Here is a 222,140-nt window from a genome sequence, read left to right on the forward strand (position 1 = left end):
TCACATCAAGGAGGAAGGTGAGAAGTTGTAAGGGTGCTGAGCCTGAATGAAAGCAGATACTGTCCTACAAGTGCCTGGAAAAAGTTTGGCAGCAGAGTCCTTATGAGCACAGTTTTGTGCAAGAGCCCTTAGCCTTCCCCTTCCTTTTGTTTTGGGGCTGATGGCTGAAATGCTGGATGTCCAGGAATCAGATGATTTCCCAGTCACTATTCTGTTCCTATATTTTATTTCTCTTGTCCCACACAGAATGATGAGAGAATAGCTGTATTTTACAAATGAACAGAGACACAACAGTGCATTAGAAAGACTTCAGTCTGATTGTTCTTAGGTACAGTGTGCAGAATGTTGAAATATCATATGGAGACATCATATTTTAAATCAGTTAGTCACAACTTGGAAATTATTAATACAATTTTCAGTCAAAACATCCAAAACAGATGAAGCTAAAACAAATTGAGGTTTCTGATCATATATCATTATTCTGGTTATAATCTTTCCTTTTTTGCACACTCATCTTCCATGAGCTCCAGTACTGGGTGTACATCTAACATCATGTGTCTTGATGCAGAATTAACAAGCTATTATAATACCATGTTTGTTTATTCATGTCTACTTCCGATTTCTTAGATGAAATATCCTGAAAGTCAGTGTTGGAAACAGAAAGCATGGAGGTAAGTTTTTGATGAATAATTGGTTATGAAGTTGATGCTTTTGCAGATGTAGATCATCAGTTAAATATACATTATTACAGACAACAAAATGGTCCTGGTGGGATATTCTGCACCCCCTGAAACATAACCAGTCCCATTTGCATGAAGTTCTTGCAGGCTTGTAGAGCTGCTGCCTTGTACTTGCAATGATCTGCTGCACCATGGCAGTCTGGGGCAGCAGAAAGTCCCCAGGCATTGCTGTGCTGGGAGCAGTCAACACCTTCACCTTACAGAATTGAGGGGAGGAACTGCTCCTGCCTTCAGTAGGGCTTGGAGCCAGACAGACCTCTTAGTTATTGACAGGACTCAGAGCTGACACCTACATAAACTGGAGTTTGCATGGATTATCAGAGCACAGCTCTGCTTGTGCTTTCAAATTTTCATTAATTTTTGTTGTAAAATGTCTTAAGCATTTTGCAAGATGTGGCAGGAAGGATGCAGAAACATGTGGCCATGTCTCCTGCAGTAAATCTATCTTTCCTAGTGTAGTGGACTGAGGTCTCAAAGGGGAAGTCCAAGAATTGGTAATGGCTGGGAATAATTCAGTTACTCAAGACTGAGTGAGCAAATGCTGAGAAAGTTGTAATTCCAGGCATGGTCTGATACAAGATGTTGATGTACTGTAGGCACTTCTTAACATAATTAGCAAACAACAATGTCCAAATTCTTTCTTCTGAGTCTTCCTAATCTGAAGGAAATAATGGAAAGAAGAATCTTGCATCTGCAAAGTTCAGAGCTATGCATTATTCCAAAGCAGTGGGGCTAAAAATACAACTTTAAGTGTTTAGAGAAAGATAACCCTTTGAAGAGCCTTTCATTTAGAGATCTGACAAACGAGAGAAACGGAAGTTAAAGATCTCTGCTTGCACTGAGAGCTGATTTCTTGAGGTCAGTGACATTGGGGTCAGTTTTAGCTGATTGTGAGGAACTTATTTTTTTTTAAATAATTGCACAGAGGCATCTCAATATTTTGTTAAAATAATTTAATGGAATCAAATTAAGTGGTTTATCTGAAAACACTGAGGCAAAGTAGTTGTGTTTTGATTGTTAGACTGTAGGAGTCAGGTTGGTATTTTGCCAGAAAATGTGATTTTGGGGAATTCTGTGGAAATTTCAAGAGATTTTAAACAGAAGCTGACTAGCAAAAGGCATGAAATCCAATGTTTTTGTTAACTGAAATATATTTACTTGAGGAATACTACAGACATCAACAATTGAACAGTGCAGGGAGTGGAAGAGTAACTCCTGTATCCTTTAATCCTCCTTAATTTCATTCTGATCAGTCTAAGTATGAAGATGACCGATTTCTAGCTGCATCCAGCAAAAAAGAGATTTGTTTCTTTTTCCTCTTTAAACTTTAAGCCTGGTGTGGATTTTTAGAAAGGAATGCCTTTATGGAAATTGGTTACGCCAATGGATGTAGAATTTTTAAAGAATGGAATTCAAAGAAGTTAGACTTCAATGCAGCACCTTATCTAAATATTCCCCACTGTAGCTATATATTCAACTGACTGCTGCTAAATAGTGGCTCTTCTGGAAACACTGTCCTTACACTTCAGAATATCAGAAACATTTTCTGGTTTAATTCCTTATACATAAGGAAAAGCAGAATGTGTTCCAATAGGAATAGGACAAGAAAATGGGATGCACATGTGTGAGAAGTTTAACATATGTTTAAGTGCTCAAAGTACTGCAGCCTGTACTAATAAAAATTACAGATTTTAAAATTTTCAATTGCCTTTTCACTCTTAATGGTTGTTGAACGGCATTTTAGTCTTGTTTGGAAATAGATTTTCTTTTAGAGTTTATACAGTATTTCTGACTGCACAAAAATAGTTCTTAGTTGTAGAGCAGAGAACAAGTCAAAATGCTGGAGAACTACTCTGTCTGACTGAGTTTTCTCCCAGTTTCTCTTAGCTATTACAGACAGCTTGAAATACCTTACTTTTTTGCACTTATGCCTATCTTGCATCCATATTTTCTATCCTATAGATCATAGTATATTAAAACAATAGGGCAGTTAAAAGTGATTGTAGCAATGTATCAAAGTTATTTCAGGAGTAACCTGGTTTTAAACTTTCTATTAATACATGATAGTTTTGTAATAAGTTTTTGTTTTGTTTTTTTCTGGCAGTCATTATTCATCAAAAATTGTGATGAATTGTGAAAGATTTTTGTGTATCTCCAAAAGGGTAGCTCAGTGCATTTTTACTGGCTCTGGGCCTAAACTTCAGCAAGTGTGTGATCAAGTATACCGGAAAAATCCTTTGTCCATTGCTAAACCTTATGAAATTATAGATCAAAAGAGTTTTCCTATCTTACAAGGACTGTGGTACTATTCATGGGCTGAAAATGACTGTCAGAGTAATAAAACAACTACTGTTGTCAGGGAAAGATTAAAAGCAGCAGCTGGATTGTACACAGTCAACTTGAAAATCTTTTTCTGGGAAGGTGGATGCTTTAGAAAATTATCTGGTTTTCAGTTGATATGCCATGATTGGCAGCCCTATAAAATGGCTACTGACACAGGAACTTACAAAAGAAAGAGCCCATTTTTTCCCCCTATAGAGGATATTCTGCTTCTTGCCTTCTCCCAGATTGGATTCTGCATTTGGAAATGAGACGTAATGCAAGTGTCATGGTGATGACGGCTGCAGCCTTTCCTCTGTTTTATCAAATTTACCTATACTAGGTTTTTTCCTGAAATCATTCCTGCTGTCAGTTTTCTGCAGCTTGTGTTTTAACCTATGCTCATTTTACTGTTTTAGTTTTGTTCCTTGGGTTCATCTGTATACTTTTCTATTCTCCTTAAATTCAGTATATTGCCACATCTGTTTTCATGTTATTTTTCCAAGATCATAATCCACTGGAACAGTACCAAATACTTTTAATCTCCATTCAGATTCTACCATTATCCCTGGTATAGAGGAGTGAATATTTTTAATTGTCTCCATACCTCTAGCCATCCTACTCCTCAAATTAGCATGTGTGCAATCTTTGAAACTTTATTTATGCAAGGTCAGCATTAATGATTTCTTTAATTAGTTCCTTTCTCTCCATTTAATTATCTCTCTTCTTTCTAGCCATCCTGACTTTCTTGTTCTTTTGAATCAAGTAGATTATATCTGTACACAAGATTTGGCCATCTGCCTTCCACTTGGTGATTTTTCCCAGATTGTAGTTGTCTTTGGGGTTTTCTTTCATGGTATCTTTTTGATTTATATCTATTTCTTAATGTCTTCCCTCAGATATTTCTCACTACATAACATTAGCTTGGAGAGTAGTTTATCTTTCTTGCAACCTGACAACACCATTGGAAATGAACTCAATTGTTTGCCAACCTTTTTCTCCCTGCTTTCTGATTCCAGCTCTCCTCGTGTTGTAATTTTGTGTTCCACATTCCCCTGTAAGCATTGCTGGACTTCTCCTCCCCTCTGCTTGACCAGATTTCCAAATATAAGATGTATTTGTGTTATTTTCCCATAGGATTATGTGCAATGGAGATAGGAAGTGGACAGCTTTGTTTCACTATATCCCATTTTATGTGTTTGGCTTTTGTGGGTCTAAGAATGGGTGTGCATTGCATAACTGCTCACATCTCAAAGCCACTGGTGGTGGCCATGCCAGGCCTGCAGCGTGCCCGGTTTGTGAGCACGTACAAGTTCCTCTTGCTCATTCACATGCTGGGCTTGGCACACACTGCTCCAGCTTCACGTAAAGTCAGCAATGTTCTCCCTATCTGCGATGAGGATGGAAAACTTCAGTGGAGAACCAAAAACTACTGTCCCTTCTGATCTTTTTTCAGTGCCCTGCTTGGGAAAAACATGCTCCCACAGTAGGTGGCAGTTTCAGAAGGAATGGTGTTCAGGAGAGCTGCTGAGCAGGAGAGGTGCTGGATGCAGCCTCTGGTGCAATGGCAGGCACTGCTCCAGCCCCTGTTTAAAACTCCTCTACCCAAATCCACAAACACACTCTCGGGAGTGCCTTTATCTTCTTTTGTGGCACAAGCTCTAACAGCGGCACCAAGCCTCACCCTCGCTGACCGTGGACCTTGAAAAAGAAAAGAACAATATCTGAAGTTTTTTTTCAGATCTTTCTGAAGGGGAAATACAGATAAAAGCAAAGCTCTTTGTGACTGATTTTTTTTTTTTTTTTCCACTATCTACTTGAAAGGCAGTGGGTCAGAATTAAGGCATTTTTGCTGCGGAGGAAACGTGTGGGATGTTGGCTGCAAGCCAGTAGCCACTAACATCCCCGCTGCACCAGGAATACTTGAATGAAGTGGGCGTCAACCTCGGGAGAGCAGGCATTTGGTAACAGACTACCTACATCAGAGGAAAACCTCTTCATTGAGATTCAAGGAGTAAAAATATTGAATGAAGATAAACGAGTTTGGTGGATTCGTTTAAGGGACAGTGAAAATGGAAGAATTATCATCCAGTCTGGAAGATCATCCTCTAAGATCCTGTGTTTGTCAGGTCCCATTCATCCCACAGAGAAGAGATCCATACAGTCGCTGACTTTTCTGACAGTGTTAAAGTTTTATCTTCCAGTTCTGTTTCCTCAAAGAATGATGAAATAACATCCAGAGCTTTCAGACAGTAGTCCATGATATCGTCAGTCTTCTAGGGTTTTTTTCCAAAACCAGAATAAAAATCTGAAGTGTGTCAAATGCCTCTATAAAATAATTTATTCAGACATTAATTCTTCTTGTGTCCAAATGGAGATCCACTGGGAAAAAGAAAAGTAATTTCTAGAGTTTCTTTGTATCATAAATTATGAATCTGAAAGATCAACTAGAATACTCCCAGTGTTATCATTGTTATCCGTCCTAGTCAAACTATCTTGCTGAGTCAGTCACCAGTGCTATCCAGTCAACATATGAGCACATTTCCCTTGAATCAAGGCCACCATCACAACATGACTTCTATGAAACGGTTTCTCTTTCCACCTCCAGTAACATGATAGGTAAGCCACAGATTTTTTTGGTCTGAAACTGCAAATCTTGTTTCCAGTGTGTGTGATGGAAAGGAGATGTCCATCTTCTTCCATCACTGAATTATTAGAAAGTAATATATTCATTTTTTCAAACACAGAAATGACACAGATGGAAAAAAGGGAGGAAGCATTTTGGGTAAGTGTTGGCAATGGACAAAAGTGGCCATAAAAAGATTGAATGGCTAGAATAGAACATTCCAAATATTTTAAAAAGCTTTTCTCCTTGTAGAGAAAATAAACAGGTCCTGGATAAATGACAAAACTACATCCGTGTAAATCTAAATGCTTACATGGTAATAACAATTTAGACTTTGGATGCAGTTGTACATGTTGAGTCTGGTCTAATAACACTGAGGTTGCAGAAAGCTAAGGGATCTATGACACCTAGATGACATGGATGAAAAAACACGTGAATTTGAGCAGAATTTGAGAAAACTAGACCCATGAACTGGAGCAGGTCTACTGAAGTAAGGTAATTATTTGTTTTAATTTTATTATGGGTAATAGCTTTGTTTTGACAATCTGCCTTTCAAATTCTGGTTTTGGAAATGACCTGCACAAGGTATTTGTGGGCAGTTGATTTGCAATGTCCTACCCCCTGGGCATAAAGCCTGGGGCAGGGGGAAAGAGCTTTAATGCTTCAGGGCTGCATATTTCCTGGGGCTGGCAAACTGGAAATCACCAACGACCAACCCAGAGCAGGTCTGGGTGGGTTGATGGCTTAATGTCTGATAGGATTCAAGCCTGAAAGATTAGGGAGAGAAATGTACTTGCTAGAGCAAAGCTTCTTGTTTGACTTATAATGAGTTGGAAAAGTGAATTATGGTTGCAGCTTGAAAAAAGTTGTGAGGCTGACAGGCTGCAGCCAGGAGAGCCATGGACTGACAGATGCCCTGGAAGTAGCAGTTGCCAGCATAAATGTGGACATCTGTGAGAAGACACAGAACAGAGCTGGGAGTCAAAGTGTGAGATTAGGAGAAGGACCTGGAAGAAAGCTTAAAGGCAGCAAAACAGGAAAGAGAGAAGACTTGGATGCGATATTGGAAGATACTTAAATATTTCAGCAAGAAAAATGGTCTGAGGGGTAACATGCTCAGGAAAATGGAAGAAGAAAATGTAACTGTAATGACTTCCTCTGCAAAGTACCCTTATTTTTCTGAGATCCCAGGGTGGCAAGCAGCAAATTAGCAAATCCTCAAAATTAATTTGGAAAGCAACCACGCTATCTGCTCTGAGAAGAAAGTTTAAACTGTCTAAGAGAGTTTTTGTAAGGAAAAGGAAAATGTGCCGGAGGCTTCAGTGTTCTTTAGACCAAGTGATGAACCTTTGAAAATAGGATTTTATAATGGAAGAGCAGAGATCATTAACTATTGTAAGCACCTCTAAGAATGACACCTCTATAGTAAATTACATTCAAATTAATATAAAACTGTAAAGATTCTCTGACAGCTTTGATTATGTAAGTTGATTTTAGTAGTTAAATGTTGACTTTCTATAATGCATTCTCCAAATATTATACTGAATGCTGCATCATATATAACAATTACCATGTCACAGTGCTATTTTGTGTAAATTAAATTATTGACAGCAATATAATTTTGTATTCACTTTATTATTTTGATCCATTTTTCTGTCAAAATATACAATGACTCTTCACTAGATTTAGAAACCAGAAAAACTCTTTAGATGGTGAAGTATTATTCTCCATACATTATTTTTCCTTAGTCTTTAATGAGATTAGGGAAGGAGGGGGAAGCAACATTTCATTTCTCCTCTGACATTGTGTGTGTTTTCAGACATGTTGTCAACTTTAAATTGTGTTTCAATAATTGTGCTTATCAAAAAGTCTGCAATGTCCACGGCAGGCCTGGTCAGGCTGTCCAGTCATGTGGCAGAGATGGTGTTTTTAGTGTACTCCAGCACAAGTGCTGTCCTCAATCACAGCATGGAATATGATGTGGTTGTAATCATAGGTTATTATTATAGGTTGGACTTGATCATCTCCAAGGTATTTTCCAACCTAGTTGATTCTTAGATTCTGTGGTTCTATGATTATTCAGCCTAGCTTTAAGGAGATTCTATTGTACATCTCATGGTGAATACTTCCTGTTCTTTGATATCTCTTATGAATTAAGGTAAAAAACATCATCTGTGTGGAGCAATTCTTTCTTCACACCTTCTTATCCCATGTCCTTTTGGAGGCTGTGGGGTGGGTATGGCAATAGTGATTGTCCCTCCTTGGATGCCTGGAGAGTGCCTGCAGGTTGTGGTTTTAACTATTTGTAATGCAGTACTTAGGGTTTTCTCATTCACCTTTCTACAGATGCACAGCCTGCTGGCTCCTCACGACCTGCACGGTACTGGAGTGCAGAAATTGGAACACAAGCTCTTCTCCAGGCAAGTACTCTGACCCCCAATATGAAGGCAGTGCAGCTGGCTCACTTCACATAAAGCCCAAAGCCTTAATCATAAAGACATGGGGAGGCACTGAGAGTGACTCTGGAACACGGTTTTGGGTGCTATCCTGTAAGACTAAATAAATGGGCTGAGATGCTTTTAAACAGAAAAGAGGACTGAATCCAGCACATCACATACTATGGGAAAGGACTCTAACTCTGGGTACAAAAATTCCCTCCATTCTGTGATACTAGAAAGGCTCAGAAAATGCTCATTTTCTCAGCTTGTCCAGACCAGGGAGGTTGGGGTGCACATCTCAGTGGGGTTTAGTTATGGTTTAGTTGCAACCAAGCCACAGTCACATCTATATCTGCTTGATAATAAAAATCAAAGACACACTGGCACTCCTGAGAGACTGGGAAGCAGTTTCTGGTCCTGGGCCAGTGAATGCAGACTTGTTTGTAGCTGTACAGCTGTGGGCTAACTACCTCTACCCAGGTCTGTGCCCTTAATGCCCTGTGAGCCTTGAACTAAAGATTATTTTTCAGATGCTCTTTACAGTTTTTATACAGCTGTGTGGAGCATGTGGAATCATGGGGACTGAGAGGAAAGCTACAAGTTGTCAGCATAGCAGGGATGGGACAGGGGATGAGAGGTAATGGGAGAGAATTCTGACTTCACCATTTTTAGCAGTTCTCTCTAAATATGCCAAAGCTCATTTGTATGTTGTCCTCGGGTAAGTAAAATAGATGTCCTTTCTATGGCAGCACAAAATAAAAAAAAACTCATCTGATACCAATCAAATGCACTTAACCATTGCACGTGCACTTAATTCAGTTTGAAATGTTATTACATTCTTAAGTCTGCATGCACCAAATTCCCTTGTGCTCAGTTTTGAGGTACAGGAGCCTGTAGACACTTGGCAGTCTCTCCTGGGAATTGCTGCTAATGCTGAGAGTAGATGTTGATTCTTAGCCTGGGTCATTCATTTTTCCCTTTGCTTTAGGCTGTTTGTTGTTGATCTACACTGCACATTCAAGATCTGCAGTGTGGTGGCAGTAGTAGTAGTGTAAACATGGAAAAGAATCTGCTTGAAGACTGATCTGCTTTTATATTAGTCTGATAGAAAAGTATTAGAGTTCTGTCAGCGTTGCCCTCCTAAGATACTGGTATTGACTTACATTCTGTAGGCAAGCTGAGCTTATTAACAATTATTGCAGACACAACTGTTGAAGTACCATGTCAGAATGACCATTTCTGTTAGCTGGAACATTTATAAATGCCAAGAAATCATCAATGGGTAGAAGAATTGCTTTATTCTAGTTTCTTGTCTAACATTAATAGCCATCTCCTCTGAATGCTTAACTTGTAAGGAAATATCTTGTCTTTGCACTTTTCTACATGTATTTTCATGTATCTTCCCCTGTATAAAGCTGTTTGATGCACTAACACATTACAGGAGTAGAGTTCTATTAGATCCAGCTTCACTTGGGAGTAGACAAATAGGCCTGGGTCTTCCTATGGCACAAACTAAGCCATGATGCTGGTTTTCTCATTTGGCCTAATTTCTTGTTTGATCTGCCAGTGTGGGAGTTAATTGTATAAACACAGAAATATGGGAGACTGGGAGAAATACATTCTGTGCTGTCCTGTTAGGGTAGCTCTGTTTCTTGCTAGCTTTGTTAATGTGTTGCTTACAGCAGTTTAAATGGCAGGGGCGATGAGGAACAGTTGGTGATGAGAAGGAGTTAATGTGAGAAGACATGAAGAAATCATACTGCAAGATAGGAAATTGTTCTTCCCAACATATTTCTGTGCTAGCCCATATAAGTGGGACTCTATAACAGTACCCTGTGACTACATCAGGAGGTGCAGTGGCATTGACTTCAGGCATTAAACAAATATATAACCAGGTTCATCTAATTTTAGCATCTGAGATTTTAGATGGTGGCAGTCATTCCTCTTGATGTCTGAGAGCCAGACATTGTGGTGATGAGCTAGATCTCTGTTAGCACCTCAGGTTATTAACCTGGAGAGAGGAACTATGCACGAAAGGAGGATTTAAAGCTACAACAGAGGAAACAAGAACTAACACCTGATTAAGTTATCCTGAGAGTTGGGAAAAATTAACCTGCTGGGCAGGTAATCCCTAATGATACTGTTTTGATTTTACTAGCCTGTCTTCTCAATGTATCCTCTATTTATTCAAAGAAAATCATCTGCTCCTCTCAGTTATTTCAAAGTAAAGTCACAAGAATAGCTTGTTCCCACTCTGTTCCAAATATAGATGTTGGCAGCAATTGCTTAGATAAGGGGGAAGGAAAGGAACTACCAAGGAAGAGGAAAGACAGGAGGAGGAAGAGGGAAAAAGAGAGCTGAAAAGGTTAGACAAAGGAGTAGAGAGAGAGATTTGAATGAGAAGGGAGGTGAAAAAACAAGGACAATACATCACAGCAGAAAAAATAAATCAAAGATAGCAACAAACTCCTGTGAAACAGGTGGAAGCAGCCCAAATATAGGATGAAAAGGACCATGCCTGCTCTCAGGAGAACCTGGAGTTTTAGCCTTGAAAAGTAACCAAACTGTAAATAAAATCATGTCCAATTTTTTTGTTCACTCAGATTGTTGGGGTTACATGATCAGAAAACTCAAGCTAACTTATGCCACTTAAAAATCTGGCCCTAGAAATTTTACAACAAAACATGTTGCTTATTTTAATCTCTTGGGGGGTGTGGAGGGGGATGGGTGTTTGTTTATTTAATTCTCTGCTGCAATAAAATTTGCTGTCTGTTCTGACAGACAGCCATCCATTGGGTAACTTTGCTGAAAGTGAATCTGAATTCCCTTGCCCTAAAGAATTCACAGTCAGGATGGTTTTCTGGCGAAACTGGAGCATGTAGACATACCCTCAGGAGCAGAAAATAAACACTGATAAAAACTAAGAAAAAACCAGAACCACATACAAACTGACTTACCCAGAGCAAAGAGCTGAGTGTTTTCAATGCTGAAGGCAGACTTCTTTTAGAGCAAAACACAGAGAAATGAGACATAAATGGAAACAGGTTCTGAGAAGTGGCACACGGAGCAAATGCAAACAAGTGCTTGGAAATTTAGAAATCCAGCTTCCTTGGAGGGATGGAAAGTTTCTGGGAAACACCCCACAGAACTCTTCTCCGTCTCTTCCCAAGAGAAGACTGCTTGGAAAATAGTGTTAGAGGTTTGCTTTCCCTCCTGGTTTGCTGGAGAGAGATGTTATATGTGACTTTACTAGTCACTTGAGGATAAAAAGCTATGCCCAGTTCTGAAGACACTGTTTCCTATAAACTGAATATGTCCAGAAACCTTTCTGACAGGTTTTCTAAGCACTCAAACACTAGGTAATGGGACTAAGATAACTGAAAATGTGACTCTTGCTACACCTCTTTTATTTCAGTCCTTCAAGGAAGAAGGCCACTTGCATCATGAAGGCATGTGCTCGATTAGTGTCTCTGGACTGAAGGCCCAGCCATGGGACAAGGCAGTATTTATACAAAACACAGGAGGCACGTTAGAGCAGGGTAAGTGAAACTAGTTTCAGAAGAAAGGACTGGAAAGTAAAGCTTTTCAGGCAGACTATCACTATTTAGAAACAAAATTGTCATTATTTTGACTCTTGTCTCATGAATGACATGTGTATCCCAGTAATTTTCACAGTTGAGAAGCAACTTTTTTTTTCTTTTTTCTTTTCTTTTTTTTTTTTTTTAATTTTCTTCTTTTCTTTGTCCCCCCAGCAAGCAGCATGCAGAGCTGATATTTTATTCTTTCAGCAGGGATACCCCTCTGTGGCTTGCTCTCAACACTTCACTGCAGTATGAAATCCCCCATCGACACTGCTGGGGTTGTGGGTATCACAGGCTGTGGCTGGGATCTCTGACTCAACAAGGCTAGAATCTCTCTACAGATAGCATGAGTGCGATGAAAACCTTTATGGGTGCTGTTATACGGTGAAACGCCAGCAGAACTCAGCCCAACACGTCGCTCTTTGCTCAGCTGCTGTGTCCTCGCTGGCTCCCGGGAGCGCCTTTCCCCAGGAGAGGGCAGTGGAGCCCGCACACGCTCCCTGCTCCCTCGGGTGTTCCGTGGGAAACTCATGGGGTGAGTGCAAGTAGGACTATGGATTTTATATATATGCTAGAAACCGTGTACAGGAACATCCAGGAAATGTTCTGTGTGTTTAATAACGAGAATAAGTTTTGAGCAAACATGTTTGTTGTTGCTTTTATTTGACTGGAAGTTTTCTCTGTCACACACACTTGTTCACAGCCACACAAACTTAAACCAGTAGTTTATTGATTCTGCATGGGTTTATTTAATTCCTATAGCTCGAATTAGAAAAAGTTATTGACATTTAAATAACCCTTCAGAATGCTGCTACTGCTATCCTAAGCCAAGGTCTCACAATAAAGTTATTTACTTATTTCAAATTTACAGGCAGTCATCCTAAGACAACAAGCAGCCTTGGCTGAAAACCACAGAGTGGTTTCAAGGTACTGTAATTAAGGGCAGACTGGGATGCCTTCTCTGCTCCTTAACCATCCCCTTCCCCTAGCATGCCAGCAGTCAGCCAGATGTTTTCTTTAAGTTCATGTTTACATCAGGTTTCCCTGGCTGGATCCCAGGTTTTGGTGACTGGCCAGTGCAGACTAAGAGCCTATATCAGGCCTCTGAGGGGCAGGCAGGGCAGACTGAAGGGAAGTGGCTTTTGCCAGCAGCTAGGAATCCAGCAAACACCCCTGGCCAAAACAGAAGGTGAAGTAGTAAACAAGCATTTCTTCCTGTAAGGACAAGATAAATCTTTCTAACCCCAGTGAAAAGGGGCAAATTTAGGAAACTCTGAAATCCAGCTTTGGAGAGAAGATTTTCTCTTTTATATGAAACATGAAAAACCCACCAACCCCAACATGAATCTGGCCCAGACTTAGGACAGACATTCTTTGTTGTTGTCAGGGTCATTTATCTCCAATCTGTAAACAACTCCCTGTTCCCAAATGAGTTCCTACTCCCCAGGGCACCTGCTGAGCTGGGGCCACCTTAACCCTCCTGAAATGAGCAGGATGCAGAGTGGAAGCTGCAGGGTGTGTTTCCCATGCAGGCCTGTTAGCACAGAAGGTCGGGTGAGTTTTGCTGCAAAAGCATAGTAACCCCCTGGAGAGATGACTCAAATGTGTGATGCTAAGCTGGTTAAATGTGTTGCCAGCTCTACAGATGATAAGCTGCCTTTTCTTCCTTAGCCACTCTCAACTCAGGTATGGAGGCAAAGATGATTTTATTTCTACAACTTCTGTCTCGGGTATTGGTGGTAGAGAATGAATGCAGGAAAATAAACTCCCAGTGCAATGTCAGCTAGCAGGTTGTTAAAAGAGCAAATATAGTAAATCCAAAGCTTCCCGGTTTCAAAGAAGTTGGGAATAGGAGAGAAGTTCTGCCTTTCAGCTCTGAATCATCCTCAATCACTGCTATATCCACTGAGAGGTCATGCATATCCGAGCTCTTGGTGTGATTGGGGATTTGGCAATTTGCACCAACAAGCTGTCTGTGATATGAAGCCACGTGGTTTATAGGAACCACAGAAATTGGTAGGGTATTTCTGCATGTAAGGGCCATTGATGTTAGAGTGAGCTGGACAGTCCAACCTTCAGAGTCTGCTGTAATCAGCCAAACAGGGATCAAAGGTAAAAAGCACATGCAAAGCAATACAGCAAGGATATCTGAAAAGGACCCAGAAACATTTAAGTTTCATCTGTCAACAACTTCCTGAAACTGAACATTAAGTATGCTTCCATCTTGCCCCATGCCAGATCCTGCTGCCATTGAGACAAAGCCCCTATTGAAAGATGTCAAATGATTTGATTGTCCCTGGAAAAGCTGGAAATCAGACACAATTTATTGCATTCTGAAGAAGCCTTTTAAAATTAACCAGCCGAGTCAACTACAATAGTATTCCATAGGTGAAGTTAAATTTTATTTGTGTCAGTCTTTCATTGAATCCTATTCCATAGTGGAAGAACATTAAATTAGCCAAGTTACTGGAAAGCTAGAGTTGATTCATGGGGGGATTAAGGTGGGGTGTGAAACCTTGGTTCTCCTTTCTTCTGTATGCATTATGATTTAGTGTAGTCAGTGGGCATATGGTATTTTGAATTAATGCAAGATGATATAGAATACCCATAAGCCCTAAATCGGAGATATCTGCAATGTTTTGCAGTAGGGAGCATACTGCACTAGAGTTACTGTTTCCCAAATTCATGTAAAGTAACTCACCCCACTGCACAACAGATTCCAATATTTTGTTCTTTCATAGTAGCGATTAGACCAATTATAGCTCAGCTGTAACGGAAAGGTACAATACAATTGCTCCTACTTCTCAGTCAAATTTCCCAGAACCTGTCTCTCTGTCACACTTTTAAATTTTACTTTTAAATTGAGATGTTTTTTTAAATGAAAATATCTAGAATCCCACTGAAAGCTTGCTTTCAACTAAATCTCATATGTCAAACTGTATTGGCTGTACATTAAGTGCTAGAGAGGACTGGTTACAAAAAATCTATGTTAAAAACCACTGTTTCATATTTTCTAATTGCTGTGCATACTTCCCTGATCTCTCATAAAGGCAAACATCTAGCTTTATGTCTACTATTCCTTAGCAAATGCCCCTAAACCCTTTACTTTTCCAGGGATGTTGCTGGACTCCGTGGTGCCTGGACAAGTAATGAACCTGGAGCATCACCGAAGGCCATGACCTGGAGGAACTGAAAGAGCCTTTCTCAGCTGGGATGTGAGGTGTGGCATGGATAAATAAGGTCCTGACAGACACTGTGACAGTGCTTGGGAGCCAAGGCAGAAGGTAAGTCCATACACCACAGAGGTGCCTGAGCACACCCCTTTTTTATGGCACAGGCTGTAATGTATTAGACCTGTAAATATTGGTATCTGCAGTTAAAAATGAAAGTGAAGAGTTTTTAGCCTATGTATTCTCTGGCTTGTTGCTTTGGAACAGGAATGCACTGTCATAATATCTCTCATATGTTGCCATGTCTTGCTGCTGCTTGGATTGTCAATGGGTTGTTTTTTTCACTGCAGACTATTGAAAAGGGGCCTCGCACGCTACAGACCATATGTGAGAGTTGCTTTCCTAAATGCAGTAATAAACAGCCACGAGATGAAATATCCCCAAGTAATGAGATTAGTGACACGGGATACAGCTTTCAAAAATAATTACATCTGACACCCTCATCAGCAAGAAGATGTAGGGGCTGCAAGCTCTAAGCTTGGGAACAGCATATGAAAGATTGGCTTCTCCTGGGAAGGGAGGCACAAGGGAGGTTATTTTTAGTACTTTGGAGAAAAAAAAAAAGCCAGAATTTAAGCACTCTTTGGTTTGATACCCTCGTTATGGAGGAGATCATGGAGAAATAAAGCAAAAGCGGCAGTGGAAATGTCACTGAGGATGGAAACTGTGAGAGCAAGAGGTTGAGCAGAGCGGGAGCGGTAGGGTCAGAACGGAACGGGGTGGGGCGGCGGGGGGGGACACTCCTGTCCCGACGCAACCCCTCCCCGTCCCGTCCTCGCTTGTGCCCGTCGATACAATAACAACCCGGCGACGGCGGAGCAGGCGGTTCCGTTTTCGCGACGGTATATATAGATCAGACACTTTCCAAAACAAGCAGCGCCGCCGAGTCGTTCTGTTCGGCGGCTCTTTCCACCCGTAATTTAAAAAAAAAAATAAATTATTTTTTTAAAATTACTTTTTCTTTGACAAAGGAGAAGCTCTATTCCGTGAATGCGGCTGTTTCCTGACCCGCCGCCGGTTTGCGGTTACAGGCTGCTGAGAAAGTGAGCGGGGTCTGGCGGGGCGGCCCCGGGACCTCCTCTGCTTTCCGAACCTTTTAAAAATTTTCCGGAACAAGCCCTAAAAGGGCAGGCGGGGCGGGGCCGGATCCTCGCCTTTTTAGGACAAGGGCCCCGCCACCGGAATACCCCCCTGGGCGGCGCGGCGGGCGGCGGCGGGGGCCGAGCGGGGCCGGGGCGGGTCGGGGCCGCCCCCGCGGGGCGCGGAGGGTGCGCGGGGAGGGGGGCTCGGGGCGGGCGCGGGCCGGCGGGTCCCGCACGCGGGCGCCCACGTGACCGCCGGGCCCCGTTCCTCTGTCCTTATATGGGCAGTGACGTCCCGGGCATTCAGGGGGCCCCCATAAATAGTTACAGCCAGACTTGTCCTCCAGCGCGAGCTGCGGCGGGAGCGCGGCGCTCCCGGGGCACCGCACCGCCGCGACGGGGCGGCCGCCCGCCCGCACATGCCGCGCCGGCTCCCCGCAGTCCCCCCGCGCTGGTAGTGGGAGGCAGGGGGAAGCGCCCCCTCCTCTCCCTCTCCTCCCCGCCCCGAGTGCCCACCGCCGGCCGGGAGCGCCGCTCCCCCGGCCGCCCCGCTGCCCCCATGATGACCGCCAAGGCGGTTGACAAGATCCCGGTGACCCTCGGTGGGTTCGTGCACCAGCTTCCCGAGGGCATTTACCCCGCGGATGACATCTCCGCCGCGCTGCCAACTTCGGTCGCGATCTTCCCCAATGCCGACCTGGCAGGGCCGTTCGACCAGATGAGCGGCGTGGCAGGAGGTAAGCGGAGCCCTCGCAGGTGCGGGCCAGCCCGCCCGCGAAGAGCGGCGGGGCGGCGGAGACTCGGGGCGGCGGGCGGGGGTCGGACTGGGACGGGGCGCCGGGACCCTCTCCGGGCCTCTCCGGCCGCCCGGCCGGGTCCTCGCCGCCCCTTCGCGGCAGCCCTACCTCCGCACCCAGCTCGGGGGGGAAAGTTGCAGTCGGCGCGGAGCCCCCCTGCATCCGGAGCGCAACATGTGCGCGCCGCAGCCCCGCGCTGGGCCGGGGCGGGCGGTGGCTGGGACCGGTGCCGGTCGTCCGGCGGGTGGCGGCGCGGAGGGCTGACCTGCTCCTTGCCCCCCCAGACGGCATGATCAACGTGGACATGGGCGACAAGCGGGCCCTGGACCTGCCCTACGGCGGCGGCTTCGCGCCCAATGCCCCGGCTTCTCGCAATCAGACCTTCACCTACATGGGCAAATTCTCCATCGACCCGCAGTACCCTGGCGCCGGTTGCTACCCCGAGGGCATCATCAACATCGTGAGCGCGGGGATCCTGCAGGGGGTCAGCACGCCCTCCTCCGCCGCCTCCTCCGCCGCCTCCTCCGCCTCCTCCGCCGCCTCCTCGGCCACCGCCGCCTCCGCCACCTCCCCCAACCCGCTGGCCGGGGCCCTCGGCTGCACCATGGCACAGGGCCAGCCAACCGACCTGGAGCATCTCTACTCGCCTCCGCCGCCGCCCTACTCGGGATGCGGTGACCTGTACCCGCAAGACCCCTCCTCGGCTTTCCTGCCCGCCGCCGGCGGCGGGGCACTGCCTTTTCCCCCGCCGCCCTCCTACCCCTCCCCGAAGGCGGCGGCGGCCGACGGCGGGCTCTTCACCATGATCCCCGAGTACGGCGGCTTCTTCCCGCCGCCTCAGTGCCAGCGGGAGCTCCACGCCGGCCCCGACCGCAAGCCCTTCCCATGCCCCCTCGACTCGCTCCGCGTCCCGCCGCCCCTCACGCCGCTTTCCACCATCCGCAACTTCACGATGGGGGCGCCCCCGGCGGGCGCCGCCCCCGGCAGCGCTCCCGGCAGCGGCGGGGGCGAGGGTGCGGGCTCCCGGCTGCCCGCCGGCGCCTACAGCCCGCACCACCTGCCGCTGCGGCCCATTCTGCGGCCCCGCAAGTACCCCAACCGGCCCAGCAAGACGCCGGTCCACGAGCGGCCTTACCCGTGCCCCGCCGAGGGCTGCGACCGCCGCTTCTCCCGCTCCGACGAGCTCACCCGGCACATCCGCATCCACACCGGCCACAAGCCCTTCCAGTGCCGTATCTGCATGCGGAACTTCAGCCGCAGCGACCACCTCACCACCCACATCCGCACGCACACCGGCGAGAAACCCTTCGCCTGCGACTTCTGTGGCAGAAAGTTCGCCCGCTCCGACGAAAGGAAGCGGCACACCAAGATTCACCTGCGCCAGAAGGAACGAAAAGGAGCCGCCGCCGCCGGCGGGTGCCCGCAACCCGGCGGCGGGAGCGGCACCGCCGCCCTGGCCCCCTGCGCGGCGCGGACGCGGACGCCCTGACGGCGCGGGACGCGCAGGACCCAGCGCGGAGCCGTCGCCGAGCGCGGCGGGCGCGGAGCGGAGCGGGGCCCGGCGGGGCGCGACGAGCACCTGGCGGCGCCGCGGGGCTCCCCCGGGCCGGGGCGGGCCGGAGCGGGCCGGAGCGGCGGGTGTACATAGGGGCTGCGGCGGGAGGATGGATGCATGCAGTGCCGTCGTGGTGAGGTGTCCTTGGTGCCTTGTGTGGTGTAGAGCCCGGTCCCCTGTCTGCATGTGGGGGGTGCCTTACCGATCCGCTCCGACGACAGCGGCGACATCGAGACCGGAAAGTTTTTCCCTCCCTGGTTTTAGTATGGCTGTACATTTCTGCCTATTAATATTGGGATTTTTTTTTTTTTTTAGAGACTATATTTTTGTACGCACTGGTTTGGGGTTTTGGTTTTGTTTTTCTTTTTGGTGACTTAAAAGTGTTCCGTTTGTAGTAGGACTTGGGACAGGATGTAAATACTCGGGCTGGGACCGGCGCCCGTGGTCGGCCGGGACCCAGTGCGCCGCAGGTAACACGAATAATGCACAACCACTAACGGGGGCTGGAAGGAGAGAGGGGGGTTATCTTTCTGGCCACTCTGTAAATAAATTTTTCGACAATAGGGTAGGTGCTTACAAAGTTTATAAAAGACGACAAATAAATCTCTTAATTATGTTAAATTGACATCTTTATTTCCGTAGGTTCCCTGGCCTGACCCAGGGAGCGGTTGTCCCCCGCTTGTTCCCGATCCACACCGGGTCCCGGCGGCAGAGGGCTGCGGGGCAGCCTGGCCCGGGTCCGGATGGGCGCACCGCACCGCCCCGCAAAGCCTCGGCGTGGAAAACCTGCAGCCTCGGCCCCAGCATACAAACACTCACTCGCTTTTGGGCACGGGAATTTCCCTCGGAGACGAGAGACGGGATAATATTAACCAGGGAGCGGGGTGGGTTTTCTTTGACTCATTCTGTTTTGTTCCGCGGTTACAATCCGCCCCAGGCAACCTCCGCGAGTGGGCTCCGGAACAGTGAGTACCGCCGCCCCGACGGCCGCCGCTCGGGGGAAGCGGCTCCCGGCGGCGCGGAGCTGCGCGGGCGGCGCCGCGCCCGCGCTCGGGGGCTCCGCAGCGGCCCGGGGCGGCGGCGCTCACTCCCGCGGCACAGCCGGACTGTTTTTGCTGAATCCACATGGCCGCAATATCGTGCCTTTTATTTATTTTATTTTTTTTTTTGTAATCTTATTTTGGTTAATGTTTTTTTAAATGCTATTCCGGCCTCGGCCCACCCTCGGGTCCTGCCATCGGTGCAGGGCCATAAGCGCCCCGCGGGCTTGCCCCTCTGCCACACAGATCCCTGGTGCGGCCCGCACTGCAGAAGTGAGCTGGGCAGGATGGATACCACTAATGCCACAGACCAGCACAGCGGGGAGAAGGGGTTAAGCCCTTTCTCGGTGGTTCCCAGCCTCTGCTTGCCCAGGTGTTAGGTCCCATAGTGCAAAGCCCCGGCAGCACCTGCCTCTTCTGTCTGATAGAAATCCCTGCTCCCCATCTTCTCGAACTCATGCCGGCTTTTGGGGTAGCTGCTGTTCAGTGGGAACTGAAGTGACATGTCTGGTTCTGAATCAAGACAGCTTCTACAGTTGGGCATGGACCAGCCTGTGCAGGAGAAGCCGTGCTCGCTGCCCTGCCATCCTACCTTAGCAGCACAAGTAAACCTTGACACCCTGCTTTGCAGTTTTGCCACCTGATCCCACATGATCCTGGTCCCCAAGAGACCACAGCCTGCAGCTGGAGGGATGTCATAGAGAAACTGCAGCCTCCTCAACTGCTGGGCTTCTGCAGGTACCACCACAGCTTTGGATAATCACAACTCGATCATAGCCAGAGCATCTTGAACAAAATTGGTATCTCAGCTACCCAGACATGCAATTCAAGGCTCCTGCACTCTCCAAACTACTGTCTCCAGCCATACTACAAAATTAAAACCCAAATCAAAATCAAAAATGATCTAAACACCACCAAAATTGTAGAAGAGGTGAACTAAGGAAACTCCTAGTTAGCATCCAGCTACAAGAGCACCTCACATGGTACAGTATCAATGGTCCTGCACTCCTGTCTGCACCTTACATTGAGAGCCAGCTTCAAAAGCAGCAATAGTTTATGTGCCTGGATTTGCCTGCAGGATCTGGGCTAAGAATCCAGTGTAAGCATTGCCTCCCAAGGAAAAGCTGGTCACACTATTCAGACTGACAGGCAAAACAACTAGAGCTCTGTACCGTACTTGGCTCAAGGCTGTCACACTTGTAAAGGAAAGTAATGACTGGTCACTGGTGAGATATCCTGTATTTATTCTACATTTCAGTAATAACAGTTATTTTGCTGTTGTGAAAACACAATAACCAAACTTCAGAGAGAAGGAATGACATTACAGATTTAAACCTTCCACGTAGATATCCAAAACATGGGAAGTTTCAATTAGTGAGTAAGCAAGAAGTTACACAGAGACTTTTTTAAAAAATGCTAATCTTAGGTTTTCTTTGCTATTATTCCAGCTTTAAATGCTTCTGATATTAAAGTTTTTTTTTTTACCTTAAGTAAAAAAAAAGGGAAAAAAAAAAGGTTTTGCCATGGTTAACAACACTCCACAGTGTGACCATGCTGTCCTCTTCAGAAAGATGCATTAAATACTGTCCCACAGAACATCTTGACTAGGTTTTACACGTGAAGGAAAAAAAAATAAAAACTCAGCAGAAAGACCTAAGGGGAGGATAGAGCAGATAGGATTAAAAATGCTCACTGTCGCAGTTTGTTTTTCCAGTACAGCTGTTTGCACGCACCGTGCTATCTTCTTTGTGGACTTCTGAAAAAGGATAACTGTCTTCATTAGGCTTGGAGAGAGGTAGAAACAGGCTGTAACACAGGGAGGCATTGCCTTATAATTAATGACTACATTCGATCAAGAATTGTTAAACATTAACTAATGCTAAGCTGCAGGGGAATTCCAAGAAAAACAGGTAAGCCAGCCGCAGAAATATCAGACACCTTTAAGTGCTCAAAGAATAAATGGAAATCACCTGAAATAATTTCTACCAATTTTTCCTTGCAAAAGAAGTAATGCATGCATGCATAATGCTGGCTGTATATTACATTCATTCTTTCGCAGGCCAGGAAAAAAAAAAAAAAAGCAGCAATGCCGTATCAGAATCATTTAAAAATTCACACATACAAGCCACTGTACAGGAAAAACAAGTCTGCTTTTATAAATACACAGAAAAGTAAAGCCAGTTGTGAAATGATATCTGGATCAGGCTGGTACATCACTTAGGAGGTTGCTAAGTTGTGTTTTCTTACTCAAATTCTCACATCACAGCTAAGATGGCCAAGGCTGCCCTGGCCTGGGTTTGTGGTACGAAGTGTGCGTTAGGACGAACAGGCACAAGACCAGCCCCTCCAGCACAAATGGGGCACTTCCCCTGTAGAAAAACTTTCTCCCATGTTAGAAAGATTGCATCCCCTGCTGTGGACAAACTGCATCTCCAGGGCGCTTCCATCATAGCAAGGTGAAATTCATGGTGTCTCTTCTACTCTACGTTTATTTAAAAGCCTTATGAAAAAGTAGTCTTTATAAATAGTATAAAGAGGGAAATTGCAAGGCTTCAAAAGCCCAAAGCGTTCGCATATAAAAACACAGACCATGCTTTAAAAGAGAAGACATCAGGTCAAATCTTATCAGTACCTAGGGTATGTGCTGCTGTATACTGAGGGTTTGCAAATATGCCGTGTTTCTAGAATAGCTTCCACAACAGTGGATAGTTGTTTCTTGTTTCTGCCACCTTCTGCCACTGCTGTGTTAAGAGGTTCCAAGCGAGGTTAATCAGCAGCTGTCTCCTTCTTGCTGAAGGAAATATGCATAGATGCACTCAGTAATTCTCAGTTGCAATTCTCAGTTGGGATCTTGTATATGACACTTTAAAGAACTGTTGAAAAGTAACTCTGAACCTGACAGTGTCCATTTGGAGCAGTAATTTCCTTAACTCCAGCCCTGGGGATTGATCACTGGCATTTACTGAAGAAGCATGTCCTAGCTCAGGAGTTGTTGTGGACTTGTTTTTTTAACAGCAGGGTACAACTCTTTTTGAGAATCACTCTGGAGACATTCCCCAACGGCTGCAGCCAGATCAACCCCCCTTCCCAAACTCAGTGGGTGAAGTTCCCTGGTCCCTGTGCTGCCAGCTGGCTCTGGCAGTGGGAGCCCCACTAGGAAAAGCCGGGGGCGCCTGTGACAATTCTTATTGCATTTACTCTCACTTTGGAGCCTGAACCCCCCTCCCTGATGCGTGGCCCTAACTATTTACACAGGATGCTGGAATATTTCCCCGACCCTTCAGCTGAGCAGCTTAATCACGCTGTTCCCGCACATCGGCCCCAAGGGCATAAACACGGTCTGGCGCTTTATTTCCCCGACTCACGAAGCCCGCGATCAGAGGAAGGCTCTGACCCACGGCGCTCCCGCGAAGCTCCAGCCCGCAGGGGACACCGCGTCCCCGCGGTGCCGCTGTCCGGCGGGGGGCGGCGGGTTCCCCCTCGGCGGGCCGGGCGCTCACCGTCCCTGGCGGCCGCCGCCCGGCACGGGCCGCCGGCGGCGCCTCAGAGGCAGACGCGGGGCCCAGGGTAGGGCTCGCCCCCGCACCAGAAGTCGGCGGCCTGCGGGGTCTCCACCAGCCACACCTCCCGCGGCAGCGCAGGCGGCTCCGCGCCCGCCGGCGGCCCCTCCAGCAGCCGGTAGTAGTGGCAGTCCCGGCCGTGCTGGGGGTCGTAGGGCGGCGCCAGGATGTCGAGAAAGGCGGCAGGCCCGTCCACGGCGTCGATCTGGTGGAGGTTGTCGGTGTGCGGCGAGAGCAGGCAGGGCGGCGAGGCGGGCGTGTAGTGCTGGCGGGAGCGGAAAAGGGCGCGCAGGCACGGCCCGCCGCCAGCGGCGGGGGGCGGCGGGGCGGCGGCCGCCCCGGAGGGCAGCGTGTCCATGCAGGCGATGCGCAGCGTGCCGTACAGCACCTTCAGCATGCCGTTCATGCCCGGGTGGTCGTGCAGCGGGATGCAGGCGCCGCTCCGCAGCAGGAACACGCCCATGCTGAAGCTCTCCGTCTCGCAGATGTGCATGTAGCTGACGGGAGGCACCACGCCGGCCCAAGGCGGACCGTCGCCCGCCGCCGCGGCCGACGGCCCCCGCGGCACCAAGTGCAAGTCCTCGGCGCGCACCTCGTCCAGCAGCTGCTGCAGGCGGTGCAGGTTCTCCCCGAAGGCTGGGCCCGGCGGGCTGCGGAAGGTGATGCGCGCCTGCCGCGCCACCCGCTGGATCAGGGAGGCCATGTTGTCCCGGGGCATGGCGGAACGGCCCGGCCCGGCCGCGCGGGCGGGGCCCGGCGCCGCTTCCGCCACCGCCCCCCGGCCCGCCGCGCAGCCGCGCCGCCGCCGGGCACCACGGGGCTCGTAGTCCGGGCTGGGGCCCCGCCGGGGAGCGCGGAGGAAGGAGGGCAGCAGAGGTGAGGGGGCGCGGGGGCCGCGGGGCCTGCCGGCTGTCAGAGCTCGTGGCGGCTGCCATGAGCGCTGAGGGGAGACGGGCGTGAGGGGAGAGGGCGGCGGGAGCGGCCGCTGCCCCGGGGCTGAGGGGTCCCGCGCCCCGAGGCTCTGGCTCGGCTGTCCGAGGGGCTGCGCTGCGCCGGGGAAGCCTTGGCAGTAAATTGCCCATGGCACGTGTTTCCTCCCCGCTGGGGGGCTGGGGGAACGCAGGAGCAACTTGTTACTTGGCTTGTAGTTAAGCCGTGTAAAACTGAGCAGCGCGTAGTGCAAGTGCGGTGTCATGGGCGTATAGCAGCTGCCCACAGACAGTTCATCTTTTATCACTAACTGCTCGACCCTAACCACGCCATTTCGGCGCAAACTTATCAGATTTGCGTTTTGTGGTACTCGTATTTCGGTATTGGGTCGAGGGCGTGCTGTACAGCATGTACTGTCCTTCATGCATCTCCTTACGGTCGCGTTTGAGTGTGCTTGTGTCTGAATTCGTTATCTTTAACCACAGGTGAACACCGACGTGCACACAGAGTTCCAGATGCCGATCCTCAGAGAATCCATGTGTAACAGAAAGGATGGATAATCTTTTGGCTCAGCTCCAGCCTGGTGGAGCCTGCATGTGGTTGTTTCGGGCTAATGTACAAAAAGGGTCATGCATTTTTTCTGCCAGGTTTTTATTTAATTTATGTATTTGTGGCAGCAGTCCTATTGCCTTCTTTCTAATTGGCATGGCTGTATGTAGCAGATCATATCTAAAAATCCTTTCATTTGAAGTCAGAGGTTAACCTGTTAGTGCTGAGATTTTTTAAACAAGGTTAGGCTCTGGTCACAGAAATATACAGACTCATTCCACCTTGAGTTCAATTACTTGCATGGATGTACAGCATTTAAGTACCATGGTAGGTCTAGGTTCTGAGAAACAGCTGAATGATATTACATAATCAAATACGACTCCAGGGGCTGCAGCCTGCCAGGTTTAAAATTGCATTTTAAAACCGGGTAAACCAATGAATTTTCTTGATTAAAGGCAAACTCTAGTTGTAAGATATGCATTAAGCTTAAGTAAGATACACATGGCGTTAAAATGTTCTTACACCTTATCACAGAATGGTTTGTGTTGGAAGGGACCTTCAAAATCATCTGATTCTTGGAACATAGTGCCATGGGCAAGGATGCCACCTGCTAGATCAGGTTGCTCAGGACCCCCTTAAACCTGGCTTTGAACACTGCCAGGGATGGGGGGGCATCCACAGGATCTCTGGGCAACCAGTTGAAGTGTCTCACCACCCTCACGTGAATGATAAATACTCTACATCAATCAGAAATACAAGTGTTGTGACATGTGATGGCCCAGTAGAGGATGAAGTACTGATGCTGTAGACAAAGATGTGTCTTGGATATTTTTTCCCAAAACTATTTCCTGCCCTCTGTAAATAAATTTGGTGCACAGAATGCAAATTCAGGTCATGGCATAGTTGCATCTCTCTCCACAGAGAAGGATGTTCATTTGACTTGCTGCTTTCAAGTTCCACCTGAAGCTACAAAGAACTGCAATCTTCAGCTGTTTGTTAAGTGCTAAGTGATTTGTTAAGTCTGCCCGTGCCAGTGTTGGGAGCACAGGGTGAAGATCGGGTGTGTATTTCTGCACCTGGCAGGAACAGGTCTGTGTGGCAGGATGCTTAGGATGAGGGGGCATTATCCCAAGTGGAGAGGGAGAGTCTTTAAAGGTCTGTGAGCCTTCCTGCATGGGAATGAACTGCTGAGGATGCTCTCATTACTGTTGCATTGGTGGCAGCTGGCATTTTGTCAGAAGCAGAAGCTTCATGTCCAGTGTGCTCTTCTATTCAGCCCCCTTCACAGGGGCAGTCAATTTAATTATGAAGATGTGCACTGGAATTTTTGGCAGTACCATTATCAGTGGTAATGATAGATTCTTTATTGGCCACCTATTTGTGTCCTGCCCCAATGATTGCACTTTGCTTGCAAGTGGGGGCTAGTATACTCCCTTTTGGACACACTGGTTCTTTTTCTATGCAGCACAAAAATCAGATCTGTTGTGGAAACAAATGCTTGGTATTTGTTGTACATTGTGCGCTTGGAGTAACTTGCAGTTGAAGGAAAGATCATCATGGAAAAGCAGGACCCTGAGTCTGAATTCAGCTTGCTCTTGCCTTGCCGAGTGGTATTAGGTGAGTTACTTGACCCTTTCACCACTTATTACTCTGTAAACCATGAATCATAAGTTCAAGGATGTTTATTAAGAATTCAAGGATGTTTATTAAGAATTTAAGAACATCTTTACATGGACAGTCCTGGTGTCTTATTAAACTAGTGATGAGGTTTATATTTGTGTAATTGATTGCCTTATAAGCACCAATGTTTTTAACTGCTGTATTGGTTGCCATTTCTAACGGATACAGACAAAAATATATTAATATTCCAGTTAAAGCCTATATCACACCCACATTTTTTCAGTGCAGTAATATTCAAATAAACCCACAAACCAACCTCAACAGAAAAGCAAACTGTCCAGCTAACTGGCAGTTAAATTGACATGTTTTTCCTTCTGAAAGGCCATATTCTTAGCTGGCCTCTACTATATTGAACATATATGAGAAGAACAATCATGGTGTAGTTGCTTGGCTCGGCTTTGGGACTAAATTGTGTTGGTCATGCAATGACCAAAGTTCAGCTCGGATGTTTTGTGATAAAGCCAGTGAGTGGGAGGTCAGGTTTGGGTTATGGTTTTGGCCTCCTCCTGTGATTGTTTTGTTTCTCCACACACTGAAAGAGAATGAGAAGTGTCACAGCTTTTTTCTCCTGCCCAACCCCACTATTTTCAGTCTCCTCCCCTTCCTACCTGGACTCCAAACTGTGAACAATTTCTTGCTTCTTTTTTTTGCTATTACATATTACAGCTCCCTTCAAGTTTGTGAAAAGCCCTGGTTAATTCTTGCTTTCTTTTAGGGGTTGCTCCCCATATCCTCCCAATTTCTTTTGAGAAGTTAGAAGTCCCTATAACCACTGGATAAAACCATCTGTAGTGGATGAAAATGTCAGCTCCTCGTGTAGAAAGTCAGTGGTTACCTGTTGCTAAATGTTGTGTCACAACGCCAGAATGATTTAAAGAGTCAGAGTTTGGACAGGCAGTACATAGGACAAAACCCAAGAATCTCTGTCAAAGAGCATATTTTTTGCAATATTCCTGCCACTGGATCTTTAAAGGTGTGTTTTGTTTTGTTGTTTGGTTTTAATAGCTGCCACTAATTGAGGAGCTAGATAGGAATGCTAGCCAAACGTGACTCAGATGAGAACAGGACTAAAAAGAGAGAAGACAAACAACATGTCTGTAATATTTGCTGGCTCTCCAGTAAAGGCTTACATAAAAGAAAGTTGGTTATCAATTATTCATCAGAGAATTTATATATCAGTAGAAACACAGGGGAGTGCTAGATATAACTGCACTGAAATCAAAAGGGGAATTAAGTTCATATATATACCAAACATCAAGCAGATCTATGCAACATTAAGGCTTCCACCCACCTTTACCACTTCTTTACTGAGATGCATCCTGCATTCCATTTACTGCTGGAGAGAGTCCAGAGGAGGCCAAGATGATTAGAGGGACAGAGCAACTCTCCTGCAAGGAAAGGCTGTGAGAATTGGGTTTGTTCAGCCTGGACAATGGATGGCTTAGGGATGACCTAATTGTGGCCTTCCAGTACCTGAAGAGAGGCTTACAAGAGGATGGAGATGGACTTTTCACTGAGGCATGTAGTGAGAGGACAAGGGGTAATGGATTCAGTTTGAAAGAGAGCAGATTTAGAGTAGGTATTATGAAAAACATGCTTACTGTGGGTGTGTTGAGGCACTGCACAGGTTGCCCTGGGAGGTTGCCCTGAGTAGCTGCCCCATCCCTGGTGGTGTTCAAGGCCAGGCTGAACTGGGCTTTGAACATCCTCGTGTAGTGCAAGGTGTCTCTGCCCATGGCAGGGGAGTTAGAACTAGATGTAGATGATCTTTAAGGTCAGTCTCTACCCAGGCCATTCTATGGTTCTGTGAACCACATAATTCACCCCCTGCTGACTCTTCATGTGTTGTAGCTCCTCAGTTAAATGCACTGTTTCTATGTAAAGCACATCATTAATGGGTTTTATTGACAGTTTGCAACGGAACAGCCTAGAGCACGAGTTGGAGTGACTCAGAGTAGGAAAGGCTGTGTGGCATGCAACTCCCTGTGCATGAATTTGCAGGAATAATGAGCCTTATTCTGATCATCTGAGTTCAGCTCTATTGACTTTGTGCTTTCCACTGCTGCAAATCAGCTCTGTGCTGGTGTCTCTGGTGCTGCCCAGGTTAGCCTGTGGTGGTGGGTGCTGTGAGTTAGCCATGGCCAAACTCCTTCTGAACTTGCTGTCTGTGTAGGGCCGACCCTGGGTGTGAGGAGGGAAGCTGCTCCCTTGCAGGGAAAGCCCTGTGTGTCTGTGCATGTCTGCTCACTCATTATCACTGACCTCAGTGCCATATTTACTTTTACCTGCTGTGTGATAGGTGCAGTAAAAGAGCACTTTTGTCCTAGCTAGGGTGTGATTCCACTCTCTCAGAGCCCGAGAATTGGCAGTAGGTAGCAGTAGGTTGGTCACTAACTCTGGGACCCCAGAGGGTGCGAGCTGTGGGACTGCCACTGCTTGTGCTATGCTAAGTAGTGGTCACACACCAACTCTGGAACAGCCTTGCTAGCAAGGTCTAAAGTAATCTGTTTCAGTAGCTTAAAGAGTTACTGCTGTGCCACTGAGTCACACTTGCTCACTCATAGCCTTCCCTCACTGCCAAAAATGCTTCAGCACAGAGTATCTTGATGCTAAGTCTTTCTTTCTCACAATCACGAGTGAGGACTGGGTATGGTTGTCAGCAGGTCAAGCCATAGCAACTTAATTGTCTTTGGTTATACATGTAACACATTATTTTAAGAATAATCTTTCAGCAAGAGAGAGAACTACGTAATTTCTTAATGACTTGGGATCAAGCTTATGCCAGTGGAGATCTATATAGGGCTAATCAACAATGACAAATTTAAGAAGGAAAGAACAGCCAAATAATATTTTTCAATTTTAAATAAATAATATATATATTTTTTTCATGGAAAGACTTAGTATTCAGCAGCAAAAGAGGTTAATGATAAAACTTAGTGGGTAAGGTATTTAGTGGGATGGAAATTTCTTTCAGTAACGTCTCGGTTCATTCGTAAATCCAATAAAATCATTCTCTGTCCTATAGGAGAATGGTCTGTGTTAGACTCCATGCCTCTGTGGGGAGGAAGGAAATTTTATTCAAGTGTTGAAGCAAGTGAAGTGGACTGAGGGAAGCAGAAGGAAAAGGCCAAGACCTGCAGAACTGCTACAGCTACCCATGCATAGCACTGATCTCTCTTTGAGAGAACAACCAGTGTCTGACTACTTCCAAATCAAAGAACATCAAGTAGAAATCATTGTCAATTAGTAGAGAAAAATATCAAGGAAAAAGAGAAGGAAGAGATGCTAGCGTGGGTAAAATGGCAGTGATTGAGGTCAGGAGGATGTTCCAGAGAAGCAGCATCAAGAGGTGAGTTGGTGTGGTGCACGGAACGAGGCAAGGAGGGAACAGGGAAGTTTGATTCCATGACATACAGCTGCAGATGAACAGCTGTTAAAGGGGACATACAAAACCCTTTGGAAGATCAGTGCAATGTGTAGGCTGGGTTTTGAAGAGTGGATTGAAATTATGATATACAAATTTTAATTTCTTTAAAAATTAAGATAATAGTGGTGTGTTTGAGGACACAGTGACAAGTCACAAGTTTGGAAATGACAAATCTTTGTCAGAGCCATAAACCTTTGCTGGTTGTGGTTTAATGCTCAGAGTATTTATGTGACCACAAGCCCTTTTTAGGGTGGAATAATATACCTGTCAGTAACATGCCACTTCTGCATATGTAGAACTTAGGATGATTGAGGAAAAACCTACAAAGTCGTCAAGGTATAATGGCATGTTAGTTCAGATACTAAATATCTTTATTTTACTTTTGCATTTCACAGCATGGTAACAGAAGTGTGGTAGATTTTTCTTGGAAAATTAGAATGAATTCCAGCAGAAACAGATGCAGAAACTAGATTTTTTCCTGAAAACTAGCTTCCACTATTTCTCATAGAAGGATCAGGGCCTAACAAGCCACACATCCTTACTGTTGGTTTGGGGTTTTTTTTAATCTTCAGGAAAACAAAATTCTCCATGTCTCTGTGTTAAAATGATTGGAAATTAAACTTAGGGGGATCTAGCATGTGATTACTTTTTTTAGACAGGATTTTCTTCATAGCTGAATTGGACTGAGATTTTCCCCCTCACAAACCAGATGGTAAGTGATTCAGTACTTTTAGCAGTAGAAAAATGATTAGTTTTCTTTCCTCGGTAGTTGGTGTGAATGTACTTTTCTTTATCTATTTACATATTACATAAACACATTTTACCAGCATTTCTGTACATAGGTTACAGTCCTGATCCTGCAGATAGCCTTGCACACAGGAATTGACATGGCTCATATAGAACTATTTGCATGGAACTCATGACAGTGTTGTAACTGTATTTGTATCTTTATGTATGTACTTAAATTTACAACACTGTATGAGGATGCCAACACATTTTTAAGGCCACAAAACAATTGTGTAAGTTTGAACACTTTGCTTTCTTTTCAGCTAACAAAGTCTCTGATCTCTTCTGCTGTGTTCCTGTAGTAGGCTGTAGGCCTGTGTGACATTTGAGTTATGCTAAAAGTTTGTCCTTATTTCACAGTGTAAATTCTTCCTGGTGTGCAGGGGGAGTGAGGTCCTCATTCATGTAACCTTTTGGACTTGTACTGGTGTTACTCCCTTTGGAAAGGATTGCAGTCAACAGTAACAAATATTTGGGAGAACATTAAAAACAAATCAGATGAGTACTCGATTTATCAAGGTTATCTGCATCTATATTTGTTGGTGTATGCATAATACTAAAGAGAACGTATGTGTAACCCATATATGCTGTGTCAGCATGTGAGGATTCGAGGTTGAAGGCTCTGAAGCTGTTACTAGATTTACACTTTAGGCAAATACTATATTACAGTATCCAGTCACTCATCCAGTCACCTATAGAAGAAGGTGCAAGTAAGGTTGTCCAAGCAGCGTGACTGATGTCCTTTCCAAGCAGTTAAGAGCTGTTTTGTAAACTTGCTGTGCTTTTACCCTAGCTTTACCTGGGAATTAAAATGTTGAATGCATTGTCTCATACTGCTGTTTTATTGAAATGCTAATACTCCATTTCAAACACAGTGACTATATTCCTTGTTTATGAACCTGGCTGTACACACCTGGAACACAATTATCTGATTTGCTTCTTGGTTCCTTCTTCATGTAGGTATGCTCTGGTTGAGTCACTGGGGGATTTTGCACAGAGGAGATGGCTAGCCCCTTGCCTTGTTTTCCAGGCTTACCAGAGAGTTAAAACCCACTTATTAGCATTTTTTTCTTGAAAAATGTGACAACCTTCTGCTTCCATGTATTCTAATAGGGAAAAAAAAGACATATGAATTAGCATCAGAGATACTGTGCTGTGACATGTCAAGTTTTTCCCTTCAATTAAATTATTCAGTTGAAGGGTGTCAGGAGGAGCTCCTTGAAACTAGCACTATGTATTTGGCAGGGATCAGTAGTCAAGCTGGGGCGATTCAGTGTGCCTTGTGTTTGTGAAATAAGTTACTTCTCCCTTTATGCAAAGGGAAGTATTTGAGGGAGTTTGCCTCTCAGGCTGTGTGGTCACAGAAGGTGGCAGAAAACTGTGTCTGCAGGGCACATAATCCTGTGGGATGGTGCTGCATGGGGTGGTGTGTACCTCTGGTCTGAGGTCAGACTGCCTGATGGGAGGAGCAAGAGCTTGTTCAGTCACAGCCCGTCATTAACCTCATCATGGTTGTACCTTCATTAACTTCATCATGGTCACAAGTGCTCACATTTCTTATAACTGGGAATTGCTTTATTACATTACCAGAAGAAAGTAGAAGCGCAAAGCAATGGTTACGCACTTCTAAACACTGTGTCTGTAGAAGAGCAGAGCAGTGACTCCTAACCCAGCTGTTGTGGGCATGCAGAGCAGTGCAATTAAGATTTCTGTTCTCTCAGGCTGGCTGTGCATGCTCTTGTGCTCGTTGTAATTGACTGACTGTCAGCAACATGCTTCTTTCTCAGTGCACTTGCCCTGGTGCCCACTGGCACCCAGCTGCCCGTCCCTCGTTGGCCAGGTGTTGTACCAGGAGTGTTCCCATGGCTGTGACATGGATAGCAAAGGGGGTCCAGGCAGTTAAACCAGAGTGATCTGTCAGTCAGGAAGAATGAGCAAAATTTGCCCTCAGTGTGGAGGACACTGAAGAAACAGTGTTGGAGACCAGTTATCTGTTGACTCCTTTGGGTTCCATGAGTAAATACTGTGGAGAAAACTTGGCTCAAAGCTTTGGGGACCAAGTAATTGATGCAAGCCCTGGGTTACATAGGACGTAAGCATGGTTTTATAAGTACAGGAAGTACTGAGGAGATTTCTTCTGGTTTCAGTTCATAATAGGGAACATTGTGTACAGTTTGTTTGCTTGATTGGTTCATTTTATTATGTGTAAATATACTGTAGAAACAAGTTTGCCTTTTGTTCAGTGGTACTCATCTAGTGTGCTTCTGGTCAATCCAGCGAATTAAGGGGAATAAGTAACATGCTCTGTCAGTGAAACAAAGTCCATTTAAAATTAAGGCTATGGGGGATATGGTGAGGCTGCAGAAGTGTTAGAAGGACAGTGAGCAGAACTGGTAACCTATGCCACAGAACAGAAACCTTCAGGTCACCTGTGCCACAGGCACACCACTCAACTGGTGAAGTGAGCTGTTCTCCTTGTATGGTATGAAACTCTGGCTCCACTGATATTAATGAAAATGACGTGGTTTTGCACTGGGAAAAATGAGAGCAGAATCTGGCCACTTGTTAATGGCTTTTTGTATTGGAGACTGAAATAAAGTGGCTGTGTATGCAAATAATTGTGTAAGCGTAAATTCTGAATTACTCCTAAAAGAAGAATTCAGTATTTAATTGTTGGAAATACAAACTGTTTGGCACAAATCTCCTGGTTTGGCTGAGCTATACTTGACCTGTGACAGAGAGAGCAAAGGTGATTTTAAGTCCTGGAATCCCAAGGGGCCAGTGTGTACTGTAACTCAAGCCAGAGTGTTGACTGCTTTGTAATTACAGATGCTTATTTTGTGTACAAAACCAGTTGATTCATTATCTTTTGTTTCCATTATCTCATCTCAATCTTTTTGTGTGAATCTGAGCTATTTGAGTTCAAGAGAATGGCATATAACTAGAATTAAAAAAAAGGGGGCACGATAACAGAAAGTCGGTTGTTCTGATATAAAGATGTTCTGATGTAACCAAAATGATGGAATTGGTTAAATCTGTCTGCAGAAACTAAAAACTTTGTGAGAAATCTAAGAAGTTCAAAATAACCTTTCTTCTACTTCATGACCTGCATTTCTTGCAGTATTTTGACCCATGCCTTGGAACAAGGATAGTTTAGCTCTTAGAGTATGAGACAATTAGAATCAGCCATGATGCTGTAGCTTAACACTCTGTCACTCTTCAGCTGTGCTTCAGGAACCAGCTGGACTCCAGGAGCTCTGCTCTTTATGTATGTCATGTGGTGAAGATGGCTTAAGCCATCTTCATTTTGTTAAATTCTTAAGCTGTGGTAATCTCACCATAAGTTATCAGCTGTCCTTATGCTTAGAAATGTGGCCATCCCATTTTAAACTCTGGAGAGTAGAGAATGTTTTTCCTGGAGCCAAGATCTCTAATTCTTTCAGCTTTCAAAGAGCCTCCAGTATTTGATAAAATAAGTTTTACTTGCACAAGCTAAATATTGCCACTTTTAAGTACAAGTGTTGATGGTGTGGAGAGATGTGAAATTTTATTGGGCTACAAGTGTGAGCCCAGAGCTGATGGGGTATGTTTGAAAATAGTTCCTGGCAGAAGTTACACTGGCTGAGAATCAGATGCTCACACTCATTCCAGCTGACATCAGTGGAAGATGCACACACGAAGTGAAAGTATTGTGTGGCCTTTAAGCTTCTGTTCCTGTGGTACATGAGGTTTTATAGTACACAGAAGAAAGGAAACATTCACTTTTCCAGGTATTTGTTACAGAATGGGTGTCTGATCTATTTCAGTCTGCTCTGTCTGGGGAATGTCTCCATGACTTTAGTGAAGTGCTGTGCATGCACAACAAGGAAGCTTTTAGGATGGAATTTGTAATACAGGACTCATTAACTGATGATAGTGGATAATTTTGAAAGAGATGAGTACAGCATTTGCTGCTCACTTAGATCATAGAAATAACTTCAGGGAATATGTTCACCAAATGGAGATGTTCTCTAAAATGCTTGCTAACAGGTTACTTATGATTCTGCATGCCAAAAGCAGTAGCTTTTTCTCCAAACCAAACACAAAACTAGATTATCTTTTTTTTTAATTGAATGAGGAGTAAATGTGGAAATTGTTTGGGTTATGTGGATGTTATGTAAGGGTCACCAGTGGAAAATCAGGCCCAGTGCTTTATATGTTTGTCTAAAGCAAGTGGCATTTTCATTTTGTTTTTCAAGACCCCTGAGGTCTTGCCCACAACTGTATCAAGAATATAGTCACTTATTCTCCACCACACAGAAAAAATCACTCAGTCAAGTTTCCCGTTGGTGTGTGTCTCCTCCCTTTGGCTGTTTGTTATTTTGGATGCAGCTCTGTGGGGCAGGAACTGTTGGTCAGCACACCAGAGCCTGTGGGCACTGCTGGAATAAAGAGAGCAGCTCTCCTTCCACTCTGCTGCTTCATGTAGCTGGGGGCTGAGCTGAAGGGCTGGTGGTTTGCTTTTCTAGGTGAACCCAGGGAAGCAAATGGATTGCATGAGGAGTCCTGCATCACTCTGGCTGGCTCGGAGTGTGGCTGGATACATCAGAAATCCCAGAGCTTCTCAGTTCTCAGCTGTGTGTCCTACAGCACCAGTCTCCTGGGAACTGAGGTTACTGGATTGGAGGATATGAGTTGCATAAAAAAGTCCCAGGCCCCAGGAGTTTAGGAGTGACAGCAGAATAAATACTTATAACTTGCTTTCATGTTACATGGCATGGGACTTGCTCTTCCTTGCAGATGACTTATCCAGTGCTGTTTGGATGTGCCTGCTGCTCTGTGATTGCTCCTAAAGCCTTGATTTGACAGCAGCCTCTGGCATGCTGTGGGCCACCCGATCTGCATAGCAACAGACCCGCCAGTCTTCCTGCAGAGAGTTAAAGGAATTTTGGAGAAAATCAGCGAGTCAAAAATTTGCCATTCCCTTCTGTGGCAATTCCCTGGATTCAAAGTGTCCCTTGTCTCTGGCTGAGGTGGGCAGCAGGCTGGAGAGGAAAGCAACACAAGTTTTATTGTCTTTCCAATGCTTGGGGCTGCTGATGTTGGGTGATTTAAGTGTAGGTTTTTGAGAGAAGAGTTGTAGGTGAGGGAGAAGCATCACTGTTAACTGAACTGGAGGGATAGTACTTTGACCCCTTGGAACATAGAGCAGGCTGAGGAGAAGGAATAAGATTAAAAGAAAGAAAATCCTCTTAATCTGGGTGATGTCAGTTTGTCATTGTCAGTTTGGTAGTTATGTAGCTGCAAGCCTCCTGCTGCTTGCTGTGCAAGGAGCAGATCATTAATTAAAAGACATGGCAGAGTGCAGCATGCTTAGGGCTTTGAGGTGCTGACAAGCTAATACTGCTCTGCTCAACTGCACAGAGCATGTCCAACATGAGGTACAGTTCTAAGAACTAAAAAACTTGTTACCCAGTGTGTCATCCTTGAAGACATGTAGCATACATACTGAAACCTAAAACTCTCTGCCTCCCTAGCAGCCTCATATGTATATCCAGCCTCTCCTTAGTGTGAACCATAAGGTGAGAATCTGTGTAACACAGGGGTTTGGAGAGCTTTGGGGTTCCCTGGGCCACCTGCTGTGCAGCAGTCCTGTGCCTTTTGACATAAGAAGCACTGGAGCACCTGGGTAATGATGCTGGGCATGGCAAAGGGTAGGAGCAGGTGTACTGCTAAGTGTATAAATGCCTGGCAAGACTGAGTGTCTGTTCTGAGATGCAGAGATGTGGGTCAGAGAGTGTGGGACTGAGGTAAGAGAATGTGAGAACACACTCACTATATGGCTGCTAAACAAGGAGCAGGAAAGGATTTAACTGGTTTTGGCTGGAGGGATTAAGCAAGAAGTGATGGATCAGATAGAAAAGAATCTGGTTGGACTGTGGTATGATTTGTACAATATACTCTCGTCTTAGATTAGATTAGATTGTAAATGTTCAGTAGTGTTTACAAGCCTGATTGTCACTGCCCAGACAATTTTCCTCCTCTCATTTGTCATACACCCTCGCACATTTAATACTTTTATTTTGGAAAATACAGCACTTCACTGTCCTGTGAAACAATGCATCTCTTCTGCCATTCTTGTGGAGATGAGGGACTGGTGAATTATTTTGTTGGTGTTCACGAATCTCTTCTTTGGTAATAGTTTCTGCACTGCTCTTAATACCATTTTCAAAAGCAAAATCATGTCAGGGACTTTTTTTTTAACCTTTTGTTAAAAAGACAATACTGCCATTATTTGTTGCATACCATACTGAACCCAAGTTCTCAGCATGCTGCTGAAATGCTCTCCCAAAGATGTTTGTGTAACTCAAGGTATTGCACCTATCCAGTGAATCCCACTCCAGTAGTGGGAAGCATGATTGCAACAAGGTGGGAGACAGGGGACTCATACTTGTCTCACAGGCTCAGGTGAGTGGTCTGCTAATTAAGGTTTGAAGCTCTCCTCTAGATCTCTGCATGGGATTAGAAGCCCTCTGAGCTTCTGAGCTGTCGTGGCTGGGTGTGCAAAGGCTCTTCTACTCGTGGAGCGCCTCTGATATTTTATTGTCTGCCTAGGTGGTGTGACTGATTGTTCATCTCCATCAGCTTTGCACCTCAGGTGATGTAAAGAAGGTGGAAATCTGGAGTAAGTAGGTCCCTCAGAATTGTGTTGTCCTGGGAAGAAGAGATGGCAGAAGAAGGCTGTGAGACTGTAGTGAGGCAAATGTGCAAGACCTTTGGTATCTTGTGCACTGGCAAGGGCCTTTTCCTGAGGAAAAAGGAGTTGCTTGTGGTGTGAATATGATCCTGTGAAGGTAAGGGCACTTATTCTCTATTATTGTTTTTATTACTAGGTTTATTCTTGGCCAAACCTGAAGCTTCTTGAATTGTCTTTAAGACAGTGCTAATTTTCTGGCAACTGCAGAGTCAGAGAATTGCACGAGAAGCACCGAAGTGCCTTTGCGCATTTCCTGGTTTGCCGGGCCGGGCGTCCCTCTGTCACACACATCCCGCCTGTTTCTCCAAGCAAGCACAGAGCGTGCTGCAGCCCACTGCTGCCCTCGGAGGGTGTTTCCTTGCTATTTGTACTGCCCCTTGTGCCTTTCTTTTTCTCTCTGATACGTCGCACATTGCCAGCTGGTATTTGTAACGTGTTCCGTAGAATTCTAAAATGAAACTTCTTTGGAGGAGGTCAGCACGCTGTGCGGGACACATCCTGTGTGTGGGTTGTATCTGACAGATTCCTGTCGCTGTTATCCAACAGGCTTGTCAGAAACGACAGCACCTGCCCGTGGACTGCCCTAACACAGCAGTACCAGCCAAAGCAGGAAGTGTTAATAGTATTGTTTGCCCCTGTGTGCTCGTATTTGTAGTCTCTGCAGTAGGAGACATGCAGTGTAAATATCTGGATGGGTAGTTACATGTTTTGGAATAATGATACCAGGCACCATTCAGTTCTGAGCAGTCAATGTACAATTATTGCAATTAGAAACAGCACAGAAGGTTGCCTAAGAGTTTTTCAGTTATCAGTGGCTTTGCTACCCACAGACAGGTAAAGAGGTAACCTGTCTAAAAGTTTTGTCATTCTGGAAATAGTGCCAAAGATCAGATTTTCCTGATCCATTGCTGGGAAGATCTGTTTTCACACTTATGCCTACGTGCTAGAGATTTTTCTGTTAAATTTCTTTTTTGTGATGGATGAAATCACTTTTTTATATCGTTATGTAAGGTCATTTGACTCCTTCTGCCTGTGTTGCAGCCGTTAGTGCATTTGACATGTTATTAGCACTCTATAGCAGTGCGCAATAGGGATTCTCAAAACAGCCATTGCTTCACCCCCTCTAAGCTTGTCTGCATTCCAAGCCACTTAATTTTCCATATGGTCCACTTTTAGCCTCCCGTTACAAATTATCTGATCTCCTAACTTACAGCCTAATTTTTCATAGTATATTCAGTGGAACTACTGACCACTGAGTTTAGTAGATCCAGGTTGGTGTTATAGCTGTGAGAATTTTCTGGTTGCATGATTTCTGTTTATTTTGTAAGTTTTGCAAGGCATTTTGGTTCCCTGTTGCCTTGATTTCAAATACGTGACCTTAAAATCAGTTGATTCGAACATGACTTTTATTTTCATTTGCAGTCCCTAGAGGATTGTACTTGCAGAATTACCTTGTAACTGTGCTGAGTTAAGAGCCAGAGCCCAGCTGAAATTCCCAGACCAAAGGATAGTTTCTAGTAACCTTGGTGCCTTTCTTATGCTTTTTTCTAAACAATGCTGTTTTGCCTTGTATATGATCAGTGATTTAGAAAAAAAGTAGTTCCTTAGTTGCCTATTACAATTTAAGAAAATAGTGTGTCCTCTTCCCACTTGTGTGCACACTTTTTCCTTCCCTTGGTGTTGTAAATTGATCATCTCTTTCCATTGTTATGGGAAAACATTGAACAGACACCATTTTATAGGCAAAGTAAGAGAAAATCTAACAACTTGGTGCTCTGCCTGTAGGAACTCTCAGTCTGAGTATAGCAAAATTGGCAAATATGAAGTGTAGGCCAACAGCTAAGGAGAAGAAAGAAAGAGTTACAGATGATAAATAAAGACAGGATGAGGCAAGAGGAAGGACAGGGGATGCTTGGCAAGAGAGCCCCAATGATATGGGTCATCTTTACTCCCATTGAATTTGAGTGTTATCCCAAATTTATTGAGATAGGACATCCAGAGCCTTCCCGGGGGGGCAATCTTAGCCCAGAGAGCAGCATGGGATAAGGCTCAGAGCACATAAGAGAAAAGGAGGCACACAAGGACAAAAGGAGTGAGAAAAGCAGAGTGAGTGAGTAGGGAGGAAGAAAAGCAGAGGAATCGGGAGCAGGCTGAGATAGGACTTTGGAAAGGCAAACTGTGACCTTGAGCACAAGAACTTGAATTTGACCTGAAAATAGAGAGGATGACAGGATTTCTGCTCTTAGGTCTGCATTTGGAATGTCAAGCTTTGTGTTGCCTCTGGAGTCCTTGGTCTTGCTCAGTCCCATTGGAGCAGGGGTGGGCAAATCATGTTGGAGTGACAGTGAGTTTCCATCCTTGGGCACCTGCACCAGTCATGCCTGGTAGATGTTACTGGTGGAACTAACAATAGCATTTTGGAAAGCAGCACTGATACCATAGTCATGTTTTCCCCAGCCAAGCACAGGGGCTGTGTGGAGAGCTGTGTTTGATGGCACCTGGGGCAGCAGAAGGGCACACAGGTTATTCTGCTACTTGCATGTCTACTGGAGAAGGTGGAGGTGTCCCTATGCCATACTGGTAATACAACAAAACTGCAGTGAAAGCTCTGATTAGAAGATGAAATATGATGCTATAAATAAGGTAACTTACTGACTGAATCAAAACTAATAATGAGATGAACAATTAGCTTATCTTTCACCTTTCTAGATACTTTAAGAGCTGAAGATTTAGAATTAATCTAGAAGAAGCTGGAGAATTAATTTGCAGCTGCTTAAGGCTTCTTGATTGATTTATGGTACTCTTCTGGAGGAAGAGACTTACTTGAAATTAGCTTAATCCTAACTTTATTATTGTTACTGGTCAAATTAGTTTCTGTCTTTGTCAGAGACCATAAACCCTCAAAATCTGATAATATTTACTTAGGTTTTTTATTTCTTGAAAGGTGAAGATGTGTAAAAAAAAAAGAAAAGGAACTTTGATGGCAGTTTGCTAGAATCTTAGTAATATACATGAATCTGTAGAACGTAATCTGAAATCTTACGCCTTTTGAGGTTTCCAATTGTTCCTCTTGTGTTTCATCTCCTTTTCCAATTGTGATTTCAAAAACTTCAGAGCAGCCACAACAGAGCATTTCTCCTGTTCCCACCTGTGCTCTGTGATGTGAAAAAATAATGTTAGTACACAGAGATCCTGACTTCCTCTTGAATGCATCTGGATGATTTTATTATGCAGTCCACTGTGCCTGGGATCTGTCTGAGAGCAGCTGGTGATAAGCATTGCCAAGATATTGGACTGGGCTGCTGATAATTTTGTGTATTTCAGAAAATTTGAAAAACTAGCTTCATGAAACAAAACTTGTATACCACAGCCTCACCATGAAGATGTTAGGGTGGCCATTGCTGTACAAAGTATCTTAACCAGCAATCTTTCACCCTTCCACAAATCCTTTCTTTTTGAAGGTAAGTGTGGGTGGTCTTCCTTTGTCCAATTTCTGTAAATTTGGTACATCACTTTCTAGTTATGCAGCTGATTCTTGTGTTTATGTGAATGGCTGTTTTAAAAAAGGAAAGATCAGATGTTTGTTGTTTCATTTCAACATAAATCAAACTTTGTACTCACATAGCAATTCTAGTTTAGTCCTAGGAATAGCTTTAGTATTGCTAAGTGTCTGGAGAGTATTGACTACAGAGACATGATTTTAAGCAGGCTATAATAGTTTCTACAGCTGTTAACAGTTCTTAGAAGAAAGGCAGTATTATTCATCGGTATTTAAAATGTGCATGACTTGCATTGCACAGAAGTCAGATTGGGAGAATGTCAGAATTTTTTTTTCTGAAATTCTGCCAGGAAAGTCTTCAATAACTGGAGAAATTCTTTTCACTGGTGAAATCAACATGCAGCACATTGTGTTATTATACTTGCTTATAGCTCACCATGAAAGTTGTCTTTGTATGCGTGGATGTACGGCTTGTACTGTTTTGTTTTTATTTATTCTGCATTCTTTATTATAATGTTCTTTCCTTTTTTCCAGACCAGAAAGATTGTTATTGAGCCTTCCACAAAGCTGAAATAATGCTGTGTGTTAAAAAAATGTTAACAATTTGAAGAAGTTATAAAAATTTATAAGTTGACTGAATACTTTGGAAATTTCTGCATATTTTAATATAAATAGGTAATGCAAATGTTTGTTCTTTGCATTTAGAGGTGGGTCTCTGTTTTCTAAAGGTCTTGTATATAAATTTGATTCTTACAATTACATTAGAACAAAACCAGTATTTTTTTCAGATTGTATAATAAGAAAAATGTATTTGCTAAAAACATACATGGTTATCTCTGAATGTCCTATAGTCATGAAATATGAAATTCAACATAAATAGCATCAGTTGTTTGAATGACTTCATTAAGTGCATTTAAGGGACTGCCTCTTGCAGTCATCTGAGGTCCTTCCATTCAGTTCTGTGTGTCCTGGGTTAGCCCACAAAGAGATGCTGCAGTTAATGAGAGAGAAAAGGACATGATTTCTCTATAGGTGATTTGAAGGTTCAGATTGTGCTCGTGGAACTCGCATAGAAAATCAGTCACATGAAACCTAAGAAATCACAGAAAATTGTGGTACTTCAGAGTAATTTGGTGTTAGTAATGAGTTTGGGATTTATTCATAGCTAAAATCATAATAACAGGACAAGTGAGTCTAAAAGGAAGAGTAGAAATAGGTAAAAGGGAAGAGGTGACTGACAGAATACTGGCAGATGGGCAAGGACCTAAATGATGACAGTTTTAATGACTAGTCCAAAAATATAATAGTTCAAATGTTATGATCCACTGGAGGTACTGGCTGGGTAAATGTCTGAAAAGACAGGCATCAAGCTAGTTTTTTGGGAGGTTGGACGAGGGCAAAGTAAGTTTTGGGTCTGTACAGAGTAGAAAAGATTTGTTAGGTTTGCCTGGAGTAGAAAGAATGTCTGATACCCCAAGGCAATTTCTGCACAAGTGATGGTGGTAGGAGCTAGAAGTGGACCTGGAGAGCAGCAGCTCTGCTGAGGTCTCCTGGCCTGCACACCGTGTGTGGCCTCTGTGCTTTTTCTGTGCTGCGGGGTTATCTCTTCCAGCTTAGCTCCATCTGAAAGGAATCTGGTCTGTGCATGGGGGCTGCACAGTGAGTGGGGCATTTTGGCTTCAGAGGCACACTGCTACTCCAAACTTGAACACTGGTGTAATGGGAGGGGGCAGAGGCAGTACTCCAAATGCACTGTTTCATGTTACAGGTGCTGGCAGCATGTGGAGTGGAGAGCAGTGAAAGTCCAAAGGACTAGGGCACCAGAGGAGGTCACGAAGAGCTGTCATCCCTTATAAGCCCTGCAGGAAAGAGAAAGGGAGAATGATTCATTGGTAGGTGCAAACCTCTGTAGGTAAAGTTGGTGCCTATCTGAAGTCTACTGTGATTTAGTATTTCAGGATGGATTGCCTTCTGACATATTGCCTGTGAAATTTTGATAGGGCTAGAAGCACTTTGTAGCACCAGTTCCATTAAGTGTGCAAAACTAATGCACAACAGTCCCAGGTTTTTGTGCAGTTTTTATAGATCTTTTTTTCAAGACATCCTGGAACATGCTTTGCTGAGTTACTTCCATGGTCATTGACACCAGTGCTATGAAATAACATTGCTGCTAGCTGGCAGTTTACTCTGTAGAAAGATGCTTATAATTTTCAAAGACTGCTTTTCAAATGGAATCACTATGATAAATGAGTCCTTTAAAGCTTACACTCAAAAAACTGAATTCAGTTCAAGAGAGTGTTGATTCTTCAGTCTTTTGTGAGTCACTTCCACTGTAACATTCTCTGGAATCATTCATTTTTGGGTGTTTAAGATGACTGATTGCTAATGTGGAGTTAGATTCAGAGGTATTTCCATGTTCCCTGTCAATGTGCCACTTCATACCATATTCTCACAGAGACTGTTATATAAAAGTACCATTTTACAGAGCAGGGGCACAGAGAGAATAAATGATGGAGATAAGTCTGTGTAAGGAAATATGTTGCAGAACTGCTGATCCTAGATTTCCTTATGTTACAATATTTAGCCTTTGGACCAGCTCTCTTGTTCTGCAGCAGAGGTTCATCCCCTTTGTGCTGCAGCTCTTGGTCACCCTATCCAGCATGGACAAAAAGGCTGCACAGCATTCAGGTGAGTCTGGAAGCTGATAGGATTCTTGGCTTTAGTGACAGCATTATGTCAAATAATGTGATGGTTGGCTAAGACTAATGTATTTAGTGCCTAAGTATAGTGTGTTTCTGTATGCAAGCACTTTGGAAACAAGGGGGAAAAAAATGTATGGTGAGCTTGTCAAGAACTGTTCTTGCTACAAGCACTGAGCACAGCGCTGCCTTTTTGCTAAAATGATTTGTTGGTAAGATTTTGGCTTGTGAAAGGCGATGAAATGCACCGGCACAACACAGGCATCATTACTAGATCTTATCAGCAGCTGTGAATACACATTTTAACCATGTTAAGATTTTCCAGGCCTCTTTCAAAATGGCTGTGATGCCTCCCTAAGTGTGCCCGTTATCTGTCCAAGAGCAGTTGACTTTAATTGCTTCTGGGCAATATTTCCTTGGAACCTCTCGGATAACTAGAGTCAATCCGGAGAAGTCTGAATGGATCTCTACTTAGAAACTGGCCATATTCAAGATGTAAAGTGTGTAGACTTTTTTTCCCTTGGGGAAAGGCTGAAGAGGGCAATAGGTGCAGGATGTGGAGGGAAGAAGCAGTGCGCTGACCATACAGCATTTCTGCATGTTGAGTCAGGGAGTGACATTTGAACAATTCTCACTGCACCCAGTATGAAAAACTATGGTGCAGATCAAATTGCTGGCTGTGCTCTGAGAGAGATGAAGAGGAAAAAGATCAAGGCATCTGTTGATAGGTAGCCTTTTTTATGTTTTAGGTGTTGGAGGAAGCTAAATGGTCTTGAAAGTCTTTTTAATTTTTTTTTTTCTTTTCTGTCTTTGAGGTAATGAATGGCCCTGGACTTTCCATCTTTAGAGCTGGTGGTTTCCTCACCACAGTGATTCAGCCAGCATGAACTCTTGACCAAATCCCAGTTTGTTTCCTGGTTTTGTTTTTCTAAAATATTTTACATTTAGCAGGGCATAAAGGCCTCCCTACTATGTGACAGAGAAAGGAGAACCATGGTCCTACTGGCTAGCTCTCAAAGGACAGCTCACTGTTCTTCTGAAAACTTTGCAACTGAAGCAGTTTAAAGGAATCACTGAATTTTGACTGAAACTCAGACTGAATTCTTACATGCTCCTGGCTTTTTGGTGCTGTGTTTTTATGTGGAATTTCCTTTGAGGGTTAGTAAGGTCTGATTTTTATTTGAGAAATATGATCTGCCTGAAATGCTCCAAGTTTAATCATTGTGTTATTGCATGGGAAAGTAATGTACATTTGTCTACTTGCAAGATAAATAGATTAGTATTGCCAATGATTTTGGGAGATAGTAGGTTGTTAAAATAACATGGAGGATCCTGTCCCTTTGCCTTCCTAGATGTGTTTTGGTAACTGAATTCTCTGGGTGCCCTGTTTAGGGAATATGCTGGTCGTTATCCCTTTTACCTTATAAGTGGTAGGCTCAATAAGGACTTAGCTTGGCTGTGGAGTTTTAAACACCAAGAGGGATAATAGACATGAAGTCTCTAGCCTGGGAAAGCTACAAATGAAATAAATACCCTGAAAATTCAAACTTCTATGTATTTACTGACTTTCAGACTTTCATGCTTTGCAAAATCAGGCATTTCACTGAAGGAAATATTTCCAGGCTGCTTTTGAGAAAGCTGGTGTTTGCTTCAGGTGACAGAGAATGTTACTAAATTGACTTATTGAAAAGGATCCTTCAGGGTACAGTGCTGTCACTGTATTAGAGTAGTATGGCCACAGGTAGGACTTAGATGACACCTGAGCCAGCACAGGCAGCTGTTCAAGCAGTGCATTGTCCCAAATTAGTCAAGGCATAAATGCTCTGCTCCATTACAGCCTCACTGCTGCTCCAAGGGAAAGAGCCCAGGCCTTGTGTGATTCCAGCTGGTCAACCTAGCCTGCTGAGGACCAAATCCCCATCCTGGTGAAGCTGTGACCATACCAGCTGCTTTCTCTTGGCTCCTGGCAAAGGCCTCTGGCTGCCCATTTGTCTGTGTGTAAAAGCATCTTCCAGCCAAGAAAGTGTGAATAATCTTGCCCTGCTTCTTGGCATTTCTTGGCATGGAGTTAACCTTATGACTCTGAAGGAGTTTTCAAAGGACATGCATTAACCCAGGGATCCAGTGCTTCTGGGGGTGAGTGAGGCATGAATGATCAGAGCATGGTTGGTTGGTTGAGACGGAGGAAAGGAGTGGGAGACAATACCTCTGCACGAGGATGAGTTACTGCTCCCCCAGAGGGTCAGGGGGGAGTAGATAAAGAAATGAGGACCTCCATATGTGGAACGGCAATGGGGAAGGGAGAAGCTAGGGGCCAAGTATGGAAGTCTGCCGTGAAGCTGGGACAGATCCAGGGGTTTAAAATTATATTGAGAGAGATAACTGGAGGGGGCCTTGGGGTCAGTGGTTGAAAGAAGGGCACCATGCACTCTCAGACCTACAACACAATATATACTATTCAGTACCCACTTGCCCCTACAAGCAAGAGGGAGATTCCTATATGGGTCTGCAGTTTAGAAAGCATCTATTTATTTTGTATACCTCCATGATTAGGAGGCAAATTTAGGGCTTATCTACTTGGGGAAATCCCTGTAAAATAGGTTGAGTGTGAATTTACAGCCTACTTAAGACCCAGAATAAATGCAGTGTAAATTCACACTTCAGCTTACTTCACAGGAGCTCCCCCGCAGAAACAAACCCTCAGAGTCACCTCTGTACCTCAGTCTGGTGCTAAAAGTGAGTGGAAGCTTTTCAAAATGTGGGCCTCCAGTTCCATTTTTATAGCTGGGTTTTTCTGTCTCCTGAGGCTTTTTGCAGCTGCTGTAAATCACTGTTGCTTTGCTGAGGTTGAAGAAGCTGGGCCAGTTTGCACTGCTCAGGATCTGACCCTTTGCCTCAAGTAACCTTTTATTATCAAATGGCCAGAGGGTATTTTCCTTTTTACTGGCTTCATTATTAAGCTTGTTCATTCACTCCCACCACTACCGATGTCTTTTTTTCTATTTTTCTCCCTGTGAATTTTATGTTGTGTCTTTCCTCCCATGTAATTTCCTAATAGTGAACTAGTGACAGAGTGGGCTGCTGGTATTTAATCTTGTGGCTGGAGAGGTCAGGGTGTTTTTGATACAGACAAATACTCCATTACAGTAAACTCACAGAAAGTTTCCTTTTCAACCTGAAAGGAGAAGGAAATGCACTCTCCACCAATGGGCTTTCAAGAATTACTTCTGTAAGATGAACTTATACTAAAGGCCAATTTGGTAATGTTTTGTGAGCAAGGGGGAAAAAAAAAGAGGAAGACAGAATATTTTTTCTTTCTCTTTTTACTGAGATTTGGCTTGAGTCTTGGCTCCTTATCAGATTAGAGTCATGCAGGGAAAATAACAACCCTTTCAACTGTGAGTTGTTGAAGAAATGGATATTACTGATGTTCAGCTGAAAGAACATAAGGATTTAATTCTTAAAGTTCTCTCTCTGCTTCTGGTGTTTAGGTAAACTTGCTTCTTGGCAGAAAGAGCTAAGTAATAAGGCAAATACGTAACACAATACATTTCTTGCTGTACTGTATGGCAAGACCAAAAAGACTGCCCCTGTCTACTCGATGGCAGTTTAATTTAAATTTATTAGGCTGCTGCTGGCTATACACAGGAGTCTGATCCTGTAATCCATGGATGGCTGTAGGTATACCATATTGCAGTGTTCCCTGTGCATGGAGTAATTTGACATAAAATGTGGTTTCTGTTTCTCAAGGGAGAGACAAATACAAAATCGTATTTTCTTACTGTTCACTACTTGGACTTGTCTGAGTTGCCCTTTATTAGAAAGGGTTAAAGGAATAGAAAATGCAAGATAATTAATATTTATGTCCCAAATATTACATACTATCATAAATAATTAATTTTTTAAGATATTAAATAATTCTTTCTCCCTAATTACTTGATTTGTGGCACCGATTTGCTTAAATTTGTTTCTGTGGCAATATGAGTTATTTTATTACTCTTTCTTCTACAGAAAATTTAGTACTGATTTGCTGATTTACTCTTTAAATGCAGTCAAAAATCCTATTTACTAAATTAAGAAAACAATAATTGGAATGAAAACATGCATTACCTTGCATTGCCTGAGCTGTTTGATTGTTGACTTTGATACATGCTGTCAATTACTAAAATACATATTTTTGGTAAAAAAGATACTCTTTCATTTTCCCAACTATTCTGACATTAAACCTGTATGAAGAAAATAGATTGAAGTGTAGTAAAAAGTTTGGTTAACTTAAATGTGGGAACATGTTATCAGTTGAAAAATGTTATTTGAAAGATAACTTTGAGGTTGAAGCTGTTCTATTACTGGAATGAACATGGCAAGGTCAGATGCAGACCAAGTGACAAGAAAGTCAATTGATGTGATGTGTTGGCACACATTTCTGGTAGGTGTAAGTCACGACTGTTGCATACTCTTGATAGTCTTCTCCCATCGTTCATAGACTGATTTGTATTATTTATGATATACTTGCAGGGAGGAAACTGTCCTCCTGCTTCTCTTGGTTTGTGATGTTGCTATCCACAGCGCATACAGAACTTGGCCTAGACAGTCTGGTTAGCTTATAAGCCTTGGAAGTAGGATCCTACAAGAAGTTGTACAGGACAAAGAGCTGTAAGTAGAGCTCTCAAAGCATTCAGCTTCTATTGCCTAATAAGCATATTTCAACTGGTGGCATACACTTCAGTGTGACTGATCTTTCAAAAGCTGGTTGGTAAGGAATGTTGTCATAAGCATCAGAAGCCCAGTGGAACAGTCAGTTCCTGGCTACCTGATGCTGTGTGCTGACTCAAACAGAAACAATTTTTCTTTCCAGATGTAGCTGACATAGACATTTGCTCTTCTGCCTCAGCCACAGGGTAGATACATGCTGTGCCCAGCCAGATGAATATCTCACTGCCAGTTCAGTCTCTATGCCAAAACTATGTGTAAAGACATCTCAATGACTCTGGTCAAAATGCCATGCAAAAAGAATAGTTAGGGTTTTTCAGAGGGAGAACAATCCACAAGTCAGAGATCAGCAAAGTGTTAAATGAAGAATGATGTATGCCACTTGCAGTCTTCATACGTGCAAGAAGTTTTTTCAGAGCCTGACTGTGCTGTATTTCATCTAGCTACCTGCTTTGTGTGTTTAGAATGAAAATGCATAAAATCCCATTCCCTCAAGGAGACAAAGGGACATGTCGCACCACAAAGCTGGATGTTCCAGAGCCAGTCAAACTTGATCCAGTGCCTGGGCCTGTCCCAATGGGCCTTGAACAGTCCTCTCATGGGCATGGCAGGACTGCAGAAATGGCAGCTGCTCTGGGAACACTGGAGCACAAGGTCTGTGCATGTAAATATTGTGCTTCTGTATGATGTAGTGGATCCCTTGGGTAATTTCTGGCCAATGCAGCTCTTGCTGAGAGAAGCCTGGCAACCTGCCCTGCCTGGTGTGCCCCCACAGAAGCTTTGAAACCAGCAGGAGAGTCTATCTGCTTTCCCACTGGCAGAGCCTTGTTCTTCCCTGCTACTTCCCCAGAAGTGCAGCTTGGGCCCAAGCAGGCCCTCTCTGGAAGGTTTAAAAGTACTGCAGAAGCCAAGAAAAGGATATAAATCAAAGCTATCGTGAAAACATGAGGTTACAGGTGTTTGTCTGGACAGGAAGTTTCATGCAGGACACCAGGATCATGCAGAAGGAATCTCATGACCTGGTTTCCAGACCCTTGTATCAATCACTTAATTACTTTTCTGACTGAAAACATACGCAACATGTGAATTGGCAGTGGCCTTCATATTGGGCAGATGTGTGATACACATCTACACACAGGCCATAGCACACTTGAGTTTCATGTGGAACAGCTGTTGACTTCTACAGGAACTGCTGCTTGTATTACTGTAACTAATACTACTGTGTTTGTATTACTGCTTTCATTATATCTTTGTAAGGTAATTGTGTCCAAAAGCTACAGTCCGAGTTCCTTTTTTATTTGCCTTGACCACTGGGTGCATTCAAAACAAAAAGGCCATTCAGGTAGTCTATATCATATCCTTCTTGAGCTGTCTGGAGGCCAGCTCTGTATTCTAAGCAACATGTATGGGTACTTTTGTGTATCTCCCTCTTCAGTGAAGGTGGCCAGAGTGATTCATTATGGATTTAGGAGGGTGGATCATATAGCAGCACTGCCTGGCTCTCTTGGTGGTGGAGAGAGCCAGGACAATTAGCTAAGCTTAGGCATTAACTCTAGGCTAAAGGAGTATGCTTTTCTTGCTTAGGGAAGTATAAGTTTGAGTTCCAATTAGCAGTATTTAAATGCAAATGAGCATAAAAAGAGCCTGGAGTGTTGCATGTCTGCAAAGGCATCTGTTGCCCACAGACAGATCGATTTGCTGCAGATGCCTGAGCATACTGCATATGCCCAGAGCTCCTCTTTGCCATGTCTTCAGTGAGCATCTCTTGTGTGATGAGCCACAGAGAGACGTTCCCTATTGCTCACTCTGCAGGGCAGTTGTAGCTTCTGGCAGGATGTGCATAGACAACTAGGTTGGACATATCTTAAAGCCTAGTGGAAGGTACTAATGAAGTTCATCTATTAGAAAACTCACTCCTAGTTTTCTTTTGCCAGCAGTATGTCTAGGTCAGGTAGAGGCTTGAGAAGAGAGAAGTGTACTGGTGTGAAGATGCTCTGCACTGAAAGTTTATTCCCCTCCCTCGGGGATACATCAACACCTCTTAGGTTGAACTTGCTTCATTCATTCACCAAGCACAGCAGAGGCCACCTCAGAGTTAGAGACCTTTTATGTTGCTAGCATGGGGCAAAAAAGGCATTTGTTATAATTGCACATTGGAATATACTTAAAGTTGTATCTTTACAGTTTCTGGAAGATCTCTCTTTCTCTGTGAAGAAGAGGGCTGCTCTGAGTCTTATTTCACTGTGATTAAGTTATTTCTACTGGACAGTGTGAAAAACAAATCAAGAGTCCTAGATACCATCTCTTAAAGAGAATGAATCTGGATTCTGTGCATCTGGATGTAGAAAGCTGAGGCCTAGCAACAATGGCAGGGAGCAGTTACTATTCCAGTTGTCCTTCTTCATCTTCTTTTTATAGATATGTAAATATGGTCTTAGATTATCTGATTTATCTAGTTCAGGCATGTTTTAGTTTTAGGGTTGGCATTCAAATCTAAGACTTCTTCTGGAGATACCCTGAATTATTTCATAATTATGAGAAATCTTGGGGAGGTATGTCAGTGTTTACAGAGGAATATCTTGCTGTACCACACTGCAGATATATCAATACAGCCAAATCTCCTTCTAGTATGTTATAATTTAATTAGCTCCACTTCTTGAGTCATAATCTGTTTCTCTGGTGCTGAAACACACACACACAAAAGACAAAATGCAAAATGTGAAAAAGTAATTGTGATCTTTGCTACTTGGATTTGGTGCCATCTGTTAACATGACTTCTTGTATAGTAATTTCCAATTTGTTTGTTGAATTGGAGTTTCATGCCATGGATAACATTTCCTTTCATTGTGAAGCTGTCAGATGTAGCTCCCCTGAGAAAAAACATCCTATCTGAGATCCTGCTCAAAATCGTCCTACTTCTAAAAAGCAGCAGTACAGTTTTCTCTAGCTGAGGATCTAGCCCATAAAATTCTTCAAGGGCAAATTCTAACTGGGCAGTGAGCCAAAATGTCACCCCAGAGGACCAGATGCCATGAAAACCTTGGCAGAGGTTCCCCAGATATGCTAGATGCATCTTGATCTTTCTTTGCCACAGATCTTTCTTTGCATTCTCAAGACTATTACTTTACTATCAACTTGCTCTATTTACCCCTCTGTTAGAAAGGTTGATAATTCTGATTTTTAATTCTCTTTTTCACTACCTCTGTCTTCCAAAAATAAAGTGTTGGTATTTCCAGAGCTGGCCAGCCTGCGCCTTAGAGATGTTTGTAGCTGTTGAGTGCTTCAAAGATGCCTCTGACATTGGAACAACATCACATACAGAGATCTCTGTGCTCACCAGGATCACTGGGTAGTCTGGTCTCCTGGCTGGGGTGAAAGTGATAGATTGCTACACCAGCATCTCTGGGATTCCCAAACTACTGTGCTGTGGAAAAGTAGGGTTTGATCAGCCTCTCCTCATATCAGTTGCTCCTGGCCTTCCCCCACCTCACAGCTCACTGAGATCAGTGGTACTTACTGATCTCAGTAGTGTGGTTTGTTAGGCTGGCTGCTCCAGGGAAGTCTGTCTCTGCTGCAGTGTTATTCCTCGATCTGTTCTCACAATCCTCCACCTTTGAACCCCCAAGAAGATGCAATTAGCATATCAGCTTTTTGGAAGATTTTCCTTGAGTGTCCACTTTTCCACATGTTGATTACCACTTCTCATTCTCTTCTAATTATTCTCACTGGTGTGCTGAGTCACGGCACTACGTATGACATCTCTGTCCTCTGTCACTTTAACCAGTAGTCACATCTCACTCATCTTGCCCTTACAGGCTGCAGAGGCTAATGGTAACATTTCTGGTCCCATTTTCTTTTTAGGTCATGTGGTGATCAAGAAAGAGCAGAGGGAGGATGAAACAGTTAAATGAGATCAAAGTCTCTCTTGTAGCCTGCACAGAGAGTAACCACCATTCTCCTAGGGAAAGAACAGAAAATAGCAGCTCGTGTCATTTTGTGTAACAATGATTGCAAAAAGAATGGGAAATAGTGTACTTCCCTCATGTCTTCCACAGCTTCAGGAGTAGATGAATGACAATTTTTGGTTCCTTCCCCTCAGAGTGAGGAGTGGATGACTAATATCATTGTGACTGTTGCCATCTAATTGGCTCAAAAGAGTTTTCTGGTGGTTCTCATGATTAGCATCACTTCTCATCATGTGCAAACCATTGCAGAGCAAAGACCTCCATTTGAACTGTTATGGTATGAAGAAGATGTAAAAGTACTGGGTTTCTGAAGCAATTCAATGTATATAAAGTATGTATGAATCAGTATTCCGATTCTTCCTGTGCAGCAAGTCATGATGACTGATCTATTTCTACAGTTGCTAATTATATTATGTTAAAAAATACTTGATGTTCAAGTGACTTTTATGCAAAAATGCTGTGAGATTGAAATTTAAGGAAGACTTGCCAGGAGGGTACTACTGAAATACTTTGCTTTGAGTCAGTTTTATAGATTTCAAAACAGTTTGTTGAGCTGGGTTGCTGTGTGTTACTTAATATTGAGTCTGAGCCATTTGTGTGAGCTGCTGTGATATTTTTGGGACAGGAAACTTTGTATCCTGATTATTTCTCACAGCCACTCCCATCTCTGCATTATCTAACCAAGGGTGTGTTGCAATTTCTCCTCTTACCTACTGTAGTGCTGGATCATGGGAAAAAGCTTGGGCAAAGAGGCTCACTTTAGGCAGATGAGACAAACTGAAGGCAAACTGGGTCAGATCAAAATACTTTGCCTTGATTCAGCTCACAGAAATTAAGTGTTTAAATTCAGAAATACCAAACTACTTAATTTTTAAATAAAAAGTGTGGAAATAACATATTCAGCACTTGCTAATGTCATACCTTGAGGGCAGGGATGTGAATTTCTCTTAGGTGATAAAGAAATAGGGCTCTATCACAGTGCAACCTTCACCAGCCTAGTGAGAAAAGGACTTTATGCTCAGTTTGAAAGAGGTCTGTGCAAAGGTTTAAAAGAGTGAATATTACAGCAGCATCTTTGGAAGTTTAAGAAGACAACATCAATACAAATATGGGAAAAGTACCAGACATTGTAGCAATGGAATAAAATTAAGTATTTCATAGATAAGTTAGAAATTTGCTGGGATCAGTCGCAGGACTGGAGCATTCATACAGCTCATTCTGTACAGACAGGCTTGGAGAAATGGAGAAGTGTTGTCCAAGCTTGTCCTGAAGTTGGGGAATAATAAAGGACAAACTTGCCTGGGAGAGGATAGAAAGAGAAAAAGCAGAGCCTCTTTGACAGGTGGGTGTTATTTAAGCCACTTGCCTGGGACAAGTGGAAAGATGCTTTTGAGCGACTCTTAGAAGCAGTTATTAGTGGCAAAGGGACACTTTATGTAGGTATTGCTGGGAAAGGCAATATAGCAAAACCCCCTTTATGGCAGGATATATTGAGGCAACTCTGTTTCATAAAGAACTTATTAGGGAGATATTTTAACTGAGTTTTACCAAGGAAGATTTACTTGTTCACAGTATCACAGAATGGTTTGGGTTGAAAGGAACCTTTTAAAGGCCATCTAGTCCAAGCCCCCTGCAGTGAGCAGGGACATCTGCAACTAAATCAGGTCACTCAGAGCCCCAGTCCAGCCTTACCAAGAATGTTTCCAAGGATGGAGCATCCACCACCTCTCTGGGTAGCCTGTATCATTGTTCCACCACCTTCATTGTAAAAAATTACTTCCTTACATGCAGTCTAATTTTGACTTCTTTTATTTTAAAAACATCACGCCTTGTCCTATCCTACAGACTTTGCTAAAAAGTTTGTCTCTAGCTTTTTCACAAATCTTCTTTAAGTATTCTAAAGAAAGAAGTGTTAATGAAGTTGGGAATCCAGTCAAGAAGGAGATTTGGATTCCTGGACAGATAGTGGGACAGATTTGTCAGACAGTTTGTATGGACCTAATTTGTACAATGATTTAAAAACATAATTTCCAAGAGTAATTAATATTTAACTAATGTAATTTCTCAGTTTATAGGGCAGCTAGTATGCAGTAGATTTCATATAGATATTCTGATCTGGGTGTATCTCTTGATCTTGGCTTTCATCATCTTTCCTTCATTGTATTCTGTGACTCTGCTACCAGTCAAAATCTGGGGGATAAATTGGGGTAATTTGACCCAGTCAAAATTGCTTGCTTGGACAAATACGAGGTGATAAAGTGAAGAAACACAGCTCAAGTGTTAGGAAAACATTCTCTAATTGCACGTGTAGTAAAATCATGGCATAGATTACTTAGGGAGAAAGTGGCATATTCTTATCTGAATTTTTGCAAGAAAAAGTGTGATGAGTTTTTCAGAGATGGTCTAAGTGATTTATTCTATTTTAGAGCAAGTAAAGAGATTAACTAATCCCTCCAGATCACTTCTAGGCATGGGTTTTTAAGATTCTCTTAAGTGGCCACTTTGGGGTCTTTTAAGATTACTGCTTCTCGGGTGGGGTCAGGACAAGGATAGACTTTGTACTGTGGAAATTTTCCTTAGGGCAGATGGTCATACAAGAAAATGCTGTGGGTTTTACTGAAAATAATTATTCTTTACCTGCTCTGCAGAACTTCAGACAAGAATGCCCAGCTTCCCAGGTTGAAATACTGTGCATCAGACAGTATAAGCATTCCTGAAAGTTACAAGAGATTATGTGAAAGCGTTAAAATGTTTTTGCATTAACATAATTTTTATTGAAGAGTTGTGCTCCAATGATGGAGAACAAAGGAAGAGCATGTGATAGAAATGTGTAGTGTAAACAGCTCACATTGCTCCTAGCAATTGCATGGTTTTAATTTGGTAACAGATTATGAACTGTATTTGTAAAAATTATTCAGCAGTTTCAAAAACCACAAATATTTAGGAAAGCTGTGCCTTTCTGGAGGCACCTGGCAACCAGATAAAGAACCAAAGTTCATTAACAGATGAGTCATTGCTTCTATGTCCTTGCCTGAGATATCCACATAAAATCTCACTGACTTCAGCAGGTGGTGTGGTCAGACTAAAGGAGAGTGTGGTCTCTTGGCCAGGTTCTGGCCTGACTTCAGGCTCACACTGATTTGTTGGTGATTTTAAGCAAACAGAGAGGAAAGAGTGCTTCAACTGACAAGATTCATTAGCACTCCTCTTTCTCCCCTTCCTCTTCTCATCCCATCCCTCTCACTGCTTCATCTGCTCTTTGTAGGGCCAGGAACTTGCTGTCCTTTTTTCCAGGTGGTGACCACATGGCTAATCTCTCTGCAAGGCCCTGGCTTGCTGGTGATATCCACATAACTTAATGGCCGTCCTGGGCTTCTTCCTGATACCTTGTCCTTGCTACACAGATGATTGTTGCTCATGAAGCAGCGTCTGATTTACAAATTAAAAACTTTCAATAGTTCTCTGTATTTTATATTGAGTTACAGAAGTACTGATCGAGTTGACTACGTGGATTTGCAACCAGCAGCTCAGCAGCTGCTTCATGAACCATCCTTCCAGGAGGGGAACATCACAAAGATGGGCGAGTTGGATGCTGAGAGGTGGAAATTGGTCTATTCATCCCAAGAGAAATCCTCCCCAGTTGTGAGTCAAAGCCTGCTGTCTCTTGCCTGAGATCAGGGGAATCTCCCAAGGGCAGGTAATCTTGCACGATCTCATCACTTGAGATCAAACATCATGATATTGGGTCATTAGATACTTCTAAAAGTGCATGCAAACCTCATTCAAATTCCCATATAGTTCTAGCCAAAACACAAGCCAAATCATGATCCAAATAACCTCCTCCTCAGCCCACCTTCGTTGCCGTTCTGTTTCAGTGGCAAATGCAGCACAGAAAAGATGCCTGAATGCTTAATTCAGAAATTTACTGTTTAAGGCATTACTTGTATGAACACCAGCGTAACACATAGAATACCAATGCCCTAAATTTAGTAGTTTAGTCTGAGTCATTTTCACTATGTGGGAGGGCTGTGAAGACACTCCACAGAGTGGAGAAACTTGCTGGTGGTATCTGTCCAATGAGATTTTTTTTTAAAAGTCAGAACACAGCAGAACTACAGATATGTTTGTGAGTAAAATGCAGTTTAGTTGCAGGCTCCAGCACAGGAGAGGGGTGGTGTTGCTCTCCACCCACTTCAAAAGCTGAAGTCAGGTTTGACTGATGTGTATCTCTGACACTGAAATAGGTACAGAATTTTTCATGACAGCAACACACAGACAGAGGTAAACACTCTGGCTGCGTGATTTGGAGGGACATGGTGTAATCCCCAGATTTGTCCGTGTAATTACATGTTATTTTTCAGATTTCCTAGTGATAGCAGCTGAGTTGAAACAATCCTGTATGTAACCAACCAGATGGCAAAAGTCATCCCTGGTTTCATTCACTGAGGGGTGAAATGTTGTCCCACTGAAGACCAGGTGACTTTTGCCACATAAGTCATCCAGCAGGGCTAGAGGTACACACACAGTCTTTGAAATAGATGTGGGCACGAGTCATTAGGTGTGGATGTGAAGGAGGCATTTAGACTTGGTATTCTGAACTGGTAACCTTCCTGCCAGTCTGGGTTTTATTCTTGCTCCATTAGCCTTTCTGCATGAATGCAGCTGATTTGAAGTTGATACAAATTTAACAATTCTATTTTGGACATTCTTCCTGGGACCCTATGGAATGAAACTGCTCCTCTCCTCAAATGAAAACCTAACTTCACTACCTTATTTTAGTCAGAATTGATGATGGTTTTATTTAGAATAGAAGTTAATTCTAGCTGAACCCCTGCTCTCTGTGTTGAGAGATGAAGCAAGCAGAGATAAAGGATGTTTTCATGCACTGTATCCTGTCTGATATCAGCCATGGCAGATGTGTAAACATACTCAGGCTTGACCCTATACCCTGATTCTCATGAGTGGTACCACAGAGGTCAGGGCTCTGCTCACACAGACTGGAGGATTGGTTGTGATGTGTTTCATGGCAATGAGATGAACTCTGTTCCTAGAGAAACTCCAGTAAAATCAAAAGCTTGTTAATAAGAAAAGTAGTTAGCTGCTATCCTAAACAAAGTAAAATGCCAAACAAAACCCTGTTCTTCTATTTGTTCCCATGCCGGCATTTAGCTGCCAGGAAAGACCAGTCTTATAAATGTGAAATCATATCCATGGCAACATGCAAGCCATGTTTAACTTTGCAGCATGTTAAAAGGTACATTAAAAAAAAAAAAGTATTTTACTGTTGAGAATAGCAATTATGACTTTTAACTCAGCTATTTTAACTCAGTCAGCCTGAGAACGTTGAGTGGTGAGGGTAAGGGCCAGAGGCACAGCTTGTTCTTCAGAGCACTTGTTGCTAGACATTCCCAGAAGGTATTATTGCTTAAATACAGCTTGTGTTTTCTTTACCCAGATTCCTTTAGCAAGGAAGATATGACAGGTTGTGATATCGGACTGCAGTGAAGTTCCACTGGTGCTATTCTACCCTTCATGAGTGAGCACTGCTGGGCTGTGAGCTGGCAAGCTCATGCCCTTTTTTTGGGTAAGTACTGGGTTCAAGGAGCCTGCTTTGTGGTATGGCATCCTGAGATTATAAGCACCCTATTCAGGTGCTGTTTGGTAACTCCTGCATCATGCTAAAAAGCAGACATTGCTCACAGAGTAGGAGAGCAGCTGAAGTAGGGAGTAGACTGAATTAGTGTCTGGGCTTGAAAATGTATTGGGAAAAGTAACAGAAAGATCCCAACTTGGAGCAAAAGCTGAAGCTGAAAACTGCAGATGGTTTTCTTGCCTGTATGATAATGTCAAACCCAAAAAAAGGGAGTTTTCACACTCTGTTGTCTGTTTAGCACAAAGTGAAAATTATGTACTGGAAAATGGAGCCCCGTGTCTGGAGAAAGCAGCTCTTACTGCCTATACAATACCATACAGGGCTTTTTTGGAAGTTGGACTTGATTGCTTTTGCAGAAGTCTCGGAAGCCTTATTTGCAGTGGAGTGAATGGAGGGAGAACAAGCAATGGGATGTGTCCTCAATAGTTTTTATTTATTAGCAGCTTCATGATAATGTCATTTATAGTGAATAGTGCTAGGAATGTCTTCTAAAAACCAGAAGTTTCATCTCTAAGAGCAGCAGAACAGCCTGTGTTGGTTGTGAGGGCAGTGACAGAGGTCACAATGGTTACAGCTGGATTTCAGAAGGCATGGTGGAAAAGAACAGGATGTTCTGGTTGGTACTGTCACGTGTGTCTTGAAGCACAAGGGCTGGTAGATGCAGTAACCTGAGTGTCTGTCTCTGAAAAGACAGCATAATCTTGGAAGAACACACATGTATTTGCTGTCTTCTGTAGCTTTTCATCATGGTTCTGGTTTCTCTCTTCTCTTTTTAGCTGCACAGAAGTGAGGCAAAGATGATACAAGGTGCACTTCCTATAAAAATTTAACAGCATATATATTAGCATTTTGCTCTCCTTACAGAAAAATGGAGATAATGTATCATTATAACTTATCTCCTCACTATTTAGGAGAGTCTCAGACCCATGTCCAGCTGGACAAGCCGGGTTAGACTGTGCTGTACTTTTCCATTTTTGTAAAGTGGACACAGATAGTACGTTCCAGCAGGACTAATGATTTGACACTGTACCTCAGTTACTGGAGGTGTTGATTTCAGTCTGGGGAGAAAAGTGTCTGAGATGCCTTGCTACTAAGCTGTCTGCATGCTGGTGTGAGGGAAGAGAATGAAGCACCAGGCAGTACCAGAATAGCGTCCTGGGGGACTGAATCCACAGTAACTCTTTACATGGGACTTCAGTGAGAGTTGCCTGGTTCATAGTCTTTTGAAATATTTTGTCTTCAGGTGCCTAAAATGAGAGCCAAAGAGCCTGAAGTACCTAATTTTGACAAGAAAGTTACTTTTATTCGTGAGAAGTTTCCTGAAAGGACTTCAGGAGTTATTCTGCAGTGAACTTTGGATTCTGCCTTGGGTGGTGGTATCCCTTGTGGAATATGTGTTGCTCAGTCTGTGGAGTTGTCAATACAAGGCATATTGCTTTATCAGCCCTGTGGCTGCTTTGGCCTTTGCTCTGGATCTTAGCTTTAGTCATACAACTCTTCTTTTGCAGGATGTTGGTATCTTTAGATCTGTCTGCTGGGTTCTTCCTGCTTTCATGCTGAAGAGTGTGTGGGAGAAGGTGGCCAGGAGTATAGTGTTGGAACAACCTTTTACTGATGGAGGCACAGTGGTGGTGTGTGCTGCCAACACACTCTGGCAGTGGATGCATCTATTTCAGCAAAGCTGTGCCTTCTGCTGTTCTGCTGCTCAATCTTGTGGAGCAGGAGAGAAATGGTACTTGCAGAAGCCTGGTTGGAGGGCAGTGGAGTGTGTGACAGCTGTGCAAGTGGACACCTCAAGTGGGGGTGCCATGTGAGCCACGAGTTTTGCCCCTCTCATTCTAGTGTACATAGCCACACGTGCTAAAGTCAGTTGTGCCCATGTAGCTGGGATGTCTTCTGCTGCTGTCACTTCTTGGGGAAACCTCCTTTAACAGGTCCTTGAGCACTGGCTAGAACTGTGGCGCCCATTGGGACACACAGGGACTCAGAGACCCTACTAACACAAGGACTTTCCCTTAACCTTAGCAGACCTCAGCAAGACCTCCAGCACTTGGATCCTGAGCTCAGACCAAATGCCTTCATCAGATATCTTTGAGGGGAATTTGATAGAATTTTCCTCGTTTCATCCTTAAGTGCCCACTGGTGGTCTCTTCTTTTGAAGAGACAACAGGACCCACTGAAAAGCTGTTTTTCCATGAGGGTAACTTCAGCATACTGGTGACAACTATGGTGGGTGTCTAGTGAACCAAGAGTGTCAAAGCCAACATCTAAAATGACCTTTAGGCTGTTTACTCAAAGCAGTAACAGACTCGCCCCCGTCTTCCTGATAAGGCCATCACTTATCAAGAAATAAGAAGAGCAAGTGGCTAGATATGGAAATCATTGTGGGAGTGCCTAATTGAAAACACACAGAACCATACAGAAGTAATACTATACACCAGTAACCTTTGCCTCTTCTATGGAATATGTACGTGAAACCAGGAGAATTACCAGGTATTGGAAAAAAGTTAATTCCAACACAAATAGAAAAAATTTTCTTGGAGAGACAGATATGTATAATTTAAATCAAGTTTCTCCTCATGCTCCATGCTTATATTTCGTAGATATGTTGTAAAGTATCAGAAATCAACACATTTCATCTCACTTGAATGAAACATTTTAGAAGAGGAATCTTAAGTAAAATAAGATTAAGTAGACACTAAAAATCCAGTAAGCTCTTAATTTAATAGCTACATATGTAGAAAGCTAAGTACCAAATAGAAGGCAATGAGTTGGTTTCCATTCTAATTTAGAAAATCAAGTTCTTTCTTACAAAAAATTTTTGCATAATCGTAAGACAAAAATATACTTCAATACATACTTTAGAAAGTATTGGTATTTTAATGGATTTACCTCATTAAGCTATATTGTAGCATTTTACCATCTCAAACTAAGCTTTGTTTTAGCTAATGTTCACCTGATTTAGTTGGTTTTTTTCTTTTAATTAATTTTTATTATTTAATTTATATTAATTTTTATTTGGGGTGAGAATAGCAGCACCATCTAATCCCACTTTTGTATTTGCTGGAGAATGTCTAGACTGGCTTGTGTGAAGGTTTTCATCCTGGAAGGTTTTAGTAAGATCCCTCTCCACTTGGTATATACGTCATATAAGTACCGAAACTGAAAGCTTTAGATGCGATACAACACCTAGTAATAAACTGTTTCAACTTTTTTTTTTAAGGGGAAAGAAATACCATCTTTTGGCAGTGTTTCCTCTCAAACCTCAGAGACTTGCTGATCTGCTGTGTAGATCTGTGCTGTGGTTGCAAAGTATCAAAACAGAGCTAAGGATTTTTATATCTACTCTTCCCACCCAGCACTCACAGCTCTTCCCCCTTCCCTGTCTGTCGGGTGGTTTCTGAAGGTGGTGAGGAGACAGGAAGGGAAGGGACACAGAACTGACCATTAGACAGATAAAAAGAGAATAGTGCCAGCAACTAAGCCTCATTTCTTTAGGAATACAGCCTGAAAATGCCTTGGTAATTAGAATGGATTATGAATATTGCAGGTTTTCTTTGGGGAAGGTGGGGTGGGAAGCAAGGTAGAAGCAACTTGTTTCCACGTCAGATTAAGGAATTTGTAAGTGTTTGGGGCAAATGGTTCCATTGTCTTCCTTAAACTCTGAGCTTTTTTAATAAGAATGATGGTTTTCTATTGTCTTGATACATCATGGGAACATTTGGAAAGGGCACATGTTGGACATGGAGCCCAGTTGCAGCCAATGGGCCATGAAGGATAATGACATCCAAACCAGAACTCCAGTTAAGTCACTGGGATGTTCAATTTCTTATCAAATTTTGGAGTTTTCTTTGCAATTTTCTATGCAAAGCAGGCACTTGGAGTGGAAAAGGTCATTTTGATAAAAATCCAACTTTTCACTAAAATCAGTTCTCTTCAGCACCCTGTCCCAAAATCTGTTATGTTCACAGTGTTCCAGAACAGCTTTGCCATCTGTCAGAAGCATTTTTAGGTAACAAATTATTCAACCTAACTGTGCCCTGTCTTTACCACACCAGTTGTGTTGTCTTTGAACTTCCTTGGGATAGACAAGCCTGAGGCTCACCACAGGCAGCAGGAATCTCCAGACACTGAAGGAGAACCTCTAGAGCCAGGAAATAGAAATGTCCTGAGGATGTGGGTGTTTCTGAAGCACCAGCCATCTCCTGAATAGGGATGTCTTTACCTACTACTGCAGAAAGCAAGTGTGTTCCAGCACGGAGGTAGTGCTGTTCTAGAAAGGAGTGTATGTCTTGTTCTCCCTTTAAAATGGATCCTCTTTTGCATATTTTGTATTCTGGTAGGAGGTGGGAGGTCACACTCAGACTCTTCCTGACAAGATCCAAATTCATATTATCCACCCCCAGTTACTGCCTAAAACATATGAAAAGTTTGCAGATAAAGGATCTTTCTATTTCAGCCATGTGTTCTGATCCCTAGGCTGAGGATTCAGCCCTCTTAGGATCAAAGCCTGAACTTTTGTTTAGAGGGGAGTCCCCCTATCCAAAGCCCTGCGGTTAAGGCATTTCTTGAGAAGGTGAGAGACAAGGGTTTGAACTGCTGAATACTTATCTCATGCTTCTTTTCAAGAGCATGCTAATTACTAGGCTGTGATATGAGAAGCAGAGAGTGTTGCCACTATCAAATTGGTTACTCAGCCTGGGTTTCAAAAGCAAGTAGCCCCAGGAGTGCTGGGTCAGTGTCTCAGAGCTGTGCTGCCTCCAGTGTGGGCTCTCTGGGCTTGGCCCTCGGGCTGGAAACGGGTTCCGTCAGCTGTGCGAGGCTGGGGAATATCCGGGGCCAACTGGGTGATATGGGAAGCAGTTAAAGGGCACAGATGGCTCTGGTGGGGGCAGAGGAGAAGCCTTCTCCAGCTACAGTTAAGGAATTAACTTTCTGCAAGTGCTGAGTTGCACATGCAGTGTGTCACTATGAGAGCTGTTGAATATTTTGTCGTGAGACCACTAATGAACTTGATAGCTACCACATTCACTAGTTGGTGGAACAGATTTACCCATCATTTCTGAGTTTAAGTGATGGGACTTTACTTGTGGTTAAAGTTGCGGGGTGGGTTTTTTTTGTTGTTGGTTTTTTTTTGTTGTTGTTTGGTTTTTTAAAAATAAACTTCAGTCTCTCTTAAATATATTTCAGCTGGACTGGAACTTTTAACAGTGTTATTTTGTCTCCTCAAATCTTCAAGATAAGGTTTTCTTGTATTCTGAAATGATGTGGCAGAAGGCAAAAAATAATCTTGTGACTCATTAGGAAATAAACAGAGGCATAATTGCCATCTGTGTTGCAGTCCATTTAATCTCTTCTCTCTCCAGTCATGGAAAAAAAGTTCATAAAAAAAAAAAAGTTGAGGCCTGGTTTTGTGATATTCTTGAGAGAAGCTAGCATAAAAAAATTACAGAAAAGAAAGGGGAAAAAAGCCTCAATACAGGTGCTATACATTATCTTAGACAAAATGGATTAAATTTCTGACACCCTACTCATCAAATTCTGACCTTGATTTGACCCCATTGGCTTTTTACTGTTTGATGTTCTCAAACGATTTGGTGCCACTTTTCCTTAGCAGTGCAGTTAATTCTGAGTGTTAGATAGAGATCAATAGTCATAGCTTGAAATTGGCACTTTTGGACGAAAAATATGTTGTGTGGCAGTAACATAGATTTGATAGTAGTTCAGTTAAGAAAATGGTGTACTCTTTCATTATTGTTTTCAATGACAGTATCCAGAGTGTTACTTCATTCTCCTAGCAAGCTTCTGACAGTCTCTTGTAATATCTTATCTATCAAAGAGTTTTCATTCCTCTCCTTTCATGCTTGGCTTCTGGAGTGGAACTTTATTTAAAAGGTCCCTGAAATTAGAAAGAATGACCATGGCACTTCTGCTATCAAGCTCCTCAGTAAGAAATAAACCCCCTTACTTCTAGACTTGTGTCTGGCCTCCTGCTTGCCCACATTGAAATCTCATTTACTATGCTGGCTGTGTGGTGGAAGCTTGACTGTCAGGAGGAAGTAAGTGACCTGTTGGATAGGATTTGATCTTCTCACAGGTAGGTGGGTTCTGCGTGCTGCCTTCCCCACCTTTGTATGAAAATGCCCTGTGCCTTGCTTTCAGCCCATTGCTGCAGTGGGAGGTGGGCCTCCATTCAAGGGGTGTTTAATCCTCAACTGCAGCTTGAGTACACAGCTGCTCTGGAGTGCTGGGCTGGGGCTCAGGCAGTCTCTAGGGCACAGGATTTGCCAGGACTGTGCTCCTTTCTGTGGGGTCCCACTCCAGAGCACTTGGTACTGTTTAGGAGTAATGAAGCTCTTCTTCAGGCTTCCATCAATGCAGGTACTGAACATTTTGGGGAGTTTTCAGCAAGCCACTAAAATCTGACCTCTGTGCAGGTGTGTCCTTCCTCCAGTATAACTTTGGATAACCTGACTAGTGTAATCCACATTTGACAGGTGGTTGAAAATATGTTTTTGAATAAATTCAATTAAATTATATATGTGAGGAAGGGGAAGAAAACACAGATGGGCCAAGGAGAGCCTGTAGAGAGAGGCAGCTGGGAGAGAGATGTCATGACAGTTTCAGGTGCAGGGAAATGTCAGCCATGGCTTGTGCCTTCTTCATACCAAGGAAGAGTTCAACCTTTGTGCACAGATGAATAAGGAACCTGGTTGCAGCATTCATCTGCTCCTGGAATTATGTAATTAATTTCCACATATTTCCTCAGAAAATTGTGAGCACCTGCTTCAACAACTACTTGAAAAGCATTCCCATAAGCAGTTGTGGTAGATGCACCATGATGCTTTTCATGAAGCAGTGGGGACTTCTGTCCCAGGGACAGGCATCTGTAAGTGGCTATATCTTCCTGTTTTCTTTAGACTTAGGTCTCTGTAAAGTGTGCACAGATAAAATGTGGACAAAATATTTCTCCATGACTTTCTGGCTGTTTAGCAGAGGAGCAATGTCAGTGATGGATAAAGACTGCTGAGAAGGGATATTGTAGGTACCCATGACTCATGCTCTTTACCTGACAGCACCTCTGGGGCCTGTGGATATGAAATGGAGTTAGGCCTTGTATTTCACGTTTTTGTTCTCTGACTCAAATCTGGAGATGCTTTGTGTACTGCCTTCCTGACATTTATCATGTCCTGAAGGCAATTGCATATAGCATGCTTTTTCATAGGCCTGTGTTCTTCCACCCATAAGCCCCAGCCCACTGTCAGGAGGGCTTGGAGACGTACCAAAGCAAGGCTGTCCTCTTGTGTGACCTGGGTTTAACTGCAGCTGTTTGAGGAGATTTGCCCTGATGAGTGCACAGCAAGTGTGCCATGATACCAACTTCTCAGATGTGTGGCTGGAATTCAAACATCACCTTATAGACAGAAACCCATGGGTGCACAGCTACACGAGGGCTGAAAACTTCAACTCCTTCCAAGGATGTGTCTTTGTGACAGTCTCCATCTGTAATCAACAAACTCATGTAAATCACAAATCCCTCTCCTGGAGACCAAGCATCAGTGGTGCTGAGTACCAGCAATTCCCCTTAGCTTCAATAGCCACTGCGTGCTCTGAGCATCCTGGTTACATCTGCTCACCTCCCAGGGGGCCACACTGTCCTACTGCCTTTGGGAATATGTGCTGTTCTCATTGGCTGGGATTTGTTACTGATAGAATAAAGTTACCACACTGCTTTAAATCCCATATAAAACCAGGAACAAAGATTTAGTGAAAACAAACCTTTAATAAAACTTTGACTACAGTTCTCACCATCCTCTGAAAGATTTTAGGTAGGCTAACTTCTCATATATCTTCTGTGACTCATCTGCAGCCCTGAGCAGCAGGTTTCCTTCCCAGGTTCAATTTTAAACCTAAACGAAGGCTTAACCTTGCCTTCCCGTAGCCATGTGTGGTTTGAAAAGCAGTGCCACTGTAGCTGCTCATGCTCCTTGTTTATACTTTTCCTGACTGATATGTTTCAGTGCCTAAGTGCATTACTTGTGAGTTTTTGTAGAGCAGCTCCAAAGCTGTGCCAGTGGATTTTTCTAGTTTATAGCATCAGCTATTCAAACAGGTGTGTAACAACTTGATTGACTATACTTGTAGGTGATGCCATTGATTATTAAAGGAACACATCCACTTACAGGTAAGATATGCTTAAAAATGTCTTGCTCAGTCAGGAGTGGAGCCCTTAATCTGCTCTGCATCCTGCAGTTTACAAGGAAGGCTGGATGCTCTGTGGGAGCAGAAGCAAACTCCAGAGCACTGAAAAGGTGAATTGAAGAGAATAATCACTGGAAGACTTGACATATGAGGTTTGATCACCTTGCTGAATTCTGGGGATTATTCAGGGATGGGATCTGTGAGAAATCCCTAGCGTGCTGCTAGTTTCATAAAACTGATATTAATAGTGAATTGTTTTTAGAAGGGAAGTTGGCATATTGTAAAAATATCAAATGATTATGCTATGGTAGTCAATATACAGAATGTGCATTTGCAGCCTGGATTGTTATGTGCTTCTAGGTTTTCTAGAAATTTTAGCTACACGCTTACTGCAACTTTTGATGTAGGCAAAATACCCAGCAATATTTAAATAAATTATTTGGAACAGGAATTGGAAAGTCAAAATAAATGGCTTATTTGCTTTATTACCAGGGACTACACATGTGCTGCAGTTGGGCTGGTTTCTTAGAGCCAGATTAAAAACTGCTGCCTTCAGATAACTCCATCTCTTGCACACTGTCTTACTGTGATATCTTCTGTGTATACTCGTGTTGGTGTGGCATGGTTGCACTCTTTGCTTTATTGTACATAAGGGAGTGCCTGAGTTTGGGGATCTGGAAAGAAGTGTTTTTGTGGGCACCCAGCTGGTATGTGGGGCATGAGTAAGCTCAGCTATGCAGCTTTGTAGACTGAGAGCAGTATTCTGGGAAGCTCAGTGCTGCCTGTGCTGTTTTGGTTCAGCTGTTTTGGTCTATGGCTGAGTTTGTCTGAACTGTGGTTATAACCATGTTGAACAATGGATTGAAATAACATCCTGGAGCTGATTGTAGCAATGGGATGAAATAATGGATTGTGATAAGTGAAGGAAATACTGGACTTTGGTGCTTTTAGGAGTAAAAAAATGTCTGTTCTGCAATATGTTTAGCAATACAGAAACAATCTGTGGGGTTGCTTAGTGTTTTTCCAAGCTTTTGTTAGGTTGTTAAAGGTAAAATCTGGGCTATCTTGAATACAGTGGAAAACTGCCTTTGTCTATTTTGGCTCAGGGCTCCTCCCTTATGTCTGTGCCTACTGTACTTGCTAAATCACCAGCACCCCATCACAGCTAACCTAGGAAAGCAGAGAGCTCTGAGCTGTACTTTGGAAATTCAATGCAGTTCCCCAAGGTAGTGCTCAGGGGCAGATGTTGTACCTGAGCCCTCCCATTGCTTGTCTCCATGCTGGGGGTCTTCTGAGCAAAGAGGTGGGAAGAGCCAGCAGGAAACAGCTGCTTGAAAAGAAGGCTCAGAGATGGCAAGGGACTGATGGCAAACCAGGGCACAGCTGGACAGAAATCCTATTGGCTTGACCACCTCTGATCACATAGCAGTCTGTGTGTGCAAGGAATTTAAAAAGGATCACAACTAAGAAAAGTTACATTGCATTAAATGCATCCCAGAAGAAATCAACTTCTGCTCCAAAATCCTGACAAACAAACTATCCAGAAAAAAACTCCCAATTGCCCAGAAGTCTTGCTTATAATGGGTATTAGCTCCAAATAAGTGACAAATGTTTGTAGTTGGAGTGTGTGAAATGGTGCCATACCTCACTTCTGAGTAATGCAAGCTTGGACCAGTTTGGCCATGGGCACCTCTCCTCTTGTGCCTTAATTCTAAGTAGATAGATGGTAGTTACTATTTGTACTTTAAGCTGTTCCTCTTTTGACCTCAGAACACTTTAAAAAAGTGCCTCAGGTCAATTATGGGCTGAGAATTTCTATACCAAATTTTAACCTAAAGGGCAGTCACAAAGCCCAGTTCATGAATCTCTCAGAGATCTTAGAACAGTACTGCTGATCTCCAAATGATAGCCTCTTGGATATTATTGCTGAAACTTTCTGAAAGTAGTGCAAACCAGGAGGGAACAATTAATCCTCAGAGTAACCCCATTTACTCTAGCAGTTTGGCCCTGAGGGACTAGGAGCACTTGATGTCTGACAGCAGCCCCAAATGTCAGTATTTCTCCACTCATTCATTTGCTGCTTGCTGTGGTAGATTTCATGCCGTTATAAGCTGTTTATGTACAGCCTGATCAAAGTGCTTAATGACAGGGTTAATTTCTACGTATAATGAGGAAGTCAAGACAGGAGACAGGTACTGTGTAATCGAATTTTTCATTTTGGAATTTGTTTCTCTTCATGTAGGGCTTAGCTTTGATTTTTATTACCATTAATGTCTGCATTTACTGTTTTTTTTCTAGTTTCTCAGATGAGCTAAACCTACTGCAGAAATAGTGGAGGCACTGAATTGTTTCAACAGCTTCCATGAAAATATGAGGATAAAGTAAAAAGAGTCTATGTTATAGGTAAAAATTGACCCAGCCGAATTAAAAATAATAAAGCTATTTTATTATAGCAATCAAATTCTATCTGAGCCCACCACAAGGAAAAGGACAGCGCCAAGCCCGGGATCGGTGCTGGGTGAGACACAGGTTGGACTGCTCCAGCAGAGGGTCTTCTGTGCCACACACCACCCTTCCACTATGAGCAATTCTTATAGGGATCATTTTGCTCGAGGCTGGGATTTAGGGGGATCAGCCTTTTCTTTCCATTCAAAGTCCCACATATTCATAAAGTCTCTTTTTCCTGTGTTAAGCTGAACAATCCGGTGACGATCATTGCTTGGGAGCTCCTGGATCACCTTGAGACATGACCCATCTCTGGACAGGCTACATGTATTAACGTGTAAATGAGGTTTTATTGGGACAAGTTTCCCCATATGTGAGACAACCCCCAGTGCCAACTTGTGCATTTTCTTAATAATATCAAATATTACATACGTATCACTCTACCAGCGCAAATTATCTTTATTACATATAACGGTCTATAACTTCTCTGCAGCAAGACTTCAAAGTGCAGTTTGGTTTGGAGGACCAATAAAACTGTACTTCTTGAACAGTCTACTGAAGACATCAAATCTTCTTTTTCTGACTCAGTAGGTATAGGCACAGACACGGATGCTTAGATATGTCTGTACGCAGCCAGAGAGACAAAGGCTATGTTAAAATCTGGAAATCTTATAGTTTATGAAATGTGTGTCTTCAAAAAGACTTTGCAGACATAAATTAATCCCAAGAGCATCCCTTTGAAAGAGCTGATATTGAAAAGGAATGGTTCCCCTTTTTCAAAAGATTGAAATGGTACATTAGATCTGCATTTACCCTGCTTATTTTGGTTTTCATTTTTAGGTGCACTGAGCACTGTAAATATTTCTGCACATTCAGAAATCTAGGGGTACAGAAGTGATGGAGGCCTTACAAAACACATCTTTGAGGTAGCCAGCTTCAGGAATCAAGCTCGAAGTGGGTATGACATGAAACCTCAGTATATCCACACTACCCTGCATCTACTGTCTTTCTCTTTTTCTAGCACTCTGTATATTTCAGAAAAATAGGGATTTAAAAGTTCATGCTAAATTCTGTTGACCACTGTTATACAAGTTTCCTTACAGCTGAGGTAGAAATCCTTTGTGAGGAAAGTGTGCACCTCTATTAGCACCACTGTGCAAGCTGTAGTTTGCAAATTCGGTGGGAGGCTTTGCTCATGCTAATTTGGGCTCAGTCATGCACCTCTTTTCCTCTTTTACATGCAAATAGCAGCTGTGTCAGTCTCTGGGATGCCTGCTTGTTCCTTTAACGGAGAGATTCCAGTTCATACCTTCAACCAGTGCATTTGTGCGTGGGCAGAGGTATAGCGCAGTGGTACAGTTGCTGACAAGGGAAGAGCTGTGACGGAGGTTGGAACAAGTTAGTGAAATAGAGAAGTCTTGAAAGAAGACACTGAGCTTTTCTTGTATGTTTTCATTTATTTAAAAAAAAAAAAAAAGTGTGGGAGTGGAGAAGAGCAGAGATCTATACAAAATAATAGTGCATAATCCTGCCCCCATAAAAAGGGATGCCTTGACTCTCTTGACTGCCAGAGAGATCCATTTCTTTCTTCTGACCCAAAGGGTTCCGGCAGCCGCCATGAGGCTGGAGCACATCAGCCACCAGCCTGTGTAGCTGGGATGGCTGTGGGCTGAGTGCAGGTGCTTGGATTCCTCATGGTGGTGCCCCGGTGCTGGGGAGTTGTCCTGCTGTAGGCATCCTGCTCCAGAGGGTCCCTGGCCTTGCCAAGCCACTGGCTGTCCTGTGCTCTGCTCTCCCAGGGTTTTACATGGTGGAGTGCAGCACAGCTGCCCTGCTGTAAAGACAAAGAAGTTCATGGTACTTGCTTAGACCAACAGGCAGATTGAGTACAAAGCATATGACTATGATGTTATTTCTTCCTCTGTCTTCAGCCTTCTCCTCTGCTTTATGGTTATGGCTACCTGAACCTAGCCACCACCTTCTTTTTTCTCTCCTACTCTTGTCACAGAAGTCAATGCAAAATTAATCAGGTGAAATAATTTCTATGACATCACTTCTGATGCTTTTAAACTTACTGAAGAAAGTTGGTATTAGTGCCATACAGGCCACAGAATCTAAGTGTTGTATGTAGACCAGTTTAAAAGGGTGTTTGATTTAAGGGGCTAGGATTTCCAGAAGTTTGGAGTACAGTGTTTTATAAGAAGGCCAACTCAAAAAATATTATATCCCTGTGAAGTTCTCAGTTAAATCTGTGGGCAACTTGTCACAAGGGTTTTCAGAAGATGACAGCTCACCTTTTGGAAAGCCCTGGCCCATGTTTGTTTCCTCCCCCCAAAAGAATCCCCTGATGTCAGTGCCAGAGATTCAGGACTCAGTGTATAGCCAGGATTCAGCTTGCATTCGCTTCCGTGTGTGTCCGTGGACATCTTTGAGGGCTGTAAAATGATAACTGTGATATATCTGTCTCTGACCTGTTTTATAATCTACTTGATCATATCCCCTCTGTGTGTGTGCAGGTGGCAGAGGTGGGGTCAGGGATAGAAACATATGTACATGCCACCTCTGTCTGTGGAAGGCCCTTAAGGCCCTCTCTAGCCTCTCCACTGATCCAGGGGGAAACAAGGCTGTGACCTGTAGAGCTTCCACTGACTTTGGGTTTAACAATGCTATATTAAGTGGGTAATATGTTGTGACACAGCAGGATAAAATTCTGGCCCTCATAATGACCGTGGATTTTGGTATTGATTTTGGAAGTATTTTAGGATTTCAGCTGTAGAAATTAGTGGCAAATTCCACGATGAAATAATCTAGTTATTTCCTATCAAATATACTTTTCAGCAACATGGCTATTCCAGAAAATACTTTTCAAATGGAACATCTTGAGCTATTGACCCCACAAAGAAATACATGCATACAATAGAATTACTTCCTGTCTATTTAACACTCATGTGTAACAATGTGGGTGGATCTGGTTGTTATTCTCCACCATAATGACAATTTATCCAAAGCAATTTGTTGCCTGGCCTAAATTTTGCAAAAACACCTGGTCTTTAAAACCTTTTGAGAAAGGGTAATATTTGCACCTGACATGTCTACAAGTAACTTAGATGAAGTTATTGATCGGTCCTGTATATGTCGCTTTCCAGTGGGAGGATGAGATGGAGAGGCCAATCCGTTACTGCAGCTATCTACCACTGGAAAGCAATAGCACTAATGATACAGGTTTTCAATAGCTGATTTATATTATCCTGTAGTCAACAAGAACTCATGATTTTGTCACTGTATTGTTTAAAGCAACACTCCCAAATGCTGGCAGGCCCCAAATCTGACCCACTGTAACAAAGCTGCTGTGTTATGAGCTGGAGAAAACTGAGCAAAACCCCACCAGTCCTCCAGAGCACGGTCTGGACAAGCTCTTCGTTCACTGAGTGACAGATCTTGTGAGCCCCCAGTTCTTGAGAGGCTCATTCTAGGGAGTGATTCCTGGTAAGATTGGCTTTAGTTCCACAAGCTTTTCCCCAGCATTGTGCTACCCAGAGGGGAGGATGGAGTTACAGTTCTTTCTCTGCACTTACCATCTCAGTGACTGACTGCTAGTTTGGTAGGGATTAATGAGAAATATGTGTCAGTGGCTATAAATGGGAGGCTGGTTCCCCTCTTCTTCCATCTAGTTATATGAGTACCTTGGGCAGCACAGGGGAAGTGTGTGCAGAATCCAGCACGGAGCAGAGCTCCTGCGGGAGAGAGCAGCAGCAGTGAGGAGCTGAGTTTGCTGGAGAAAGCTTTTGATGAGCCATGCAAGAGCTGGTCTGGGCAGTCAGCGGGCACAGCTCCATCCTCTCTTTTGGTCATGTTTGAACATGGCAACAGTCACATCAGCTTGGTGAGGCTGAGGTCCTGTTTGGGGAGCTCCTAGCAGCACTGGCATGAGGGAAAGGCTGTGTGCAGAGCAGCTGGGCTCTGAGATAGGGGAGTGAAGATGTCGTGTGGAGCTCTGCATGCTCAGATGGGCTGACCTGCAAGGACAAGCACTGTGTTTTTGGACTTGTACACATCCTGTTTTCACATAAACATTTCATGTAAATTAGTAAAATGCAATAGCTGCTGAGTGTATTTTACACAATCACAGCCTAGTGACTGAAGCATCCACTAATTAAGAAGCCTCTAATTAGTCTTTTAAATGATAAAATGTAATGGCTCTAGTGCAGCTGTTGTAAACTATAGAGTAAATTATATCCAGTTGAAAGAGGCCTTAATTATGTAATTATATAACATGCTCTAAAGACTTAGAAAGATAAAAGAATTTTTAGTATCTGCAATTAAAAAAAACAAGGGAGTAACAATAGAGCTCTTAAACCAATGAAAGCAAGGAAATTCAAAGTTAATCTGAAAAGCTGTGCTGGTACTTTCTTTTATTATCAAGTTGTTCTAATTTTTGGAGGGTTGATTTTGTTCATTTTTATTTTCATGATGGATGAGATAAAGAAGTATGGTTAACCAGGCGTTTACGTCCCCTGCTTTCATTTTTCTTGCTTTTATAGGTCTATGTACAGCATTAATGATACTCAGCAAACCTTCTGAGGCTTCATTTTTGCAGAAATCCCTAACAAGAATACACTTATTAGCCAGCTTGTCTCCTTGCATTCTGATTTACAGAATGGTTGGTAGTTACACATGCTTTTCTGAAGTCAATAGGACTCAAATGTTGGTCCCATTTGCCCCCTGGAGATCATGTTTAGGCCACATCTAGCCTTCATGTTGTTGGTGCAATGTTGGCAGCCATTTTCCATGCTGGGCTTACCAAATGGATAAAAGGGTTTGGATATATCTGGGATAATTCAGTTAAGTGGAGATTACACTCTGGGCTTCTTTACAGGGTTTAGTTCTGCTGTACTGAAACTGAGGAGAGTTTAGCCCTTGCCCACACTGGAGCTGGGCCATACTCCAAGTCTGCTTAGCCTTTAGACTCCAGCACTTCTTCCCCTCACCCCATCTCTGCCTGACAGTGCATCCTTGGGAACCTCAACAGCTCTCACCAAACCTGCATCTGCTCTCAGCCTCCCTCGCTTACCCAGCCCTTTCTTGCCATCTCCAGTCACAACTGACACTGATGGGCTGCCTCTTTACAGAGAAAATGAAAGATGTCTCTGATGTGAGCCTGGTGGCTTTGCTCATCTGTTGCCAGTTCTTTTTGTTTCTTCAACTGCTGCTCCTGGGACAGGGGCTGTGCTTTTTTGTCTGTGAGCTGCAACCACATAGAAGATACAGACTGTAGGCTGTGATGTGGAGAGAACTCAGCTCCTACAGCTGTTCTTAGGAATTGGCCTTCACAGCTGTAGGACCAAGCACCCCACGACAGCCAAACAAGTAGTGTTTTTCTTGCTTATTCCAGCCACATCCATGTATTTTTATCTGGAAATGTCACAGTGAGGGAAATAAGGAATACAGATCTCATAGTAAATTTTTATGGTTGATTAATTAGCCCAAAGAGTATTAAATTGTGCTAATGTAGTTCGCCTCTTCGATGCTGTCTTTTGACTTCAATGGAACTAAATACATGCTTAAAGTTAACTACATGCCTAAGTGCTGTGGTGAATCGGGGCCTAGGGCATTAATTAGAACTTGGCTCAGATTTACTTTCAAGGCTTTTCCCCCCTTTTTTTTTTCTTCTTTTTTTTACTCTTCAGCGCTCAGCAGTTTAATTGGTATGCAGATGTTCTCCTTTATTGCTGGCAGAGGCCTCTGTCACTGTTCTGAAGGTACTCAGACTTCAAGGCTGGTACAGTGGGCAGGAAGAAACCCCCCCTGAGAGCTTTCAAGCTTTGTGGGAAATAATGATATATGAGACAGGGATTCCTTTGGAACCTGAAGGGAACATGACAGACAGAATAATATGGGAGGAAAACATTGTCTTCACAATTGAGACTGATGGTCTCATCTTGTCTCCTTGTTATTGTTACCAACCAAGACTGAGATGAGCTTTCTTATGAAGAACTTCATTTTGTGGCAGGTTCTGTATGTTGGGCACACTGCGCTCAGTGGTAGCTTTCTATCCAAAGTACAGATATTGACAGGCTCTGAGGAACCCTTTGAGGTGGTGGTTTAGCTTAAAACCTAAAATTCCTTCCAGCATTGAGATGCATTTTGTCAGGAATGACAGTTGCAATTTGATAATCTTTTACCCCTTCTCATGCCCATATGAAGAGTTGTTGGGCACAGGAGTGTCAGCTTTATGAATCAGATTTTCTCACACTTTATTAATTTCACTTTCCAGTGGTTAGTGCATGTTTGCAAGAGACAATTGATTTGTACAGATCTGTGTAGGATGGAGCAAAGCTGGAACTAAAGCAGGAATGCAAGTTGACAGCAATGCAATAGCTCTAATTGACAGACACCAAAGGCACTATTTAAAATAACATCTCCTCTGATGTTTAGGTTAAAAATTACCCTCAATTTATCCTCAGGTTGCTATGTCCAAAAAGAAATGCTTTTATGTATACTCATTTCAAATGGATTAGCCAAAAAATTAAGTGCTCATTTTGTATACTTTTATTTTCAAGTTAGAGATGGTTCAAACTGCTCTTGTACAAGGTACTGGAAGATGGCTGTTTCTTAACTCCTTCAGCATAAAAGCTGTCTTTCAGGGATGCTTTGTACATGTGAGATTTATGTTAGTGTTTTTTTGGCACCCACAGTTTGCATTCCAGCTAATGGGAGGTGGAAGAACTAATACACATAGTGTACGTTGTGGGTCCAAAAATGCAAAAAAAAATACATCCAATATGGAAAGGGCTAGGAAAATGTACCTTCTTGGATGTGAGCAGGGCAGGTTAGGAAACATCATCTTCCTTTTACAATTGTCTGTTACTCTTTACATTTCTGGAGAACTGGGATCTTGCTGTTAATCTTACAAAAATAGATGCTGTGGTGAAGCCTCAGGCATGAATAAAATTGGATGTTAATCTTAAAGCAGATTTTTTACAGCTATGCACTCAGAGCAGTGAATCCAAATGATTTTGGAAACTCTGTGGTTTTTACTTATTTAGATCAAAATGCTGTGGGGAAAAAGGTCAGTGGCACAGGTACATATTGTAACATTTGCGGCTCCTGAAAGTTAAGCAGATAAGCATGGCAGATATTAGACATCTCTGACTTGACAGAAATAATAGGCAAAGCTGAAAAAAGCCTGCTGACAAGAGGAGTGGGTGTTGGTGGGTGACTTGCTGCAGTTTTAGAGCTGTTAAGTGTAGGTTTTTTAGCATTTTCATTATTTAAAAGTGGAGTGGTAGTTTCTTCACTCCTTCTGAAAAGTTACTAATTTACTCTGAAATATAGGGTAAGCCACAATGATTTAACAGATTTGTAATGTGCTTTAGAGTGACTTTAAGTAAGATACCCTCCTCCTCTCTGAGCTTCCCACTGTCTCAGCTCTGCCCTCACTCCTTTCTCTGTGTACATCTGCACCAAAATGCGAAGCAAGGGCTGCCCCACGCATGACTTTTGTCCATGTCCTGTGTCAGCTGGAGTGCCTGGATGGCCGTGACCACTGGTGCTCATGCAGGTTTGCCTCATTGCCAGAGTTCAGAAAGACTGACAGGCTGAGCTAACCATGTTTTCATATTGGGAATAGCAACTTAGATTCTGGAGTGGTTCAAAAGCTGCTGCTTTGCAGGTGGACAGCCCTTTCTTGGAGGAGCCCTGACATACAGAGCCTGCCTTTTGCCTAACGTATGGAAAATGCCTAGTGGAGCATGGCCAAGGACTGTGATTAAGGTGCCAGATATTCCTGGGATACAGGCAGCATTTATTAATCTGTGGTCCTCTGTGTCTGATGCAGAGAAAGCAGCTGTGTTCCCAAGGGGCTGTGTAAGAAGGGAGGCAGCCTGCAGGGATGGAAGGTGCTCAGGACATTTTCTTCTGTTGTCAAGCTGAAAGGGTCTCAGCTGTGTCATGCCCATAGCTGTGCTGTGTAGCCATGCCCATGGCAGGATGCTTCAGCTGCAGGCCTTTTGCATGGATGATATTTAAATCTGATGGTGCCTCGCTGAGAAGGAGCTGGTCCTGCATTTACTCAGAGAGATCTCTAGTGGTTTGTGGTAAGGAATTGGGACCTGGGACTGAAGCCACAACCTCCAGGACCAAACCACAGAATTTACACAGTTGCCAAGGCCTGCCCATTTGCCTTCCCTGATGAAAGTCTGTCATCACCACAGCTCTTGCACTTCTGTCTGCCCTAGTCATTATTGGTGGAGGGAAGAATCTGTTTTGTTCAATATAGCAATGATGTCTAGCTTAGTTTAATTTTATTAGCTGCTGCTGATTTGTTTCTATTCAGTGCATCCATGGATTTGTTTAGTGTAATGTGGAGGGGTGTGGGTCGGAGACAGAGATGACACACAGTCAGTGGTCCTTGTGACAAACAGCCCCGAGTTTATTCCCACAGCTCCTTTTATAGAAGCTCAAATTTCCCTAGGCTGCACATGTGATTTGTTGAGGTCTTAGCACTATCCAGCTCTCTGGCCAATGACACACCTGCATTTAGGGCTGAATGACATTGGCTGAGGGTCCCTGTGTAGATTTGAATCCAACCTATCCTTGCCCATCCAGGGACTTTAATGCTACAGTTTAGTATCAATAATCAAGGGTAGAAATACCTGAATAGAAAGCTAGGCGGAAATTCTGAGTTTCTGGAGGACTCCAGGGTTTGTTTTGCTCTTCTTTGTTTCCCTGTTCTAGGAGGTGTGAAGAACACTTGTCCATTCATAACTGAAACTATTCAAGATGAATGGGTCTGAAAGGGCACTATAACTTTCTCTTGCTGTCTGTTGTAGTGAAGATCTTGTCTTCTAGCTAACATGAATGAAAGCTTTTGTTACAAGGAAAGGTGGTAAGTTTGTGTACTCAACTTCTATTTGGAAGAATATTTTGATGTGTAATCTTTCTTTTTCTAGAGGCTTGAGCCAACTGCTTTTGATCTGGGAGTTTACAGAATGGGTAAGTGCAGCTGTGTTATGCTGGGTAGATGTCATCCTTAGGGCTTTGTTCATGGATCTCTCCTTGGCCTGAACTGGAGAAGGGCAAGAGTTTGTTCACTTTTGCTTTCTGTCACTGAGAAAAATGAATGCTGTTCTATAAAGCTATAATTTCTTCCCAAGTAGATGATGACTAAAGAAGGCCTGAACTGAGTATAGATAATCTTATATTTACTTGAAATGAATGTAACTCATAACTCTTATTTTAGCACCAATCTGGAACACTACTGTGAGCAGATTTATGTCTGCCTCTTCCCTACCTTGGCATTCTGGCATTTATGCACTCACTGCACTGCTAGTGCACATTCTTGCAGTGGTACTTGGGAGTTTAATGAAGCCCAAGTGTCTGAAAGATGAGTAGGTAAAAGGTAGATACTATGAGATACAAACCTATTCCTTTTGTGTGGTCCACAATCTTATTTTAGTTCTTAAATATAGTTTCATTCTTCTGATACTAAGAGTCAGCACTGATTTCAGTATGTGAATCATCAGGGGAGTTATTAACTATTTTCTAGTTGCATGATCCTTTGTTGCAGCACTGAAAATAGCTAACTTCAACCATGTGTTTTTAGATGAGATACTCACAGGAAGACTTTTCTGTGATTATAGAAGAGCAGATTTAATCTGGAAGTCATTGAAAGAAACCAATAAAGAACTTCCTTGATGTGATTTTTTGGACTTACTTGCTGGAATTGAATTGAATGGTTTTGGGTATTGGACATAAAGGCACTTGAAAGCTTAAAGAAGCTTAAATGTAGATGATAATGAAAATGTTACTGGTATTTATAGTTTGGTTGATAATGTCAACATATTAAAGTGATATTAAATATCTCCTTGATTTCATGGACAGTGCCTTACTTTATATAGTTTATTGTAATAACATGATCCTTGATATACACTGATGATAAGTTTAGCTTTATAATTTTTTTTTTAGTAGTCCAGTTGCCCTGAAATGCCATATCAAAAGTATGTTTATTACAGAACAAGTACAGTTACTCTCTGCCAGTGTTATCTCTATGAAAGCAACCTAAGCTAAGAAAGCACCTTTGGAAAAAATGTGCCAAGCTGTTTGTTTGGGGTTTTCTTTTGGTTTTTTTTGTTTGGTTGGTTGGTTGGGTTTTTTTTTGTTTTTTTTTTCTTTTGTTAGTCTTTCTGGGAACATTCATTAATAGTTGGAGATGTGGTCTTTTAACTAAATTTCTTTCACCCAGATTGTATGCAAATTGCAGGATTCTTCAATCATAGTCATATGCCATGAGTATGATATTAGCATTTATTTTAATAAAAATAACTTTGAAATAGGTACCTTATTTGGTGAATTGCCTTCCTTGTCATTCATCACTGTGTCACATCTTTGTAGAACGATAGTAACTGAAAGGAAGGAAAATACTGGACAGTGTTTCTTGGAACTGGGATTGGCAGAGGTCTGCCTTTCTGGAAAAGAAATGCTGATTTTGGTTCTTTATTTCGTCCTGGCCTTTTTATGCTGTTGTGTACTGGAAGAAAAGAATAAAAGTGAGCTCTAGATGAGCTGTGAGTTCCCTTTGGACCAGACTTTGGGAGTCTCTGCTCTGACATGTATTTTGGGGTTACTTTATCCTGAGGGACTTTATTCACAAAATCTCAGAACATATTCTTCAAATAAGATTTCACATAGTTCGATAAATGTTTGGATAAATTTCATACCATCTTATCAAAGCAGACAATAGTTCTTTCTTGAGGAACTGAGCTTAAGTGAAATGCTCATTTATGTTGGTGGAATAATAATTAAGAGTACAAGATCCAAATCAGTGCTTTGTTATTCTCTTGCAGGAGTAGGCTGAATCAAGCTTCTGTTAAGAACCACTGCTGAATTACTGAATTAACATACCCTAGACCAGCACATCAGGAGGATAGCCTTCTACCAAGAATAGCGTGAAGTTATATCTTGTTCACAGAAGGTCTGGAAATATTGTGAGACTTAGGCACAGTGCATTCGTAGAAGGCAGACATGTTGCTGCTCTCTGAGCATTGCACACTCTGTGTTCATGGCTGGTGGAAATAGTGCCCAGTTTTTGGGGAGCTTGGTGGTATGGGAGACAGTCACAGCAGCTCTAATAGGGGGGCTTATCACTTTCTTGTGGAGCCAGATACAGCTTCTGTTCTCTTTTGCACTCACAAATCTGGTATAATATTGATTATATTGTCATTAGGTTTCATTAGTGAAGATCCATAAAAGAAAAAAAGGAAAGGTTCCATAGTCATTCTAAAACTTGGCATGTTGTTTATATGAAGGGGGTAAACAGAGATTGGTAACCATGAAACACTGCTTTCCCAGAAATATGAAATATTTAGGTAAAACATAACAGAAATTTGATTACTGCAGGATAAATGCTTTCTCTACCCCTCTAAATAGGTTTGATCATCTCCTTAGTGCAAGCCCTACACCTTCACCTAGATTCCTCCCCAGGCAGCTACAGTCAACCTGCTCAGCAAGGGAATTTGTCCCACTGGATTCCTTTTTTTTTTCTTCTGTGCAGCTGAATGAAAAGTGTGAGCCTGTTGAAGAACAGCAACTGAAAGAAATATTGATGACTGCCAGGGCATCTACAGAAAAAGATAAGAAAATTACTCTACTACAACAATGAAAACAAAGGTGCTTTGTTAACACTTTCTTGTAGGTTGTATGTATTAATAGTAACAAGTAAAGTTTTGCATTTTCCAGTGAAACACACAAGGCCTTGAATTGTATTGTTTTAATTGCAACTAACTGAATGAATTAAGTGGAAAATCGTACACAGTACTTTGATTGTCTAATTCTCTGTATGTGAGGCTTTGGGAACAGTTTGTTATTATAAAAGAACAGCTCTAACCAGAAATCAGCCAACATGTAATTGCTAGGCTGAGGGGCAGTTTGGGGAAAACTGATACTTATTTATACATTATTAAATAAAATCACATAATATGAGGATCATCTCTCACTGCCTCCACACTTCATACATTACTCATCTTCCTAAATTTCATGGTTTTGTACTCCCTTAGTACATTGCTGCTTATAACCAGTGCAGGCATCAAAACCACCCACATCCAGGAAAGGAGATGCCTGTGCATTTGTTATGATGGCAGATTTGGTTATGGGACTCATCAAAGATTGTGAACCTTCAGTTCAAGGAAAAGAGTCTTAAAACAAGTTTTAAAGCTTGTTTTCAGTACCTAAAATACACCTGGGCACCTGGGACTGTCCAGATGGCTGAAACTCTGGCTGGTGTTTCCACTTGACTATGCACCTTTAGAGATTTACAGTCAGCAGTCAGCCAGTACCCTAAATAGAAGACTTCAGAGCAATTTTCACATTAAATTTGACAGAGTTCCCAAAAAAAAACCAAAAACCACTGACTATGTAATTCCCATCAGTTTTGGTAAGAATCAGGTACCTTCTGGTTATTTCCAGTGGTTCTCACTGCTCACTTGTGCCTTACTACCATAAGAAACAGCCACTTGCAAAACACAGAGAGGAGGTTGGTGGTGACTGGACTCATGAAAAAGGTAGAGCAGTACTTCATTCTCAGTGGTTTTGGCTATTTTAGCTCTCCTAAAATTTTTTTGTCATTTGTTCCTTTAGCACAAATTTGAGGGCTTTCTTCTAGGAAAGCAAGGTCTCTTTCAGAGGACACAGAAGCCGTTCCTTGTGCCACATAACAAGGGGTTGGGGAGTGTCTGGCCTCACAAATGAGATGCATGTCTTACAGACCAAGAGGCCCTTGGTGATCTGCAGCAGAGTCTGGATGGGAAGGTGTGCCAGCACATGGGGAGTTGGCACTGCTGGACACATCTATACAATGGCATTCATGCTGTACAAACAAATCCCACTATTAAACCACTTAAACACTGTTTATGCAACTTTAAAATGGTAGAGGTTTGATTTTATGACTTCATCTTGCAGGCTTGTTGAAACTTACATGTCCACGCTGAAGTGGTGTGAAGATTAAATTGCTAATCCTAGTTACCAGTATTGACTGTTGCACAGAAGGTGCCTGAGAGGTGGAACTGGGCAGCATTCAGCTTTGCGCAGCTCTTGCCAAGAGTTATTTGGTATCCCTGTCACTGTTTTTTAAAGTCCAAAAATATTTTCCCCCAAATAACCTATTTTTCTGCAAGGGAACACAGCTGCATTTATGAAAGATTTTGGCTTTTACAGTAAGTCTGGTTTGTATCATTTCCTCTCTCTCTGTATGTTGTCTGCATAAGTACCAACAGTCATAATGAAAAATGCAGTTTTGTTACAGGGATTTTTAACATTGGTTTTCAGTAGTTCAGAAAACATTGGAACTACTTCCAACAAATGAAAAAAATCAAGCCGCATTGAAAATGTTGATACACTCTGGCAGATAAATCTTTGGTTTTAACCCTGCTCTATTATTCTTTCTCTGATACTAAAACCAATATAAAGCATTATTGATTTCCACCAGCTCAACAGAAGATACCATATAGCTTTCACCCCACTGTTCCCTGCATTGAGGGGCAAAATCTCAGCTGTGCTCTTGTGCAGCCTTTGGCTGAGAGTTCTGAGAATGCTTCTATTCAGTGCTTGTGTGCAGTGTTAAAGCTGTCTTCACTGCACCTCTTTTTCCAGCATGACATAGGAAGTTTCCTGGATTGAATTCTCAATCACAAAACTCATATGGGAGGCATTCAAAATGTAAGACCTTTCAAACTCTTGTGAGTTCACAGCATTTAAAGATAAGAGCACAGTATTGCCAAGAAAAGTGTCTTGTTGAGGCCCACAACTAACTTTATCAAAAGAAGGAATCTTATTTTTGCCTGCTGCAGATAGGCTGCTTTGAGATGAAACCTCTAAAGTTAGAGGTAGCATCTGGTTTGGATCACGATATGATGAAAGATTCAGGTTAATTAGTATTTATTCTTAGTTGATAGTTATTCCTTTTGGCTTGAGCTAACAAGCAGGAATTGGAGTCCCACAAAGTTGTCTCCTTGGATGGGAGATGAATGAGGCTGATGGTCTCCATGGTGAAAATGTATATAGGGATGGGAATGTCAGTAAGAAAAACTGGCCATTGCCTTGGATAGCCTGAAGAGAAGATGCTCTGAGGGATGACTCAGTGCCAGCAGGGAGGATCTGATGTAGGCATGGACTGAGCATCCCACAGGGCCATGGGCAGGGGGAGGTGTCCTGGCTCCCTGCTCGATGCGGTGTCCTCACGTGTCCCTGCCCACACAACCCCTGTCCGCCACCAGTTGCCCTGCCTGGGTGGTTTTGGCCCCAGGGAGCAGACAGGGAGCTGCTGTGGAGAAGGTGGCTTCTCAGTGCTCCTTCAAGGCTTTCAATTCCCCTTTCTTGCCACTGTTTCCTGCAGCATTGGTTTTTTTCCTAAGGTCTCCTAACTGCTTATGCAGCCAGGAGGAGCCCACCAGCTGGAGAGCAGCTTTCCATGCTCTTTCAGTTACAATTTTTATACTTTTTAAAAATTGCTGTTAGGGTCCAGTTGGAGTTGAGACGCTTCTAGCAGGATCGTCTGTGTATCTGGGCAGAGTTGCTCTTGTCCAGTAACCTCATGGACTGTTTTGCTCCCTCAGGCACTCACAGAGAAGATAATTTCTACATAGGTGGGAATTCTCTGACTTCACGGGTTCCAGTGGTCTGGGCAAGGGCAGACCCATAGTGGGCAGGCACTGGGCCTCCTGCCCCACAGCCATAGGTATAATTACCTTTCCCACTCTCTCACATGGCAGTCTGGGCTGCCCCAGCAGGTGAGGCTGCTGGTATAGAGGGCTCTGGGGAGGCCATTCCTGTCCTGAGGGGCTGAGGCGATGGCGAGAGGGCTGTGGGTGTCTGTGGGCTGAGGCGATGGCCCAAGGGCTGTGGGTGTCTGTGGGCTGAGGCGATGGTGAGTGGGCTGTGGGTGTCTGTGGGCTGAGGCGATGGTGAGTGGGCTGTGGGTGTCTGTGGGCTGAGGCGATGGAGAGTGGGCTGTGGGTGTCTGTGGGCTCAGGCGATGGCGGGAGGGCTGTGGGTGTCTGTGGGCTGAGGCAATGGCGGGAGGGCTGTGGGTGTCTGTGGGCTGAGGCGATGGTGAGTGGGCTGTGGGTGTCTCTGGGCTGAGGCGATGGTGAGTGGGCTGTGGGTGTCTGTGGGCTGAGGCGATGGTGGGAGGGCTGTGGGTGTCTGTGGGCTGAGGCGATGGCGGGAGGGCTGTGGGTGTCTGTGGGCTGAGGCGATGGCCCAAGGGCTGTGGGTGTCTCTGGGCTGAGGCGATGGTGAGTGGGCTGTGGGTGTCTGTGGGCTGAGGCGATGGTGAGTGGGCTGTGGGTGTCTGTGGGCTGAGGCGATGGTGAGTGGGCTGTGGGTGTCTCTGGGCTGAGGCGATGGTGGGAGGGCTGTGGGTGTCTCTGGGCTGAAGTGATGGTGGGAGGGCTGTGGGTGTCTGTGGGCTGAGGTGATGGTGGGAGGGCTGTGGGTGTCTGTGGGCTGAGGAGATGGTGGGAGGGCTGTGGGTGTCTGTGGGCTGAGGCGATGGCCCAAGGGCTGTGGGTGTCTGTGGGCTGAGGCGATGGCCCAAGGGCTGTGGGTGTCTGTGGGCTGAGGCGATGGCGGGAGGGCTGTGGGTGTCTCTGGGCTGGGCTGAGGCGATGGCGGGAGGGCTGTGGGTGTCTCTGGGCTGGGCTGAGGCGATGGCGGGAGGGCTGTGGGTGTCTCTGGGCTGGGCTGAGGCGATGGCGGGAGGGCTGTGGGTGTCTCTGGGCTGAGGCGATGGCGGGAGGGCTGTGGGTGTCTCTGGGCTGAGGCGATGGCCCAAGGGCTGTGGGTGTCTCTGGGCTGAGGAGATGGTGAGTGGGCTGTGGGTGTCTGTGGGCTGAGGCGATGGCGGGAGGGCTGTGGGTGTCTGTGGGCTGAGGCGATGGCGGGAGGGCTGTGGGTGTCTCTGGGCTGAGGCGATGGCGGGAGGGCTGTGGGTGTCTCTGGGCTGAGGCGATGGCCCAAGGGCTGTGGGTGTCTCTGGGCTGAGGAGATGGTGAGTGGGCTGTGGGTGTCTGTGGGCTGAGGCGATGGCGGGAGGGCTGTGGGTGTCTGTGGGCTGAGGAGATGGTGAGTGGGCTGTGGGTGTCTGTGGGCTGAGGCGATGGTGAGTGGGCTGTGGGTGTCTGTGGGCTGAGGCGATGTCCCAAGGGCTGTGGGTGTCTCTGGGCTGCCATCATGGCTTGGACCGTGGCGTGGGTGCAGCTGGGCAGCTTTTGCCTTGTGCACATGGCTGCACAGGCCAGCCAGAGTAGGTTTGTGACCCTCCCCTGTATCCCTTTCTGGAAGTGTTTACTTTAAAGTCTCAAGAAGACCTAAATTTCTTCCCTTAACCTTTTCCCCAGCCCTGGGGAGGTGTTGGTCCCTGCACATATGTCAGGCAAGCTGTGAGATGAGGCTGAACTTGCAGTCCCCCTCCCTATGCTTCTCTTTGCAGGGTCCTCGCTGAAGAGCCTGTGGGGTTGAACAGAGATATAATAGCATAAACTGGGGGTTTGGATGAAAGAAGGGGGGCAAAAGGACCCCCAGACTTGCATATAGGTAAAATAGGTGGTAATTCTGCCTTGGAAACACCATGGTACTCTTTGGAGAGATTCCTGAGCAGTGAGCACCTGCCTTGGAGCAGACAGTGCTGGGCTTTACAAACCCCTGGGCTCTCTTTGCTTTGCAGCCTGTGGCAGCCAAATAGGAGCCTCAGTGAACAAAGCTTGTTGCTTCTAGCACAGAAAAATTCTAAACTTTAACCAAACAATGTATAATAAATGTTAATAGCACCAATTTCAGTGCTTATGCCATCATAAAGAAACTATTAAAAGAAAGAAAAGCAGGAAAATAGTTTTGTTCCTCACTTAATTGCAGGGGCTTTATTATGTCCTGCTGTGCTGATGATAAAGGCCTATTACCAAGACTGAATCCCAATTAGATCAGGTGTGTTCTATGTCATTATAATCACAAGCATCAGGTGTTTCAGCAGTGCAACAAACTATTTGGGATTAGCAGCCCAGTTCTTTGAGAATTTGCCCATGTAGAGGCATAGACTTGATTTGGCCACCACTTATTGTCAGCATGGCAGACTTAAAATGGCTGTTGTGTATGCAAAGGTGTGGACAGATGGCTTGGAGATCACTAAGCTGAATTAAAATTGGCTCTGTTTCTCCTTTTCCTGCTTCCTTCCCTTGGTCATTAGTTAAATGACTGGAATGTGGGTTAAATAAATACCCACAAACCACCTGCGTCCTTCATTTACTTCCCAGAAAGAAGAGAATAACACTCCTACCTGTTACTTCTGTGATGAAAATGGCAAGACAGCTATGGATCTGCAGTAATCTCCAAGCTATGTGGCAGCTACAGGTAAGCTAAGAAATTAAGCTGTTATTATGAAAAGCACAAAGCTTGGAAGCCATTTATTCCTTGTGTTGTTTATTCCTCATGTTGACTGCTGGAAAGCAAGTTAAGTTTTGTGCTGGGCTCAGATGCAGTCTTTGCCATAGACTAAGTGTTCTGCAGGTGCACTGGACAGGATGGACTCTGTTTTGGAGGTATGAGGAGGCTGGCTGAGCAGGTGTGGGAGGGGGACTGCCACCCTGGAAGGCATTGGAGCTGGATTACAGTTATGAGATGCTAGACTGGGAAGAAGTTCTCAGTGTGCTTTCCTTTTCCCTTTCCTTTCCCATGAAGTCTAAGCCCTTGGGTTATTAGCTCCTCTTCTTTGTTGTTCCAAAGAGATGGTGGTCCTCCTGAAGCCTTTGCAGTGTCTGGCAGCTCTGAGAAAGCACAGACTTGTTCCAGGCCCAAACATGGACATACTCATTGAGTATTAATGTCTAATTATTATAGCTGGTTTTCAGAGGAAGCCTTTCTTTTAATATTAAATGTGTATTTATATGCTTTTCTGAACTGTTGTCTGAGACTTTGTATAGATTCAGGAAGAGAGTATTGAATGTTGATAAGTACGTACTAAAGAGGATGTGGTTAAGTTCACATTTTAAAATAGCTTTTCCACCACAAGGATTATTATCTACTGTCTTTTTTTAACTGATAACTTTTATTCTTAGTATCAACTTCTGACAGCATCTCTGGAATATATTTGTAAATATATTTGCCAGAATTATGTATTGGATAATTCCTCTAGCATGTCTGAAATGACCACATACAAAATGTAATTAAAAATTGTCATGATACATGAATTGCATGTGCCTATCAGCTTTTATACATCTTACTAGGAAATACTTTTTTCAGTTTTGTTATGTCTTTTATTTAAATTACTAATTAGTAGTTTATTTAAATTGCTATTTAAATTGACATGAGGAAAATAAGCAGATGTATGAAAGGGTACTGGCTAAAAATATTTATGTTATGAAGGATTTTCACACTAGCAGCCATTACAAAACCAAATCAATCCAATGTCATGGGAAGGCCCATGGTTTTCACGTAGCTGGGGTGTGTGGAAAGGAGAAGATTACAGAGGAGGCTTGTGGGAGATAAATGAGGGGGGAAAGACATTGCATTTTTTATTCGGCGTATTGACTGGTTGACAATTTAGACCACGTATATTTCTCTGTCCTCCCATGACTGGTCAGGATTAAAGATGTCTTGGGAAAGAAGGAAGATGTCTTAGATTCTCAACTATGATGAGTTTCCACCTGGTGATTATCATATACCTTGCTTCATAGAGTGCTAAGTCCTTGATTTAGTTTCCTCTGCAGAGAAATGGAACATGACTGAAGCAGACATTTACACTATGGTAGGTTTCAGAAGGTCTGTGAGCTTCCAGCAATGCCCTACTCAAACACAACACAAATGCCAAAGTGTTTCTTGAGGTAAGGCTTCACCAATGCTAATTTCTGAATTTGTTAATTTCTGAACTTGTATAAATATTGAAAGCACTTGGAAAAAATACCTTTTTCCATAGGTTTTCTGATGATGATTTTGGTTGACTCTACCTTACTACACAAGCATGTTCTTATTGCACACTGTATAAGTGGAACACTCCATAATAATAAAAAATAGCAGGACACAAGGGGATATAATACTGTCCTTTCCTTCTTCCTTTTGTTTGAGCTTTCTGCCATCTTGGTAGGAAGTCTCCTTTTTATGTGTATTTCTTAATAATTAGCAACTGGATGTAACTTTTGTTTGTTTATGGGTTTTGCAGCATTTGAAAGATGACACTTTCCCACTGCATTGAATACTTTGCTATTCTGTATGAATTATTTACACAGCATTAAGGTATATATATTATTTTTCACCAGAAATAAGTTCTGTTTCATGGAAGTAGAGAATTACAGAGAAAATTTGCTGACTACTAGTGCAACTTAGGCAGATGCATAACAGGACAGTACAACAAATATGTGCTTTGAAATATTTCATATTCTCTCTATAACCTGCTTCTTAACTTTTTTAAAATTCAGCTTGTCAGTGTTGGTACTCTGTCTTCTTGTTAGCCCTTCCAAGTGTGTTTGCTAAACTGCTGAGCTGAGTGAATTTGGGAGGGTGCACACCATGCTGGTGTCATTGCAGTCTATGATAGAATGAAAATTGCTTTTGGAGCAGTATGCTTAGTGTTTCTATTCCCTGTGGAATCAGGAGTGGGCAGATGCTCTAGTGGGCATGTAGCCTGAATCATGCTCTGTGGATACTCACATGGATGATGCTACCATAGTGTGGGGATTACTGCTACAGGCAGCAGTCCTCTCCAATGCTGTGAGCCCTGCTTTATTTGGAAAGAGGTAGAAGAGAGGAGATGCAGAATCTGCTATCCCCCTGCTAGGCTTTCCTGTCTTCAAGGAACCATCAGAGCAGCCCCTTACTTTCAGGGGGTACATCACTCTAGAGAGGGTGGGTGTCTCATTTGAAACACACCACTTTCTCCTTTCAAAGATCTTTCTCCAAGCCTTGTGGGCATGTTTCTGTCCTCACCAAGGAGCTGCAGAAACACTCAATTGTGCATTCCCCTCTCCGTCTCCATATTCTTGGGAGGATGATGGACAAGGATTTCCAATAAAGCTGCTCTTGTGCTTAGGTGCTCAGGCTCTATCTGTCCGTATCCGTGAGAACAAAGAGCTAAATGAAGATTCACACTCCTGGGACTCAGGAGTTTACCTTTCAGCCTAGTAGACTTATCCTTGGAAGAACCCCGCTTTTTTCACTTGGAGATTGTGGTGTGCAGAATGAAAACTTCTAAGTGTTAGAATAATCATTCCACAGACTTTCACTGAGCTATGAATCCCTCTCCCTCAGCCAAGATGCTTCTTCCAGTTCTCTCTCTCCCCCAGCACAACAAAACTATTTGCTTCAGTATATCCTCTGACTGCATTGCCTGTTGTGTGCCCCCTCCCGCACCACACCCAAACTGTTCAAGATCTTTCATGAATTTTCTTCATGCTGCTCACAACAGTTAGACAAAAGTGATACTTAACAGAGAAAACATTAAAGCAACTGGGGCCTATAGACCACAGTGAAGGAGCATTACCAGTGCTGTCCTGGCTCCCCATATGGGATGTCCTAGAAGCTGCAGCTGCTTTCCCATCTCACCTTAACTCTGTGAACAAGGGTGGAGAGGAAGCAAGAAGAGAGAGATATTTCCGCCGTGATTGCAACATGTAGTGATAGACAAATTCCCTCTCCCTGCCCTGTGACAAGCATGGTGTTGGTCATAAAGTGCTGCAATCCTTATCAGGACTTTTTGGGCCATTTTTAAAAATAATTTCATCTTTGCTGTCACGTCTTCCTCCCTCGCTGAACAGGGACTGACTAATTAGCAGTGGTTCAGTGGCAGATGCTATTGTGAAAAGGGTTTGATGGTGATCTAACTGGGAATAAAACTGTCTTAAAGGTCCAGGCAGACATTTTCTAACCTCTCTGTGATACAGGCTGTTTTGGCTGGTGCATGAAACCAGCCCACACATTTGTGAAGGATAAACCCTTTTGCATGCAAATGGCTGCTTCTCTTCCAAGGTGATACCTGTGGCCTAGTTGCATCCTGCACTAGTCCTCACTGGTGTATTAAAAGCAATAGTGGTGTTGACTGGTCTACCTACTCACACTTTCTATCAGGAGAATAAAATGCCAGAGTTGATGGTAGTTCATTACCTGTGTCACTCCTCCAAACACAGTTAGCAAAAATCAGCTTTGGTTGTTTTTTATTCCTGAAATTACATTAAATCACATTAGTCATGTAAAAAGCTATACTGTTTTGAAATAAATATTTATCAGCATATCCTATGTGGTTTATGTCTTGTCTGCTGATTTGTTTGACTACTATCTCATATGACCATGACATTTGTAAACAGTGCAGGGAGGATGTGTCACTGCCCTTTATGTTGATATTTTTCTGTTAATTATCAGATAATGATATTCACATATTGAACTCTAAAGTCTAATTTTAACAGTGCAGACAGGAGAGCTATAACTTGAGTTCTTGTTGTTACCTGCTCTTCCAGTTGTTTTTAGTTTGTTTTGCAGAGGAATTATTCAAGTGTGTAAATGTGGAGGACTAGTGCCATTTGAGGTGCCTGAACTTCAGCTGTTGTTGTAGAGGAGCAGTGGCCTCCCAAGTGCCCTGTGCCATGATCTGAGCCCAGTGAAGGCCTTGTAGATGCCCAGAAGTGGTGAAAATATCTTGGACAACTTGTGAGGCAACCTCACCCTAGGTTTCTGCCAGCTGTTTCCCGTGGGTGTCACCAGGGAGATACCTTCAGCACCCAGCCATCTGCTGACGCCTTGAGGAGATCCTCATGCCTCCCACTGAGCAGGCACAGGCTCAATCCTCTCAGCTACTCCCCAGCTACTGCATCACTTGCTGCAAGCTTGGTGATTTGGGCATCCTACAGAGAATGATGTACATTGGGATTTTTTTCCCAGTGATACTATTTGGGAAAGCTTCCTCACATGTATGAGAAAATACAGTGGTTGGTCTTGCCAGGAGAAGTAGGGAAAAGCCTAAAAGTGTTAGGTTAAAACTGCCATGCTTTAATGTGTAATGAATTTGGCTTTTTATACATAACTGAAGTATATCTATGTAAGTCAGCTGTACCCATTGGCTGGAGGCTCCTAGAGCTATCCAGCAGAAGATCAGTGAGCAGTTTGGAGGCACAGGGGCTGCAGCAGTGGTGGGCTGTGGGAGGCCACTGAGACCCAAGAAAGCAGCTTGGCCTCTTGCATTCCTCCATGTTTCTAATGATAGACTGGTAGAGAGATTTACTGCAGTACTCTCTCATACTGAACTGTTTTTCTCCATAGTAACTTCTGCAGCTGTCACAGAGTGGAATGAGCTTTGAGACTGGGGGATGTGTTGTCCTCTATCTGAGGTGATGCTCAGGAGTTAGGCTGGAAGATTTTATACATCAAACAGGAGGCTGAGACCACCAGTAAGGACATCTCACTGCACTGGACACAGTGTAAAATTCTGTCAGGCCTCTCTGAAGGACACTGGTCTGGCAATGCAGCATGGACATCTCACCTTAGGTACTTCTCACCAGTTGTGCCCTCTCAGAAGAGGGAGAAGAGCTGCCTTGCTAGGACATGTCCTGTGTATCAGACTGCTGCCTTCTGCTTGTGCCACTGCTCCCAGGTCCTATTGCTGGCACATCCTTCCAGGCTGCAGAGCGGTGTAAAACAGTGGGCTGCTCCATGCATGGCCAGGCTGCCTAGGAAACAAGTTTAACTGACCATGGGTGTTGTTTTCAAAATAAATCAAGGAATCTGTCCCCACTTGTCTCTATTTTCATCCTGCTACAGATTGCCACACACCTTCTCATCTTGTGTGAGCACCCAGATGTGTCATCCAGACTGTGACAGAACAAGTGCTGTGTCAGAGCAAGGGCTTAATGTGCCTTTTCTAGCCTGGCTGATTTTGGTAAAAATCTTCCCATCTGCTGCTGCAGGGAGGTTTAAGTTCCTAAATCCCTTTGTCTGCTTCAAAAAATCATAAGCTGCAGAAATAGAGAACCTAGTAGATGCTACTGCCAGTTATGGAGTTGAGAATGAATGAAAAAAACCCCAAAAACCATCAATGATTGAGATGGTCAATCAGTTTGTTGCCTAGGAGAGGAGGATTTTTGGGATGCCAAAGTTCCTGTTGCATTAAAGATATGCAATGACAGACCAGCAAGGCAAGAGAGAGCCAGAGGGCCTTGTCACTGTGTCATACTGATGGCTTGGTTCAGACCTCAGCTGGGATGAGTGGGTGGTGTCTATCACCTTTGCTTGACAAATTCGTGGTCACCAAACAACAAAGTGATAGTTAAAACCCCTCAGAATATTTTATGGGACATGTGTTTGCCCATGTTTATTGTAATTTTTTAAAGCAGGAGTGCTTAAGGAGTCTCTGTTATTTCAAGAGGAAATTTCTCTAGTGTTTCAGCCTATGTGGGATCGAGGAGGCACCTGTGCCAGCAGGGGAGATGGGTGTTTGGCACACAGCCCAAATTCTCTTGGTTTATAGGGCATCCTGACTGGCCCTCCTGCAGTTCCAGCCAAAACTAAGAATGGCAGGAAGAGCCACACTCTACTTCCTGAGGAATGGAGACTTTAAAATTCATGTCAGTGTTATCCTTCAGCTCTGCTTAGCTAAAGATAAATGCTAATTATCAAGGCCTTTCTCAATATGAATGGGCATACATCAACTCCTGAAAAATGCACTTGCTGATTTAGTTAAAAAATAAACAAATCAATTTTGGGGCTTTTGAGCATTTAAACTTCCTTAAGTAAGCAACAGGTTTTTTAGATGAAAATGCTTACTAGGTGGCAATCCAATGAGTCCCACTAGGAATAGTAGGAGAACTAAGAGACCCAGATTAAAATCTTAGTTTTGCCATCATTTCCCAATATATTCCTAAGAAAAACAACTAAATAATTTGTTAGACTAGAATTATCTTTCAGTGTATTCACAGTATACGATTCAGAAAAACCCAAAATAATGGCAGGTTTGTTAAAACAGGAAAAAAATCCACCTTGCTGATGGGGTAATGTGATACCTAACTAGATAAAATGTTTTTGTAATAGTTTTGTACCAGTGAAAAGACATGTATTGTGAGTTCATTGGTTGCCTGAAACCACAGAGGAGAATAGCATGTCTTGAAAAAAGCAATTGCTGAAACAAGCGTGTAGTGTATCTACATTGATTGAGTGAAAGGATCCTCATAATCCTAATATTTTTGTTATCTGCTCGCAGTGAACTGAGAGGACTGATGGAGAGGCACTGCCTGATAAGTGCTCCTGCTGTCCAGTAAGATTTTTGGTTGTTGGAGGTGGGGTCCCACTCTACCAGGATTAAATGGATACTGGAAGAAAAGACTAGGGAAGGTCCCAGGCAGAGGCACTACTTTTCAAATAATCAAACAAAAAAAACACCAAAAATTTTTGGTCAGTTTGAGGCAGCTGTAGCATTTGTTTCATGGAAACCTCTGGTGATGAGTAAAATTGTGCTGTGTTCATGAAAGCACCTTCTTCCAGAGACCACTGCCTGCTCCTGATCTGCTGCTAATTAGTCTCCACCCTCTGATGCTTAGTCATTATATTCTTTGCCCTTTTCCATAGCTGTTTTTGGTGTGGAAACTGAGACAAATATTGCTCCCCTGCTGGAAATCATCGTCATATCATAAAGTTTATCAGAACCTGTAAGTCCAAACAAAAAGGGAATAGATTTTCTTTTTGGCCAGTGATCTCTGACAGGAATGTTTTGAGGTTCAGACATGTTGTACGTAATGGTGATGCACCATAGATAGAATCTGGCTAGTTTCTGTAACATCACAAATTATTTTATTTGTTAAAACATCAAAGCTGTTAATCAGCCTTTAAAGCTACTGTCAGAAAAAGCCCTCCAGTGCTTCTCTCAGCAGCAGATTCCTGTGTTTGTGCTTTCCTACCATGAGGTATAATGCCTCCAGCCATGACTTCCCAGTTCACAAGAAGATTGTGCAGGAAGTTGCCCTGCAGCTTTCATGCATCTTCTTGTTTCATATATCACTGCATTGAAATCCTTCAGCCTCATTCAACATAACATAAACTTATGTTTTGGTCTGTTTTCTTGGAGGAGGAATAATTGGACAACTTTTCAGGGTCAGCAATGTCTTTCCCTGGCTTGACTGACTTCCTTGATTTGGTAGGCATTGCTACCACAGGGCTATTCTTGACAACATGTCTTTCTGCTGAGCTGTGCTTGACCAGATCTGGTTCAGGCTTGGTACAGTGACTCAAATGGGCTGGACAGGGACCCTCGGGACTTATGGAAGCAATTAGCTTTAGATGACTGAGTTGGAAAGTTGCTTAGTGGGTTGCATAGTAGGTTTCTGTAACAGATGACCAAGCATCCCATAGTGCCTTAACCTCTGAAGTGGGACAAGAGCTCCTGGCTGTGTTCACTGTGATGGACAGCTGCAAAGCTGTGGTGGGTATGCCTAGGTAACAGAAGCAAAACTTGGTCATTAAAAACTTTAATTAACAAGTAACACAGATAACAGTTTCCCAAGAACCCGTGTCCCATACTGTACTGTTCCTTCCCCAATTATCTCTGAATCCTGTATCTGCTACTTTATTTTCTTTAGCACTTTGTGGCTAGGTAGCCCTTTCCAAATGGGCTTGTCAATTGAAAACTGTTAATTTGCCTGGATGGCATGCATGTGTGTACTGCCTGTTCAACTCTTAGTGGAGAATCAAAAACACTTAAACATGTCTGGGCAGTACAAGGAGTGTAAGGGTGCTTTCCTAAAGGGAGGAATCTGGGAGGAATCTGCTGAGCCCTCTGCACAACAGCAAGTTCCAGCTTTTTTTTTTCCTTTGTTGTAGTTCTGTGGGAATTAGGATGGCTTTGTCATTCCAGTAGAAGCAATTCTACCCAGTACATGTACTGGGCTGATGTAAACTGGGTCTAAAAATGCCACAAAAGTGTTGACAACTGTCAGTGACTAATTTGAAGACAGGATAAGGAGATCATAGTAAAATTATTTCTCTGTGGCACAGCAATTATAAGAGTTGGAGTAGACCAAGCATCCAGTAGCACACTGAAGACTGGTGGCTTTTTCTGCTTCCTCCACATCCTGTTCTTAATAAGTATCTCTTGCAATAAAATCAAAGATCCAAGAAGAGAGAAAGAGAATAAAATCTGCATTTGTGTGAAATGGTAAAATAAAGACAGCTTTTTTCACACATGCTTCATTAAATGGTTCTATAGTAACCCCAAGAATTATGAAAGGGGCAAATGTTCACCACTAAATATTTGTTCCTTTTACAATGAGCATTGACAAAAGTCAAATAGTCTCTGACCTTACAGAACTTAGTTTACAGTATCAGTAGTTTCCTGCCATGACTCAGTGGCTGGAACAGTAATATCTGACTGTCGTTTTTTTTCCTCTCTATTTCCAGATCTCTTTTGAAGCTTCTCAGAGTGGGCGGGGAGAGGCAAGTGACAGATATAGTCTGGTTTTTGCCCTTCCTCTTGCACCGCCCCCCCTTTTTTAATTTTATTTTTTTTTCCCTAAACAACCTTCTGCATTTTCTGTTCCTTTCAGTCCTCTTATCCATTGGGTTTCCTTTTCATACATGTCCTGGACCAAATCTTACTTTCCTTTTCATTCCTACTGGTAGCATCTATGCCTGCTGATAATGTCTGGGAAATACTGAGATCATTGCCCTGTTTTTTTCCCTTCAGTGATGCTTTTCTACTCCAGATCAAACCTCTTAACATCCTCCCTTCCTCTGCAGTTATCTTACTGAGCCTGCACTACTATAAGAAACTCTGCTACCAGCAGAGATTGATTGAGTTTTGTATAGTCTGGGGCTGGATATGGTCTAGTTGGAATAAAAGTTGGTTCAAAGATTGGGAGCAACCTGACCTTTGTCTTTGGGTCCTCCATAGCTGGGATAATGAGTGCTGATAGAGTGAGACAATGGCAAGCCCCACTTGTGTGGAAATGGTCTGAATTATGCCCTCTGGCCTTGCTATCACAAGATTCCTCTGCGTAAGGCTAAGAAGCAATAGTTGATGTTTACTCCTGACAATTGTCAGCAAGGCCTGAGGCTTAGAGTGAAATCCTCCTGCTGCTGCAGCCTCCAGTCTAGAGGTAGCTGGCCCAGCAGGAAGCTCTGTTTCAGGGTTGTGGCAGCTAGGAACAGGGAGGGTGTTTCATCACACCAAAGGTTCGGTCCTTGACCACCCCCCCACCCGCCTCACTGAAGGAATAGTCCTGACAGTGCCTTCTGACCCTATGTAGCCTTTTGGTCTGGACAAAATAGCAAAATGACCTATTTGTCAAAATTAAGAAAAAGACTCCAGTGTCCTGATGTACTAACATCTATTTAACTCCCAGATTTTCCAGTACTGTGTAGTACTTACTCTTTATCTTCTCTTCTGGAGAGCTCTAATCCCACACATCTGAACATCACCCTGGGAACTTCCACATTTAAGAAGTCCTTTGAATTTGCAAGTGGTGGTCCCTAGCCAACCTTCTAGATTGGAAAAATTATTTAATAATTTGAGTTGTGTAGCTTCTTTTCTGCAGAACTTAACTCTTGTTTAGAATATGATTTAGGAGCCCATCTTTACTGGAAAATTCAGCTTGCTTCTGAAGTTTTGACATAATAATCATGGCTCTGCTACATGTATTCAGGAGGTGTGAATCTGGGAGACTGACAACAGATAGAGGCCAAAATTAAGTGAAAAGTATTTTAGTCTACTCAAGTCTACCTTCAGCTTTGTATGATCTTTTCAATTTCTTTCTAAGCACAGCAGGACTGCAGGCTGGGAAAGTATCTGTGCTCAGTAGAAGCTTCTGGTATGTGGAGTAGGCTGTTATTTCTCTGAGGGGACCTCTTCAGGGCATGTGAAGCTCAGGAATGGTTTCAGATGTGCAGTTTGTGTTACTTGCTACAGAGAGTCTGAATACTACTCTGGTAGATGAATACTACTCTGGTACTCAGTGTGCAGCTGAGGCCAAACTGGAGCTCAGGCTGTTTGAATCTACTGACAGCTGTCAAGCAGACACTGCTCTTGCAGCCTCTGTTTCTGGGAGTCCTCATACTCATGTAGACAATGAGTTAGAAATGTGTGTCAAACCAAAAATGTGAGGGGACAATCCACTGACACAGTCCTCCACTTAGCCAGTGGGACATATAAAATTTGGTAAAGTTCATGGTTCTCCTGAACAAAACTCTTGCACTATGCCTAATCTGGAATCAGCCTAGGTCTTTTATGTCTTGGTCTGGAGAATCAGTAGATGAGTGAGTGTGCAGGTGCTGAGGTTGACCTTGGGGAACATTCAACATCAGTCTCTAATTTTTGTCCTACATGTTCTGTTTTGGGGACAAAAGCTATAATTAACCTTGATTTTTTTTTTTTTTTAATAGAATTGTACAACTGACCCAGCCCTGGACATCAGCAATATATTTCAGGCCAAAATTACTTGGAAGTCATCAGAGTATTTTAGGTTTAGGTTGTGATCTGAGGATGTTTGTGGGGAAAAATGTAGAAATAATTATTACAGCATGCTGAAATTGACCCTCAGATCAGTTGTGCAGTATTTGCCAATATGAGGTGTATTCATGTCTTTGTGACCTACATTCAGAACACCTAATGGCAAAATAGACAGTGGAGCAGAACAAACTGCTTTTCATGTGGAAATATGAAGAACAAGCGATATATGTGCACAGGGACCAGACTTCTCTTTAGCTTGCAGGACTCCATTCAATTGGCTTTTAGCTGTGCTTCAAGGGAAGTCTAGAGTAATTACTTGGATGATGATTGAGGAATGCTTTTCAGTGCTCTGAAATATAAACTAGTTGGATTTGCTTTATTTGAAAAGGAAAAGGCCAACCCAATAGAAAAGGTGATTAATAAAATCTGCAATGGGGCTTGGAAATCTCTACTTCTGTGGAGTCTTCCTTGTCTCCATATGGATGTTCACATTGCTGTTTGGGATGTGATGTCCCTGAGCTGTGGTGGCTGTTGGAGCTGCCTTCTCTGATTCCTTGTGGCTGAAGGAAGAGGCTGTGAGCAGGCAGAGCTGGCCAGCAGCTCTCCTCTGAATGGAGTGTGTGTTAGGCAAAATAATTGTTTGAAGCTGTTTTCAGTGTCTCTAGACTAGATATAAACACACCGTGAATGACTGCTCTGAAAGTTGCCCTTTTTTTTTGTTTTCTTGTCCTACACATCTTCAATGTTGGAGATTGTTTTAAATTTTCCTTTTTTTACAATATGTGCAATTTCCTATGAGAATTCAGCCCTTCAAAGCCCTGAAAGATGCTTGTGTATATACTTAAAAAAAAAAAAAAAAATCAAGGCGATTCTCCGACTTCCCCTTTCCCATGACTAGGATTTCCAGAAGTTTGTCGCCGGGGGCCGTGAGCGCACCTGCCCGGCCCCGGGCACCTTTCCGACGGGCATCTCTCGGTGGAGCGCCGGCCCCGCCGCTGCCTGAGGCTCCAGCGCCCTCTCTCGGCCCCGCGGCCGGGGGAGCCGCCGGCAGCCCCGCCCGGCCCCGGCAGCCCCGCCCGGCCTCGGCAGCCCCGCCCGGCCTCGGCAGCCCCGCCCGGCCCCGGCAGCCCCGCCCGGCCCCGGCAGCCCCGCCCGGCCTCGGCAGCCCCGCCCGGCCCCGGCAGCCCCGCCCGGCCTCGGCAGCCCCGCCCGCCCGGCGGCCGTGCGTGCTCCGGAGCAGCGCCCACCCTCCCGGCTGGCGACTCTCCTCACTTGGATCCAATGCATGCTTTTTCAGCTGGAGAAGGACCAGGACAGTAATGCCTCTTTTGTCTTCTGCCTGTACAAACAGTAGCTCTGCTTTAGACGGTTCCTTGCTTTTGGATCTCTATGTGTTAAGGGGTCTGGTATGCTAGAAGGAATAGAAACGTTCTGAAAGTTTAGGTCGTGGTTAAATTGCTCTGCACAACAGAGGCTGCTACTGGGAAGCTGGTAGCAGAATTCCCTTAGCAAGACCTTTGCTTGATAGCTCCTCTTTTCCAATTACTTCCTCAAAACCAAGTCCTGTCAGTGTAGGTCTTTCCTTTCAATAAGGAAATAATATATCAGGACACTGAAGCTTGTCAAATCTATACACAGCTAGACCAGTCAAGGGAGAGTCCTAGAGAGTTCTCGGGAGACATCAGATACTGAAAGTGAACAGGTCTGGCTGAAAAATAACAGCCAATTTAGTGATTTAAATTCTCTACTGCAAAGCACTCTTCTTTCTAACTTGAAATGTTTGGTTTGCTAAGTTTTTAAATAGTGCAGGTTGGTAGTACCATGCTGATTTCAGAATTTTTTTTTTCCATTTATTACTGTATCCAAATTCAATTCTCATGTTGAATATCATCATTTACATGTGAAATCTTTTATATTCCTGAAGGTTATGAGAAAGTCCTGTTGTTTCAGAATAGTATTTTGTGATCAGGAAAGTGACAAGTCTGGTTTCTCAAGCACTGTGTGGAACATATTAGGCCCAAGCACTGTGGAATCATAAAGCAGAAGTCAGACATCCCCTTAAGATCTTATAATAAAGGCATCTGTGTGTTTCAGTGGCTCTGTGCTATGGTTATCATCTATCCAATGTCTTTCCATGACTTCTGGTCTTTTGGAATCACAGTTGCTTGGCATGGCCCCTTAAGCTGCTCTGACATTGCACTTGGTGTACTACAAAAGCATTGGTTCTGTGAACAGACCTTTAGCATGGCAGCACATGAAGATAATTTGCAGGCACAAAAGCCTTGGAAGTGGGTGCTACATCAACCAATATTTTGTACTTTATTCTGTGGTTGTTACTACAGCTGAAATGGAGATGAACTGTTGACTCAAATCTACCCCTTTGCTCGTTTCTTGTCTTTAATATAGTACATATATTTCTGGTATAATTTTTTTGTTGCTATCGATCCTGCTTTCATTCTACTATTCTTATACTATCAAGGTACTGTGAAACTGGTTTAAGAGGTCACATAGGAGTTTCTGTGGCATGGCCCAGGCTCAAAGGTATCCAAACTGCACTTTTTCCCCAGTGAGGCCACTATCACAGTGGGCCTTTGCTGTTGTAGGGGTCCTTGGAGCCTTGCTGAAGCAGTCCAAGCTTAGCAGCTCTCTGGTGGCTACAAGGTCTGGAATGTCACACTTGTATTGTTCCTCTTATCTGGTCTTTGAGATCTGAAAGCTGGTGAGAGAGAGACCATATCCTCAGGAACAAGTGGGATCTGTAAAGCCTATAGAAAGAAGCTTTGCTGTGCTATCTCAATCAAATTTTGGGTTTAAATTGCTTAAAAAGCAAGTAAAACCTGTTTCTTCTGTCTAAGAGCTGAAGTGCTTAAGCAAAGGACTGTCTTGCATGGAGAGTGAAGATGCTTATACTTCTGATGTTTTCATGCTCCCAAAACAATTTTACTGGGAAAAATTGATTTCCCAAATGATTCCCTGGATTTTGGGAGGGTTCTGTTTTTTTCTACACATCCTTCAGTCTCTTGTCTTGTAGCAGGAGATGGAAATAATTTTGGAGGAAGAATCTCTATTAGTGATCTGGATGAGGTGATCAAGGACGCTCTCAGTGAGTTTGCAGATGACACCAGGTTCAATGGGAGTGTTGAGTTGTGTGAGGGTAGAAATGTTCTTCACAGAGATCTGAACAGACTACATTGGTGGTCCTGAGGTCAACTGTGTGAGGCTTAACAAGATGAAGTACTGGGTCCTGCCCTAAGGTCACAACAATCCCATGCCTTGTTACAGGCTGGGGGAAGAGTGGCTGAAAAGTGTCCCAATGGAAAAGGGCCTGAGTGTGCTGGTTGATGGTGGCTCAGCATGAGCCAGAGTGTGCCCAGGTGGCCAAGAAGGCCAATGGCATCCTGGCCAGCAGAACCAGGGCAATGATTATCCCCCTGTACCCAGCACTGGTGAGGCACCTCAAATCCTGTGTTCAGTTCTGGGCCCCTCACTACAAGAAAGACATTGAGGGAGCTGGGGGTTTTTAGCTTGAAGAAAAGGAGGCTCAGGAGGGACCTTATGGTTCTCTACAAGTACCTGGAAAGAGATTGTAGCCAAGGTGGGCATGTCTATGGGCGTTTGTGTCTCTTCTTCCAAACAACAAGCAATATGATAAGTTGTACCTGGAGGGGTTTAGATTGGATATTATGAAAAATTTATTCCCAAGACACTGGAACATTCTACCAAGGGAAGTGATGGAGTTGCAATCTTTGGAGGTATTGAAAAGATTTGTAAGTGTGGTGCTTAGGGACATGTTTTAGTGGTGAGCTTGGCAGTCATGGGGTAATGGCTGGACTCAGTGGTCTTAAACTATTTTCCCACATAGATGCTTCTGTGATAATATCTTAGCAGTTTTCATGTCTCTTCACTTCCTACAGAAAATATAAGGGCCAGGAAGTTTTGAATCCTTGACCTTCTGGTCTCCAGAGGATTTCTCTTGGCATGTATATTTGGGGGCCCTATGTCTCAGTCATCGAAACAGAGGGTGGAGTTGGCGAAAGTGGATTTATTTTTTTTTTTTGCGCAGTTTGCTGCATAGACTGATATATCAAAATACCACCCATTATAGTTTGTCAGGACTTGGTGTGTCACCTAGTAACAGACTTTGCAATTAGATATCTCTGTTGCCCCTGCATGTTGAAAAATCCTGCCAACCTCGGGAGGACTCTGCTGCTGTTATCTCACTTAAAAGATCTGCTCTGGCTGATGGGCACTGAGGATTTTGCATTAACTCCAGTGTTTCACAGCCATGGAAATCTGTGACATGTTCTTCCTCAAAAGCCTGTCTTTGGTATCTTTTCCTCCAGCATGTTCTGAGTGCTTTCCCCTGAATACCTTTGGTATGTTGCTATGCAGTGGGATATTCCTTCCCAGTTGCTTTCTGGTACCTGCTCCCTTTGGTGGGAGCTCTTCCAAGCTCTAAAGCATAGAGAATTTTTGCTTCAGAAAGTCTTGTCACTTTGGGTTGAGGCTGGCTTAACATCTGGAGCAGCAACCTAAATATTTATATGTCTACATACAGTGAGTCTCCTTGGTAGATCATCCCAGTTAATTAATTTTCAATATGGCTTTAGGTAGCTGTTGTTTTCATGAACAAATGGCTTTGCTGTGCATATTTCTCCATAAGGGATGGTTTGAGCCAAGTGCTGCTGACAGTTGTGAGCAAGTAGCAGTGCCATGTCAGACATTTCTTGTCCCTTTGATGTCACCCACTTAGTGGTAATGCAGCAGAGTGGTTGTTAATGAGAAAGCGGGGTGCACTGTGTCCTGTCATTCCCACACAAGAGCTTCTGGAGTTCGCACGTGTCTTTAATTCTGTGTGTGAGCACCCTGCTGAATCAGTGGGCAGCGTCAGTGAGACGCTTTCGAGTGATTTGTTTTATACAGCAGCGAACAAGCAGCCTGGCTCAGAACAGCTTCAAAGAATGACATTTTTAATATTTTGATTGACTCAATCCAAAAAGGGATGAGACTCCAACAGCTTGGGAAGACGCAGTCACTGTGGTAGGTGTTACCCAGTGATTAATGTCTCTTACTTTAAATACAAACCTTTCAGCTCCTTTCATACATTTTTGCTAGCAACAGCAGATTCTGTGCCAGTCTCCTTGGTCTGAATTTCTCTAGGTGCAGACACTATTGCCAGATTTGGTTTCTTGGCAATTTTGGGCTTAGGAGTTCAGCTCTGACTATGCATTCAAATACCCAAATATTTGGCCTGGACATTGTTGATTCTTTGAGCGGATTTATAGAATGTGTTATTCTGCTTTTCTGAGGCATTTTTACTGTATGGAAAACATTTTGTGCTTATTATCACTTGCCACATGCATTTAATCTATTTTTGGTAATTCTTCAGGGTCCATCACCATGGTATCCTAGCACCAGTGAACATAATGCTGATATCCATTCAATGTGAACCAGTGATGCACAACTCCTTCTAATATTAACACAGCTTTGTTATGTTAGTGCTTTTTCATTTTTCAAATATAAAGCATTTATGCTTTTTTAGAGAAGGGTTAAGGATAAGACCACACATACTGCTGAGAGAACCATTTCTAAAGGGCTAAATGGAACTAACAAAAGCAGTGGATCAGGCATGCCCATTGGTGCTGGCTACAATTTCTCAATGTCTTGGTGACACACTTGAGATTATTTTGTTTGTATTTTTGGTTGGTTGGTTTTGTTTGGTTGGTTGGTTGGTTTGGTTTTGGTTGGATTTTGTTGTTTGGGTTTTTTGGTTTTGGTTGTTTGTTTTTTTTTTTTTTTAATGAAAATCGGTATCTCTATAGTGACACAAAGTGGCCAAGTGCCATGGATATCCATGTCTTGTGACACTCATTTAAATAACTTCTTCCTACATGTAGAATACTCTAGTCTATAGAGGATATAGGTTGCCCATGTAAAGAGAGGCATTGGTCTAGCACATAGGGGCAAATGGTCACTAAACCTGATGAACAGCAGTGGATCCAGGTGTGCACTGTCCACTTTCAGCCCAGAGGAGTGCAGAATAGTAATTCAACCGTTTCTAGCTTTTTCAGAGCTCATACTGTAGGAAAACAAACTGTTTAGGGAACTGTGTAGAAGATAACACTGTAAGAGGTTGTGATTCAGCTCTTTTTTGTTCAACACAACACAGAATTTTACTAAGGTAAATTTTTGTGTGCAAGACAATAATACACGTGTTTAACGTGTTCAGTGTGTTCAGTATTTCTCTTGCTGCTGACATTTACCTCTTGCTAAATCATTATGCAAACAATTCTGAACTAAGTACTTCACAACTAAAAAATGAATGAAAACATCGCTATGTTTATTATTTTGGCAAGTGCAAGCTCAGGTTATATTTAAAAGACATCCAAGTGGTCTGTGTGGGAAAGGTGTAAACATTTTTAGATCAAAACCAAAGTGGGACCCTTGTGCTGCTGCTAAAGTCTGTGCTGGGAAGTCCTGTCCCTTGTAAATGCTGGGCGGGTGTGCAGAGAAAAGGCTGTTCTGAGAGACAAGCATGAGCTGTTGTTGGGCTCAGCTGGGTTCTGTTCATAGTGTACATATCCTACCAAAAGTGGAAGGAGGGCTTGGTATTTTAAGGCCAAGATCCAAAAAGGCTTCAAATGACTTGCATGCCAATAAGAAATGGACTCTCCTTTTCCTTCTCAAACAGCAACAGGTCTCCCACTTTTTGTGGGGCATTAAATCAAAATAAGGAAAGTGGCTTTTTATTTACATGTCTAGTTGAGGTGTAGCAACTTTTAAAAAGTAATACTTGTGTATTTTAGCTATACCTAGGAAATATTTTTAGAAGGAAGTTTAATCTCTTGACAGAAGATATTCTGAAAGTTTCTCTCTAGCCATAGGTGTCCAGTCTCTGTTAATTGTGTATCTTCATGGGGAGAGAGTGAGCACAGCCCCATCTGTCTCAGGGCTGTGTTTCCAGCTACTGCATGTCACTCCATGATTGCCCCATTCTTGTAGGAGATAAGCTGTTGTGTTTGCTAAACAAGCAACTCCAATTTACAGTACAGAATGGAATTAGATGATAACTTGCTGTAAAAACTTGTAGGCTGACAATGCAGGCAAATGCTACTTTTGCCAATAAAGGCACTATTTCCTTTCCTTGAGTTTAAATTATGCCCTTGCTCTATATTCTTATTCTTCTCATAAAATAAAGTTTGGTGTTCCCAGTATGTGCTGGATCTCTTTGCAGCGTTCCAGTTGACTCCCTGTTTCTGTGAGTATAACAGTCCAGAGTGGCATGGCTCACCAGAGGCCAGGAAAGACTATGCCTGTGTTTGTTGTGGAGCTGGACAGACCTGAAAAAGTTCTTGGCCAAAGGCAGGATCTACACTACCTCTCATTTCTGAAGGATGCTTTTCCTGGATCCTAGAAACTTTACATTTTCCTAATGCAAGCTCTAGCTGTTCTTCTCCCCCTGCACCTTTCAGAGGGTTTATCTCATGCCTGAACCACATCATCTCAGCTGTGCAATAAACTTATCACTTCCTACACTCTTTTGAATATTATGGACATTAGAAAGTAGATTATTTCTTTCTTCCACAATTTTTATATATCCATAACTGTTTTCAAGAGTTCCCCAGTTTCTTGACATGAAATAATCACATAATCTTCCTTCTTTTCCTTGATTGAAAGGCCAGAAAACAGTTCCAACATTTTTCTTGTTCCCTGTATTCTTTCCAGTCATTCTCATATTTTGTCAGGTGCAGTGCCTAGCCCTGAAAACAGGCATGAGGAAGATGGGTCCTGGGAGCAGGGCTGTGTGCACTGGATGTGTGACTTCATGGGCAGTGGAGGCTTCTAGCTCAGTCTGTTCATGCCAGTGCTGTGTTTGACTCTGCAACACTGTGGTGCCACTGACTCCTGGTTTCACTGGTGACCCATCCACCTCCAGGTCCTTCTCTGCATAGCTGTTGCCTGGACAAGTTATTTTCCTCCCTTAGCTGTGAACCTGGCTCTTCCTGCCTGACAGAAGCATCTTTCAATTTTCTGTATTGAATTTTCCCCACTCCCAGAGCATTTGTGCAAGCAGTCAAAAAAGTTTTAAAGTCCAAACCTGTTGTCCAAGATACTGACAGTCTCATCTGTCTTGCCTCCTGGCTTGTGGTGCCTTGAAAGGCTGTGGTCACTTTGCTTCTACCTGTTTGTGTTTTTCTATCCTCAATGCAAAGCCCAAACAGCAAAATACAGCCTGAATATAGCTTATGAGCCAAGCAATATTGATCTTGCTGCCATTTTTTTTTAGGCAAGTAATGGCTGGAAATGATCAGGACTCAGCAGTCTCCCTCCTAATGCATCCAAAAGCCCAAGCCTCATGAACAGCAGACCTGAACAGTCCAGCACTGGCATGCAAAATCCCACTATCAATAGTAAAACACCACAATAACCTACTGAGCGACAGATCAGTCGTTCTTTCCACTAATACCAAAACTAGGTACGTGTTGTGATTCAAACAGGCAGTCTAGAAACCAGCTTTCACTTAGCAGTCGTGAAACTCTGACATTTATTCTTTTCAATCTATTGCATGAAATTAATACAACTTTTTAAAAAAAGAGTTATGGGCTAGCTTTTTCCTCTTTCCACTTCTCCTGACGGGCTTAGGGGAAGTGTGTCATATAGTTCATATGAGGTATTCACACTGAACACACAAGCTGGGCTTGAAGGATCCAGTCCATCACTCTGCCTCTGTGTCACATTGCACACTTCTGACCCATCCCTGTGAGTTCTACCTGTTTCCACTGGAGTTTTGGTGGGTAACTCACTGGGAGCAGCTCCAATAAGCCCTGAATGCAACTCAAGACTCCTAAGCACTCATGACAGTATTTTTCCTCAGTTAAACAAGTGTTTTTTGTTGGATTTTGTGGTTTTGTATTTTGCTATTTTAGTACCAGAATGAGCTGCTTTGCTGGGCACTTACTACTTGTTACAGGGATATTTTAGTAAGATGTGTGTTGTTTTAAGAGGAGATTTGTATAATTTGGATTATTATGAGCAGTGGTCTATGTCCTTGCAAAGACTCAGGGGGACAGTTCAGAAAACTTAAGGCGACTCCAGCAGGTGTGACTTGAGTGTTACACAGCTCTCTTGCTCATTGCTGTTCCACCAACCATGCTGGTCTGCTGGTAACCTCACCAAGTATCCTCAAAAGGGAATAACAATTTACAGCAGACTCCCATCAGGTGGTAGAAGACAGTGAGCTGTGATCCTGGTCTCTCCTTCTGCCATTTGCAAGCTGGCATCTCTTCCTGAGCACTATCTGTATTTTATCCTTAGGTTCAAACTCTATATTCTTCTGTTTTGTGCCTTCTTCTTTGAGAGCCCACTAATAAAAATTCCTCCTAATAATTTGTTCTGTAACTACATAACTGGAAATGCAAGTGTGAATGGAAATGTTACGTTTCTTCCTGTTACTTATTAGTCAATGGAATACAATTTCTAGTCTCAGAGAGATTACAGTCGTATTTCTTGCCACTTTTCTAACCTGCTTTCTCAATTAACAAATTCCTCTGAGGAAAACTTTTCAATTCAGCCATCAGAGTAGCCAGAGTTGTTTTATATACTGTTTCTCTTTTCATTATTCAAGCCTGTATCAGGAAGGACAATGAATAAGATTTGTGTGAGTGTCTATTCATAGCCCATCAAGGAACACAGCAAAATGTAGGCTGCCTGATTGCTGGCTCAGCCAAAGTCCAAGGCTGTTGTACCGTTCAACTCCATGTATTTTTGTCTGCTCGTGTTTCAGACTTTCTTTGTGTGCAAGAATTTAGATCTAAAATGTTACTCTAAAAGTCTGTATGTAAGAGAAGGAAGGAAAGATCCTAATATAAGGCCAAAGAAACTAGAGTGTGGTTTGACTGTTGTGGCCCAGTCATTCTTTCCATTAGTCTCAAGGGCTATAGATTGATGACTCCATTATCTCTTCTTCATTTTTTCCCCACTGTTACTGAAGCATTTGGTTAAGCCCATAAACTGCATGAGTCTGTAAATATGAAGAGACTTGGCATTTTATGCCTTCTGTCTCCCCAGCCAGGTTGCTGGTTTCTGTTTTCCTCTTAATGTTTCTGTTCCTAAACCACCTTTCTGTACACTCCCTGTGCCAGGATTATTTTGAGGTGACAGCAATCCTTTCTATGTCAATCCAGGATCTACCCTTGCTGAGGGAAGCAAGACATACATGACAGTATTTTCCTTGCCTTGCAGAACTGAAGTAGTAGAGGAGGGAGGTAGAGATCATAGATGGATGTCAGGCCTGGCTCTTGGTGGTTTTTGCTTAGTTGTGTAAATGATGTGATGTGCAGGGGCTTTTTCAGAGTAGTGTGGTTGTGAGAAGTGATTGTTCCTACCTGGAGCTCCACTTGTGAGCACTATGGCAAGGAATGAGCTTCTTAGCCCTGGGCAGAAGCAAGTCTTGACATTGGAAGTCAGGCTGTGCTGAGATTAAGCAAGGGACTGTGGGTTGGTAACACAGGTCTAGGTCAGGAATAAGGGAGGAGGCAGAGAACTCAATGTATGTAGCACTTGAGGTTGGAGTTTTGGTTTGAACAAATGCTGTAGTAAAAGTGGACAATAGATATGGGGATGCTTTTAGACAGGAGTGGTGGGAAAAACATATGGGTATGGGTGGGAGGCCTCAGAACTGGAACTGACAGGTTGGTCAATAGCAGAGCAAACTACAATTTTGAGCCCTTGTTTTTACTCTGCTCTGACACTCTCTGGTATACATATATAATGTGGAAGTAGAAAACCTTTATGTTCAACCCACAGAGAAGACAGATGTTTCCTCATGGTAAGGGAAGCTTTGAGATGACTGATATTGCAAAGCACACCTTTTAAAAGAATTCAATTGGGTACCAATTAGCTATAATGAAATAAGTTTAGTGTGGGTGTTTTCCATGGGAAGTGAATGGTAAGATGCTGCAATGTGAATGGCAGTATCCTGCATTACAGGGCCTCATCATGAGAGGATCAGAGATGTAATTGTTTGCAGGTGTTCCAGGCATATTTCCACTGTCAGTGTAAATACTGGAGATGAGTGCAGCAGCTGGCTAGACTCTGGGCTGACCTAGACATCTTTTGGAAATTCAGGATATGCCATTCCTACAAGGCTCTTAATTTTCCCATACCACCCTGACTGAAAGATTCTTTATTCAGCCAAAATGTGATGAAGAGAGTGAAGAGTCCAGTTCAGTTCCTGTTGAGAGCAGTAACTGATCTCAGCCAGGGTAGGAGCTGGCTGACAGTGGGTGACAGCATCCTGCTGCATCAAATCAGTCCAGTGCTGGCATGTAGAAATCCAGGGTGGTATCTCCTGTATCCATAAATTTTCTTTAAAACTTAGGAATCAGATTCTGTCCTAGTGCTGGTGTAAGGACTAGCTAATTTGGCAACAACTTCCTTTATGTTGTCTTAAGACCTGGTTCATGGCACAGGTCTGCAACAACAGTAACAAAAAAAACCCCAAAGAAAACCAGTAAAAGCACTCTTAGGTGAAGCACTCCAGCCCCTGCATGGTGAGTGCACATAGGTTATAGAAACAATATCCTTTGATTCATTAAAATAATATTATAGCTTATTTCCTGTATAAAGGAAAAAAATATTTTAAGGAAGGAAACAAAGAACGAAAAGGATTTTATTGTAAGAAAAATAGTTTGAAATGAACCTGAGCATGGCAGCATCTACAAAGTTGGTGTTTGCTTGCTGTAGTAATCACATCTTAGGCACAAATGGGTGACAGAGGAAAAGCCACAGTCAGTACAGTTGATTATTTCTAAGGCTTATCACTGGACTTGTTCACTTCTTGCTATTTTTATAAATTGATCAATTCTAGACTCATACGCACAGACAAGATGGATTTGTGTTAGATGAGCTGTCTGAAAAGTTATTAATCCAGATAGAATCACATGGGTCAACCCTTGAGACAGGTTACTGAGACCAGTGAGATCACTGGGGTCATCTCCATGGACTGCAGCAGATGCTCCTAGATCTGTTGGAGCCTTTGCATGCTAAGGTTTTAAACACCAGCAATTTTAGAGATGTCTCCAGGAGCCTCTTAAAAACTCTTTCTCACCTGATTTCTGCTGGTGGTGTGGAAAGGTCTGGCAGCACCCACACATCCTTTCAGTGCAGCCTGGGGATGTTAGCATATTAGGGAGCCCTGGGAGCATGAGCCAGGGCTGCTGCATGTAGGTGCTCACTGCTTCCTACACCGAAAATTCTGCTTCTCAGCCCTGACTCTTATTCTGAGGACTCAACCTCTAGAAATCACATTGTACCTCTGCAAGAGTTAAAATCCATGAAAAAAGGTTATACAGTGCTATTGAACAATATGTATTATCCACAGTAATAAATTATGGCCATAGGGCCCAGCCTGGGTGAAAAGAGACCTAGTGCACATTCACTTTTAAACCTGATTTCTGTTCTCTGCTACACTGTACAACGGGAATGAGCAGTTCTGTATGAACACACCTGCCAGTTTAACACCTCTGATATTGCTGTCCCACTGTGCTAATGAGGAAGAGAACGTAAGATTTTCTACCTTATTTTCACCATGTGCGAGCTTTTATTTTTGCAATAGGAACTCAATTTGAACAATGTGCTTCTGCGCATGCTGCTGCCCTAATGCTTTCAAGTAGCAACTGCTTTGATTTGGGCACAGGCAAATTGGCACTTCTCCTTGCAAGTTCCTCCTCTCCATTTATCACCAGTTGATGTGGAAATATGTTCCATTGGCTATACTCAAAGTAGAATTTTCAATTAAATGGTAAATTTATTTCCCATAGTTAAATTATTCCTTTGCGATATGAAAGATCTTGCTGTTTGCTGTGAGGTATAGAATAGGCTTCTTGCTAGCATTTCAGGAGGGAGGGAGCCAGGAAATGTTGGTGAGTCTTGCTGCAAGTCAGAGGAACTTGGCATCACACTCCTACATGGGAATGGAATTCTTCCCTGCTTGCTGCTAGAGTAGTCCTTAAACAAATAAATAAGAGGAGCAGTCAGACTGAAACTAATTCTCCACCCTAGTGTGGAATTTGCTGGATTTTGAAACTGCTGGTAAGATAATTTCTGTAAGCCTTTTTAACTTTCTGGTTACCAGTGGGAGATCTATGTTGGATGGAAGTTGGGATGTAGTCATAAACTTGGAGAAAGAGGATCATTCTGGCTTTTCTGAGGGCAGCTAACATGAGAGCTTCTGATTCAGGTAGCAGAGGAAGAGCAGGATAGGAAGGAAGCCTCTGTGTTGCACCAGCCTGGGCTGTCACCAGGCTTATGACAAAAGGTGGTCTGAAACCTTTAAAAAGCACGGTGTCTCCCACCAACTCCACATGGGTCATGGTGGGGAAGGTGTGCTCCAGTGTGTCCTTCATCTTCCATCTGAAGTGCATTACAGAGGGTGCTAGTTGAGCTCAGTGCCATCTCCTTGGTAGTGCCATGCTCCTCACACCACTGACACCAGTTTTAAGGAAAAAAATCTGTCCATTAACAACTTCCAAAAGGCCTCTTGAAAAATTGCATGAAGTACCCCAGAGAGGTAATTTAGATGGTGATCATTGAGGTCCTCTTCAGGAGAGCAGAGAGGAGCTGCCCCATGTCCTGGGATGCTGCCCAGGGCCAGTGTGCACATGCCTTCAGTGGTAAGCACCCCTGGGTCCCTGACTCCAGCATCTGCTCCCCCCACCAAGGCATGGAGCAGCTGTGGACTGGGGAAGACCCAAGGAGTCGGGAGACTCCTGAAGATCTTGAGAAACACTGATGTTGTGCAGCAGTCTTGCATACTCCTCTGGCTTTTGCTTGTGTTTGGGCTACAAGGTGTGATGGCAGCAAGATGATGTTTCTTTGCCTGTTGTTTAGGTGGATGTGAGTTTCTGCCCCTTGGGAGAAGTGCCCTTATCCCTTAGTAGATGTGTGTGGCACAGCCAGACATTTTTTTTCGTTTTCTACCCCTTATTTGGGTATCAATTCAGGGATGTTTGCAAGCACAGAACCCGTTTACAACAATGTACAGTTTTTGTTCCATTATGGGAATCACATAATAGATTCTCTCTTTCTAATATAATTTACAGCTAAAAATAATTTATATATTGTCAGCCAAAATGCAAGTCATTGCTAGAATATGGATAGAATACTAGAAAAGTATGCATGCATGCTTTAAAAAACTCCTTTTGCCTCAAAATTTGAGCCAAGAAGAAAATTAATTTAGCATCTTAATATTTCAGTATCTCTTGAATAGAGATGTTTTATTTTCAAAATTCTGTGGCACTGGATAATCAAATTTCATTTTTAGATCACGATACAGCTTTTTAAAGTTGTAAAATAGAAATTAGTGAAATATGCTGGCTTTTACAAAGATATGTTGTCTGAGGATGAAGTAAAAATAAAGATAGTGAAAAAATATATATTGGGCTGCTTCTTAATGCAGTGTCTGCCGTAGCTGACTTCCAAGAGCATCTTGGCAATCTTCACCTTAAAGAATTTTAGTGATTCAGCATTACTCCAAATAATATTTTTTTAAACCAAATTTTACTAAAATTGACAAATACTATCTTGACAAATTCCTGAGAAGGAAAAGGTTACACAGTGCTGTAGTTTAACCCCAGCCAAAGCCAGTAGACACAATCAAGTAAGAATTCATTCCATGGTTATACGTTGCTTCGATCATATTTTTCATAGAAACAGATGAAACTTAAATTCCAGCATGATCTGAAAGAAAGCAATAGTCTAGTCACAAAAGTTTGTTGCTTCCCCCCCTCAACTGTCTCTTTTTCCAATCAATGTTTATTTGTATTGCTGTCTGAATTGGTTTTGGACACTGACCTTATGATGTTTCTCTAACTTGAGACCTCGCAAAGTGAAAGACAGTTTCCTTAAACCCCAGAAGGAACCAAATTAGATGGGACTGGGTATTTAGATCACATTGTGCAACAAAACTGAAGGGAAAAGTCTTTGGCTTACTTCCAGGCCAGCTGTGGCTCCTCAGATGCAGCTGACTCAGAGCATATCAGACAGTTCGTGCTGGAAGACACGGTGACAGAGTGGTTTTGGAAAGGCTTCCAACTTGTGTTTGAGCAGGCAGGGAGAAATAAAACAGTGCAAAACTATGGCATTTCTTCTATAATTCAAAATAACCTGTGTGATGGGGGACCCACGGGTTAAAACACGTAATTACAATACTGAACAGTTACAGTTCGTCCCTGAGTTGCACTGGCCAAAGCTTCTGGACTCATGCCAGGAGCTGGACTGTTGAAGTGGCCGGAGGCCACAGTCTGTTGTGCTTCCATTTGGAGCTTGCTGAAGCCATCCCTAAAAATAGATACCTGCCTGTGAGTCACAAATTACCAGTCTGAAAAGAAATTAGATTCGTAGCCCTGAACTTTAAGTATGTTCGGAGCCTCCCCCATGATGTGTTTTAGGGAGAGGATCCTCATCACACATGAGTGCCTGTGGGCTTGGCAGCACCCTGAGCTGGGGGCTGTCAGGGTTGATGGGTGCTCTGATTTCTCCATGCTAAGTCCTTTTGTCCTATCATCACTTTGAATATGAGTTTAATTCCAAAAGAGCAAATACTCAGGGCTGTCTGTGAAAAACACAGCCAATTCCTGCTTGTGGTTATTGCCTGTGCACCATGAGCACTCAGCATTGCTCTCTCCCTGTGTGATGGATATGGCAGTAAGAATTTGGAGGAAAAATCCTCATAAATTGCTTTTGGCATATGCTGTTTTCATTCACCCTTAAGGATGCTGCCTGAAACACTGCTTTTCCTAAAAATCAAAGTGTTTATTTTTATAGAAAATTGAAGGTCTTAAAAAAATTAATCTCTGTTGGTCGATGTCATACTGTGCCTTTTTGGCAGAGGATCCAAGAGTGGGACTCCTTCATTTGGAACATTAGATTGATTGCACTTACAGGTGTGAATAGTATTTGCTTTTAATTTAAAAGAGACAGAGAAAGGGTTGAGTGGCTTGCCTCTCTTAGGTGAATGATTTGTTACACACAGTACCCCTCTCTTGATGTTTGCTGTACTAGTGACTAGAAAGGAGAGGCTTAGCTGCTGGAGTAACTACACCAGTTGGTGGGAAAAAAAGTTAGTATGGAAAATATTTAGCACTGAGCCTCAGAGCTGTGGAAAGAAGTTGGCTGTTTCTTTAGGAAAACAAGTGCTTTCAAAGAACAAACAGAAGATTTCCAACACCCTCTGTTCTGATAAATAAAAATATTTGCAACAGTGTTTTTCAGACTCCCTGCTTATGTAGTTACCCTGCTGACAGAGGGGGCCAGGTCCATATTCTCAGGGCCCCCTGTGTCCCACCTTCCTGGCACAGCAGCATCCAGGCACACTTTGCAGAGCACTCCACAAGTTGTGGTTTCTGCATGGGGTTTTCTGGGGCATCCCAGAGGAGACCTGCACTTATGATTCAGATTTAGGGTGACAGGCTTTGGTTCATTTGGATTCTGGACATCATTCAAAACAGCTTGTAGCTTAGCTGCTCAGATTGGTTTTTCTTTTCATTTTTGGTTTGTATGACATTCAAGTTCTTCCTATCAGAGCTATTGGTGTGTTTCTGAAATTAATGTATTCAGGAACAATTTGTTTCATTTGTGTACCATAATACATATGTTTTCCCATCAGTGTATTTAGGCCCTGGATAAAAATACATTACTATTTTGTAAGAATTTAATTCTGTTTCCTTAAGTTGCTGTAAGGATTTTCTATTAACTTTAATATGCAAAGCAAGTCTGTAGCTGGAATTCATATTAAAGGAAACATCCAGCAGCATAATCTGTTTCACCTCTGCATCTGTGTTTAGCATTCTTAATAATAGTGGTTACTTATCTGTGCTTCAGTTTTGCAGTTCTGCACATATGTTAAGCATACAATTTCCTGTTATATTTTAGTTGGCAAAAATAGAACTGACATTTTCCATACAACTTGGTTTTTATTTGTTAATATCTGTATAAAAGACTAGATTTACAGGTAGAATGTTTCAGAAGAACATCCAGCTTCCCCCAGACCTGAAGACTATAGAAGTTTAAAGTGCTGAGGAAAGACTGACATCCTTCTCTTGCGCTGACACCTTCAGCACTGTTAATAAGGCACTACTGACTGTGGGGACAGACAGCAACAAGCAGGACATTCCCTCACTTCACTGAGTTAACCATGGGCAGCACCTCAGAAATGACCAAAAATACTTAATTAGCTGAGTAGGTTCCCTCTGACTGTCCCACCTTACAGAAACAAATTTCTGGACTTCTGTGGTCACTGTTGTAGATTTTGAGCACTGGCCATGGGAAGCACAGAATTGTTTTTGGTGTACTAGACCCTGAGAAAGAGTGGATTTGGACTTCCAAAAATCCAGATGCTGTCTCTGAGAGCTGTGAGAGAAGGAAGTGAAGTCAGGGACAGACAGCAGCCTAGGCAGGAGCCTCTTGCAAGGGGAAGTGGGACAGGATGGAGAATGTAGAGAAGAGGTACAGCTGAAGCTGCTTCCCATCCTTTTCACAGCATTGCCCTTCTGCCTGAGCTTGGTCTGAGGTTTGGTATTGCAAGGAAAAAATTCCAGACACATTACTCATTTATGTTAGAGTCTGTTGACCTGATACTGTAAGCTGGGAAAACAGACTTGAAACAAAGAGGCCAGACACGAGTGAAGAGAATGGTAATGACTTTACAGTAAATGGTGTCGTTCTGAGGAGGTTAATAATATGCTCATATTTTACTGAATATATTAAAATTCTTAGTTAAATATTGTATGTTACTGGAAGGGAAATAAAATTTTATTTAAGTGGGAGCATTTTAATTTTATCACATTTCCTTTGATTTCCTTGAAGTCTCCAAAACTGATTTTAGAGGATTTTTAAAGTTGATAGCATATATGTAGCTTTTCTAGGCTTGCTGCTGAAAAAAAGAAAGCAAAACTTCAAAATTAACATGGTTAAAAACCAAGCCCTGCCAAAACTTACACATGTGGACTTGAAAGCCTGCAAGTATTCTCCATACACCAATTCAAACTACTCACATGAGTAAAGTTAAGAGCTTAATTGCATGCAGGTATTGTTTCCTCAAAATTAGGTAATTTGGTTTCTGAGACTGTGAAGACCTGGTGTTATGCAGCTCCCATGACCCCTGAAATAAGAAAGCATTGTAAAGACTGCATAAAATGACTTCTTTTGTTAAAATATTACTGAGATGAATGCTCCCCTCCCCACTCCGATTGATATAATCTGAACGTTACATCATTTCATCTAAAAGAGCTGCAGGTTTATAAACTTCTTTGTGCAGAGCCATATGAAATGAAAACTAATGAGGTTCAAAAGGTTTCTGAACACTTTTTAAAAAGTTTCATTTTCCCATCTGGAAACTACCAGAATTGAGGGGGGAAGGGCTCTTCATTTTTTTCCACAAGATCCTCTTGAGATCTTTTGTTACTTCGAATTTGCCCTCAAGAGCCCACAGAGTCTATTCCCAGATGTTTTCCCACATGCCTTTTGGAACAGCCCCCCGGGAGTTTTCCCATCTGCCTTCCCCATGGTCTCTGCCATGGCACAGGTTAATACAGGGGGTGAATCCCATCTCGTGGACAGGACTGAGCTGTAGCAATAGCTTTTTGTAGCAATAGCTTTTTGCAGCACCAGCTGTTTGGCAGTGGCGGGCTGTGCCTGCCTGCGCTGTGGGCAGGGCTGTGTGGAGGCAGCAGTGGCTCCTGGTCCCCGCCACCAACCTGCCAATGTTGCTCACCTTCCTATCTCAGGCCCCAACAGTCTGTATATCTATTCCTGTACGTATACCCTCTTTCCTTCCTTGTTATTTGGGTTCATATCCTTTATAAAATCTCTGAGGGTTGGGCCTCTTGCAATAGTTTCAACTGAGACCACATTTACTTCTTTCCTATGAAGTCACTTTTCCCTGTAAGTAGTTGTGAGTCCAGTTAGAGATGGCCTTCTTTCCTAAGTGATATTGTCAACTGTTCTTTAATTCTCATGTGTTGTCTCCTGATGAAAAGCATTTTTTCAGAAGCTTCATCTTTCCGATGTCTGTCCTTTCCTCACAGGACAGGAGCCCTCTGATGACAGGGCTCTCCATTTCAGACTAAACTAATTACTCGATTTAACATCTGCTGGCTCCTTGGAGCAGTTAACTTTTAATATCTCTCCCCAGTTTCTGTAATATAGCTGTTTTTGTGTCATAGTTCTGGCTCCTGGGAGCTGCCTTTCAGTTGCAACACCCAATACTCTCAAAGCATTTTAACAGAAGTTGCTTGTGATTTACTTGTGACAGAACCCCCAGCTTAAGCCAAGATCCTTTTAGGTGTGTATTTTCCAGGTTGAATATTGATTTTTGGGGTAGACAGTTTTGGCCCCCAAACTTGAACTGTCTCAAAGTTGTTCTGAATTTTTGGAGTTCAGTGACTGGAGTTCATCCTCCAGAGATCCTCGCATTATCCCAGAAAAAGCTGTTTAAAGTCTTGAAGCAAACAAAATGCTTTCCCTTCCCCTTGAAGCCTTTCCTGTATATGGACTTCCACACAGATAGCATATGATGAGGCTGGAGGTGGGAAGACAAGTGAGGTGCAGGGAGTCTACCACATGGATGAGTATTTTTACTAGCCCACCCCCACCCATGGTGTACAAAAGCTCTCTGCCAGCTGCCTTTCTCTGTGCCAGAGAGTGTTTCTGCCTGCTTCTACACACTGGCAAATACAGAGAAATGCCCAAGCTAAAGAGCAATAGCTCCGCTGCCCACTTTGCCAGTGCTGCTGAGAGCCAGAGTAGCAGCTGCCTTGTGAGATGGGATCAGGGCAGGTGTAGAAGTGGCTATGGGTAAGGGAAGATAACAGACCATCCCAAAACACACCTCCCCTTCCTCCCTGGGGGCAGCAGCAGCACTAGCCAAGCTATGTGGCTCTGGTCTGCACTACCTGTTCCCTAAAGCCATAAAATTCCATTTTCCTTGACTTTGCATATCCCCAAGCTCCAATGAAGAATCAGGGTCAGAAGTTAGTGTATCTACAACAGTGTGACAGCACTTCTGGGTGGCCAACCTCCTCCTTCCAATACTGCTCCATACAAGTGAGCCTGACTTATCCATCCTCTGCCAATGTCTGCCCCAGCTATAGTCTGGCATTTGCCTTTTCTGTCCCCTCCTGCTGAAGTTCATGTCTCATTGTTCTTACAAATCTCCAAGTTATTTAAATCTACATTTAGCATGTATGGCTCCTGATACTTGATATACCTGTTAGCTGCTTGTCATCCACAGATAGCTGTCAAATTCACATATTCCACCAATAAATAACACAGAATAAGTAATGCCAATAAGTAACACAGAATAAATAACACAGATAAATAGGGTGAATGGCATTCACTTCAGTGCTGATGCTGGCGGAGCTGAACTGATCCTGCTTGCTGCAGAACCCCCTTAATGACTTGCTGCTTCCGGGATGGCAGCTGGGTTTATATTCATCTTTATTGTACTAATAACTAGACAATAGTTCTTTGCTTTCTGTGAGCCACCTCTGTGTCAGAGATTTTGTTAAAACCTGACAAATGACTGCTATTCTGCCACAGAAGTCTTCATTTTTACTGTCTGTGCTCAGCAACTGCTAAGCTGAAAAAGGGCAATCATTGGAGTAATAGGTCCTAAACACAGAGTTAGTATTTGCTACATGAGTAAAAACTGCAAACAAGAGCCATAGGTGACTCACTACAACACTTTGGTGTGATGTGTTTCCAGAGGTTTGGCAGCCAGCAGAGCACTGTAGATGGCTCAATATATGACTGCAAAGGAAAATAAATTAAGTAGCAGGAAACCAAGGAGAGGCTTGAGCAAGATGCTGATAAAATTACAGCAGAAATGAAACCCAAGCGCTCTCTGAAGAGCTGAGTAACACGTATGGTAGAACTGTTAATGTACCTGACACAATACTTTTAAAGGCAAAATCCTGTTCATTTCCTCCATTAGATTTGTTTCATAGCAAACAGGACATGTAGTCAGAACACAGCATTTAAGGCAATGCAAGATGTGCTGGCGAGTGGCCAGCGGCTGCCTTTCGTCCTGTCTGGCCCTGGTGCTGGGGGTGAGGGGCAGGTGGCTGGCAGAATGCTGTCGGTGATGTAAGCACCTGCAGGCAGGGCTGCCAGCTAGGGCTCCTGCAGGACACTGGGGAGGCCTCTTGGCCTTCACTCCACTTAGAAACAGCCTGAGCCTGCTGGACTGGCTAAGGGGCCAGCCAGATGTTGCACCCCAGCCAGTCAGGACCATGTAGCATGTCTGAGCAGTGATTTAGAGAGCAGCTATGCAGTTGCCTGACTTCTTTCTTTGTCTGGCAAAACCTCTCTGCAGCTGTTGAGAGAGGTTTTCTTTCCTTTTTCTCTCCTGGTTTCCTCATGGGTTACCATGCTGTTCCTTTTCTTGCCTGTGGCTCCCTTTGGTCTGGATTGCATTTGGCCCCATGCACCGGCTGCCTCCTTGCCCTCTGAGGCAGACTCTGTGGTGTTTTCTCCCCAGTTTGGGTTCTGTGCCACTTCAGGGAGATTTGGGGAGCAGCAGAAGAGAGGGATAGTACTGGCCTGTGGTCACTGCTCTCCCCAAGTGTCACGTAAGTTATGTTTGTTAGCCATGGTATCACCAGCACAGCTCTTTTGCTGGTCTGTGGTTTCACAGGCTGGAGTTGTACAGTGAATCATGTTTGAGCATGTAATTGCTTTATCCTCTAGTAACAAATCAGATTGGACAATGAAGCCCAAATGATAAAGTACCTAATAAAGAAAAGTGAAAAATCAGATTCTGTTACATATTTGACTTTATTAAGTTAAGGAGCAGCAGAATTAAAGCATCTATTCTCACTGATGGTATTTTTTTTTTTCCAGTCTATGCTGGAAAGTCAGACCACTGATACTGTCAGAACAGGTATTAGGTATTACAGTCACTGGGGATATATAAGGTAAAAAAAACAAAAACAAACTTGGGGCTGTTATCTCAGCAGCAGATTTTTTGTATCTGTCCTGAGAAGCAGTGGCTGGAGACAGAAGTGACATAGAAGGAGGTGTAGCCCTGCCTTCACATGAGCCTCTCATATGTGACTGGGAACTCATCATAGCCAGATGGAGAACAGGTTCACAGTAGTACTGTCCAATGAGGTTGCTCGATTGAAGTACAGAGGGTTGCAGTGACAACATATTCCCATGTTATTTTATTCTTGATGCAAAATAGCTGCTCTAGAAGTTGCTGCTCTGAATTTTTGCCCTCCAGAATTACTTCTGAAGTACTCCAGAATGAGGCAGGGCAAGGCAGTCACTGCTCCCAGTGATCTTCTCTTGCAGGTACTGCAGGCAAAGCTGGGGCTCTCAGCAGCCTGGCAGCACTGCTGCTCCTGGTGCCTGAGCCCAAGTGCTCAGCCCTGGGCAACACAGCATGAATGCTCCCCATGGGGTTGTGCAAAATGCCTGAAGGTAGAGGTTAAATCCACGTGGGGAACTGTGAGCATAAGTGACTCTTTTCTTCTGCTTTATTTCCTAAACAGAATAATTTAGAGAAGGTTTCCCTTGTTTCTCTAGGAAATCATGTCTTTAGGCATGGAGATTTTTTTTTAAGGGTAGGCAAATATCATGAGCATTCATTTTAAATCTGCTGGGTTTATTTTTAGACATGGGGCATTAATTCAACAAAAATATTTTTCAGATGTATGAAAACACTCTTCCTCTTAAATGATATGCAATGTACTAGTTTAGATTAATACCATGAAGGAAAACAAAAAAAAACCCAGCAAATAGCATTTCTAATTGGTCTTCTGGACACTTGAATATGAGATGGAATTAAGTGCTCTGGAATATTTTTAAAGGATGATGCTGCTGTTTTCTGATTGGACTTTATATTTGTCCACAGTGACTTGTTTGTCTGTTTGGCAAAACTGCATCTAATGGCCTATGAGTCAAGCCCCCCAACAGACCTGCAATATTTCCTGAAAGTGCACACATGAGGAGTCTCCCAGGGACTCCATGCTCCATGTTTTCTCAGAAAACAAGCTTGACCAGTGTGACTTTTTGAGGAAGAAAAATTCTCAGGTTAAAATAAGGTTCTTTTCATCTCCTTGGAGGGTAGGTCCTTCCCCTGTCTTGGTTTTGAGTCTGGTGTCTCCTGTATTACAGTCTCTAGCCCACTTCTCTGTGTCCCCAGGCAGCAAGCCACCATCTCTCCATCACCACTGAAACTTCAGAGTGCTCCCTGTTCCTTCAAGGAATGGTATGCCAAGCCCGCAGGGTATTGAATTGTCTCTGTTCTCTGTCATGCTCCTTCTCCAAATTGTGGGGGCCCTGAGCTCTCTGAAGAGGGACAACTCCCCTTTCCTCACAGAGCATCTGAAGTGCAAGAGATAGGGCAAAGCAAATTGGCAGCTCCCTCTCCATTACCTCTACGTCCAGCTGGGCCACTGGGCTGGGCCACTAAAATTGATAACGTGGATTACTTCCTCTTTTGCAGAAAGTCTGTTTAATGCATTTTTAGAACTGAATTTTGGAGCCTCCCTGAAGTTAGGGCATGGAAAAGTGAAAGGAATGAAGATGACAGCATGGTATTGGCATGGCAGTTGTGTTGTCTCTCATATGTTGCCCCTCTGTAGTGAGAGATCATGGCATTTGTATTTGGGGGGGGAGTGTGTAAATACAAATAGTTGTCAATCTATTGTAGAAGCTTGAAACTACTTAGTAATATCCGGCTGCACAAGGTTGTTTCTTTGCAAGTTTATTTACATTTGTTTTATAGAAGCATGAGGAAGTGCACTGTGGAAGGCAACCAGAGCAGCTCTCAATTTGCTGGTATGGATTGAAGTGCCTAGACAGTAAAATTGCATTTCTGTTTTTTCTCTAAATAATTGAAAGGGGGGAAAACCCTAACATCTTTGTCTGTAAAGTCTTTGTTTATATGAAAGAAAGTTTACACAGCTTGTAGAGAATTAATTTGTAGGAAATGAAACCTCTGTATCTTCTTCATCTTATATACATAGTCACCATCTCATTCCAAATCACACCACCACTCGGGTTAAAACTTTAGGGTTATCAGGAAGATTTCAGGTTTCATAAAGAAATGCTTTTAATCTCAGATTGACAAAAAGTTAGAAGAAATGCTTAATCTTACTTTATAGACTTTTTAGAAGAGCTTGTCTTAGTTAAGCAGTAACTCTGCTCTTTGTTGTGGGACAAAACTAATATTGGTGCCACCAATATTAGGTGCAGCTGGGACCCCATTCTGTGCTAGCCTTGCTCTGGCAAAGGTGGGCAAGGGCTGCATTGATCTCAGCTGGCAGCAGTCCTGCTGATGAGTTTGGGACATGGATGCTGTAAGGATGCTTAGCTGTGCTGAGCAGGAATGGGGAGGCATGGCCAATCTGTGGCCATGGGAACTGGGGGAGCTGTCAGTGTCACAGGAAAGCAGCATCAAAGTGATGGCCTGGGTTCTGTCTGCTGCTTCCCACCAGCTAGTAGAGGGTCAGGAGAAAGCCAAACTTCCCAGTCAAAACTGAGAGGGAAGCTTACAGTGTTTGAGGTCACTTTAAGAATGTAAAGAAGACAGACTCCTGAATGAACTTTTTATATCCTCTGCCTCTGCACATCCTGCTCCCGTGGGCAGTGGGAATGACAAAAGCCTTAACTGTACTTGTAGTATTTTTAGTTCAGGCTGCAGGAAGAGGTGCTGGACATTTTATGGGAGAGCACATTTCCATGGGTCCTGAAAAACATTTGTTTTTATCTGTAAGGCTTAGGTACATGCCAGCTCCCATCTAAGGTCTCTGTGTAGGTGCAGCAGATAGCTGAAGTAGGTATGTTTATGTTCATGAAAGGTACTTGTCATAAACGAACCTGGTACCTAAACTAAAAGTGCATCTAAGGGCACTTGAAATCTGTGGCCAGTGAAGATGTTTTGGTGAATGTGCAACCCTTCTCGAGGTGCAGAGGAGGAGTAAATGAATCCAGGGATTCAGGTGTACAGTCAGAAGTGGCTTTGAGAAGCTGCTGGGCTGCACAATGCTGCAAGGCCTTGGCACACTGATGCCATGTGGGACTCTGAGCATGGCCAGCTTGCCAAAGTCCTCCAGCCCTTCTGTGGTGCCAAGTGAAACCTCCTCTTGGTAAAAATCTTCTTCACACCTGGAAGTAAAACCCCAGGTGGGTTCATGTGATAAACAGGAAGGAAGCAAAAGTGTCATTTCAGTGTTTTCAGTAGTTTTCCCTTGTCTTCCCTAGGGAGTTAAAGTGCTTCCTTGGACTTGGTTGCCTCTGAAGCTCTCCTGGCTTTTTTTGTTTAGCCTGGCACAGCTTGAATTGAAAATTTGCACTGAACCATTACCAGGCACTCATGGTAGCATCCACTCCTCCCCCTACTCCATTTCCCTCCCATCCCCAAAGCCAAAATAAGAGCAATGATAAATAAATAGTGCAATTCAGGATTCCTGTGAGAGAGAAGGAAACAGATTCAGTAATAATAAGGTTCCTAAACATAAAGGAAAGACAAACAGGAAATAATGGAGGGGTACAGGTCAGGACACAGCAGGGGTTGGATGTGGCTGGGACATGGAACTGGCAGCCAGCTGATGGCTGTCAGAGCTGGTAGCCTCTGATCCAGGTTGCAGCAGGTCATGCTACTCTTGTTGCACCTCTAGTGGTGGGGGCCCTTGTGCCAAAGAGAAGTCCATGTGGTGCTGCTGTGCAGCCCCAAAGGATCACCCCAAAAGCACAGTCAAGAGGTGCAGACTGTTCTACATGAAGACTTGTTCTCCTGCAGACTGCTGGAGGTCTGCCATGGAGTCAGTCCAGCACATCTAATGAATTCACTGCATTTTCTAAAAAAGAAAAAAAAAATTAGATTTATTTTCAAGATGGATCATCATGTCTTAAACTTTTTTTTTTTTTTAATAAAGACCAGTGCATAGCGGGAGGGAACCTCTGCCACAGAAAATCAATATCAATTACTACTCTGTAAAAGACTAGGCATGCATACTCGCTGTGGCAATGCCCAAACTGAATCCCGTTTGTGCAGGGAGTACTTAGCTCTTTCATAGCATTTGTGGCTGTAGTGGTAGTTGAGCTATTACAGGAACAATTGATGAGGCTAGCTGACGTCAATACTTGACAAGAACTTCCTGGTTTAGAAGTAAAAATAAAAAAGGGTATCTTTAAAAATATAATTTAAGGTAATCAGAATGGCATATAATAAGAACTCTGTTGCACATAATTGGTGCTCCTCTCTCATTTAGCATTGCTGTTTGTCTGTATTCAATTTCCTCACATGGTGTGATTATTGCTTTTGATTATTACTATCTACATCTAATGGCAAGTAAACTTCTGGGTTTTTTTCCTCAATCCTTTCAAAATGACCTTGTGCCATTCTGCATTTAAGGGGAAAAATACACATGTACCTGGCTGAGCAACATCATAGACAAGTTTTGCAGTTACAGATTGCTACTTCAGTCAGTATTCATGCTGTTTGGCTGGTTAGCTTTGGTGAACAGCTGTTTGTGAGCACAAGGAAAGACACAGAATTTCACCTCAGAGGTAAATCTTTTGTACCACACTGACACCTTGGTGTTTTAGGCTTTGTGGTTTTCTGTCAAGGGCAGGCTGCAATTAAGCATTTTAGGTTGAGTACCAGAGTCCCCATCTTATACTAATCTAATGTGCCGCCCAGTATTTCCCTGGATCTCCTGAACTATTCTGCAAAACTCAGTACAATACTTGAAACCCAGTGCAATACTTGAGACACAAATATTACCATGTAACGTTGCAGTGACTATATAAAAGCTCACAGAAGTATGGGTTGAAGGGAAAGTTTTAAACCCTTCCAGTTAAAGGTTAAAGAGCCTTTCAAGCTGTAAAAAGTAACTTTTTTATCTTGTCCCCAGCCATGGCAGAGCTCCCCTTGCTTGGCCACTCAGGAGTGTTAGATGAACAGGGAAGGTAAGGGAATAACAACTTTGGATGGCCATGGATGTGAGGTCATCTCACCTGCCTCAGCTCAAGTGGGAATTTTGGAGGTAACACGGTTCTTCTTTTCCCCTGGTGCTGGCTGCAGCCTCTTTTGCTTCTCCAAAGGCAGGCTGACCTCCCTGTTGCTCTATGGGTTTGGGCAAGAGAGGGTTTCTTTTACAACCTCCCTTCCTCAGAACACTCTTCCCCCACAGCCCTCCATCGTGGCATTAGCTGCTTGTGTTGTCACAGTTCGCCTCCAGTTAATCTGTTACTTGGGTTTCTGTCCAGGGAATATTAATTTGAAAAATAGGATCATCAACTTTAACAGCTTTCCCTTTCTGTACCAGCTGCTGTAATTTCTCCTGTCACCTCTGAGGAGTTTCACTCAATAGTGAGCCCAAGCTGTGCAGAAAAGGCAAGGAAGTCCTCCATTTAAAATGGGCTCTGCTCAAGGAATGCTCCCCCTCTTCAAGCAAAGGCTGAATTCTCTCCTCGGGTGTGTAGAAAGGGCCAGCTGAAATGTGCATATCTAAGTACCGTATTTTTCTGAATGTTGACTCTTACAAGATTTTTTATGAGATTACTAGATGACCTCTTAAAGCCCTTTCCCACCCAATTATTTATTATTCTGGGTTGCTCTAAGATTTCATAATGGCTCCTTTATGACTTCTTACATAGTTTACTTGCTATTGAAGTTAAATGAATTGCTTAGTAAATTCCTGGATGCCCCTTTTTATAACTCAATTGAGTGCTGTATTTTGTGGCTCTAAAATCCTCTGGCACCTCATCTGTTCTCCATGAACTTTCAAAAATCACTGCTCAAGGTATCTCACTTCCCTCTGCTAGCTCTGTTAGCAATCTCTGATGCTTGTCATTAGGTCTCATGGGTTTATAAATACTTTCCCAGGAATTCTTTTCATCTTCCCTTTTGATTTACTCATGATTCAACCAAATCGTCTGTAGAATCCAATCCTCAGAGTTGTTCCCCCCCCTAATCCTTGCCTGTAAAAAGACAGCAGTAATTGGTGTAGAGACCTCAGTTTCCCAGTGCAGGAGAAATGCTCTTGGTTAAGGCTGTCAGCTAAGACCCAGAAAGACTAATTCCTGCTGTACACTGAGCAGCTTTCCTGTTTGTGATTGCAAACAACACATTGGTCAGATAGCACACAAATTATCCTTCTATAAAGGAAAGTTGTTGATGAACTACAAAAATATTTGGTCTGAATATCAGGACTGTCACTACTTGAAGAACTGACTGCTCTGACCACATCTGAGCTGATAATTTTGCTTCAAAATTCTAATTAGATCAGCTCATCAACAGATCAAATAGGCTATAACAAAATGTGATTAGGCAAGTTATTGTCACAATTTGAAGAATACTAATAAAAAGCCTGTAGCACATGTAATGATCCACTGATAAGAATGTTCTGAATTCCCTAGCGAACACCGATGATATAAATCTGATCAAATCTTTAGTGAACTGGGCTGAGTAAGGAATATGTAAGCAAAAATTCCCTTGAAAGTGTGAACAATCTTAAGTAATTTGGCAAAAACTGTAATAAATAATTATTCAGATTAGTTTTACATGGTTCCCATATGCCACAAGCTAATATGTAGTTGAATTCAGATGAAGGAAATTCTCCATTATATAAAGGTACATTTAAGCAGATGAGAAATAAGTTTAGTAGCAATCAAAAAATTAAATTTAAAAAAATTAAATAATTCCTAGTTATCAGGGGCACTTTTGTTGAGGGAATCCTGTGACAATAAGCCATATGGACCAATCATATTTCTGACTATGTGCTGGTCTCAAAACACTCTAGCCTGTAGAAGAAGCTGTTTAGTTCTGCTCAAAACCCTTCCTGCACGTTTACAGTCAGAAAAACTTCCATGTGATCTAGAGAAGAAAGGCACTAAGGTCCTGATTCTAGGCACACGCATATGTTTACACCCATGAATTAGAGTGGGAACATTCATGTGCAGAAAAGCTTAGCATATGTGTTAATCTTTGCAGGACTGACATGCCCAGTCCTGATACAGATCCTTGATGGAGCTTGCTTTCCTGCCAAGTGTTTATCCTAAGCTCCAAATGGGCCAGTCCTCCCTCATGGCAGGGTGTGAGCTTCCCCCACAGCAAGATCTGCCTGCAGAGAGATTTCCCACAGCAGATCCAGAAATATGTCCTTAGGAGAATACTTTTTCCTACCTTCTGCAAGTCTCAACCCATGTGACATTCAAACTTTTTTCTTATGTCGCATCCCTCCTTTATAGTAGAAAACATCACGGGCTGGTTTTTCCCTTTCAGGTTTTTCCAGAGACTTGCTCTTCTGTTTCAGTAGCTTTTCAGTGCAGTTGATCTCCACCTATGAATATAAGGAGCAGTGGAGTTTAATGTCATCCATCCATAGTTGCAGACCTCAAATTTTGCACTGGAATTGTCAAGAGTAGGGTAGGACTCTTATAGAGATAACCAATGCTAATTTAACCAAGTATTATTACAGCTTCTGCACTCCAATAGTTACAAGTGACAATAACTAGATTGTTAGATTTCACCAAATACAGGCAGTATTTTGATGTGTGGGTGTCAGTTGAAAAATAGACCATGATTTTTAGTAGAGCCCATGCTGTGATATTTCTGAATAGTTGGAATCCACACCATCTTTGAGCTCTGCTCCTATGATCACAGCTCTGTCCATGTCCTCCCTGATGTGTCCCTTCTGTTTGAATAATTTTATTGTGAGAAATCCTGTTGAGGATTATATACCAAACAATATTTTGCTGAGATCTTCAGTAAAGCACTCGTCATTTTCTCTCCTTCTTCCTCCCCCACACTTTCATTTGCTTTCACACTTGCAAATGTCCCTTCTACAGCTGATCACTTACTGTTAAATATAAAATAATGGAAATCTAGCTGGTAGATTTGCCTGAGAGAGATTGTAGGTGCTTAAACATTGCATCCAAAGACCATACTGAGTGACTGATGCATAATTTCACCAACTGGTGTTTACAGCTGAAATATTGCTGAAATGTTTGCTGTGTATGTGAACAACAACAAACTTTCCATGTGTAACAAAAACAAACTTTTACATGTGTAAACAAAATCCTCTACAATCCTGCACATCTGTACAACAGATACCAAGGAATATCCACATTCATTAAGGTAATTGAATGTTTTTTTTCAATTAACCATTTAAATGGTACTTAGTAGAAAAGCTGAATTTAAATCCAGGCACAAGGATTTTCCAAACAAGGTGATAATAGAAATTCTGCAATATACTTAAACCTAGGTCATTTGTATTCCTAGAAGTATCACAGTTTTCTGAGCTTCCTAAAAGTGTGATGTGTATCTCTGTTTGCCACATATGTTACTCCACAGACATAAGTCATCTGTTAAAATAGGCTCTACAATAATCCAAGCAGCGCCTCTCTATCTACCATGTTTGTTTTGGCATTTGTGCTCTAGGCAGATGCATGGGAGGAGGGGGTGATGGCTGTCCAAGGGGCCTGTACACCTGGGGACAAGTAAGGAAAATCAAAACAATTGTGAGGTAAAAGTCTGCTCTCCCAATCATCTCATCTTTCATAAAGACAAGTACATCAACAAATCTGGATAACAGGAATAACCAGATATATGTGTAAATTATGTGCATCCACATGACTTCAGCCCCAGGACCTTTGCTTTGGCACCTCCAGAATCTTTTCTGCTCTGTTATTAAACAGCACAGGACAACGATTACTTTCACAGTAATCACAGTAAAAAAAGCAGGTGTAGGACACACAAAATTGCAGCCCTGACCCCTGAGGGCCATTTGTCCAAACCAAAGAGACAGTGCTGGGATAAGGATGTGCAGTAGACTATTTTGGAGAGCTTTGCTAGCAGCAAAGCCAAACTCTTCTGTTGCAGATTGCTTGAGGAACACACTGCCCAAAGCCAGGTATAAGTCTGCTGCTTAGCCCAGGATCTTCCCCCTGGGGATGTAGGCATTGGTATAGTTAACAGTACATCCTTACTTTGCAAGTGTGTTTTCAGAAAATCCCATCCCAGCAATGGCAGTATGGACTGTGAAAGAGGAAAATAGTTGTGACTTTCTGTTCCCAGATGGCCTTTAGCTGATTGGCACTTGAGTATGCATGGATGGTAAGGTGCACTGTTTTAGCTTTTTCTTTACATTTCATCCAACTGTGCTTTGAAGGTACATAATTATCAGCACCAGTAGGAGCTGGAAGCAGCAAGGAATGGCATAGTTCAGAGTGCTTCTTTTTTGGGATGGTGCTGTGGAATTACTGTTTAGCAATCCAGAGGCTCACTGCATCACCAATATTTAACAATTACCACAATCTTTGTAATTTGTTGTAGGATATTATTCATTGGTAATGTACCTGAAACAAGAAGGACAACAAAGAAAGCAGTGAAGAGCTTTGTAGCTCTCATTTTTCCCAATAAAAGGGATTTTCTGTGCATGACAGATTATACTTCTGACAGAAATTGTAACAAACTAACAAAATGCAGGTCTGTTGAATGTAGTAAATCTTTGTCGATAGCACACATACACTAAGGCACAAATCTTCTCCATGAAAACTCCTCAGCATTAAGAAGCAATTCCTGTAACAATGTTTATTTTTGCCTTCTGATAGTCCCACACACCTACTTAAGTAGACATTCCAGACATGAAATTACCTGAAATTGGACAGATGTCTACAAAAAATAAACATTCAGAGCTCACAGAAAGAGAGAAAAATTATGAATTATTCTTCAGGCTGCAGCAGTCAGCCCTGAAAATAACATAGCAGGGGCTGGAAAGCATAGCTCAAGTTAATAACTTCTCTATTGTAGGCTTCAGAGTGGCACAGACTTTTTGAAAGGGCTAAAGAGGAGCAAATGCTCCCTGCACACCCTCTGGTTATGCCATTGCATAAGTGCAGCGATGTGCAGCCTTTATTAGCTATTTTAGAAGTAGGCCATGTCTGCAGAGCATACCTGTAAGAAGGTGGCAGTGAGACAGGATTTCATTCATGTGTCCTCTGAGCACAGTTACGTGCTCTGCTTTGCTGTCCCATACAGCCTTTTTTTTGGTGAATACAGCAACCAAAATTAATCAGAGAAGCGGGCTGGGTTTTTTACTTTGCATTTGTTTTGGTTATTTTGCTCTTCATTCTTACTCGGCAGATTTTCTTTCTTCCTGTATTCCACCTTGCCCTTCTTATCCCTGCAGATGAATAAGTATTAGAGGGAGCTCCTGATGTGCCTTTTCCACAGGCTGGAGCCGGCCCCACTGGCAGCAGAGTCTCTGCTGTGGATGTGGCAAGTGCCCCACAGTCCCTTGCTGTGCCCCCGTGTGATGCTTCTTGCCCTGCCTCTCCCTGTGTGGTGGTGCACACAAAGCCAGGCACCCACCCTGCCAGAACTGTAACCAGAGGGTGGGAAATGGTATTCCTGGTGTGGAAACGGGCTCCTCTCTCTTCCATGCCTGTGCCCACGGAGGAGAGTGCGTGAGGAAACAGCAAGTGAAATACTGTAACTCAGATCTGAGCCAGTGAGCCCCATGTGCCAGTTGATGAGCTAGGTTGAGTGGCTGCTGAAATCAGTATCTGCAAAATGAACTCCCACTTTTCACCTTTCCTAACAAAGCATCTATTTCTATATTCTTGTAATTTTAGTTAATAATTGTATATGCAAGTATAATGCAGTCATATCAAATGCAAGTGTGCAATTCAGATGACCACAGGCCCAGGTCCAGCCTGGAGTGCCTCTGGAGCAGAAGTGCAAGGAAGAAATTGCTGGAGAGGCTTCTGTGGGCTACTCAGCTCTTCCCTGTCTATGAGCTGACCCACAATGTGCAAAAGCAATCTCCACTGTGCCCTCATGTGAAAATACAAACTCAGTTGGACAGTTCTTGGGATTGGTACCTGCCAAGTTTATCCAAGTTTCTTGGTGTTTCATGCAGTGTTAGTAGAGAAACAGCAAAGAGGAGCGGGCTTCCTCGGCAGGAGGCAGGTATGAAGCAGGTCTGTCAGCTGGCAGATGTTTCTGCAGTGAGCAGCACGGTGCTGTGGGGCTCAAGTCGTTGCTCCTTTATGCAGACATGGGCCGTAGTTTGGTACTGAAGTTTTAGCAACAGTTAAGAAAATAGGTGATGAAATGAAATGCCTTGCAGAAGGGTTCATGGCCATTGATTTTTGAGACAGGGAATTGTGTTGTGGGAAGCTTTTGTATGACTTTGGAGATTATTTTATACTACTTAGCTTGTGGTGCGTGTTCTCAGTATATGTGACTCTGAATGCTGTGCCAGAGTGGCACATGGGCACTGAGAGATGGATCGTACACCATGTTCAAAATTGACTTCTCACCTTCTCCTAGATTGAATGAATATGAATGAATACATGAATACACAGACCTGCTAATTTTACTGTAAATACACCAATACAGTCAACCAAGCCAGCCATGAACCAGTTTAAAGAACATAGATATGAAGTAGTTTATGGCAAAGGCTTTAGCTGCTCACACCCAGTTGTCTGTCGGCCTAGAGGGTCTCTGAGGTGTTCCATGTGACTATGAAGAGTACACAATGTCATGGCATAAACAGAGACAGTCAAATAATAATACCTGGATGTCCAGGACAGAAAGACTCTGAAGACAGCTTCAGAGCCTTTTTGGTATACTAACCTGTATCTGGGATCTCCATGGGAAAGCCAAATATGAGTGCAGAAATTGAATATTTCACATGCAGCTATAAAGCAGAAGTGCCATCTGGTCTAAAAGTAAATACCTGATAGATCTGGGAGCCAAGGAGAGCTATCCCATTACTATAATTATCTCCATTACAAGGAGAAATATCCCATTACTTTTAACCATGTGAGAATTGTGTTTCAGGCAGGATTTATGCCAAATCATTTCGTGTCAGGAGGGATGAAAACAAGGCAAATCCAAGCAGGTTCAATTTCGGAGGTAGGCACAGTCTCCAGCACACCATAGTTTGATAGAAAGTGTACCATTTTTGCATAAGGCAAGAAAATACTTGAATTAGGAATGGCACTAAGAACTGAGCTGCTTTACTGGTGATCAGTGGCCATGGAGCTGCTAGCCTATGAAACAGCAACCTCTCCCTCAACTGGATGGTAGGGAGTGTGTGACGTGGAGGGGAAATCAAAGCTGCCTTGGAGTTATCTTTCCTTTAGCCTTTTTTCTAAATACTAAATAGGTGTATTATCAAAGCAATTCTCATGCACACAAAATTTGTGCCATGCTGGTTGTTTGGAAGTTACCAATTAAGTTATTTTCATACTCACCAGGACATTGATTCAGCCCATTCATAGCCCCTCCCCTCTCTCTCAGCTTTCGTCCATCACTAGTTTAAAACCATATAAATGAGTTGTAATGCCAGTCATTTCAGCAACACAGATGTTTGTAATAAGCACGCAGCTGAGAAGTGTAAAGTGAAGATGAATGCATCATTAGTATGCATAAGTAAACTTTTGTGGCCCATTTGTCAGATCAAGCTGAATTGCATCGAATCTGTCTTTCCAGATTACAAATGTCTTGTATTAAAGCAACAGGTTTTTAAGAAGACTGGGAAAAATGCTCTGATTGCTCACTGTAAATACTTTAGTTCAGAAACTTTGTCCAATATGTTCTCTCTCTTGGCTTTGGAAGTAAAAGCTTAGGTAAAAGCTCCATTATTCCCACTCTGAGATCTCATTGTGTGAGAGGCTTCCAGATTCTTTCCTATCAGGGAGAGGTTCCTAAGAGTTATCAACTACTGCATCTATGACAAGATGTTCCAGTGATATATAGATGTGTTCCTTCATTTGTTTTTAAGTTGCTCTTAAACACATTTTCTTTGGAGCAATGTTTCAGCCAAACAAGACAGGAAGGTAGATTATTTTTTTTTTGCCTTTAAACTACTGAACATTTTTAAAAGTGAGCTATGCTTCAGTGTTTTTTGGCACACGGAATCCATCTTAATGTGGAGTACATGACAAAAAGTGCCATGCTTTCTATAAAGATCTTAAGGAGAATGACTGAGCCCCAGTACCACATTGTAAATTAACTATTGTCCTTTGTCAGCATTGAGTGTGCCCCGTCATGTCAAATAACCACAGCTGGCATCCTGTCTATGAGCATGACCCCTGTTCATTTCATTCACCCACCAGTGAATAATTCATATATCAAGTTTTACCCTGGGCAAAATACACTGACATCAAGTCACTAAACTATAGTCATTCACAGAACAAAATAGTTATTCATGCTTTTAATGTGAACCACTAAATCTTGCCAATTAAATTTGTGAATGAATTGAATTAATTCATTTAACATCATCTGAGCTCATGTTGTTGCATGCTTGCTATGCCTTGCTTTACTTTTTCCCCTTATGTTTTTCAAATTATACCTGGAAACTGATATGCTGGGCTGAGCAGGTTTTAGTAAGTCCTGTCTAGGGGAAGAACTTTGCAGGAAAGAAGATAATTCCTAAGTCATGTTGTGGCTTCCTCAGATGATGGAGTTAACAATCAAGTACTACAATGTTATTGTGGTTATTGGAAGCATTTTATGCAACTAAGCAAGCAATGATTGCTCCCAAAAAGCTTTCCTTGCCTCCTGATGTGTACCAGGGCAGAGTTGCCTCCCAAGACCAAGGGGATGTGCCTGGAGCAGGATCTTACCTTTCCCTCTTGGTGGTGGCTGCTCTGCTCCTGGGAGCTGGGGGATGAGGTGGGCCTGCTTCAGAGATGGAGGGAGAGCAGTCAAGCCCTCCTGCTTCCTGCAAGACCCTGCCTGCACATTGCTCGTGGGTAATAAAGAGTAATAGTGCTGCTCAGGTGGCAGAAGACAACATGCAAGTGAGGTGGAGCAGATGAGATAGGAAGGGACTACTGTAGTGGTTTCTGCGTAGCTTGATTTTTGATGAGGAGGGAAGAAGCCAGCCATGAAAGTGATTTTTTTTTGAGGAGCTGCTAAAAGCTTCCTCTGTGCCTAGCAAAACAAATTGCTGGTTGGCTCTGAGAATAGGCACAATGATAACTAATTAGAAAAGCTGGTAACACCTCTATGATAAGAAAGACAAAACCACGGGAACTCTTTCTTTCTGATGTCAAAGGGGTGGCAAGGGCACCGCCAGGCCCTTTCCCAGCGGAGCAGCCGGGCCATGCCCCTGGTGCCATCCTGATGCCAGGAATGGCTCTGCAGCCAGTGCCAGAAGTGACCCCAAGGCCAAGAGCAGCCAGAGCCAGAAGCAGCCATGTGGTCGCTGCCATCTTGGCATGGCCAGCAGTGGAATTTGCCTGCCTGGCCACTTCTAGCCTGCTACACCACAAACAGAAAGGCAAAAGTGGCAGTGGCAGCTTCCCTTTTTGGGAACCCTGCATGAAGAGAGGTGCTAAATGGAGCCAGCACTGCGGAGTGACTTGTGCAGTGCTGGTGGGGACAACGTGATCATCAACGAAGGGCAGAGTGGGCAATTCCCCGATGCAGAGCCCAGGTGAGAGCAACCTTTCAACACTGCAGAACTCTATAAAAACGTCTCAATTGATAGAACTTGAGAAGAGATGAACCTATGCACACTAATTCTCTCCCAAGCCAGAGAAAAGGAAAAGGTGAAAACACATGAAAAGAATAACACGGCGACACTAAGTTCGGTGCAAAGGAGGGAGGGGGAGGAGGAGGTTCTCTGGGTCTTGGAGCTGAGATTCTTCTGCAAGCCATGATGAAGACTGTAATACAACAAACTGTTACCCTGTAATTCATTAAGTGTGTGGAGGGGATACAGCATTCACCTGCAGCCCATGAGGAAAAGGTGCTAGTGCTGGAGCATGTGGCTGCTGAGAAGCTGTGATCTGGAGAGAGGCTGGAACAGAGAGAACCCTTGCTTCCAGAGATAGAGGAAGAGGACAGCTCATCCTTAAAAGGCTCTACCCCATGAGCCAAATGGTTCATGAAAACACAGCTGTGGGAAGATTGCTTTGCCTGTGGGAGGAACTCATATGTTGCAGCAGGTTAGGGCAGGACTGCTAGTCATGAAAATTTAAACCACGCTAGAAAAATTCAGAGAGAACTATCTCCCATAGAAAGGACCCCATGGCATGGCAAAAGAAACTTCTGTCCCTAAGTGAACTGAAGAAAGATTTTTTTTTTTTTAGAAGTGACAAACTGACTAAAACCCCCATGTTTTGTCTTCCATGTGCTGTCAGTGGGAAGGAAAGAAGAGCTTGGGGTGAGGGGGAAAGTGTTCTAAAGGTTTATTTTAGTTCTCATTATCCTCTTTTACTTCTGTTAATAGATTTTCTTTATGCCTTTTAAGTTTTGAGCCTGTTTTGCCCTTAAAGTGTTTATTCCCAATCCTTACCTCACCTCACCCTTTTTAATTGTATTTTCCCCTTCCTCTGCTCAACTGTAGCAGAGGAGAATGAGTAAATTATTTTTTTTTTTGTGGGGGCACTGATGCTTAGCCAGTGTCAAATCTGCAAAAATGACACTAAGAGTCTTGTTACCATCAACTCAAATTTCTTTTTTGTTGTTAGTTTCCAAGAAAGAAAGTGGTCCCTGTGTGCCCGTGGTGGCTCTTTGAGGTTCGTCACCACATGACCACAAGCACCCAGAAGGATGAGAGCCCTCACAGGGGGCTCCTGGCTGGTAGGAATTGACAGGAAGCTCTCAAGGTTCTCCCAAAGGCCTTGGGAGGGATTGGTGGCTGTTTCCTCAAAATGCCGCTTCTTACAGGAAGGAAATGTTTCTGCTGGAGGTTTATTGCAAGATGATAAGCCAAGGAAGTGAATTCTCCCCTGCCATGACCAAAAGAACTGGTGGATGGGTGGTGTTAGTACAGTCCTGCTTAGTCATGTAGGGAAGAGATTGCATTGTTAAACCTCCAAGTGTGGTCGCTCAGTCCTTTCAAATCCTGAGGTGGGATGGGAGTGGCAGCCAGTTAGGAGTTAATAATTGACTCTTTTTTGAGTGAAGGATATACTAACAGTATTTGCACTGCAGGCTCTCTTGCGTTTCAGCATAATTGCTTTAACCTGTTGCATGCTGGCCATTTTAGGGATGATGGGTGTCCATGGCCTCATGGCAGGAGAATCTTCTGATTGTGAAGAGATTGATGTGTGTTCTTGGACTCTGTGGCTGACAACTTTTCTTCCCAGCCTGCAGTATCCTCTATGCCCATGTGTATCCCTTGGCTATTTCAGTCAGTCTCCAACAACTTATATAGTCCAAGGGCCCTCACATTTTCTGGTTTTTGCTCAATTACTGTTTTGTTTTGTTTTGTTGAGGTTTTTTTCTTGTCAGTTTTCTTCCCAGATGTGTTAAAGTTACTTGTTTGGAAAGTAGCAATGGAAAGATTCAAGAAAAAGTCTGGCTACCTAGCAGCTGTCTACAAGCTGTAGCCCTGGTGTTAGCAATTCAGCTGAAGCAGGTTAGATCCCTTGCTGCCACCACTCATCCTGCTCTATGTTCAATGTCAAGTATAAAATTTGGTATAAAATCTTGAGAGTCTTCCAAGCTGACTAGTTCACTTCTGAGATGATTTTCTTGGTTTGGCACAAAATAATTAGCTGAAAACTACTTATCTTAACCTCCTGGAAAAATAGATCATATTCCAAAACACCTGCTTCTTTCTTAAAAACCACAGCTTCTGATCTGTGTAATGTAACACTGACAAATCCACATTGCTGCTTTTATTTTAATTAGCTCTGTGTGCTGTGTTGTCACAGCCTCTGCTTAAGGCCTGCTTCCTGTGTGTGAACAAGTGAGGTGGGCAGAGACAGTGGAGAAGTTTGGATTTGGAGCTGGACACCTTGTGGAATGGTCAGATGGAGACAGGACACTGCAGTTATAGACCCTGGTGGCTTCATTGCCTCAGAACGGTACAGTAGAATTGTGCAGAAAGGGTCTGTGTCTGTGTCTGATCCCCTGGACAGGTCTCGCTCTCTGAGCTCTTGTGGCTCAATGTGACCTGCAGCTACCTTCACTGCAAGAGCTCAAGTGCGTGAGCCCAGACTATCTGATGGGTGTGACTAATCCAGCAAGGTTTACTTGGGATCACAGTTCACCCAGAAAAGCTCCCCTGGCAGCTGGAGGGAGGAATGGGATGTGTGTGCTTCCCCATGTCCCCTCTCACCCCTCATTCCTTGCTGCCAGTGCCCATCCAAGGGAGGTGCTGGTCCTTTGGTACCACCTTCCCAATGTTATGCAGGCAGAGGAGCTCTTAGGAGGCTCCAACAGCTCTAGCAGAGAGAGCAACTTCTCACTGGGCACTCACTCAATCTTAATATGCACTGCACTGGATCTTAATTGGTGATCCATAAATTGAACCAAACAGAGCGCAACTCCCTCTCCTCCAGTGATCCACTTGCAAGAGGGGTTATGTGCCTGTATGGGAAATTCTGGGTGAAGTGCAGTTTGTGTGGGTTACACAGGCATGGGCTCTGTGTAGTCAGTCTTATTTTCATGTAATTTTTAAGAGTAAGGGATATGTAAGCTGTGGGTTATTGTTATTTTTTAAAAAGGAAAATTGTGCTGTAACTCACTTGCATTTTAGTACACTGGCTTTCTGACCCTTTTTCCTTGAAATTGCTCTGGTTTCCCTCCAAAAATCATGCTGTTAGAGAGAAGACACCCTGCTCTCTCTTGATGGCAGGCTCTGCTTCAGCTTCTGTGAGGAAAAGGCTGAGGGATTGCTATAGCTGGCAAAAGAGGGCATGGGAAGAGGCAGTGAATAAACATTAAAACTAGACAAATGCAGGCTCATTAAAGGTGAACATTTTTCACAGTGTGTAGATTTTAACCATTGGAGCAATTTTTTTGTGGATTTTCCATCACTTCAAGGCTTTAAATCAAGCCTGCAGGTACTTTGATATCTTTCATGCAGGACTTGCATACTTGATTCACAATTGCCTGAATGAGGTCTTTTGGTCTGTTTTGTACAGCTGGACAGAGCAGATGGTCAGAAAAAGATCTCCCTAAGAGATCTGTGTTTAAATAAGCAAACAAACAACCCCCTTGAAAGTGATATCCACACATACAGATGGATGAAAATTACAAGTCCTTAGCAATGCTAGAAAAGGAGATGTTTGTGTCTGCTGTAACTGACCCATTTTTGGTGTTCCAGATGCAGGCTAATTTGCAGGGAAATGTGGTAAACAGTTCATGCTGAGGACAATGTTAAGCTGTGGCACTTGTTGGGGGAATGACCCCCACACCTACAGCCCCATGGTGTTGACAGGAGCAGCCCCTTGTGCTTCCTGACTTTTGCATTCCCACTTTTGGATTCCCTGCTATCCCTGCTTCCTGACTTTTGGATTCCCACCCACACCTGAGTGAGGTGCTTCAGGTCTTGGAGCAGTCAGTGCCCAGAGGGGTGTGGAGCAGGGCCACACATGGGTAGGCTGGGCTTCTCCTTAAATCCAGCTGCCCAACCTGTGTCTGTCTCTACAGCTCTCTGGGTGCTTGGATCAGGCTCCTCTTTCCTAACAGCCAACCTGGGAAGCCCCAGCCATCCCAGAGAATGTCAGTGAACAGTTGGAGCTCTTCATTAGAGAAAACCTAATTAGACATGTATTATTTATGTGATTTTACATTAATGGCCTGGCAACAAGATTTATTTCTCAACTTATTTGTTTCACAATGTGGTCTCTTCAGCAATCAATTGATATTTGGTTAGCTTAATAACTATCTTGTTAAAATTAAATTAAATGCTACTCTGATTTAACTGTATTAAAATAAATGTTGTCATTGTTAATGAAATGCAAATAACTATTTAAATTGTGGCAGTGCTTCATTGAGTTGCCACTGTAGGGTGGAAGGCTGTTGAAGAGCGTGCCAGTGAGGCGGGGGATGGCAGGAAGTGCTGAGAGCTGGAACCCCTGCCAATACCAGCAGGGGTAATGGAAGCTTCTCCCCAGCTCCAGCAGGTCCTGGGTGATAGCTGCAGTTATGTATGAAAGCAGTTCCTCTGTTTAGGCAGGATACCTGATCTTACAACTTTCACTATCTGATATGCCCACTCGGCTAGGAATTAAAACACTCTGGCTATGAGCATCTGAAAGCAGGTGGAGATCCCTCGTGTCTAAATAAAAAACAGGGAGTTAAAATGAGAGGTCCTCAACCTTTCCCTGACAGAACATTGGTCTCTGTGCTTGTTCATTTCCTGGCACTGTGTTCCCGTGCACGGAGGCCTGAGCCTACTGCCTTGGCAGACATGGACAGAGGCAGGGATAACAAGAGGACTCCTTTGCAGGTTCCTGCTGTGCAGATGCCTGCCCCCCTCATCTCCCTGTAACACCCCCTTCCTCTGGAAGGTAGCAAGCGGAGACATGGAAAAAGGAATCAGTTTGGGCTGCAAATAAGGATTTATGAGCGGACAAAGCAGCTCACTTGTCTCTGCTGCTCCTTAGGTCTGAGGAGAAATCCCTGAGTGCAGGTGGTAAGCTGCCACACACCAGCAGACTGTGGACCTCTGCAGACCTTTCCATCCCTGTAGATGGAAAGAATGATGCCCATACAAAAGTTAAAATGTGTTCAGAGCTTTCCACTGATATGGATGCCTACATGAAATAGTAGAAGCGGCAGCTAAAGTTAGCTAGAGTCATTAGGAGAGAAGTCCTGATGTGTTGCCAAAGCATTAAGCTGAAACTATGCAGTCTGAAATGCATGGTGGGTAGAGTTGATCCAGCTTCCTTTATAGTGGGCATGATACCACTTGTGACTGCAGCAGGAGCCAGGGCAGGGCTGCCCAAGTGTGAGAGAGAGAGAGATGAATGCAAAGGTCAACTTCCACAAGTAGGGTCAGGTGTACACCCCTGCATTCAGAGGGGTCTGTATGCTGCCCAGAAAAATGGAGAAAATGAATACAATGGTGCTGCACTAGCAATTGGTCCTGTCTTTTATTTTCATGTGCAAGTTGTTCATTTATATCACTAGTGGCCAAATTTGTATGCATAAGTCCTTTTTACTGAGTTATAAGTACTGCAAGGACAGTTGCCTGTAGAAAGTTGGATCAATGCCTGCAGAGAAATCCTTGAAATAACTAAGTCCAAAAAAGGACTGGCCACAGGATGAGTTCCCAGTCTTTCTCTCTGAAAGCCTGAGCAAATCCAGGCATTTAATATTTACACAAACATGTAAGCAGTTAACTGGGAAGCAAAGAGCAAACTCCTAAAACAAACCATGCTGCTGTTTGTACACTTGTATTTTTGCTCATATGTGTTACTAGTTATTGACATAAGTGCAAGGAGCACATGTGCATGCTATAGGGAGGCATTATTCAAGATGAAGTACTGTACTGGATCTGCATTACCTTCACAGTTCAGATAAACACATTTCAACACAGGCATGATTTTAAAAAAATAATATTTTATTTTCATTTCTGGATATAATGATGCAACAGATCTAAGCCTGGGAGATAGATAGAATGAAGAAACAGGGAAAAATAGGTATTAAGTTTAGCTCAGTATGAAGTGTGCAAAGATTTAGACTTGGTGTGGTTTTTAATAAACTTAGATGAGCAACATATGATGCCTTGTGTTATATTAATCTCCAGTGCTTGATGTTTCCCGTGATTTTCCAGCAGCTTTTGTTTATTGAATTCCCTGCTTAGATTTTTAGTGAAAAGCAAAGAAGATTATGAAACATCCCGTTTTTAATTCTAATTTAATTGCATACAATTAGCTAAATACATCATTTGTTACAACTCCAGTTAATACATAGTTAAATGAAATTTTTACAATAGTGTGCCAAATGACATATTAATAATATTTGATATAATTAGCATTTGATTGCAAAAATATTTGCATAGTGTTTATTAGGATGTGATATGATGCATTTCTGCATTGGCTGACTATGTAGTTGACTAAGGATTTGACTAAGGATTATGAAGTAATTCTCAACCCATACCCTGGATTTTAAAGCTTCCATATTTGTTTGTTTCTTTTAGAAACAAATAAAGTCAAGTTCCTGACACTATTTTTGTGGCATGGTTTTCTAGAATAAGTGCATTCAGCCTTATTCCTGTCCAGACTATACTTTTGTAGTTATAGGTGAACCCCAGTTCCCGGAAATTTGGTTTCTTTTTTCTTCTCTATTTTTCAGTCTGACAAGAATGATGAGGGGACAATTTTTCTTGCCTTGAGGATGAGGGACTGGAGTAAATGATCTCTGTGGGGTCTTTCCAAACCTGTTTTTCTTTGATCCTGCCTAGTTTGGAGATGTTGTACAACCAGCCAGATCATGGTGGAGTAAAAGCAAACTGGTGTCCACTCTTGGCTGCCACATCTATACTGAGAAAAAGAGAATAGTGCAACCCCTGCCATCACTCTATGGTTATATCATGACTGTGCTGGTGAGACAGGGCTCTCTCCTGGCTTGGTGTTACTGCCACAGCCCTGAGGGATTAATACTGGGTTGAACCCCTACCCTCGAGGCTTTTCACTGAGTCCTGAGTTCTCATTGCCTCTCAGCTGGAGGGGGCTGCTGTGGCTCCTGGCTGTGTCGAATGCCCTTTGCTGCATGGCCTGGAACACGTGGCATTAGACAGTAGCACACTGTGCTGCAGTTGCAGAGGAATTGGAAGTGTTGCAGCACAGCAAACCAGCAGCAGCTTGTGCCGAGATGTGCCAGCCAGCAGTGTGCCAGAATACATCAGGATATTGCAGGAGAGACTTGAGGTTCTAGATTTCATCCCAGGCTTAAATTTTGTCTCTCCAGCCCTAGGGATGGCTCAATCCAGGGCTTCAGTCTGGCCCAAAAGCAATGACAGGAAGCATTTCTTAACTTGAAATAACGTTTGGCTTCTAAGGCCACCCAGTATCTGGGCTTGCCTTTACAGGGCTACAAGTGCTTCCAGGTGTTTAGGGTAGAACCATATGTTAAAACATCTCTTTCAAAAGTAATAGTGCTCTCCCACTTGTGCTGTCTGCAGTGTGGAAGCAAAAACAAACAGGAAACCTTAGGAATGAGGGTCAGGCAGAAACATAGGTTCTGGCAATTGGTTGGAAACATTTAATAATAATGGCTAACTTAGAAAAATCAAAATGAGGTGTTATTTTAGTTGTAGTGCCAAGTTCTGGGCTGACTGGCCTGGAGGCTGGAGTTCCTAGATGTGATAAATAGAAGATGCAGCAAAGCAGAAGGACTCTGTATGCATTACTATGACATTGCGATTTGCTTTGAAAATAACTACAAGTCGCTGCAACTCACAAAATGCACAAACTGTGATTCAGAACTGCCTTTACATTTCTCAGGGATCACCTCTGAAAAGAGGGGAGTTTAATCTGTGTTTTTCCTGGACTCTTTGGGCTGGATACCCGTGTCTTTACTGGTGGTAACCCCAGGCAGGCAGAGGCTGTGGAGGCTGCTTGACAGCTGTGGGGCACAATGATGAGCTCATGGAGGAAGAACAATTGCTTTGGGTTTCATTGTGTCCTTCTGGATTTTTGTTCAAAGTACAGTTACAGGACACTTGTAGAGGGTTTCTTTATTTCTTTTCTTCTTTCTTTTTTCTCTTTAGCGTCTTGAGACAAAACTGTTTAGCAACAGAGCTTAGCAGAGGAAAGTAACAGCAGAGAGAGGTGAGGTGAACATGAACTGGTTTCCGCAGCCTTTGACAGCTCATCTGGTGGGAATAATGAGTAATTTATGTAGCATTCCCCACTTCAGATTATCAAGTGGCTAGACTGGAGCTGGGAAACACTCCAGGTCCAAATCAGATACAACAAAGGGGATATTGGTAGTCCTTTGTGTATTCCTTTATTTTACTCATTTTTATTAATTTCCTGATACTGAAAGTATTTAGGGGGGTCTGGGAAGGAAGACAAAGTTTCACATCCCACACTCTGTCCTCATGGTAGTCGCTCAGGGTGTTGGGATCAGCACATTCATGGCAGGCCTGTGAGGCTGCACTCTGAGGTTTGGATGAGATTTGGCATCGGGTACTCTGCCCTGCTCTGTGACAGAATCTGTCATGTCCTTGATTGAGTCCACCACTGATCAGTGAGAAGAAACTGAAGAAATAAAGTATTTAGGTTTAGTTTACCAGTAGGGAAGGGTCACTGTGAAATACCACCAAATCTGGTCTACAAGCAATTCAGCATGTCTCTTCAGCTCCAGTCTGCACTCAGTTCTGCTTTGTCCCAGAATCTGGGCTATCAGAGGATGGCTGCCTCCTTGGTAGAAAGCACAGCAAGGGCAAAACTGGAGCCCCTGTCCCTGCAGTCTCAGCCCATACAGCAGCTCCTCCCCAGCTGTTATGGCAGATGGCCTGAATTCATAACCTAGTGGCAGTGTGTGCAGTCCCATCTCACTCACAGAGTCAGCATCACTATGTGTGTCTTGTCCTGCCCTAGGGAAGGAAGAGAGTCAGAGAACAACTTGACCAGGGATATAACATTTCCCATCTGGCCAGGGCATGCTGAAGATAAGTTCTCATCTTGGAGCACTTCAAAGCCAATTAAATATCAGTAAATTCAGAAAGCAGTGTTTTCCTTGAAAAGCTCCAGAAAAAAAGCTGAAGGAGAATGTGGTCCAGATGATTCTAGAGGCTGACCACATCAGCTGCTGCCTCTGAAATGGTCATCTCAACCTCGTCACTACTTACATGGGTCAGGATGATGCTCTGTGCCCTGAACATGCCAGGGGAGCCAGGGTGACCTGTTCAGACCCCTGGGAGTGCTGCAGCTGTCCGAGTCCTGCTGGCTCTCCTCACTCTCTGGGAGGGTTCGTGCAGCTGGGTTCTGGTTGCCTAAAGACAAATGATACACAGTAGATTGGGAAATGTCTCCTGTTCTGTGAAAACAAAAAGATCCAGCAAAATCCAAACAAACCCCCTACTAGAGGCTTTTTCCTACTGCAACTATTCTAGTATAAGGGGTTAGGATAACTTTTCTTGGTGGGGGGGAAAAAGATTTTGGCTGGCAGTATATTTTGCAATATATTTTGCTGTTAATGAAATCAAATGCTACCATAACGCTTAAGGGCATATCACCTTACAGATTGTAAATAACTTTTTTGGGTAACTATCAAACAATTTTAAATGTGTCCTACTTACATTATTTACATGAGCTAGGCTTATTGTTACTTTTCCATTGGAAATCTTTATAGCAAATTTAACATTTCTATTAGTTCTGGACATGTATGTCCTTAAAAAAAAAATGTCATCAGTTCCTCTGAGCCTGATACTCTCCAACTGCAATCCTTTTACACCATTGCACTCGTCTTTTGTAGACAACATTACTCGCTCTGCTTTTATACTAGTATGTCTAGAAATAGAATTAGCTTTTCTACCTCCAGTCAGCATTATTCGGCACTAATCCTCTTTGGCAGTGGGAGCAGCCAGCTCGCTGCCAGCTGCTGGCAGGTCTCTGTGAAGCCCTGGAGTTGGTGTCAGTTTTAGAAGTTGGAAATGCATACAGTGTTCAACAGAGAAGTAGCATAAGTTTCTTTAAGATGAGTGAGCGCACTTAACATTTAAGCAGCTCTTAGGACGGGCCCTCTGTACTCCCATGAGCATTTGGTAGCTGCTAAGAGAGGAAAACAAAAGTGAATCATCTATTTTTACCATTCTTATGGCAATTTACTCTGCTAGCATCTCAATATCTCAGTTTGTCTGTAAAATGGACAAATTACTCATCTGGACACTCTACCACAGAGTAATGAAGCTTAAGTAATATCCTGCAATGATAATGTAATTGTAGTGCCTGCCATCAAAAGGACTGAAAGTGTTCAAAGTATAAATTGTTATTGTATTTTTCTGAGTGGGGGCAGTGAAACAGAGAATGGTGATGACCTGTCAGAGGGGCCAAGTGGCAGAAGCCAGGTTTCCTGACACTCCCTGTTTCTCCTTTGGGGCATCTGGTGTGAAGTCAGGAGAAGCAGTAGGGACACTGCCATAACACAGGAGTCTTCTTGTACCTCTTGAAATACTGTGGCTCTGCAAGCAGCCCCTGTCTGTAGGATATTGGCTTGCTGTATTCCAGGAATGGCTCCTGCAGAGCCTCCTTGAGGCTTTGTGGGTGAGATCAGCTGAATTTTCCCTGTTGGATCAGGACTGTCTATCATAAGAAGAGAAATATCTGCAATTCTCTCCTCTAGAATCTGATATTAAGATTTTCATTATGCTGTTGTTTGTATGTGCTTCCTTACCTTGTTCTCCTTTTATCAATGTAAATACAATTTTTCTCTCCTTTTAAGCAAAAGACTAGAATTTCTTTCTATTCTACACAAGCTAAACCTAGGATACCTGCAGTTAGCTGAAACACTACTAACAAAACCTCTACATTTTACAAAGAGTTGGAGGCAAGATGATGTAAAATTCAAATATAAGTATATGAAAGCCAAACTAGCCTTTGGATAGCTATGGATAATTCTTTCTGTCCCATAAAAGACTGGTAGTTCATACTGTTTTTCATACTTTAGTTGCTGGGATTTCATACCAATTATGGTATTTATTTAAAATAACAAGCTATGTGAGTCCATCCAATTTCCAAGAACCCTATTGCCACAGTTCATTACAAGCTATGATTAGTGGCAGGATTACATTGTTAATGTGTGCAGGTATTCTGAATATTAGACCTACCTTTTGTGTGTAGTTCTCCTTTCTGATTACCTAGGAGTTGTCTGCTTATATTCTGTCAGCTCAAATCTTTACCAATGAGAAATTTCACACCTGTAAAACAGACATGCTGTTCTGTTATAGTGAATCAATGGCTTTGCTCTCAGTCCTCTTTCTGTGTGTTATTAAAAATGAGAGATTTTCTACATACTGCATGAATGTTGTTGCTGATTAAAAGTTTGCATTGGGGTTTGAACTGAATCCTCAGCACAAGAGAGAAGGTAAAAGTTTACTGACAGGTTGCAACTTTGTGGCATGTTTCATTGAAGTTGGAGGTGAGAGGGGAAGACACAATGATGGATCTTGGTATCCTTTAGGAGAAGGATTGGGTGATGGACCAGAGTTTGGTCTCTAGAAGACTTGAGTTTTGTTTTCTGGTGCAAGCTGGTGTTGGCTTAGACTATGTTCAGATGCTCAGCTGAATTTTTGGCAAACTTGTGATATAGATCTACTGTTCTGATTAGTTTGTAACATCCCTAGAATATGGCTTAACTTTCCCATTAGCCATACTTGCATTAAGAAATCTTGTCTTTAAAAAGGGTTTCCATCCAAAACGCATGGCTCCGTTTTCAAATCCTACAAGGAGGAGTCAGCAATAGTGAAGTTTGCTGTGGCTCCTTGAAGGTGAAGGACAGCCCACAGGACCCTGCAACAGCTGCAGAGGCTTGTTAACCAGCAAGGGCTTGTGGTCCTAGAGATTTGGTAGGTTAATTCACATGAGAAACACTTTTGTGTTTTGAGTGCAAGAAGTGTAAATCATAGGAGGGTTTTGGTTGTAAGGGGCCCTAGAGATCATCTAGTTGCAACTCCCCTGCCATGGGCAGGGATACCACCCAGCAGATTGTGAATATATTAGTAGGTATATCCAGGCATCATGAAGTGGTTACCATTTCTACTTAAATACAATCTTCAGAAATGGGTGCACTGTCCCATACAGTCCCTTTGTAGAGTTCTGAAGCACTGGACTGGGAGTATGGTAGCAGGGTGTTGTGGTTTGAGACTGGCTCAGAGTCCTTCCCCTGTGAGGAGTCCTTCCTCTGTGAGACCATGGGGTCCCTCCCATGGGAGACACTCCTCCACAAACTTCTCCAGCATGGATCCAAATCTCACTTGCAGCAGTCCTCTCAAAACTGCTGCAAGGTGTGTCCTGCCCACGGGCAGACAGCCCTACCAAATCTGCTGTGGTGTGGGTCACTCTTCCATGGGGTGCCATCCTCCAAGGACAGGCTGCTCCAGCCTTGGAGCAGGGCCCTCTCTCCACCAGGTCTCCCACTGGATCTCAGCCTCCTCCAGGCATCCACCCACTCCTACATGGCTACCTCCCCCATGGGCTGGGGGTGGATCTCTTCATCCCCTGTGGATCCCCATGGGCTGCAGGAGCACAGCTACTTCACCATGGGTATCACCATGGTCTGCAGAGCAATCTTGATTCCAGCACCTGGAGCACCTCCTCCCTCTCCTTCTCCACTGACCTTGGTCTCTCCATGTTGTTTCCCTCACATGTTCTCACCTCTTCCTCTTCTGACTAGAAGAAAAACTATGACTTTGTTTCAATTTTCTTCTTAAATATGTCATCACAGAGGTGTTCCAATCATCTCTAATTGGCCCAGCTTTGACCAGCAGCATGTCCATCTTCAGAGCCATCAAGGATTGGCTCTGCTGGACGTGGTGGAAGCTTCCAGCAGCTTCTCACAGGAGCCACCTCTGTGGCCCCCCTGCTACTGAAAACCAGGCTGTGCAAAACCAATACACAGGGGGAGCAGCATTTGCCACACTCATAAGACAGTACTCAAATGACAGGTTTGAGCTGTGTCCGTCACTGGAATTTATCTGCAATGGAAACCTAATACAGATAATCTAAACAGGACACTTGCAGAAGATTTTTAGTCCCTATATTGCTGCAACATCGAGACAGTTTCAGTTCAAGTGAAAAGCCCTCATTCTGAGCCCTGTATTAACATATTTTTAATTTCTTTCTTTCCAAGTGGACCAAACTGAAAGCAATCTGCCTCAAATTTCAGAGTCAAGATTTTGTGCCAACATTAGCTATAAAGTGGGTCAACTGTTCAAAGCTGGTAATTTATGTGAATATGGGATTTGTACCAATTTGTTGTTATCTAAAATGACTAATGTTTCATAAAAACAAATTTCTGCTTGTGGATTGCTCTGAGAGTGGCAAATACTGCTTTTCTACCAGTGTGTCACCCACTACTTGTGGGTGACTGGTGAATTCAGCCAGGCAGGCCTGTCTCATTCCTTGGGCACTGGTAGTCGAGGTGCAGAAAGGCATGGTTGCCCTTGAAACAATCAAAAAAAGAACTGGAGTAATTTCTGTATTGAAAGAGGAGCTATGCCAGATGGACTAAAATATTATTTTAGGTCATCTGATGTTGTTTAGGGGGAAAAAAAAAACCCAAACTTTTATAATATGTATTTGCAAGCATAAAGCCCCCCAAGACTTTCCTCAGGGCAGGAGACAGTTGATTGTCAGGTTTGCACATGTTGAACTGATCAGTGTAATAGTGAGAGGTCCAATTCAGTGTTAAAACCTTTCCTAGGTGAGCTTGCCATAGATTTGGTCATTTTGTATCCCCCTGGGGCCCACCAGGCATGGGAGTGCAGGGAATGTCCCTTGCCGTGGTTCTCACCCATGTGTGATCTGTATGCTCTCCCTCTCCCTTCCTTTTCCCATGGCTTTCTGCCTTGGCAGCAAAGCTCCTTGCTGCAGGGCAGGTTGTGGGATGAAGCCATTTCCCAGTGGAGGGGGTGGGTCCTTGTGAGCCCCCTTTTCAGGGGTACCTGGACTGGCTGGGGTGGTCCTCAGTCGATTCTAACACGTGGGCCATGCAGAGCAGCAAGCAGCAGATTGGTGTACACTAAAAGCAAAGGACCTTTTGGCACGCAGTCATTAGCTGCTGCTGAGTGCATTAGTCATCTTATGTCTTTCAGAAAGCAATCGTTTTATAACAGAAAATTGCTATTTTGTTTCAAGTAGACTTAATTTCTATAATAAGAATAAAGCCCCTTAATTAGGGTTATGAAGAAGCAGAGTATCACGTGCTTAACAGTAGCTGCTAAACTCAGGGAGGAGGATGGGCTGTGGAAGGGACCATGGGGCTGCTGTGGCATGGTGCCGGGTATGGCCCTGCACAACAGTGGCTGCACGGGTGTCCTGCAGCCAAGGGCTTGTGGCTGGAGAGTTGCTGTCCGGTGCCACTGGGACAGCGCTGGTGAGGTGTGCTTGGCCTCTTCTGGCAGTAAGGCTTTTGTTTCCGTGTGATGTAATCCCTTCACTTTACAGCCTGCCTGGCACCTCTGCCTTCAGCCACTGCTCCGAAAACCCTGCGTTTTGCCAGGGAACTGGCGTAGATATTGTGCAGATTTGGCTCACTGAGAAAAATTAATTTTGATTATTTATCACAGTTAGTGTGATTTTGAAACTGGCTCAGCTACTGATACTACCTTTGTTGCTAGAATACCGTTGCAAGTGACCACGTGTAGGATGTAATTTCTTGGTCTCCTCTTCGTTCACCATTGCCAGTTAATTAAATGATGCTTCCACGTCTTTAGTCAAGTCCTCTTATTAGCGTGTCCCTTAGACTGATGTTAGATGGAGCGGCCTGAGTCTGGTAACAGCAGGGCGTGTTCCCGTGGAATACACACTGTCCCACCCCTACCCAACGGGGGGAGTGTGAGCTGCCCCGGTGGGCCGAGAGAGGGGCTGAGAGCATCCTGCACACATTCATTGTCAGCCATCACCACCTAGTGGCAAAAAGTCTGGATTCATCTGCCAGTTTACATGTCTTTTGCAAAGCTGTTTTTGCCTAAAACCTAAATTTTCAAAAAAGGTACTCATTTACCGCTCTTATCCTGGACTCACACCAGCTTTTCTAACTATAGCTTTTATAACTATGAAAAATTTTTTCCATGCAGAAAATCACTTCTGCCCACTGCTAACTGACATTTAAGCTGACTCATATATGTTGTCTCCTGGACACCACGAGTGTGGCCGCAGTTAAAATGGAAGTGTTTTATTTACAATTTTCTCAGGAAGTGAACTGACCTTTGACATCACCCAAATTCACATACTCAGATTCACAGCACCAATCCTGAAATCCATGGAGATGGGCATCTGTGGTGTTGGTTTTCATCTATTTACATCAAAAGAACAGAAACCCCTGTACCCAGCATAAAAGGTAACCTGGTTCTTCTATGTCCTTTAGTGGTGTACCCTAGAAAACAAAGGTGGTGATACTATGTGGTATTGAGGTGGGAAGGGCACCTCCATTTCCTTATTAAAAAGTGGTTAGCAAAACTAAGAACTTACTGAAGGCCACTAAAAGAATAAATGGGAATAGAAACTATATTGCTGTCCTGGTCCTTTCTTTAGTACAGGCTATGTCTGTTTAAACTGCCTCGGTTGCATTTTCTTTCATTCTCCCCACCCATGCTTCTACAATCTTAAATGTATGCCTCTCCCCTGGCAAATGTTCCTCCTTGTTCACTTGGACTCAGGATTTTGTCTTCTGCTTGTTGCACTCAGCTGCTCCCTTGGAAGGGAATCTAGATATGAAATCTGGATAATGTCTGGCAACAACATTTTTTTTAGAAAGGGACTACAATAAAACTTGTCACTGACAGCTCAGTGTACTGACTGTGGCAATTAAATAACTGACAATGGAGTTATGGCTCCTTCATTTAGTTGTAATTATTCTTTTAATTATTTCCTAGTAGATAAAATGTTTAATGCCCTCAAGAGGTACGTTGGCAAGGTATTTGCTGGCAGAGCATTCTCTCTCTGCCCCATCACTGAACTAGTTGGCTCCCAGCATCACTGAAATATTCTGCCTCTGGGGGACCAAAGAAGGGTAGGATGAGCTTGTGTGGGCTCAAAAACTGTCCCTCTGTGCCTTTTAAACCCTGTTGCAAAAGGGTTTTTCAACCTACCCTCATACTGTCCATTACCCCAAATCTCTTCCTAGTGTTGGTGGGGAACCTAGACTGGCTTGGGAAGTGCACAGCCACACTGGCAGCCACAGGAGAGTCATGGCCCTTGTCACAGAAATGGGTTCAGCTCCCATAAATCCAATTTGCTTCCCCTGCCATTGCCAGGCTTGGGTGATGCCTAATCCATCCCTTGGTTCCTCAGGCTAATCCCCACAAAGGGCTTCTGCCCGGGGGTGGCCCCAGCATAGCTTGGCACGCACACCATGGCATGCCCTGGCAACATGCAAATCCAGTGACTTCCACGTGCTCCTCTTAAACAGGTGCCTGCACAAAGCTCAAGAGGGTGGGATAATTAAACCATGCCATATTTAGGAGGTCATCTCTATAGCCTGGATCTCAGAAAGGTTGGTAGGCAAGGCAGGCTGACAGAGAAACAATTACAGGCTCTGCTGGGTGCGTTTCTTAGCGTGAACCTTGTGGGTTTGGGGTGATGCTGATTTATGATAAAGTACTCGTTTTCCTGCCTGCTTTTTTCTTTCCCATGAGAAAAAAAAAAATTAAAAGTATCTTCAAAGCCTACTATTTTTGCAAGGAGGAAAATTTTTTGGAAATTTTATATAGGCAAATATGTTCTGTGATGCCGGGAGTGATTTTTCAGGGAAAGGTATATATGCAGTTCCTGGACTAGCTTGTTGATAGTTTTATTTTGAAAAGTTTGTTGTGGGGTTTCTCTCTAATAGTGATAGAATATTAATGTAGAGTAAAATCAAAGCAAAACCAACCTTCTTTTGGTTTTTTTTCTTGACCCTCTCCTAGTGTGTATGCCTGAGCATGTATGTGTGTTGTTCATCTGACCAATATTCAGCCTCCCCTCTCTTACAAAAGCACCCCACTCAGTGCTGGCTGGTGGCAGATAAGAAATCCCTTCAGGAGCAGGGGTCTGTGACCCCTGCCTGAGCTGTACTTCAACAAAGGGCAAGTACCATGTGTGTAACATTTGTTGTGAAAATACTTCTGAAGTGTAGGACACTCAGGCAAGGTTTCCCTCATTCTCCAGCTGAGGGGCGATGGGCTGCAGATGTCCTCTCAGAAACACACCCCCCTGACCTTCAGCCAGTCCCTGCCTGTTTGCCAACAGGCGTGAGGAGCACGACTGGCGACAGGCGGACTTGTCCCCCGGGCAGTGCAAAGCCGGCAGAACAAGTGGGAATGTGCCACCTCAGTGCAGCAGCTGCCCACGGGCTGCCACAGAAAGCATTGTGCAAGTGTCTCTGGTGCTATGCAGGGACTTATGAGCAAGCTGAAGTTCAGGGAACACACCTGCTGCATGAGCCTTCTCTCATGTTAAAGGCACTGAGTTGGTAGAAAGAAGGAGGGAACTAGGTTAAGGAAGCAGACAAAAAAATCAGCATAGCTCTCTAAAGGAAAGCACTTCTGTGGGAACTGGCTGATAGACAGTGGTGTGAGAGTCCAGCAGAACTGCCAGCACCCAGCCAGCTGCCATCAGTCACTGAGCAGAGACAGGAGACAGCAAGGACTGGGAGCACATAGAAATCCCTCCCTGCTGACAAGCCCCCACAAGCACAGGTTCCCACTGTAAGGCAAATACGTATGGCTTGAACAAATACTATGAATGGACTTCGGGGAATTTCTTGGAAACCCTAGTGCTAAAGTCTACTATGAAACTAGTAATTGGGTTGCAAAACGTGTGTAAAGTGTGATTTAAGGACTGAATGTGTCAGGCTGAATATATGCTGATGTTCTGTAGGTCAAAGACCCTAAGAACAGCAGGCAGTAATGAGGCCCCCATCCTTTCACTGCTACCTTATATGTGACTCTGGCTTTCCCTCATCTCACACCAGCACACACTAAATTCCTCCAACCTGTCACATTTCTCTTTGAAAGTGACTTCTCTAGGAAGTGGAGTATCTCTCTTCCTCTTTCCCTCTCAGCTTATAAAAGCCTCTTCCATAACATTCTAATGAATTCAAAATCTGTTGTGTATACTTTTTCCCATGCTTTTATGAAAAATTCAAGCCAACTTTTACCTGCTTGCAGTGCGAGATGCTAGGACCAAGACAGTGAGAAGGGAAAAGCTTGTCAGACCAATGACTGTATTTAATTTATGCTGCTTGTTTCTCCTTCTCCTTAGAGAGATGTACAAATGAAAATTCAAGAGATCAGAATTAAAAAAGCATGGCTAGATAGAGGGTGACATTAGCAACAAAATGGGAAAGGACATTTTGTTTGTGTTGCAGCAGGATCTATTTTTAAGGGCTTCACGTAGTAAAATCTCTTCTGGGATTAATTTTTCTAAAAAAACAATAAAAAATAATGCCCAGCATCACTGTAGAGAGCACTAAATAGTCCACTCCAGCCACTTCAGACAGGATGTATGGAAACAATCAGCATTAGTCTGAGGTAAGAACAAATAGAGGCAACTATCTGATGACGCAGAATAACAAGAGAGAAGAGCTGGATTTTGCTCAAGTAGCTTGAAAGAAGCAGTGGCATTGGAAGGATTATTAGGGTGACGATTTGTTTGACCTAGTACCTGCTCCAAATGGTGGCCATCTCTTTGAATATGAATATCCCACTGAATATTTGAAGTAACTCTCCTTGAAACAAAACAAATGTATTCAGATCTTCTCAGGGTAGGGGGAGGCTGTTGTTACTACTGAGTCAGAGCTGGAGGCAGGGATCAGATGTCATTAAGTGCTCTGAAAACATGTTGTCTCTTCAACTGTGCATCTCAGAGTGATTGGGTTTTTCTACATATAGCTCTAATTAAAGGTCTGCCTTTCAATTAGTCTCTTGTTTTCCAGGGCTATAATGTCACATGTCAGTCAGAAGATTTCGTTTTAAGCAGAAAGCTCACCTGTAAAGGCCCAGCCAGTACATATACTGCTTTGAGATATTTTTAGTAATAAGCGAGGTGGGATTTAAAAAATTTATATGGGAATGAGGCATCCAGGTCCTAATGAAATTCACTTTGATGTGAGCATACAACCTATTAAGGTGCCTTCAAAGCATCTCAAAGGGCAAAACATGGGAACTCCGCTTCAAATTCATTTTCAAAGATGAGAGGTCAATTTTGTTAGAACACTTTCAGATTTAAAAAAAAAAAAAATTACATTAAAAAAAAAATTAAATTTGACAAATCCCCACAAGCTAAAGCTGGTTATACTCAGCCTGGTGCAGGAACCTATTCTTCTCAAATATTAAATATAAAATATCAAATTCCTGTCCCAAATGTTAATGAGACAGGAACCAGGTTCCCCCATGGGAAAACCTCTCTTTCCAAGTCTAACCAGGGAGATACCTGATGAAATGATGGCTCTGCAACTGGCAGTGTGTGAGTGAGACACCATCACTGACATTCCCTGGGAGCCCCTCTGCCCTTAATTTCCTTTGCCTGACCCTTCCCTCCAGTCCCCCTGCCTGTGCTTTGGGCAGGTTATCTGACCCTGTGGGTCACTTCCAGAATGATTTTCAAGCAGCACAACAGTAGGAGAGCAGCAGGTGACACATGTGAGCTGTGCAGGCAAGATGGAGCAGCTGTCTGCAGGTTAATTGCTGGGAAGGGTCACAACCCGACTTCACTGCCATGCTTTATGTGAGGGATAAAACAAAGTCCAAGCTGCTGCTGCTTGGCTTTTTCTGTGCAGCTTCAGAAGCTTTTGTAAGAAACAATGTATTTGACAAAGTCAAATGACACAGTAACTGAGAAATATATCTTTATTATTAGAATGTTTATACTCTAAAAACTTTTACTTGGGATTACAGTACAATCCAATTTCTTTCTAATTAACTAAACTGGCATTTGTTTAGGAAGTAAGTGTAAATTAGGCTTTGAAAAGTTTAAAACCATGCAACTTCTCTTACTCTTTTCCTCTCCCAAAAGGAAAACTCACAGTCAAGATTTTGGCATGATAAATAATAAAATAAACATCTCATTTGTGAACTAGTAGTTGCACTTAACTTTGGTGACTAACAGAGTAGATAGGCATTTAAAAATAAAAATATGCTTTTAGTGTCAAGTGGCTAAAGAAATGAATTAATATATTTTACTTTATTATCTAATGTTCACCTTTGTTATCTTCAAGAAAGGTCCTTTTTCAGGTTTGTGGAAGGATGTGGAAAGCAATAGAAAAAATCTTAAGAATGCTTTAATTTTAGATTGCCTATAAAAGTTGTAACACACAATCTGACCCAAGCCCATGCAACACAATGAACGACTCCTTTTCACCACACACAATGCCTAGCATGAGGCCAAGTGTGGCCTTGTGACATAGTTAAATAAATATTGAAATAGTATTACAACCTAAATACCTGAATTATTTTTACACTGTGACTTTCTACTGAAACAGTGTTGAAAAACTTTTAAACATATATTTGATTGTTCCATATACACTATTTAAAATAAAATTGAGGAATAATACTCTTTCTTCTCTCTGCTACTTTCTGGGAGCTCTGTACACTGACAAATGTATGACATCTGTAGTTACCTGATCCTAGCTGACTGATTGGTCATCTTCTGCTTTAAAAATATTGCAACTCAGGTGCTTATTGCAGCAGTAATCATAGTGATACACTGTCTTTTAATAATCATTTCTGCTTACAGACATAGTTATAAAAAATGAAAAACATTTTTCACAAATCTTTGTACACATACTGTAAAAATCACCTTCCACATAAACAATTTACATCTGTTATGAGCATTTTAAAAATAAATCACATAGACCTGTCTCACCTATCCTTTCTTTTTCTTGAGAAAACAAATCTCATCAGTAACATCATCAGGATGTTCGTATCTGTAAACATGGCATGAGGATTCATGTTACCAAAATACTGTACACACAAAAACATCATCTTGATAAATAAATTCTCTGATAAATAAGGATCCTTTTAATTGGCACAAACCAGTGTAAACACACACATTCGTGTTTTGCAGTTATCTGTAACTGCCTTGCACTTGGGTTCTTAGTTCAAAGTCAGTGATCTCTCAGCCCTGTAAAGATTCTTCAGAGATAAAAATGTGAAGTATTTGGGTTATAATCATGGTTAATTGGGCCTCTCATGCCTGAGACCAAGCACAGACACTGAACACAATGCCATGCAGTAACACACTGCTTTGGCCTGTCACTTGCTGCACCACAGCAGATAACCTGCTGCTGACACTTGGCACTGAAATTCCTCCTCTGGCCCAATCTGGCCTGTGCTTGTCAGGGCAGCTTCTGGTCTCCTTGCAAAGGGACACCTCAGAGGAGCCCAAACTTGTACCAAACAGACAACATGGCTGCTGGCAGGATGAAGTAGTTTGATGTATTTCATAAAAGATGGAAATGTGCTTATAGCCAAAAACCCAGGATAGCAATCTAGTGCTGTAAACAGCCTTCAAATGACTTTGAGTAGGCCTTTTGCATCTAAGTATGTCTGTTAGTCACTGATCTTACACCTACCTAAGCTGAAAGATTGAATATTTTGGTACCGATTAAATGGATTCCTCTGAACTTCAGGAATAACACAGATGGAAAATAAATTACCAGTTGGTTAGAGCATGCTGCCACTAAAATAACTAAACACACAGCCACAGTACTGCCCAGCAAGATAAGTGCAGTCATTTAAAATAAGCTCTATAAATTACTAAATAAATAAATAAATACATTAATAAATAGAAAAACCTCCATGTAAACTGAATAAAATGTCACTTCTTTTATAGTGCCCAAAGAGGGAACGGCATAACTAAATAATATAAAACTTCCATATGTATATATTTCTATATATTATATCTGATATGTTTTGGCATGGCCAGATGGATAGGAAAAAGTAGGATGACTAACTTTGTTCAATATTTGTTGTGTTGAAGCCAAGTTCCTGTGTTGCTGTGTATTGCACACGGTTCCTATAGCTGTTTGGCCTTCTTACCCATCTTTGATTTTGCACTCACTTTCCTGGCAGAGCAGACTGGCTCACCCTTCTTTTGTGCTCTCCATATTTCTCTTGGGCAATCAACAGGTTCATAGAAGCATTTCACTGGCTGCAAGCTGGCTTTTTCATCCTTTGCTTTTTTCAACAGGATCCTTCCTTTTTGAAAGGAATGAGGCTTTGCATCAGGGATATTGTACGAAGCGTGTTGACTCCCTCGGCTCCTGAAATTAATAATAGTGATTATTAATGACTATTATTCAGTCTTGCAAACTGACAGGTCCCCAAAATATCCCAAACCCTTACATTTTTTAAAACAAAAATAGTCTTGTTTTACAGAATGAGGCTGTATGTTAAAAACAGAGTTGAATTACGTTCCTTAGTATTCAAAAGCATTCCTCATTAAAATAACCCCTAGGTGTGTTACTGGGGCACTCTTCATGTGTGTTCATCCACACTTTATTCTGAGCAGCATTCTGCTGATTTCAGAATGCTGAGACTTTACTGAGGTCTATACTTGTTGATCTACAGGAATTTTAAAGATGCACATGTTCACATTCTGTAAAGAATGTACATCCCTTGCTATTTGGAAGACCACACAGCACCAGTAAGAGTAGAAAGTAGGTGCAGGAACCTAGGGACTTTGTGCAATCTCAGTGCTGCCCTGGGCTGCACTCGGGCCTCATGGAGCTGCTCTTAAAAATGGCCAATAGTTCAGGAAGCTCCGTGCTCTGTCTTTGTGCTGACCACCCACCCAGGGAAACTTTAGCTTCCCTTTTAGGCTTTGATTTAAAACAGGAGAAGAAGAAAGGGTAATATAAAAACTGGTGGGAAGAAGGGTACGAAAGCTTAAAGGCCAAAGTAAGATGTATTCTTTGTTCTCTCTGTGATGGTTCAAGCGCAGGAAGATTTGCAGAAATTTTGAGCTCAGGTGGAGTGTCAGCAAAGTGTCCATTGCTGCAAAGGCTGAACCATGCACTCTGAAATATTACAACAAAACTGCAGTTCCACAGTTTAGCTAAGATTATTATAGTCCCTTTTAACATAATCTTGAAATGTTTTACAGCAGATACATGTAGTGTAAGAGCAGAACTATGAATGTAAGGCACCAGCTCATGTCTATCCAGTTCCTGTGACTGAAGAGCACATGCGCTCATGTATAAGTTGATCTCTTAAGGGATCCCATAGGGCTGTTTTCCATAGCTGTTATTTCTGAAAACCATAAAATTGTAGTATTAATTCTTCTGGGAGTTAAATCATATTGCACACTTGACAAAGCCAGTTTTGGAAAAAGCTATGGTTACTCATGTGTGTACAGTGTAAACCCTCTCCTACTCTTTAGGAAGATGAGAAGGGTGTCATGGAAGTCTATATTTGTTATTAGGAGGCAGTGAGGGCCATCTGACATTGTAGGAACTAAGCCTTACCTATGTAACAGGATTACCTGTTTGGCAGCTTTGCTAAGCTGATTTCACCAGGGGGAGGTTTAGGGGGCTGTTGTGCTGTGCAGGTCCAAGCTGGAGCTTGCAGGCACTGTGCCATCCTGGCCTGGTGCAGGCCTGGGCTCTGACCACTTGCTGGGGCTTAGGAATGACCTGTGTAAATGCACAAGTGTTGGCCACTCCAGTTTATTATCAATTCTTGGGTACTGTTTTTTACAGTCCATTACTTAGTTGTTGTTTAAAGATGCAGTGCTCTGATTTTCTCAGATGTTGTTATGGTGAAAAAGCAACATAATTTATTCCCCAAGCACACACACACATTATTGCAGTTCTCAGCTGCACTGAATGAAGCTACTAAAACCAGGAGGTCAAGGTCATGAGGGGCTACTTAAAGGGGCTAAACTGTACTTAAATTGAACGACTTTATGGTAAAGAAGATGGATGTCTGACCCCAGTCCATAGGTAGGGTAAGAAAGTACCCAAGATGGAAGAAGATGCAGGTCACTGCATGTGAAATGCAAAACTGCCAGCTCCAGATGCAGAAAATGCTTCTTCACTGAAAGCAGCAGCTCTGCAATGTAAGTGACTGTAAGAGAATCTGAACTTCTCCTCACATATATTCCTAATCTGATGTGAATTAAGAAGGACTGGTGGTGGTGCAACGGGAAAAAAGTCCTAAACCCATGTCCCCACAAGGAAAGGCTGCCCTGAAGAAGGCTGCACTGCCTGCTTGCCACTTGGCCAAGCAGCACATGATGCTCCAAACCATCTGCTGGCACTCATGGCCAAGTCACACAGACATGGGAGACCAGCCCCAATTAGTTCTGCTGCTCCCAGGACAGCTGCTTGAGTAACCTGAGATTGTTAGTGCCCATGCTTTGTCATGGCACTTGTTTGGTTATAAGATTGTTACTGTCAGTTAGGAAATTACAACTGTCTCTCTCCTACCTATAGAAAGAATACCTATAGAATGGTAAATACCTCTCATAACTATAGAATGTTAAAGACATTTTCAACTGAAACTTGGACTGTGTGAGCTAAAGAGATTTGACTCCTGTAGCTTTGCAATAGGCTATTATAGTCAGCAGGAAGGAGTAATTTGTTTAACAGAAAATTAGCATTCGTTATTTTCTTTAGAGAATATCTGATTTTAGTTTAGTTTTAGGAGAAATCTGGTTTTCCTCAATTACATGACATAAATATAGACCACATGCAGGTCCCAACCTCTAAGGTAAAATGTGAGCATGCAGGAATGCGAACATGTCAACTTAGTGCACTTAAGTTAAAAAAAAAAAAAAAAAAAAAAAGGAGATATACATACAGGCATCTGGGTTTCTTATTTAATGAAATGTCTGTAAACTGCAATGAAAACAAAAACAGGTTATTACTATTACATTTTCAAGTAATTAAAGTACAAGGATAAAATATACACAATCTTTAAAATTGCATTTCCATTCTCACATGCTGTTAAAACTAGAACATTCAGGAAAGAAACCAAAGAAGCCACCTCTTTTACAAATTACTACTCTTCCATCTTATGAACATGTTTTTAAAATCTGTGAGTTGTTAGTGGTTGGATTTTCCCCATTATTTTTATTGTAACTATAATCAAAGTAAATTGCTAAAATGTGTGGGCTGAACAGAGATCTTTCACATTAGATTAAACAGTATGGATACAATGAGAAGTAATTATTGTGTTCAAGATAATTCATAAGGGCAGTGGCTGAATAAGCTGAATGAAATTAACTTTCTCTCCGATCCTTTAATTTTTCAGTGATTCATTTCATTTACACAAGTGGCTAGGAAGCTCCAGCTACAAGCCCTTGGCTCTGACAGACTTGCAGTGAAGGGTGGAGGGTGAGGACACAAGCATTTTTCTCCTCCTCCTGCAAATCCTGAGACCAGCTAGGGACAGCATAGCTTCAATGCCAGGCCAAATTTGCATGACTTCATTTTTTACAGCAGTTTGGTTCACAGTGTGGAAACACTTTGTCTAGTCCCTCTTTTGGTGGGGGTCAGAAAAGGAGGTGTTTAATGCCAGCTCAGCTTAAATGGATTTTTTTTTTAGTACTAAATAGGTTCTTTGTATTGAGCCCTCATCAGAGCTTCTACACTGAGCCTTTGAATATCATTTCATGAAGTCACTAAGACAAGCAAGTCAGACTTGGCATCTGAAAATGATTTTGTTCTTGTAAATGTTCCTTCTGTCCCTGATATTGTCCACACTTTGCAGATGGGTTTTTGCCCAGCCTGACTTTCCTTGTCATCTGTCTTGGTTGGAGACTGGAGCCATCTCGGGGTGTACTTTCCTGTACCTCCTGAAGGTCAGGATGGTCAATGTTTGGATGGGTGACCTTAGAGGAATGCTGAAGTTACCCAGAAATCAGAGCAGGTGCCTAAAAAATTAGAGCTTTCTCCAAGGGACACTGCTGAGCCTGGCGTCACAATAAACACATACAGAACAAGAGAGAGGATTGAATATTGAGGCCCATCTGTACAGTGCCCCACAGTCTCCTCACAGATACTGTCTGAGATGCCTGCACTGAATTTCAGCTCATCTTTGTTTATTCAGGTCTTACCTAAAACTTGTTGTCTTCCAAGTAGCTCTGGGAACCTTTCCTTTCCACCACTGCATACCTGTTCAGTGCTGTGCATGATCAAATGTCTTCTTCTCACATCCCAGGGTGAGCAACTACTTAGCACAGACAGCACAGGGTATTTAATTAAACTGAAATGTTCCTTGGAAGTCCTGTGCCTACAACTTGTCATATAAATGTAATGCATTGTAGGAAAATACTGAGTTTAGGTATCAAAAATGAGGGCTTTTAAAGAAATAATGTATTTTAAAAAGTAATGTTCTTGGATTTCTAATCCATGGGATACTGGCCTGTGGCAATCCATTCACATTTTCTAAGAGTCCCATGATAGGTAACTACCAAAGGCAAGATGATGTATCACTTATAGGGATCTATGTCTTTCCTGAAAATCTTCAGGCATCCCAAAAAGACTGCCAAATCACATTTTCAAAAGGGTTCATGGTAAAGGCAAAAGCAGCAATAGCCAAAGCTGGAAAAAATTGTAAATATCCACCAAATATTTCATTACTGTCTGCTCTCCCTTTACCATCTTTGGCTATTGCTGCTCTTATGCTCTCAGCTCCTTTCCCTCATGTAAAGTGGCAGTCTAAAACACAGATAAAACGCACCTAAAGAAACATTTCACAAATGCACTTCTGCCCGCAGCAGCACTTAGCCTGAGCCACTGAGCCCACCTGTATTCAAAGCCCAGAGCTTTGGCTTCGGGGGGAGGGTGACAGCAAAGGGAAGGACTCTGCTGGCTTACCACGTGCTCGCTGATGTCAGTGTGGTTGCACACCATCTGCTGGTTTTGGTAATATTCTAGCTGCCTTTCTGCCAGATCCACACGCTGCAACAGGTTCTCGATGAAGTGCTGGAGCCTGGCTTTCCCCCGCACTTCTTTTTCTGCTGCTTCTTCCAGGAAGTGGTTGAAAGTAACAACTTCTCTGCAAGATGGAAACATTGCAAAGAGGCCACATTTAGCTACCTGCAGGTCTCCAGTCTCACCGTTGTCAAAAATTACTAGTGCTTCTCCAGTTTGTCATGGTGATAGCCTGTGGTGGTTAATTACTGTCCTCCACCATTATCAAAAGATTTCCACTTTTTGTGGACAAAGTGAAGATCTGGAAGCCTGAATGCTGAATTTAGGTTTATGAGCAGTGGGTTTGGGGTGGGTTTTTTTCACTTTATTTGGTGTCTTGGAATTAGTCTTTAGTGGACCACAGGGTAGAAATATCATTAAGCATCACCTCTCAAAATATCTGGAGACAGCTGTATCTGCTTTCTCTTTTTTTACTTAACCAAGAGAATATTAGCTCTGAAACATGAAGAGAAACAGATGAACTCCCAAATTTATCTTCTCATTTCATCACAATCTAACAATGGTCGCTTAATGTTGCTCCTAACTCAAAAGAGCTACCATGGCTGTTGAATTTAATTTTGGCTGCAATCCTACAAGTATGTCCAAGTGTGGTGTTATGACCTGGAGCCAGAGGGAGAATGGGAGATGAACAGATAATCTACAGATTATAGACTAAGGAGTACATGTGTGGGAAGAGCAAGTTTTAGGTAAGAAGTTTAGAAATGTGTCTTGGCTGGTAACAAAACTGGACAAAACAGAGAGCACCAGGGACTATGAAAGGTCCCAGCTGGGACACTGCTCATTTCTAAGTTCTCTGCATACTTACTGTCAGTACTCAGGACACCACTTGGACCTCCAATATCAGAGGATTATTTGCGTGGAAGAAGTTTGGTTATAGATTGAAGCGTATATTACAAAACAAGACAAATCCAAACATGTAGGACTTCCCTGGTTAATAAATGCCTGGATAAATATATTTTACTCTGCCAGTGAAGCCATGTTAATTTTTGCTTTGTACAAAATGGGTGGGAGTTGAGGGAACCAGTGCTTGCCAAATGAGAAAGGGCACGATTGCTCAGTAGAAATACATTGCCTGAGGAAAAAGCATTTTAAGTAGAAACTATGAAACAGTTTGTGGCAGAAATAACCTTTCAAAGCTTAGCTTGTTTATAATAAATCCAAAGTTTCTCTGCATTTCGTAAACTCAGCATAGTTGTAATTGGTTAAATGTAATATAGTTGTTTCAACAGTGAGCTGCTTTGTGCTAAAACGGAGGCACAAGTGGTCAGCCATGAAAATTCACCACCTAGGATTCAGGCTGAGCAGAGTTCTGTTTGCATGGCTGATCTAATGGTAGGAATGAGGTAAAAACAAGCATGTGTTGTTTGGATGAAGAACATGGATGAATATTAGTTTATATTAACTCACCCATAAAATCTGGTTTAGGAAAGAGAGAGGTAACTTGTTTGTTAAGCTCAGCTAATCCATTTCATTTCAAGGCTCTGAACAGTTTTAGTGATTATTAGCTTACCCAGAGCAACCTGATACTACAGAGCCACTAAGGAATGCTTATGGAGAAGCCAATCTAAACTCATTAAGATTCTTTTTAGGGCTTTATTGTCACCACACTGTGACTTCTTTGACTTCATGATGGTTTTGGCTTAACATAGGAGCAACTTGAAGTCCTTACCATTTCATCAGGGTCCTCTTTTACAGGGGACAGGGAGTTCCAAAGCACAGCAACTCAGCAGGTAGGCTCCAAATCCCTCTCCTTTTGGTAAGGAAGAGCTGTGCACAGCCTTACACCTCACACACACTGGCTGCTGACCCTCCAGTGGGAAAGTGGGAGAGCAGGGAGCTGCCAGCCTGGGACATCTGAGGATGTCCCTCCCAGGGAGTCAGTCAGCTTCTGAGTTTTACTGCAGCAGGAGGCCAAAAACATGAATAACTGGCACTTTTTTTAAAGGGTGATAGTTTCAAGAATGCTACCATTTGTAATTATCTTAGCAAAGGTAATCAATAATAATTCATTAATTTCCTGTTCTATGGCCCAAATAATCACCAACAGATTTTCCTTTCCTACAAATATCTCATTAATATGCCATAAGGAGGCATGGGGAAAGCAGAGGTTTTTTTCAGGAAGATCTAGATGATTATCAGGAGGAGAAGAAACTCATAATGTCAATAAATTCCCTAGTATTGTCCTTGCTTTCTAGACTAAAGATAACTTGGCATCCCACATGCCATTATTTGTAGGAACTGTTATTAGCAGCAGTAGTAGCATATCCATAATTTCTCTCTGTTTAGCTGCCTCTGTACAGCCTAAGAACCTACCTTTAATAACTTGAATATAAATATTTTCCTTTGGGCTGAAATGCACTCTGTAAATTCCCTTTGGAAAGACAGGAGCCAGAACACACCCACACATTAGGGCTCTGTCACACGCCTTGCACTGATAAGCAGCACTCTGTTAGTTCAGCTATTTTCTTTGTTTCCACTTCATTCTCAGCTCTCAGAAGAACAAGATCAAGCCCTAAGGAATGACTGCTAGTAAGTCTACTTGCTCCAACACTTCTTTCCTCAGAGAGCTCACTCCATGTCCAGCTCTGCCTTGGTTACCTGAAGGGAGTTCCCAGAAAAATTTTTACCCTCCTCCCACTATGAACAATAGGAAAATGCTTCAAAGAACTCCTGTAGCTTCCTGCAGCTGCTATTTATCTGTCTAATTGTCCTTCTTGTCTCTTGTAGTTTGCCCAGACTTTTTCTTAGCCCTACTGATGTCCCTCTCTCTTCAATTTAATGTTTGGATATCTGTGATGATTTTTTGCTTTTGTTCTTTATTTTACGTTCAATTTATTTCTCTAGACCTCTGCCAGAGGATTATGTGTCAGGATTTCTGTCTTTCACTCTCTAATCTTGTAGAAAGATGGATGTTCACAGAGGTCTGGCACTGTTCTTCATGAAGTTGGGGGAAGCTGAAGCCATGAACATTGTGGGGCCCATGTGGTAGAGGCATAAACCAGAGCACAGCAGCATGGGCCCACTGGGCTCTGTGTCTTGACAGCACAGCCTTGTGAGCAGCATTCACCTGAAACAGGAATAATTTTGTTAAAGCCTGGCTCAGACCTGAGGTGTTGCCCTTTCTAACAAGAGATCTCTGCTACCCTGCACTGACTATTCTACATCTGGAGCACTTCTGTTATACTGAGGAAAGATTACATGGAGTTATTAACTCCCCCTGAGAGCTCCTCTGCTCTCAGCATCATTTCTTTACCACTCTGCTCTGCTCCTCTGCCCAGCAGACTCCTGCCCCCTTTCATCCAGCTCTGCACCCTAGCACTTGCTTATAGGGGTAAGCAACACATCCTGACACTACATTTTCTGAGTGGTGTAGATGATGCTCAGTGCACTTTAGATCTTTTAAATTTCAGTAATCTCATCTGTTCACTTTACTATACCAACACTAAGGTATACTGTATGCAAATGTTTATGGGGCTGTGACTGGGCAGCAGGGAGAAAGGTGGATTTCTTGGTTTGTCTTGGGGGGTGCTTCTGTCAGGTGAAACCTTTCAGGAAGACGGAATTGCTCCAGCTGCCTGGAGGGCAGGGGCTGTATTGAGCTGCCAGCAGCAAGGTGAGGCAAGTGAGAGGGAAAGACAAGGGGGACACAACCTGGGAGGTGTCCAAGAGGAGCAGGAGATGCCTGCACTGCAGAGTGTCAGGAAGGAGTTCTTCACAGAGCCAGAGGAGTCCAGGGGAAATTTATTGCAGTACAGCAGGTATCTCAGAGGTGTTCAGCTGAAAAAACATGTGTAGGGGGACGAACTCACTGTAAGTAAAAAAGACTTGCTGCCAAAGATTTTACTTTAACCTGACTCTGCCAGGCAGTTAACCTGTTACAGTTAACTAGACTTAAGTAGTTTGGCATTTTGCATTGCAACTGCAGCCTAGCCCAAAAACTTCTTTATGGAGGCTGTAACCATGAAACAACTTGAGATGTGGTAAATAAAGTTATAAATCATAGGCTGACTAATTGACATTTATTCTTCTCCCTTTACTACTAGATTATTCAGCGCTCCTTTAGGATGAGTGAGCTGCAGTTCTTGTTTACTGGAGCAGTTGCCAGCACAGGGATCCTGGGATATGCCGAGTGTTTGTATGACTTTCAGCAGCTAAGCGTGTGATACACTGACTAGGTGCAGAGGGTGGGACAGCTCCAGCTCCTTAACACCTGACAAGAAGGGCTAATGAGTTCTCACATTGCAACCGAGCCCTCCCACGGATGCACAGCACTGGCCCCAGGACTGTGCACAGCAACACTGACACCTGCAGCTGCTCTGGAGGTGGAGATAAGCCTGAGGCTCCATGCTGGTTTTGCATCCAATATCAAATCACTTCAAAGAATTACATTTAGCATAACTCTGCCTAAAATCAATAGAAAACCAAACACATTATTTTATCTGAAGGTGGGAAAATTCCTACCACAGTAAGTAGTGAAGTGATTTACAGTCAAAATATTTAATATGTATATTCATTAAGTATTAATGACACTGACCTTATCCATCACCCAACTGGTGTTTTTGCCTGAAGGCTGCTGTTATTCATTAGGTTGTGGTTTCACATTACCACACCACTAAAAGCACATTTGATTTAAGAGATTCACACCTCCTCCCTCAGAAAGTTATTGCACCGATTCAGTGGGCTGTATTCTAGACCTGAGCTCTGAATTTACCGGGGTGACACTGAAGATTTTAAGCTTTATTTCACAGAGCCATTCTATGGGACAGTCATGCTAGGCTTAAACCTGTGCAGATGCATGGGTGGGGGAGTAATCTCTTGAGTAGGAAGATGAAAGAAAACAGGGAAGAGGGAGCAGGATTATCTAAAACTGAGGGTGGAAGAACAACGTGTAATTGTAGTTGTACGCTGCTTAAAGCAAATCAAAACTGTTTTGTGGTACAATTGAAATCCCTTTTTAAAGCAAAGCTGTTTTAAATCACAAATTGGATTGATCTCTAAAAGCCAGCTCTTAATGCCATTGTCCAGATGTTATCTACACAGATAATTTCATTAATTGCAAATTTAAGGTGAAGCCACTGGCAAGAATAACTACTGCCCACAACAGCTATTCCGAATTAATCCTTGGCATTCCAGGTTATGTCAGAGCAGAGGTATGACCAGTCTCAAAACAAATGCATTAGACTGGTTAGAGAAATTACTGTCAGAGATATGGCAAGGTACAACATTCATGATCTTACTCTGTGATTAGGAGACAAAGTGAAACTGTTCGAATTACCACTGAAGGTAGATTCCAGCCGAAGATCATCACTTCTTACCCTGCTCAAACTTACTGAAAATCAAACTCTTAATAGTTTCAATTTTCTTACATAACATCTAGAAACAAGCCTCTCAGTGTCCTCTAGCAGTTAAGTTCATAGCCGGTTTTTGTTTCAATGGTTTTCTTGATATCTTATTCAACAAAGTCTTATGCCCTTTGGGCACGCTTCTGTGTTATCTTTAAGATCACAGTGCTTACTCTTTGTTGCATTCTTCTTCATCAAACATTGAATAATCCCTTTCAGGGCACATTTTCTAATTAAATAATTCCTTTGCTCAGCAGCTCTGTGCTTAGAGTAATACTATTTCAACTATGTATAGTACAGTCAGTGTTGTACCTCCAGCTGTCCTACCCCTCAACAGAGTTCACCTCCACCAGGGCCTCACACCAGTATCAGCACATACGTGCAAGCATATTGGCATTGCTGTTTTTGTAAGGAAACAAAGAGAACATTTAAATAAAAAGGTGTCTTCACTTCATTGCTGTCTTTGTTGGACTGCTAAAGGCCTTATTTAAAACAAATTAAAAATAATCAACTGACCAGTCTAAAGAAATAACCCCACTGATCCTACAAACTCTTCAAATGGGCAGCCCTCTTCCTGCTGATGGTCTAAACCAACACTCAGATGTTTCAGGGAAGATGTTTTCTTTTTTCTGCTGCTAAGAGGAAAAGATCTGTAGCTACACTAGCTCAATACCAATGCTCATTTTAGGAAAAGTTACCCATATTCACAAAATTGCTTATGGAAAAAAAATCCAAAGAAACTGATGAAAGCATTTATTTCTGAAGGTCAGCAAGTATCAAAGCCGTCCCTAAGAGATGCCTTTGACTTTCCACAATCTGTAGTGAGAACTGCTTCTGCAATTTCCATTATGCAGTCTTATTTGGCTTTCTAATCATCTGGACTTCTTCCAGAAATCAAAGCCAAAGTCGAGATTCTCCTTTTTTGAAGGACAATGTCTTCTTAGTACACCAAGTAAGTTTTGAACACATAAAGGATTGAATATATAGATAGGTCTCAGAGTTCACCAATGGCCCTGAGAAAGCCAGACAAGTGTCGCTGTTGTTACCAAAGTCATTAACTTTTTTCTCTACTAGAGCACATCACCCAGTGCCTCCCTGCTGCTGGAGTAAAGCTAACTGTCCCAGGCATTTTTAAAGAATCAACTCTGAAAAGCTGCTCTAGAACTATCAGTCCTGTTATTACAAAGCATTTTTTAATACCTATCTTCCTTCTCAATTTGCTAACTATACAGTGATCTTTCAATTGGAAAGCCAAACAGTGCATTTTTATACGGCACTATCCCTTGTTATAGCCCAAGATGGAAAATGCAGGAATCATCTAAATCAGAAAAACCCAGCTAACACAGTTCCAGTTTTTCCTAAATTAATTCAACCTATTCTTCCCCCTGCCTACCCTCCCAGTGTCCTCGGTGTAACTTCAGAGGCAATGCTGTGGGGCTGGGCACAGACATATTCTGAGTGCCCTCCTCCCCCTTGGTACTCAGGGCTGCAATTCTTTCATCTTCTCCACTACCACATATTACACACATTTACCTTTAGAAATTAACACACTACCATGTAAGAGCTGTTCACTCATTCCTATTGCTGCACTTGCTTTCAAGTTTTTTTTGTTGTAAGAGAATGCAAAACCCTAAAAAGCAGTACCTGTACTCTGTGAAGTCTCTCTTGCAGCTGCCTCTTTTGGTTAGTGTTTCTAGCCAAGTAACCTTCAGCCTTCCCTGTAACACCAACTTAGGAGCTACCTTGTAAATTGTTGATGCATTCACCCTCTTCCTTTCCAGAAAAGAATTCTAACAGCAATCATTTGAGCTCCTGCCCCTTTCCTGAGCCTGGCAATCTACTAGTGTGAAGGACAATGTTTTCCCACTTCTCCTCATTCTGTATTCAGTCTTTTCTGGCCTCAGAACACTAGCTTGACACTGCTGCTGGTAAGTAGTCTGCCAAAGAGCAAGTGGCCTCTTCCTTGTTCCTTTTCCTAATACAGTTAAAAATCACAACTTTAGCCATCTTTTCCTTTTCAAAGATCGGTGTCCTCTGCCATCCTCCCAATATCATACCCTTTCAGAGATTACTCAATTGCTCCTTTCCTCTTTTCCCACAAGGTCTTTCCTTCTACACCACTGCAGACCTTTGGGTTTGTTCCAGTGAATGGTTTCTTTCTCCTGACAGTCATGTTTTTCCTTTTGGGATCCTAGTCTTGATTTTTAAAAAAACAGGCTGTCTTTAGTTTGGGGTAAGATTCATGCCACTTAACTTGAGATACCTTAAATTCTGCATCTAGCCTAAGACAGCTGCTCAGCTGCTTACCTGAGGTCTCCTGGTAGTCTGCAGAGGGAAGAAGGACCTTTGCAGAGCAATCCCTCCCCCTCTAAGACACTTTCCTAGAGGAAATAGGATGAGTCACCCGGTGTAAAGGCCCAGGAGGGCAGTCTGGCTAGATGGGAATACCAAAACTGCTTGAAACAATATTATCTTCGTGGCTTCCCTCCAGCATACTTTCAAATCTGCCTCAGTGACACTATTCAGATTCAGCTTCACCGTAAGTCTTTCAATCTTCTCTTCCATGAGGATCACTCATACTTTAAAATCAGAGGTCCTGTTGAATATCCCTTCAAGGAAGATCTGAGAGGCTCACATCCCACCACCTTTATGTATCCCCTCTTCTTGAAAATCTATAGCTCAACTTCCAGATAGATGGCTCCTACTGATGTGGGAGCCATCCTCATGTTTTCTTTCTTGTCCTTAGACTACAGGAAGGAATGATGAAAGCCCTCCAAACTTCCTACGTGGGAACTCCTACACCACCTTTCTTATTTCTTGTAAGATCAGTGTCATGGCAACTACCACTTCTCATTTTCCTTTTGTAAGCTGATGAATTGGTTTAGAAGCACACCATTACCAAGGCTCTTCATTTCCATTTCTCTAAAACAAGTTGTGTTGCTCTGAAAAACCTGAAAGGTTTCAGCAAGTGCTGAATAAACTAAGTAGTTCATGTATAAATTATATATCAGCTATCACTACATTTTTAATGGATACATCATGAATGTGTTTTTAGACGACTTAGGTTAGTCAGAACTCTGGCATCTGCTTTCTAATCCCATATATGTGATTCCTGTTCCATAGTTCTGTGTCCATCTAAAACACCAGACATTAACTACTTGGACATGGCCTTTTCAGCACTGTCTTCAGTAAAGCTTTGTTGATGCACAAGAGACTATGGCACTGCACAGGCTGACCATGGTGAGATGGCTTAAGGGAAAAGGTGCTATTAGGTATTCTCACATATTTCATCCAGACTTATCCACACATATCTTCTTAAAAAGACGGTGCATTAAAGGTGTCAGTGTAAATCACATTACATGCTGATAAGAGCTTCTACTTGACCCTACCCCCATGAAACCAAAGGCCCAACACAGGCATTAGAAAGTGTAGAAATTAGTCACTGGGGAGCCAAGTGTGAAAGCCACCTGCTCAGGGAGCTGTCCCCTGCTCTGTTAGTCACTGGGGAGCCAAGTGTGAAAGCCACCTGCTCAGGGAGCTGTCCCCTGCTCTGTTAGTCACTGGGGAGCCAAGTGTGAAAGCCACCTGCTCAGGGAGCTGTCCCCTGCTCTGTTAGTCACTGGGGAGCCAAGTGTGAAAGCCACCTGCTCAGGGAGCTGTCCCCTGCTCTGTTAGTCACTGGGGAGCCAAGTGTGAAAGCCACCTGCTCAGGGAGCTGTCCCCTGCCTTGCAGAGGACATGGTCACATGGGCTACAACTCTAGCAATACAGCGATCTGAAGCTGTTGAGCTCCAGGCCCTTTCACAGTCAGCAAGCAACTGAGCCATTCCCTGTCTTCTCCCCCAAAGGCTGTCACTCACGCAGGAGCTGGCCAGCCCTCGCCAAGCCATCGGCACTCGCCTCCCCACTTACTCCTCTTTCCGGTGAAGCTCCTCCTCGGACTCGCTGAGCCGCTGCTTCAACGCTGCGATCATCTCCACCGCCACATCCACCTGCCTGCTCAGGGCCCGCTCTCGCCGCTGCACCTCCTGCTTCTTCTGGGACAGCTGCACGAACGCTGCCCGCACCTCCAGCAGCTCCGCCGTCTTCTGGGACAGCTCTTTGGTAAGCTTGTCGATCCGCTTCTCGATCGTTTTGTCCACGGCCTCTACCATCCTGTTAAACTTTTCTCTGACGTGTGCCTCGAAGGAGGCTTTGGAATCAGTGGCCGGGAGGCCGGGTTTGGAAAGCTCGCTGGGAGACTCAGCCGACACATAGCTGGCCAGGAAGGAGCCGGGCCGCTCCGCTGGCAGCTCCCGCGGCTGCTCGCCCTTGCCGCTCCCGCAGGACGCAGCGCCCAAGTTCAGGCAGGGCCCCGCGGGCTGCGCGGCAACGCCGCCGGGGCTGCCCGGGCTGCCCCGGGCTGCGGGCTCCGGCGGAGACACCAGCTCCGCGTCCTTCAGCGGGGAGAACAGGCTGCTCCTGCCCAGGAGGCTGCTCTCCTGGAAGCTGTGGCTGTACTCCAGGTGCACCCGCAGCGAGGAGAGGCTCCGGAACCTGGTGTGGTCGCCGCATCGCGGGCAGCGGAAGGGGAGGCTGACGCTGCCGAGCGGCTCCGGCCAGGGGTGCCCGCCTTCATCCCGGGCTGTCTGTTGCATTCCTCGCCGGAGGGAACGGTCCGTGTCCGCGCCCCACGGGAAACTTGGGAAACTTTCCCGGCGATTCCTCAGGGGTACCGCGCCATCTCCGCCCGGGGACGCGCCCACTCGGCGCGGCGCTCCGGCCGCACGGCCCCGCCGGCTCCGCTCGCCTCGGCCCCGCTCGCCTCGGCCGCCGCCCGGGCCTTGCCGGAGCGCAGCGGCGCCGGGCCCCGGCTCGGCGCGGGCCTCGGCCGCCCGCAAGGTCGCCGCACTCACCCGACTTGTTGCTGGTGGCGGCGGCGGGGCGGCGTTTTCAGCAGAGCCGTAAATCAGCCCGCGGGGCGGGGCGGGCGGGGCGAGGATGCGGAGCGGGGAGCGGCGGGGAAGCGGAGCGGGGATGCCGAGGGGCGGGGATGCTGCGGGGGTGCCGGCTGGGCGTGGGTGGGTGTCAGCAGCCGACGGGGGCACGACCTCGGGGCCGGAGTCGCTCCCCTCCCCGGAGCGACCTCCTCCTGACCGGCCTGCGGTGAGCACCCGGCCGGGGGCGGTTCGCGGGGTCCTGTCAGCGCAGCAAAGCAGTGAGTGAGCTGCGCGGGTGTGTTGGGGTGATGCTGAAGGATAACGCGGTTTAAAGCACTTAAGCAGTAAGACAGGACTGGCACATGCAAATAAGCATAATCTGGCCTTGGCTTTTAGGGAATAAATTATCCATGTGACTTTAAAACTATATTTAATAGCCAGAAAGTTTTGTGGGTTTTTTTTTTTTTAATATGACCCCAATTTAGTCTCAATATTTAGGGAGGGGAAGCAGTAATAATAGTACTTCCATTTTGAATATGACAAATGGATGTCACACACATCTAGAACGGTTTGGGTTGACCTTCAAAGGCCTTCTAGTCCAATCCTCCTGCAATAAGCAGAAATATCTTCAACTAGAACAGGCTGCTCAGAGCCCTGTCCAATATGACCTTGAATGTTTCCAAGGATGAGGCATCCACAACATCTCTGGAAATCTGTGCCAGTGTTTCACTGCTCTCATTGCACAAAATTTCATCCTTATATCTAGTCTAAATCTACTCTGGGTCTAAACCCATGTGATTGATGTTAGAGAGCCCTGCCAATACATCCTCGAATAGGGAGATGTGCTTTTTAACTTGTTTTATGCTACAGATCTATGTCTATTTTATACATTTTTGGAAACAGGAGCAAAGCTGATTGTAGAGTAGCAGCTTTTTTGAGGTAACAGTGAAATATTGCTCTTCCTAAACCTAGCCCTTGAGGCCATACTGATAATGTGCTGCAGATTTTTTTTATTACTGTGGGAGTACTGCAGTAAAGTTTAATTCTGTACTAATATGTCTGTTCCTTGAGTGCAATATAGAGGCAGAATCTTAAACACTGAGAAAATCTGAGCACATTGATAGATACCTTTGATGTGATTAAGACATTCCCAGTAAATTATTCACCAGATGGTACATCAAAGGAAGTTACTCAAATTGCTTTTCAGAGCTTCAGCTAATGTCTAAAGTGTGTGGGCTACCATCCAGTCTGCAACATTTTTCATGAGTTAGTTGTCCTTTACTACGTTGCCTAAATGTGGTGATTTGCCCTTCTTTTGTCATCAAGCAGTACCAAAACCTAGAAAGGAGGTCAGGAGGGCATAGCTTTGAACAATGTTTGCCCCCAGATTTGGGACTCTTGACTATTTCTTTGTAGGAGGCCAACACTGACAGAATGTAACCATGTTTTGGTTCCCACTTTCTTGGCTATTGTTGTCTACTGTCCATTCTCTCTCTCTGTTGTGCCCATTGCCTTCCTACCTGTTCCACATCACAGGTACTCGGTGCTGATGCTCCAAGGTGCAGATGAATGCTATACAAGTGTGTTGCACTTAGTGTGATGGGATGCTACCTCAGGCTTCATCCACATTTAGAAGAGGTGACACCCACCTTCACTCTCCAGCTGACAGTAATGAGAGCCCTCATGGTCTTAAGGAATAGAAAATATTGATGACTTTGAAGGAGCCCACTGTTTTGGCCAGTTAGATCTGAAATCAGGCAACCATTTAGCACCAGCAATTCTTCTTTCAAGATTTCTCAGGGTTTACTTGTACTTCAAGGATTTGTTTTGCTGGATTGGAATCCAGCTCCTCATGTCTTCAGTTTTCAATTCCTGATGCTGCCACCTGGATGTCCAGTTCAGTCATTCTCTCAGCATTTGGACTCCCTTTAAAATACCAGTAACAACAATATACCAGTAATCAACAGACTCCCTTTAATATACCAGTAACTGCATTTTGTAGCAGAGAATGTGCATCAGCCATTATATGTCTGAGCTTTATCCTCTCTGATTTAAATCTGGAGTGGGTAGAATCTATCCCTATCACTTAGACAAAGCCCAAATTGACACAGCCATAATGTAGGACTCTGAAAGTCTGCCAGCTGCTGGGGAGGCATTATCCAGTTTATTTGTATACATCTGTCTCTTTAAAGATCTTTTTAAACACTTTGCAGTATAATTTCCAGAAAGATAAAAGTTACTTAAATTAAAACAGCATGTTTGTTGCTGCAAGGAAGGTGAAATATTCATAGTATTCAGCCTTTTTTCAGGTAGTAGTCTGTAACTGTTGTACAGAGTCCCATCTGACCTTAAAATAGGTTAAAGCTTCCTTAAAGCTGTTGATTCCACTTTACTGAAGGTAGATAGAAAAGGGAATATTATAAAACTGGTTTTCTTTTTACATGTTACTGTACTTGTTTATCTTATGATACTTTGTTTTTCTTATTCTAAATGAGGAATATAGGTGAGTCAGTTTTGTTTTCACTTGCCCTTCAGGCTCTCAATGTTGACATGTTTGTGGGAGCCTTTTTTATGTGGTGTAGACCTGGATTCACTATGATCACTTTGGCTACGTTCAGCAGCCTCTGATTTCCTTGTTTGTGTACTGGTTTGCTTTGAAAAGGAGTGTCAGAAATTTTTGTCTCTCCTCTTCACACCCACGCTCCCCACACAGGTCTTCATTGCATGCTCTAGCCAGTTTATAGGAGACATGAATTTGCATGGAATTACTTTGGGGGAAGTTTGCCTGAACTATATATGGTTACATAAAAACACACAGCTGCACATCCGTTACCACTGCATACAGATGGAATTGGGAGTTTGGCTCGGGCTCAGTCCCCTCATTCTGGAAAGCTGTGCCCGAAATAGGTGTGCCTATTCAGCTCAGTTAATTTGTATGCTGGGAAGTGCTTCGTTTTTCTTGGTGTTTGAGTGTGAACTACAGATACACATAACTTGAGCAGCTGAAACTTACCTGCATTTAATACTTGCCGTTTTCCTGCTTATTGAGAGGAAGTAAGAAATGAGTAGTAAAATCTAAGGAAAGACTTTAGAAATTTGAAAAAAGTATTTGAGTGATTTATGTGGCAGTGGTGCTTTAGATGAGGATTCATATTACCTTTGCATGCAGATATAATCAGGAATCATCAAAGATACAACAATGTTTATTTTGCTGTCACTGGCACTCATATCCATCCAGTAGGAAAGAGGCTTTTGGTGGTGCATTTTAGCTTACTGATTGAATGGCACTCTGCTTGCAGGGAGAGTGAACAGCAAGGAGGAGCACATGAATGTATGAGCTGAATTTGTGACTGTTGGTGCTGATTAGTTGTTGTGTTCTCCTTTTGAGGGGGACTTCAGTCTGAATGTCAGTCTTCCATCTTTTGAAATCATACATGAAGTTGTGGGAGGATAGATTGTGAGAAAATAGAGATAGTGCTGAAGGCAATCTTGCCCCTGAGGAGTTGCAGCTGTACTAATTACCAAAGACTAGGAACAGCCTTGCCCTTAATAGGTCACAGCTGTATCCAATAAGGATGAGTATTACAAAAGAGTGGGTTAGCTGGTTGAAAGGAGAGTTGGAGTCAGTTGGCTGTGCTGTTGTGAGGAGTAAGGGTCAGGTGGTTGTGCTAGGGACTGTGAGGGTTAATATGTCAGCTAGAGACAGAAGAGGTCGGGTGGTTGTGTTAGGGACAGTAAGGGTTAGTATGTGCTGCTAGGTGCAGAAAGGGTCAGGCAGTTGTGACAGGGACAGGAAGGAGTTGGCCAGTCATGCAGAAGAATGAAAAGGAGTCAGTGCTGTGAGGAGCTGCCTGTGGGAACTCACAGAGAGAAGGTATGAAAGTTTTACAGTAAGATAACAAAATGGTGATGACAGTGAGTTTCCATCCACCATTGCTTGGTACCAAGCACTGATGCCAACAATTGGTGGCCTGTATGGGGGGATGGATCCCGACATGAAGTCAAGTCTGTGTTTTCAAATGAGTTGTTATAGCATCAAGAGAGGCACCATGCTGCAAGACTGCCCTTGGTCCTGCATCAGCTTATCCTGCCTGGTTTGTAGTCAGCTTCCAGCCTTCCTTCAGGCTCTGTGAACTCATTATTGTCCTGATAGGAAAGCCTTGGCTAGAGCTGACTCCTGAAAAGCTTTCCTCTTGTCTACCTATACTGTTATATGCTCTTCTAGGAATATAGAGAATAAAAGGTTATTTTATGGATTGGTTTGCACCATTTAGTCCCTACATGGTGAGAGTTCTCAGGTGTGAAATGGCTGTGAGCATGTTTTCCAAGAGACAGGAGAAGATGGGCTGTGGGGAGGAGTGTCAGCAGGAGATATGGCTGGAACTTCAGCCATTTTGATTTTTCTTCCAAAGGAGTGACTTCAGTTAAGAAGGGGGAGGCTAAAGAAAATATAACTGTCAGCTCTTGAGAGGAAAAGCTGGGGGGATTTGCCTTCCAGCCAAGTGACTCTTTACTGTGCTTATGTCAAAAGGGAAGAGGAACATACCAAGTTTCCAGTGCCTCTTTTTCAGAGGTCAGAAGTCTAAGCTCCAAGTTGTAACATTCATGAGAATAAACTGGAGCCTTTCAACATAGCCATTTCACTCCTGCTCTTCATGTGAGCAGCCACAGTGTAGCAGCAGCACTGTCTACAGCACTGGGACTGTCAGGATGAGGATTCTGTAGTTTTAAGATCAAAATACATTGCAGATGGTAATCTGTTATTAAAGCTAAGATATTCTAACATGGCTGATAGTAAAACCCAAGCAATGGAAGAGAAGAATCCACAGCTCATCCCATTTCAGTTTTAGTTTATTTGAAAACATTGCTTATTCCCATATTCTGGCCAGGTAATGCTATCACACAATCTGAAATGGATTTGGGATCAACAGGAAGTGACAGCACAAGCAAAGAAGTTTCCACACAACATCGGGCCATACAAACAAATCAATTCGATTGCACAAAGCCCACAGTTCTTCTGTCACTAGTCTTTCTGGAAATTAAAATATCAATATGAATGATGATAGATTTTTGCAAAACCACGTATTCACTGAAGTTTCAATTAGCTGGTTTCAAGTGCTGGTTGGAATGAAGCATTGGAAAGACAGAACCTCAGAAGGCATTTGTGGTCCTTTTAACTGAAATTCAATTTCATTTCAAATTACAATTCAATTTCAAATGTCCTTTAGGCATTTTCTGTATTCAGATAATAATTTTTAAATCATGAAGAAAATACCATTACACTTCCCTTGTAGTATGCATACTAATATGACTTGGAATTACTTGGTTTAAGTAAAATCTCAAATTCATGTCAGTTCCTATAACCAGGGACTTCAGTGCCACCAAGAATTTGCCCTGTTGCTTCTGGTTCTTCCTGGCATGGGCTGCTTGGTCTTTGCTGTCACATATCAACAATCTTATTATGTGATTTTTAAGGACTAATGTATTTGAGGCACTTTTCTACATATGGTAATGCAGTAACTCAGAAGGAACAGGAAAGGAAGAGTATACTGAAAAATACCCAGACTGTGAAGCATACAGTACACAGCAGTTCTTTCAAAAGAAGGAAGACCAAAACAAGAGGAAGGGAATAAAATGTCAGTTTGGGCAATAAAAGGTATTTTATTCTCTGTTTACTATTACACAATGGTAACAAATTCAAACCAACAGGAAAACCTTAGCTTGGATTCAGAGGAATACTGACAAAACTTAGTAGAATGCTACAAAGTTTTCTGTAGCTTGAGTGTAATAATTTCTATTCCCTGAGAAAATTTGGCTCTGCAGCTTTTCACATTGATGTTATATATTAAATGATTCCATATATTAAATTCCCTTCTGCTCAGGGTACCTGCATCCCAAGTATCATATAGGGACCCAGAAGACAGTGCAGACTTGTCTTTAATGTAATCTGAAAGTTTTTTGATTTTATTGGATGCTTAAGGACAATTCTATTTCTTCATACTCTTTCCTGTTTTTTCTGATATTCACGTGAGCAGTTCACTTTCATGCTTGCATTACATGTAAAGGTCTGGGAGATCAGCTATTGCTGTCCTGGGAGAATGACTTGAGTAGGCTGGAGGTTCCTGCTGGGTAGGACTCTGAATGGGGGGGGATGAATGAGGCTTTCCAAATTACTGGAGAGGGGCTCACTTAAGCCAACAGGCTTCCTGAATGACAAAGAGTCTACAAGAATGGGACAAACTTAGAAGAAAAGTACAGAGCACTCATTAGTTCCTACATGGTAGTGAGATGAAAGAGCCTGTTCTTTTCCAGTGTTTTAACTTTGCTGGTAATGTGCAGTTTTCAGATTGCAGCCAAACAATGCTCAAACTAGACAGAAAAAAAAGATATGGCTGCACAGCTGTTCTGGAGTCCTTTGCCTCTCCTGCAGCAGGTTGCATGTGGCAAGAAGAGAAATCTGTTAGATGGGGTGAAATTCACTGAGCGTGAAAGCAAGGCACTGTTCGTCTCTTGTTGCAGCTCTGCTCTTCTCTAAATGGTACTCACTCTGGAAGTGTTAGGCAGTGTCTTGGTGCAGAAATGGGCCTCTATTTACATCTGATATTTTGCACCAAATATTCTATGTTAAAGCAATGTCTCGTGTAGTGCCAGCTGAGGTGAGTTTGTTGTCCTTTGAGGGACAATTTAATGTCTATTGTTATAATGAATGCTACCCTTTGCAATTGCTAAATCTGCAGTGTTCAGAGCAAGGTGGTAGACTGTATTTATTACCACTTTGAAGGCCCTGCCTGTGAGCATGCAAGAAGGTTCTGTCAAATGGTTTTATGCACAAAGGAGTTTCTTCTCAAAAGAAGGCTCTGAAGTCAATGACATGTTCTTATTACAGGAGCTAAAAAGTGCTATGAACTAAAGATATGTATGCAGGTAGCAAAGAAATAAACAAGGTGTGCTCTAGATAATTTAACAGATATGTATCCTTGGAAAAATTGAATAAGTAAAAGGCACAGTCCTTGGGAAATACTGTGTTCCTGCCACATGTGCAATGAAACATAGATATATTTACAATTTGTAAGATAGGTAAGATCAATATGTAAAAAGATTCCTGAAAACAGATGTTTTTGCACCTGCATCTATCTCTCAGGCAGTAGGTGTTGACATCTGTGTGACCATTCAGCTCCATCAGACAGCTTCCCAGCTAGCTCCATCTGAGGCTGGGAACTGAAGGAACATGTGCTCACCAAAGGAAAAAATGTATTGGGCTATGGTGTTTTCCAGCTTTTCCTCAAATTTCTTGCCCCCAGATGGCTGCTAACTTTATATAATTTGCAGCCAAGGATCCTCCCACATGGAGCAGGAACAGAGCCCAGACTGATCTTATCCAAATGGGGCTTGGTTCCATCTTCAAACTGATTCATGCCTATGCTAAACTCAGGTGAGCCTTCCCAGCATGCAAAATTCCCCATGCAGTTTCTCTCCAAGGCTTTCATGGAAGCTGCAGTGCTACCTGTGATTAGAGTCCTCTGCCTGTTCTCTTTTGAAACATTTTATCCCAAACTCAGGCTAATTGGTTGAATCAGTAAATTTAGTTTAGAAATGCCCAGAGGTGAAACCATTAGTAACAAGAGAATGATTAATTCCTTACAAAACTCTGATCCCTCAGAGGCATAGCCTGGAGAAGCTTGTTTGCCATGGATGACTTTCTAGCCAGCTATTGAGATGACTGCCAGTAAAGTACACTTGGTGGCACATAAACCATTATGGCACCAAATATGTATGAAACTTATTACCTCTAAAATTGTCTAAGAAGTTCTCCACCAACCTAGCAATGTCATGTCATAAGACAATTTGAAAGGAATGCCTAAAAACTGTGTGACTCGGGTGGTAATGAGAAAAACCTGTTCAGATTAGTGATGTGTGGTACCGCCTGCTTGAAAGCTGCCAGTGAAGTTCTGGGTGCTTCAGTGCCTGGTGGTGCCAAGTGGCTGTTCAAATCCATTCAGCAAGAGCGTGCTCGTGGCTGTGTAGCAACACACATGTGTGAAAGACCTTGTCCCTCACAGAAGTGTGAGAGAGAGGAACTTCTGGAGAGAGACTTCAGGCAACACAAAGGGCAGATGAGGAGCAACAGCCCACTTGTGTCTTTCAAAGCTCCCTCCTGGGCTGGTGTTCTAAAGATGGAAGTTAATACACTTCTGAAGGGGGCTGTATGACAGAGCAGGGCTACTTTTAAAAAAATAAGACTTTGTTGTGAGTGTCCACACTATGAAATAAATGAAGAAGAAGAAAAAATGGTCTTCATGTTAGGTAGTGGCTTGCTTTTGCTGGTGTTTTCTCTCACAAAATATGATGCCTTACCTGTGTAAGCAAGGTGACTTAGTGTTGCAGAGATTGTTTATGGACAGGGAAAACATTCCTGAACAGAGAAAGAATAAAAAAAAAAAATCAGAGATTTTAACTTGTTGGTTGAAACAGCCTTAGTGCACAAACACTGTTAGCAAAACAGTATTTGAGGATTATCTTGAACAGGTGTCCCTCTGTATCAGACTTGGATAACTTCTCCTCTGGGTCTGCATTAGCTTTTCAAAGAACCTGTTATAAAAAATGCACTTGCTGTTTGTTGGTTTTTCTTTAAACATCCTGATTGCCTTTTGATGACACTGTACAAACACAGGGTTAGAATCAAGTGCTAGAAATAGCTTTCTAGAACTCAAATTGATTTTTAGATAAGAAAGTAAACATGTGCATGTGTGCAAATCATGCATGCATCCAGGCAGAACTAGTTATTTTTATTCTTCTAGATGAAATTGTCTGTAAAAACATGAGGTGCTATTTATTGTTACCATAATTTTAATTTAAAATTCTAACAGTGACATGAAGTGTTGTCTCAGCTCATTTAACAGGCTGTGAAATGGTTAGAAGCATGATAGAAATGTCTGACAAACCAAACTCAGGTAAAATGTAGTTACTCATATTTGCTACTCAACCCCCGATTTTTCATAATGATGAGTAAAAAAATGGGTCATCTTGTTAGGCAAAAAATATTATCATTAGCATTTCCATCTCACATTGAAGAGAACACATGCTCAGCCCAGTTTTGTCTCCTCCCTGTGGTTTGGCTTTGAGGGGAACTGGAGTAGGAAAAAAAATAGCTGGGCTGGTTTCCTTCAGTGCAGCTGTGCTAAGCTTGAAGAGAGGGTGTGCTGCCCATCACCTCAGCCATGGGACGTCCACAGGGTCTTTTGCAGCAAGCTTCTCCCCTTGGATCCTTCTAGCCTATGGAATGGATCCTTCTAGCCTATGGAATGATATCCTAATCCCTCCTACAGGTGAATGGACAATTTTGATCCAACACTGCAGTGATTCTACAAAAAAAGCATCACCTGTACAAAAGATGTAGTCTGACTGGGCTTATTCCCCAGGAACAGCCTTATATTCCTGTTGGGGTCCCAGTATTGACTGGGATGTGACAATTACTTTTTGTTTGTGAGGTTTCAAGGAGGCAAGTTATATCACAGTGGTATTGCACTCTGAGGGGCAGAGGAAGAGACTGGATTTAGGGAGAAGTTTGGTGGAGGCACAGGAACTAGGGATACTGAGAATAGAAAAATTATCTGGCAGTTCTAAAAACTTAAATCCTTTTATTCCTGTGGAGGTATTTCTTTAATCTAAGCACTTGAGTGGATGAAATGTTCAATATTTATTCAGTATCTATTTCTGTAAGAAACAGGACATAATTTGCAAGCCAGATTTTCCTTAAGGATCAGAAGCTTAAAACCTCTGATAGAAATTTCGAACCAGAAATGTTTATTATGTTGCACACATTAATAAATACATTGATAGTAATGAGAGGGTTTTTTTTTACTGTGCTATTTTCATGAAATAACATTTACCTTAATACTTCTTGCTTTGGCACATTCTTTCTTGGCCTGATCTGCATGACAAATGCCCATTTTATGCAGCTGGAACCCAACTCAGGACAGAAAAATGCAGAAAAACTACAGCTTTGTGGCAAGGCAGGAAAAACTAAGGAGCTGCAGATGGTCATAGCCCCAAGTGTCATTGGGAATACTATTGAGGCAAACCAATCTCATATGAATGAGAAACATTTCTTATGGCAAAGTGAGAGTTTGCAGTGAAGTATAGATTCCTACCCATGCTCCTTTGAATATCCTCCCTGAGACTGGATCAAAACAATCCAAATAGTGTGTGAAATGCAAAGTCAATTTATACTGGGCTATTGTGCCAGCTGTCACCTCAAGATGTGCAGTGGTAAGGGCAAATTACTATTTACTTCCTTAGCAGTGCTGCAGTGCAGGGGGAACTTGATTGCAGGTGGCATAACAGAGGGCAGCTAATGTTGCTTGGTCTCCAGAGCACATTGCTTTGCTGTTTTTCTCTCCCTAGATACATATATTCCAGTACTTGGAAAATTCAGACCAAACTACGAACTCGCTTCAGATGGAGATTGTTTGCAAGTATTGTGTTCTGCAGAGATATTCGACATTGTTTGGGAAAAACAGAGAAATGATCTGCAAATACTTAGCTTGGATGTACCTTCAGGAAAAAAAAAAAAAAGCCAATCCCAAGAGCTAACTGGAGAATTGCTCCTTTTACCTGGGTGAGCACTATCAGAAGTGGGCTTACATCTGCTCTCACAGCAATAGGTGGAAGTCCTCTGTCTATCAAAAGGAAGATGATTTTCTGACATAATTTTCTCATATGGTAATCCATTAAATGATCCAGTGACTTCTCATTTGCCTGTGTAAGATGAATTGGGAAAAATCCTAACAGGCCTAACCCTGCAACCAGAACACAGAGTGCCCAGTTAGATTCTCCCATGACACAAACTGGTGACTTCCCCAGCACACTGCCTTGCATACATGTGGATGCAGCTGTCTCAGATGGATATTTTACACACCAAATGCTACCTGCAGTAAAAGCCCAAGAAATCAAACCAGGACTCAGTAACCAACAGAGGAATCGTAGTCAAAGGCATAGTATGGAAGTTTGGAATCTCTAGGAAACCCTCCTTGATTGGAACATCCCTGTAATATAGAGCTGAAAGGACCTCTCTGGGTTTTAAACAGCAGTGTTACTTTTGTGTGACCATTTCTCTGTGTGTATAAATGTCCCCCTATTAACAATGGATCCAAGCAGCCAATTTCAATCACCTTTGATTTTGAAAAGAATTAAAGATAGTGTCATTCCTTCAGCTGCTATAAAGATAGAAAGTGGAATAGAAAAGACAGACCACATAGATTTCTAAACTTAGGGAAAGGCTGCAAAACTTTTACTTTGTTAGACCCTGTGTTTCCACATTGTGTTCTCAGCTGGACCGAAAATTCTAGTGAAGCTGTCAGTCACCTGTGAAGATCCCTGTCCAACAGGATACTTCTGATGGGCTCGATTCTATGCCTGTGTGGGAACCACATATGAATTGGCTTCAAAAGCAATGCCTCTGGTCTCCAAAGTAGAAACAGAAGGATACATGTGACTGGTATACCTCAGTTAGTCACTCATCCACTGTCTTGGGTATGGGCAACTTTAGGGTCTAGGGGATGATCAAAATACAGTTTCAAATCATGCAATGTTTCATTTGATTGACAAGGTTTTCAGGTTTGATCTCAGGAAGTGTTTTCAAATTCATACGAGGATGGATTTTATATAACTTACTATTTCTGTTATAAAATGTATTTTGAGTGCATTTATCTCATATGGTGATTCAAAAAGGCTACATTAATTTAATCTGAAGGCATTTCAATATAGGACTGACATCAGGAATACTGGGAGGAGTCAGTTTCTGGCCTTTTATCTGGAAAAAAGGAAAAATAATTACTTTTTCAACCTTCCACAGTTTCTTTTAGAAATTCTACAAGAATATGCAATGATCAACAAAACAGTTCACTGAAGAACCTTGGTATCAATGTTTAGTTGATGGCATCCTACAGAGATGTGATCTTGGTGTCATTGGGAGCACTATAGCAGTTGAAGGAGAACTGCAGAACATTAAAAAAAAAAAAACTTGAGCAGAAGATGAACAAGCTCTTGGGCTAAAATTAATCTGAGAACACCTGAAATAGTAAGAGTTTATTCTAAGCTGTTCTGGCCTCTCTGTCTAATTATGGCAGGAAGATAAGGATGATACATCCTTAGGCACCTGCATGTTATAGAATGGCATCTTCAACAACTGGCTCTGTGACTGCCTTAGAGAAGGAACCTATTTTACACTGCTTAATTAGCTAAGATGGAGCCTATAAAGTTTTCTCTTGCCATAACTTTCACCATGATAGGGTTAAGCTTTAGCTCACTGTCAGACAGATGATTCATTTTCACCATATCAAAACTGAACCTGAAGTGCATTACAATAAGGTAGTTACCCATATTTACTTTGTTTTGTAGGACTACATGTTGCCCTTCTGCCCAGCTAAGAGAATGGAAAGACTTCCAACTGACTCCAGCAGGCTGAAATGAAGAAATGAGTTACTGATGCTCCAGTAAGTGGTCAAGTAAACACCCTAAATTCCAGTCTCTGCCCATTCCACCAATCTATAGTAGTTGCATACCATGGCAATCAAAGCCAGTGGCAATCAGCAGGAACAGGTTGCTCTTCTGTTTAAAATTAATTAAGTAATCAGTTATAAAAAGCCTTTGCAAATTCTTTCCCATGTGTCCAGTTCAAGTCTTCAGAGATTTCCATTTAGGATAAACCTGAAGAGGAATTGAATGCATTTCTACTGGCACACTGATTATACTCAAGGAGTAGGTGTAGCAAGCTGTGGGAACTAAGAAATTAAGAAAAATACTGCAGTGCTGTCAAGAGTAGGTGTAGACATTTTGTACCTGCTAAACCAAAATGATGGGCCTAACATTTAAAATAATATGCTGATCTAACACTTGAGCAGAACAGTGATTTAGATAGACAATGATCTTTTCTCTTCTATCCAGTTTCCCTAATACTAGAAGGAAGCCAAGTGCTTTGCAATGCAAATCAAATGCCAAATAAAAGGATGGTGTGATTCATCTGAAAAAAAATGTTTCACTTAAGAAACCCCAGAAAGCAGGATATAGATCCCTTGTTTAATTCACCCTACCCCCTTCTGACTTCTCTGCACTAGCAGCAGTGACTGTGCAGGATTTTCCTTGTTTGGTAGGTTGTGCCTTTGGGTTTCTCTGCCATTCAGTGGAGGTTTGTCTGGAGAAAAAGCATGGTTACAATGCTTTATTTTTTGTTGCTGTCTGCTGCATTTACCCTTCAGTTAGGGAGCAAGCAGAATAGTTAGTTACTAGTTGAATCCCAAATCTCTGGATAATCTAGATGGCATAAAGCCTTCTTCATTTCAAGTTAGTTTGTGTGCTGTAACAGCAGCAAAAGAGCCCTGTTGGAGCTAGACATGAGATGTGGAAAGAACATTTCACCTCATTTTAAACCTGTAGAAATGCTTTTTAAAGCCTCAGTCTCACGTTCCTTTAAAAGCTAATACTAGAAGTGTGGTGAAATGTTTAATTTTTTAATTAAGCATCTGACAGATCTACTGAATTATGAAGCCTGATTTTATAATGAAAAAACCTGTCATCTCTAGAAAGTGAATGAAACGGAGGACCAAAGCAGAAGCAGGTGCAAGAATGTGAGAAGCCAGACTTTGCAGAAACATATTCCTAATGTACTGGAAAATTGGACATTTGAACCAGCTGAAGAGCAGGTATGCACTGAGGTTGAGAAGATACTATCCATGTTGCTTAGGGCTGAGTCCTACACATTCAACTGCCACTGATTTCTTAAGGGCTCCAATTCAAGTCTGTAGGAGTGTGTACAGGCTGCAGGCATGGGCTCTTTATGCTACTAGCAGTCACATTTTGGGACTTTATTAAGGCTCAGATTTGCTGAACAGACTGTACTGGAAAACCATGTTAATTAGCATCTAAAATTCTTGGACAACTGCCACAGATTCCTGGGAGCTGTCTACACCACCAGCAAAATAGTTTTAGAGATGCTGACTGCCTGAAATAATCTGGGGCATAACTTGTCCTTTTGCAGTGATTTTTATTGTGTCTATGTAGTCATCCTGGCTTTTGACAAAACCTTATTGGTGCATACCTGAGAGCTGTTCTCAGGGATGTTGGAGGCAGTGCTCCTGCAAAGATTGAACCAGCGGGTTTGTTCTAGAGTCTAACCCAAACTGCTTGGGATGATGCTGGATAGGAAGTGTTGCAGTGTGTCTTTTTTACAGCTTGTATCAATTTTCCATGGTAGGGCACTATTTGGTGAGTTGGTGAAGGGATGTTAGCAAGGAAGAGTTACAGTAATTAATTCCTTATTTATGTCTGCAGTAAGGTTATAATTTCCAGCTGCTCCCAGTTTACATCAAAATCATCAAAGAGTTTCAGCCATTCAGTCAAGGCTGTAGCCTCTCATTCAGCATGGGTCAAGCACCGATTCAATGATAATATGGTTCAGTTCACCTGTTTGGTTCAATTCCACTCCATGACGTGTTACTGTTTCTAGTTCTCTTCTGTAGCCTAGAAAATCACCTGTAGCTTTTTGAGGCTCAAATGCCATCCCTGAGTGATTCAGGAGAGGCCAGACCCCACTTTAAGAGCTATGCCATATTGTAAAGCAAAAGGGCACTCTGATCGGTCATCTCATGTTCTCCCCTCATTTAGTGGACTGCTTTTAAGCTATCCAAAATCCTGAACTCTGCAGCAGAGACAGGGGCCCAACGCTTATCCTGGGTGCATGAAGCACCAGGATTAGGTGGAGACTTCCCTTTAAACCTCCCTTAAGCTCACTCCTAGATATATTGGCTGCCCATACGTGGCTCTAAGTATCATACCTTGATTAAGCAAAAGCCTTCTTGGAATTTTTCTACTGAATGAGTGGACAAAGACTTTTTGGGAAAGTCACAGTACCTAAAGAACAGGAAAAAATATAGCATCCATAAATATATAACCTGGGGTAGTGTTATGAAGCAGAGGGATGCAGACTCCCCAGGCAGGTGCAGAGAGAGAGCCCTTTATTGCAAAAACCAGGCCTTCTAAAGCAGTTAGGCCTTTATCAGTTACATTCCAATTAAGCGCAACAAACGTAATTCAACCAACCACCATACACCACAATATGAACATGTAATAGTTATATAATTTGTTTTTCTACTGCTAATTCAGCTGAGTCACTTCCCCATAGTCCTTTTCTGCTCAGCTGAAGTAACAGGCCTGAGCCATGATTTTACAAGAGTAACAAGGCCCTTATTTTGTAAGATTTTACCTGTATGCAACAGGGTAGGGCTTCCCAGCTGTGGCATGTGCCCTGCCAGTGGTATGCGGAGGACTTCAGCATGGCATGAAGGTATTTAATGAATATCTGAATGCCCTAAGAAACATGGCCCAAGATGGAGACAGGTGCTCCAGAACAGCTATCTCTGCCTCCTGGTGAGATGAGCATTCTGGAGGGAAGCAGAGCTCCCTGTCCTCTGCCTTGCACCTTTGCTCTACAAGTTCATTATTTTCCTTCAAGGAAAGCCCAGTGTGTTTGTGCCCCAATTGTTGTAAATTACAATTGTAAATTGTAAATGTCAGGGGTCCAGGTGAACTGCAGAGCACCTATGTGAAATCCTGATGAAGCAATGATGCTTTAAAATTTTCCCTTCTAACTGCACTTTCTTATATTTTAAATAAGCATATGTTAGCCTGGAGACTTCTGTCTTCTGGAGAAAGCTGTTAGCAACACTGTATATCTCACTCATTCCAGCACATTTTATGTCCCACAAATGTTGACAATCCTGTGGAAAGCAATGAGGATCTGTGCTTTTGACCATCACCTGTCAAGGAGGAATTCAGAGAGGAAACCAAGAAATCAGGAATGAGGAATGGATGGGAGACACTATTTGGCTCATTTGTTTCATCTGCCAAAGACAAACAGAGCTGCAAAACTGGCAGCAGAAGAGAGAGAGATATGACTCCCATTCCTCTCCAGTCAATCTGGTGAATGCACTTTTACTCAGTATAACAGTGTAATTTTAACAATATGTGCTACTACTGCAGCTATTGAAGTACCATCGTATTAAAGATGCATAATTAGATGAACTGCAGAAACCCAAGAACACGGTTAAAAATTCATGGCATGCTTTGGAGCAGCAGTGGTTGCTGCCATGTGCCGCTCCCGGTAAGAGCGCTCATCAGAAAGGCGGCACCGGCTGTTTCAGGAAAGTAAATTAACGAGGAAGAAAGAAGCCAAGGGAGTTCCGTCCTGGCCTCTATTACTGGCAGGGGCTGTTGCGGCTGAACCCGAGGGGATTAGCGCCGCTGTCAGAGGCAGCCGGCGGGCCCCGAGCGGCCGGCAGCGCTGCCGGCGCTGCCCGGGGGCGGGGCGGGCCGGGGGCGGGGCGGGGCGGCCGTTGCCGGGGCGGGAGGTTTGAACGGCGCCGCCGAGGAGATGAGCAGGATGAGGCGGCAGCAGCCGGGCGGGCCGCGCGCTGCGGGGCCGGTGAGTGCGGGGCGGGCAGGCCCGGCCCGGGCCGCAGCTCGGGTGCCGCGGGGCGGTGTGGCGGGCGCTGCCCGGGGCGGGGTTCCCGGGGCGGGGTGCCCGGTTGGGGTTCCCGGTTCGGCGGTGCCCGGTTCGGGGTGCCCGGTTCGGGGTTCCCGGTTCGGGGTTCCCGGTTCGGCGGTGCCCGGTTCGGCGGTGCCCGGTTCGGGGTGCCCGGTTCGGGGTTCCCGGTTCGGGGTGCCCGGTTGGGGTGCCCGGTTCGGGGTGCCCGGTTCGGGGTTCCCGGTTCGGGGTTCCCGGTTCGGGGTTCCCGGTTCGGGGTGCCCGGTTCGGGGTGCCCGGTTCGGGGTGCCCGGTTCGGGGTGCCCGGTCCGGGGTTCCCGGTTCGGGGTGCCCGGTTGGGGTTCCCGGTTCGGGGTGCCCGGTTGGGGTGCCCGGTTCGGGGTTCCCGGTTCGGGGTGCCCGGTCCGGGGTGCCCGGTTCGGGGTTCCCGGTTCGGGGGCTGCGCCGTCTCCGAGCTCGGGGCTGTGGTGCCGCGAGCCCGCGCACCGAGGCCCTCGTGGGTGGCGGCGGTGCGGCCGCGCTCCTGAGGGCCCCGCTCACGCTCCCCTCCACCTCTTTAATCTTTCTTGATTTTCCGATTCGTGAGGGGTTTTTAACACTTCGAGTTGGTTAAAAACCCAGATAAGTCGAGCTCGGGAGTGTCTGTGAGACTGTGGCTGTCCATTGCAGCAATGGACAGCCACACATTTCTCATTTCTACCTCTAGCTACAAAATGCCCAAGGTGCTGAATTGACTTCACAGCCCCTGTTCTAGGAGAGCACCCGCTGCCTGGCTACTTGCTTACTTTAAAAATATGTACTATACTTACGGGGTTTAGGCTTTTAGGGTTTACATGTAAACAATCGTGGCAGTAAAGCAGAAGTGTACTTGGAATAAGATTCTGAAAGCCTGTAATGAAGTTACTGATTAAATCAAGTAAAATTTCTACCTGTCCTACCTTTGGCAGTATCCGTAAATTTTTCTCAGCTGTTCTTGTTTGTTTTGTGACTGCATTGTCTGTGTAACACTAGAAAAATTTCTCATACTTAGGTGGGGAATTTAAAGACACTTCTTAGAAGCATTGCTTAGGTAGCTCCTGAGTGTGAGGCTGAAAATCCCAGCAGCTGTTAATAATCTCCTCTGGATTGTGCTGCCGTTGGTGGGGGAAGGATGGACCCCACCAGGGAAACAGTGCATTAGTAGACAGCATATGGCAATACAGTGCAGTGTCATTCTTCCAAGTCCAGATGGTGTGCCTATATTTTTAGACAGAATGTTGGGGGGAGGGGGAAAAAGCTGACCAATCTCTTTTGGTAGGTATAAAGAACTTCATACGTTCCCAAGTCAGGCTGCTAAACCCTTCCTTCAGATGAGATTTATACAGGATGCTTATTTAAGCTATGGCCCAACAGACATTTACTGCTAGTCCAGAATATTTTACGTGAGCCTGGCTGAGATGTAGTGTGGACTGAATGCTTCGTGTAGTTCTTGAAAGCCATTATGGATACATGCAGATGCCCCAAATGGGAGTGTTTGTTTCCTCACTGTAGTTCTGTAACAGGTGATAGATGTGGAGAGGAGCCAGGGCAGTGCAGAGGCCTGCTGTCTTGGGAATTATTAGGGGGAAGTTGGATGTCATTCTTTGGAGCTGATTTATTAGTTTAGGCTCAGAGAATAAGTAATTATTTCTTAGGGACAGGTATGGGCCTTATTTAGGGTTTCACAGCCATGTAAAATTAGACTTGGAAGAAAAGAAGATGGATGTCAGCTATTTACTACTCTCTTTCTTTTTGTGTTCTTTTCTGGATTGGGTCCTAAGAAAAAGTGTGGCTAAAGATGCAGGTGCTGAGAATGCAGAGGTGTTGTTGCCCTGCTTTATCCCCTTCTGGCTGTGACTGAAGCTTTGGAAAGCAAACCTGTGAGGGTTAAAAATGGGGATAGTCTGCAGTGCCATACAAGGTCCCAGGCTTGCATATATCAGTTGTAGAGAAGTTCTTCTGTACCAGCAGAACATCTATGGAAAACATCTCTGATGTGAGCTTTGGGAGCTATTTACCACCAAACAACCATGAATTTGTTAATTCCAGAGGTAACTGAGGCACTCTTGTTTAGTAATGAGAAAGTGTCGCTCTTCACTGGCCTGCAAAGTATTTGCAATGCAACCCTGCAATACCATGACAGCATTCTGTTATTCACTCTGTTCTTCACATGTCAGAAATATTTGGTTTGGCCAGGGACAGCCACATAACAAGGTAATGTGTATCAACCATCAATGGCATCTAGTGGGCCTTTGGGAGACAGCAGTCTGTGGTCCTTCACCTTAATTATTTCCTGGCCTGATGTGGATTGACCTCTTTAAAGTCACAAGTGAGGAATAATGCACGTTTATAAATATTTTCTGTGAAAGCAGGCAGAAAAAAGTTGACTTCTCAGCAGATTTTATAAAACCTTAAAACCCCCCACTCCTTCCAAATACAGCGATGGTGAATTCCAGTGACTTGTCAGCGATGTTTAGTTTACTTCATAGTTTGAATGAAAAGTGTGCCTGACATTGATGCCTGTACAGTCTTGAAGCCACCACAGCTGTTTGACTTTTCAGTTCATGGCCTGATGCTGTTGAGTATTGGGATCACTCTCCTTTTTGCTTTGCTTCTGCTGTTACCTGAATTTCTTATCAACCATAAGTGAAAAAAACAGATTTTCTTCCCTTTTTTAAAGATAGCTGAAGAGGTGATGAGATTGAGTTTCTGATTTAAAATATTTCAGACATTTCCTTCAATTTAAAGTTTATTTTAGTAGGGATCGCTGTTAAAAGTGTGTTGTTAATTTATAAGCTTTGTTCAGTTAGCCCTCTCTAGAACCATATGCTATTATTCTATGAATGACACATGGAGGCACATAAAATTTTAGTAACTTTCAGATGGTACAGTGAGTTAATCTTGGTTTGGAATTTGCATGAATAATGGATATAGTAAATCTGTTTTGTTCCTGAAGAGAGAACTACCATTCCACATTAAGTACCCATTCCACATTCAGTAACAGTTGCAGTAGCTGTATAATTGAAACCTAGAGTTCTCTATCCCAACTGCAGAGGATGCGAAAAAATGAGAATACTCTTAGTTAGTTTTATTTTAATCCTTTGTTTTTTTGCATGTCTAGGAATGTGACACCCAAGAGAAGATCAACTTTGAGGTCCGCATGCGAGAAGGCATCTGCAGGCTGCTGGCAGTGAGCACGCAGAGGGAGCAGCTCCTGCGCGCTGTGAAGGACCTGATGGTCTGCAACGCTCGCATCCGGGCCTACAGGGCACGGCTGCAGGGCCCAAAGGAGGAGCCCAGCCCGGGCAGGACTGAGGAGCAGTGAGTAACAGCTCAAATTCAGAGGGAGCAGCATGAAGCAGGCATTTACTTACCTGCATTTTTAGCAGTCTGTCTAGGACTGTGGATTTAAATCCTTCCTTATCTCCGAAATATAAATTACTGCTGCCTTAAAGCATTACTTTACAAAATAATTCCTCTGTCTTCTTTTTGCTTTAGAAAATTAAATACAAGTTACATTTTCCTGGGTAGATTTTATTTTTGACGTTAATTTAGTATCAAGTAACACAATGGACGTATTTTCTTGATTACCCTTAGCATACAAAAAGGTACCTAGCCGCGTCTGATGGGGGAAAACAAAGCTACCCAAGACAGAATGCAGCTATTTGTATTTTTCATTCTTTCCATTGTTATCAATGGCCCTTTAATAATGGCCCCATCGTGGTTAATTGGTACCCTCTGCTGGCCACTTGTGTTAACTACAGCGAAGTGATACATGGAACACTCAATGAGAAGTGAAGTAGCTGAAAATATTCTCACATAATAACTCTTGAAGGAGCTAAAGTGTGTGTGTTTTATTTGAATAACGTTACAAAGTTTTGGTCTAAATGGAATTTATTTGGGGTGCAATGTTGAGAATCGTAGTGCAGAGACACTATTGCTCTCAGGTTAGTAATTTATTGAAATACTACATTGCAGCTTAGTGTAGAAACTCTTCAAGTATATGCTTGGCTCCAGTTAATTGTATCTGTAGGAACAGTTCCACTAATTTTTGGTTTCAGAATGTTGCCTTATAGGAGAAAAGTGGTGGAGGAAAGAGCAGCGTTTTCTGAGCACTCTTCTGAAGCTGATTTTGAAAACTAGCATATAATACATATGGTATTCTGTAATTATTGCATTTGTATTGCTTTTTCCTAATAAAATAAATAATTTTGTAGTGGTTAATCTTTTATTTATTTTTTTGTGATGGAATAATATCAAGTATGTCAACTCCTTGTCTTTGGTGTCAGTGAGCACAGAATGATGATGGCACATGTCCAGAACAGGGCAGGGGTATCTGAACAGTTGCATTGTGTACTTGATTTGTGACTGCCATGCATTGCTTGGATTTCTGTCCTCAGGCGTGCTTGAGATGTCCATGGAGGTCATTAGAAGAGAGGCACACTACAGAGTCATTTCAATTGTACCTTTAGTAGTTGATAGTCCATTTGGAGTCCTTTTCTTTTGATATTTGCTTCAGACTGGAATTTGTTTAAGGCTTAATCATGGCAGAGAGAGAAAATTCTAGGGTTTTCTAGGGTCTATCATCTGTGAGTTCTGAAGATATTCTAACTGCCTCTGGAAGTCATGATACTGATAGCAGATAGAAACTTTCATTTAATTAGTAGAGGAGGAGGCAATTCTTTAAATAATAGAACCAATAAATTAAGTTGCATCTTCATTGACATGTACAGAAGAGAAAAACTGATAATGTATTTGATCCTGTTGCAGCTGGAAAATACAAAGAAGATGAATCTACTCATCTTTTAATACTCTGGTTACATATGCTTTGGAGTAAAGTCTTCTAGGGATTTTTTAAAACAGGTGGTATACCTTCCTTCCAGGTTATGCTTAAGAAATTAATGACTCTCATCTTAAACCAGAAATACCAAAATTAGCTTTAAAGAAAAGCATTTGAAATGAGCTATAATATGAAAATCCTGACGCTTCTTAGTGTTTAAAGGATTGAGTTTTAGATATCTAAATGCACTGATCTCAAATACCTTTTTTCTTTTTTTTGGAGGTCTTCAGAAAATGAGACAAAAGACCGGATGGCGTGCAGAGCAAAGGTTGCTATATCAGGTAAGAGGCCAGGGTAGTCACTTAATTATAGAAGCTAATGAGCTGTACAGTGTCTTGTAATACAAACTATACAAAAAAGATTGTATTTTTAAAGTGTATATGTGGTTCAGAGGCATCAATCCTCTAATGCTGGAAGGGGGCTTGAGCTTAAGTTACACATGGGCTTTTGAAGATCCTACCCTCTCTTTCCATTTTATTCACAGGACATTCCACACAGGGAAATACTTCTTTTCTGTTTGCCACTAAACACTGAATGCATTTCAAAGCTGAATAAGTATGAGCTGAAAACATTTTTCCTCCCCACAACATCAGGCTTTGAAGTGATAGTAACAGGGTATGTCTAACAAATTGAGAGCAGAATTATAACTAGTATGCAAATGTTATTTAGGCAATGTAGATTACATTACTACAACAAAGGTATAGTGGTATGGCTTCAATGCAGGCTAGTAACAAGGACATTTAACAACCATTCCTAGTGGGCTGTTTTCTAGCCTGTTCTCAAACTTCAGCAATGTGGATTTGTTGTTTTGTTTGCCTGTGACAGTAGTGGATGTTACTACATCCAGCAGTCCTGTGGCTGTTCTGCCGGCTTTGCTAACAGATCTGTTTGTGCTCCCTGACCTGCTTCATTAAGAATAAAATAGTGTACAACAGCTCACTACTGAAAATGTTTCAGTACATTCTGCATATTTTGATATATCTTTAACCAAGGTAACTCCTAGTAGAAGAATGATGAGCACATGGTTCAATAATGTTTTTTGCCAGCACAGCTGTTTGCAGAATGTGTATCTGTCTGTCCTCCTTATGGTAGCTGGATGAAAGCATCTGTTTGCCTGTCTGTGCTGTGGTTGCACCTTTCTTCAGATTTGGAGAGCTATCTGCAGTGAAGGCTTTAGGGTCATATAATACACTTCTACTATCTTTAGAAAAGCAGAATTTTTTAAGAACTCTGTTTTTAGTATGAAAAACTTGCTCAGGTTATGAAAGCTTTAGCTGCTTTCTTTTTATGGAGTAAGGCCACAGGGGGTGAAATACACCACGTTGTATTTGGTGCCATCTGTTAATGATTCTTCACTGTTACCAGCACAGTGGCTCTCAAAACTGGAGGTGATGTCCTCAGAAGCGTGGCAGAGATCAAGGGGAAGAGGAGGAAGAACCAACTGCCTCTCTGTGCAGTCCAGCCTGGGAGTGCTGGGTGCTGCCATGCCTCACTCTTCAGATACTTTTGTCAGGAAGCCTGGCCAGGTCCAGTTTACAGCAGAAAGGCCTAAATGTTCTTGGCCTCTGCTGATTGATTCTTTCTGTAGGTCACCTCCTGATTTTCTACCCTCAGTAATGCATCCACTTATAAATTTATTAGTGTTTCATATAGTTAGTGCATGCCAGATGACGATTACCAAAAAAGTAGGGCAATCGTGACCAACTGCAAAAGTTTGGGAAGAACTATGCAGGACTACTGAGGAATATGCTCCTACAGAAAGCAGCTATGTCAGATACTGTGTGGGAAGTGTATTCCTTAATCCACAGTTTTTCACACTTCTATAATTTTTACTTAGCCTCCATATTTTTGAATAAATTTTGTAATTTATGTTATTGTACCAATCGATTTTTTTTGTCAGAAGATAATACATCAAATATTGATGAAAAAAGCATTATCATAATTTAAAGTAATTTTATAGAGGAATCATTGGGTTTAAATTTGATTAATTGTTAGTATTTGAATGTATTCAGTTTGCATCCACACAGATTTACAGCTAATGGTAACTGAAATTAAGGTGTATGAAAATTGATCTTTGTTTTTGATAAATGACAGCTCTTTCAGTCCAAGAATGAATTGAAAGCTGATTTACAAGTATCATGTTAAACTTGTTCCAGGATTGATTGCCTATACCCTGATGATTTTCTGACCAAGGTGTAAATTTTTCACATTGCAAGATATTGAAAGTGGCATACAGAAGTAATATTTAATCTAGTTAACTCTAATTGCTAACAAGGTCTATTGAGCGTATTAAAATTGTCATTCGGAGTTTGCTATGATTAAAGACAGAAATAGCTTTTATTTGTAATTGTTTTCACATATGAATGTATTTGAGACCTTTGTATTTTAGGAAAGAAACATTCTGTGCTTTGTCTCTGACAAAGATGAATATATGTATCTTATAAAAGTTTAAGATAGACTTCTGTAATGATTTTCATAAAACTATTTCTCTTTGTGTAAAACCCCCTATTTTTAGAAATGCTTGCTATGCAAATGCATCTTTAGAAGTGAAAGGCAGTTTCAGAACATGGTGATGTATTGATTTTTAGGAAGTTAGAAGTCTAAAGCTATATGTTGGTAGTTCACTTGAAAGTTCATTTGTTTTCATGAACACTTAAAAATAGATGAATTTGAAAGTTTCAGTATTGAAACAGCTTTTATAATAAGATGTCTCATTATAAAAATTAACTGAAATTTGAATTTTTCAGTTAACTTCTGAGACAGAATGACTATATGTGATTTCCCTTAACAAGTTTTTCGGGTAAACCCCTGTAGGAATACATGACTGTCTGATGCCAAAATACTGGCACTATTTTGCATCAGCATAGTGAATGTGGATTTTTCCACCAGCCTCATATGAAGACAACATTGGAGTCAGCAATGCTTTATAACAATATTGAGTATTTTTGTCACAAGACAACCGAGTTCATGCTGTTCACTGCTGCCATCATGTGTCACTTAATATATTGCATATACTTTTAAACAGCACTTGTACTTCAGAAATCAGATTTGGATTTATAAAGCCCTCACAGCTTTGTCTTTTAACAGGGGACTAATAAAAAACATTATGTCTTCACCTGAGTCCTCTAAGATGGAGGAAAATGTAATTTAGTACTATGTTGAGTTTAGTAGATAAATTGGAAAATTCAGTGAAGAAAATACTTCCCTAATACTAAAATGACAGGCATGATTTAAAATAATGGCTTCATAATTACCTCTCTGCTGTGGTTCTGAAGTAGAAGGATATTTTTGTGTTAAAAGAAAATAGATTTCTAAACTCTTTTTATGCTGACTAAGACAATTCTCACTGGGAATGTGATTATAAGTGGTATTTTCTCTGTGGTTAGCAAAACAAGACTGAAGTGTTTGCAGTATAAGTATCCCAATCTTTTTATTAAAACAGGAAGATTTTTCCTTTGCAGTGGGATGAGTGGTTTTCAGCACAAGGTAAGCAGGATTTTGGTTCACATCTGTGCATAATAATGGGCTCAGAGAATACCTCTCAGAACTATGTTACACAACTTCTCTGAAATGTTATTTCAGGTACTTTCAAATGAGATTTAAAATATTCTTTATTCTAGCATAATTTCTAAACAGAAATGATGCTTCAAGTTGAACTAATTATTGCATTTTCTTTTGGTGTGGAAATGGTTATGCTGTTCATTGGGTGGAAGGCCCTGTTACCACCAGAACATCAGAAAAAGAAACAACACACTTTTTGTAATTTGTTTTGATTGCATATTTACAATATTGACTGTAACTTAATCTCCCTTCCTTCTTTTTTCCCCCTTTAGATATTCGAATACCATTAATGTGGAAAGGCTCTGACCACTTCAGCAAAAAAGAAAGTATGTAAGATGTAATTAATTACTCTGATAAGCAGTTGCTTATGCCTGTAAATTTAAACTGAATGAGGAAGTTCATACTCATTTCAACCCCTTTTTTGACCTTTCATTAGGTCTATATTTTACTCTTTCTTGTGTAAATGCTTGTAATTTGAAGTTGCTGGTTGTAGTTAGCTGAGTTAGTTCAGTCCTGTGGTTCTTTATTTAAACCCTACTCTCTAAAGAGTCCACCTGAAGAAGAATTCCAGAGGAAGCAACAGAAGAATGTTGTATGAAATGGTTAACTGAGAAACTTCTGATTAAACACATTGTTAGATGTCTTGTCTGCACTTGAGAGAGCATATTGGAGGCTGTTTCCAATGAGAAATTTAAATGAAAGTTGACTGTTGGTGTTGAGGGTATTATTGGATAGCCTTCAAGTACATGCATTTTGCTGTGTCATGGAGATTAATCCTAAATCTATTCCAGCTGTCACCTGGCATTGATTTCACTTTGATTTTCAATTGGGTCAGAGATGCAAAGCATGGCAAAATAGTCTAATCCTATGTAGCACATTCATAAAATGATACAGACTTTGGATCAAATGTTATTTTTTTTGTGTAAAGTCAATTTTACTAAACAAAATTACACTTTTTTTCACGTTTTTGAAATTGCTAGCAGATGCTATATCTGATTACTCAACTTTTTTTTTTCTCTCCTAATAGAGGTAGGCATTTTTTCCCCTTTGTGTATGTTATTCTTACCTATACAGCAGCTTTGATAGGTGAATTATCATAAAATATTATGATTAAAAATTCTGGTGGGAAGAATTTGAGGGCAATTCCTTAGAGGTCTGAATTACCATTTTGTATAGTTTGATTACTGGCAGTGTTTAGTATTGTGATGTGCAATGTGGCTGATAAAAGTTTTCTGTGACTCTCTCCAGAATCACAGCGCTACGCAGTGTTTTGTTTGTTCAGAATGGGAGCTGAGGTTTTTGATACTGAGGTGATTATTGTGGATGAAGCAATAACAGATATCTGTTTTGAAAATGTAACCATATTGTGAGTATAATTTACTTCTGTTGAATGAAGTACAAATATTGCTGTTTTCTTTCACAGGTGGATGTGATTATGATTAAGATTGGCTGAGGTCCACTAGGTTTTGCTGTGGGCAAAGGAATCAGTAGAAGCTCTGTTCATTTTAGTGGGTGGAGGATCCCCATCTCTGGAAGGCTGGGTTTTTTTCTGCAAAACGATGCTGGTTGTAGATGTGACAGTTGATCTGTACTTCTTTTCATTTTTGCCCTGCTGAAGCATTTTTCTTTATATAAAGAAATAAACAAGCTTACATCTCAAGGACAGCGTTGAATTAATGCTAAAACCTGCAAGCATTATGACACTATAGGTGTAAATGTTACACCTCATTGTTATCCTGTCCAGCAGGTTACAGTCTCTTTCCTCAAGTAACACCTCATGTCTGTTACACCTACCTGAGCATGTGCCTGACTCCACTCCCTGCCTTTACTTTTGTATCAGTGATATAGAGTCCATCTCCTGAGGAAGACTGACTGGAAAACTTAAAATACTAAAAACTTTAAATGAAGCTCCTGAAAACTGATTTTAAAACAAATTTTAAACTCTCTTAAACACCTGTTCAAGTTAAGAGTGGCGATAAAGACTTCAATCTGCTTCTTCAAAGTTATGAGAGTTAACCATTATAATTTTCTGTGAAGCACTGCAACAAAAGCAAAAAAGGCACCCTAACTTGCCTGTATCCCACAAAGCATAGAAAGACTTGATACAAAAGCTTTTGGAATGATTTCATTATGGCATGTGTGTAATGGCATGATTTGTATCTGAAAAATGAGGTTAGGCTTCTGGCTTGATGACTAAGCTTGAGAACAAGACAATCGGAGAGCTGAAAACTGAGAAAGGTTGTGAGCCAGAGGATTCAGCAATAGGAAGTTCAGTTGTAAATGACAGATTTTATTAGATAGCATTTTTTTTTTCAGTAATTTGAAGGGGATGGGGTGAAGATAAAATATCTTTTAAACAGTTCAATCTGAGTTAGGACCATATGCAGGGATAGGTTTTCAATCATGTGATTTTTGTGTAACAGTAGAGGGCAGATTTAAGTGTGTTTGAATGTCTTTCCCGTGTATTTCCATAACGTGGGTGTTTTTTTCGGTTTTTAACCTAAATGTTGAATTTCCTGTTTGTAATTATTTATGCTGCAATTATCCATCTCATGACCCCAATACTGTTACTACTGTGTACTCTAGTCCTTAATTCCATATTAATGTATATCTGTGCCTGAATTTGATGGCATTCCTTCCCTTTATTAGAAATATATTATTTAATCTATAAAGCAGAAGCAGCATTCCTTGGCTCCATACACAGTTTGTTAACAAACGCGCTGAAATTTTCTCCTCCCCCACTTCAGTGATGAAGCAAGCCCAGATTTCCAGGTGAAGGTTGAAGTGTATAGCTGCTGTACAGAGGAGTCTTTATATATAACAAACACTCCTAAGAAACTGGCAAAGAAACTTAAAACATCCCTCAGCAAAGCTACAGGGAAGAAACTCAAAGCTGCGCTGGAGGAAGACAGCACTGAACCCCTTGTGCCTGCTGACCCAGTCATCCAGTAAGCCACATATATTGATGTTCTGTTTTTATAGCTTTTAAAATAGAAATAGGCCAAATATAATTGTAAATTTCTGGCAAACTGCCAAGAAACTGTTTTTTTTCTCTACTTGCCCAAGTGAAAAAAAATTTACATTTTAAATAGGAAATGAGAAAGTAGGTGTGAATTCCAACCATGTCGCTGAGCCTTGGGGCCTGGTTCTGATCTTGAAACACACAAGCAGCCTTTATGTTTGTGCTCCACAGCCAGCCAGCTGGTAAATCCACTGTTCTTTGCAAACTCCATAATATTTTTAGTTTGATCTCTAGAGGAAGTTGAACTTGTAGTCTGTCTGTGTCTCTCTGTCCATCTACCTCTCCTCCTTTCCTCTTCCCCGTTTACTTCCTCCCCATACTATTTTTGCACCTAGCCAGTGTTGCTCATAATTGACAGGTAGATATGTGTAAAAGTTACAAATTGTGTGAAATAGGAAAAGTTGTGTACGTAGGCAGAAAAAAACCACTCCTGTACCCTCTTCCCTAATTCCACTTGCTAGCTTTTCAGTAAAACTCTGCACTGCCAAAGGCACTTTATGGTTACAGGCTACTTAGCAGGAGATTTCTGAATTTAGCACAGGACATTTTAAAATGACTTACTCCTTTTCAGTGTTCATAGGCATAAATGCTTTTCCCAATAATTTACCTATTTCCTTTTAAAAATTAGCTGCCTACTAATATTTTCCGGCTACTATTTGGTAGGCCAAATACCTAATTTACAAATATTAATAACATTGGTTTATTTTATTTATTTTAACTTTTTTTTAGAAAGAAATTTTTTCAAGGAATTCCTCTTTTTTTGGCGGCCGACAGTAAAGAAACAATGCTTAATTCTTACTGGGTGTTTAGTCTTAGTCTAGTTTCATATCTAGACTAATAGAAATCTATTTGCTGGGATTTTACAAAGAAACATTAAGCATATTCTATCTTTGTTGAACTGATATAACTGCAAACTGATTTTTCTGTTTGATTCAAAAATAGACATCCAACAAATCTTATCCACAGATAAAACAAATTTTATCACTGACTTTGCAGTGGGTGCCACCTAATGACAATACATTTTTCAGTCTGCATCATGTCAGGTGGCTGTGCTTTCCACCAGCTTCAGCTGAGCCATGAGACACTATCATTAGACACAGTTTGAATCAGATATAACCACTGGCTTCTTTGCTTCAGTATAGATTGCTTGTCTTTTAAGGAAAAAGCACCAGTAGGCAATTTAAACAGCTGCCTCCTCCCCTGGGTTTTGCTTTTGGTTTCTCAATTGAATTTTCCTTCCCTCCATCTTGGAAGTTTGTTGTTTGTACTGTAGATAATCATCTCACAGTGACTATTATTTTCTTAACACAATTAAATGAACAATGAAGTGTTAAATGATGGCATTGCTGGGTGATTAAAATAGTTGTTTGGAAAGAAATGGGTTATTATAGGCAGAAAATAAGTTGTCAGTTTTTTTATAGCTTCCTCCAAGAATTTATATTAGACCTTGGTATGTAGCCCTTATAAAAGGGAAGACACTGTAAGATTACAAGAGATCTTTCAAGTATTCCCAGAGAGTTTTACCAGTCCAGCAGGGGAAATTAAACTGCAACAAAAAAGTGAACTTTCTGTATTATGCGAACACCTTTTCTCTGTAGATTTCATTTGTACAAGCCTTTTTCTTTCCAATGCACACATGAATGGAATTCTCCATTTTCCAAAAACTCTGTGATCCCTCTGTTTCAAACTTCTTGGCTTAGAAGTCTTTCTGGTTAGTGAGGAAACTGTCAGACATGGAACTTCTTGAAAAAGCTTAGTGACAAAGGGCTTGATTGGTTGCTTAAGTTAGTTAATTTGAAATATACTGATATTCTTTCTTAATTATTTCTCATTTAGCAGTCTTTTGCCTGCTTAGTTTTTCAATTCTAGCTTAAATATTTTTTTCTTTTTTACATTTTTCATAGAAGAAAAATTTTAAGTGCAGTTTTGCTATTAAATTCCAGTGTAACTGGGTTGCTTTTTGTATAAATCACTGGAGAGTCTCCCTAAGTGCCTGTTTACTCATTTGCAGAACTGGCCTGTGCATGCCCTGGTTGTTGTTTGATATATTGTCCTCCATTGGGCTGAAGGTGCAGCAGCTTCCATGTCCTGTGTTTGATTTGACAAATCCCCAGTGATATTTTGCTGGAAGTACACAGTCTAATCTGGTGGTCTCTTTGATGGTTGAGTTCTTGTTAGCACCTGAAGATTATATTTGGTTTTACCCTCTATTATTTAAGATCTGATTGAATATTGAGCATATTGAAATTTTTTTTTTTTTTTTTTTTTTTTTTTTTTTTTTTTTTTTTTTTTACTTCACAAGTCTTCTACTCGCTTATTCACTCATATTGAATTAATGGACTAAGATTGGGATTTCTAACATTTGGTTTAATATTCAGGAATAGATTCTGGAATTGAAGATGTCTTAATTAACATACATTGATAGAGTGTTATAATTACACCTTCCCACACCCAGCTCTGTGTGGAAACTTTGGGTGCCTCTGTCTCTTGATCAGTAAACAGACTTAACAACAAACCTTTGCCACAGGCATGTTGTGGAGATGAGCTGCTTTTCTGCCTTTTTTTTTTTTTTTATGAAGTTGTTACATGGGAAAATACAACAGATATGCAAAATACTGAATGAGATGCAGCAGGCAGATTATTCTTTGTTATACAGAGAAACTGCCATTTAAGGCAGTTACTTAATTCTCTGAAATGCAAAGGAAAAATACAGTCAACAATCCTGATTAGCCAGTTAAATCTGAAAAATATCAGTAGATAAAACTTTCCTAAATTATATTGCAGCTGCCTGAAAGGAATGACTTGTATTTTAGAATTAAAATGTTACTGTGGAGCATATTTTAAAAGTGAAGTAGCTATTTTTTTTGGCAACGTTGTTGTGGTAATTAGTCATGCTTTAGAAAAAAAAAAGTAACTTTAGAATCAGCACAGCAGTTTTATCTGTGAGAAGAAACTGAACTTCTTGGTACAGTTTAAATAGAATGGCAATGCATTGCTCAACTGCATGGTCAAACATAATCAGTGAAAAGTCTTTTGTTAAGGAACAGTTTAGCAGGGAATATATACAAATGCTGATGAGTTTTTTGTTCAGATTGCCCTCTTGAAGTACTTCATAGCAGTGATTTTTCACCTAGGATGTTATATTTTATTTAATTTTCTCTTTGTTCCCTGGAGACAGATATTAACAGACCTCCCCTCTAACAAACTTCCTACTTTTCCTCCTCCTCTTTCGTTAGGGTTAGGGGGACATAGACGCTCTCCTTATTTATCCACAGAGCCAAAGGTCAGAAAAATGTATGTTCCCACTGTGCTAGTAAGAAAAATAAAACTTGAATAATACTAAGATGGAAAATTATTCTTGATGATCTTAGCTCAATGGTGTCTTCTCAGCTTTTACGCCACTAAGCTTTCTGATGTTCTACTGAAGATATTGTAAGGATCTTATGCTAGATCCTGTTGGGAGACTAGTTAGTGATTTGGAGGGGTTTGTTTTCTTGTGAACTTTGTTCTAACTGCCGTTAGCCAGGTGGAATTCCTACTGCATTGCTGGACTATAAATCTGTTACTTGGTCCGATGAGTATTTTAGAGAAAAGGTTAATGTACTAAATTTATACCAGTTTATTCCAAGAACTGCATTCCACAATTGCACTGTGCTGAATTGTGAGAGTGATACTTTTTTTCCCCTAGGCAAAATACAAAACTAAGATAAAAGATTCTGAAACCTCTTAAGTCCAATAAGTGAAAAGAAATCCTTTCTGCTACAAAACTGACCATAGGATTTCTGTACAGATTTCTGCCTGTGAATAATCAATCTATTGGATCCTATTAAAAATACATACATCAACAACTGGTTTATAAAGTGTAGCCAGCATAGGCAAAGCAAAGAGCACAGCAGCGTGGAGAAGCATTATAATGCCTTTTAATTTTTAACCTGTATTTTCAGATAAAGTTTGTCATCAGTTTTTTATTAACTTTAGGAATTTTTGAACCTATTACCAAATCTAATTGCTTTAGGCCTATTAATTAGAACTGTAAAACTATTGAAAGTTACTTGGTGTGTGACTAGAGGAGAGAGGTGTTTTGAGCATCCAGAGGGTGCAGAGGGTTTGGATAGCACAGCCTGTATTCCTGTGTTTGGCCCAGCTCATAGGCAGTGACCACATGAGAAGTCTCCTGGCCAGCAGGTCCCAGAGAGGAGGCAAGAGAAAGAGATGCAATGAATGATGGCACTGGCCTGGAAGTTGTGGGGTGGGAGGAACTGGAGGTACACACATGGAGGCAGGAGATAAGGATCCAGGAAGGAGAGGAACAGACTGTGAACAGTGTTTACAAGAAGAATCAGAGATACAGGAGTTGTGTGGGAAGAGGTTGGAGGTGTCCATCTGTGGTCACTGACAGGTCCTGCCCTGCACCTTGGTGTTTCCTTGTACCAAAATGTGGTCTCTCAAGCATGTCTAGACTCCTTTTAATTACTGCCCAAGCAACATGAAGCAGAAATGTCCTAAACATGCCTTTTCTTTCACATCTAGTGGAGCAAAGTACAGTTTGCTAGCATACACCACTTTGGGGCTGGAAAGTGCTGAGGACAATTTCAGGACCCACAACCTTACCATTACAGGAAATGGTAAGTACATATGGTATCAATTTAAGGAAATAAAAAAACAGTAACATTTTGCATTAAAGTCTTGTAAACTAAAGCGCTTAAAGAGATTATTTTTCTTGATACTCAATATAGAACAACTTTAATAAAATATTTAACGGCTCTAAACCAGGCATCTGTACACAGCTGAATAAACTATATGTTGAGTAAAATTTCAAGTCCAGATGAAAATTTAATTCTTTTGGGAGTTTCTTCTGTCATTTGTGTCTCTGTCTTATGTGCGATGGAGTTATATACAAATTATTTCCCCTTCCTCACAATCAAGGAAGGGTATCAGAATGAAGAACAGCTTGTTCCTCTGTAGTCAGGAGAAAAATTGTTTTGGTTTGGTGAGATTTTTTTGAGGCCCAGATTTAACACAGGATGTAAGGGTGTGTGCTTGCAGTCTATGCTGGCTGCTGTCCTTCAGCTCTGGGGCAGCACAAGTTGGGAGCAGTCAGCCTGGATGCTGACACTGTGGGGGACTGATTATACTACAACCGATGGTGGTATTTTCACGTTTTAGTACTTTGTCCATTATTTTCTGCAAGGATAGCTCCTCCTATAAGCCATCCTCCAGTTCATAACTTAAGACATGGGACTGTCACTGTTGCTTCTGGGAACTTAAATGATTTACTGGGGTAAACACCACCTCAAAGGGAATTTCCTTCTTTACATTTCAGTAATTCTGAATAAGTACAGGTTTGAAGATTTAATGGGGCATTTATTTCTTGAAGTGTTGGATGAATAATTCTGAGTACCTTTGCTATTTGTAAGCCTTTCTTTATTAGTACTTTATATCTTCTTGAAGTTCCTTTTTCTGACATTAATTTACATAATTTAGTCTGGTGAGGAAGGACATACCTGGGCATTTTGGTTCATTACAAGCATTTCTAAACCTTGACCAAAGACAGCATCACATTAATGGAACATTGCATTACCTACTTCTAATTACAGAAGAGAGAGCCTATTGCATAGTGGAGCTGAGCTATTCCAATTCATTAGAAACTCCTTGGAACCCTAAATTAGATCCTCTAGTGCTGAAGGCAAAAGTAGATACAAATTCCAAGCCTTATTAAAACTATCTGAAGCAAAGTGCTTGTGTATAAATACAGCTGTGTGCCACAACAGGATGGGCTCAGGGATCACAGGACGTGAGAGGGCCAGCGTACTTACCTTTCAAGAGTTTCTAGCTCTGAAATGAGCTACATTTTATGCAAGAACACCTTTTTTTGCAGAACAATATTGCCATTTTTACTTGAAATTATTTTGTAATTTATGAACATTTTCAATTAAAAAACACTTCCTGAAGACTAAAAATCAGTTTTAATATAATCCCACATTAATTCCTCAAAATACGAAAATACGCTTATTTGCACTCAGTATCTTAATGTAAAAACAGATGTAGAATGCTCAACTATATGTTTAAGGCAATTTTTCAGACCTGAGTGTTTGTCTGTCTTTTGCCTTTTCCTTTCCCCCAGAGGAATCCTCTTTTTGGCTACCCCTGTATGGAAACATGTGTTGCCGTTTAGTTGTCCAGCCCTCCTGCATGGCCAGGGACATGATGGCAGGATTTCTAAATCAGCAGGTAAGGAGACCTTGCTTGTGTTTGCATCCTGGGCTGTTAACAGCTGTCACTAAGAGTCAATTGTTAAAAACATTTGCTTTTACCTGAAGTGGTGTATTGAGAACTGTTGTTTTTTACCTGCTCTACCTAGAGCAAGGGGGAAACTCTCTCACAACTATGTTCACAAAAGGTGCCTTCAGTGGCTGAGCATGGCGAAATCAATGTTTCCTTGGCATGAATGATGTAGTCTGTTAGTAAAGATAAGTGAAACTCTTGTTCAGAGTTAGTTTGCAGTGCTACTTGATGGCATCAGTCCTAATAATCCTGTGGCTCTCATCCTTGAACATCCTTGTTGTGCTGCCACAAGAGTTCTATCACAGCATGGTGAATCAGGCTGGTGAACAGAGCCGTATTAAACTCATCCCTTCAGAAATGATTCATGTGAACTCACTTTACTTCTCTATTTTTGTTTGTTGCACAAATAGGCAAGTGAGAAGGTGATAGTGGAGGGCCAGTGGGTCTGCATCATTTGTCAGGAGTGCTGAATTACAGTCTTTAAAACTGGTTGTGAAACTGTTATGGTTTTATGAAAGCTGTCCAGAAAATTCATTTGAGAAGGTGGAAATTCTAGACAAATGTCTTTTCTTAACATTTGTTGAATGTACTGTGTATTTCCAAAGTGAAATACTCTTTTTATTTCTATTATTGTGCAATTGCTGTAGCTAATAAAGGTGCTTTCCTTTTTTTACACTAGATACCAGATCTCAATTTCATTCTGTGTGAACCAGCAGATTCTGTACTATTAGTGCCACATGGCAAGTCTGCAAAAACTGTAAAACACCAGAAGACATTTAAAGTACTGCTAACATTTCAGAAATCAGTGATTGAAATGTTCCACAACAGGAAGTCTTTGCACCAGAAAGTTGCAGGAATGAATTTGGTTCATGAATTTGGCTAAATTCTGATCACTCAGGGCTGATATGTATGCACCTTGCAATATGGTTTTGTTTTAGGTTTATGTCTGGCAATTTCTGACTACTTCTTCCCCTTAGCAAATTGTAGGAGGTCTAACAAGCTGGAGGAGGCTGTATTGCGTGCTGAGAGGTGGCAAACTCCTTTGTTATTACTCACCAGAAGAAATTGAGGCTAAAGTGGAGCCAGCATTGACAGTTCCCATCAACAAGGTAAAATTGGTTGTATGGGGATATTTTTTGTTTGTTTTCTTTTTTCTTTTGTTGGGGTTTTAAAATTTATTTTATTATTTTGGGGATGTTCTTTTTAGTTTAGGAAATATGTGCAGTCATTTGGGCTCTAAGCTGCTGGTATGCAGAATGTTTTATAAGTAGAATGAGGGTGGGATGTACTTCAGTGAAATTTGCAGTCCCTCAGCAGGAACATAACATTCCTTAGCTGTGGATGTAAATTCCTTCTATTGCATTAGACTGGTTAGCATAGAAGCAAAAAGGAGGGTGTTTTTCTATAGGAAAAGTAATAACCTTTTATATCACAGTTCTGTAAGACAGCCATTGGAAATGTATTGCTTACAGTCCCCTAGCAATACTCTGGTAGACTTTTGTCCTCAGCAAGGTGGAATTCCAACAAAAGCTTTTTTGTTATTACGTGTTATTTGGCCACAGTCTTAATTAGAAGGAGAAATGGAAAATTTTTCAAAATATTTTAGTGCCTTAAAATAAGCTGCTTTTCTTAATGCTGGTTTTGTCCAGAGCATAATAACTTTGGAAGCTCTGTTCTCTAGGATGATATTATTGCTGTTGTTCATGCCCTGATTAAAAAACCTGAGTTTAAAATGTAATTTTAAAACGTTGCTCACTATTTGGCCAAAGAAATAGTAATTCATCTGAAGTAATATTTAAATTAGTAATGTTATTGGAAGGACCCTCTTGAATGGCAAGCATTAGAGAGAACAGATGCTTTCAAAAACTGGTTTTGGTGCCGGCATCAAGGGTTAATATCCCGTAAGGGTGGGCAGAGGAGTTAAATGTTATTTGCAATACCACAGCTGGGTTGATGTCACCTAAGTAAGCAGCCACACTTGGAAGGTGTGTTCAGCCCAGGCTGCTCTGGGTGCTGCTGCTGCGCTGCCCCAGGCGCTCGCTGCCAGCACGGATCCCGAGAGGAGCGCTCAGGGCCCGGCCGTGCTGCGGGTGCCAGGCGGGCACAGGGCAGCTGACGGGGCAGCAGGAGGCTCTGCCCCCTCTGCCTTTGCCTTCCACCACTTCTCTTACCCAGCTCATCCATGGCTGCACAAATGCCTGTGTGGTGCAAGCATGGGGCTCAGCCGTGGCTGGGAACATGTGGGGACATGGGGTGACACAGAACGCTTCTTACAGCAGCAGAATCAGCCCCGGGTGGCTTGAGTGTTCCTGGGAGAGATGACTGCATTCTTGTCCAGAGTGAGACTGCCGTAGAACCCACACATTTAAATGGGTTATAACAATGTCACCTGCTTCTGTTAGAATGTTTTTTCTAATTGCTAAGATTTAAATTGATTCCTTAAATAAAATTACCTGTTTTTCTAGTGCTATTTTTTCTTCCAACTCTTTATATATTTACATTAAATAAATATTTATACAGTGATATATATTTAAGTAGGTTTACTTGTTCGGTCTCTTCCAATTTCACTAAGTCAGACTCTGCCATAATTCTGTTTTCCAGCTGTTCTCAGTATCAGTTAAGAAATGGTAAACTTTAGTAGATTACAGAATGACTAAATAATTCTAAAACATTACAGGAATATTTTTTAAATTATCTATCAGGCTACCTCATATCTTCCCTTGGGGTTCTCTGTTTTAGTCTAAATCCTAATTTTGCTGTTCCTTTTAAAATAACTGTATTGTACTAAGATATTTTGTTCCTTTGAGTAACCAGTGCACTCAGAACCTAAAATCCAGCTTGATAAGCCTTTCCTGAGAGACTGTTCTTATATTTTCAGGGTATCCTTAAAGCTAACATGTAAAAGGTACATGATTTATGTATCTTACACCATTTTACAAAGATATCAGGCTGCTGGAGAATGATTGTGAATGCTTCTTGAATGGAAATTTAAAACAAAAAAAGAAAAGGCTATTGAAAACATACTTGGATCCTTTACTACTTAAACAGTTTCTCTTGAAAATAACTTAATGCCTGCATATGTTTTTTGATTCCTTTGTTATACAATTTCTCTTATGGATTAACTGAAAGCAGATTAATCGTATGGATTTGTCTGCTACATGTTGTTAAAGAAACAGCAATTTCAAAGTAAAAGTTGAGATTGAACATCACCTCTACACATCCTAACTAAAATCTCTTAGGGTTACATATGTGGCATTTTCATTTGTAACATGAAGCTGATCCTTTACATGTAATTTAAAGATACTTTCTGAGAAGTAATGAAATCATCTGGATTTATGAGAAATTCTCTGGAAAATGTTGACACCATTAGCTGTATTTCCAGTTCCCTTTGAATTGAGACTTGAAGAAGCCATTAAGACAGCAAAGTCATTACTTCAACTTTAGATGACTTCATTGCTACTGCTCTTGAGCAAGAATGGTTCTGCAGTTCCTATTATGCAAGTGCTACTGTTATTGTTCCAGCTAAATGTGATTATAACATATTATATTGCACAACTAAGTAGGAAAAGAGAAATTATATTTTCTGTAGCAAAGAAAATTTACTGGAATCCAATCTGAAGAAATATCCTTTATGGGCCAGTTCCTGATTTTTTTTCAAGTTTTCTTTAATTTGAAATGAAAAATAAAGGCCTTGCCTACACGTCGTAGCTTAGTAAATTGGTGCATGTGCCAGCAGTTCACGTTAGTTGCTCATTGTTTGGAATACATAATCTACTGTGTTTGGTTCACAGATTAAAAATCTTTTTATGCCATCAGTGCCTGAAGCTTGAGGGATTCTGGGCTCTTGTTTCAAATTGCTGTAGTCCCACAGTTTCCTTCCTGGCATATTTTGTCCGTGCAGTCTTTGTCCCAGGGCCCTGCAGTTGGCGGGCCCGGGGCTCTCTCTGTGCCCGTGCTGATCTCTGAGGGGAGCAGGGTGAGGAGCAAGGGTTTGCAGCCACAGGCTCAGGGTCATGGGAGCACTGCTGATCAGTGCAGCAGGAGCAGAGGGACAACATCAGTCTGGAATTACCTTGAATGACAGTCCTTGGTGGTACAGGTCTTCTGGCTAGGTCAGGTACAGGACTTGGTTGGAAAATGTGGCGATGGTTGCAGCAGCGTTACTTCAAGGGAACCATGCATATTTCTAGGGAAGCAGGGAGTTCATCCCTGGGCTGGAGCAGAGGAATATGGATGTCAGTTCTAGACCATGTGAGCTTTTAGGGAGCCAGCAACATGAGCAATATTCACTATATGTGTTGGGGAATTCCAGCACAGGGAAATGAGATAAGCCCTGAAAATATCTGTATTCTCTGTAGTAAGGACTTTATCTCACTAGCTGTCTTAGGAAGAGCCTTCCTAGATGTAAAAATATGTTGGGAAAGCACAGACTAGTTAAGTACCTCCAAATGTCTAGTATTGAAAGAGGTTGTGGATGCAGGCAGGGGAAGCAGGTAGAACACCCAGATCCTTGAACCACACCATGCTCACATTGAGCAGTTTGAAAGCTACTTTATTGGCTCACTGTTGCTTCACAAAATGCTTGCTGGTCATTCATTGCTATCTCCTTTTCCACATTTTCAGCTGCTGCATTGCTCCCAAGAACAATGGCACCGATATCCTAATATTGCTTATCCATGTCATACACATTGTACTGACCAGCCAGTGGCCACGAGGATGTCACATTAGTACAAGCTGACAAAACAAGGAAGGGACAAAATATTAGATGATAGATTTTGGTCAATTAATGTGTTTGAAAGCTATAATTTGAAATTTAACCATTTTTCCTTGCTTGCCTAAAACAAATTTCATGGAAATTATTAATATTACAACAGAAACCAATGCATGTACAGGTTATAGTTGTTTCCAGTGTTGTACTGATTTTCAGTTTGGTTTATTTTTTTTGTACTAAAAGCACAAAGAGAGTTTGTTATATGTGATTTGATTTGTTCAATCTTTAAATAGATACACAGAACTGGGTCTCTAGGGTATTCAGTATTTTTAAGAACTGTAAATTGTTTTGATATCTTAAAATGGTCTTTATAACCAGTGCTTCATAGGCTGTCAAGACTGGCTTATCAGGAAAATGTTGTACCTCAGCAGTAAAAAAGTTCTCAGTATCCCTGTGTCTTCTTAGCTTAAAATATGAGCTTTTCAGAGAGGTATTATCATGCAAAGAGATTTTATTTGTGGGGGAAAATATAGAATAAGGTTGGTATTTACAAATATGTAAATACCATGTATTTTTCCCTTTTGGTCTTTCCCCACCTTCAAAGGAACAATCTTTTGCATAAAGAATATAAAACTGGCTTTAGCTTCCCCAGAAGAGTCACTTGAGTTCAAGATTCAATTGTTTTCCTATTGCCATCCACTGATTGTTCTCGTCTTTACAACTGCTACAGCAGAGTTGGTTCAGTTTTCTTATAAGAACGGGAAAAATATTATTACAACATGGTAAATTAAAACACTTTTTGTTGTGTTTTTTTGGGATGGTTTTTCTGCTTGTTTTGGTTTTGTTTTGCTTTTAATAGCTTTTTGCTGTTTTGGGTTTTGCTTTTATTTAGTGGAACTGGGCATGTTGTGTAATTCACCCGAGCCTGACAAATTCATCAGCCCATTGCTGTAATGGCGTCTTGTATGACTGCTGAAATATTCAAGCATCAGATACAGATTGCTGCTTGAGGATTTATCTCCTTTGAATAATACCACAGTTGTGGGATAAAACCTGCAGCAAACATCATTAAATAAACTTGTGTGTATCGTATGCTTGAAGTTCTTACCTGTCAAATGTTAATCTATTTGATTTCATTTTTTGCTGGTATCTATGGTTACCTGAGTTAATGGGATATAGAGCACTGATGGATGAATTACTTCATCTCCTATTTTTAGACAGAAGAATTTAAATGAACATATCCATCAGATATGCTACAAGCAGTTGTTGGTATTTCAAATAGTTACTTCAGTAATGCATTTAAAATCTGGGGAATGGTCTGTAGAGTAACTTTTGTTTTTCTGAGTATCGGAACTAGGCTTATCCCCATGGGATCCCATGCGTAAACTTAATTTCTGTAGGTGTATGTTTAACGTCTTTAGCAGATGTTTGACATTTGGTTGAGTAGTGTAGAAGGGAACTGGTTGTTCTGTCCCCGCTGTATTTTGAGGAGCCACCTTTGTGGTCAGATTCACTGTCCATCCAGACAGGAGGTGTTAGAACACAGTCCTGGCTGAGATTGTTGGCTTCCTTCGAATGCTGGGCACTGCCCATGCCAGGGATACCCAGGTGTGGCAGGGTGCAGTGCATGCTCTTGCTGTGTGTGATGTCCTCACGTCCTGCTGGGCGCCGGGGCTGGCCAGCTGCAGGGGGCCGGCTGGTGCCCTGGCACCAAAACTCATGGCTCTGCTCTCCTGGGTATGCCAGAAATCCTCTGAGGAGCAGTGTTGTAATGGGCTGCTGCTTCTTCAGTCAGGTCAAGTTACATGTGCAAAGATATTCCCAGGGCTCCTACTTTACTTCTGTAAATAAAGTAATGTTAATTGTTTTAATTTGCTCATCATGTTGTGATGAGCAGCAATGTTGACCTGTTGCATTTTGGAATTATTTTAGTTGTGTTTTAGCTAGACTTAAAGCTTTTAGCAATTTAAACACACACAAAAAAAATCACTAAGTTAAGGATAAGTGGTTTGGTTTTTTTTTAATTGTAGTAATGCCATAACTTTTTTTAATTGTAGTAATGCCATAAGAAAGTAAATACTCTGAAAATACTACTGATTCTAGTCTAGAGCAATTGAACTATATCCCTGAACAGAAGGAAAAACCTTAACAGTGCTGCTGTGTAATCTGAGAGCTTTTCTGACTCTAGCTGAAGAGATTTTTTAGACTTGTGTTATACTTTTTAGATATATATACACATTTAATTATTTCTATGCAGCTTTTCCTAATTAAGTTAAAACGAAAATGTCTATTTTAAAATGGGAAATAGTTTTTTTCTATTAGAACAAAATCTTGTTCTAGTAGAACTGTATGGGTTATTGCTACAAATACCCCTTTAAAAATGGCCTAAGTAAGTTTCTTTTCTAATTTTCCTGTCACTCTTGTATTACCCTGGAAGTCCTGATGCACTAATATGAGCATTAAATTGATATAAGTTTACATTACAGTGGGTAAATGATGGCTCACAGAAGTGCAGCAGGACGTGTAAATAGTAGCTGTAATAATGTGATTGTCCATCTGAATCGTTTGGAGAAAAGGAGCTGCTTGCTGTTATTGTAGATTATTCACTAAACTGCTGTGGAGAATAGTGAGCAGTGTGAGATGAGCTGGTCAAGGTAGAGAGAGGGGGAACACAGAATTACAGTACATTCTGTAATTCAGACTGGACTGCAATAATTGTGCTTTATTCCCTCATTTTTCATGTTTTATGCCATTTTAATAGTTTTATGAGAAAACATTTTTATAATCTGTTCCTGACGTTAGTTCTCTTTTTTTAAATCTGGTATTAATCTGAAGTAGACAAAAGGCCAAATTCTACCTTCCTTACACTGTCATTGGCCATAAGCTGATGCCAGTCAAGTGAAGCAATAAGTCACTACCACAGTTTGTTGTTCCTAGGAAACCAGGATTCGAGCTGTGGATAAGGACTCCAAGAGAAGAGCTAATAACTTCTCTGTTATCAACCCCGTGTCTGGAGAGGGTGTGACACAACGTTTTGCTACTGACAGTAGGGATGAACTTCATCAGTGGATGGAGGCTTTCTGGCAGCACTTTTATGATCTGAGTAAGTAAGCAGGCAGTGCTGGCAGTGTGCCCTCTGAATGGAGCATTATGTAACATCAAAGGGATCTTTGAGCAATTTGAATTGGAATTGCCTCATAAGCCTTTGTTTGCAGGAATGAAAAGAAATATATTCTCTGGGATAACACTGGGTGGTGGTCTAAGTCGTTGGAAGGCAAATATTTGACTAAACCAAAGTCCATGTGTTCTTGCAGGAAATCAGAGGCAGAATATGTCCATCAATCTCAAAAAAAATTGTTCTCTTAGAAGTGTTCTTGATAATGTTTTTAAAGACTGATAAATTCTCACTATCTCTTCCTCCTTTTCACTGTAGTGGGAGGAATCCACCTCTGCCTGGGCATCCAGTCAGTGGTGTGTTGGTTTGGTGAGATCCTACAAGTATAAATCCTAGTATATAATCCCAAGCCTTAGTGACAATTGGTGAGGATGCTGGAATCGTGTGGGGCCTTGGCTAGGATGCAGATTCTGCCAGCTCTTGGAAGTAGTCACAAGTAAACTTGGGGTTTCCTTGCTCAGCAGTGCCATGGATGAATTAAATTACAATTTGTTGTAATAGGGATTGCTTGATTCTGTTGTAGTTCAAAGGTTCTGGTAGCCCTCGTCACATGGGAATACGCTCACCCAGCCACACTCCATCCACATGGGCAAATACACACTGCTTACCTGGACCTGGTAAAAGCTGTACCTCAGTCTTTGTAACAGGTGTTAAAGTGTTACCCTGATCCTTTGGCAAACCCCTGGAACAAGCCTGATCTACATGGCAGAGGGAGCTCATTTATTGGTCTGAAATACTGTTGAAGTAGTATATTGTACTCCTTGTTTATCACCAAATCCTTACTATAAAAATTACATAGATTAATTTGCATGTGTCTTTTTTCTCTGCTTTCTGCTTGACTCACAGATTTACTGAGAGTAGAGGCTGTCAGCTTTTATGCTGCTATTGACAAAGTAGAGTTGCTTCCTGATAGGCATTTTTATCAGGTCAGAAAACAAAACCAGGTCAATTAATGAAATATCAGTCTTTAGTCAGAGACAACACCAATCAAATAATTGAATTGAGATTGTAGAAACTCAGTGTCATAGTCATATTTTCCAGTAATTTCTAACTTTGATTTACAATGAGAAAAAGCACTATCAATTAAAGAAACACACCAAGCAAAAACTAGGGCATCCTCTTTAAATTATCTGTACAGCAGGGTAAAATATCTACTTCTTATTCATTATAGATAGAATACGACCCACAGATTTTTTTGAGACATTTTCCTTGGATTCTGAAAAAATGGGTCACTTGGCATTTAAATGCCTTTTTTCTTCCCTGGTTCTAAAATTCTCTTAAAATTAATGTGCTCAGAAAACTTGGAATGATTGGTATGAACAAAGTAATTTTACTGTGTCTTGTTTTCCTTAAGGTCAAAATCTATTAATAGAAAAAGAGGTTTCCTTGTCTGCTAAGGGATAAAAGGCAAGTTATCCTCTATTATAACCAGAATGTTCCTTTGCCATAGCATTGTAACATTGCTGTATAACATCCAGCTTGCAGGATATTGGAGGTTGTTCCTGATAACTTGATGAAGCTTCCCAAATTTACATTTTTTCTATTTTTTTTTTCACTTGGTTTTATACTGTTGAGGATTTGAAGACAAATTTTGATCTTTAGCTATCGTAGTGTAATAATAATTCTGGGAGGCTTAAATTCCAGCTAGGATCTTATGACCTTTGTGCTAAGAGAATGAATACAGAGGTGAAAATACAAACACATCCTGAGCATTCCTGCTAAACAAAAGTAAATTCTCACTGTTTAGTATTACTTTAGAGATAGTTTCCTGACACAACCTAATAATTGCCATTTTTTTTCCAGGCTGATGTGTTTAAGTTCCAGTCATTGTTCTCTTTTCTCTCTCAGGCCAGTGGAAGCATTGTTGTGAGGAACTTATGAAAATTGAGATTATGTCACCACGGAAACCACCTTTGTTCTTGACAAAGGAAGCGACCTCCGTCTACCATGATATGAGTAAGTGGGATTTGCCTTTTCAAGTTGCAGAGTAACAGAAACAACATTGTCTGAATTCAGATGGCTTCTGGTGTTGGTGGTGAAACACTGAGTTTTTCAAGGACAATTCAGACAATGAAAGAGCAACATAACTGCATACCAAGGAGTTTGTATTAAATCTGAATGTGTAATAGTGCAAATAATGAATACATTTTTATACCTTGAGCTAAAAAAATCTGCAGTCTACCCTAAACACACTCAAAACAGCTGTCACTAGAAATAAACACTCATGGTAAGAGTAGTATACAGCTCAGGAAATGTAAAGGTAAAATAGTCCAGTTTGCAAACCAATTGCATTAAATTAATCTGCTGTTCTTACAGCTATTTGAAGGCTTACCTAGCATAACTTACCTATTTTTTTTGGTCTTTGGTAATGATGTTGAAAAATATGCTTGGAAAATCTAGCTAGAGTGTATCTGGGACTTGTATTTTTGCAGAGAAAAATGGTATGCAGCAGGATTTTTTTTAATAGTTTTGTTACAGAAATATTTACAGACTAGAAAAAGTAGGTCACTTTGTTTTACTGGCTCCCATGCAGTATTGACTGAGAAACACTGTGCAACTCTAAACGCCTGCCTACTTGCTGCTTGGGATGGAGCTGTGATGATGCTCAAAATGCCATGTGGGTCACTGAGTTACCATGCATCAGAGCACTGAACAGTCAAGTTTTATCTAAGCTGTGAATGCAGAGCAGAAATGCAGTAAATGAACCAAACAGAAGCTTTACAAAGGTAACATGGTAACATAATTCCACTGATACACATGTAACTCAGTGAGGAGCAAAACACAAACTCCATGTCACCCTTAATACTCCATTTTCTTCCTGGATTATATATAGTATTTGTAGTATCCTGTACCCAGCACTGGTGAGGCACCTCAAATCCTGTGTTCAGTTCTGGGCCTCTCACTACAAGAAAGACACTGAAAGACATTTCCAGACACACTCTGGCAACGAAGCTGGGAAAGGGTCTGGACCACACGTGATCAGGAGTGACTGAGGGATCTGGGGGTTTTTAGCTTGAAGAAAAGGAGGCTCAGGGGGGACCTTATGGTTCTCTATAGCTCCCTGGAAGGCGGACATAGCCAGGGTGGGCTCAGTCCCTTTTCTCAAGTAACAAGTCACAGGGCAAGAGGAAACAACCTCCAGTTGCCCCGGGGAAGGTTTAGATTAGATATTGGGAAGAATTTCTTCACAGAAAGGGTTATCAAGCAGAGGCACAGGCTGCAGTGTTGGGGACACCATTTTTGGAGGTATTTGAAAGACATGTGCAGATGTGGTGCTTAGGGACGTGGGTTGGTGGTGGATTTGGCAGGGTTAGCAGTTGGACTTGGTAACCTTTAAAGGCCTTTTCCAACCTAAACGGTTCTGTGATTCTATTGAAAATCAGGTACTACTGCTGTTTGAGGCTGGTACTACTGCAGTATACATGGAAAACCCAGTAAGAAGAATAAGAAATGGAGCAAGGCAGTCCTAAGGCACATAGAGAAAAATTATATATGTGAAGATGTCCCATTTTCTACAAGCTGGCAGCACAAGACTATTTAGTCAGACTTTCATGGGCCTCCTGTGAAATAAAATTTTCAAAGCACTATACAACAAAATATATTTAATAACTAATACATACAGGTTTCCCTGTAGTACTTTATTTTTTCTTTTACTAGGAAAGAAATATCAGTGCCTATCCTGCTGCCTCAATGCCAGCTGTCACAAAAATTATTCCCTGCTGTCACCTCAGTTCTCTCTTGGATAACATATGTAATATTTTCCATTTCATCCATTAATAAATACTCTTAGTAGTTCAGACTTGGTGAGACAGTTAATACAGCTTTGTATTCTGAGTAGTAATAAGAAAATAGATGGAAGCAAAATCATTGGTGGTGTTTTAATCTGGGTTAATTGCTGTCCCTTAAAATTACAGGCATTGATTCTCCAGTGAAACATGAGGGCTTAGCTGATATCATACATAGGAAAATTGAAGAGAGCAATGGTGAGTTTCTTCTTGGTCAGCAACAAGAGTCTGCATCTGCCCTTTGGGCGTCACTCTTTGATGGATCTCATGAGATGGCTGTTCAGAAAAACATGCATCTGGACCCAAAAAGAGATGCTACAAGTCCTAATGACAGCAGAGGAAAGAAAAGAAGAGCTCCACCTCCACCCTCCGATAGGTCACCATGCAGTGCAGAAGCACAGGTGAACACAGAGCAGCTGGGCAAGGAAAACTGGAGGAAGCCTGACCACACACCTGCCAGTCGCTCTTCCTTAGAGCCAGGGTTAGCTACGAAAACGCAGCAGCTGCAAAGCCCCATTGCTACTCCTCGCAAAATTGGTCCTTGTGGAAAAAGTGCTTTAGCTGGCCTGGGGAATCCTGTTTCTCTGGTGAGCAAGACCAAGTCTGAAACCAAACCAGTACCAACCCCTAGACATAAAGGCATCACAGAAATACTAGACCCCAGGTCCTGGTTGCATCCATAGGCATCATATTTAGCTTAGAGGAGTATTTGGAATTTAAAGTTTCTCAGCCTTCTCCTAATACTCTTCATTAAAAGTAGGTTTTAGCATTTAGCTCAAGTGTTTCCTATAAGCCAGGGCATTACTGCTAGCTGCAGTCTCAGCTGTATTCATTAGTGCTCTTATCTAAATAATTGCACTAGAATGGGTGGGTGGTTTTCTCTGTCTGGAGTAAGGTGCTATTTCTGAAAACAATAGTTCAGTACTTTCCTCTTGAAAAAAACACAGTGTTCAGGGTAACCTCAGCTGTCCCCACAGCAGGCATATTACCAGTGCCTTCTACCAGTCCCTCAGCTTAGCCCATGCACAGCTCCTCAGACTACTTAAATGGGAATTCACACATATTCAGCACAGATCTTGCAAAGCTGATTTTCTTGGGCTCCATGCTTGCTGCATCCTCTTGCTCTTGTGCTGTTCTGAATGGCTCTGTAACTCTATACGAATTTCTGAGGCAGTTCTATCAATTTAGTGTGGGATTTCCCAAGTTCCTGCTGGCTCATGTGCAATTGGAATGGACCAGGGTTATCTGTATTTGAGCAAGGATGTGCTCCATCACTGCTGTTTATTTTGGGCTAAGACAGTGTTTAAAAGCAGTTGCTGGGTTTGTGCATGTGCTCATCTTAGGGTTGTTTTTCCTGACAAAAGTGGGTCTGTAACACAGCTCCTCCTTTGTGGAGCCTCTCAGCTGTCCCTGGTAGGGAACTGGTTTGTAAACTGGTAAGCAAACAGGGTTTTTTAACCACTTGTTCTCTCTGCCATAGTAGAGAATAAGCACTTCAGGTGAAGATACTGAACTTTGATACTCTTTCATTAGACTGTTCACCAGCTCTGTAAGAAGTATGGGTTGTTAGGGTCTCTGTGGCACCTATGCATCTACTGCATAAGAAAAAGCTGTGTTCTCTTGGATCCACAGCTTAAATACCCAGCCATTTCCTTGGTTGATGCATTTGTCTCAGATGCTGGAACTTATCCAAGGGCAAAGGTCTGCTTGCAGTTCTCCCTCTGGAGACTTGGTGCTTAGACCTGTGTTGAGAGGGTCATTCCAGGAACTGTATACATACTGTTCATTATTTATTATTTTTTTCCCTAAGTGTGGATGGCTCTGGGAACTTTACCATTTCTCCAGAAGATACTGTGGGCATGGTTGGTTGGTTGATTTATTTTATTTATTTTTTTTGCCTTCAGCTAAGCTCTTGGCTCACAGTTGTAAAAGTATCTGCTGAATTCCCTCAGTAGTTCATTTGGGATGGGGTTGAGAGGCAGGTTTCATTTACAAATCCATTTGTAGGATTAGAGCCCTTTGTTCTAGAATGTCCTTGTTCATTCTTCATTTAATCACGTTCCATTTTCCCTCTGAAACAACCATAATCATTCTTACAATAAATCATGCTGTTACTTAAGTGGATGGTTTGTGAATGGCTTATAAATAGGAACAGAAAAACTGAAGAAAAACTACATGATTATGTAAATCAGACAGTCAACTAAGTGGACTGTAGAACTCTGAACAAAAAATGGGAAAAATTGGGAGGGGGTGAAGCATATTTTCTAAAATGCAGCTGCAGTTTATTTAGCTTTAAATCTAGCATTAAATGTTTCTGTGCTCAGAAAGAAGACACCTTTTCTTGGTAACTCACTTCCATTTTGTAGATATATTTTTAAAAACTCTCATACATTTATAAGGAAATAAGGCACCATAATGAGGATTTATTTTTAAATTCAACAGACCATTGAATTTCAGCAAGCAGTTTCTCTGTTAAATTCAGTGGCTTTGTTTTGAACTAAACATACGTATTTTAGCAAGGCATTTAATATTAATTGGAAGTCTTCAAGTGATGAGAGTTCACTCATACCTCTTGTTGCAATACTTAATTACCCCAGGTACATTTTTCACTTGATTTTCTATTTGCATTTCTAGCTCCACCTTAAGTTATTTTGGTCTTTTTATGCATTTGATTGCTTATATTGATCTCTGTAGTATCAGCTTTTCTAATTGCCTGTGTGTAGTTATAAATCATGATTATGTCCCTTTTAACCTTTTCTCTGATGAGACGTACTGAATTCCTTAACTTTCCTATGGCAGTGAATGCTATCCAAGACTAATTAATCTTCACGTTTTTCTCTGTATTTCTCATGTACAGAAATATTTGGAAGGGTGACATCTGAATTAGATGCCACATGTCAATAGTGATCCATCAGGACTGTACAGAGCCATAATGTGATCCTCTTGCTCTGATTAATATCTCCTTCTCTCTTTTTCCTCAAAAATTGCTTTTTTTTTTTTTTTTTTTTGTGGAAGCATTGTCTTGGATGCTGACTGTTATAGACCAAGTCCTCTTCAGAGTCTTTGTCAAGAATGTGGTACATCATGCTCTTATCATCTTACCCTATATTTTCTTGGAAATACAGGTTGTATTTTACCAGCATTAAAATACTGCTCATGAAGTGATCCAGATTGCTCTGTGTAAGTGACCTGTCCTCATTCTTTACTATTCCAGCAGTCTGCATGTCCTTTGCAAATTTATTGCAAGTGATTTTTACAGTTTATTCCAGATCATTGATTTTTAAAATTGAATGCAAGGTAAGGTTTGTAGAGAGAGGTGATAAGTTTTTATTACATCAGTGACGTGGGTAGGGGATGGGGAAAAGCAAACAAGGCAGACCATTGAAGTTCTGTCCCTTTTATCCCAGAGCCTTTAAAATTTTCAGTAAGATGGCAAACAGCTATATTTCTTGCTGAATCCCTACTAATACTGTATCTTGGAATTATTATTATGATATTTTGAAGAAAATTACATGTTCATATTGTTTTCAGAAAGTAATTCAGGGTTCTTGCGGGTAACACCTCAGTGCAGGTATCTTTGCAAGCCAAGCTTAATATATTGAAGAGTAAAATGCAACCTGTTGTTCAATATTCTCCATTAAGCTGTGTTGATATTTTATGTCTGTCCTTAAATTAGACTCATGTGGGCCAGTTCATGATATTGCAGTGACCACCACAAAGCAAACAAGGCCATTAATTATTCTGTTAATCTGCTTCAGAACTATATAATCCCTGTTATGAAGAAAGAGTTGATTCAGGTATTTATTGTTACTTTGCCTTTCTTTCCCCTCCCTTTCTGTATTGCCATTAGTGCCTTTGCATCTTCTGTGAAGCAAGCTGGTTTAACCAATAAAACCTGCAGGCTCCCAGGAAACACAGAGCTCACTATACAATAAAGTCAGTGCCCCTGGAGGAACTGCTGCTCCCAGCAGTAGAGGAGAATGTAATGTAATGGTTCACCATCATAGCAGCTGCGTTCAATGAGGATGTTTTAATTGCATGACTCAAAGTATCAGGGATCAAAACCCAAAAGTCATTTGGCAGCTTCCTACTGGGAGGAGGCTTGGAGGACCTGTGGCTTCTCCCAGCCATTCTGTCCCATTCCCCTGTGTTCAGATTTGAGTAGGCAAGCTGGAATGCTGTCACCTGGCAGGGAAGTCCATTGAGAAACACTTCTCCCAGGATGAATGGCTCCAGTGATCCAGTGTAGCCCAGGGAGGACTTTGGTGGCACCTGCTGAACTACACGTGGGATTAGAGTGTTCTCTGAGGAATGTGCTGGGCCTGCTCTGAAAACTACACCTGCATGTTCTCTGCTGGGATTAATTAATGCTGCTTAAAAACAGCGTTAAGGGATTGGATGCAGTCTTGATGTGGGGGAGACAGAATTCAGCCTGAACTCTTCATTTAGGAAGTACAACTTGAAATTAACTGCTAGTTCAAACTTGAATATAAATTTCACAGAACATGAACATTTGAAATATTGACTGAACAAAGCCTTAATTTATTAACTTTTTATATTTACCTAATGTCTTCATGTGTTTACTTGGTCTTGGAATGGTAAGACGGTACCTTCTGTGGTTTAAAGGCATTACCTTCAAGTGCTTACATTTTTACTAGTATTGTGGGGGTTTTTTTCCTGTGGTAATAATACTAATAGTTATTTTTTGTTGACTTGTACGTATTTGGAAATACTGTCATAGTATTCAGAGTTCATTTCTAATTAATGCAAATTGCCTTAATAGAAAAATGGAGCTCTAGACACTAATGTATTGTGAAATGTTAGAACAGAAATCTTCTTATTTTGCTGCTAGTATGTTTTATTTCTGTTAAAATATGCAAGTGAAATTAAAAATGTTTCTAGAATAAAAGGTTTTCGGTGTAATTTTTTTCAATCTGGAACTACATTAAGCTTTACTCCAGTGTATAAGCCATGGGTGATGGCTGCTGTAAAATGAGAGAGCTCAGGGGTAGCTCCTTTTCCCTTGGGCCTGCCATGAATGTACCCCTGTAGGCTCATACTGATGACAGCAAACAGTATCAGCCTCAGTTTTCTGACCTGGAGGAAGGGAGGAAAAGCCATCTAACTGGCTTTCAGTTAAATCGATGCTCCCTGCCAATCACTTAATCCAATGGACACCACCTTGTGTGAATAGGTAAAGTTAGAAATATTATGAGATGCACCTTTTTTCCACAAACGTGCCAAAACAAAACACCCTGGTTTAGGCTTCATCTTACTTCTCTCAGTCATGGAGGAAAAGATGCCATGAAGCAGATTTACATCTTGCTCTCTGCTTTCTAAGGTGACTTCATAAATAAGCCACTGACATCCATTGATTAATTAATTAATCCATCCATTAATTGTTTTCCTTTCACAGGCAGCCTTGTGCTGAAAGGGAGCTCTAATCCACCTCACCATCTAGAGCTCAGTGTGACACTACTAATTTAGAGCTAACTGAGCTGCTCAAGTAAAGTGTTCTTTTGACCCAGTTATAAAATTACTGTAATAAAGGCAAAAGGAATTGCTAGACATTTTAATTTTGGAATAAGAGTCTGTGAAACAAAGAAAGTGGGATTGACAATTGCAAGGCAAGACAGTGCAGCTGAGTGATTTAATGAAAATTGTGCTGCAGCTAAAGCTGCTGCAGTTTCCTTTAAGGAATCATGGGAATATAAGATATGATGATTTCTTCATATAACCATTAGTAAATGGTTAAACTGTAATTGTTCCATATATGTATTATATACTCACAAAAAAACCCAGTTTGTGAGACATCAAAATAAATTGCTTTTTATGAGGGAAGAACAATCTTTCAAGATTTTTATATCAAGATA

At 42.4% G+C, this 222,140-nt stretch overlaps 4 protein-coding genes across 12 annotated transcripts; 2 read left to right on the forward strand and 2 right to left on the reverse strand.

Annotated features, from left to right (window-relative positions):
* Window positions 1–16,213: 16,213 nt before the first annotated feature.
* Window positions 16,214–21,047, forward strand: EGR2 (early growth response 2). The gene is made up of 2 exons (XM_021535468.4): window positions 16,214–16,753; window positions 17,098–21,047. Exons 1-2 carry the CDS (start codon window positions 16,297–16,299, stop codon window positions 18,300–18,302), a joined length of 1,662 nt encoding a protein of 553 aa, XP_021391143.3. The 5' UTR covers window positions 16,214–16,296; the 3' UTR covers window positions 18,303–21,047.
* ADO (2-aminoethanethiol dioxygenase) lies at window positions 20,636–23,744 on the reverse strand. Its single transcript, XM_085583211.1, has one exon. The coding sequence runs from the start codon at window positions 23,684–23,686 to the stop codon at window positions 22,952–22,954; it is 735 nt and encodes a 244-aa protein (XP_085439337.1). The 5' UTR covers window positions 23,687–23,744; the 3' UTR covers window positions 20,636–22,951.
* RTKN2 (rhotekin 2) lies at window positions 23,739–221,176 on the forward strand. Of its 8 annotated transcripts, XM_085583205.1 has the most exons (22): window positions 23,739–23,844; window positions 24,384–55,646; window positions 57,405–57,533; window positions 77,201–77,243; window positions 79,094–79,221; window positions 79,801–81,457; window positions 82,856–82,977; window positions 85,550–85,646; window positions 169,260–169,515; window positions 182,730–182,824; window positions 183,911–184,030; window positions 190,010–190,209; window positions 191,951–192,009; window positions 195,562–195,615; window positions 196,538–196,655; window positions 198,037–198,237; window positions 202,842–202,936; window positions 204,436–204,542; window positions 205,574–205,705; window positions 212,245–212,410; window positions 214,331–214,438; window positions 216,397–221,176. In XM_085583205.1, exons 12-22 carry the CDS (start codon window positions 190,049–190,051, stop codon window positions 216,948–216,950), a joined length of 1,755 nt encoding a protein of 584 aa, XP_085439331.1. In that variant the 5' UTR covers window positions 23,739–23,844; window positions 24,384–55,646; window positions 57,405–57,533; window positions 77,201–77,243; window positions 79,094–79,221; window positions 79,801–81,457; window positions 82,856–82,977; window positions 85,550–85,646; window positions 169,260–169,515; window positions 182,730–182,824; window positions 183,911–184,030; window positions 190,010–190,048; the 3' UTR covers window positions 216,951–221,176. The 8 variants fall into 8 exon arrangements, with proteins under 8 accessions (XP_085439331.1, XP_085439330.1, XP_021391102.3 ...); XM_085583204.1 differs by lacking the exon at window positions 183,911–184,030; XM_085583209.1 differs by lacking the exons at window positions 23,739–23,844; window positions 24,384–55,646; window positions 57,405–57,533; ... (6 more) ...; window positions 182,730–182,824; window positions 183,911–184,030 and adding an exon at window positions 186,747–186,807 and having other exon boundaries at window positions 216,397–216,465; window positions 219,283–219,447; window positions 220,118–221,176.
* ZNF365 (zinc finger protein 365) lies at window positions 152,965–170,270 on the reverse strand. 2 transcript variants are annotated; one of them, XM_021535438.3, is made up of 4 exons: window positions 169,324–170,261; window positions 159,953–160,133; window positions 157,932–157,969; window positions 152,965–155,392 (listed from the first exon to the last, which is right to left on the reverse strand). In XM_021535438.3, the coding sequence occupies exons 1-4, from the start codon at window positions 170,046–170,048 to the stop codon at window positions 155,146–155,148; spliced, it is 1,191 nt and encodes a 396-aa protein (XP_021391113.3). In that variant the 5' UTR covers window positions 170,049–170,261; the 3' UTR covers window positions 152,965–155,145. The 2 variants fall into 2 exon arrangements, with proteins under 2 accessions (XP_021391113.3, XP_085439338.1); XM_085583212.1 differs by lacking the exon at window positions 152,965–155,392 and adding an exon at window positions 156,655–156,763 and having other exon boundaries at window positions 169,324–170,270.
* Window positions 221,177–222,140: the final 964 nt, after the last annotated feature.

The sequence above is a fragment of the Lonchura striata genome, chromosome 6 (genome assembly GCF_050655825.1).
Source record: "Lonchura striata isolate lonStrDom1 chromosome 6, ASM5065582v1, whole genome shotgun sequence".
In the NCBI taxonomy this organism is placed as follows: domain Eukaryota; kingdom Metazoa; phylum Chordata; class Aves; order Passeriformes; family Estrildidae; genus Lonchura; species Lonchura striata.

Bases quoted from the DNA above. Each gene is read 5' to 3' on its own strand.
- EGR2 (XM_021535468.4), top strand. From the start codon at position 16,297: ATGGGCAGTGACGTCCCGGGCATTCAGGGGGCCCCCATAAATAGTTAC. The intron at 16,754-17,097 runs GTAAGCGGAGCC...TTGCCCCCCCAG, and splicing joins GATGAGCGGCGTGGCAGGAG to ACGGCATGATCAACGTGGAC.
- ADO (XM_085583211.1), bottom strand. From the start codon at position 23,686: ATGCCCCGGGACAACATGGCCTCCCTGATCCAGCGGGTGGCGCGGCAG.
- RTKN2 (XM_085583210.1), top strand. From the start codon at position 186,757: ATGAGCAGGATGAGGCGGCAGCAGCCGGGCGGGCCGCGCGCTGCGGGG. The intron at 190,210-191,950 runs GTGAGTAACAGC...TTTTTTTTGGAG, and splicing joins CCGGGCAGGACTGAGGAGCA to GTCTTCAGAAAATGAGACAA. The intron at 202,937-204,435 runs GTAAGTACATAT...CCTTTCCCCCAG, and splicing joins CCTTACCATTACAGGAAATG to AGGAATCCTCTTTTTGGCTA.
- ZNF365 (XM_021535438.3), bottom strand. From the start codon at position 170,048: ATGCAACAGACAGCCCGGGATGAAGGCGGGCACCCCTGGCCGGAGCCG. The intron at 160,134-169,323 runs GTAAGTGGGGAG...TCCATCTTGCAG, and splicing joins GAGCTTCACCGGAAAGAGGA to AGAAGTTGTTACTTTCAACC. The intron at 157,970-159,952 runs GTAAGCCAGCAG...TTTTCATTGCAG, and splicing joins CTGACATCAGCGAGCACGTG to TTTACAGACATTTCATTAAA.